This window comes from Capricornis sumatraensis, chromosome 19 (genome assembly GCF_032405125.1).
Source record: "Capricornis sumatraensis isolate serow.1 chromosome 19, serow.2, whole genome shotgun sequence".
NCBI lineage: Eukaryota > Metazoa > Chordata > Mammalia > Artiodactyla > Bovidae > Capricornis > Capricornis sumatraensis.
Genome location: NC_091087.1, coordinates 52,498,036 through 52,777,342, shown reverse-complemented (window position 1 = coordinate 52,777,342; position 279,307 = coordinate 52,498,036). Strand labels below are relative to the sequence as shown.

General features: G+C 40.3%; 4 protein-coding genes and 1 non-coding gene across 8 annotated transcripts; 2 read left to right on the top strand and 3 right to left on the bottom strand.

The window, feature by feature from the left end:
* Nucleotides 1–40,997: 40,997 nt before the first annotated feature.
* Nucleotides 40,998–62,071, bottom strand: PSMA6 (proteasome 20S subunit alpha 6). Its single transcript, XM_068991177.1, has 7 exons — nucleotides 61,802–62,071; nucleotides 48,185–48,279; nucleotides 47,729–47,810; nucleotides 46,866–47,021; nucleotides 44,317–44,495; nucleotides 42,982–43,076; nucleotides 40,998–41,198 (listed from the first exon to the last, which is right to left on the bottom strand). The coding sequence occupies exons 1-7, from the start codon at nucleotides 61,875–61,877 to the stop codon at nucleotides 41,141–41,143; spliced, it is 741 nt and encodes a 246-aa protein (XP_068847278.1). The 5' UTR covers nucleotides 61,878–62,071; the 3' UTR covers nucleotides 40,998–41,140.
* Nucleotides 62,072–84,138: 22,067 nt separating this feature from the next.
* Nucleotides 84,139–219,588, bottom strand: PRORP (protein only RNase P catalytic subunit). The gene is made up of 7 exons (XM_068990976.1): nucleotides 218,600–219,588; nucleotides 216,551–216,598; nucleotides 215,936–216,068; nucleotides 163,668–163,775; nucleotides 90,873–91,021; nucleotides 87,419–87,614; nucleotides 84,139–84,270 (listed from the first exon to the last, which is right to left on the bottom strand). Exons 1-7 carry the CDS (start codon nucleotides 219,586–219,588, stop codon nucleotides 84,139–84,141), a joined length of 1,755 nt encoding a protein of 584 aa, XP_068847077.1.
* On the top strand, nucleotides 140,212–140,318 carry LOC138095656 (U6 spliceosomal RNA). Its single transcript, XR_011146400.1, has one exon. It is a non-coding gene; the product is annotated as a U6 spliceosomal RNA (small nuclear RNA).
* Nucleotides 219,589–220,735: 1,147 nt separating the features above from the next.
* On the top strand, nucleotides 220,736–248,381 carry PPP2R3C (protein phosphatase 2 regulatory subunit B''gamma). Of its 2 annotated transcripts, none has more exons than XM_068991375.1 (13): nucleotides 220,736–220,896; nucleotides 227,064–227,191; nucleotides 230,500–230,604; nucleotides 231,615–231,643; nucleotides 232,031–232,128; nucleotides 232,968–233,038; nucleotides 238,502–238,634; nucleotides 239,832–239,887; nucleotides 239,965–240,040; nucleotides 241,665–241,801; nucleotides 244,045–244,182; nucleotides 246,272–246,331; nucleotides 248,101–248,381. In XM_068991375.1, exons 1-13 carry the CDS (start codon nucleotides 220,839–220,841, stop codon nucleotides 248,287–248,289), a joined length of 1,278 nt encoding a protein of 425 aa, XP_068847476.1. In that variant the 5' UTR covers nucleotides 220,736–220,838; the 3' UTR covers nucleotides 248,290–248,381. The 2 variants fall into 2 exon arrangements, with proteins under 2 accessions (XP_068847476.1, XP_068847475.1); XM_068991374.1 differs by having other exon boundaries at nucleotides 231,531–231,643.
* Nucleotides 248,382–248,389: 8 nt separating this feature from the next.
* FAM177A1 (family with sequence similarity 177 member A1) lies at nucleotides 248,390–265,998 on the bottom strand. 3 transcript variants are annotated; one of them, XM_068991377.1, is made up of 6 exons: nucleotides 265,985–265,998; nucleotides 265,767–265,887; nucleotides 259,388–259,561; nucleotides 252,025–252,091; nucleotides 251,348–251,445; nucleotides 248,390–251,049 (listed from the first exon to the last, which is right to left on the bottom strand). In XM_068991377.1, the coding sequence occupies exons 2-6, from the start codon at nucleotides 265,872–265,874 to the stop codon at nucleotides 250,843–250,845; spliced, it is 654 nt and encodes a 217-aa protein (XP_068847478.1). In that variant the 5' UTR covers nucleotides 265,875–265,887; nucleotides 265,985–265,998; the 3' UTR covers nucleotides 248,390–250,842. The 3 variants fall into 3 exon arrangements, with proteins under 3 accessions (XP_068847478.1, XP_068847477.1, XP_068847479.1); XM_068991376.1 differs by lacking the exon at nucleotides 265,985–265,998 and having other exon boundaries at nucleotides 265,767–265,963; XM_068991378.1 differs by lacking the exons at nucleotides 265,767–265,887; nucleotides 265,985–265,998 and adding an exon at nucleotides 265,319–265,444.
* Nucleotides 265,999–279,307: the final 13,309 nt, after the last annotated feature.

Genomic DNA, 279,307 nt, shown 5'->3' with positions numbered 1-279,307 from the left:
GAGAACGAGGGCCATGTATTAGAGCCCACCACTGTGCCAGGCCCTTTGCATACAGCATCTAACCCTCACCACAGCTTATGGTAGGCATTCTAGACCCACTTGACAGATGAGAAAACTGAGATACAGCAAGTTTGATTTAGTTGTCCAGAGTCACACAACCACCTAAGGGGAGAAGCTTCTGGTTCTGTTAGCACTGTCCTTTTTAATGAAGGCCCTTGGCAGGCTCCCAGGGCCTGTGTAGACTGTGGGAGGACTGGGATCTGCCACCCCAGGAGCTGTGTGTGGAAGGCTGATTTGGGGAGCGTGGCAACTCTGTCACAGATGGGCTGGGGCTATGGGTGCCCCACCCGCCAGCAGGGCACGACGGAAGGGGTTTGCACAGGCCATCTCACTCCCGTGGTCACCAGGACTAACCTGAAGTCAGTGGGGGTCCCCAAGCCTGAGCTTCCAGTGTGGGTGAAGGCTGCTTCCCAGTTGATGCACTTGGAAAAGCCCCTGCCTCTACCATGACCACAGAGTGCTGTGTAATTTCCTCTGTGGGTCAGTCTGCCACCAGGAGTTATGACAGGGCCATGAGTCAGGCTCAGCTTGTCACCAATAAGCCACCAGCTTCCTGGCTTCCAGCCGGCTCAGTGAATATAAGTGGCTGGCCTGCCTTCTCCCACCTCTGCCCCATCCTGCAAGGATGGTCAGGTAGACATCCACTGGGGTCACAGCAGACCCAGGGCATGTCAGGAGCTGGAAGCAGTTCTGGGCTGTGGCTGGCATGATTGTGACTGAGGCAGACCATCACCAGGTCGGCCATGAGCTTTCAGGGTCAGGAATCGAGGTGCCCCCAGCCAGCTATTTGAACTGATTGCCCCACTCAACTCCCTTGTAAGAACATTCTTCACCTTCCCCTCAAATTCGGAAGTCCCACAGAGGAATTTGGGCTTCCCAGGTGGCACTAGTGGTAAAGAGCCTGTCTGCCAATGCAGGAGACATAGGAGATGTAGGTTCGATCCCTGGGTCAGGAAGATCCCCTGGAGGAGGGCATGGCCACCCACTCCAACATTCTTCCCTGGAGAATTCCATGGACAGAGGAGCCTGGCAGCCTACAGTCCATAGGGTCGCAAAGAGTCAGACATGACTGAAGCGACTTGGCACACACAGAGGCATTCACTCCTCTCAGAAAAAGGCACTTAACCTAGGTAGGTTAAAAAAAAAAAATTAGTGGTTACTTCAGCTGCCTTCAAGGAATTCACCATATACAGAGAAGGCCTTGAAACTCAACAACTGGCTTTTAGAAAACCAGAAGGCTCATCTTTGGATCCCTTGTTCTGTGTTGACAGTGGGTCCCCCTTTGGGGTGGGGAGGCACAAGCTGGGGTGCCAGTCATACTTCTGGGCAATTTGACGCCACGTGCTCTGTGTCACCAAGACTGTGATTCAGCCGCACGCTTGCCACGGCTCGTTCATGTTCACAGAGGGGCGAAACTGCTCTGTAGGCACTTTTCAAAGCAAGGGCTCTCCACCTCCTGGAGGAAAAACCAGGATACACCAGAGACAGGCCTTTCCAGCCGCCCAGGGGAGGGGCTGTCAGAGCCAAGACCAGGCGGTGTTCAGCTCTGTGTCTGTTAGATGACTAAAAGAATAACAGAAAAACCATGAAGCAAAGCTGGTATAAACCCTAAAGCCCATACTTTCCCATGTAGGTGCTCCCTGCTCTCTTGCTTCCGAGCACAAAGGAGTGATGCTTGTGGGGCCTTCATGAGGAAGCCTGGACCTCCACAGAGGTCGGCTGGGGACAAAGAGGCCTGGGCACCCCAGGGGCTCGCCTTCCCTCTGCCTCTCTGCACAAGGTAGGGCATGGCCTGGCACCCTTTGAGGGAATGCGATCACTCTGTATCTGGGCTATTGCTGGAATTATCAAATTTGTGTTGGCTGAGACCCTCAAAAGAGTTTTTGGGTTTTTGTGTTTTTTTTTTCTTTTCACTGTGCTCCGTACAAAGAACAAAAGCCAGCCTGCTGACAGGTGCTAAGGGTCCAGGCTAGGTGAGCACGGTCCAGCTGCCCCAACAGAGCGGGCAGGCAGCTCCCCACACTGTGGGCCCCACAGTGCCACGGCATCTTCTCCACCTTCAGCTGGGTCTGTGGGTTGGACAGCAGCTGCCAACACAGTTCTCCACCCCTGCAGAGAGAGGGCACAGACATCTTGGCTTGGGATGGCTTTTTTTTTTTTCTCTTTCCTTTTCTCTTTTCTTTTTTTTGCCTTCTCTTTACTTAATCTATTTGTCAACCTGGCTGGTGAAGACCAGAAGCCAAAGAGGGTGTGGCTCTGAACAGAGGCACCCAGAGAGAGTGAGGGCTCAGCAGGGACCCCTGGGTGAGGAGTGGCTCCCAGACCAGCCCACAAGGCAGGCAGATCCTGCTTGTCTCCCTGATACTTGGTTCCCCAGGATCCAGCTGAGAGATACCTGTAGGGCAGGAGGGAACAGAAGCAGGGTGGGACACCAACATCAACAGTGTATGAGACTGATTATATTCATGGCTAAAACACCAGAGTCTGTTGGATCAGAAATACAGAAGGTGTTGGAGCCCAGCTGGATAATTCAAGTTTGCTCCCGTGCTGGGGGCCAGGGCGTCCCCATGGTGGGATTTTTTACTTGCTGGGACCTTCCACAGAAGTGTGTTTTGACCATTCTCTGAACCATAAACAAAAATTCTCATGGTAAACAGCTTTCAAAGACAGTTATCTCTAAAAGGAAATTGGGACTTTATTTTCCCACAAGAAGTTCAAGGAATTGTGATTACTCAGAACTCCCTCTCAACATTCTTGTGAACATTTGAGAAATTCCCAGCGCCTCCTGTTGCCCCAAGAGCGGGAAGCCAGGGACGCACCGACTCACACATAGCTACGCAAGTGCTTTTGGGCTCATAGCAACTGCATAAATCATTGCATAACTGCAATTGTGTGTGTGTTTACTTTGATAATGAGAGGAAATGCAAATAAAGAAGTAATGACTTCAGGTAAAATTATGCCTAGAAAATGACTTTCTATTCTCTATCTCTCCTGTCCCCTTAAAAGTCCTCCTCTCAAGATCTCTTCTCCAGGAACTTAGCTCCCAGAGTGGTTTTCCAGGATTGCTAAGGGACATGTGACAATCTCTGTCATTAACTCCATGAGACCTCTACTTGGGCGCTCAAAGTTTCCCTCAGGCCCAGAGATGGATGCAGGGACTCTCCAGGCTAGAGGAGTCTCTGGCCAGCAGCCAACTTCCAATGCAAAGTGCAACTCCAGTCATGAAAAAGACCTGGGAAGTCTTGCCAAGTGCTGAAGACTCTGCCAGAAAAGAAGAAAGGGCCTGCATAAGCCTGCCCCCATCTCCTCATGGAGAGAGCCAGCTCAACTTGTTCACCTACAACCAGGGAGGATGAGCATGTGGGGGCTAGATGTGTCCAGGGGAGTCTGATAAGGAGGCTGCCAGGAGCCTAAAGAGCGTATCTGCTCACATGTCAGCTGCAGCAAGCAGGAGAGAACAGCCCCTGGACAGCAGAGAATTCCAAAAAATAAGGCTTTCCAGGATTTCCTGCCTACGTGAGCATTGTAGGCAGATAGGCATATGCCTCAATTTCTTAAAAATGGTATGTTTTAAAAAAGAAATATAGATGGAAGGAAGGAAAGAAGGGAGAGAAGGAGGGGAATGAGGAAGGAGTGAAAAGAACAAAGAGGGAAGGGATGGAAGAAGGAAAGAAAAGGAGACAGATAAAAGTTGTAAATCTGTGCAGTTTGATACAGTAGCTTCTGCTCACATGTGACTGTTGAGTACTTGACATATGGCTGATCCAAACTGAGATATGCCATAAGCTGGATTTCAAAGACTTAGTATGAAAAAAGAATGTTAAAAAAATTTTTTTGATCAACTAAATACTGAAATGACATTTTGGAGATTTTGGATTAAGCAAAATATATTAATTATTTTAATAGTATGTTATTAAAATTAATGTCACTTATTTTCCACTCTTTTTAATGTGCCTCCTAGAACCTTTACATCCGTGGCCTGCACTCCGCGTATACTTGCTGGCGGGCGGGAACCATCCGGTGCGCAGAGCAGCAGCGGAAAGGAGGCGGGGCCACAGTCCCACCGCTAGTTCCCACCAAACTGTTCAGGTCTTTAGCCCCGCCCCTTTCCCCAGACTGGCCCGGGCTTGTGGTGCCTTGATTCCTACATTCTCCACGTGAGATCCGAGCATCTCCCTGGAAAATCCTTTCTGTTTTAAGCTGCTAGTTTCTGACCTGCTTGACCTTTTAAAATCCTCAGCTTCATCTGAAGGCGCGCAGGGGCTTTCTTGCACTCTTGTTTGAGAAAGCCGGTAGGTGGCTGTGTGATAGTAACGGAAACTTTGAATAGGATGTGTGAGTCGTGGGAGGGTTTGGTTAGGCTTCAGTGGGGCTGAGGCACTGGCAGACGCTGTTCAAGTTTGAATCCAGGTTCAGCAGTAAATATTTAGGAGAGTTTTTAAAGCGATACTAGAGAACATCATAGCAACATTAAGGAAACATTTCTTCCAAAAGTATACCAGTTGAGCGACCTGTCTATGCCTGAGAGTTCATTGGGTGAGGAATTCAGCAGGCTGTGTTGGACCCTGGAGGCCGGAGGAAAGGCTGGGTGTGTGATGCAAATGGAAAGGATCCAGGTGCCAACAGCCCAACTGCTCAGCTTCCCAGACCTCCAGCCCATGTGTATACTTCTTTCTCGAAAGTGCTCATAAGCATTTTCCATGTTACTTCTCATATACGTTTAGTACTCAAGTAAGATTCCACCAAGTGACTATCACTTTGTAAACTTCAGTGGAACATTTAAAAAGTTTCAAGCTTTGTTCATTCGAATAAAATAGCAGCAAAATGCAATTTGTTTTTCCTGCTGTCTTTTCTCTGGGATTTATTTTCCTTGTGATTAATTTTCAGGAAAGAAACTACCGTGTTCAAGGGTATGAATGTTTTTCTACTTCTTCACAGATATTGCCAAGGTGGTGTCCAAAAGGCATGTATGAACTTATATTGCTCACAGTGATGGGTGTCTGTGCTGAAGTTTCTTGCAGCTTTGCCAGGATTGAAGTGTTACAGCATATATATTTATATTTTTTACAGCTTTTAAATTTGTAAATGTATATATAAATGTGTATATATATTTGCAAATTTAAATGCTGTAAAAATGGAAACAGATTTTTGAAGCTCTTATAAGCAAAATATTTATAGACAAGTAACACAAAAAATACATATTATATGTGTGTGTGTGTGTGTGTGTGTGTATTTCCTGCCTGAAAATGACAAGATATTGACTTGAGCATTTCTGGAATTTACATGCACTTCTATTTTTAAATTGTTCTGCACAGCGGCTTCCCTGGTGGCTCAGTGGTAAAGAATCTCCTGCTGATGCAACAGACATGGGTTTGATCCCTAATCCAGGAAGATCTCGCATGCGGTGCAACTAAGCCCGTTGTGCCACAATTACTGAGCCTGTGCTCTAGAGCCTGAGCTGCAACTAGTGAGCCCCCATGCTGCAACTCCTGAACCCTAGAGTCCTACTGAGCTCACGCACCCTAGAGCCTGTGCTCCACAATAAAAGAAGCCACCGAGATGAGAAACCTGTGCACCGCAACTAGAGAGAAGCCCCTGCTGGACGCAACTAGAGAAAAGCCCACACAGCAACCAAGACTCAGCACAGCCAAAAATAAAATGATTCGTAGAAGTCGCTCTGCACAGAAGATATGTCTCTTTTCCATTTATGAATATATTTGATCATTTATTTATATCAGTATGGACTTGTTTTAGACTTTGGGATATAGTCAATACTACTTTTTATTGTACTGCTCAAAATTCTCCGCTTAGCCATTGGGAACTCTTTCAGTTGACTCCTGTGCCCCTTTGACATTTCTCTATCCATGTGTTTGTTTTGTGAGCACTTCCTTTCTCTCTGGCACTACAGGATGCTTCAGTTTCATCTTGTATGTTTCCCACCTCAGTCCTGGAATCAGATCATTCTCCAGGGAGCCCTAGTTCTGGTTATGGGAGAATGATTCTAGAAACCAAGATTCAGGTACTTGGTGTTGCTCATTGCTACTAGAGTGTCGTTTCCCAGATAACAGAGCAAAGATAAAAATGTGTTTACTAGTCTATAGATAGACATCCGTAACTATTTCTACATGTAACCATCTGTGTCTGTATTAAGATAAACATGAATTCTTACTTTGCCTTACTCTATTCCAGTACCACATGGATCATTCTAGTCTTGCTTATCTTTCCACTCTGATTCTGACGCATTTTAAAGACATTACTTTGCCGACTAAGGTCCGTCTAGTCAAGGCTATGGTTTTTCCAGTGGTCATGTATGGATGTGAGAGTTGGACTGTGAAGAAGGCTGAGCGCCGAAGAATTGATGCTTTTGAACTGTGGTGTTGGAGGAGACTCTTGAGAGTCCCTTGGACTGCAAGGAGATCCAACCAGTCCATTCTGAAGGAGATCAACCCTGGCATTTCTTTGGAAGGAATGATGCTAAAGCTGAAGCTCCAGTACTTTGGCCACCTCACGCGAAGAGTTGACTCATTGGAAAAGACTCTGATGCTGGGAGGGATTGGGGGCAGGAGGAGAAGGAGACGACTGAGGATGAGATGGCTGGATGGCATCACTGACTCGATGGACGTGAGTCTGAGTGAACTCCAGGAGATGGTGATGGACAGGGAGGCCTGGCATGCTGCAATTCATGGGGTTGCAAAGAATCGGACACAACTGAGCGACTGAACTGAACTGAACTGAACTTAAAGACCTCATCCCAGGGAGGGCTGATCACCCCTTTTGAAGAATTTCTTTTCTAGAAGCATGTTATCTGTGAAGAGGGGAAGAAAAGTCATGCTTAATTTCTGTCAACAGAGAGGGGGAAATATCATCTATGGGCAAAAAGTTTTAAATGTCCTTAAAGTTATCAGTTGAATCTGTTGCTGATGGAAACACAGCAGTCTGCGTAAATCTCCAAAGCACAAGGTCTACACAGCTGATTCCGGGTCCAAGGCCTGGCTGACTTTGCTCCCAGCATCTCCCTGTTAGCACAGAGTACTAGTGGCTCCTGACCAGAACCCACGGGAGGATCCCAAACACAAGTGTTGATCTTCCAAAGTCACTGCTTCTCAGTGTCCCCCTCAAAGAGGTTGTGTCTCAGATAAGAGGGGCTCCCTCACCTTGGCTCACTGAGATTGGTCACCTCAAACTGCAGCTTACCAGCATGATGTACCACAGAAAGACTGTCCACGTCAGCCCAGCGGTGCTCAGGGAGCACCTTCTGTGCCTTCTTGGCCTGGCTCCTCACCCTCCAGGGTGAGTTGTTACTCTCCCTTTGACACAGACAGACGCAGCAAGTTTCTCCCTCCCTTCTCAAGCCCTTCATGGGATACGTTTGGCCATTTTGGTGTGGGATTCTCCATCCAAGCAGGCACAGACTCCTTGTAAAACAAAGTTTATGTTTAATTACACAAGTAGTGATAATCGAAACATTTTCCATGGGTCGGCTCTGTTCAGAGCATTTTGCTTCTATAAATTTAATCCTCATAACAAGCCATTATTAGCCCTATCTTTTTAGAAAAAAAAAAAAGTAAGGTTCATTGAGATTTAGTTTTGTGCCTCTTATACAGCTAATAACTAATAAAACCAGGATGTACGCTAACCATGGCCATACATACTGCAGCTAAGCAATACACTGATGCAGGCTCATTGTCTAAAAATAAGTAATTAAAAATCCCCAAGCACAGAAATGTATAGTCTCTCTTTGTCACACCCTTCCAATTCTTCTCTTCCTCTTCCAATTCTTTTCCTCAGAGGTAACATCCTTCTAGAACTGTTTCTTTTCTTTTTGTCCATTTGGCTTGTGGGACCTTAGTTCCTCAACTAAGGATGGAACCCGTGGCCCCTGCAGAGGAAGCATGGAGTCTTAACCAGTGGACCACCAGGGAATCCCCTAGACCTATTTCTATGTATGATATAGTCTTTGGATTTGGGAGGGTCTTCAAATACAAGTATTACACTATATGTGCCATGCTTTTGACTTGTTTCCTTTGTCAATATGCCTTAAAGGTCATGTCCTGCCAACATATGTAAATCTGCCTCAGCCCTTCAAGCATTTTAAGGATTCCATGGTGTGAATGTCCCATAAATTATTTATCTGGTTGCCGATTGATAGCCATTTGGATTGTTTCTAGTATTTTGCTTGAAAAACCACAGTATGTTGAACATTCTTGAATATGCCTTTGTCAGAATGGCAGAGGCCAGATTCTGAGGAGTGGAATTTCTAGCTCAGGGTGAAGTGTTAGTGACTCACTCTTTGTGACCCCATGGACTGTAGCTTCCCAGGTTCCTCTGTCCATGGAATTCTCCAGACAAGAAAACTGGAGTGGGTTGCCATTCCCTTCTGCAAGGGATCTTTCTGACCTAAGGATCGAATCTGGGTCTCCTACATTGGCAGGCAGATTCTTTACAGTCTGAGCTACCAGGGAAGCCAACTTAAGGTAGTGTAGTAATATCAAACTCAGGGTGAATCCACATTTAACTTGTTGCTACTGCCTAACTGTTCTTTAAAATGATTGGGGTGATTTTTCACTTCCCTCAATGATGTCTGAAATCACCTGTCTTTCCACATCCCCACCAACACTGAATAGCAGCGATCCTGAACATTGTTTACTAATCTGATGGGTAGAAAATGAGATCTTCCTGTTTGAATTGGAATTAACTCTGCTTGAATTTATGCTTCTAGTTCCCTCATTGCTCATCTATTACTAGGCTTTGGATTTCTTCTCTTATCCTGTGCAAGCATTTGCACCCTCCCCAGTAATAATCTAAAATGACTGTTTAAAACTCTTTACTGATCTCACCTTTGAGCTTATGTACATTCTGCTAAGAATGCTTATCAGTTCTTCCCAGCCCTTCCTGGAGCCCCTTTGGGGCTCCTTTCTCAAAGATAAATTGTTCTGGAACATGTCAGCAAAGCTTGCCTTTGGAAGGTTGTGGACTTTTGTCACAGTTGTGACTCAGCCCCTGTCCCTGCAGTCTGCGGCCATCCATGTGGAAAACGCTAATTCCCTACGCAAGAACCTGCTGCCCACTCGGCCCTCAGCCAACAGAAGTACTTGCTCGGCCTTCTTCCCACTGCTCCTTTGCTCCTGCCTGCCCCTTTACCTCAAAATGCTGGTATAAACAGAAGACACCCAGAGAAGCTGAACCATTCAAACACTATAAAATTATCCCATGAGAACACATGGATATTTGCTTAACCTCTGCAACCTCTTTAGAAATGTTCATGCATAAGCATGCATATATTTACATAATCTTTTTTAATGCAAATAAAAGGAAACTATACATTGTATTCTCTACCTGGCTTTTTTAAAAAAAAATTATTTATTTATTTGACTGCATCATGTCTTAGTTGGGTGCTTAGGCTCTAGAGTACGCAGGCTTAGTAAGGGTGAGCTGGCTTAGTTGCCCCTCAGCATGTGGAATCTTTGTTCCCAAACCAAGTGTCAGATTCTTTTAACCACTGGACCACCAGGCAAGTCCCTGTTTTTTTGTTTTTTTGTTTTTTTAAGTAACAACGTATCTCCAAGTTCTTTCCGTATCAGTGTACACAGACCTTTTTCATTTTGAATGGTCTTAGTATTTCATTGGTGTCATTATTTATTTATTTATCTAGTCTCCTATTAATAGACATTTGGGTCCTTTCCACTTTTTTACCACTACACACAAGGCTACTACTGTGAACGTTCTCGAACAAACATCCTTGTGGACATGTGAGGATGTACCTGCAAGGTCAATTCCTAGAACTGGAACTACAGAGGCAAACAAAAGAAATGTGTACTTTAATTTTGATAGATTTGCTGTGCCAATTTACCCAACCATCTAGAGTCATGGAGAGGTACTTCCCAGATGGTCCAATGGTTAAGACTTTGCCTTCCAATGTAGGGAGTGTGGGTTCGATGCCTGGTTGGGGAGTTAAGATCTCACATGCCTTGCCAAAAACACAAAAACATAAAACAGAAGCAATATTGTGACAAATTCAATAAAGACTATAAAATGGTGCACATCAAAAAAAAAAAGAGTCATAAAGAAAGGGTTGCCTCTCTGCTCTCTCATAGGGCTTTGTTAAACTTGCAAACCTTCTCCCATCGCGTAGGTCAAAAATGGTATCTCATTGTAATCTTACTTTGCATTTTTCCAGTTATGGCTTAGGAATATGTTTCAAGCATTAAGAAGTCATTTGTATTTATTTTTCTGTAAACTGCTTATTTATATCCTTTATGAACTATTCTATTTGTTAATAGGACTTCCTCATATATGAACAAAATTAGTATTTTCATTATATATGGTATAATAATATCCTCCAGTTTACTATTTATCCATTATTTGTAGGCTTTTTATTAAATATTTGTTGTTGTTTAGTTGCTAAGCTATGTCCAAATCTTTATGACCCCATGGACTATAGCCTGCCAGGCTCTGCTGTCCATGGGATTTCCCAGGAAAGAATACTGGAGTGGGTTGCCATTTCCTACTCCAGGGGATATTTGAGACCCAGGGATCGAACCTGCATCTCTTGTGTCTCCTGCATTGGCAGGCAGATTCTTTACCACTGAGGCACCTGGGAAAATTTGCTATCTTATAAAAGGTTAGATTTTCAATATGCACATTTGGGTGGACAAGGGTTGATTTCTGTACCTCATCCTCATTTTTGCATTTCAGTCCCCACTCCTTTGAGGTGGCAGACACTTGATCTTGGCAATCAAGAGATTGGCTGCTTCCCTCATCCCCTCAAGGTTCCTGGGGGATCCTGAGTCCAGGTGGGCTTACTCAGGATGCAGGAGGGGGCCTGAGCTCATTCGATCCTTCTTGCCCACAAGGCCCTTCCGAGGCTGTGCTCTCCTCCCCAGTCCTGCAGTATAAGTGGAGTGCACAGGACTCTTCTGCCGCCCACAGGGTTGCAGGGGCCCAACTGCCCGACACCCCACTTGCCCTTCGTAACCTGGACCTTTGCCGCCTCCTCTTGGCTCATCCCAGAAAACTGGGTCAGGACCCCTTTCTCAGGGCCCCACCAACATTTATGTATATCTCACAGACCCCTGACTCTGCTCCCAAGCCCAGGATGCTGACAAGCCTTGTTTTTCCTCCTCAAACAGTTCCCGAAATCTATTCCTGTGTCTGCCATTCCTCTGAGGAGCTGGAATTCTGGACCACAGAGATCAGGAAGACTTTTTATACTTTTTTCTCCTTTTTATATTGTCACGTCCCTTCCCTGAAGCAGTGTACGCAGAGAATGGCCAGAAATGTGTGACAGTGTGTGTGTGAGAGTGTGTGTGCATGTGTGTGGCTCCCAGAGAGAGGAAAGGTCAAAGCTTATCAGGAACTGCCAGGAAGAAAGAAAGCAAACGGGTATTAAACCCTGCCTCTCCTGACAAGTGTTGCCGCACCCGCTGGCTGCCCCAGGCCTGGACTCCCACAAGCCCCCAGCTGACACCATCTAGGGCTACTCTGGTCTGTATGCCTGCAATGTCCCCTTCCCTAGAAGCCCTTTGTGGGTGGCGGGGGGGTGGCCTGTCTTCCTCTCCTTGATGGCATCCAGCCCCGTGGGCCTTGCAAGTCTGGGCGCTCGGTCAGGTGCACGGCGCTGAATCACCTACTGGTAGTAACAGGCCAGGCTTTTTTCATCCTGGGAGCTCTCCAAGAAGGCCAGGATGGGTGGGGTCCCAGTGAGGGGGCTACTTAGGGTGTCCCCCCAAACGAACTCCCTGGCTTCTCCTCAAGGCTTTCCTCAGCGGAGCTTCAAGGAACCAGGAAGAAAGCTTTTCTCCAGAGAACTCTGTCTGCAGATAGGCCCTCCTCCCCATTTGTCTCCCCAGCCTGCCTTCCTGCCTTGTTGAGGTTTCATCAGGCCAGGGAGCTGGACAGTGTAAAATAACCTCAGACCTGGGCTGCTCAGGATGGGGAGCCTCAGGGGCCGAGCCACAGGGACGGTACCAGACAGGAAGCTTCATTTGAGCACAGCTGAAATCATTCCTCACAGGGTTTTCACCCATCGCTACTGCAGCCCTGGTGCCGCCATCTTTACTTTGCCTGCAGCCAAACCAAAGCTCCACCTCTAAGCCTTCTGGTCATAAGGGACAAGCTGTCACATTTCCCGAAAGTGGTGACTGCTGTAAAATCCAGCCATCTGCACACAAGAGGCTCCTCCCCACCCAGAAGCCCCTTTCCTTGCCCCTCTTTCACTCTTCTGGACAGCACCAATTCTCAGGATAGTGCAAACGCATCCTCAGCTGTCTCCAGGCCTCCAGCCATTTCTAATTGTCTCCTCCAACATCCTCCATGAGCTCAGCCCCAACCTGATCTAATTTTGCTGGTCCATTACCCACCTCAGTGCCCACTACCTCCAAGGCCTTGAGGCCTATAGATCTTTCTTTAAAAAAAAAAAAAGTGATTGGAGGATAATTGGCTTTACAATATTGTACTGGTTTCTGCCATACATCAACATGAATCAGCCACAGGTATACACATGTCCCCTCCCTCTTGAACCTCCCTCCTACCTCCCACTCCACCCCACCCCTCTAGGTTATCACGGAGCCCTGGTTTGAGCTCCCTGTGTCATACAGAGAATTCCCACTGGCTATCTATTTTACATATAGTAATGTATAGGTTTCCATGCCACTCTGTTTGTCCCACCCCCTCCTTCTCTCGCTGTGTCCATAAGTCTGTTCTCTATGCCTGCATCTCCATTTCTCCCCTGCAAAGAGGTTCATCAGTAGAAGATTTCTAGAATCCTCTCCTCAGTAGCATCTCTGAGCAACATCATCCACCAACAGGCTTGCCTTAGGGCTGAAGGTCAAACTCAGGGGGAAATGCAGGCGTTAGTGGAGCCCCACCTCTGGCACTTCCTGGATGGTCCCTTGATCTTCCTGGACCTCTTTCTTCATCAGTAAAGTGGTGAAAAATTCAGTACTTACCTCGCACGGGAATGAGGGGGGTCCATGGGTATCATATGGGTGCTTATAAAATATACACTATTATTCATAGTATTTTGTGAAGAGCATTTTTCATTGTAAGTGATCCTGACCCACGTATCTAGCCTAAATCTTGAGTCTTGTTTTTTTTTGGGGGGAGGGGAGATTTCTCTACTATTTTCTTTCTTTTTTTACTACAATTTTTATTTTAATTAGAAGGTGGGATGGGGGTAGCAGTGTCAGGAAAAATAGTGTAGGATGTGGACGGAAAGACAAATAGGCTATATGGCAGCCTCACCTCCCAAAGTAGGTGTCAGCAAATTCAGCTAGGACCGAATAAAGTTTGGAAACCTAGTGCTGAATTCCTGGCCCCTGCGGACACTGACAGAACTCAGACCTCCACCCCTGCAGGTGTAATGTGGGTGCTCTCCAGCAGCCTGTGTTAGGAAGGCACCCTCACCCATGGGCACCCTCTCCAGTTACCTGACGTCACATCTGATATACAGGCTACCAGGAGAGTACTGGCTCCAGGACACATGTGCTGGGGTCACTGCAGAGCCGGGGGTGAAGGAGAAGGGACAGCAAGTCGGGAGCCCAGAGGACTGGAAGGCCCTGAAGTCACGGGGATGGTTGGTTTCCCTGTGGGGAAGCAGAGCAAGAGATGCAAGGTCATGAACCGGGAGAGGAAACAGGACGTTAGGAACAAACCGCAAAAGATTGAAAACACCCTCGGTTTCCATCAGTGTGGGAAAGGCTAAGCTCAGGGGAATATCCAAACAAGGGAAAGCTGAGCAGAAGGATGAGAGCGTGTATTATGGATGGATGTGAAATGATATTCAAGATAAAGTATAAAGTAAAAAAAGCAAGATGCAGGTGGTACATAAAATAAGCTACCACTTGTGGGTTTATTTATACTATTTGTTTGACCATGCATAAAATGTCTCCGGAAGGCGTCACAGAAAATCATTTTAGGAATTTTGTGATGGTGATGGGGTTCAGGGAAGGCCACTCCAAAACATGACACTATGGTATATTGATTATTTTGAATTAAAGTTACTTAAGAAGTAGCCAGTGCAAGGACAGCTACTCTGACCTTCCTTTGTGCCTCTGAGAGCAAGAAAAAAAAAATCCCCCATTTTGGAGATTTTGTGCCTACTTTAGTCGCTTTTTTGGGTCTCATATCTTTGGGACCCTCAGAAATATAAAATTAAATTAAATCTGTTTTTCTCCTGTTAATCCCTCTTTCATGAAAAAGGTGTCTTAGACAAGAACCTCAAAGAGTAGAGGAAAAAATTATTTTCCTTTCTGACAATGGGTACAGAGTCTCAGAGGGGCAGGATGAAAAAGTTCTGAAGAATGATGGTGGTGATAACGTGAATGCACTTAATTCCACAGAGTTATACGCTTAAAAACAATTAAAATGGAAAATTTTTATATTACTTTTAACTACAATTTTTAAAAACCCAAACATTTCATGAGCTGCCTGTGGGGAGAACTGGGTGTTCAAGAAAGAAAGGAAGGGAGACTTCACTGCACTTCCTTTTGTAACCATGGAAATCTTTTCAGAAAAATAAGGAAGGAAGGGACTTCCTTTGGCAGGCAGTGGTTTAAAGACTCTGCGCTTCCTCGGCAGGGTACACAGGTTCCATCTAGGGTCAGGGAACTAGATCCTACAACCACACAACTAAGAGCTCCAATGCCACACTTAAAGATCCTGCAGGCCTAAGATCCACTGCAGTCAAATAAATAAAAATAAATATTTTTTAAAAAGAGGCAGAAGAGGAAGCAAACTGATAGGGCCCAAGACAAGGTAAGCCTTGAAGGATGGATGGCTGAGAGGCAGTACAGGGTGGCGAACACTTCACTGACAAAGGAACTATTTACAAAGACTGTAAAGGGCGACGATGGTTGGATGGCATCACTGACTCAATGGACACGAGTTTGAGCAGAGTTGGAGAGATGGTGGAGGACAGGGAAGCCTGGAATGCTGCAGTTCAAGGGGGTCTCAAAGAGTTAGCCACGACTGAGCGACTGAATAACAAAACCGGAACCAAGAGCAGTGAGGTGTGAGAGGGTAGGGGACTGGGTGAGGGGGTACAGCACCTGGGCTCAATAGCAGTGAAGCTCCATGCTCGGACTACTTACTGGAATCAAGGAGAGAATCAGTGCAAGGGGCTACCTGACAGTGGCTACGACCTTCCTTCCAGGGTCACAGCCAGCCTGGGTGACCTGGCAGGGAGCGCGTCGGGGGTTAACACAGACCTCCCTCTCTTCCCTCCCTTTGATCTCTCCTGGCTGCTCCACTGCCCAACGCGGAAAGGCAGCCTGTGGGCAAGGGCGCAGGGCGGAGCAGGATTGGACGCAAGGGTCACCCTCCTCCTGACACAGGAAAAGGGTGGGGATAGCATCTAGAGGGACAGCGGGACAACCTTGGAGGCAGCCTGCCAGCAGAGGAGCCGGCCTGCCTGGGCGTGTAGCCTGGTTCGGCCATTCACCCCCTAGGCCTCCCGGGTTAATGACTGTAGGGATCCTAGACGCCGCTGCCAGAAGTACATTTGTTAATGTTGACGCAAAGTGCTTAGAACAGTGCCGGGCGCGGGGTACACACTGTACACGCGAATTGTGACAGCCTGCGGAGCGGAACCTCAAGCTCCCCGCGGCTCCAACCCAGGCAGGATGCGGTGGGCGGGGCGTCCTGGGAGGCAGGAGGCGGAGCCAGCCCCGAGTGTCCAGGGGAGGCTGCACCTGCGTGTAGCAGGACTGCAGGTCCACTGAGCGCCTCCACGTGTCAGCCCTGAGCTGCGCCTGCAGTGTCCACTGTCACGAGACCCTCACCGCACGTGCCAGCTGGGTGTCAGCTGGGTGCCAGCTGGGTGCCGGCTGGGTGCAGCCAGGTGGAATCCTTGCTCCTTACAAAAGGGGGGAAACTAAAGCTTGTGAGGGGAAGCCCCGGTCCAAGCAGCCGCCGCCGCTAATGAAAACTTTACTCCCAGCTGGACTCCCACTGCTCCACCCCTCCCAGTTGCTAAGTGTTCCCGCAGCAACTCAGCGCTGAGTTACAGATTGTAATATCAGAATTTAGAATAGCCATTATGTGCAGAATTTTCCTAAGCTGACGGGGCACTTATACAAAGGGTAAATTCTCATTCAAAAATTGTGGTCAATTGAAAGAGTCGATTAAAGTCTCCAAAATATCAAATTTATTAACTTCAAAACACAGCTTTAAAGAAGATTGCAGGCAATTTTATGAAAAATTAAAAGTGATAAGCCGATATTGAAAGTAATGCACTTTTTTTTTTCCTCAGAAAAATACCAGGGGCGTGGTACTTAGAGATAGCAAGAATAGTATTTTTCTTTTGCTATTTTAAAATACTGGACTAATTGATATAAATAAGTTTGCTATTTACTTGAATGTACCTTATCTTTTTAAAGAACCTTATTTTGAAAAAGTTTTAAAATAAATTATTTTATAAACCCAATATAATAAACACAACTTCTCAGTCAATAAATACTAAAAATTTTTTAAAAATCCGAGGCCACTTCACATATCAGTGGACGTGTGGATCCCTTCTTGCTCTGTCCCTACTCCTTCACAAAACGAAAGATGATTTTCATCCCTATAAATCACTGTTCATGGTAAATATAAATGAACAAATAACTGGATGGACGATTAGTGTATTTGAAGGACAGACAGACCTGGCTGGAGTGGTGATCAGGCTGGGAAGGCAGTTTGGGCTGCGTGGGAAAGGCTGAAGAGAGGATTGTACCCAAGAGGCAGTACTGTACGCTTTGGGGTTTGGAGTTTGGGACAGAAAAATGTTGACACCAGACTGTAAGGAAGACCTATCTCACCAAGGGATGAGAGGTTATAGAAGGAGCCATGTCACGGTCACCATTTGGGGGCTCAAGGTGACAGCATCTTTATTTCTATTTATTAATTTTTCGCCATGCCACATGGCTTGTGGGATATTATTTCCCCAATCGGGGATCGAACTCAGGTCCTGGACCCTCGGCAGTGAAAGGGTGGAGTCCTAACCACTGGACCACCAGGGAATTCCTGACAACATTTTTAGAAGGGCCTGGAAAGGGAGGCAAAGAAGCCTGAGAAGTGGTGAGAGGACTGGCAGGATCTGGTGGGTGCCTGTGTTCGGGGCCTGGGAGAGGGAGTGGTGGGGGCAAGCTAGCCCCTTGGCAGCGCCAGGGAGGTCAGGATGTGGGGAGGAAGCCTTTTCTCTCTGCATTTCTGTTAAGCCCCCTGCTTCCTGAGGGTGGGGGAAGGGTTTCGATCATCCACAGGTCATGACTCAGGTCTGAGGCTGTCACCCCAGCACCCAGAATGGAGGACCAAGGCCACAGCACTGTCACCTCCTCTGATCCTGGTGCTGTTTCCAGGGAGAGGCTCTACCCTGTCTTGAGTGGCTGGTGGGGAGCATCAGGGACTGTCCCATCTACAGTCTCGGGACTTCTCCTACGCAGGTGGACCCTGGCCAGGACACCTGTCCAGACATGGTTTTGTGTCTCTCAGCATATTTCCAGGATACCCCGTGGAGAACTTCTCCACCACCTGCCACCATCCTGCTGTGCTGGAACCTGAGGGATTGAGGAAGCACTGGGAATCATCCCGAGATGATTCTAGATCATCTCTCCCTTGCTCTCTGCAGTCCTGCCTCAGGCATCAAAGTTCAACTAGAACTAGACATCAGGGAGAAGTAAAACAAACCATAGAGGAAGTGGCCAGCCTCCTGTCGGCACACACAGAAGGCACGCCGGGAAAGAGGGTGAGGGGCCACACCGGAAGCTTCTGATTCTGGTCTGCAAGGCCAGTGCTGGCCAGATGGGGTCTTTATCAGCAAGAATGTAGACCAAGTGGTCAGCAGCCCCTTCCCAAAACACATGGATGATCTATGATACATGTGAGCTTCAGGCTGCTCCTCAGGCCCAGGGGTCAAGCCCCTTGCCTAAGGCAGCCTCAGTGCTAATTTTCAAATGAACCTCCTGAGTGATCAAAGGATGAACACCTGTTCCTGGCAGAGAGAATGGGGCTAAACCATGGGCATTTCATTCACTCAACACATTTATGGAGCACCTGTTAACGCACCATGCATTGTGTAGGAGAGGGGTCGTGGAGGGCAGAAATCCCAGTGAGCAGAAAAGAGGTCTCTTATGGAATGCACGTTCTTGTGGTAGAAGATACATGATAAACGAATATCTGCTCAGTCACTTCAGTTGTGTCCGACTCTTTACAACCTATGGATTGTAGCCCACCAGGCTCCTCTGTCCATGGGATTCTCCAGTTATCTAAGTTAATTTAAACAGTGGTGTGGAGAATGAGAGAAATGAAAAGTGTGCAGGGAGTACTTAGAAATGATGGTCAAGGAATGAACGTTTGAAGGAGATAAAGATGGCACTGGCGGCTCAGTGGCCAAGAATCTGCCTGCCAATGCAGGAGACACAGGTTCAATCCCTGGGTCAGGAAGATCTCCTGGAGAAGGAAATGGCAACCTACTCCAGTATGCTTGCCTGGGAAATCCTGTCATGGACAGAGGAGCCTGGTGGGCTACAGTCCATGAGGTCACACAAGAGTTGGGCATGACTGAGGCACTAAACAGCAACGACACCATATCGTGAACTGTGAGAACTACCTAGATTTCTAGCAGTAAATTCCTCAATGAACCCTTGCAGGAAAGACCATTGTGTTAAGGGTTTATGATGCACATGGGTCAATAGTGCCAGAAGCTCTGACCTTCCAATGGGCCTTTACTTTCAGGCTGGATGCCTGGGGAGGAGAGAGGAAATGGTGGTGGGTCCTCCTACCTCAGGGGGTTTGAAGATTCTGCCTGCATGGGCTGTGGTACTCTGGCTGCCGGAGGGGAGACCCCAGCCAGAACCCAGATGGACCCCGTGACGGTCCCCAGTGGCCCCCAACAGTGGGAAGGTTTTGCTCCTGTTCCTTTCTGCATAAGCACTGAAGTCATGAGCTATGGGCCAGTGTTTCTCTAAGTAGGGCACGGTCCTTGGGGAACACTTGAGGAGATGGTGTATGCTGGGGGCCTCCAGGAGTTTGGTGTCATTGCTGGGGAATGACAGTATAACTGAAAGTGGGGTTTGGCTGCTTGCTGCTCAAAAACCAATAAAGAGGCAAAGTTGGTGGAAAGGAAAGTTTGCTTTATTTTGGATGCTGGCAACTGGGGGGAGGGCGGACGCTTGTCCAAAGGCTGACTGAATCCCCCTGCACTGACAATCAGTGGGTTAGAGTTTTCACAGGCTGATGGAGGGGGCAACATGTAGAAACAGCAGTCAGCTCTGGCAGTTATTTTGAGATTGGTCACTGGTGGTCTGATCAGCATCAAATACAGTTAGTCTTTAGTTCCAGGGTTGCTTTGTTCCCATTTCCCTGAGGCCAGTTCTGGGAATTGTGGCAGCTTATGTCCTGGCTACAGTCTGGTCATCATAGAGTTAATTTCTTCCACCTGGTGGGGCGCTCAGTCTATATAGGACAGCTCATAGGAAATGGCTCAGAATATTATCTGTAACCCTTGAGAAGGATCTAAAAGGTCCTTGACTTTGCTTAATGACTATAGTAGTATTTGATCTTCTTTGATAGTTTTCCTTTGTTTCTTCACCTCTCTGATTAAACTTATTCTTTGACTAAATTTTATCTGCTGACAAAAGGCAGGCTGAGGATTGGGAGGGTGGGCCCATAGGGTTCTGGCTCTGTTTAAACAGGTTGTTATTGGAGGCTTGGACTTCAGAGTAACCCCTGGCTCTGCGTGCCTTCCAGAGTTTCAGCAGAGTCTGGAATCATTCCAGGGTCAAGGGCAATGCACCTGCCAGTGCCTGTGCCGCTTTCCTTGGCCACAGAAGCCCAGGGCCAGCAGCAAGGAGGTGGGAGCCAGGGGTGGGATGGGGTGCAGTGAACGGGGCCAGCGAAGGCCTTGGGACAGGCATGGGGCAGGGGAGGCCCTCGAAGTGCTGGGCGGCAGGTTCCTCAAAAGCAAAACCACTTGAAACACCTCATCTGGGCCAGCCGAGGCCCCTGTGGCCAAGTCCCCCACAGCCCAGGACACTTCTGTTGTAGAAACCCTAGGCCAGCGAGGGCAGCCACTGGCCGGAGATGCCCAGAGAGGCATCTCCCCACCTACACCCTGCACAGGGTCTGGGATGGCTGAGGGCAAGGGGCTCAGGGGCTGATGGACGAGGGGGACACTCCAAGGCCTGCTCCGGGCTCAGGGACCCAGCCCCGAGCTCGGGCCTCCCCGACGTGGCTGTGTTTCCCTCTTCTCTATCTGTTCTCAGCTCTTCCTCTCCCCACAGTGAGGGCAGGCTGGGAGGCTCGCCTATCCTGGGTGGCTGCCAACATGCTGTAGAAGGCAGGGGCTTGGCAAGCACACAGTGTCGCCTCTGTGGGAGCGGCAGGCTAATTATATTTCAGCTGGCGGCCGTGGCTTGGAGGTGGCCGGGAGTTTCCCAGCTCACTGGCTCGCTGGGCCTCCTGTGTGGTAAACACTGCGAGGAGGTGTGGGGACAGAGGGCGGGGAGGTGTGGGCAGGAGCTCAAGACAGGCCTTGAAGGGGAGCCAGGTGGGGCAGTCCGACCAGTCCCTGGTCCCAATTAGGAACCTCACTTCGAATCCTGGGCCATGGGGCAGGTCCAGCCCCCTCCAGGGCCCAGGGTCCTACTGGTCCTACTGAGGGGGTGGGTAGCCCAAGATCTGCCCAGCTGGGATATGGTAAAGCCAGATGGAATGGAATGCTTGGGGAAGGCCCAGAGAAGGGGCCCGATGGAGAATGTACTGTCCGCCTTTCCTTTTCCTACAAATCTTGGGGACTTTCCTGAGGTCAGGACTATTGTGTACAGCCATGCAGGTGTGGGCGGAGGTATGAGTGGGGGCCCATCCAGCCGGGGTTGGGCTGTGACCATCTGGATGGGGAAGTGAAGTGAAGTCACTCAGTCGCGTCCAACTCTCTGCGACCCCATGGACGGTAACCTACCAGGCTCCGCGGTCCATGGGATTTTCCAGGCAAGAATACTGGAGTGGGCTGCCATTTCCTTCTCCAGGGGATCTTCCCAACCCAGGGATGGAACCGGGGTCTCCTGCATTGCAGACAGACGCTTTACCGTCTGAGCCACTGGTCGCCTTTATTTCAAGTTCACAAAGGCCCTGTGCCGGCTGGTGCCTGGTGCCCAAAGGTCAGGGTCAGAGGGGGTTACTCATCAGAGAGGAGCCCTGGACACTGGGCAACCCACCCCCGAGGCCAGTGTGGCACTTTCATGATCGAACGTCTGGCCTGGTGGTTAGCGCTTCAGGCTCCTGGGGTGAGCTCTCAGCCTAGGTGGTGAGTGGCAGGTTGACTGAGTAGCCTGAGGGCCCTGGGTGAGAAAGCCCAGACCCTACGCCAGGCTGTGTGCTTCCACAACCTCCCCTTGTTGTTGTTTAGTTGCTCAGTCGTGTCCAACTCTTTGTGACCCCATGGACTGTAGCCCACCAGGCTCCTCTGTCCATGGGATTTCCCAGGTAAAAAGACTGGGTGGGTTGCCATTCCCTTCTCCAGGGGATCTTCCAGACCCACGTCTCCTACGTTGGCAAGCGGATCCTTTACCACTGAGCAACTAGGGAAGCCCCATTCCTCCCCTACCTGTGAGCTAACTTAGGCCACTGTGGCAGGTCACATCCTAACCAATCACATTTCATCCCAGTGGCTTGAGTCACACACAATTGGCATGAGGGGTGAGCCTGTGGAAGTGAGGTCAAGAGTCGCTGTAGTACCTGCATCTGATCAGGAAAATATAGACCACGAGGCCAAATTACCTGTCAAATGAGTCTGCTGGGTAGGACCAATGATTTAAAGTCATGTCTATCCTTAAACAATTCACAAATATGTTTAGGTTTACAAATAGTAATCTCGAAGCCCTGTGCACTCAGTCAACAAACATTTAGTGAACACTTGCTGGGTCTCACTTGCCATCGAGTCTGAAGACTCAGTGAGGAAGCAAATACACCCCATCCTCACTCACACTCTGGAAAACCAAAAAAAAACGAGAAAGCAAACCAAAAAAATAATGGCAAATGGCAATAAACATCAGGGAGGAAATAGCCAAAGTCGAGAGCCATGAGCCTACCTGAAGTGTGGAAGGTGTGACTGAGCTGGTCTTGCTTCACCTCTGAAATGAGATAATAGAGAACCCACCCAAGTCCTTGTTAGGAGGGGAAAAAAAGAAGCTTTCAACTAACTCCAGACCACAAGCCCAATTAAGAACCACCTTCCTCACACACCTACTCCCACCTGTGGCTGCTCACAGAGGTGCGCCTGCAGGGGCGCTCTGCGTGCTGACATGAGGCCCACAGCGTGAGGGACATGAGGGACATGCCACCTCCCCACAAGAAGGGAACATCAAGGCTCTGTCAGCTTGGCAGGAGGATTAGCAGAAAAGGTGAGGGGGCGGAGGTTGGTTTTGAAAGATGAATCCAAGTCTGCAGGTTGGCCAGAGCAGGCCTCCCTGGCTCTGAGCGCAGAGGAGGAAGCAGGAGGGGGCGGGTGCCATGGGATGGGGCTCAGCCGGCATCCCGAGGTGGGGAGGCCTTGGCCTGGGGTGCCAGCAGTACCCTCAGGGGAGGTGGGGTTCCCAGCCCTCGCTGGCACCTCCTCTCCACCACCTCTGCGGCTCCCACGGGGCTTTCCCATGCTGTCAACCTGGCCAGAGGCCCTCGGGGCAGGGTCCAGGTGGGGTTACAAGGGTGGAAGGCTCTGGAGAGGGGCTCCTGCGAGGAATGGCTGCTTCTCAGGCCTAGCCACTGGCTCCTTTGCAGAGAGCACCAGGAGAAATGCTGCTTTTCTGGAATGTCTGGCCTTTAACCCAGAAATCCGGGGGCGGGGAAGTCTCCAGGGAAGAGGAAACAGGCTCTGTGTGGGGAGCCGCCCCTGGTCTGGGTTCGGCCTGAGCGCACAGGGAGATGGTTCCTAAATTGAGAGTCACCTGGGTGGAGGGGCTGGGAGGCACAGTCCCTGTCCTTCCTCCTCTGCTTTGAGATCAGAACATCCAGGCTGGAACCCAGCATCGGGCAACTGTAACAAGCACCCAGGCGATTCTGATGCAGGCAGCCAGGGGCTTCAGAGCCCTGAAGTGGGGCCTACTGGGGCCTGGGAGCCACCGGGAGGCTGGGAACTGAAGGCTCGCTGTGGGCATGGCAGCTCCCAAGAGCCCAGGACTTGTCCTTTAATCCTTATCAGTTCCATACCCCACTCTGCCACAAGTTCTCAGAAGGGGTCTTTTTCTCCCTGCCTTCCCCACCGGGTCCACCCGCGTGTCAACAGAGAGACTCTAGACCCTGGAATCTCGAGAGGCCCCACCCCCAGACTCTCAATAACATTTTTCCCAACCGGAAAACAGCGCAAATAAAGCAGACGTGAGGATTTGCGGCGGTCTCCTGTCTGGGAAGCCAAGGCTGAAACGCATTTTGCCTATCCGTCAGTCCTCAGCTTCTGGGCACTCACAGCTGATAGAGATGTTCTCAGCTGAACATTCCAGAAGAAAGGCTGGGGCAACAGAGAGAGCTCCCAGCTGTTAAGAACCTGGAGGCATTAGGGCTTAAAGTCTCTGCTCACCCTCCACAGCTGTTAGACCACAGATGCGGCAGGTGGGGGTGAGTGGCCCGGGGGGTGAGAAGGTCAGAAGAGGATGGAGCGGTCCCCAAGGGGGATCTTGGGTGGGTCAAAGACATTGGCCTCTCTCCAGGGTCACAGGCACACAGCGCTCGTCTGAGGGAAGATGGGCCTCATTTCAAAAGCTTTCCGGCCTCAGTTAAGTAACTCATCTTCTCCTGTAGCCTGTCTCCTGGGTTCTGACCTGCAGTCTGAGGGCTGCAGGGCCTGAAGGCAGACAGGCCATAGGCCTATAGGCTTGGCCCCAGAGCCCTAAACCCCTTCTGGCCTCTGGCTGGTGAGAACCAATAATGGGCCACAAGGATAAATGTAGCTCATCCAACATGAGGTCAATTCTTCCTTGAAATCAGAAGGCACAATTACTTTGGCTTGCTTCTTATTAGGCCTTATACCTCATTTGGTCTATGTCCTAATTTGGAGGCTTAAGGTGAAAATGGACTTCCCAGGTGGCCAATGTGGGAGACATAAGGGACGAAGGGTTCAATCCCTGAGTTGGAAAGATCCCCTGGAGGGCATGGTAACCCCCTCCAGCGCTTCAGTACTCTTGCTTGAAGAATCCCCATGGACACAGGAGCCTGATGGGCTACAGTCTATAGGGTCACAAAGAGTTGGACACACCTGAAGAGACTTAGCACGCACACACCCAAGGTGGACATGGGACCTTTTCACCTACTTTATGTCACTTTTTTTTTTTGGCTGCTGCACATGGCTTGCAGGATCTTAGTTCCCCAATCAGGTATTGAACTTGGGCCCTGGGCAGTGAAAGCATCAAGCCCTAACCACTAGACTGCCAGGGAATTCTCACTGCCATGTTATTCTTCTCCAGTCAGTCCCAGGCCAATCCAGAAAGCCGAGTTTTCAAACACCTGTCTCTTTTAGGGGCACCCAGGGAGTCCCTGGGCTCCCCTTGGTAGGTGCAAAGATGCTATGGGTCTTGGAGTTTGGAGCTGGGTGAGACTGGATGTGCTGGCTTTCACAAGGTGAGGGCTGTGTCTTCTGGTTGATGGCAGCCCCGAAACTGGGAAAGACTCCACAGCTGTTGCATTTCAAATAGCCTGGCTTTGAGTCACCAGCTACCACCTGTGTGACCTCACTCATCTCTCTGAGCCTCAGGAGCCCATGTCAAATGGGCATGAAAACATTTACCTCATAGGATTGCTACTGAGAGAGTCGACGGGGTAGAGTTCATGTGCAGTGCTGGTCTGAGGGCTGATACACAGGAGATGGTAGGTGAGTGCTCCCACCACCTCTGCTGCACCAGGAGCCAGAGCCCCTGGGATCCCACTCCTCTCCTGATCAAGCATGGCGGCATCATGGAGGTGGTAGCCACAGGAGAGGAGAGCTGGGGATGGGCCACATTCTCCTCAGCCCCTCAGCGCAGCGACCCCGAGTGGTAGTGAGGGGAGGGGTGAGAAGAGCTGAGGGGTCAGACCACTGAGAGGCTTTGGGCATCACTCGATTCTGCCCCGGACACTTCCCATAGCCCCCACCCCACTGCCATTCTCCTCTGCAGAGGGCAACCCTCACCCCTGCCTCGTGCCCTGTGCCCCTGGGCGTGCAGGGCATCAGGCCACTGTGATTAAGGGGTGTAGGTCAGGGCACGGCCCCCAGACACTGCCCAGCCAGGATTCGTTGCCCTCCTCCAGCCCCACCTTGGGCACTCCCCAGGACCGTGGGGCTTGGAGGTGTCTGTGCCCATGTCTTCCCTTTCTGCTCCTGACAGGGCAAGGAGTGTGAATCAGATAAACAGAAACAGCTGAGCATGAACACAAACTTTTCCTATTATTAAACAGACAGAAAGGGTCTGGGAGTGTCTGAGGGTCTTGTATGGCCTTTCCCTGGCTTGGTTCCCTTAAGACAATGTGCCAAGGCTTTGTCTGTCCCAGGCCCTGCAGTGGCTGTGGCTTGTTCTTGTCCCCTTCAGGGTGTCTGGAGAGAGGGGACCAAGGGGCATTGACCTGCCTCTTCCTCCCTCTCCAGGTCTCTGGAAGGCAAAGAACACTGTGGCCCAGGCAGCCTCAGGAGCATATTTGCATTATTTTGTGGCAACAAGCATATTTCCTGGAGGGGGTTTTTGGAAGAGTCAGAAGCCGCCCAGAGGGAAAGCCGAAGGAAATAAGAGAGCAGGAGGCTAGGAGGAAACAGGCCTGGGCAGAAGCTGGGTGCAGGGTACCTGGGGCCCGAAACCCGCTCCTGCCCTTGTGAGCTGCAGAGGAGAAGCCTGGGCTGAGCAGGTCCAGGCCCTGCAGGGAAGCTTGCCCAACCCGCCTGGTGTCAGTGGCAGGATAATGATCTGAGGAGGAGCCGACAGGGCTGCAGAGTCAGATGGAAAATTCCCACAGCGCTCTTGCCCCTGAGCCGCACCGGGAGGGGGCGCCGGGCTCCAGGCAGGCCCTGGCTGCATGCTGGGGGGCAGGGCAGACACTGGGAGCAGCAGAGCTGAACAACTTCAAGGGGAGGGGAATGGAGACCAGGCCTCCCTCCTTTTCTCTCTATTCTTGGGAACTGGCCTGACTGTGGGCTTGGGTGACGTGTTCATTGGGTAGGACCTGGACTGCGCTCAGTCGTGCGTGCTCAGTTGCTCAGTCATGTCCAACTTTTTGTGACTCCATGAACTGTAGCCCTCCAGGCTGCTCTGTCCATGGGATTTCCTAGGCAAGAATACTGGAGTGGGTTGTCATTCCCTTCTCCAGGGAATTTTCTTGACCCAGGGATCAAACACACCTCTCCTACATTGCAGGCGGATTCTTTACCACTGAGCTACCAGGGAAGCCCAGGATGCAAAGGCCATTAGGAAATGAGAGAAGACAGACCTATTTTCTGCACATAAAGGAGGTCCAACAACCCTCTAAAATAGGCTGAGAATCTGAAAAAACAAAAACGACCCACGTTTGTTTAAACAAATCAAGCAGCATTCCACCAGCATATCAAGATTTTAAATTTGTCACTAGTAACGCTCAGGTGCAGACACTCACAGGCAGGATTCATACTGATGAATATAGTCCTTTGCTGGGCCCAGGGCCTTGAGGGAGCACAGTCATGGGCACCTTTGCATTGCCTACTGTTCAGTCCTAGGCTGGTAAGGGCCCCACCAGCAGGACATGCTCCATGAAGTCCAAAGTAACCAACGTTACTGCTCGGCTTCTCACAGGAAGCCAGGCTGGAGCAGGATGTTTTGAGGCCCTGCAAATACAGGTGTTTTCCACGTAGTCTCCAGAGCAGGAGCCTCAGGTTCCCTGTGCCCCAGGAAGACGAGAGGGAACCAGGTGGCAGGAAGGGTGTCCCCTGGACACCTGGCAGAGAGCCCAGCAGCCTGGGTGCCAGGTCCAGAAAGGCTGCCCCAACCCTGTGAGGTCCAGTCAGAGGGGGGGAGGAAGGAAGCCATGCTAGATGGGATTTCCCCACCCCAGGCCTGCAATCTTCTTGGCTCCAGTCACCTGATAAGCAGGCTGGTTTGTAAGATGACCTGTGTAGTTTCCCACAGGTGACAAAGCCATGGGCAATTTGCAAAATTCTCCTGCACAGGTAGGCTTCAAGAGGACACAGTCTTCCGACAATGATGTGAAGAGAAGGTAGAAGATCCCTGGACGTTCTATCAGGGTGACCCTCTTCAGGGTCTCCTGGCTCAGCTCAGAGAAAGAGCTCCAGAGGACCTGGGCAGCCGTGGAGAAGGTTCCATTTCCCCTTCCTTCCTGCTGTCCCCAGAGCTCCTCCACCTCGGCCCCGCCCTCCCAGCTGGCCTTGACTCACACTCGCTGGGTGAGGCACCTGTCCTCTGGCCCCCCTCCATCAACCCCACCCAGGTCCTCAGGACACCCTGGGTGAGGTGAGAGGGGTGGGGTGTGGGGGGAGGGAAGCAGGCTCCAGGGACCTCATAGCTGGGGGGCAGGCTGAACCAAGCATTGCTTTGCAGGCCCTGCCTGTAAGGGGAGGTGAGTGGGAGTCGACAGGAGTCCAGGTTCCCCTCGGAGCTCCAGGAGGCTTTGGGTTCATGCAGGGTCAGAGAGGCTGGCTCCCCAATGCCATTTTGTTCAGCAGGAGAATCTGGAGCCAGGTCAGCCATTGTTTTGAAGGCCAGGGTCTCGCCTGAGGAAAGGCTGCGGCCTGTGCATGTTGCGGGCAGATGAGCAATGGGGGCTGCCCAGGAAGGAACCTCTTCATCCAGAAAGAAGCAGGGATTTGGCTCCTAGGCTGAGTAGCAAATGTGGCTTTGCAGGTTGCCCAGGGCCACACTGGCTCTGCTCTAGCTGAGGAGGGAGGCTCTGTAACTGCAGGCTGGCTTCTGCCTTGCTAACCCCATTACTTGGGTGAAAATGTTCTCATATTTTGGAAGGTCAGGACACTTTTGAAACTTTTGAAAGCATTTAAGAGGAATGTGAAGTCAAGTGGGCCTTAGAAAGCATCACTATGAACAAAGCTAGTGGAGGTGATACAATTCCAGTTGAGCTATTTCAAATCCTAAAAGATGATGCTGTGAAAGTGCCGCACTCAATATGCCAGCACATTTGGAAAACTCAGCAGTGGCCACAGGACTGGAAAAGGTCAGTTTTCATTCCAATCCCAAAGAAAGGCAATGCCAAAAAATGCTCAAACTACTGCACAATTGTACTCATCTCACATGCTAGTAAAGTAATGCTCAAAATTCTCCAAGACAGGCTTCAGCAGTATGTAAACTGTGAAATTCCAGATGTTCAAGGTGGTTTTAGAAAAGGCAGAGGAACCAGAGATCAAATTGCCAACGTCTGCTGGATCATGGAAAAAGCAAAAGAATTCCAGAAAAACATCTATTTCTGCTTTATTGACTATGCCAAAGCCTTTGACTGTGTGGATCACAATAAACTGTGGAAAATTCTGAGATGGGAATGAATACCAGACCACCTAACCTGCCTCTTGAGAAACCTGGATGCAGGTCAGGAAGCAACAGTTAGAACTGGACATGGAACAATAGACTGGTTCCAAATAGGAAAAGTAGTATGTCAAGGCTGTATATTGTCACCCTGCTTATTTAATTTATATGCAGAGTACATCGTGAGAAACGCTGGGCTGGAAGAAGCACAAACTGGAATCAAGATTGCCAGGAAGAATATCAATAACCTCAGATATGCAGATGACACCACCTTTGTGGCAGAAAGTGAAGAGGAACTAAAAAGCCTCTTGATGAAAGTGAAAGAGGAGAGTGAAAAAGTTGGCTTAAAGCTCAACATTCAGAACACTAAGATCATGGCATCTGGTCCCATCACTTCATGGGAAATAGATGAGGAAACAGTGGAAACAGTGTCAGACTTTATTTTGGGGGCTCCAAAATCACTGCAGATGGTGATTGCAGCCATGAAATTAAAAGATGCTTACTCCTTGGAAGGAAAGTTATGAGCAACCTAGATAGCATATTAAAAAGCAGAGAAATTACTTTGCCAACAAAGGTCCATCTAGTCAAGGCTATGGTTTTTCCTGTGGTCATGAATGGATGTGAGAGTTGGACTGTGAAGAAAGCTGAGTGCTGAAGAATTGATGCTTTTGAACTGTGGTGTTGGAGGAGACTCTTGAGAGTCCCTTGGACTGCAAGGAGATCCAAACAGTCCATTCTAAAGGAGATCAGCCCTGGGATTTCTTTGGAAGGAATGATGCTAAAGCTGAAACTCCAGTACTTTGTCCACCTCATGCAAAGAGTTGACTCATTGGAAAAGACTCTGATGCTGGGAGGGATTGGGGGCAGGAGGAGAAGGGGACAACAGAGGATGAGATGGCTGGATGGCATCACTGACTCGATGGACGTGAGTCTGAGTGAACTCTGGGAGCTGGTGATGGACAGGGAGGCCTGGCATGCTGTGATTCATGGGGTCGCACACCAGCCACACCTGTCCTTCACTATCTCCCAGAGTTTGCTCAGATTCATGTCCGTTGAGTCACTGATGCTACCTATCCATCTCATCCTGGGTTACCCTCCTTTTGCCTTCAATCTTTCCCAGCATCAGGGTCATTTCAGATGAGCCAGCTCTTCGCATCAGGTGACCAGAGGATTGGAGCTTCAGCTTCAGCATCAGTCCTTCCACTGAATATTTAGGGCTGATTCCCTTTAGGATTGACTGGTTTGATCTCCTTGCAGTCCAAGGGACTCTCAAAAGTCTTTTCCAGCACGACAATTCAAACGCATCAGTTCTTTGGCACTCAGCCTTCTTTAGGAAGTGGCAACCCCCTCCAGTATTCTTGCCTGGAGAATTCTATGGACAGAGGAGCCTAGTGGGCTACAGTCCATGGGGTTCCAAAGAGTCGGACACGACTGAAGGACTAACACTTTCATCCTTTTTCACTTTCTTCTTTATGGTCCAACTCTCACATCCATATGTGACTACTGGAAAAACCATAGCTTTGACTAGACGAACGTTTGTTGGCAAAGTAATGTCTCTGCTTTTTAGTACGCCCTCTACATTTGTCCATAGCTTTCCTTCCAAGGAGAAAGCAGCTTCTGATTACATGGCTGGAGCTGTTGGCTTTGACCTTTTCAGCAGGAATTTCCCCACTCCCAGTTTTGCTATGTTGTCCTGTGTCCAAGTTTTTGGACAGAGGTTCCTGTGACTATCTCCTTCCCTGGAAAGCCCCTGCCTCCAAGGCCATCAGCTGCCCACCTCCTCCACTTTGTGTAAGGGAGGCTTAGGACTGGGGTTTTTCAGAAATGGGAAAGGAGCAGTGAGCACGTGCAGCCTGTCCTGCTTCAGAAGAAGCTGCATTATTCCCTGTTTTACAATGATGTTTTGTTTTTTAAGAACACAGAGGAGAAAAGAAAAGCCATCCCAGGAGGGATGTCCACATAGTGTGTGGAAGGAAAGGAGTGACATGTGACAGTCAGAGTTGTTTGAGGCATCTGCTCGCTCCTCCTGGGCAGGTGGCCAATGGTCCCCGGGGATGCCCCTTGCAGAGTTTGTCTAGAAGAGGGCCTGGAGCCTGGTTTTACACAAGAGGCCTCTGTGCCCAATCTGCTTCTGTGAAGGGGAGCAAGCCCCTGCCCTGCTAGATGCAGACAGGAAGCGAAGCTGCCACAAATTTCTCTTAGCTCACTTGGAGGAGACACTCCGCAAGAGCTGCAAGGGCCAAAATTCTTAGTCCCCGGAGAGGCTTAGCTCACGTGGCCTTGTTCATCGCCGTGTCCCCGGGCCTCAAGGCAGGGTCTGACTTGGAGGCCCCATGTTTTTGGTCATCAGTAAGAACTAAGGGGACTTTCCTTGCATTGACAGGAGATGGTACACTCCCATGGCAATTGCAAGACAGCACTCCTCCCCTGGTCCCTCTCGGAGCTCATTTTCTCAGGAGGCTGCTGGACACAGAGGCACAAAGAAGCTGGTGGCCTTCTCCAGGTCACCCTGCAACAAAGAGTCTCTCCAGCCATTCTGTCAGGATCAATGAGCTACTTTTGCAGAGGGAGGTGATTTTGTCTGATGCTGCTGCTGCTAAGTTGCTTCAGCCGTGTCCAACTCTGTGTGACCCCACAGATGGCAGCCCACCAGGCTCCCCCGTCCCTGGGATTCTCCATGCAAGAACACTGGAGTGGGTTGCCATTTCCTTCTCCAATGCATGAAAGTGAAAAGTGAAAGTGAAGTCGCTCAGTTGTGTCTGACTTCTAATGACCCCACGGACTGCAGCCTACCATGCTCCTCCATCCATGGGATTGTCTGATGAGTCCATCCGAAACTTAGAGCTTGACCTATATTACTTAAGGAACACCAGCATGGCTATCTTCAGCTTTTTTGCCTTCAGTCTTGGCAAGAACTTATGAAGTTCCCCAGTGACTGTCAGGACCCTGGAGTCTGCCTAAGGAGAGTGACTCCAGTTATACGACCAAGGCGAACATGGCTCTGATGGGGGTTACCAACTAACCAGCTAGATCCAGATGATAACCAAGGTGCTGTTCTCAGCTTCTATCCCTGGAAAACCCAAGCTCAGGCGGGCACTCTGAGTCTCTTAGATGGGGCTGCCCCTGGTTCATTCCCTACTCTGACCAGGGAAACTAGGTCTGTCCTGTTCTTCTTCTGCTTCTCCTTTTCACCCTCATTCCAGTAGTACCCAGTAGAGGATTAATCACTGCAGTTCTTGGTAAAAACCTACATGATTGGATTAACTCTGAGGTTTGCAGGTCAACTCCTGAAATAAGGTTAGTTGTTGATGTCTGTCACGCAGACAATCTTGTGGTAGCTACTCAAAAGAAGCATCAACAATTTCATCAAAATTTCGGTAACACCACTTGCCTTCTGGGACAATGGCACGTTCTCTTCTCCTGCAAGCACTTTCCCCTGTGTTCCCTCCATGTCCCCCTGGATCTGGAGGAGCCCTAATATTGCACAGGAGGGGGTGGTCTGCAGAAAGCCCCGCTGGAGCTGCCTGGAGCCTTTGCAAGGGGCCCCCAGGCTGAGGTTGCCACAAGCGGAGCTGCCCAGAGAGGTTATTATTGAATATTTGCATCTTTTGTCCCCTGACCGGCTTTAGGAGTCAAGGATGAGATCAGCAAAGACACAGATGACAAGAACCTAAGGCATATGGGTCAGTTCCTGGAAAACTGCTTGCCTCCTCAGCAGACTAGTAAGCTGCCCACTGACCAAAAGAGGGGTAAAGGTGGAATGAGCCCCAAATACCCTTGACTATGACCAGGCTACCTGCAGTTACCTCTTACAGCGTTTCCTAACGATTAGCAAACACCAGACCTGACTGGGTAGCATCCTCAAAATACACATGCCCAAAGCAGCCTCCTGAGAACCCTCTGTGATGTGAGAGATCAAGGCAAGGGGCCAGGCTTATACACTTGGGAAAAGTTCCTCTGGTGGTTCTGATGTGAAATTCTGGCTAAGAACAGTCAGTCTAGCACATTTCAGTTTAAAAGTCTTCACTGCTTACTCTCATGGGATGTGGGCATAGGAAAGTGGTATTACACAGAATTTCAAACCACACCGAGTTCAGTGATTTCCTTCTTGTGTAGGGGTATCATTGAGCAAATCGTGCTTATTGTTACCTTGGAGGTGCTTTTTGAGTCAGAAGCAAGCACCAACACCCATCTGATGGTGTGCTTTAAAATCAAGAAAGGCAGGACCCTCTCTTTTAAAGGAAGGGTCACTCCAGCTGAGGTCAGTCAGATGGACAACAAGTGAGAAAGGTGAGAATGTGCGCCAGGGAATTCTGGAGACTCTGTTTCCCCTTCGGAGGCACCTGCATTATGTGTAGCGTTCACAGTTTTGCCTGGGGGAATGGAAACACACTTCATGCGTGTGCTGAGTTTAGGCCACCTGGGTTAGGGCTTTCCTGTGGTCTGGAACTGAGAAAAGCCAGTGTCATACGCAGGGTTCACACGAGGAGTCTTGACCAGCACATGACCAGATGAGCAGGGCTCCTCTCCAGGTAATATGCTAGGATGTGTGAACACTTCAAAAATGGGTATGACTACCCATACCTTCACTTTTGGTATTTTACTGGGAAAATTTAGGCCTGTTTGCTCTTAGTAGGACTGAAACTTCAATCAAGTTAAAAAAAAAATTGTGCTTTTCAGTATAGGGTTTTTAGAATTCAGGGCTTAATTTTTGTCTGATTCTATGAATAAAAACTAATCCACTGGAAAACATTTTAAAAATACATTAAAAATAAGTGAGAAATTATTTATAACCAGAAATTATTTATAAATTTGTTAAAATTTATGAACATTTTACATTTATTTTTTTTAACATTTTACATTTAAAAAATTAGTAAGATTTATTTTTTAGAAAGTTTTAAGATTTACAGAAAAATCTAGTGGTAATTGTACTGAGTTCCCATTAACATCCAGCTTCCCACATACATGTTTTCCCTATTATCAACATCTTGCACTAGTGTGATGTATGTTACAATTAATGGACCAATATTGATACATTATCATGATCTAAAGTCCATACTTAAAGTTAGGTTTACCATTATGTTGTGCGTTTCTTTTTTATATTTATTTTTGGTCGAGCCACGTGGCTTGCAGGATCTTAATTCCCAGACCAGGGATTGAACCCGGGCTATGGCAGTGAAAGCTCCGAATCCTAACCACTGGATTGCCAGGGAATTCCTTGTGTTATACATTTCTATGGGTTTTGACAAATGCATAATGTCCTGTATCCACCATTACAATATCAAATAATAGTTTCACTACCCTAAACCTGTTCTCCACCAGTCTTTCCTCCCCACTCTCCCCTATTCTCCCACATACCCCTTCCAAACTCCTGGCAACTACTGGTCTTTTTACTGTCTCTATATAGTTTTGTCTTTTTCAGGATGTCTTATAGTTGAAATCATACACTATGTAGCTTTTCCAGACTGGATTCTTTCACTTACTTAAAGATGCATTTCACAACTTAAAGATGCATTTAAGTTTCCTCCATGTCTTTTGTGGCTTGATAGCTCATTTTCTTGTTACCACTGAATAATACTCCATTGTCTGGGTGTACCAGTTTGTTTTCCATTCACTTAATGAAGATTATTTTGGTTGCTTCCAGTTTTGGGCCAATTATGGATAAAGCTGCTATAAACATTTGTGTGCAAGCTTCTGTGTGGGTGGGCATAGCTGGATGTTATAAGAGTGTGGTTACCTTTGTAAGGAACTGCTGTACGGTCTCCTAAAGTTGTTGCATTTTGCATTCTTACCGGAATTCTTACTGCTTATTGCTCTGTACTGCTCTTACATTTTTATGACGCTCTGAAGCCTCATCAACAGTTGGTATTGTTGATTTAAAAAAAAGTTTTCCATTCTAAAAGATGTGTAGTGTGGTATCTCATTGTTTTAATGTGAAATTCCTGAGGACATAGGATGTTGGGTGTATTTCACATGCTTCTTTACTATCTATATTCCTTCAGTGAGGTATTTGTTAGGATTTTTGGTGAACTTTTAAATTGGCTGTCTGTTTCCTTATTGTTGAGCTTTGAGAATTCTTTGTAACTAATATGCACACACATACAAAGAATTCTTAATATATTTTGGATACCAGTCCTTGGTATTCTTTGGACACCAAACACATGTATGTTCCAGTCTGGCCTTGTCTTTTTAAAGTGTCTTCATAGAAGTTTTCAATTTTAAAAGTCTATCAGCTTTTTCTTTCATGGATTGTGCTTTTGGTGTTTTATCTAAAAGCTCATTGCCAAACCCAAGGTCACCTAGATTTTAGGTTATTGTCTCGAAGTCTTACAGTTTGGTGTTTCACATTAAGTGAAGTTTAACTTAATGATCCAAAGTAAGTTAACTCTGTGACGGACGATGGTCTGTATCTATTAGTAGACCCATGTTTTGCATGTGGATATAGAATCGTCGCGGAGCGCCATTTTCAGAAAGCATTCTTTCCCCAGTGGATCGCTGCTCTCCAGTGGATCCACACAGTCAAAGGCGTTAGCATAGTCAATAAAGCAAAACCAGATGTTTTTCTGGAACTCTCTTGCTTCTTCGATGATCCAGCGGATGTTGGCAATTTGATCTCTGGTTCCTTTGCCTTTTCTAAATCCAGTTTGAACATCTGGAAGTTCATGGTTCATGTACCGTTGAAGCCTGGCTTGGAGAATTTTGAGCATTACTTTGCTAGCATGTGAGATGAGTATAACTGTACTATAGTTTGAGCATTCTTTGGTATTGCCTTTCTTTGGGATTGGAACGAAACCTGACCTTTTCCAGTCCTGTGGCCACTGCTGAGTTTTCCAAATTTGCTGGCATAAGGAAATCGTGAAATGATTCTAAACAAAATTTAGTTTAGAATCCAACCCATACCCACCAGAGATGCTCAGAGAGCTCAAACAAACCTTGTGCACACCAGGACCCAGAGATCCCACAGAGCCTGAACCAGAACAGTGTTTGAGTGTCTCCTGAGGAGGTACAGGTCAGTAGTGGACTGCTGCAGGGACAGGGGCTCTGGGTACAGCAGACTGAGGTATGGCATAAGCCCTCTTGGAGGAGACTGCCATTTACCCACAATAGAGGCGCCAGAACTTACACAGGACTGGGAAACAGACACTTGGAGGGCACAAACAAAATCTTGTGTGCGCCAGGACCCTGGAGAAAAGCAGTGACCCCTCAGGAGACTGACCCAGAATTGTCCATGAGTGTCCAGGAGTCTTACTCCTTGGAAGGAAAGTTATGACCAACCTAGATAGCATATTCAAAAGCAGAGACATTATTTTGCCAACAAAGGTCCATCTAGTCAAGGCTATGGTTTTTCCAGTGGTCACGTATGGATGTGAGTTGGACTGTGAGGAAAGCTGAGCGCCGAAGAATTGATGCTTTTGAACTGTGGTGTTGGAGAAGACTCTTGAGAGTCCCTTGGACTGCAAGGAGATCCAAACAGTCCATTCTAAAGATCAGCCCTGGGATTTCTTTGGAAGGAATGATGCTAAAGCTGAAACTCCAGTATTTTGTCCACCTCATGCAAAGAGTTGACTCATTGGAAAAGACTCTGATGCTGGGAGGAATTGGGGGCGGGAGGAAAAGGGGACGACAGAGGATGGGATGACTGGATGGCATCACCGACTCGATGGATGTAGATTTGAGTGAACTCTGGGAGTTGGTGATGGACACGGAGGCCTGGCGTGCTGCGTCTCATGGGGTTGCAAAGAGTTGGACACGACTGAGCGACTGAACTGAACTGTCCAGGAGTCTCCACTGGAGGTGTGGGTTGGCAGTGGCCTGCTGCAGGGTTGGGGGCACTGAGTGCAGCAGTGCGTGCATGGGACAGTCTGAAGGAGGTCGCCATTATCTTCATTACCTTCACCATAGTTTGGCCTCAGGTCAAACAACAGGGAGGGAACACAGCTCCAGCCATCAACAGAAAATTGGATTAAAGGTTTACTGAGCATGGCCCCATCCATCAGCACAAGACCCAGTTTCCGCCTCAGTCAGTCTCTCCCATCAGGAAGCTTCCATAAGCCTGTTATCCTTCTCTATCAGAGGGCAGACAGACTGAAAACCACAATCACAGAAAACTAACCAATCTGATCACATGGACCACAGCCTTGTCTAACTCAATGAAACTATGAGCCATGTGGTGTAGGGCCACCCAAGACGGACGGGTCATAGTGGAGAGTTATGACAAAATGTGGTCCACTGGAGAAGGGAATGGCAAACCACTTCAGTATTCTTGCCTTGAGAACCCTATGAAAAGGCAAAAAGATAGGACACTGAAAAATGAACTCCCCAGGTCGGTAGGTGCCTAATATGCTACTGGAGATAAGTGGAGAAATAAATCCAGAAAGAAGGAAGAGACGGAGCCAAAGCAAAAACACCCAGTTGTGGATGTGACTGGTGATGGAAGTAAAAGTCTGATGCTGTAAATAGAGCAATACTGCATAGGAACCTGGAATGTGAGGTCCATGAATCAAGGCAAATTGGAAGTGGTCAAACAGGAGATGGCAAGAGTGAACATCCACATTTTAGGTATCAGTGAACTAAAATGGACTGGAATGGGTGAATTTGACTCAGATGACCATTACATCTACTACTGTGGGCAAGAATCCCTTAAATGGAGTAGCTCTCATAGTCAAAAAAGAGAGTCTGAAATGCCATACTTGGATGCAATCTCAAAAATGACAGAATGATCTGTTCATTTCCAAGGCAAACCATTCAATATCACAGTAATCCAAGTCTGTGCCATGACCAGTACTTCTGAAGAAGCTGAACGGTTCTATGAAGACCTACAAGACCTTTTAGAACTAACACCTAAAAAAGATGATGTTTTTAATTATAGGGGAATGCAAAAGTAGGAAGTCAAGAAATACCTGGAGTAACAGGCAAATTTGGCCTTGGAGTACAAAATGAAGCAGGGCAAAGGCTAATAAGAGTTTTGCCAAGAGAGCACACTGGTCATAGCAAGCACCCTCTTCCTACAACACAAGAGAATACTCCACACATGGACATCACCAGATGGTCAATACCAAAACCAGACAGATTATACTCTTTGCAGCCAAAGATGGAGAAGCTCTATACAGTCACCAAAAACAAGACTGGGAGCTGACTATGGCTCAGATCATGAACTCCTTATTGCCAAATTCAGACTTAAATTGAAGAAAGTAGGGAAAACCACTAGACCATTCAAGTATGACCTAAATCACATCCCTTATGATTATCCAGTGGAAGTGACAAATAGATTAGGGATTAGATCTGATAGACAGAGTGCCTGATGAACTATGGATGGAGGTTTGTGACATTGTACAGAAGGCAGTGATCAAGACATCCTGAAGAAAAAGAAATGCAAAAAGGCAGAATGGTTGAGGAGGCCTTACAAATAGCTAAGAAAAGAAGAGAAGCAGAAAGGCAAAGGAGAAAATGAAAGATATACCCATTTGAATGCAGAGTTCCAAAGAATAGCAAGGAGAGATATGAAAGCCTTCCTCAGTGATCAATACAAAGAAACAGAGGAAAACAACAGAATGGGAAAGACTAGAGATCTCTTCAAGAATATTAGAGATACCAAGGGAACATTCATGCAAAGATGGACACAATAAAGGACAGAAATGGTTATGGACCTAACAGAAGCAGAAGATATTAAGAGGTGGCAAGAATACATAGAAGAACTATACAAAAAAGATCATGACCCAGATAACCAAGATGGTGTGATCACTGGACTAGAGCCAGACATCCTGGAATGTGAAGTCAAGTGGGCCTTAGGAAGCATCACTGTGACAAAGCTAGTGGAGGTGATGGGATTGCAGTTGAGCTATTTCAAATCCTAAAAGAAGATGCTGTCAAAGTGCCTGGAAAATACCATGGACAGAGGAGCCTGGCGAGCTCTAGTCCGTGGGGTCGCAAACAGTTGGACACAACTTAGCAACTAAACCACCATGGCCCATTCCAGAAATGCCCCGCAAGAACTTAGATGTTTACTCACCAGTTTCGGCAAATATTCTTTATACAATTTTTGGTGTGTTAGGCTTGCATGCACTGAACAGGGTTTCCTGTTCAGAGAAACTGCTGAGACAGGAAAGCAGAGAAATGTACAAATTAGTTGGATTTTCCAGAATGTAAAATAAATGAAGGTTAATAGTCATCCTAGGATCACTCATGGTTTCAGTCGAAGTGCCATTATTATGTTAGCTGTTAGGACGTGTTTCTTGTATTTTGTGATTATTTATCGTCAGAATATATTTAACCTTAGCATTTCTGATTCTTTAAGAGACCCTGCTAAGTCACTTCAGTTGTGTCCGACTCTGTGCGACCCCATAGATGGTAGCCCACCAGGCTCCCCTGTCCCTGGGATTCTCCAGGCAAGAACACCGGAGTAGGTTGCCATTTCCTTCTCCAGTGCATAAAAATGAAAAGTGAAAGTGAAGTCGCTCAGTCGTGTCCGACTCTTCGAGACCCCATGGACCGCATCCTACCAGGCTCCTCCATCCATGGGAATTTCCAAGCAAGAGCACTGGAGTGGGGTGCCATTGCCTTCTCCGTTAAGAGACCCAAAGATCCTTAATACAGTAATTTGATTGTGGCACGTATCTGAATGTTAGATTTGGGGCTAGTGAGGGAGCTGAGTACCTAGTCAGTTGTTCATGTAATCTAAACGGTAAAAGATGTTTCTTCATGTGGGTACTAAAAGAAGGAAAGCCGTATGCTTACCCAAAGAACTTCATATTCATGAATGTCTGGACATACCCCTCTGAATGTCAGTATTCAACTGCATATTTCTTACTAGGAGTTGATCAAAATGCCCTTTGGGTAAAAATTTTTAGTTTTAACATTTCTTTTTAGCATTTGAATAAGACTTCCATGTTAACCCTGTTGTCAATCCAAGACTCTGTTAAAAACACTAAACCAAAAAGCACTGAATGTTTACATACATAAAACTCATCTCTGTTTCTTCCAGTTCTTTTAAGTATAAAATAACCAATATTGGTTCACTTAAAACTACTTCTTAAATTCATCTAGATTTTGTATTAACATTTTTCTTAACAAATGAGTAAATTTCCACTTTCTACACTAGAAGATATTTTTTTTATAGAAAAATCGTTATTTGTGTCTCTCACCCACGATTCCAGGAGGGTGAAGCTACTCAAGGCCGTCAGAGTACAGAAGCTCAGAGTCTTTTCAGGGGAGCAGTTCTTCACAGACTCCACTTTCAAAATGAAAGCAGCACCTTTATAGAGCCGAGTTGATCTAGATGGGTAATCCCAGGGCAGCAGCCTCAGAATCGGAAGAACTCTGCTTCCCTTTTAGGACACAGAACAACTCATGACTCAGTTCTAAAGAGGATGTGGTCAGTGAAGTTTCCTGCATCTAGTGGTCACACGTTCACATTGCTCCCCTTCTGCGGGCCTGTTGGCTGCAGGAATAGGAGCAGCTGACTACAGGGATTGGTATTAGACCAGCAGCCATGCTCACCTGCCTGAGTTAACATCAACAGCACCAGACTCACCCAGTGTAAACAAGAACATGGAATGTATTGGCCTTAGACATTCCAAGATTTTTGAATCCTCTGTAACAATTAGTAAGGCTTCCTAGGTGGCTCAGTGGTAAAGAACCTGCCTGCCAATGCAGGTCTGATCCCTGTGTCGAGATCCCCTGGAGAAGGAAATGGTAATCCATTCTAGTATTCTTGCCTGGAAAATCCCATGGACAGAGGGGCCTGGTAGGCTACAGTCCATGGGGTTGCAAAGTTGGACATGACTGAGCTACTAACCACATACTTACATAACAATTAGTGGCTGAGGTCACCAGGGATCTACTCTGGGAAGTTTAAACACTTAATTCAAAAAAAGATTATTCAGAATATAGTTTGCTCTTTTTCCCTTAATGTTGTTTATGGTGGTATCTCTCCTTTACTATAGACCAATTTCTTAAAGTCTGCTTTAAATAATCAATCTTAAGGCAGCAAAGAAAATACACTTTCTACAACTTTTCTAACTCTATTGTTTCCCAAAGGTAACCACAATTTCTGCTCTTAAAAAGAGCAGAAATACTGGTTCTTATTGAGTATAGATTAAATGTGTACCTCAACTACTGAAGATCAATAATGCTAATCATTTTACTATAGTTAAAACCTCCAATGGTACTTGGAATTCAAGTTCAGGAATGATTGAGGAATTGTAAAAAAGACGGCTTCCCATGCCAAGTAACTACAGTCAGAGCAAGTTTTGAAACCAAAGTTTTACTTTGTGATTTATTAATTATGCCATACAAGCTACAGTTTAAATATCTGGCTATTAAGTTCCTTAAGCCAAAGAAACGTGGATCTCTCAACAAAGATGAATAAAAACTACCATGTGAAGGTGGTGAACATTTATTTACCAGTCTGCACGTACCAAAGACTTAATACTCTAAATTTAAAAAAGACAGGACGCGATTATTTTCCAAAAGCATTGGTTTTATTTATACAGACAGAGTCCTAACCATGTCAGTGGCAGCAAGAGTGGGAGAAGTTCCTTTTTCAATCGAGGGGCCCCCAAAATGTTGGTCTGTTGTTACCAAACACACAGGCAAGTGGCGTCACGGATTTGGTAAACTAACTACAGTGTCTAGTCTCTCTCTGCTAGAGCAACAAGGTGAGCGTCAATCTCTGCTTCTGTAAGAATCCTGGAAGGCAAAGGGAAAAAAAACCCACAACTATTTACTTTTTGAAAACCTTTTATTATGCAAAATAAACACCACACACACACAAAAGTAGGATAGCAATGACCTCTTGTGTACCTATCACCCAATTTGATAGGTTGATACCCACCTGATTCCTGATTTAGGAAGATGCCCTGGAGGAGGGCGTGGCCACCCACTCCAGTGTTCTTGCCTGGAGAATCCCAGGGACAGAGGAGCCTTGCCGGCTACAGTCCACAGGGTTGCACAGACACAACAGAAGTGACTTTGTATGCATGCAAGTAGTTTATACAGTTGTTTATGCTTGTTATTTAAATACTATCTAGCTATTATTTATATATATAAGTATATATATTCTATTTATTATTTAAATACTATCAATTTATAAATGATACAAGAGTTTTCTGAAGACATAGGCTCTTTGGTTTCTTATTTAACTAGTAGATGAAAATAAAGACTTGAAAGGTTATAGAAGGGTCTCAGAATAGAACACAAGAACTGGAGGTCCTTTAGAGAAACTGCTCCTGCTGCAATTTTACTGCTTTAAGAAAAAAAAAAAGAAAGGAAAAAAAAAAAAAGAGGCAACCTTTTCCTCCAGGGGATAAAGGGAATTCAATTATGTTTTTTTAAAAAGTTCCATAAATTTTTTTCAAATCTTTCAAGTTTATATCACTTATCTGAAGGCAACAAAAAGGACAAACTAGAAAAATGTATTAATGAAGCTCTGAAAGGTCTGGTTAAGCTTAGTTTACTACTTTTGTTCCCCAGCCCTAACCTTGACATGTGTTTTTTAAATTCTGACCTAAGAGTAAATACACGTAACAGTTAACGTGCCTTCCAGCAGGTTCTTTGCATCTGTGATTTAACAGAAACATTCTCTATTCACAAGAGTATCCAGGTTCATGGTAAAAGTAAACCACCTCACAGATTTGCTGGGAGGATTAAGTGAGCTGATAACATGTTAAGCACCCAGTACAGATTTGACTCATGGAAGCTCTGAGTAAGAACAGACAAGCATCCAGTCCAGCATCAGATATTCAATTAGCTGTATGCAAAATCTGGGGGTTTCAAAGATACCCAGATAGGGTCTGATGTACATCAGTATTTCATATTGTTCTGCAAAGCTTCATTTAAATAACCACTAAATAATCAAAGCTCCATCTGAAAACTACTAGTTTGGAGCTGAATTTCTATTGGCTTTAAGCTAAAAATAGAAAAACACTTATACTTACTTTACTCCTTATATAAAGGAGGTTATTATACATCACCTCTGGTATTAGGTATAAAATAAATAAAGTGAGAAAAAAAGCAGTTATGTCTTTTAAGGAGACATCCAATAAGTTTTAAAACAGACCTCTCAGGACCTCGCTGGTGGTCCAGTGGTTAAGATTCCACCTTGCAATGCAAGGGGACGCAGGTCCAATCCCTGATGGGGAACTAAATCCCACAGGCTGCGGAACAACTAAGCCTGTGAGCCGCAACTACCAAGCCTGTGAGCTCCGGAGCCCACACACAACCAGAGTGTGCAACAAGGATGCTGCGTGCTGCAACCAAGATCCGACGCAGTTAAACAAATAGTAAAATAAACGACAATAACAACAAAACCAGATCTCTCAGGTGCTGGGGAAAAAACCCAACTCTCGTTCAAAAAAGTGTTTTTTCTTCAAGTTATAGGACAAATGAACCAACACACCTCTGCCTTTCTACACTAGAATTTATCACTTGGCAAACTTCCTTAAGTACCTAGCCAACAATAAATATATCTCACCTGAATTTAGGATTTTCGACTGTAACTACTCCAACTTCTATTTCTGAAGGTTTGAAATCAATTGATAGAACAGTAGACAGGCATGTAATCGCAGTCTGAAAAAAAGTATCAATATTTAAAATAATATAGAATTTTTCAGCGATTCCAAGATTTTTCTCATCCTAATCTTATTCAACTCATGAATTAACCACAAGCTATTCATTTTTTAGGTGGTAGTTCAACAGCCACACAGATTGCTTAATTCTAAGATGTTGCCTGCCAATAACAAACTTGTTTATACCAAGTTGAGCTATAAATGAAAGGCGTCTCACAAGAAAAATAGGGTGATTAAGACAAAACAGTCTGTTTACCTGATGATCACTACATGCCAAACAATATACTCAGCACTTGGAGTGAGACGCGGAGAGGATAAAGATGAATACAGCCTTCTTTTAAGGAATTTACAGTGATAACACTTTAAGAATGTTTTAAGTGGCTTTGTACGTGATGTGATTAATTAATTCACATAACTATAAATGCAATTAAAAAAAAGAACCTTAAGAGACATTTAGACAGTACCTCCCACATAAGAATGAGATTCACATTTCCTGTTAGTATATGATAATACTGCCAACCATACATAAAATTATTAGATGATAATTTTTCCTTTCTTGTTTATCAGAATCATGTTAGTCTTCAGAATTGCTGTATCCCAGACCTTCTTTTCAACAGTTCACTAAAATTTTGTTTTTAACTTCTTGGCAATAAATAAGAAGCTTCTTTAGTCTAAGGTTACTAAGTACTTGTATAAGAATTTTGGCTTGTCCTGTCAATTTAAAACTTTCCAATCATAACCAACAATCCCCTCAAGAATACTGCTTAATGCTGACTCTAGGCACTTCAGTTATAATTTCTCTGTCAAGTCCTCCTGTGAGCATACTATTTTACTATGAAGATATCTGCTTCCCTGAAAACTTGGTGTGTGACTGCTTTTCTTTTAGGGCCATAAGAGCAATATTACTGACTCAACTTTCTCACTTCTGCTTCCAGTTAGCTTAAGTCTAATTTGAATCACAGACATGCAGATTTTCGGCCTGGTCCTGACTTGATTCTCATTTATATTTTCCCATTTTATGTGTTCTGCTTAAAGCAGTCTAAAATACAGTATGAGACAGAGAATTAGATGAATAAAGCAGTCCTCACTGTTCCCATGTGACACCAATTTTACTATTAACCTGACAAACTTGGATATCATGAATATCCCAGGAATAGCTTATGAAGATTGTCAATTATGCAACGATCTTCATTATTCTATATAGCATTAAAAAAAAGGTCAGCTCCTTTCATTTAACTTACTTCCACTGTCTGTTCAAAGGTCCAGTCAAATTTCTTCTTTACTTTTTTTTCAAGGAAGCTGGTTGACTCAGTTTGTTTAACTCCTGCTGCAGTTGCTTTAAACCCACAGTAGTAACCTGCAGGATCACACTTGTACACCTGAGGGCCTTGCTCTTCATCTATACCAATTAAAATCATACCTAAACAGAAAGAAAGACCCTCATTAAATATCTTAAACTTTCATACAACCAGATTCCGTCTCTCTTGGTGTGTGTTGTCACGTATCTGTTAATCATTACTCTGGCTATTTTAGGATATATACATATATATAATTCCTGAGAACAGGTTTTTTAATGTGACAGATAGTAAGTGCTCAGTAAATGTGGAAATTAAATGATGTTATATAGAAAAGGCAACTGATGAAAGCAAATAAAATCAAGTTAGCCGATTTCATAATTCTTTAAAAAATTTTTTTTAATGTTTTGCTTTAAGAAAACTAGTAACAAAACATAGTTTATCACCACAGATAAATTAGGTAATAAATCTCCACTTTGCAAAAGGTTTTATCACAGATTTTTAAAAGGTCTGAATGATCAGAAATATAACATATAATTTTCTAATCCCTGCTATTACCTAAAGCATGTTCCTCTGAACCCCAACCTCTCAAGATGTTAACTGGTCAGATAAATTTGGAAAATAGACTTTTCACATATTATTTTTAGAAAATATACAAAAGCATATTAAGTGTTCTAAAATCTTCTGCTGTAAGCTGATCTACTTTACGTCAGTAGTTCTTAAATTTATTTGCTCACAGAATACTTTTTTATTTTAAATTTAGGAACTACCTATTAAGGTTCCAGAGAACTGAAAGTGTATGGAACTCACCTTGGGAATGCTGGCACTAGGTGAAATAAACCTAGGGACTAGTTGCTCACCTCTATCTGTAATGCCCCTCTTTGTTACTGTTGATATATATTCCTGTACTAGTCAGTATAAACCAAATTCTAAATTCTGTACACATAACGTATTATAAATGTTATTATAATGACATACAATTAAGATGAACACCACTGCCAAACTTCTCTCTACTCAGCAGAACAGGTAACAAAGTATTTAAAGAAGGGCTTAACCCCATCTGAACCTTTTTAATATAGTGTCTTATGTTATCCATAACATTTCTTTACATTTTATACTTGACATACAATAGAAAGTACCAAGGACACCACAAAAGAGATACCCACTTACTGCCTGGGGGTGGGGGGTGGTTAGTTAACACTTCCTTACTCCAGATGAGCAGGGTTTAACACATGATAAGGAACAGAAGGGCAATCAAGGGAAAAGAAACACACACAAAGGGACACAAAAGGTCAGGATACACCCAGGACAAAATACATGGACAAAAAGATCCATGTATTACAGTAGCTTCAGGAGAAAGTAATGCAGCACAAGAAAGAAGCAACTTGGGAATAAACTGTAAGGGACCCTGCACATCATATTAACAACAACACAACAAAACTCTAGGATGACAACTCAGGTAGCAATATGGAACAGTCTAGGAAAGACTAAGGGAGAAAGGTGGTAAAATAGGTGGCAAAGGCAAGAGACGATGGAAAAGTGACACAGGAGGCGGAAGGGCCAGGTATTCTGCAGTAAAGCTTGACAGTCTGACTAAATAGAAGGCCAGGGAAGGTGAGGTGGGGGGAGGAAAAAAGTTGAGGATGAGAGTAGGAAAACAGCAATGATTTTGAGTTTGAAGTATCTGTGGGACATGAAGGAAGAGACTGGGATAAAGCTAATGAGGGAGTGACTGGCATATAGATGAGACAGTAAAGTAAAGCCAAGAAAGCGGATGAGATTACCCAGACCAAACAAAGAGGACAGAAGGACCAAGGAGAGAAATCCGATGAACAACATTTAAGGGACCAGTAGACAAGGATAAACTAAGGAAAGTGAGGAGGCGGAGGAGAAGAGTATCACTGAAGAAATCAAGGGAGACTTTTTAAAGTAATAGGTCAATCATTACACTGACTGCTTTAATTCTCATAAATAAATGGCATGCTGTCTGAAACAGTCATGTTGAATTTTCCAGGCTAACTTATTCCATTAAGTTTAAATCAATAAATCTTATTTCTCTCCCAATAAAAATTTACTTGTTTTTTAAAAGAAGAAATTTATTCTTCTTTATATGACTATAAAGTATATAAAATATAAAGTATATGAATCACAGGCCTATGTGTGTGAGCCTGAATCTTTAGGGTGGTCAAAAGAAACAACTACAATGTTAAGATGCCTAATTTAGGCATTTTCACTGAACTAGTAATCTGGAGTTGCAGTGGAATCTCCACTACAAAAGCCTAATTGTGTCTCATGTTTAAACGTAGTGCCTAAAAGACTGCTGTGAAACCTATCCTTCCAAAACCCATTTATTATAAAGAGTTTTCTCACCCTTCATAATTTTCCAAACCACATGTTCAAAACCCAAGTCTTACTGAAATAACTTTCTTAATGTATGTTCTCTAAAAAACAATCTGAATTCATTAATTACTTGGGAGACTTCTTTGCATACTTACAACAACCAAGAGGCCTCATTTCAGCATTCTGTGTGTAGACCTGAGAAATATCAGCGATTCTTTTACACAGCATGTCCACGGGAATTTCGTAACCATACTTGTATTTCCAATTAGCTGCCTCATAGCGTGCCCTCTGTACCTGGGATCTACTGTCAGCTTAGAGCATAAGAAACAAAGGTTTATTTCAGGAGAAGGAAAGAATGAACCTGAAAGCCAGGTAACTGTCCTAACATATGCATGCATCTCATTATGACTTAAGGAAACCAGAAGTGGTCCACAATGGTTTTTTCTCCCACCAACATGCAGTAAGTATGTGACAAAAAAGGAAAAAAATGTAAAAGACGAAGTCCTATACATAGCTCTGCTCTTTTTGCTGAACTCTTCATCAGCCATCACAATAATTTCTAAAAGTGTCTAATCATCTCCCAAAGAACAAGGTATAAGGAGAAAGAATAAGGTTTCTCTCCAACTTTTTGTAGGCTTGAATGTTCCCTTGATTTCAGAAAACAGAAACCCAAAGTTATTTTCACAATTGTCACCGACTTCTAACCAGTGTCACTATCACCAGGTTTGAGATATATTGACTTATGTCCTCTTAAATTTTAACCATATCATAGATGAAATAAATTAATAAACCATTTCATAGATAAAATCAATCATTTTTGAGAGGGCCTTCGCTCAGTTTCCCTGACAGCAGCATAGATATCTAATTCTATTAAACTTATGGTTTCAAAAATGCACACAATACTCTGAAGACTGATACTAGCCTTGGAAGATTGCAAATCAGATATGCATGGAAGCCTTTTAAAATTAAAAATAATGTGAAGAAAATAACAAATCTAAGTAAGTATCAAGCCAGTCACCTGTCATTCCTGTCATCACACAGCCAATGTTTTCAGTTATCTTGAATAAGTGAGTCACTGTGCTGGAATCCAGTAATTTGTCCTAAAGAACAAACCAAGATAATTAAAAAAAAAAAAAATCACAGGTCTCTGTGTAGTGATAAAAAAACATTATGGAATTATAACAATGAACTATAAATGTCTTCTGTTCATTTTACAGTTAAAACCAAAAAAAAAAAAATGGAGGTGTGGGCACTACCCTATTTTCCTTTTTAAGATGCTATGTTTTCCGTGGGCAAGAACTTTAGCTCACCAAAGTGTGTTCTGAGGTGCCTGAAGACAAAAGACCTAGGAATGCCATTGTGCTTATAAAAATAACATCAACATATACAGATAATAATATACCCTTGTACAAACTCATGAGACATTCTTACACTGCATTCTGCAACAAGTACCTATCTGGGCAGTACTACTTACAGGTACTTTCTTCTGTGTGACAATCACTGCACAGTCTTTCCCTCTGACAGCTACTGATGTAAGGCCACCCTGGTTAATGGCCTTAAAAGCATATTCTGGAAAATAGAACAGTTTTTTAAAAATGTGAAATAAATGATCATAGATCCATACAACTGAGTAATAAACAGTTATTAAAAATAAACAGCTTGATTAACATGGAATGCCATCTAAGATACACAAAATCAAAATAATAATGATAATAATAAACCATGATTAAACCAACTGTATTTCTTTTCATTTTGATCATTTTCATCAGGAGCACAACACCAAATTTCCAATAAACAATTTTTATCATATCATATCTTTATCAATTGTTTTATCATTTAAAAAATCTTTTATAGCCATTAAGCCTTCCACATTTGGTTTTTCTGGGTCAACTTTAGATGCTCTACATTTTCTCAAGATATACTATTTCTGTTAACTTTTGGTCAATAACTAATTGATTGTATGCAGCTTTAATTGCTGTTAGATTACTCTGTCTTTTTTACCCTCTCTACCAAGTTGAAAATTTCTGGATCATGTTTTTTGCAACTTGCACGTTACCTACACTATTGGATTCTTTAGTTTATCTATAACAAACTACAGCTTGTGCACTTCTCTAGTTGCTGTCAAACCACTCCCACTTTAAAACAGCTGATCAAAGTGATTTATAAAAACTAACTACTTTGCTACCACGTGGTTTAGCTGAGACTGCCTATGGAGAGCAGAATTACAGATGAGACTATCCCTTTCAATGTTATTTATTTCTGTAATATTTAAACTTAATAAAAACATACTTTGTAATCAGGAAAACTGCAACAAAATTTAATATATGCTCACTGTAGAAAATACAGAGGAAATATAGAAAAAAAAAATCACTCACTACTCCAGTTGTTATTTACATCTGACACATAATAAATGCTTTCAAAATTCTGTCAAGTATTACTCTGCACACCAGGTCTGAGGCCTGGTCTCATTTGGTTCAAAAAGCCCCTGGTGATGAGGCTCATCTAAGGAAGATATTACCTATGACACCAAAGAATTTCCTTTAATAGGAGCTGTGATAAAAATCCTTTATCAAATTATAATAACTTGTTTTTACCATCTCATTATACCACAAATAATTTCTAAAATATGTTTCATAATGCTTCTCATTTCTGTTTCTCATATGGTCAATAAAGTCTGTACCAGATCAATCCTCCAGATAAACTATAAACTCTAGCCAAAACAATAACTGCCCAAAGATACCAGATAGAGGCCCAAAGTACACAGATTCCAGAGAGGGAGTTAGTGCCTGAAGAAGGGAATGGAGTGGGGTCAACCTCCCTTTTTCGTGACTTACAGCTTGCCTGCAGGCCCCAGTCTGGGCTAAACATTCACAGAAAATTCAGTCCTTCTGACCTGTAGAGCTAGAGAAAAGCTTGGGGGTGTAATCACAGCTGCTGGAGAATGAGGGAGAAGAAAGGAGAGAGGGAGAGCCTCAGTGTCTTTATTGCCCAAATCTCTGGCTGATTCCATAACCACACATAACAAAAGACAGACTCCAAGCATCTTAGCTGGGATAAAAGAATTAAGGTTAGATTTAAGCTGCCATCAATTAACTGCCTGCTAGAAGGAGGAACATAACAAAATCCAGTCTTTACAACCCAACATTTACAAATGCCCAGGATATAATCCAGAATTGCTCAACATACTAAAAAAGAAAACAAACAAAACATAGTTAAATGTGATCTACTTATAGGAGACCAACCCTGAGATGATCCAGATGTTGTATTAGCAGGCAAAGTTATTAAAACTATGTTCAGTGACATAATAAAAATATTCAAGATGAAGTAAGAAATCTCAGTAAAGTACAAAAGAACCAAGTAGAAATTACAAAACTAAAAAATACATTTAAAATTTATAAATTCACCAAATGGACTTAACTGCAGAATGGAGATAATATAGCAAAGAGTATGAAAAATGAATCAAAGTACACTTTTTGTTTTTTGCCTTGCTACATGACAATGCGGGGTCCAGTTCCTGGACTAGGTATAGAATCCATGCCCCTGCAGTGGAAGCACAGAGTCCTAACTGGTGGTCCACCAGGGAATTCCCTACCCAATTTTAAACAAGAGAAAACAGGTTTAAAAACACAAGTCTGCAGAGTAATATCAACAGGTATAAGTGTGTTTAACTGGAGAGGAAAGAATGAAGACCCAAAACAGAAACAAACAAAAATTTGAGAAATAATGGTTAAAATGTTCCAAATTTGGCAGAAGACATAAAATTCCATATTGAAGATCCAGCAAACTCCAAGCAGGATAAATAAAAAGAAACCTGACTCATTACAGTCAAATTCCTGAAAATCAAAAGCAGAGAAAACTTTGAGAACAGAGAAAAGGAACAGATTATATACAAGAGAACAATGATTTAAACTCCATGGATTTCACCTGAAGATAGTGGAACATCCTTAAATTGTGGAAAGAAAAACCATCAATTCAGAATTCTATTTCCAACAAAAACATCCTTCAAGAATGAAAGTAAAACAGACACTTTCAGATCTGCAACAAAAATGCTAAAAGAAGTTCTCTGGGCTGAAGGAAAATAGTACCAAGAGAAAACTCCAATCTTTAGAAATGAGAAACATCAAAAAATGGTAAATATCTGGATAAATATAAAAGACTTATTTTATTCTCTTTAATTCTTTAAAAATACATAACAAAAATTATAACATTTATGGAGTTTGTAAAATATGGAGATGTATTACTTATAGAAGGAAAGGGAGTAAGTTGACTTACAATGTTTTAAGGCTTGTACATTTTGTGTGAAATGATAAACATTAACTCTAAGAAAGATGGGAAGAAGTTAAGCATATATATTGTAATCCTTAAAACAAGACTAAAAAATGCTAAGATGCAGCCAAAAGGCTAATAGATTAAAATGAAATCCCCAAAACCATTCAAATAATCAAAAAGAAGGCAAGGGAGGAGGTAATGAGGAAAAAACAAGCAAACAAAACAGAGACAAACAGAAATAAATAAAATGATGTTAAAATCTAACCATGTCAAAAAGAGAGAAATCTAACCATGTTAACAATTACATTAAATGTTAACAGATGAAATACTCCAATGAAAAGCATAAACTGTCAGAACGGATAGAAAAGCAAGACTCAAAATATATGCTGACAACCGGAGACACACTTTACAAAATGGATGAAAAAAGTTGATTAGCCTGGGATGGAGTGGGCACACAGGGGAAATGGATGGTATTGCAAAGTGCTAGAAACCCTATACTTTGGAAATTTTTTAAATTTGAAAATTTCAAACCTTATTTCTAAATAATCCATAGGTCCAAGAAGTAATCACAAAGGAAATTTTAAAATATTTTGAACTGAACAGTAATGGTAAAATATAACAAAACTTGCAGGTTGCAGCTCAAAGTATTCAGAAGGAATTTTACCACTATGGTGGATGGATCCTAAGGTGGCCTCCTCTCAACAATACCTGCCTCCTGCTGTTCACATCTCTGTGTAATCCCCTTTCCTGAGTATGGGCAAAATCTCTAACTCCCTTCTAACTGAATACGTCAAAGGTGATGGGATGGCATCTTCCTGATTACATTATATAAGACTATCTTGCTAGCAGACTCACTCTAGACCTTCTTCCTGCTGGACTGGTAAGTGGCTCCAAGGCAAGAACCACTGGTGGCCTCTGGTGAAGTCAGTCAGTCGGAAAGCGGCTAGGGCCCCCAGTTCTACACTGCAAACCTAAGTTTCTACTTTAAGAAGCTAGAAAAAGACAAAATAAAACCAAATTAGAAAAAAGAAATAATAAAGATCAGAAATCAATGAAATAGACATAAAAGAGGACATGAGCAAAGTCAAAAATTGATTGTTTGAACTAATTCCTAGAACCTGCAAACATTACCATGTATAGCTTCTTTCCCCAAAAAACACTCTCTGTACACGTGATTAAGTTAATCTTGAGATGGGGAGATTATTCTGGTGGTCTCTAAATGCATTCCTATGTATCCTTATTAAGAGAGACAGATGGAAATTTTACACACAGAGAGAAGAAGGTGCTATGAAGGAGGAGCAGAGAGATTTGCAAATGCTGGTCTTGAAGATAAGAGGGATGGAGCAGGAGCCACAAGCCAAGAAATCCTGACAAGGGAAGCATTCTTCCCTAGAGCCTCCTGAGACAGAATGGCCCTGCCTGACACTCTGATCTTGGTCCAATGATAGATTTTAGACTTCTGGCTTCCACAACTGTGACAGAATAAGTTTCTGTTGTTTTAAGCAACCAGGTTTGTACTAATTTGTTATAGCAGCCACAGGAAACTAATAAAAACCTCTAGCCATACTAACTAGAAAATGAGAGAATACAAATGACCAGTTAGTTATCAGTAATAAAATGATTATCACTATAGATACTACAGAGATAAATATTAGGAACAACCTTTTCTATACAGATGTATATCTGGGTCTAATAACTGGGTCACTATCCTTGATCTCACTTAATTTCAGTACATTTTCAATTGCCAGCTGTTACTACCTGATTGTTCAGAACACAATTTTGGCCTAAAAAATATTCTGTCTATGGGTGTTTTTGTTTAGTTACTAAGTCGTGTCTGACTCTTTTGCAGCCCCATGGACTGTAGCCTGCCAGACTCCTCTGTTCATGATATTTCCCAGGCAAGAATACTGGAGTGGGTTGCCATTTTCTTCTCCAGGGGATCATCCCCCCAACCCAGGGATTGAACCAGCATCTTCTGTACTGGGAGGCAGATTCTTTATCACTGAGCCATGTGGGAAGCCTGTCTATGGATATGGAAGGCTATTAGTTCGCAATTTTACCATCTCTCCTCTTACTATGTACTTTTTGCTTCTTCAAGTCCTCTCTGGACTGCTCTATCACTCTTATTTCCACCTAGCTAAAAAAACCTAAAGCCTGTCCTTCCCCTCAGGTGTCCTCCATTTCCCATGGATACTTTCTCTGATTGTCCTAGAAGGGATTCTTCAACACTTTCTCTAAATTTCCATAGCATTTCCTATTTCACTAGAAATTTCAGCATTTTCAACTGTGTTACTTCCCCCTCCACCACCAGCCTGCATAGTCAAAGTAGGAACCAAGGAGCTTTAAAATTACATTTGCAACCAGTAGACACTAAGTCAAAGGTTGGCCATGGATCCAATCCAGCTTACTCAAATTGGTTTAGAATACACAGTTTTCTAGGAAAATTTTAATTAACTAAAAGTTAATAAAATAAAAGCAGGATTATTTTTTCTTAGAAAACAATTCTGGTACCATTTGACCCTCACAGCAACTGTCCAGCAGAGCATAAATCATTTAGGGCTGACATGTGTTCTGCAGTTTTTCACAGTTCCCATCACTCCTCCTCCTGGCTCACCAGCTGGTTTCACTCATGTGCATTACTTACCTGTTCTGCTTAAATAATGCAAAACATAAAAAGCCACAAAGGAAAAGAGCTATGGCTCTCACCACATATTAAAATTTGCTCCCACAAAATATAAAGAAAGTTTTTACGTATAAAAAATGTTTCTCAACAGAGAATGTGCCTATGAATTAGCAAAGATCCACTAAAGGGGTCCTAGTCCTCTCTTCCTCTCTATATAGACTACTGCTGTCCAACAGAACTTTCTGTGATGAAGGCACTGTTCTATATTTGCACAATCCAATATAATAGGCAATAGCCACGTGTGACTACTGAGCACCTGAAATATGGCTAGTGCATCTGAGAAACTGAATTTTTAAAGTTCTTAGTTAAGAATATCATTCCTGGACTTGCCTGGTGGTCCAGTAGTTGAGACTCCACACTTCTACAATAGGGGGCTAGGATCCCATGAGATGTGGGCCCCCCCAAACAATTCCTGCTATTTATCTCCTACTTTTCTGTCTCCTTCACTGCTTCCATCTCTTCAGCTGGCTCCTTAAATACTGGTATCCCCAAGGATTCTATCACTTCTCCCTATCACTGGGTGATTTTCCTATATAATCACTACTACCTGTCATTTTTAGCTCTGAACTTATATTTGTAAATGCTCATTTCTCCCACAGGCATGGCTGAGATTAAACAACTCTTGGGCTTCCCAGGTGGTGCAGTGGTGAAGAATTCGTCCTGCCAATGCAGGAGACTCGGGTATGATCTCTGGGTCGGGAAGATCCCCTGGAGAAGGATGTGGCAACCCACTTCAGTATTCTTGCCTGGGAAATGTCATGGTCAGAGGAGCCTGGTGGGCTGCAGTCCATGGGGTCACAAAGAGTCGGACTGAGCATGCACGCAGTTATCTCTGCAAACCTGCTTCTTATAGTTATCTCAGATTACCAACCACTCAAGTTTTCAAGCAGCAAACCTGGGTATCATTCTTGACTTCACTTTCCTCTTATCAGAGAAATGTCCACTCTTGTATCTAGGATTTGCTTTAAAATATTCCAGCAGAGAGGGCTAAGTGTTTGAGATTGACAAATGACAACTGAGATTGACAAATGCGGACAGTCATTAAAGCTGGGTTATGAATACACGTGTCATTGTACTATTCTACCTACTTTTGTTTGTATGGATTACTGGAACAACCCTCTCCAAAATGGTCTTCCTGTCATCTGTCCCTTTCTATTCTTAACTCTAATTCTATACCCAACTCTTCTGCTATCTTACTTAATAATCTTGTTCTTAACGATTCTTACTGGATATGTCCAAAATCCATGCGACAAAGTCCAAACTGTAGCATGACATCCAAATCTTTTCAAAATTTTGCTACAATCTTTTTCCAATTGTCACTGTCTGCTCCAGCTACACCTGACTAACCAATACACAGGTCTCCCTAAGTTTCCTTATCTAATCTTCATGTAAATCAATTTATCTCCTCTAAGGAAACATTCCTGGCTCTCTCTGTCAGTGTCACTTCCTAAACCCTTCTCTGTACCAATATTTTGGTACTTACCATGTGGCATTACAGTGTAATTTTCAGTAAGATTTTGTGTAAATGAATCCCCATTATAACACTACCACCAGCATAAACTATAAAGACACACGCTATACAGCATAGGGAATATAGCCAATATTTCATAACAACTATAAATAGGGTATAACGTTTAAAGGTTGTGAATTACTATGTTGCACACTTGAAACTTATATAATATTGTATATCAACTATACTATAATTAAAAAAAAAAGCCACCATAAAATATATTATAGTAATTTCTATAAAAATGGAAACTGTCGAGTAAAGAATTTAGAGACAGTAATTAAAAAGAAACACTGGTAGGGTAAAAGTAGTATCACAGTTTACAGCAGAGGAGAGCATGAAGGCCAATTAAAAAACAGAAGTTTATAGGCAGTATTTAAAAGGTATATTTAGTTTTGAGTCAGAATTCAAATGTCAAAAACAGTAATTAAACACTTTATTTCCATCACTAAAAATTTTGCTTTTTGGATGAATCTCAGAAACTTACAAAACTAGCAAACACTGTTATGCTGATCTCAGTAATCTGTTTTTGAATGTCCAAGATTATGCAAGAAAAGAACTGACAGCCCATTTCTTATTTTTTAAATAGGAAAAATTATAATGGATTATAGTTCATCTCAAGTCCTCAATTTCTTAATCTTTAATATAAACACATAATTAGTTACCAGTATATATGTGTGTGTGTATATATATTAGGTTGAACCACATGAAAGAGCTAGTTTTACAGGTAAAAAGCAGTCAAACACCAGCAGGTTCACAGGGCTCAATCTAACAACAAACCGTTAAGTTAGAATGAAAACTGCATCCTTGATTATAAATAGTTAATAAACAGTTGTCTGTATATAGAGACCTCTTTCCACAGTAATCTCTCTTATACACTTTGCTTCCTCCCCTACAATTTTCCCCAACACTTTCCAACTTTTCCAGGACTGAGCTGTATAACATCAGGAAAAAACAAGGGCTAAATATAAAAGGTACTGTGACAAAATGTTCAGGACAAGCACACAATGCCCAACAGCGGCTCACAATAGGAGCTGCTGGTGCAATGCTAGCAACAGCAGAGATGCACATCCCATTTATGGGCACTCACTGCGAAGCATCTACAGGTAATTCTGAAATTCTGATAATTAACGGAATGTAAGCCAAGATTTTTCACCCATAATTTTGTCTAAAACACTGTACTGAGATGGAAACTAAATTTTTGGTGGCGATCATGATGTAGTATGTTGTACACACAAACTTATATAATGTTATAAGCCAATGTTACTGCAATAAAAAACAAATCTAAACTTAAATTTCAAAAAAGAATGCAGCCTCCTTGTGATTTTCAGCCTGTGTGACCCTAAGCCTACCAGACTTCTAACTTACAAAACTGGGAGAAAATAAATAGATGTTGTCTAAAAACAAACAAAAACCTGTGCTGAATTTCGGAAAATATTTTTCCCCATATTAACACTGGCTGGAAAAATATGGCTCCTACATTCTTTGAAGTTTGCTTATCAAAAAAATAAGAGGTGTTCTACTGGGACAAGGCAGGTATTCTGTATGATATGTCAACATCCAATTTGAATGCTGTACAACTAGAATCTTATCGTTAAAGACTTTTTTTGAAACTGCCATTCTGTCTTTCCCTAACCTTTAAACTTAAGCAGGAAGTGCTTCTCATTTCACAGTGCCTCCTAATATTACATTCCTCAAAATGGTGATTTTTCAAGCAGGTGGGGTCATTAAAAATATTGGTGGTGTGTGTGTGGGGAGGAGCGTGTGTATGTGGGAGGGCAGATATAAGGTTGAAAACATAGCAGAGTTTGATCCCATGACTTTTTTGTATACTTTTAATCTGTGGAAAATTCTGAAAGAGATGGGCATACCAGACCACCTGACCTGCCTCCTGAGAAACCTATATGCAGGTCAGGAAGCAACAGTTAGAACTGGACGTGGAACAACAGACTGGTTCCAAATAGGAAAAGGAGTACGTCAAGGCTGGATATTATCACCCTGCTTATTTAACTTATATGCAGAGTACATCATGAAAAATGCTGGGCTGGAAGAAGCACAAGCTGGAATCAAGATTGCCGGGAGAAATATCAATAACCTCAGATATGCAGATGACACCATCCTTATAGCAGAAAGTGAAGAACTAGAGTCTCTTGATGAAAGTGAAAGAGGAGAGTGAAAAAGTCGGCTTAAAGCTCAACATTTGGAAAACTAAGATCATGGCATCTGGTCCCATCACTTCATGGCAAATAGATGGGGAAACAGTGGAAACAGTGAGAGACTTTATTTTTTTGGGCTTCAAAATCATTGCAGATGGTGATTGTAGCCATGAAATTAAAAGACGCTTACTCCTTGGAAGGAAAGTTATGACCAACCTATACAGCATATCAAAAAGCAGAGACATTACTTTGTCAACAAAGGTCTGTCTAGTCAAGGTTACGGTTTTTCCAGTGGTCATGTATGGATGTGAGAGTTGGACTATAAAGAAAGCTGAGTGCTGAAGAATTGATGCTTTTGAACTGTGGTGTTGGAGAAGACTCTTGAGAGTCCCTTGGACTGCAAGGAGATCCAACCAGTCCATCCTAAAGGAGATCAGTCCTGGGTGTTCATTCAGTTCAGTCGCTCAGTCATGTCCGACTCTTTGCGACCCCATGAATTGCAGCATGCCAGGCCTCCCTGTCCATCACCAACTCCCGGAGTTCACTCAGACCCACGTCCATTGAGTCAGTGATGCCATACAGCCATCTCATCCTCTGTTGTCCCCTTCTCCTCCTGCCACCAATCCCTCCCAGCATCAGAGTCTTTTCCAATGAGTCAACTCTTCGCATGAGGTGGCCAAAGTACTGGAGTTTCAGCTTCAGCATCATTCCCTCCAAAGAAATCCTAAGAAAATCCAATACTTTGGCCACCTGATGCAAAGAGCTGACTCACTGGAAAAGACCCTGATGTTGGGAAAGATTGAGGGCAGGAGGAGAATGGGACAACAGAGGATGAGATGGTTGGATGGCATCACTGACTCAAGGGACATGCGTTTGGGTGGACTCCGGGAGTTGGTGATGGACCAGGAGCCCTGGCGTGCTGTGGTTCATGGGGTCGCAGAGAGTCCGACACGATTGAGTGACTAAACTGAAATGAACTGAATATGTATGTATTTATGAATATATATATATATTTATAAATATGTATGTATGTATACATGTATACATTTAATTTCAAATCAGATCCAAGGACGGCATGAGAAGTCTGGGTTGAGAAACACTACTTTGAAACAAGAATTCTTATGATTATTGTTACTTTTTGGCTGCGCTGAGTCTGGGTTGTGGCACGTGGGCTCTTCTATCTTCGTTGTGGCACACAGGCTCTTTTAGTTGAGGCATGTAGACTCTTAGTTGCGGCATGTGGGATGTAGTTCCTTGACCAGGGATTGAACCCAGGCCCCCAGCATTGGGAGCATGGAGTCTAAGCTATTGAATCACCAGGGAAGTCCCCAAAACAAGAATTTTTTTAAAAAATATTAAAAGAGGTAAACAGTAAGTAAGTAAGTGCATTTACTTGTGAAACTCCTGAGGTGAAAAAATTTCCATTTTTATCAGCCATGGGGGTGAGGGATATTAACAGCATTCCTCACAGAAACATTTACTGACTGTTTATTAATACTATGTGACAGACACTAAGTGCTTTACATCTATAGGTAAATGGGATATATTTTATATATGCAGTATATGTAAAATTCTATACTTCCTCTAGTTGGTGTGGAGTTAGGACTCCCCAGGAATCCTGGCTTCAATTCACACTTTCACTTTCTAGATTAGAAAACCATCCTCTCCAGTCTGTCTCTACCAGTCCATTTCTTTCCTGTTTCTTATCAGCATGCTCCCTTCTCAGGAACAACCAGGCAGCGCTCACTTCACCTGGGAGGCAAATTCAAGTGACTGCTTCCATCTCCCTTGCCAGACATATTCAGCAAAAAGGCAGAAGACAGGGGCTCTAAAGTAGCCAGGCTTATGGACCTATTTCCCCACTGATAACATATGAAATTCCTGAAGTTGGATTTCAAAGCCAAATACTCTTTATATAGCTCTACAGTTTACACACACACACCCCCCATCTTGAACACATTAAGAGAAAATTTTCAACAATTATTAAAGTGTACAGGTAAAAATAAAAAATTTCCCTACTCCTTGAGAACAAACACCATCAACAGTTTGTTTATAATTTAGATTATAACTTTAAATTTATATCTGTATTTTTCTAAACGTATCAACTTTAGACCACATTTATCTTTTCAATCCCAACTATAGAAGATGAGGAACATCTTTAATCCTTTCCACTCCCTTGTCATCTCCCTATTTTTCCACTGTCAGCCATTAACAATTTGCACTCTGTCTTACATGTTTTGTCTTGGGCAGATTCTAAAGTTTAGAAACTAACAAACAATATTCACAACATTGTGACAATGTATGTATATTTCATTAGAGAATCAAGCATGGATGGACCATAAAAGAAACAGTCCATGTCTGCAGAGCTACTATCTAACAGACCACACACACACACACAAAGGCCAAAGAATCAAACAAAAAATAACATTTACTGAGAACTTAATACTGTGCTAAGCACTATACATATATTACTTTATTTAATCCTCAAAACCAACACAAAAGGGAGGAATTATTAGGCCAACTATGAAAACAGAAACTAAGGCTACAGTTGTATCACTTGCCCAAGTGAGGACTATCTATGAAGCAGAGCAGGAATTTGTATCTAGTTATGGCTCCAGGGCCTGAACTCTTCACCACTATACTGCTTAATCATACTATTCTTTCACTTTCCCTTTCCTGCTGCTGCTAAGTCACTAAGTCATGTTCGACTGTGTGCGACCCCATAGACAGCAGCCCATCAGGCCCCCCCCCCCCCGCCCCGTCCCTGGGATTCTCCAGGCAAGAATACTGGAGTGGGTTGCCATTTCCTTCTCCAACGCATTAAAGTGAAAAGCGAAAGTGAAGTCGCTCAGTGTCCGACTCTTCGCACCCCATGGACTGCAGCCTACCAGGCTCCTCTGTCCATGGGATTTTCCAGGCAAGAGTACTGGAGTGGGGTGCCATTGCCTTCTCCGTTCCCTTTCCTAGCAATGCCTAATCAGTGCTGCCCTGAGTTGCAGAGGGAGTTAGCTACAAAGACAAAGCTTAGGGAGTTAGCTAATAACAGACAAAGCTTATCTGTCTAGATATTTAACCTGTTCTGAATTGCATGCTCTATTCTAAGTCTTTTTAAACTATTAAAATGACACTAAATTCAGCCTTTCAACTCACCAAATCTGGGAAGCATTAAAGCCTATTACTGGACTTTACAATACAGTACACAAAAGTCTAGTTTAAGTTACTTTCCCTCTTGACATATTAAAAACCATGAAATAGAACATTCAAAGCACAGCCAATACAGAAGTCTTTAAAACTCAGGAATGAAAATTTTAAAACGAAACTTCCTTGAAGATTACAGTTATTATGTCTGTTTCATCTTAGATCATATTTTTCAACTGGGAATGAGTTAGAAGGGTTAGCAAATTACCCTATATGATGTTGCTTCTTGCTACATTATATCCAGTATGTAGCCATAAAGTAGTCTGGTTTCATTCCAAGTTACCTTTATTTCTAACAACATTTACACTGTGAAGAGAACCTCCTTTATAGGCCAACTCCTTCCTTATGATTTCCAAGCACAGACGATCAATGACCTCACCAAGGCACTGGGGTGCGAAATTCACTCAAAAAGAAAACCATCACCGGCCAGTTGTAAACCAGGTTCTAATAATACTGACTTCTCCAATCACAGCCTAAACCCTGATACCTTTTTGATCCACCAAAATGTACTGCTATACTGAATAACTAACTACTTTAGGGTTTATCTCCAGTGAAGCTGTTCTTCAAGAAACAGCTAGTTCACTATACCTCACCTACAGTTCAGAACCAACATTTAAATGACAGTAGCACCCAATCAGACGTGGGTTAAGACAGGATGTTAGTTTCAAGAGCAGCTCTAGAGCTGACGGCCATTCATCCCGTCTACGAGTTTTTCACAGATGTCCTGAACTCCAGTAATTTGTTATTTGGCACTTTTTATCCATTTGTTTACGTATGTCACTGCCTTTAAGCCGCGAGCTTCAATATAAGTGAGGGTGTGACATCTTTGCGTCCCCTAGGACCAGCACAACGTCTGACACACAGAGGTTCTGAAAGTCTACGTGTAATTAACCACAGGACCAGGAAGTCTATACTGCAAAGGAAAACGAAGAGGAAACGTTTTCACTAGATGGTTAAGTAATCAATTACCCTTTAGATGGCTACAGACGTTGGGCCCATTCAGGCTAAACAGCCCTACCTTCCTGTAACTCTTTATAGTGACCAGGCAAAGCGGCCGCTTGCCCAGGAAAGCCCGAGACCTTCCGCCTTCAGGCTCCCCTCCCAGCCTGCGGATAGCAGTGGGAACATCAAGGGACCTCCACATGGACTCGGCCCTCTTCCAGTCCCAGCTCCGGCCACGCTTCAGCCCGGGACTGAACGCCGGCCGCGTCTTCCTGCTGCAGGCCGTACCATGACAGAGCAATTCGAGTGGACCAAAGGCAAACGCGATTCACTCACCTACTTGGTAGAGCCGTCCCTCGGGAGAAAAAATGGTAATGTGCCGGTCAAAACCAGCGCTGGAACCTCGGGACATGGTGCACCACTATTCCAAGCACAATCTCGGGCCCCGTAGCTCCCGCACCAGGCATACAAGCCCCTCCGGAAGTTGCTACGACTATTTCCGGGGCATCGGCGGGCTTCTTCCGCTCTTGCGCACCGAAGTTAAGACCCCAGCGCGGGGAGAGCTCCAAGGCCCCGCCTCTGGTGGGGGTGGGGAAGAGCGGGTTCTTCGACTTGAGCTTGCGCCAGCCCCACGTGTGGGCGGCTTGAAGATTGCAGGTGAGGTTCGGCTTGTGGCGGTTTAGAGCTTTCATCTGGAGAATGAATTGACTGTAGCAAGAGCAAAATAGTCTTCCGGGGCCTCGAGTAGTGATTTGCCTCTCTGAGTGATCGCGTATTGAAGTCTCCCGTTAGTTTGGGTACCTGTATATCTAGCCTGGATGTGGCTTGCTGGCGTTCTTAATCTGTTTACTTTCTTCCTTCCTTCCTTCAACTGGAGTATAGTTGCTTTTACATTGCTGTGTCAGTTTCGCTGTACTGCAAAGTCAATTAGCCATATGTATACATATATCCCCTCCTTCTTGGATTTCCTTCCCATTTAGGTCACCACAGAGCACCAGGTAGACCTTGCCTGTGCCGTACAGTAGGGACTCATTAGTTATCTACTTTATACACAGTGAAAAAAGTGAAAGAGAAGTCGCTCGGTTGTGTCCGACTCTTTGCGACCCCATGGACTGTAGCCTACCAGGCTCCTCAGTCCATGGAATTTTCCAGGCAAGAATACTGGAGTGGGTTGCCATTTCCTTCTCCAGGGGATCTTCCCAACCCAGGGATTGAACCCAGGTCTCCCGCATTGCAGGCAGACGCTTTACCGTCTGAGCCACCAGGGAAGCAATATACACAGTAGTAGTGTATATATGTCAGTGCCAGTCTTAATTCATCCCACTCCCCTCCCTCACCCTTTGGTATCCATAGCTTAGTTCTCTATGTCTGTGTCTCAGGTTCTGCTTAACAAGATCATCTTTACCATTTTCCTATTTCCACATAAATGGCGTTAATATACAATATTCGTTTTCCTCTTTCTGACTTCATTCTGACAGTCTCTAGGTTCATCCACGTTTCTGCACATGACAAGTTTCTATCCAACCACGGTCTTTCCTGCTATGAGAGGGAGAAATAAATGGATCGCAGCTGCTCTGGCAATGAAAGTGAAGTCGTTCAGTCATGTCCGACTCTTTGCAACCCCAGACTGTAGCCTATGAGACTTCTCCATCCATGGGATTTTCCAGGCAAGAGTACTGGAGTGGGTTGCCATTTCCTTCTCCTAGGAATCTTCCTGACCCAGGGCTTGAACCCAGGTCTCCTGCATTGCAGGCAGATGTTTTATCCTCTGAGCCACCAGGGAAGCCCTGGCAGTAGCCAGTTAATTTTAGGTACAGAAGGGAGAGGGTGTTGCTAGCCACTCCAGAGCAGAATTTTATTCTGGCCAGGTAAGATCTTCCTTTGGCCAGGAGCTCTGGACAGTTTTGTCTTAAAAGTGGAACTGAAGTTGAAATATATGTGTAATAGGGCTTCCTGATGGCTCAGTTGGTATAAAGAACCTGCCTGCAATGCAGGAGACCTAGGTACAGATCCCTGGGTCTGGAAGATCCTCTGGAGAAGGGAATGGCTACCCACTCCAGTATTCTTGCCTGGAGAATTCCATGGACAGAGGAGCCTAGTGGGCTATAGTCCACAGAATTACAAAGAATTGGACACAACTGAGCGGTTAACAATAGGCAACATAGGTGTAATAAAGGAATCAGTAGCCTTGATTGATAATGAACAAGAACTGAAGGGACAAGGCTCAAAGCAGGCTTGTGGTAGATGAAGTAATGAGAATAATTTCCAAACAGGCAGGTTAGCTCTGGGAGAACAGCAAGTGACTTTTGAAACTGTAAAATGTGCCTGTTTTGACCTACCCCAAGATACACACTTCTATTTAGTGACTGTAAAATGCAAACCAGATGTTAAACTAGTGTAGCTGGCCAAACAGCTTGTGTACCAGGAAAGCCAGATATAACAAGAGTCTGGCACTTCAATACCAGTTGCAAGTAATATTGAAGAAGGAATTCTTACCTCTTTAATGTAGTTTCTCTTAAACTCACTTTCTATTTAAAAGAAAAAAATTTTAAGAGCCTCCTAAGGAGTTTCTTAAGGAAGTTCTAATTTTTCAAGAGTATTTAAAAAAAAAAAACTTGTATTTCACTACTGAAAAAGAAAATCCAAAACTGAAACTCAATTAAGAAAATACTAAGTGCAGACATCATTTCTGGCACACAGGGTACTTTCCGGCTCCCTTTGATTCCCGTGTCCTGATGAAAGGTGTTCCTAGGTTTAGGTCCCTATCCGTGGGACCAACTCCTCCTGACACTGAGTACTTTTTTTTCTTAGACTCTGAGCAAGCCCCTTAGACTGTAACTTCAAAAGTTCACCTGAATAGTGATAAAATGACTTCTCTGTAAGGCTGCTTGGAGGGTGAACTCACTCAACAACCCCCTCTATGATGATATTTCCTCAAAACTAGGTCTCTGGCTGTATCACTCTCTAGTGCTGAGTCTTCTCTAATCGCCTATGGGGTACTTTTCACGTTGAGACACATAGTACCTCCAAACCTAACATGTTTAAAACAGAACACACCTCATTCCATCTCTTTTCTCCCAAGCCAGTTAGTTCCCTTCCCTCATACTACGTTTTCCAAGTCCTCAGAGTCAAAACCTTGCAATAGTTATCAGTTCCCCAAAATCTCCCCAGGTAATTCTGATCCTTTTTATTCTGCTCTCCTCTTTTCCACCATATAATTCATAATTTTGCTCACTGTTTATTGTCTCTCCTCATCCAACCCAAGGGCCAAGAGGGCAAGAATCTTTGTTTTGTTCACTTGTACAGCTCAGGCAGCTTGAACAATACTTAGCATATATTTAAGTGCCCAATAAATATTAATTGAATGAATGAATTCCCTTACAGCACAGGGGCTAGGAGTGCATCCCTTTCTATTTAAACTTGAATTTAAATACCATTTGTGACAGTTACCAGATATCTGACCTTATGCAACCTCAAGGCTGGATTCTCTTTATGGGGGCTGTTTAGGAGATTAGATGAGAGAAGGCAAGAAAGTGAGGTACTAGACAAGATACGTAGCACATCTGTGATTGCTGCCTTCCAGTCACCAAATCCTGTTGATTCTCCCTATGGGATAACTCCTCCTGCTTCTCAATCCCACTGCCACTGCCTGGATTAAGACCAGCTGGCATGGTCTGGCACAGTAGAGTCTCTTCCTGTTGATCACACTCTTGGAATCATTTTCCTGAGCTACATCTCACTGAGTTGCTTCTCTGCCCAGACTTCTTTGAGGTACTCGATAAAATTTAGTCTTGAACTTAGCTGACCTGTGCCTTTCTTTTCAGCCTTGTCTTGCAATTCATCCTCCTATTTCCACTGCAGGGTTACATTCCATGGCACAGCTCTGAGATACACTGCCTGATCCCTCCTCAAGCTCTCCAGTTCCCTCACACCCCTATTCCTCCTGTAAGGACACTCATTCTCATCTCCTCAGCTAAGAAGCTCAGATTCACCGATCTGCCTCTTTCCCCCTATATGCCCAGTGCATATAATTTGAATTTTTATTACCCTGAACCAAATAAAATGGCCACTTTTGTAGGTCAAAAGCTTCCAATATTGGTAATCATATGGTTTAACTTAAAAGAGCTGTAACAGGCTTCACTAAAGATTGGCAAAGCAGGACTTTCCTGGTGGTCCAGTGGTTAAGAATCTGCCTGCCAATGCAGGGGACACGAGCTCGATCCCTGGTCTGGGAAGATTCCACATGCTGTGGAGCAACTAAGCCTGTGCCTCAGAGCTACTTAGCCAGCACACTAGAGCCTGTGCTCCACAACAAGAGAAGCGACCACAATGAGAAGCCCTCACACTGCAACTAGAGTAAGCCCGTGCACAGCAGCAAAGACCCAGTGTAGCACAGAAAGAAAGATGAGCAGAGCCTGAATACCTTTTATCTTTGTATTCTCTACCACCCTTGCTATGCGGCTTGGCTCATAAAAGTTCAGTAAATGAAAAGTTGAACTGAAAACTGTGGAAAGATAAGGGAACAACTGAGAAATGTTTTCATAATTGCCTTTCCTTCCCACATAGACATGACTCTCAGTGAGGCACCCTGGGTGTACCTTGCCATGCAGTGATGGAATATCTAAAATCACACACACACTGGGCTATGAGAATTACTTCACAGGTTCAAATAAATTCTGATCTTCTGTTGAGGTTGCCTTTAAGCTGGGCCCTAAAAGAGGCCTAGGATTTTGGATGGCATATACTTATTAATGGTGAGGGACAGAGAGGCCTGGTGTGCTGCAGACCATGGAGGGTCACAGAGTCAGACAAGACTTGGTGACTGAACAACAACATACATTAATACCCTAAAGGATACTTCCTGCAAGGAGTCAACTTCATTTTCAATACAACACAAACTGAAAGCTAGAATTAGAACATCAGGCTCCTTGAGGGCAGAGGCCATATCTGCTCTTGAGTGTATCATCAGTGCTTGGCATGAAGTAAGCACTCTGATCATTCACTGAATATGCATTCTCACTACTTGGGTTTTGTACTATGTTGAACTGTTTTTATTTGAAGAGATTTGTGAATAAATGAGAAATTCAAACTCAAAAACCTAAAAGCCCAGAGATTTCATATTAGAATTTGAGTTTTTTTCCACAGGCAAATAGATTTCCTCTGGGAAATCTTTCAGAAGGACGAACCCCTTGCTGATTCCATTGCTAAGGGAAATCCCCAGGAAACAGAGACTTCAAGAATATGTGCCTTGGGTGCCAAGCAGCAGCTAAACTACTCACCCAGGTGGACTTCCCCCTGGGCTGGGGAGCTTTCATGAAAGTCTGGGTACAAATACTCCTGCAGCTTTAACACAAGCCTATGGGGGCAGACTTGCTGTGTCTGTGTGGAAAATTTGATCTTCCTCTCTGTGGGGCCACTAAGTTAGACATTCTGAAATGACTTTCTGGTTTTTTGAAAAATTTTAGAGATGACTTGACATCTCGTGAGTCTTGGAAAATCTCCTGGGGGCCTCCATTTGGCAAGGCCCACATTCTCCCCTGGGGGTGGAGGTAGGTGGAAGGTAGGGGTTACCCACAAGGCAAAGGTAAAGTGGCAGCATAGATTCCCAGTGACTGCAGACATGCTGAATCACATGGCATTTAAAGGCAATATAAAAATTTAGTCCTTGGCTTAGGATGCTCTGCTGGTGGTTTCAGTGAGCCAGGGAATATACAAATGAAGCTTATCTGTGTTTCCATGTGATATGAGCAGGTGTTGGAACACTGGTAGGTAGAGTATCTTAGGAGAGTTAGGATGCCCCAGAAGTCAACTGTGGCCACGAAAGAGCTGGAGACTAGCGGCTCTGGCTGATCAGCTGAAGGGAGGTAGCTCCCTGGCCAGACCAGCACCAATCAGGTGCCTCAATAGAGGACTGAGGGCAAGAACCTGGTTCTGTTTGTCTCTTTCTCATACCAGTCAAAGTCCTTAAGTTCTTTCTGTACCCCAGCAGCTAAGGTAGGGAACCTAGGAGTTGTCATTCTGGCTGAGTCCTGGGGAAAGAGAAAACGGTGATTTCTCTGTACTCCAGTTCTACTATACAATTTATGGGCAAAGGAGAGGGACAAATGGAGCCTCAAATGTGGTGTGGGATGTGCTACTGTGACTTACAGGAGGCACATGGTTATGTTTCTGCTCAAAATCTCTTCAAACCACATTTCAATAAAGTAATATACCCCAGCGCTCTCGGCTATAGCACCTAGTGTGTGGTTCTCTCACTCTCCAGTACCAGTGGTGGGTACAATATGGTGTCTATCGACAGAGCAGTCACAAATTATCATTGCCTTGCTACTCCACCCTTTTCTTACCAGTCTATATAATTCTGTGCCTGCAATTCGATCGGTCATCTCCAAAAATGGTAACACTGTCCTTTGATTTGAAAGGGAATAAACTTGTATCGGCTCAACCCAAAGGACATTTTACTTAACTATATCTATCCAGGAACTCCTTCTAGAGAGCCAAAACCTTTAGCTTTCAGGTCACCCTTGATTTTTAGCTGTAACAACTTTAGAATTACCCTCTTAAAACTTTTGATGCTTCTCTTGTTTTTCAAAACTCCCCCTTTAAAGGAAGACCCAATGCTTGATGGATGACTGAGCTCATTTCTGAAAGCCAAGGACTTAGAAGAACACTAAGAATTCTCATGGGTCTCCCCAGAGTACTGGAAGCAGCGATGGAAGGCCCCAGCTGGTTTAGGCTTAACCGTTGGTGGTTTTTTAACATACAACTTCCCCTTAGGCATGATAACACAGGAAACCCTTCATAGCTTGAGAGAACAGCAAATGTTCCAGTGAAAAATAAGATTGGGGAAGGGAGGGGCCTGAGTCCTGAACAGGGTCGGGCTTTGCTCCAAGTGTCAGAAGCACTGGATTTGGATCTGATGCTGGCCAGAGATCACCTGGTGACCACCACCTCGATTTCTTCTCTCAAACAGGTGAGCACGCTGTACCTACCCTTAAAGGCATGGAGGAAAAAAATATTAAGCACTACAAAGAAAACAAGTCACCTACTAAAGACTTGCTTCTGCCATTGTGAAAGGAGGGGACACCGGTGAATAAAGCCTGGATCGGTGGTGGTTTTGCTCTTTCTCTAGCAAGAAGGAAGCCAAGTACTGCACCAGGCTACACTGTATGCTGCGACTATTCAGAAGAGAAACTCAGTCTGTTTTCTTAACTTTGAAAGCAGCCAGTTCTTACCCACCCTATCCTGCACACATGTGGCCTCAGCCATGAATGTGGACAGGGGATGGGAACTGTAAGCATCAGTCAGTTCACCGAGAAGATTTTCACACCTATGATGCATCCCTATATCTTGGGGTCTTTGTGAATGTTATTTGACTTCCTTCACTCTACTAACTCCAGCTTCACCTCACACCCATTCCCGGGCCCTGATCAGGTGGAGACAGGTGGGTGCAGAAGTTGGTCAGGCACTGAGAGGATGAGTCAAGAACAGAGAGGAAATAAGACTCAACAGCCTTCTCTTCAGCCTGGAGATACTTCCTCTTCCTTGAGGTTTCCTAATTGGCTTCCTCTCATTCCTATTTTTTCACCGCAAAATTAAGTCATCGCTGGTGCTCAGAATAAGCCCAAGTTCTCTTTAGATAACTGGGGGAGAGAGAGTAAATGAATGAGGTGTCTAATCATTATAACCAATATTTTCAGTCACTAATTTAGGAACTAGTTCTTGAGAACCCAGGTACTGATGAGAAAGCAGAGTGCTCCAGTTTTACTTCCTACTTGCTTTGAAAGTACCTGATAGACCTCAGCTGAGATCCGCAACTTCTAGTGTGCAATTCATCCATCGTGGTGAGAAAAAGGCAAGTTTCAACAATCAACCACAGACAACAGATTAAACACTTTTCCAGACTAAAGACTCTGAAATGATGTCTTATAGGTGCAGAGCAAATTTTATTCCAGTTTTCATAGTCTATGTAGATGCCTAATATTTAATTCGTTTAAGACATGGAGGGGGTTAAATAGTATGATCAAAGAGGGTGGCATTGAGAGGTTATCATTATTTCTTGAGGATCTGTCAAAGCACCAGACACCAAAGACTATGCTCCTGGGCTAGCCAGCACACACACACACACAAAATACCAAGGAGCAAGAGGGGGAATTCACTCAAAGGAGAAGTGGGAATCAGAGGTAAAAATTAGGAAGACATTTTCAAACAACTTCTCCAAAATAATTCAACCAGCATTTATTCAGCTTCTTCTATGGGTAAGCAGCTGGACCAGTTGCTCTGGAGACACACAGATGAGACAGATGGGGCCCCGCTGGAATTCAGTGGGCAAGAAAGATGAAACACAAATGAGAGCTAAGTACAGGGCAGCTCATGATACATAAGGTAGTGTCCAACAGAGCACGGCAGATGGGAAATGACCGTGGCCACAGGGAATGCAAGCTGCCTGCTGAAAGAAATACGTCTGAGCTCAGCCTGGGAGGACAAGAACTCGGACAGATGTGTTGGCTGTTAAAGGCAGTTTGAGTGGCACCATGATGCAACGTGGACTGGGAGTGGCCAAGAACAGGGAGACAGAAGAAGAAAAAAAGAGTCTGTGTTTAGGTTATGGCAATGGCTTAGCCTGACCCAAAAATGTTCTGGAGTACAAATGCAGGGAGGAGGCCTTGAATGCCAAGTAAAGGAACTGCTGTGGCTGAAAGGTAATGGGGAGACGTTTAATGTTTCTGAGTAAGGAAAGTGGCATGATGAGCATTATGCTCCCAGAAGATAAACTTGGTATATTTATGAACTGTAGATGGGGATATCAATCAGGAGGCTACTGCTATTAGTCCAAGTGAAAGTTTGAGAAGGTATGAACTGGGGTAGTAGTTAGGGAAATGCAAAGGAAATAAGATGCCAGAGATTTTTAAATAGCTCTCTGCCCATTATTAAATGTGATAAACTATTCATAGCACTATTTCTAATAGGCAAAACCTAGAAGCTATCCAAATGCCCATCAAAGCAGAATGGATAAACTGTGGTATATTCACACTGGTGTTAGTCACTCAGTTGTGTCCAACTCTTTGTGATCCCATGAACTGCAGCCCCCCAGGCTCCTCTGTCCATGGGATTCTCCAGGCAAGAATAGTGGACTGGGTACCTGTTCCCTTCTCCAGGGGATCTTTGTGACCCAGGGATCAAACCTGGGTCTTCTGCATTGCAGGCAGATTCTTTACTGTCTGAGCCACCAGGAAGTCCATATTCACACTATAGAACATTATAGAATAATGAAAATGAATGAGATACAATTACATGTGACAATACAGATGAACCTCCCACAATACTGAATGAAAGAAGCCAGGCACAAAAGAACACATCCTCAATGATTCCATTTACATGAAACGTAAAAACAGGCAAAAAAAAAAAAATACTATTAGAAGACTAGAGAGTGGCTACCTTTATGAGGGCAAGAAATGATGGAAGCAAGCACAAGGAGGCACCTGGGTTCTGGTGACAAGCATGACGAACAGGCTGATAAAACTACAATCTGACTTTCATTCTCCCATTCTTCCTTTCATTTTTCCTGCCTTTAGACAAAAACTCTGGAAAGCCCCCTTACTTTTCTGTTCCTCTTAGATAATATGCAGTGACCATAGTCACTGTAAGTCACCAGTGCAGTATCAGTTCAGAAATTACAATACACAGTTCTATACCAACAGATTCTAGGCAGTACTGTATCATTTTTTTCCTGCCAGCTTAGGTCAGTTTCACACTAAAGCTTCCAGTGGAAAGGGGTTGGGGCATGGTTGACTTTTCCTTCTTGACCACTCCTGGCTCAGTTTTACACCTACCTCCCTCATTCACCCACCTCCACCAGCCAAGGTGGAGGACAGGTAAGGGTGGGTGTCTTAATGCTTTCTAGGCCTAGCCGCTGTTTATAGCTGGTGTCTCTGGTGAGCCTGACAGATAGTTAAATTGGATGCTTCCTGCTTGGCCACTTTTCTAGGCTCTTTGGTGGTTCTCTGCTGAGTCCATCTATTTTTATATGTAGGTTGCCCCCTTGCACTCTTTCCTCAAACCCTGGCCATCTAGAAGTTCCCCTCCAGGCTAAGAAAAAGTAAGGCAACTCTCTTTCCACCCAGCTGGCCTCCACCTGGCCCTTGGGGCAGCTTCACGGCAGCAGCCCTCTCTGGCTCATTTTCAGTGTCCCTCATCAGCTCTGCTGTCATCTTCTAGCTTTGCTGGCAGAGTCAGGCCCGTCCACAGAGGCTTCAGCTTTCACTGAGGTTGGTGGGTTCCCCAGACTGCTGAAGGAGCCCCAAGTCTTCCTATTGAGGTGATTTCCCAGAGTCCTGAGGTCAGAGGGCACCCAAGGAACCGGGAACCTGGCCACAGCTCTCTATAAGGGAAGATCTTTATCTTTTTCCTTCCTCTGACTCTCTTACATCTTTGCCCTGGTTGAGGGGATTTCAAATCCTAAAAGATGATGCTGTGAAAGTGCTGCACTCAATATGCCAGCAGATCTGGAAAACTCATCAGAGGCCACAGGACTGGAAAAGGTCAGTTTTCATTCCAATTCTGAAGAAAGGCAATGCCAAAGAATGTTTAAACTACTGCACAATTGTACTCATCTCACACACTAGCAAAGTAATGCTCAAAATTCTCCAAGCCAGGCTTCAACAGTCCATGAACCATGAACTTCCAGTTGTTCAAGCTGGATTTGGAAAAGGCAGAGGAACCAGAGATCAAATTGCCAACATCTGCTGGATCATTGAAAAAGCAAGAGTTCCAGAAAAACATCTACTTTTGCTTTATTGACTATGACTATGTGGATCACAACAAACTGGAAAATCCTTAAAGAGATGGGAATACCAGACTACCTGACCTGCCTCTTGAGAAATCTGTATGCAGGTCAAGAAGCAACAGTTAGAACTGGACATGGAACAACAGACTGATTCCAAATCAGGAAAGGAGTATTTATTTAACTTATATGCAGAGTATATCATGCGAAATGCTGGGCTGGATGAAGCACAAGCTGGAATCAAGATTGCCAGAAGAAATATCAATAACCTCAGATACGCAGATGACACCAGTCTTATGGCAGAAAGCAAAGAACTAAAAAGCCTCTTGATGAAAGTGAAAGAGAAGAGTGAAAAAGTTGGCTTAAAACTCAACATTCGGAAAATGAAGATCATGGCATCTGGTCCCATCACTTCATGGCAAATAGATGGGGAAACAATGGAAACAGAGAGAGACTTTATTTTGGGGGGTTCCAAAATCACTGCAGATGCTGACTGCAGCCATGAAATTAAAAGACACTTGCTCCTTGGAAGAAAAGCTATGACCAACCTAGACAGCATATTAAAAAGCAGAGACATTACCAACAAAGGTTCGTCTAGTCAAAGCAATGGTTTTTCCAATAGTCATGTATGGATGTGAGAGTTGGACTATGAAGAAAGCTGAGCACAGAAGAATTGATGGTTTTGAACTGTGGTGTTGGAGAAGACTCTTGAGAGTCCCTTGGACTGCAAGGAGATCCAATCAGTCCATCCTAAAAGAAATCAGTCCTGAATATTCATTGGAAGGACTGATGCTGAAGTTGAAACTCCAATACTTTGGCCACCTGATGCGAAGAACTGACTCATTGGAAAAGACCCTGATGCTGGGAAAGATTGAAGGCAGGAAGAGAAGGGGACAACAGAGGATGAGATGGTTGGATGGCATCACTGACACGATGGACGAGCTTGAGTAAGCTCCAGGAGTTGGTGATGGACAGAGAAGCCTGGCGTGAGTTGGACATGACTGAGCGACTGAACTGAACTGAGGGGCCAGGAGTTGTGAGGCAGAGTCTCCTTTATTCTTTTTGTAAATTCTGCATGTGCAGTGTCTGCCTCACACTCAACATTTGGGAATCTTGGTATGTACTGACATTTGTGCCTCAGTGGAAATGGAGACAGACAGAGTCCTAATGGTCTGTTACTCAAGTATCAGTTTCAAATTGTGCAGAAGACAAAGAGAACTAAAAATCAACCACAATCCCAGAACCCAGAGATTCTGGAATCAACAAAATGTAACACTGTGGAATCAACAAAATCTTATATTGTGGAATCAACAAAATCTTAACCCATGCCAAGACACAGAGTATCATTTTAATCACTGTAACATTTTAAATTATATTTGTCTCTTCCTTCCCTTGTTTTCAACATTTCATTATTCCCCATTTTGTTATTCTTCTCAATAACATTATTATGAAGAATATCTTCATGTACAAACCTTTTTCAAAAAGAATTATTTCCTTTGGAGAAGTAGTTAAGAGTTGAATAACTAGCGTGTGACAGATATTTTGAAGGTAAAATCGACATGCTTTGCTAACTGAGTAAATAAGTAAGTAAGAGATAAGGAGGAGGAAAAATAAAGTAAGGCAGGAGATCACTTTGTGGGGGTGAAGAGGAGTTGTTTTCATAGTGGTTGAGGGTCCACAGGCTACCAAGGTAGAAATGCTCAGCTGCAAATGGAGAACTGGAAAGAAAGCAAGGGTAGAGATGGCTCCTTCCTCTGAGAAGTCTGGCTGTCACACTATGCCTAGGGAACCACATGTCAGGCTAGAAGTCCAAAGGAATTTGTAGTTAGATGAGGGAAAAGTGAAAGTGTTAGTTGCTCAGTTGTGTCTGACTCTGTGACCCCGTGAACTGTAGCCTACCAGGCTCCTCTGTCCATGGAATAGGTAGCCACTCTCTTCTCCATGGGATCTTCCAATCCCAGGGATTGAACCTGGGTCTCCTGTATAGCAGGCAGATTCTTCACCATTTGAGCCACCAGGCAAGCCCAAAGATGAGGGAAAGAGCCCATGAAAAGAGATTACCTGAGAGGACAAGTTCTGAAGTTAGCAAGAAAGGATAGTATGGATGCAGGTAGAAAAACTAACCTAGAAAAGTAAGAAAAAGGTGAGGGCAGAAAGTTGTTGGAAAGAGCAAAAACTGATGAGGCTCTTAACAGATGGTTCTTAGTTCCTGCTAAGTTCATCTGCCAAGAATGAGTGGTGAGGTTATGACTCAGAACATAGAATCCTGAGTGTTGTATTATAATTATTTTTAAATAACCTTGGAGCTCCTTTGAGACTACTTAAAACATGGTCTGTAGCACTGGCATCACCAGGCACATGAGACCTGAACCAACTTTTTAAACAAGATCCTACATCCATCAGAGTGTGAGAGGTATGCTGACTACCTTCCCCACTGAACAGAAAGTGTGTGAGAGGTATGCTGACTACCTTCCCCACTGAACAGAAAGAAAATGAATGCTGCAGGAGAAAAGCTATTTTTCAAGTTAGGATGACAAAGACTGTGAGAGCTCCTTCAGGAAATTAATGGGAATTCACTGAAAGATGAAACAGAACCTTCAAATGGGAGTGAAGTTCCAGCAGCGTAATTTCATGACTTTTGTAGCAACACTGTGGTGTGTAGGAGCAGAGGAAGTGGACAGATAGATCTCAGGTTACCCAAAGTTAGGTTTAAAATTGGTAAGATGGGCACCACAGGAGGTAGAATGAGTAAATGAATCTGAAGTGTTACTGAAAGTGAAAGTCGCTCGGTCGTGTCAGACTCTTTGCGACCCCATCGACTGTACAGTCCATGGAATTCTCCAGGCCAGAATACTGGCGTGGGTAGCCTTTCCCTTCTCCAGGGGATTTTCCCAACCCAGGGACTGAACCCAGGTCTCCCACATTGCAGGCAGATTCTTTACCAGTCACAAGGGAAGCATTACTAGAAGCACAAGGGAAGTGTTACTGAAGCATTCATGAAATGAATAGTTTAAGGGCAGGGTGGGATGAGAAAGCAAGCAAAGCCAGATGGGAATGGACGGGAGAGGCCTCTAGGTGAGGAAGGAAGAGGCTTAAGAACAGGTCTAGGAACTGAAGGTAGGGATGAAGCAGTGCGACAGGTAAGGAGGGTGTGCTCAAAACGAAGAGCTTGAAAGTCTGATATCCTGAAAGCGGAGCACTTTTACATGTTTAAAAGAGCCAGGTTGGCATCTCCTGGGAGGCATCATCAGAGCTTAAGTGGTTAAGAAACCATGAGAACAAGGACTTCCCTGGTGGTCCAGAGAGCTGAGACTCCGCACTCCCAATGCAGGCAGCCTGGGTTTGATCCCTGGTCAGGGAACTAGATCCACATGCCACAACTAGAGGTCCCATCGGTTGCAATTAAGACCTGGCACAGCCAAATAAATAAATAAAAGTATTGAGGAAAAAAACAAAAGAGAAGGAAATGATGAGACCAGAATATGGAAGCTGTTGAAATCTCTGGGGGTAATAGCAGTGGAAATGGGAGACAAAAAAACTGCCACTTATAAAGCACAAACTGTTCAATACTGACTTCCTCACAGAAACCTCCCTATCAAAGAACAAAAAGAGCCACATGATTTACTTTAAAAAATACAAAGCTCTCTTAGTTGTGTAAAGCAGCAAAACTTCCTTAGGCTTTGCCTTCAAATAATTGGTCTGACCAGAGTTTATTTCGTTAGGAGTTGGAGATCAGAGGGCCTAACTTGGAAAAGACCCATTTCTTTAAGGATTTGATTATTCCTGCCAGAACATGACTATGGGCCAAAAGACGTGATCTTTAATTTGACCCAGTAGCTATCATCAGGGTGACAGTTTCCTGGAACACAAATTTCCTTCTGAACACAAGGAAACCTTGATTAGTGTTTTGTGAGTACACCACCATATGAGCAGGACTTTATGGTGTACAGCAATGCCCTAGCTTAACTTGACTGCCTTGTTTTATGAATTTATATTATGATGTTTGAAGTACATGAGGAAGAAGTGCTAGAAGACTATGAGAACAAGGAAAAGTTTGTTTTTTGTCCGGGGGGGGGGGGGGCGGGGAACGTATTATGAAAGAGCTCAAAGAGAATGAATGATCTTTTAAAAATTATGTGGATAAATGTGTAATATATGGGACTTCCCAGGTGGCTCAGTGGTAAAGAATTCGCATGCCAAGGAGGCTCAGGTTCAATCCCTGGGTTGCGAAGATTCCTGGAGAAGGAAATTATAACCTACTCCAGTATTCTTGCCTGGGAAATCCCACAGGCAGAAGAGCCTGAGGGGCTATAGTCTGTGGGGTCCCAAAGAGTCAGACACAACTAAGTGACTAAACCACCAACATATATATATATGTATATATATATATAAAACAGGCATAGATATATATAAAAACTGAATAGTGTTAGATTACTGAGCTTTGCAGCAGAGGACAGAAAAAAATGAAGCTTTGGATTCTATGGCACGGTCACTGGAAAGAGGAAGAAAATACAATGATTTATTTTTAAAGAATTAATATTACAGTACATCTTAAGTAATACATCTGGGTGAGGAACTTACCTTTGGTTTGACCTGCCATAACTATTTCCAGAGGAACCTGTTTCAGGAAGGTGGAGGCCCCATACTATCCTGCCAGGCCAAGATGTCACCCTGCCTCTGAGAGCCAAATGAGGAGCGGAACTGTCAGGGAATTCCGGACATTGACATTCTTGGTTCTGATGCAGTCATAGAAGACACAAGAGAGCTGTTTTATTAATGGCTTTCATAAACAACAAAGATCTACTGTATAGCACAGGGAACTATATTCAGTATCTTGCAATAACTATAACAAATACACACACACACATATATATTTGAATCACTTTGCTGTACACCTGAATCAATGTAATTCAACTATACTTCAGCTAAAAAAACCCTTAATAAATAAAAAAAGAAAAAAAGTGGACTTTCAATATACAGATGTGAACTAAACTTGATATGTAGTAATGTTCTAGCCTAGCTGAGAGTGACAGGATGATCTCAATTGGTCTCCTTAAAATGAATTTATGTGTCTATCATATAAGAAATTATGATTTCTCAAGCCTTTGCTTTTTGAGTTGGACTTTAACTAACCCTGGAAACATTAATGTTGTGATCATTTAAATGTGGTTGAAAGTAATCCTACATTAACTTCATCAGAAGCTACCAAAACCCTGTTACATAACACTGCTATTTACAATAAATTAACAAAGGTCCATCTAGTCAAGGCTATGGTTTTTCCAGTAGTCACGTATGGATGTGAGAGTTGGACTCTGAAGAAAGCTGAGCACCGAAGAATTGATGCTTTTGAACTGTGGTGCTGGAGAAGACTCTTGAGAGTCCCTTGAACTGTAAGGAGATCCATCCAGTCCATCCTAAAGGAGATCTGTCCTGGGTGTTCACTGGAAGGACTGATGCTGAAGCTGAAACTCCAGTACTTTGTCCACCTCATGCGAAGAGTTGACTCATTGGAAAAGACTCTGATGCTGGGAGGGATTGGGGGCAGGAGGAGAAGGGGACGACTGAGGATGAGGTGGCTGAATGGCATCACCAACTCGATGGACATGAGTCTGAGTGAACTCCGGGAGTTGGTGATGGACAGGGAGGCCTGGCATGCTGTGATTCATGGGGTCGCAAAGAGTCGGACACGACTTTATTATTTGAATAACTTAATCCATTTGATTAGAGTGTACTTTTTCAAGTACTCTGGTAGCAAAAGAGATTATTTTTAGCTCTTATCTGTGACTAGATAATTGGCTTCCTGTTTACTTCAATTCCTGGTTGAGAGCAAGTTGTATATATATAGTCTCTGGAAGTATCTGTCAGATATTGCCAACAGAGACAAAATGTGGGGACAAAAGTCTTCAGGGAATCTTGAAACACCATAACAGAGACATGACAAGAGAAAATTGATGATTATTTCTCAAGATTTACTGCATTTATTCATTGGTGATCCCATCTCTTTTGTGGCACTTATTTTCATTAAATACTGTGTGGATCACAATGAACTGTGGAAAATTCTGAAAGAGATGGGAATACCAGACCACCTGACCTGCCTCTTGAGAAATCTATATGCAGGTCAGGAAGCAACAGTTAGAACTGGACATGGAACAACAGACTGGTTCCAAATAGGAAAAGGAGTACGTCAAGGCTGTATATTGTCACCCTGCTTATTTAACTTATATGCAGAGTATGTCATGAGATACGCTGGGCTGGAAGAAGCACAAGCTGGAATCAAGATTGCTGGGAGAAATATCAATAACTTCAGATATACAGATGACACCACTCTTATGGCAGAAAGTGAAGAAGAACGAAAGAGCCTCTTGATGAAAGTGAAAGAGGAGAGTGAAAAACTTAGCGTCAAGCTCAACATTCAGAAAACTAAGATCATGGCATCCAGTCACATGACTTCATGGCAGATAGATGGGGAAACAGTGGAAACAGTGGCTGACTTTATTTTTGGGGGCTCCAGAATCACTGCAGATGGTGAATCCAGCCATGAAATTAAAAGACACTTACTCCTTGGAAGGAAAGTTATAACCAACCTAGACAGCATATTCAAAAGCAGAGACATTACTTTGCCAACAAAGGTCCGACTAGTCGAGGCTACAGTTTTTCTAGTAGTCATGTATGGATTGAGAGTTGGACTATAAAGAAAACTGACCACTGAAGAATTGATGTTTTTGAACTGTGGTGTTGGAGAAGACTCTTGAGAGTCCCTTGGACTGCAAGGAGATCCAACCAGTCCATCCTAAAAGAAATCAGTCCTGGGTGTTCATTGGAAGGACTGATGTTGAAGCTGAAACTCCAATACTTTGGCCACCTGATGCAAAGAACTGACTCACTGGAAAAGACCCTGATGCTGGGAACGATTGAGGGCAGGAGGAGAAGGGGACAACAGAGGATGAGATGGTTGGATGGCATCACCAACTCAGTGGACATGAGTTTGGGTAGGCTCTGGGAGTTGATGATGGTCAGGGAGGCCTGGTGTGCTGCAATTCATGGGGTCACAAAGAGTCGGACATGACTGAGTGGCTGAACTGAACTGAGTGAACTGAATACTAAGAGAACATTCTGTCTCCTATATTTTCTTTCATCTCACTGGTCTGTATGGCTTCCTCTAAGTAGATCTGTGAATGGAACTTACTTCATTTGTATCATGTAGACTCTAGATTGTCATTGGCTGGGATAAAGCAGAAAAAAGCTGGTCTTCTCTCCTCTGCCCTCAGCCCCACCTCCTGCCCAGGCTGCCTTTTATTTACATCTTTTCTTATCCTTGCTCCCCTCCAGTCTCCTGTAGTGCTATGGGCCTTATAGATGCCTCATTCCCCACTACCCCTCATCTTCCCATCTAATTCCCACCTAGAGTTTCCAGATGGAGCAAATAAAAATGTAGGATGCCCTGCTAATTGTGAATTTCAGATAGGCAGTAAGTAATTTTAGGGTAAATAAGTCCCTGCAATACTTGTGACATATTTATACAGAAGAACTGTCATTTATCTGAAATTCAAATTTAACGGGAGACTGTATTTTACCTGGCAACCCTACTCTCATCCTGTGGGTTATCGGAGGCTCGAGCAGCTCCTTTGTTCCACTTACTGAGAACTCTGTCTGCCTAAGTCCCAGCTCTGAAAGAACTCAGACCTAAACCCCACAATGTCATCACACTGGTCTGTGTTCCTCTGCTCCCAGTCATTCCCACAAGGGCTCCCTAGATGTTTCTCATTCTAGAAATTCCAAGTTGCTGAAAGCTGGGCAAAAGTACCAGGTCCAGGACTCCATTTAGCTTTGCCCTCAACTATCCTGTTAATTTTGATTTTTAGCAAAGACTCACCATGATAGGCCAGAATTCAGGTGCCTAAACTGATGAAAGTGGAGAGTGAAAAATTTGGCTTAAAGCTCAACATTCAGAAAACGAAGATCATGGCATCGGGTCCCATCACTTCATGGGAAATAGATGGGGAAACAATGGAAACAGTGTCAGACTTTATTTCTGGGGGCTCCAAAATCACTGCAGATGGTGACTGCAGGCATGAAATTAAAAGACGCTTACTACTTGGAAGAAAAGTTATGACCAACCTAGATAGCATATTCAAAAGCAGAGACATTACTTTGCTAAGATCCGTCTAGTCAAGGCTATGGTTTTTCCTGTGGTCATGTGAGGATGTGAGAGTTGGACTGTGAAGAAGGCTGAGCGCCGAAGAATTGATGCTTTTGAACTGTGGTGTTGGAGAAGACTCTTGAGAGTCCCTTGGACTGCAAGGAGATCAATCCTGGGATTTCTTTGGAAGGAATGATGCTAAAGCTGAAACTCCAGTACTTTGGCCACCTCATGCGAAGAGCTGACTCATTGGAAAAGACTCTGATGCTGGGAGGGATTGGGGGCAGGAGGAGAAGGGGACGACAGAGGATGAGATGGCTGGATGGCATCACTAACTCGATGGACGTGGGTCTGAGTGAACTCTGGGAGTTGGTGATGGACAGGGAGGCCTGGCGTGCTGCGATTCATGGGGTCGCGAAGAATCGGACACGACTGAGCAACTGAACTGAACTGACCTAACATATCCTTCCTTTCTATGCCTCCTTTAGAATGAAGTTATCAGGGAAAAAGAAATCTATTAATAATATGAACACATATGCATCTTATAATATCTTAAGACAGTTTTTTTAAAAAGCAAGAAACTTGCTAGACGACCAGGGAAGCAGTAATTATATTTAAGTACAAACTTAAAGAGAAAAATTCATTTAATGTGAAGAACAAGGCATCTGAGGTGAGACAGTCCCAGTGGAACCCTAAGAGAATGAACTCTGGCTTCTCCTTTGAGATGTTCTCTTTATTGGATCTGAGAACAGCATGAGGAAAAGAGAATATAAACTCAGGGGCATGCCAGGGGGAAGTACAAAGCACTTAAGAAATACTTTTCAGTGGCAGAGTTTCAAAGCCTCCGTTGTTCACGGCTGGCTGACTCTAAAGATACTCTCAATCCAGGGCGCAGGTTTTAAAGAATTCCTTCTTCCCACAGTGTCTGGGACTTTGAATTAGACAGGTAGCTTTTGTTTCACTCAGGTGATCAGAATACAAAAGTAGCCGAAGCGCTGGGTACCAGCTGTCTTCATTCAGAGAAAAATCTGCACACCCCAGGGTTCCATGTCAGTGCAATTGACTCTGAGCAGCCTAACATTCCCCTCCTTCTGGACAAATGACAGATGCACCTCAATTTACCTCCAGCAGAGATTAGGGGTTTTGTTTTGGAATGGCATCAAAGAGTTCAAAAATAATATAATTTCCCTACCACAGTTTTCTACCCTGATGAGCCGCTATGGAAACGTGGGCCCTTTAAGACATTGTCCTCCCCGTTCCCTTTCTCTTGTTTCCTACTTTCTCTTTTGTAGCTAACAAAGTTTCTAAATCTATACACCGGATGCTCTACCATTCAGGCTGAGTTTTTATGAACTACTCTAGCCTAAATCACAGTGTACAGTACAAGAAAGACTATTTGGCTGAGAATCAGAAGAGCTGCATTACGGCTGAAATGTCTCCACTAACTAGCTGTGGGATCCAGGGGAGCCATCGCATCTTTCTCCTCTATAAAATGCAACTGTTTGGCCTTACATTCTTCAAGGTTCACTCCTGCTCCAAAGTCCCACATTCTTTCTGCATCCTACCCCATCCCTAGGAGCAACTTGTGAGGAATCTGCATTAAGCTTTTAGACAGGCTTATTTAACAAATGCATTTCCCCCTAATTTTCTTTAAACTAGGATAGATCCTTTAAAAAAAAGTTTAGCTCACTGAAAGCCCAGTGTTCTAAGTATATAGTTCATGAAATGTAGGAAAAAAGGTTGGATTTGAGAGCGTTCTGACTCTCATCATCTTTCAATGCCCTCAATTTATTAGACCCTTGTCTGGAGAGCTCCTTCCTCTGGGGGTGGCAGTGTTGAATCCAATAATGGGTAAGGAGATCAAACATCCCTGCCTCTGTTTTTCCTGGATTGTTTCCCTGTGCATAATATATACCCTATATATATGGTATATATCTGTGTACATGGTCTTATGTAAATTAGGTTGCTGTTCATTTCACATAAATAACTTTTTAATGCTAATATACTTTTTTCAGTTATGTTGTTGTAAATGCATCAATTTTAAGTGTTTAGTGGGATGAATTTTGACTAACATTACATACACTATGTTTGCACCACCCAGAACCTTCTATCACCCCCACAAAGTAAGTTCTCTTGTGCCCTTATCCTCAGGCAACTACTATTCTGATTTTTTCTAGCACAGATTGGTTTTGCCTATTCTTGAATATGAAATCATATAGTATATATAAGGAAAAATCTATTATTGTGTTGCAGACATGAATTTTTTCAGTTAAAATCAAGAAATACATTGCCAAAAAAGGAAAAAACACACTGCTGAGCAAGCAAGTAAAACAGAAATGCAATTATGAAAATTTACTCACTTTGGTAAAGTAAGCCAAACTTGATGAAATGAAACAAATCTATATGATTTAGAAAACCCTCATCCCAAGTGATGGAATTAATGAAAGTGAAAGTCGCTCAGTCGTGTCCAACTCTTTGGGACTCCATGGACTATACAGTCCATGTAATTATCCAGGCCAGAATACTGGAGTGGGTAGCCTTTCCCTTCTCCAAGGGATCTTCCCAACCCAGGAATCGAACCCAGGTCTTCCGAATTGCAGGTGGATTCTTTACCAGCTGAGCCACAGGGCAAGCCCAAGAATACTGGAATGAGTAGCCTATCCCTTCTCCAGTGATCTTCCCAACCCAGGAATTGAACTGGGGTCTCCTGAATTGCAAGTGGATTCTTTACTAACTGAACTATCAGGGAAGCCCAATGGAATTCACAAAATGATGTATCAATCCTGAAAAGGCATTATAGGATGAAGAAAAATGATCATAGTCTAAAAAGAAGGAAGTGCCCCCTTTCCTCCAACCCAAATCACTGGATACTAAGTAAAAGTTGCTAATAAGCCTTTGACATCTGAGCCAGTTCATCAGAGCTTCATAAGTGATTCAGTGTGGGTAGGAGATAACATGTAGAGGATGAGATGATACCAGAAATGGAGAAGGGGTTTACAGATAACCTGGAGCCCAACAGCAGATGAACTGGTTCTGCTATTGATGGACCTGGAAGGGCAGCAAAAAGGATACCAGAAGACCCTATTGCCCATGTAAGTGGAATGGCTGGCCCAATAAGAGAAAGGTAGGCATCACTCTGTCTTCCCTGGTGGCTCAGAAGTAAATAATCTGCCTGCAATTCAGGAGTTGGAGGAGACTCAGGTCTAATCTCGGTTGGGAAGATCCCCTGGAGGAGAGCATGGCAACCCACTCCAGTATTCTTGCCTGGAGAATCCCATGGACACAGGAGCCTGGTGTGCTATAGTCCACAGGGTCACAAAGAGTCGGACATTACTGAAGTGACTTAGCACACACCAATGCAGGCATCACTTTGTATTGAGTTCCCAAACTTCAGATAAGCCTTCAGTCAGTTCAGTCGCTCAGTCGTGTCCGACTCTTTGCGACCCCATGAATCGCAGCACGCCAGGCCTCCCTGTCTATCACCAGCTCCTGGAGTTCACTCAGATTCACGTCCATTGACTCAGTGATGCCATCCAGCCATCTCATCCTCTGTCGTCCCCTTCTGCATCCGGTTATGAAAAGATATTATATCTCATTTAATTGAAAAGTCAACTTATTGATATATAAACCAACTGGACCAAACAGGAAAAACTGAATCAAACAGAAGCAATGCTCTAAACAAGCATCAATTTAAGAGCTCTGATGCCAACCAGGAGGACACCCAGACACAAGTTTAGCATGGCGTAAGAGTCTTTACATCTTCCGGTGAAGGCAAAGCCATTTGGTTGGCACTTCATAGGAATATCTTTCCACCAGGTTGTCATCATAAGGTATGTGCCACGAGTCTCCAGTTGTTTGCACCACGGTGTCATAGCTGAGAATATGCTGTTGAATTAAAAAGGGAACCACACATTGAGAACAACACTAAAGGAATATCTGGCCATTTCCCTTTCTCTTCTGACGGTTTCTTAGTTTGCTTCAGAGAAGTATTATTTGTCTTACTTAACAATGGATTTTCAAAGAGCAGCTAGCTCTGTGAAGATGAATTCTGGCAGTAGGAACAGTGGGGGTTGGAGGATAAAATAGGAGTTAGGATTAACAGATACACATTACTACATATAAAAGAGAAGACTTCCTTGGTGGTGCAGTAGATCAAGAATCTGCTTGCCAAGACAGGGGACATGGGTTTGATCCCTCATCTGGGAAGATTCCACACGCCAAGGAACAACTAAGCCCATGCCCAGCAACTGCTGAGCCGTGCTCTGGGGCCCTCGAGCTGCAACTGCCGGAGCCTGCACGCTCTAGGGCCCGAGAGCCAAACTACTGAGCCCCTGTGCCCCAGCTACTGAAGCCTGTGCACCTAGAGTCTGTGCTGCACAGCAAGAGTAGCCCCCACTCTCCACAATTAAGAAAAAAAACCTGCGTGCAGCAATGAGGACCCAGTGTAGCCAAAAATAAAGACAAAAGAAGAAAAAAAAAAAGACTTCCTCACTTAAAAAAAAATAGGTAAACAGCAAGAACCTACTGTATAGCACAGAGAAAGATAATCAGTATAATAACCTATAATGGAAAAGAATCTGAAAAAGAATATATATATACATATACATATACAAACACCCTCCCCACACACACACATATATATATCTACCATTGTATTACTGCTGCATACTTGAAGTTGACACATTGTAAATTAACTATACTTCAATTAAAAAAAAGATGAACCCTATTGTTAGGAGTTCGTTTTTGGGGAGGTTTCATATTTAGGGTTCAGGATCTCTATAAGAAAAAAATATATATATTCCTTTTTGTCTTTAATGATTTTGTATGCAACAGAGAAAACTTTCAAATATACAAAAATAAAGAAACAGCACAATGAACTCATATATACCCATTACCTCGGAGAGGGCAATGGCAACCCACTCCAGTACTCTTGCCTGGAAAATCCCATGGACGGAGTAGCCTGGAAGGCTGCAGTCCGTGGGGTCGCTGAGGGTCAGACATGACTGAGCTACTTCACTTTCACTATTCACTTTCATACATTGGAGAAGGAAATGGCAACCCACTCCAGTGTTCTTGCCTGGAGAATCCCAGCGACGGGGGAGCCTAATGGGCTGCCATCTATGGTGTTGCACAGAGTCGGACACAACTGAAGTGACTTAGCAGCAGTAGCATACCCATTACCTGGCCTCAAAAATCATCAAAATTCATGGCTAATCTTACTTCATCATTCACCCAAAACCCCTCAGATTATTTTGAAATAAATCTCAGATATTATATCACTTTTTCTATAATTCAGTATGTATCTCTGAAAGATAAGAACTTATTTTGTAAATGTAAAAGGAATATTATTATTATACTTAAGAATTAACAACTCCTTAACATCATCAAATTTCTACTGTTTACATTTTTCCAATTACTATATGTGTGCAATTCTATTTTGAATAGGAATTGAAATAAGGTTGTTACATTGTGACTGGCTAAACTCTCAAGTCTCTTACAATCTAGAGCTTCTCTTTTCAACTCTATTTTTCTTGCAGTTTTTTGTTATTGAGGAAACCAGGTCCTATACTGTATCCCGCAGTTGATTTTGCTGATTGTTTCTGTGGTATCATTTGATACCGTGTTTCCTACAAATGCTGTTTTTGTCTGTTTGTTGAGCCCTGGACTGTATTTACCATTGGCTAGTGTATTGGTGACTGCACCCATGAAATTAAAAGATGCTTACTCCTTGGAAGAAAAGTTATGACCAACCTAGAAAGATTATTCAAAAGCAGAGACATTACTTTGCCAACAAAGGTCCGTCTAGTCAAGGCTATGGTTTTTCCAGTAGTCATGTGTGGATGTGAGAGTTGGACTGAGAAGAAAGCTGAGCGCTGAAGAATTGATGCTTTTGAACTGTGGTATTGGAGAAGACTCTTGAGAGTCCCTTGGACTGCAAGGAGATCCAACCAGTCCATTCTAAAGGAGATCAGCCCTGGGTGTTCTTTGTAAGGAATGATGCTAAAGCTGAAACTCCAGTACTTTGTCCACCTCATGCGAAGAGTTGACTCACTGGAAAAGACTCTGATGCTGGGAGGGATTGGGGGCAGGAGGAGAAGGGGATGACAGAGGATGAGATGGCTGGATGGCCATCACCAACTCGATGGACGTGAGTCTGAGTAAACTCCGGGAGATGGTGATGGACAGGGAGGCCTGGTGTGCTGCAATTCATGGGGTCCCAAAGAGTCAGACACGACTGAGCAACTGAACTGAACTGAACTGAGTGTATTTTTCTATAGTAAATTGCCTTTAGATTTTCTCTTTGCTTTTACACAAGACATCCTTGAACTTACATGTATTTCAACTAGAATCAAAAAAGAACTCAATTGAGATTGTGCCACAAAAGTGGATTAAACAGGAAAAAGAGTTATTCAGCAGAAAGAGAAGTATGATGAGTCATAAGACATACAGAATTTTGAGCTATGGCAAATAAATAGGAAAATAAAAAACACATATAGGATTTGTAACTGATAACATAACTGAAGTCATAACTGATGACACTTCAGGGGTTTTCAATACATCAGTTAACGTGGGGTTGGCCTAGGAAAACATTGCTCTGGCAGACTCTGTGTTTTTAGGATCTGGCTAATTCCAAATACCAAACTGCTGCTGCTGCTAAGTCACTTCAATAGTGTCTGACTCTGTGCGACCCCAGAGATGGCAGCCCACCAGGCTCCCCTGTCCCTGGGATTCTCCAGGCAAGAACACTGGAATGGGTTGCCATTTCCTTTTCCAATGCATGAAAGTGAAAAGTGAAAGTGAAGTCGCTCAGTTGTGTCTGACTCTTCGCGACCCCATGGACTGCAGCCTACCAGGCTCCACGGGATTTTCCAGGCAAGAGTACTGGAGTGGGGTGCCATTGCCTTCTTGGAAATACCAAACTAAAGCTAAGAAAAACAAAACATCGAGAACTAGATGCACCGTTCTTTGACTATGTCACATTCTTACTATATAGTTGGCTCTGCTGATGTTATGGAGAGGATGGATAACATACCTGAAAGGTTATTTTTGCTCCTGGATGCTTACTAACAATTGCCAGCTGATGTCCCTGCTGCCACTTAAAGAACAGGCGCTGGGTCTTGGCATCAGGCAGACAGGCCCTGTGGTCTCGCATCAGGTCTTTTGTGATAAACTTGCAGTGGTTTCCTGAGTGCAGTGTGGCATACAGAAGGAACGGATCATCCTCAGAGCTGAGCCGGACATAAGAATGGACACAATCAAACACATGTCCAAAGAGGCAGAGAACAGCATTCTTCACCATGCTAATTACTTCTTTCTCTACTTTCCTCATTAGTATTCTTTGCTCTTAACTGATATGATCAATTAAGGATACTTATGAACCACCTGCAAGTCTTTAGCTGGTAGACAACATGATCGAGAACACAGATGGACAGCTACAGGGAAAGGAATGCTAATGCTTAGGATTCTTAGCAGTTCAGAACAGAGAATTCTAACGGTAATTCTCTCTTCATACTTAAAAGCTGGTTCTCTGGGTCCCCATGCAGTTTTCCTCATCTGCCTCATCCACTACAGAGCACATCTTTTCCCTGCCCCTTTCTTCACTTGAATTCAAGAAACATTCATAATACTAACAGGGAAGGAGGATACTTTCTTGCAAAAGTAAGGGGCTAACCTCAAAGCTGAAACTGGTATCTCCAAGTAGCTTCTGGGTAGCCATCCTGATCAGCACCCAAAGGCACCTCTAGAGAAGAGCCAGGAGCTCAAAGTCTCCAATGAGCCCTCAACATCAGTAGTGAGTGCTTGAATACATGTGCTGTAAAAACAGCAGTAGTTACCTTGACTCAGGAGATTCAGATGGCAGCATGTAATTAAGCTATATACCTTGATCCAAATGACCCAAAGTGGACCCTTTACAGGATATCTTATACAGTTCCTTGACCAGGGATTGAACCTGGGCCACAGCAGTGAGACTGCTGTCCTAACCACTGTACTGCCAGAGAATTCCTCCATTTGACCTTTTTAAGAACAAATAGTTTGGACAATACTGACAAATCTTGAAGTTATCACATTCAACCCAACAAAACCTAGACTCAGGACTGAGGTTCACTCATAATCCATGCTAAGTTGTAAATCCCTGGTATAAGGTATCCTATACTAAAGTATTTCAATTTCAAATGAAATGATAAAATAACTGGAATCTGTCTTTAAAATAATCTTCAGGAAAAAGAAAAACTGTGGGGGTTATATGGAACAACATTAACAAATGACAGTAGTTACGGGAGCTGAGTGACAGTCATGGGGGCATTCACTGTACTATTCTTTAGGTTTGAACACGCTTCTTTGGCACATTAGTGGCAAACAGAGTTAATGTTAAAAATTTAAATACTCAAATCCAAAGCCACAGAAGGTGGCTGAATTAATCTTTACCACTGGGTTTGGAATTTCAGCATATACAATATATACAGGCTCCAAACCAAGCACGAGACCAACTTCCAACAGGCTTCTTGGTTATAACACTACCGTTACTTAGTTCTTCCATCTATGAAAAATAATGATGATGGTGACAGCAACAAATATAGATGCTTTCCATGTACTTGGTGCTGTGCCAAGAGTTTCACATGTATTATGTGCAAGTATTTTCTCACTGAATCCTCATGAGGGTTACCTATGAAGAAAAGAAGACACAGAGAAGGGAAACACTTCCCAGACAGGAAGTGACAGGGCCATGATCTGAACCAGGGTAGACTGATTCTCAAGCCTGAGATCCTCAGGTTTAGCCAATGCTGCCTAATGTGACTGAATGAAGGGCATTACTACTATCTTATAGTCTTGGAAAGATGGAAGCACCCACTCCATGAATAAATAAAAGAACTTAGCTACAGAAAAATGAGATTTGGTTTGGGACCTGAAGGAGGGGTTAGCTTCCAGCTTTGTGCATTGAGTGCCATTTGACTTTTTTTTTTTTTTTTGGCTGCAGTGTTTGGCCTGTGGGATCCTTAGTTCCTTGACCAGGGATTGAACCTGGGCTACAGCAGTGAGACTGCCATCCTAACCACTGTACTGCCAGAGAATTCCTCCATTTGACCTTTTTAAGAACGAACGGTTTGGATAATACTGACAAATCTTGAAGTTATCACATTCAACCCAACGAAACCTAGACTCAGGACTGAGGTTTGCTCATGATCCATGCTAAGTTGTACATAAACCTTTGTCAGCATAAACAGTATGAGAACCTAAATGCATGCTAACAGTTAATACATGGTGTTGTAGATCTGTGCTCCTCCTGACTAGCTACTTTCTGCATACTGTATGGACACTGTGTATTTCCTTGCTGATCATGTTTTCCATCTTCCTTTGGTTTCCTGGGAAGCAGTAGCTCACAGCAACATTCCCTTTATATTTAGAATAAAATCCAGAGCCCACGAGGTCCTCTGTAATGCGGTCCCTGCCTTCTCTGCGACCTCAGAACTGACCATCCACACTGGCCTGCCAGCTCCCCTCATTCCTGACTGACAGCCCTCTTTTCCCCCGTCCCCATCTGCGGTGGGTCTTAGTTGTGGCACGTGAACTCTTAGTTGCAGCATGCAGGATCTAGTTCCCTGACAAGGGATCAAACTTGGCCTCCCTGCACTGCGAGTGCAGAGTCTTAGCCACTAGACCACCGGGAAGGCCCTCTTTTGTTGTTGTTCAGGGCTTTTTGAACACTTGCTGTTCCTTCTGCCTGGTAGTTTCTTCCCACTACCTCTCCTCGTTTCTCAAACGACTCACTTGTTTTCTTCAGATCTGTGTCCTCCCCAAGGCCTGTCCTGATGATCTCTCCATTCACCCCCCTCGATATTGGACCTAGTCCTCTTCCAGCTCCCTACTCCCTTCACAGCTTTGATCATTGCCTGTTTATCTGTTTACCTGTCTACTGTTACGTTCCAAGACGATAGGGACTTGGTTTTGTTCACTGGTGTTTCTCCAAGAACACAGATGGTGCTCGTATTTGCTAAATATTTGTTAAATGATCTGTTCAGGAATCTATGGCATGCATTCTGTGTACTAATCTCATTTGGGTTTTAACTTATTTCTCCTTTTTGGCTTCCCTGGTGGCTCATATGGTAAAGCGTCTGCCTGCAATGCGGGAGACCCGGGTTCAATTCCTGGGTCAGGAAGATCCCCTGGAGAAGGAAATGGCAACCCACTCCAGCACTCTTGCCTGGAAAATCCCATGGACAGAGGAGCCTGATAGGCTACAGTCCATGGGGTCACAAAGAGTCGGACACGACTGAGCGACTTCACTTTCACTTTATTTCTCCTTTAAACTGATTTCTCATCTATTTAAGTTTATCCTGCTATAAAAACTATATTTTTATAAATTTTTTTTTTTTAATGAGGCTGAGTATACTCACACACACATGCACTTTAAAAATAGAAAAACGAAAATAGGTAACAAGCAGATGACTGGAGCCTAGTGTAATTCACTTAATAACTTCAATACCTACATGTTGTCAGCGAAAAAAAAGCTGGCTTGCTTTTGCATCTTTTCCATCTCAACTCTTCTCCACCGGGAATTCTGCGTTAACATGTGCTTCCGGCCCAGGACCAGCACTTGAAGATTCTGCTTGGCGAGGTGAGAGACCACATTCAAGAGCTGAAAAACACAAAGTCAGTCCCCAAGAAAGTCAGGGAAGAATCTCAAGTAAGGGGAGTGATTCTGCTAGATGGTAATCTCAATGGGTCCAACAGTCTTTTCTGGTAAGAGGTGAGAAAACATTCCTAAACATTCTTTTCTGGTAAGAGGTAATTGCCCATCTTTGTAAATAAGCCGGAGGAAAATGCTTCCATGTTACAAATGATTATCGAACACCTGCCCACTGGCCAGGCTACATGGGATACCTGGGGAGGTTTCTAAGCATAGACAAGATGAGCCATTTTAAAAATGAGTTCTGTAGGGCCCACTGGGAGAGAGGTAGGGGAGCTAAGAAGGATGGGGTTTGGTTCCTATATACTCCCAACCCTGTTTCAACCCAAACAGCTCAGTTTTTGTCACTTATATATTGGTATTCTGCACAAATTTTTATTTAAATAAAGGATGGCTCAGATGGTAAAGAATATGCCTACAATGCAGGAGACCTCAGTTCAATCCCTGGGTCAGGAAGATCCCCTGGAGAAGGGAATGGCAACAGTTAGGAGCGTAGCAGGCTATAGTCCATGGGGTTACAAAGAGTCAGACATGACTGAGAGACTAACGCTTTCATTAAAAGTTTGTAAATGGCTGGAATAGACATTTCTTTTTTTTTTTTTTTACTTAAGGTTTTTTAACTTTTAACTTTGTATTGGGATATAGATGATTAACAATGTTGTGATAGTTTCAGAACAATGAAGGGATTCAGCCATATGTATACATGAAGATACTGAATTTTCAGTCAACTTTTCCACATCATGATTCCGCTAAGACTGCTACTTTTCACTGAAATCCCTCTTTCCTCCAAAAGGTCTGTCAACTTTCATCCTCCAGCTAATTTTCCACTCCATGAATTTACCCCGTATTCTTTCCACTTCCCACATGTCTTGTGTGCACATGGATTCCTCTTAAAAGTTTGAAGTGGGATTTTTAGTAAATCCTACACTTTGGTGAGCTTATTTACATTCAATCTTTCATAAGTAAAAGTCTATAGACTACTTTCATGTATAACCTATTAAACTAAGCTATAAATGAATATTACTAAGTGTAATATGTAAAAGCTAATAAAATATTTTAACTTAAGTTATATAACAGTGTATCGGAAATATAAAAGTTCTATAATTTATAAAAACTCCAGGGCCTATGAAAATCACAAGTTGAAAGTCACTGAAGAAATCCTTAATTTTCTTGGGTCTTGGTTAGAAAGGCATTTATTTTAGCCTAGCTTTCCCTAACTCACAGATTTATTCCCATGTAGACGTTCAGGATATTAGCTAAAATTCTTTATTCAATAATTTTTCATTCATTTATTTGGTCAGTTGTCAAATACTGCTTGAGTACCTGTTAGTCTAACACACATGGATTCTCTCAGCTAGTCTAATAATGAATTAGTGAGAGCTGAACTTTTAAGTACTGTTTAATGCTTTGGATTTATATGTATTTTTGGCCCATTCTACCCATTCTACTCCGTTACTAATCTTATTATTTTAGGAAACAGTAGTTAGTTATATGATCTCTAATTCTTAGTTCTAGAATGAATGGACAGAATGAACACAAGTTGGCCACTGAATGTGAGCAGAGAAATGTACCAATACCACTGTGAGGACTCTGACCCAAAGCTTTACAACCAGAAAAAGTTATGAGTAATGGCTCCTCTGTTCACTCAACAGTTATTTCCCAGAACTCTCCATGTATAAGGCACATAGCAGGTATTATAGCTTACGAAGTTTTGAAAGATATGGCCCCTGACTTCAGTGAGGGAGCGCCTAATAATTTTCTTATCCAACTCTCAAGCCTGGAAAGATGTATATGCTGGTTCCACATATACTGAATGGTTAATAGACATTTTCTGATTAGCTGAAGAAAACGCCTACCTCTATTGTGAAATACAAAATGCCTACCTCTATTACTGAAAACTTGAAAAATATAGGCAAGAAGAAAAGTGAAAAAGGAAATCACTTATAACCTCACTACCCAAAGATCTAACTCTATTTGCCAGTGTATTTATCCTAAGCATTTTTATATAATCTTATAAGGTACTATTTTAAAAGCTGGGTTGGTAATCAAACATCTTCACTATGGAAGTTTAGTTCAGGGATTCAAACACCTCAAAACATTGAGAGTGAATCTCTTTCAAAATGCACTTATAAATTTTCTTCTTAAAGCTATGCTGAGATTACAGATTATTTTCAATGAGCCCAGATACAAAATGGCAACTGAATTCATTAAAAGGAATGACAACTGCTTTCTAAAAACTCCTGTATGAATTCCCATAAAGTTATTCTCAACACCAAAAAAAAAAAAAAAAATCAAACAAAACCAATTTTTGATACTGATTCCACATACATGAGAAGACATGGCTTAAAGAAAAACACAATTGGGCCTTCACATTTGTGTGTGTGTGTGCTTAGTCACACATATCTACACCTCGGTTTAAATAAATAGCCTTGAATTTACTAATATTAAGTTAAAGACAGGGGCCCAAAGAAGAACAGAAAGGGCTTAGGTTAGCTTGAACAACTCTGGGGCACCATCGTGTGGCCGAAAGGTCTCTGCTAGCAGCAGCTCTCTGGTAATGATGCAAACAAGGGAGAATAAAGACACAGGAAAGAGAGATGAGTGTACGGGATGGAATAGAGGCATTTGCCTGAAACTCTATAGCAATCTAGCTATGAGCCTACTTCCTGTGAGGTAAATTCCAAGACTGGATCCAATGGGCTGGCCCAGAGTCATAGATATACTTAGAATAGTAAAGAAAAAGAAAAGTGACCGTAATTCTATGTTAGATCAAAAATAAAAATGGGAGAAATTTCTACTTCTGGGAAAACGGAGTGGATGTACTCTTCCCTATTTCTTCCACTATGTACAACTAAAACCCTCAGATGTTTTATATATAAAACAAATGCAAGACTTTGTAGAGATAAAAAGGCAGACTGGCTAGGGACCTTGGGATTTCCTTTTCGCCTCATATATCCTATACTTGGAGACCAAGAAGCCAGCAGCCTGGAAATGCCAAGGATACTGACAAAAAAAGACCAATAAAGGCCGGTTCTCTCTAGCCAAAGGACTAGAAAAGATGCAGTCTAGCAAGACAGAAAACCTGTTAAAGTGATAACACCAGCAGACTGATGTTACATGTGTGTGCGTGTATGTGTGTATACATATGTGATGCTTTCAGCAACCATTAAAAATACTATGCAAAGATATATATTCAAAAACACTATGATTTTTTCTTTAAAAGCCAACTATAGACACATAAAAATGGAATTCTAAGAGAAGTTCAGGCAACCCACAGGAAGGCAGGAAAAATAAAACAGAAATAGGAAATAATGGTAACAGAAAACAAAAAATAAAATGGCAGACATAATGCCTAACATATTAATAACAACATAAAATACAAAGCATTTTAATACATCAATGAAAAGACAGGGCACATATCAGAATTTTATTCATTTTTAAGGCTGAATAATATTCCATTGTATCTATATACAACATCTTATCTATTCATGTCCGTGGATATTTGGGTTGTTTCTAAAACTTTCCTTCCTGAACTTATCCTATAATGAGGAATATTGATCATAGCTATCTTGCTTGGGAAACCAGCATAGGACTTCTATAATGTCTGCAGATGTCAGATCCTAAAGGCTTTAGAGTTCTGAAGATCTACAGTCCATAAAACCCAGGAAGTTCCAGAGACTGCAGAGGGGAGGTAAAAAGTTAAAAGACTAGGGAAAGGAAGTTACACTTGCTATTTAGGGTTACTCAGAATAGCTCTTGCTCTCATGACCCTCTCCCACCTCTCAGGCAGCTTTTCTACTTCCTGAGCATCCCTACCCACTTATTTCCAACACATGTAGCTCGGCCAATTGTATTTTTACCCTAAGCTCAGGAACTACTGTTCAGGTTTACACCAAAAGTAAGTCATGTACGAGTAATGTCACTTATGAATTAAAAAAAAGAAAAACTTCTTATCTATTCCTACTAGAGACAAACCAAATTAGAACAGAAGCCAAGCCAAATATTAAGCTGCAATCTGTGTTTACTCTTCTGGTTTTTGGAGAATTATCCTTTAGACATCGTAAAGAGCAATGTGGGAGGGAGCATGGTGAGAATGGATCTCAGCTTAACCTTGAGGTGCCAAGTACCTGGAGTTCTGGAAGCAATTTGGAATTTGAGATATTCTCCAGAATCAGTGGTACTATGTATTTTGCTCTGCTGTGTGGTTCAGACTCCAGACCCCTTGGGCAGGTCCAGAACTGTCCTCACCATCTCTGGATTCTCCAGGTTGAGAACTTCCCAGAGTGGATCTCAGCTTCTCTTGTCAGAACTGCCCTGAGCTCAAGGAAACCCATCCACAGCTCTCATTTAAACCGAATCCCTGCTCACAGTCTCAAGGGGAGAACCGCCTCCTCTACGATATCGACCATTCTGTACACATGGCTATTTGTCACACACTGCTTGATCCTTCCTATGAAGGCCTAGTTTGGTCTTGGATGAACCTTGAAGATAAGTCAGACACAAAAGGACAAATTTTATACGATTTCATTTATATGAGTTACCTAGAGGAGTCAAATCAGAGACAGAAAACAGAATGGTGTTTGCCAGGGGCCAGAAGAGAGGTGAATAAGGAGATACTGTTTAACGGTACAGAGTTTCAGTTCAGGTGATGTTCTGGTGATGGGGATGGTTGCCCAACAATGTAAACTGCTTAATGCCACTGAATGGTACACTTGAAAATGGTTAAAATGATACACTGTATGTTATGTACATTTTACTACAATAAAAGTTTTATTACCAAAAATTTTAAATATAAACAAAAGTAAGCAGAATAGCATAATGTGCCCATCACCCAGCTTCAATAATTATCAGCTCATGGCCAATCCAATTTCATCTATATTTCTACCAACTTCTGCTTTGGATTATTCTGAAACAAATCCTAGACATCACATCAACTGTGAATATGTCAATGTATTTTTAAGTATAAGGACTCTTAAAAAAATAAGCATAACACCATTATCACATCTAAAAATATTAACAATTCCTTAATATCAAATATACAATCAGCATTTATTTTTCTCTAGGTTATATTGCTTTTTAGTTTTAAAAAAATCAAGATTTAAAATAACTCTATACACTGTGATTGTCTGACTACCATTAAAGAAATGTGGCTGCTATTCTGACGGAAGTTCCCACATTTAGACTTTGCCAACAGCATCCTTGTGGTATCATGTAACATATTCTCTAGTCTTCCTTGTTTCCTATAAATTGGCAGCTGGATCTAGAGACTTGATCAGATTCAAGGGTTTCCGGGTATGTACGAGTGTGCACATGCATGCGTATATTTAAAATTGTGGCCCTGATAAAGTGAAAAGGGTAGTTTATTCATTAAAAATGAATGACAACCTTCTCTGTCAGTCATTAGGCAGAGGGTACTGGGGATGTGAATACCAATATGAAGACATATTATTCCCAGCTCCGGGAGTTTGCCGTCAAATGACTGTAATGTGATGTAAAAAGTGCTAAGACAGAGGTTAAAGGACGGGCACCTAAATCAGACCAGGGGTGGGGATGGTGGTCAGGGAAGTCACCACTAAGGAAGCGATGACTGAGCTGAGTTTTCAGATGAATTATTCAGGCAAGGAACGGGAGTTTCCAAGGACAAGAAGCAGCATGTAGTTGTTTTTTTTTTTTTAAAGCAGCAGCATATTGGTTGAAGGTGAGGGCTCTTTATTAATGCACTGAATTCAGGGAACTGCAAGCTATCAAATGTGGGAGGATGTCACAAGGAGTCCCAGAAAGAAGGCTGGGAATGACTATAGGGGTCAGATCATGAAGGTCCTTGTAAACCGTGATAAGGAATCTTTTACCAGCTGAAAGCAGTGGAGAACAACAAAGTATTTAAATAGGAGCATGACATGACTACCAGTTTAAAGAGATCAACCCTGTGGATTGCAAGGAGGCTGGACTAGAATAGGGTGATCAAGTAAGGGAGCTTCTGCAGTATTTCAGGTAACAGATGATGAGAACTGAGATGCTGGTGGTAAGGATGGAGAGAAGAGAGCCTTCTGGAGAACTAAGCAGACTTAGTCACTGACTGAATGTGGGAAACAAGGAGAGAAACAAACCAGAGAAGAGCTGGACAACTGGACAGATGATGGTAGCAAGCCAGGGTCTGTGAGAGGAGGAGCTCATGATATGTACCAGGGGGTAAATAAGCCAGTGGGCAGCCAGTCAGGAGACCCTATCCAGGAGAGGACTTTGGGATGAAATAAAAGATTTGAAGTCATCAGGAAACACACACTGGCAGGAGCCATCAGCAAGTGGAAGAGGTCTCCAGTTCAGTTCAGTCACTCAGTCGTGTGACTCTTTGCAACCCCATGAACCTCAGCATGCCAGGCCTCCCTGTCCATCACCAACTCTCGGAGTTTACCCAAACTCATGTCCATTGAGTCAGTGATGCCATCCAACCATCTCATCCTCTGTTGTACCCTTCTCCTCCTGCCCTCAATCTTTCCTAGCATCATGGTCTTTTCAAATGAGTCAGCTCTTCATATCAGGTGGCCAAAGTACTGGAGTTTCAGCTTCAACATCAGTCCTTCCAATGAACACCCAGGACTGATCTCTTTTAGGATGGACTGGTTGGATCTCCTTGCAGTCCAAGGGACTCTCAAGAGTCTTCTCCAACACCACAGTTCAAAAGCATCAATTCTTGAGCAGTCAGCTTTCTTTATAATTCAATTCTCACATCCATACATGACTACTGGAAAAACCATAGCCTTGACTAGATGGACCTTTGTCAACAAGGTAACATCTCTGCTTTTTAATATGCTGTCTAGGTTGGTCAAAACTTTCCTTCCAAGGAGTAAGCGTCTTTTAATTTCATGGCTGCAATCACCATCTGCAGTGATTTTGGAGCCCGCCAAAATAAAGTCAGCCACTGTTTCCCCATCTATTTGCCATGAAGTGATGGGACCGGATGCCATGATATTAGTTTTCTGAATGTTGAGCTCTAAGCCAACTTTTTGACTCTCCTCTTTCACTTTCACCAAGAGGTTCTTTAGTGCTTCTTCATTTTCTGCCATAAGGGTGGTGTCATCTGCATATCTGAGATTATTGATATTTCTCCCGGCAATCCTGATTCCAGCTTGTGCTTCTTCCAGCCCAGCGTTTCTCATGATCTACTGTGCATATAAGTTAAATAAGCAGGGTGACAATATACAGCCTTGATGTACTCCTTTAACAAACTCAAAAGGAGCAGAGGAAGAAAACTGAGGAATCCTATTCTTTAAAAGATACAGAGCTATAAGAAAAGCCATTAATGGAAGCTGAGGAATGGCCTGAGAGATAGAAAGAAAACCAGGAAACAGTGATGTCTCAGAAAGACTATAAGGAGCACTTCAAGAAGAAAGGAAAGACTAAGTAACAGCACTACAGAAACACCAAAATGTGGCCTGCACCCCGGAGGAGACATCCTGATGATGCCATGGTGGCAGGAGGGAGATTTCACTTGCCTTCCTTAACTCTCTTCAGCTAGTTAGAGTCCAGCACTCTTGGACACTATACCCAGCGTCATTCCCTGACAGCTTCTAATGCTGTTATTAGATGTGTGAAATGAATGTCAGTTGCTCTTCAAGAATCAAAGGAAGTTTGAAGATAGTTTTCTTTAACGGATCTGATGTAGAAGGGGAGCTTGATAAAGTAGAAATTATTCTCCCTGGAATTGTCAGATGCTGTTATAGGTGCAAACTGCAACCAGGTAAGGGTGTTTGAGAAGCAAGGCCTCATGTATTTGATGAGTCTAAGCTTTTGGAGGCTTCACTTTTCTCAGATAAAACCATGAAGGTGTTCACACCGAGGAGGCTTTGAACTGATTTCATCTTTGACCTGTCCTTCTTTACATACACATATACACACACACACAGCCCTGCAGTTCAGCACCTGAGCTAAGAAAGGAGATCAAATTAATTTTAAACAGAATGTTGACATTAAAGAAACTATTTTTAGTTATAGGTGGAAAAACTTAAAATTCCATTAAAAAAAAAGAAATTTTTAAAACAACCACAACAGCCTGCATACTGTTCCAACATGAAAAGATATCGATTTCTCATAACAGTTACACACTGGTTATCTGGAACACTAAAGCTAGGAAACACATCCACTTTTTATGCTATTGCTTCACTAAAGACAACCTCATGGTAATGTGGTACTTGATCTAGGATGGAAGGTGGGGGGCTTCCTATTTGAGTCTGGGTGGATTTTAGGATATGATGAGATTAAGTCAAAGACAGACAAGAGAAAACAAGAAAGGAAAAGAATGACCCTGGATCCTTTAAAACCTCAGGGCACAATGACTGATGAACTCTATGGAAGGCAGTGTTCTCAGATTCAGAAGACCAGTTATAAACACAGTGTTTATAACTGATGCACTGTGCTCTCCACCAAGTTTACAGCAGAAGAAACACAGGAAGTTATAGTACAACCCTGGAGTTTTCTACTTGTTTCTATGTTCCTACAATCTGCAGGTAAGCTAATATTCAGTTTCAGTCCCTTCTTTGTCTTTGCTCCTACCACTTTTCTCCTGAACTACGTTTTTGGAAGAGAATCCCTGTTTTAGAAATAGTCCTTGAGTGACTGCTATAGTCAGCATTTTTCTGTGCAGCTCTGGAAATGCCAACTAGGAGAGTGCAGGCAACCCACCACCGTTGTGGCTCAAGGCTTCTCATGTTTTCATCTGCCAGCTACCCACTGGTACTGTTTCAGCCTCAGTTCTATGTTTGAGAATTATTGCTGCCTGCTAGACAGAATGGAAGGGAGGAATATCACTTTCTATTTAAAGAATGTTAATAATACTTCCTTTTAAATTAAAAAAATAATAATTTTATGTATTTATTTATTTGGCTGTGCTGGGCCTTTGTTGTTGCAAGGGCTTTTCTCTAGTTGCAGCAAGTGGGGGCTACCCTCTAGTTGTGGTATGCGGACCTCTCACTGTGGTGCCTTCTTGTGTTGTGAAGCATGGGCTCTAGGCACGTGGGTTTCAGTAGGTGCAGCTCTGAGGTGCTAGAGCACAGGCTCTGTAGTTGTGTTGTATGGGCTTAGTTGCTCCAAGGCCTGCGGGATCTTCCGGGATCAGGGATTGAACCTGTGTCTCCTGCATTGGCAGGAAGATTCTTTACCACTGAGCCTAGTGATACTTCTTTGCTGGACTTGTTTAAGTGTTGTATACCATGTAAGATCCAGATTAACATTTGCTGAGGATGAGAGTACTGCGAGAAGGTAAGAAAAGGAAATGTTTTAGAGAAGCAACAGAAGCTGGGGCAAGGAGGGAGACGGAAGCTTTCACTGGGTGGTATTCAAGGAGTGGAAACCTCGTAAGCCTGTTGGCGTAGTTTCAGAGAGGAGAGACGGACACAGAGCTGGAGTCCTGCTCTCACCTCTGGGACCATGTGCTTTAAGTACAGCTTTAAAAATCTGATTATTGACCAAATATATAAAGCTCTTTGAATCTGTTGGGAGAAATTACATACACAAAATACTACTACTTTATTATGATGTCATAAATGATCCCATTGGTTTACATGAGACTCACCATGTCCTGTATCCTGCTTTCGTCAGTCATTGGTATTTTAGGGAGATTTCAATGATCTCATGTTGTCTTTAGTCAATGAAACAATTCTACCGAGGAAGAGAAATGCCCTTCCTGCCTTGGGAACATCCTGCCAAGTGTGGGATGTGTTTCCTGCCTGCCATGTCTTCTCTGATGCCATTAGCACCCACACAGTTATCCAGCCTTTTAGAAAATGATTAAATTATTGGTCTGGATGGATTTCCCCACTCAGCCGAGAGTCAGAGCTGTCTAGAAGATAGAAGATTTGGCTCCTGACTCATAGTGTGACTTGTCTGCAAACATTTACACGCATTCTTTGGTCTTTCTAGTTTTTCTGTAAAATATCTGTCTTTCCTTTATCATTGTGAGGCAGGAAAGCATAGTATTTTGAAGACTGAAAACTAGTTTCAAGACAATTAAATTAACTTATTCTGATACATATTAATTTCCACTTTTTTTTTTTTTTTTTTTACTGCTCTGCATGGCTTGTGGAATCTTAGTTCCTCAATCAGGGATTGAACCCAGGCCCCTGGCATTGGAAGCTCAGAGTCCTAACCATTGAACCACCAGGGAATTAATTTCCACTTTTACAAGTTGATCAAAAACTTCTCCCAGGGTTCTAGATACAGTCCACGTACAGGGAACAATTTGCTCATTCTGGGAAAGACTTTCAGGCTCATAAGCCACCATTTAATGACTAAAAGAGAGAATATGGTGAGCAGGGCTCTGGAGGATTGAAAACTTCAGTTTTCTCTCCATGGCTGCACAGCTTCACACAGCTTTGGTCTTGGCAGAGAGTTACAGACAACTGTACACTATGGCTGTGCTTAGTCGCTCAGTCGTGTCCGACTTTTTGTGACCCTGTGAACTGTACACCGCCTGGCTCCTCTGTCCATGGGGATTCTCCAGGCAAGGATACTGGAGTGTGTTGCCATGCCCTCCTCCAGGGGATCTTCCTAATGCAGGGATCGAACCCAGGTCTCCTGCATTGCAGGCAAATTCTTTACCATCTGAACCACCAGGGCTACTGGTTTTGTTTTCTGGAAAAACCTAATCAGTTCAAAATATATAAAAGACCTACATATATAAAAAGACACCTTGGACATGCCCAGTTAATGCTCCAAGCCATCTATCTACCTGTGCAGTAGAAGGGCTTATATAGTATGAATCTAACAGACATAAAAAAGACTTTTCCAATTTATATCTACTATTTAATAGCATAGTAATTAAGTAATAAAATAGTAATAACAACAGTAATGAAGAGCACAAGCTTTAGCATCAGGCTGCCAGGGTTCAAATTCTAGTTCTTCTAGGACAGAGCTGTGTGACCTCTGATACATTTCCTCTTTGAGCCTCTACTTCATTGTTGGTAAAACGGTGATATGATTCTGTGATGGCTCAGAAGGTAAAGAATCTGCCTGCAATGTGAAAGACCTGGGTTCAATCACTGGTTCGGGAAGATCCCCTGGAGAAGGGAATGGCTACCTACTCCAGTATTCTTGCCTGGAGAATTCCACTGACAGAGGAGCCTGGTGGGCTGCAGTCCTTGAGGCTGCACAGAATTGGACACAACTGAAGCAACTTAGCACATGCACACAAAATGGACATACAAATTGGGTTATTGTGAGGATGAATTCAGATGCATGTAGATATAAACCACATGGAAAAGTATTCAATAAATAATAGCTATTACTAGACAGTACAGCCTGGATTAGTAAATTTAGACCTCAGAAGCCTGGCTGTTCCAATGCCCCCTGCTCCCCCATCAAAATAAATAAATAAATAAAAGGAAAATGGAAGGAAAGAGAATAAAGTTTAAGAAGAGAAAGAAAATAAAGATTCTTTCGGTATTATCACAGACTTGGATGATTTTTGTGTTACTCTCTCAACATGTTAACAGTAGAACATAAACTTTCTGGATCAGGTGGCAAAGAGAACACGTGCATCTAATCTTAATCTCACTTGAGACTCCTATTAAAACTATCATACAGAGTCTTTCTAAAATGACAAACCCACAGAAACCTGAAGAATAAGAGGGGAGGCAATAGCAATAAAATCTGGAAGCTAGCGAGCAGACACACAGGTGGCAACTACCTTGCAGATCCGACAGTCAAATCTGAAGAGGGGTCAGTTAAGAGCCAATCCAGCCTCTCAAGACCCCAGAACTGGAAACAAAGGGGTGAGGCTAAATGGGGGTGTGAGGTTAACTAAGGAGAAGCAGGTAAACACTGCTGAAGAAGCATTAGATTCCTAAATTTGTGTGCCTTCTGCCTGCATCCAGCTTCCTTGATGGCTCAGTGTTAAAGAATATGCTTGCAATGCACGGGACGTGGTTTCAATTCCTGGGTCAGGAAAATCCCCTGGAGAAGGAAATGGCAATTGACTCCAGTATTCTTGCCTGGGAAATCCCATAGACAGAGGAGCCTGGTGGGCTACAGCCATGGGATCACAAAGAGTAGGACACGACTGAGTGACTGAGCATGCAGGCATGCCCCCATCCATGTCACCTCTGACAGGTGGGGAGGGAAGTCTGAAGATTATTACTTGGATGTGGTAAATGAGAGGAAATCTAGACTAAAGCACCAAGCACATGTGACAGTGTGGTCACCACACTGAAAGTAGAGATTGAATGAATGCATGCATATTGAACACAGAATGCAGAGAGACTCAGATTTTTTTCCCCTGTACTTGGCTCTCAGAACACTGGTAGGAAGGCCTTTACCCTGCAGTCAAGAGACTGAAAACTCTCCTATGGGGAATCTGACCAGTGAAAGAGGGAAAAAACCCTAAAGAGTCTGATTACTGGGAATTCCCCAACAAATGACCCACCCAGTTCACCTGGCTGGTAAAGTCAACCGCAACAAGCCCCATCTACATACGTACTCAAGAGCTTCCAATGAGCTCTTGAGATCATGTTTAATCATAAGCAGACAGTAGATAGTTATCAGAAAGCTGTGAAGAGAACTCCGAAAGGGAAGAGTCTAAAACAAACAAAAAAAAACTGAAATAGCAAGGACTGTGAAGTGAGAAGGCAAACCCCCTGCAAAAACCTCTTGTAAAAATCCTATGAGGGGCTTCTCTGGTAACTCAGTGGTAAAGAATCTGCGTTCCGATGCAGGAGACCTGGGCTCAATCCCTGATCTTGGAAGATCCCACATGCATGGAGCAACTAAGCCTTATGACACAACTACTGAGCCTGCGCTCTAGGGCCTGGGAGCCACAAGTGCTGAGCCCACGTGCTGCAACTACTGAAGGCTCATGTTCCTAGAATCCGTGCTCCACCACAAGAGAAGTCACTGCCATGAGAAGCCCGTGCACCACAACTAGAGAGTGGCCAACACAGCAAGGAAGACCCAGCACAGCCCAAAATAAATAAATTAAAAAAAATCCTATGAGGTAACATAGTGCATTCATGAAACAGACTTTTGTTTAAAGGAAGAGAATAAAGAAAAGCCCTTGGGAATTAAAATATGACTGCCATTCTTAATAATAATAAAAAAAGTAATACATAGAAGACCCTGAGGAAGTCTGCCATGAAAGGAGCAAAGAGACAAAGAGTAAGAAATTCAGAACTAGTCTGGGAGGTCTCACATCTGAGTAACAGAGAGGAAGGAGTCATCAAAGAAACAGCCAAAGGACACTTCCCCAAACAGAAAGATGTCAGTTTCTAGAATGAAAGAGTCCACTGCATATGCAACTTCATGGATGGCAAACAGACAATACCAAGTTGTTCTACTGTAAAATTTCAGAATACCAGAGAAAAAAATTTTCTAAAGCTTCGGGGAAGGAAAAAAAAGAAAAGCAGATCATACAAAAAAGGAATCAGAACAAACTTCAGGGGTAATTCTGGAAACATGATAACACTGTCTTCACAATTCTGAAAGAATGTATCTTCAGGGAGCTGTCATCTAATAGTGACAATAGAGCCCTTTCCTCACACAGCTGGGGTTAAGTTTGCTATTCAGGTTTTCAAACCTAAACAATGAAAAGCAAGAAAACTGTTTACACTATAGTCAAGGTGGCGTTACCTGGCTGGGTTTGGGGGTGGGTAGGGGAAAGGAGAGGTTTAGAATAAAGAAAAGATTAGTCAGGGCACATGGGCTTCTCAGGTGGCCAAGTGGTAAAGAATCCACTTGCCAATGGAGGAGATGGAAGAGATGTGGGTTCAATCCCTGGGTCAGGAAGATCCCCTGGAGTAGAAAATGGCAACCCACTCCAGTATTCTTGCCTGGAGAATCCCATGGACAGACAAGCCTGGTGGCCCTTGGGGACACAAAGAGTCAGACATGCCTGAGCACACAGGGCACATAAGAAGCTTCTTAACTAGGTGGGTACAGGGGTATTATGTTTTATTGTCAGTCTTTACATTATACATTTCCATTTAACGTCTTCTTCATACGTGATATGTTTTACACACATACACACACACACACACACACGCTTTGTACTATGAACTGTATGAAGTTCCCAATATTCTACCATTTTTGAAGTACAAAAAATAAGCCCAGAGGTTTAAACCAAACAGTTCAGGCTCAGCAATGTAACTTGTGCCCTTGAGGCAATTAAGAATCTAAGTTTTCCCACAGGCAAAATGCAAAGTGAAAAAAAAAAAACCCAGAGGATTTCTTAAGGGTCATGAGCTCTCATAACTATAAAACTCTCCTATTGTGTATGTGTGATACAATAATTCCTGTCCTCTAAAATGTTAAAATGTAAGACTTGAATGGGGAAATTCCTTTGTGTTTCCCAGAGAAAAGATCTGGCAAGTACTATATTCGCATAACTATAGTTTAATATAATAACAACAATGAGGACTTAGGAACAGCTTTTAGAAATCCCCAAGCCCTAACATTTCCCTCACTTCTGCTTTTCTTAGCAGAAATGGGGACACAGAAACTGGAAATGACAGGAAGCAATAAAGGGGATGTGATGTGAGGGACAGATGTGAGAGGAGGAATTAGATATAAAAGGAGACAAGGGTACTTGCTATTCTCTAATCAAAATAGAGACACGGGTGGACCTCGTGGGTTTGGGGAGAAGAGCTGTTTTGAGGCTCTTTATTTCAGGCATATTGATTAAAAATTAACATAAACCAAAAAGTAGAATCTTTGTCTCCCTTAAGCTCTGATTTATCTGGCAATTATGATGCATCAGAAGCACCTTACAAATCTTTGTATATACATTATCATTTCGTCCTCATAGGTGCCCTGTGAATTTGAATCACTGTTACCACCCTGCTCTAGACACCCTTTTAATATGAGGTAACTGAGGCTCAGTAAGGTTAAGGAAGTAGTGCAAGGTCACAGGCCAGTAAACAGCAGAGGTAGGTTTCTACCCTGAAACCCACCTTAGTAATCCGTAACCTTATGGTGATTCAGATGGTAAAGAATCTACCTGCAATGCAGGAGACCTAGGTTTGATCCTAGGGTCAGGAAGATCCCCTGGAGAAGGGAATGGCAACCCATTCCAACATTCTTGCCTGGGAAATCCCATGGACAGAGGATCCTGGTGGGCTACAGTCCAGCAAGTCACAGAGTCAGACACAACTGAGCGACGAATGCTTTCACTTTTCACAACCTTATGCAATAAACTCTCGATCCTAATTCCTTTCTTTTCAAAATGTTCCCTTCTTAATCCTGCTCCTTATTCGTCAGCTATCTGTAACTATGATTCTTCCAGCACCATCTACTGTCCCATCCTTCCTAAGTGAGTTGTGGGAAATGCCTAGGTACTTTTGTTTGAAAGCCTCACACTGTATTTCTCACACTGGGCTATACATGAGCAGCACTTGGCAATATCCTCCTGAAATGACAATTTACTACAGGTTTTATTTTGTGGGAGAATCTTGGTTATAACAAACACAGAGATGCTGTGTTATCTTTAAATGCAAAATGTGCACTAAATTTTAGGATAAAACAAGTAAGGCTGCAAGATACTTTGTATTACTTCCACATGACTTGAGTCATGGGAGGTCAAATCTTCCTTTATATTCATTCAGTATGAAATACCTTCACACAGACATGTGTCAAAAAATAAACCAAAATAAATAAATAAACCCTCCCAAGTATGTGAGGTTGTACATTCCATTTCCAAGGTAACAGTTTCTTGCACTAATAGTGCAGCCATAATCTTCAATATTTTTGAAGATAATAAGATTTTTTGAAATGTTCCTAATTTAAAAACTGATGTAAAAAATATGGTCTCCAAGGCATTTTACCCAATTTTGTAAATATAAACCTAAAGTGGGATTTTAAAATTTCATCAAAATTATGTCCATACTGTAGGAGAAGATATTAATTTCTAAGAATAATCTAATAGAAAATTTCTAAAACCTTCTGATATGCTAAAGATTCAAAAAGTGAAAGGACCCAGTCTGATTAGTCTGATTCTATAAACTAATTCCAGAATATTTACTTGAACTTAATTTTGGTGTCCCACCAAGCAGCATAGGAAAAATGACACCCTTAAAGGGTAGGTGACACCACAGCTGTCCCTTAGATTATCTGCCATCTCAAAACACAATCGGTCGCCTTAGAAATGGCTGTGATTACACACACATGCATGCATGCAGACGTGCAATAAAGGTATCCATGTATGAACGGGAATAAACAAGCAAACACAAAAACCAAAAAACCCAAAATCTGTTTTGAAAGGAATGATCTTCCATAATAGAAACAGGTAAACTGAAAAAAACCCCACCTGAGTACATTTTAAAACAAAGGAAAAAGTGGTTGACCACTATCTAGGAAATAGGAGCCACAATATTTTTAAAGGATGCTAAAATTAGAATGTATATATGCAGAATGCAAGGAAATAGTTTTGAGTAGTCACTTCAGTGGTAGTGGAATGATTTATGAACCATCAGTTCTTATGCCAGTTCATATAACATTGCTGGTTAAACATTTTGTTTCAAAAACTTTTTTTATTTTTTAACAGAGGCCTGAGCGGAAGATCCTTGGTTTTCCTTAGTTAGACAGGCATGACAATTCATGTGAGTAGGAAACTTGCTTCAAAGTGACATGCCACAGAGTTAATGTGACACTGATATGCCTTCATTTACATACTGCTAATAGGCAATGTATGAAATGCAGAAGAAATAATGCGTCATGCATGCATCTGTCACCTGTCAAAGGGAATGAGTATCCTGTTTACAACACATAGACCAGGCATCCGGAGAAGGCACTGGTGACCCACTCTGGTACTCTTGCCTGGAAAATCCCATGGATGGAGGAGCCTGGTAGGCTGCAGTCCATGGGGTTGCTGAGAGTAGGACATGACTGAGTGACTTCACTTTCACTTTTCACTTTCATGCATTGGAGAAGGAAATGGCAACCCACTCCAGTGTTCTTGCCTGGAGAATCCCAGGGACGGGGGAGCCTGGTGGGCGGCTGTCTACGCGGTCACACAGAGTGGAACACGACTGACACAACTTAGCAGCAGCAGCAGACCAGGCATCTAATTCTTGAGTATACTGCACTTGGGAGTTATCATGAGAAAATAATCTTATGAACTACCTTATTAGCTCAGGCTGCTGTAGCAAAATACCATGGACTAGGTGGCTTAAACAACCTGGACAAGGTTCAGGTGAGGGCTCCCTTCCTGGCTTGCAGATGGCTGCCCTTTGCTGTGTCACATGGCAGAGAGAGAGAGCTCTGTGTCTCTTCCTCTTCTTATAAGGACACTAATCTCACCAGACGGCTTCCCTGGTGGCTCAGGTGGTAAAGAATCTACCTGCAATGAGGGAGACCTGGGTTTGATCCCTGGGTTGGGAAGACCTCCTGGAGGAGGGCATGGCCTGGAGAATCCCTATGGACAAAGAAGCCTGGCAGGCTACAGTGCATGGAGTTGCAAAAAGTTGGACACTACTGAGAGACTAAGCACACACAATCTCACCAGAAGAGCCCCATCCTCAGGTCCTTATCTAAACCCAACCATTGGGGGTTAGGGTTTCAACACACAGATTTGGTGGAGGTGCACAACTCAGTCCATAACATGAATCATAAACACTTCCCTGTCCTCATCTATTCATTAGCTGATCTAACCAACTCATAACATGCTGCCAAGCTGGCATTCAAATGCTGAGAAGAGGCTTCAATTTGATCATCTGCTTTAAAAAATACTTTTGTTTTCAGCAAAGCAGAACATCTCTGACAGAAGCCCAGGATGTGGATTCAGTGTAGTACTAGAGAGCTGTTACCACCTTGCAAATACTTTTTGCTTCTAAGCCAGTTTCCTCATACATAAAAATGACAAAAATACATAGAGATATGTGAGGGTAAAAATCAGATAATATCTATGAAAGGGCTTATAAAAGACTACACTGTTATTGTTAGGCCATGAAAGCATAGCTTTGATATGCCCTTAAAGATTAAGATTTTAGGAGACTTAAGTTTTCATGAAAACAAAGTTGACAGATATTTTCAGAGATCCTTTCCTTTAATTCCTTGACTTAAGCACATTCATCTTTTTTAGATCCACTGTCATTACTTTGGTTCAAGGTGCCATAAGATCTCCAGATTGGTCTCCCAACCAGGTTCTTTCTCCCAACTATGTTTTCCTACAACACTGCTTTCTTTGCATCATTTTCCTATTCACTCCAGCTTCTGGGATTGGTAGGCTGTCTAACCTGCAAGTGGGAACAAATCCAGAGAACTACCTGGTGAGGGGAGGGCTACATATGTGGGTTTGGAAATTACAACTGCATACTACAAGTCATCATAATGTGACAGAGCGGGAAGACCATGGACTTTAAATCATATTGGCTTTGCATTCTGGATCTAGTACTGTAGTTTTGACCTCTGGGAAATGAGTTAATTGCACCTCAGTTTTCTTATTTGTAAAACAGAAATGTAATCACTTGTTTCATAGGATTGCTTAAGCACAGTATCCAGCTTTAATAATGTGTATAATATGTTTTAGTTTCTGACCCTTCACATAAAACAGACAGAAACATAAGATGTGTTTGGTGGGAATGTAAATTGATGCAGCCACTATGAAAGACGGTATGGAGATTCCTTAAAAAACAAGGAATAAAACCACCATATGACCCAGCAATCCCACTCCTAGGCATATACCCTGAATAAACCAAAACTGAAAAAGACACATGTACCCCAGTGTTCATTACAGCCCTATTTACAACAGCTAGAACATGGACGCAGCCTAGATGTCCATTGACAGATGAATGGATAAAGAAGCTGTGGTACATATAGACAATCAAATATTACTCAGCCATAAAAAGAAATGCATTTCAGTCAGTTCTAATGAGGTGCATGAACCTAGAGCCTATTACATAGAGTGAAAGATAAACATTGTGTACTAACACATATATATGGAATTTAGAAAGATGGTGCTGAGGAAGTTATTTGCAGGACAGCAGTGGAGAGACAGACATAGAGAACAGACTTATGGACACGAGGAATTGGGGAGGAGAGGGTGAGATGTATGGAGAAAGTAACATGGAAACTTACATTACCATATGTAAAACAGACAGCCAATGAGAATTTGTTGTATGACTCAGGAAACTCAAACAGGGGCTGTATATCAACCTAGAGGGGTGGGATGGGGAGGAAGATGGAAGGGAGGGGACATATGTATACCTATGGCTGATTCATGTTGGTGTCTGACAGAAAACAACAAAATTCTGTAAAATAATTATCATTCAATTAAAAAACAAATTAAAAAAAACCAAAATGGTTATATGCATTATATGCATAGAATTTTCTTTGCTCTGCTTCAGTTCAGTTCACTTCAGTTCAGTCGCTCAGTCATGTCCGACTCTTTGCGACCCCATGAATTGCAGCACGCCAGGCCTCCCTGTCCATCACCAACTCCCGACAGGCAGATATTATATCTAATTCAATACAATACAAGGGCTAAATTGGAAAGGGGAACTATTTAACAAAAAACTCATACCAGTGACCAAAATAAATCTTTTAATATATTCAGCGATCTCCATGACCAAAACATAAAATGTAAATCTATAGTCAAACTATAAATCCATTTCAGTTTCAGAGTCAGATGGGTCATTTTGGCCTAAGGAAAAGAACTGGATTTGAAAGACATAAACTAGAGATGAGAAACCATTTAGGAGGGTATGGAGCTAATAAAGATCTAATGAGAGGGATACAGAATAGAGGGAGAAAAGAGAATTGATTTAACAAATAATTAGAAGGAAAAACTAGCAAGACTTGGTAAATGACTGGATAGAGGGAAGAGTCAGAGATCATTCCCAGGTTTCTAGGGTGGATGGCTGGAAGAATGGTGGTACCATCTGTAGGTGGAGAGGGCTGGAAGAAAGACTCTGAGTTCAGCTTCGGATATAATTAGCTTTAAGTACTTTAGAGCAGAGATGAAGATTTGGGCCTTGATAGCATACAAAATGGATGAGATCCACCATAGTGGAGCCTGAGACAGAGCCTCAGGTTAATACCAACATTTAGGGGGAAGAGGAACTAACAGATAAGCCAGAAATGACAAGGAATGGTCAGAGTATAATGAGAAGGATAACATGGACTTACAGAATTCAAAGACAATTAGTTTCAAGAAAAAAAAGAATATATAACAAACACTGAGAATAGGTATGAATGTTATGTTTCCTTCTAAATTTACATGTTGATACTTATTTTCAATATGATGGTACGGAGAGGTGTGGGTTTTGGGGAGGTGGTTAGGCATGAGGACAGAACCCTCATGAAAGGTATTGATGCCCTTTATAAAAACAGGTCCAAGAGAGCTCTCTTGCCCCTTCTGCCATGGAAGATGAAAAGATGACTATCTATGAGCAAGGAATCAGGCCCTCACCAGACACCAAATCTGCAATGACATGATCTTGGACTTCCTCAGCCTCTAGAACAGTGAGAAATAAATGTTTGTTTTTCAGAGGTCATCCAATTTATGATATTTTTCTAATAGCAGCCCAAACAAATTAATATAAGGACTAAAATTTGTTCACTGGAAGTGGTGATTAGGAAATTACTGATGGCTTCAGTGAAACAGTTATGATGGAGTGATGGAGGCTAAGCTATCCCTTAGGGGTTAAGGAACAAATGGGTAGCAAGAAAGAAACTGTGTGCCAGTCTTTTGTGAAGTTTAGATGAGGAGAGAGACTAGAGCAAGCTAGCTGTTTAATGATTAAAGCTGTTTAGTGAAAGAAACTAAAGACCTATATATAGAAAACTATAAAACACTGGTGAAAGAAATCAAAGAGGACACTAACAGATGGAGAAATATACCATGTTCATGGGTCAGAAGAATCAATATAGTGAAAATGAGTATACTACCCAAAGCAATTTACAAATTCAATGCAATCCCTATCAAGCTACCAGCCATATTTTTCACAGAACTAGAACAAATAATTTCAAGATTTGTATGGAAACACAAAAAACCTCGAATAGCCAAAGCAATCTTGAGAAAGAAGACTGGAACTGGAGGAATCAACTTGCCTGACTTCAGGCTCTACTACAAAGCCACAGTCATCAAGACAGTATGGTACTGGCACAAAGACAGAAATATAGATCAATGGAACAAAATAGAAAGCCCAGAGATAAATCCACACACCCGTGGACACCTTATCTTTGACAAAGCAGGCAAGAATATACAATGGAGTAAAGACAATCTCTTTAACAAGTGGTGCTGGGAAAACTGGTCAACCACTTGTAAAAGAATGAAACTAGATCACTTTCTAACACCGCACACAAAAATAAACTCAAAATGGATTAAAGATCTAAATGTAAGACCAGAAACTATAAAACTCCTAGAGGAGAAACATAGGCAAAACACTCTCCGACATAAATCACAGCAGGATCCTCGATGATCCACCTCCCAGAATTCTGGAAATAAAAGCAAAAATAAACAAATGGGATCTAATTAAAATTAAAAGCTTCTGCACAACAAAGGAAAATATAAGCAAGGTGAAAAGACAGCCTTCTGAATGGGAGAAAATAATAGCAAATGAAGCAACTGACAAACAACTAATCTCAAAAATATACAAGCAACTTATGCAGCTCAATTCCAGAAAAATAAATGACCCAATCAAAAAATGGGCCAAAGAACTAAATAGACATTTCTCCAAAGAAGATATACAGATGGCTAACAAACACATGAAAAGATGCTCAACATCACTCATTATCAGAGAAATGCAAATCAAAACCACAATGAGGTACCACTTCACACCAGTCAGAATGTCTGCGATCCAAAAATCTGCAAGCAATAAATGCTGGAGAGGGTGTGGAGAAAAGGGAACCCTCCTACACTGTTGGTGGGAAGGCAACTATAACTAACTAATGTTCTCCATAGTACAGCCACTATGGAGAACAGTGTGGAGATTCCTTAAAAAATTGCAAATAGAACTGCATTATGACCCAGCAATCCCACTGCTGGGCATACACACCGAGGAAACCAGAATTGAAAGAGACACATGTACCCCAATGTTCATCGCAGCACTGTTTATAATAGCCAGGACATGGAAACAACCTAGATGTCCATCAGCAGATGAATGGATAAGAAAGCTGTGGTACATATACACAATGGAGTATTACTCAGCCGTTAAAAAGAATACATTTGAATCAGTTCTGATGAGATGGATGAAACTGGAGCCGATTATACAGAGTGAAGTAAGCCAGAAAGAAAAACACCAATACAGTATACTAACACATACATATGGAATTTAGAAAGATGGCAATGACGACCCTGTATGCAAGACAGCAAAAGAGACACAGATGTGTATAACGGACTTTTGGACTCAGAGGGAGAGGGAGAGGGTGGGATGATTTGGGAGAATGGCATTGAAACATGTATACTATCATGTAAGAATCGAATCGCCAGTCTATGTCCGATCAGGATACAGCATGCTTGGGGCTGGTGCACGGTGATGACCCAGAGAGATGTTATGGGGAGGGAGGTGGGAGGGGGGTTCATGTTTGGGAACGCATGTACACCCATGGTGGATTCATGTCAATGTATGGCAAAACCAATACAGTATTGTAAAGTAAAATAAAGTAAAAAAAAAAAAAAAAAAAGCTGTTTAGTGATCAAGCTAGAGTTAGTGATTAAAGCAGTGGTGATCCAAGAGATCAGAGAATCAGAAAAGTCTGTCTGCAATAGCCCAGGGTGGTATTTCAACAAAGAAGGGATAAGCAGATCTGCTACAGAAGAAAGAACATGGATTTTGGAAAGAGGTATGTCTAATCCTTTGACTCTGCCACTTATTGGCTATGAGGCAAGTTACTTAACCCTTTTTGAGCCTTAGTTTTCTCATCCTTAAGAAGGAAACACCACTATCTATGGGACTGTTGCAAGAGCTAAAATGAGACTCTGCATATCAAACTGCCCAGCACAGCTACCTTCTGCTTGATCCACAGAAGGTCCTCAACAATATGAGCTCCCATTTTCCCACAGAAGTCACTGGTTATCACTGAAGAGTGTTATGCCAATGTAAGCAGTAAAAATATATGCTGGGTTGCCCAGGATTAAGGCATTGAGTTATGAAATATTAAAAATAGGAACAAGAATCGAAAGAGGAAAGGATTTGAGAGCATTAACCACGTTTGAAGTCTAAAAAGGATGCAGCAAGTGAAGTACCAAGAGGGAAGTGAGGCTAGGGGAAAGCAGCCTTCGTGTTTTATATGTGATTCATATACATCCAAAAATTACTTGAAACAGAGGTCCCTCATAGGCCTATAAAGGATGAGATCTGCAACAGAAATGAAGTTTTAGAAGGCTGGACATGGAAAAGATCAAAGGACAAACTTTCTTAGGGAAGACAGTTGGTGGAGGTGATGTCTGATGTTCATCATTTCAGTAAAGATCTAGGAAACAAAATATTTGGGAAAATTAGTTTCCAAAGCAGATTTGAATCTCAGCATCCTTGAGCCTAGTTATTAATGAATGTACAGTACCCAGCAAGAGAATTTGTGGATAGAAAACATTCCCTAATTGCACAATCTCTAAACCTTTCCATCTGACTAGGGAAAGGTTTATTATTAAAGGGGTATTACTAGCACGCATTTTAACTCCATATTTTGATCACAAGGAAAACCTGAGCTTTAAAGAGTTTAGAACTGAGCTGTTACAAGGCAAGATAATGGTATAACGAAATTCAATGCTATTCTTTTCTCAAATCTCTCTTCCTAATACATACATGAAATGCAACTTTGTCTTCAAAATACAGGGTACAGACTCCTTACCAACTGCACATTTAGTGGCCACAAATCAAGGTGGAAGAACCACTACACAGCTCAGGGAAAAAATGCTGTAATCATTGTGAGGGAAAAGAAGTTAGAAAAAACACTTCATGTTTCACGATACAAAGAAAAAAAAAACAACTGCTCAAGGCAAAGGAAAAAAGTCCTTCAATTACTACTGAGGGTAAAGAAAGAAGTAGTAAGTGTATTTTAGAGTGGCTCACACAGGTAGTCTGAGGAAAAGACAAAGGCTGGTTCCCCACAAAATCCTCTTCCACCCCACAGGAGAGGAATGCATGATTTCCTTTAAGAAGGGGTTGCATTCTGGGCACTGTTGGAACATAGCAACTGATTGACTTTACTATAAGAAATGAATTTTGACTGGTAGACAGTCAATTCAGCAGGGTAGACAGGACCACTGTGTGGAGCTGAGCTGGCCATGCACCGCACAACTCTGGGGGCAATATCCACACAGACGAAAATGTGAGAGGAACCTGGGAGGTTATCCACAGCAGCAACTCTGATGGTTGGCATGTAGTTAAAAACAAGGTGAGCTTCATGAGGGCAGGGAGTTCTCTTTATTTCGTTCACTGATATATCCCTGGCACAAAGAACAATATCTGCTGACTGGGTGAATGAACTAATCATTCAAAGAAAAGGGAAAACAACTTTGAGAGCAGAGAACAGAGATGAAGTATATGTCAGAACAGGATTCCTTATGATTGGAAGGTATCAAGTGGGTCAAAAAAATTCCACCACTTTAGAAAGGAATCCTACCTGCTATGAAGGAGCAGTAGGAAGGGGTGGCAGAACCAGTTTGGAGAGTCTTGCCACATGTTACAGTGCTCCGGCATGGACTTACGAACGGCAGAGCTAAAAGTATATAAAAAAGGGGTGGAAAGATGGGATGTTACCGTAGATGTGAGATTTTTCTTCTCAGTTAACAGGGTGAGTACATCAAGAAAAGTCCACTCAGGTGCCTTTTTTTTTTTTCTGTCAAAAGCATCTGCATGGTCATAACCATATAGAGAGGTGGGAGTCAGATGAAAAACTATGATTTTCATTATAATATGAACCTACCCCAAATAAATTCCTGAACACATGATCAAGTGAGATAAACACCACAAAAGTGATCTGCAACCTGTTATATGCAATCATAATATTAGTTGTTTTATTAAATTAGTAGTAACACAGTTCATAAAGATTAACCAGTTAATGTCCACCAGCCATATCTTGAGCTTTAGCATATATGCATTTATATAAAATACGTAACTTGTACTATTCCTTGTATATACTTTTCATTCTGTTTTATTTCTCAGGTTTCAACTAGACCAAAAGTTCTGTTTCTTTGCAACCCCCAATATCATCTTTACATGAACCATAAACATACACTGAATTTCTAAGGACATGGGCAATAGCTTCTTCAATGGGATTTCTTTTCGAATACTCAGTATTTGAAAAATCTTTCAACTACAGAAATTTATTTCAAGAGAGCTGATACCGCTACATATCCTATTATGAGTCCTTCAATGGCATATCACAAACAATTCATCTCAAGAAGGAAATCTGCTAAGCTGCTCCAAATTCTGAGCAATGCATAGGGACTTAACCACATTTTTCTGTTCACAATCTGTTTTGTGCCAGGGTTTCTGGGCACACATCATCTATAATTTCCATTAAAAAACAACCAAACAAAAACACACAGCTCTTCGCTACATTAAAAAACAAACAAAACTATAGCTGGCTTCTCTGGGAGGAACTACTCCCACTCAGCCACTTGATGTTTATCAGGATATACTTACTAGTTGAGCTCTATGAAAGGTAAGAGTGGGAAGTTCCCTGTAACCAAAACAAAAAATGTTACAGATGCCTAAGTGATCCTTAGCAAAACTTTTTTCTCTTGTCCACTAGATGTTTAGGAGTTTAGCAGGTTACACAACCCACCAAATAAAGGAAAACTAGTATATAGTCTCCTCAAATATGGTAATGTGATGTACCAAAGAAGTAAAGCATTAACTTTATTTTTCTGGGTAATAAATTTACATGGCTTGAACTCTAAAACAAATCAAAGGTACTCAATTAAAAGTTTCTCTCCCATGCTATGCCCCAGCCACCTAACTCCTCACCCCAGAGGCAACCAACATTGGCTATTTCTTAGGCAACCTTCTAGAGAGTTAAGAATAAGGAAGTGTGTGTGATTCCCTTATCCTCCTTTACACAACTGGTGGCCTAACTTATGGGCTTCCCAGGTGGTGCAGTGGTAAAGAATCTGCCTGCAGTGCAAGACTCAAGTTCGATCCCTGGGTCAAGAAGATTCTCTGGAATAGGAAATGGCAACTCACTCCAGTATTCTTGCCTGAAGAATCCCACGGACAGAGGAGCCTGGTGGGCTCTAGTCCACAGGGCCACAAAGAGTTGGACACACTGAGCACACAAACATGGCCTAACTTACACAACTTCTAGTTAGACTCTTAGGCACTTCTCCCTCTGGCTATGGACAGGAAATAGGCTTCTTGTGTGTCTTTTTTGATAGAACAATTGTAGCTTCCTCAAGTGCTGTGCTTTGAAGGAGTTTAATGCCAGCAAACTTGGAAGGATGGCATTTTGTGATTATTTTTATATCTGTTACACCCATCTATTCCTCTTCTATTTCTTACTGTATCTTCTACATGCCTCTAATATAGGAATTACCACACTTTATACTTGGGAAGAGTGTCTGAGGGTAGGTACCCTGTCCTTTTATGTACATAATGCAGGATATGCCTACCCAGCACAATGCACAGCATATAATTAGCATTGAATAAATATTTACTGAAAGAATCCTGCAGCAGAATTCCCAATGCTTAGGGAGAACAAGAGAACTTTTCATATTCCTGAGTGAGTTTCTTCCCTCCATGCAAAGAGACTTTACTGACCCTGGAACTGTAGATTTGTAATGAACGTGTATTTGAAACACATATGACAGTGTTTCCCTGTCCCTGTTAGAATTTACAGCAATGCCATCTGGTACTCGACGTGCTTGAGAAAAAATACTCATACAGAACTACACAGGAACCCATCATGGGCCTGATCAACTAGTTTCCAATCACTGCCATCTAAAGAGAAAATGGTTGTATAAACATGTGATTTCTGAAACAAAAGTGAGGTGAAGAGGGAGGTCAGGTGATGGTGGAAGAAAACTTGAATGGAAATAGCATGAGTGAAAAAGAAAGTTTATGATTGTTTAAAAAAAATCCAGTGAGTGAGAAAAATTAACAAAGAAAGAACATTTCAATTGAACTTTACTCATTAAGACACTACCTGCTAATCATTCTCAAATCTCTTGTATTGCTTATATTTTCCACCCAAGTACTGCCATCTACAGTACATGTAGGAATCACGGTTTTCTTAAAGGGGCCAAATAACTGAAATGAAAGCATGGCATATTACATAGGCTTACATTTTTGTATCCTTCAAACATATGCATTTATCAAAGTTATATGGTATATTTTCTCTTTATCACACGCAAAGAAAGGCAATAATACTCAATGGGCTGGTTATTAACTTTTAAAAATTAATGTTGTAAAGCTACAGCTTATGGACTAAGTCTTTAAATAACATGTTATGTAACTATGAACAACAAAGAAAAAATAATTTATAATTTGAACTATAATTTTAAGAAATGCTTTAAATATGCCCCAACTTCCATTTATTTCATTTTGCTGTGAGATACAAACTGGGACTCTCCAAGAAGTAAAAAGAATCTCTTATTTTTGGTGGGATTCCTCTTTTCTGACCAATAGGTTAGCCTAGGGATAGACAGGACAGAAGAGGAAGAATATAAAAAGCAAACAGATTAACTCAGATTTACAGAAAAAAGCAGAAAAACCTAAATGAAGGTATCCCAGACCACAGATGGCTTTCATGCTCCCAAGAGGACTTTATACCAATGTGTTATGTTATTATAAAAGAACTTTCAAGGTAAATAAGCAGACTCCATTAGAACTACTTTTTAGAATAAAAAGAAAAAGAAAATATGATTTTGTAGATAGATAAACAATACTACTGGGCTTCCCTGGTGGCTCAATGGTAAAGAATCCGCCTGCCAGTGCAGGAGACACAGGTTTGATCCCTGGGTCAGGAAGATTCCCTGCAGCAGGAAATGGCAATTCACTCCAGTATTCTTGCCTGGAGAATTCCATAGACAGAGGAGCCTGGTGGGCTGCAGTCCATGGCATGGTGTTGCAGAGTCAAGACACGACTTAGCAACTAAAACAAAAAGCCAGTAATATTAAGAAGACAATGAGAAATTTTCAGCTTTGTTTAACCAACTATTCTCAACTGGGTATAAAATTTCATATTTCCTCTCAAATTATATCACATTAAGCTGCCATGTGTTGATAAAAGAAAAAGAAATTAGGTGATATTTATTACTTTCCCTCGACTCTTTACCCTGCATCTCCTAAGTACTACTTGGCTACATGGTGCTATTTGAATAGTGTGGATGTGGAATCAGCCTCTCTTCTTTCCTGTCTCCTAACTCTAGCTCTCAAAACCTAATTGTCTTGGCTCAAATTAAATGCCTATGTTCTCCATAAAGTGTTCTTTGATTCCTCCTTAGCTAGAAGTAGTTTTCTTTAGCCTAGGCATTTTTTTTTTAAAGCTCTTTCCTTAAACATTTCTTAAGGTCCTTATAAATATTCTACATATTAAGAATTTAAATATTTACAGGATTATAAGCTCCATAACAAAGAAAGAAATGCTTTTTGTTCATCTTTGCATGTCACAATACCTAGCACAGTGCCTGGCACAGAACAGGAAGTGAATCTAATAAATAATAAATGTTCACATTTGAAAGTTAATATGGCTCATAATAAACCAAACAGTTCTTTTGAGAAACATCATAGCACAAAAATCAACAATAGAGGGTCTTCAATAAATATTTCTTGTACAAGTAAGGCTAAAACTATGGCAACTAATGTAAAATATACATATTTAAATTCACAGGTTTTATGAGAGTAATAATTAAGTCATAATAATTGTCATTAAGTCACCAGCATTCTAGTGACAATGCTGCAGTTTGTTAGAACTTTGGTCAGGCTAAGGTATGTGATTCACCAGGAGCTAAATTTCTTAAGCTCTTTTCTAATCATACTTTAATTTATAGATTAGGCAGGTTGTACTATTGCCAGAGAGATGTCACAACTACCAAAAAGGAAAGCATAAACAAATTTTAAAATATGTGAAATGTTGAAAGGAAAGGCAAGTATTAAAAAGAATCCTTAGCTTAATGTTTACTAACTTTGTTTCTTGGGGCTCCCTTTACTGAAATAGAAAAATGGCCTATCAAAGTAGCCAAGCCCTTGTATATTTATTCAGAATACGTGGTAAGTTTATGTGTGTGGTATGTGATACTCTATAAAAATAACTGTAAGAGTTTCCGTTAAAACAATTAAGATTAACACACTTAGAAAAGAGGAACAGAAAACAGACCCAGAGACATATAAAAGAATTAATTTCTGATACTAGCAAAATCTACCTGAAAAAGTAAATTAGATGTGAACACGGATATGTACAAAAATTAGCAGACAAGAATTACAATTAAGCTAAAGGAGAAACAGATGAAAGGACATTATTAGTCTAACCCTGAACATAATCAATTTCGCACAATCCCATAATATACCACAACCTAGAAAAAGGAGCTTGTGGTCAAAAACACCCACAAAAGAGCTAGATATAAACCATGTCATTTGAAAATTGGGATACACGTGGAAGAACCAAGCAGACAACAAACAACAGGGAGGGAACATTACTGTAATTAGCAGCTTTGGGGGAAGTTATAACTACAAAGATCAACACACTACACAGATGACAAAGTCCTTAATTGGTTTGTTTTTTAAATAATGTTTCATGCTCATCAGGTATTTTCTGATATAGGCTTTAACACTGAGGTTGTATTATGCAGTGTTTAGGGCACTAGACTCCAAGTCAGATTTCCTGAATTCTAATTTCAGCTCGTTTACTTACTAGCTGTGTGACCCTAGAGATTTTACCTAACCCAAGTCTCAGTTTTCTCAGCTATAAAATGGAAACTAATACTAGCTCTTCCTTGAGAGGAGGATTTGTTATGATGATTAAATACCAATTTACTGAAATATTGTTTATAAAGCACCTTTGATATATATCTCACAGTAAGCATTAAATAAATGTTTGCAATATAAAATCTGTTGTAAATAGTTGAAGATTTCATCTGATTTAAGAATAAGTTTCTTGACTTCCTACTTTTGCATTCCAGTCCCCTATAATGAAAAGGACATCTTTTTTGGGTGTTAGTTCTACAAGGTCTTGTAGGTCTTCATAGAACCATTCAACTTCAGCTTCTTCAGCATTACTGGTTGGGACATAGACTTGGATTACTGTGATATTGAATGGTTTGCCTTGGAAACGAACAGAGATCATTCTGTCATTTTTGAGATTGCATCCAAGTACTGCATTTCGGACTCTTCTGTTGACCATGATGGCTACTCCATTTCTTCTGAGGGATTCCTGCCCGCAGTAGTAGATATAATGGTCATCTGAGTTAAATTCACCCATTCCGGTCCCTTTTCCAGTCCATTCCAGTCCCATGATTCCTAGAATGTCGACATTCCTAGAATGTCTGCCATCTCCTGTTCAACCACTTCCAATTTGCCTTAATTCATGGACCTCACATTCCAGGTTGCTATGCAATATTACTCTTTACAGCATTGGACCTTGCTTCTATCACCAGTCACATCCACATCTGGGTATTGTTTTTGCTTTGGTTCCATCCCTTCATTCTTTCTGTAGTTATTTTTCCACTGACCTCCAGTAGCATATTGGGCACCTGGCCACCTCATGCGAAGAGTTGACTCATTGGAAAAGACTTTGATGCTGGGAGGGACTGGGGGCAGGAGGAGAAGGGGACGACCGAGGATGGATGGCTGGATGGCATCACTGACTCGATGGACGCGAGTCTGAGTGAACTCCGGGAGTTGGTGATGGACAGGGAGGCCTGGCATGCTGTGATTCACGGGGTCGCAAAGAGTCGGACACGACTGACTGACTGAACTGAACTGAACTGAAGAATAAGTTTGGGCCCCCTGAGTGAGAAGGTCCCCAGATATCACGATAACACTAGGCAGAACTTTCAAAGTTCTTTATTTTGGAAGAAGCTCTGATTTGGAAAACTCAGCAGTAGTCACAGGACTGGTAATGGTCAGTTTTCATTCCAATCCCAAAGAAAGGCAATGCCAAAGAATGCTCAAATTACCGCACAATTGCACTCATTCCACACGCTAGTAAAGTAATGCTCAAAATTCTCCAAGCCAGGCTTCAGCAATATGTGAACCGTGAACTTCCTGATGTTCAAGCTGGTTTTAGAAAAGGCAGAGGAACCAGAGATCAAATTGCCAACATCTGCTGGATCATGGAAAAAGCAAGAGAGTTCCAGAAAAACATCTATTTCTGCTTGATTGACTATGCCAAAGCCTTTGACTGTGTGGATCACAATCAACTGTGGAAAATTCTTCAAGAGATGGGAATACCAGACCACCTGACCTGCCTCTTCAGAAACCTATATGCAGGTCAGGAAGCAACAGTTAGAACTGGACATGGAACAACAGACTGGTTCCAAATAGGAAAAGGAGTACGTCAAGGCTGTATATTGTCACCCTGCTTATTTAACTTCTATGAAGAGTACATCATGAGAAACACTGGGCTGGAAGAAGCACAAGCTGGAATCAAGATTGCTGGGAGAAATATCAATAACCTCAGATATGCAGATGACACCACCTTTGTGGCAGAAAGTGAAGAGGAACTAAAAAGCCTCTTGATACAAGTGGAAGAGGAGAGTGAAAAAGTTGGCTTAAAGCTCAACATTCAGAAAACTAAGATCACAGCATCCAGTCACATCACTTCATGGGAAATAGATGAGGAAACAGTGGAAACAGTGGGTGACTTTATTTTTGGGGGCTCGAAAATCACTGCAGATGGTGATTGCAGCCATGAAATTAAAAGACACTTACTCCTTGGAAGGAAAGTTATGACCAACCTAGACAGCATATTAAAAAGCAGAGACGTTACTTTGCCGACTAAGGTCCGTCTAGTCAAGGCTATGGTTTTTCCACTGGTCATGTATGGATGTGAGAGTTGGACTATGAAGAAAGCTGAGTGCCGAAGAATTAATGCTTTTGAACTGCGGTGTTGGAGAAGACTCTTGAGAGTCCCTTGGACTGCAAGGAGATCCAACCAGTCCATCTTAAAGGAGATCAGTCTTGGGTATTCTTTGGAAGGACTGATGCTGAAGCTGAAACTCCAATACTTTGGCCACCTCATGTAAAGAGTTGACTCATTGGAAAAGACTCTGATGCTGGGAGGGATTGGGGGCTGGAGGAGAAGGGGACGACCGAGGATGAGATGGCTGGATGGCATCACCGACTCGATGGACATGAGTTTGGGTAAACTCCGGGAGTTGGTGATGGACAGGGAGGCCTGGCGCGCTGTGATTCATGGGGTGGCAAAGAGTCGGACATGACTGAGCGACTGAACTGAGCTGACTGCTTTGACTTTATTTTCTGCCCTTCTTTTTCTTTTCCCCTTGTATTATTTCTAACTCTGCCTCTATAATCCAAGTTAAAAGACAGTTATCCAGGAAATACCACAACTCTTGATCAAGTTTCCTAAGTGTTCATTTCCTCGAAATCTGCCACACCCCACAGGAAATGAGAGGGAAAAAGAGGATATATATCATTTCATATTAGGTATATGACAGGAAGCATTAAAGCAGATGATTGGGTGGTGTCTAAAGTCTCAATGTGCTCAGCCATTCAGTCCTGTCCAACTCTGCGATCCCATGGACTGTAGTCTGCCAGGCTCCTCCATCCATGGAATTTTCCAGGCAAGCATAATGGAGTGGATTGCCATGTCTTCCTCCAGGGGATCTTCCTGGCCCAGGGATTGAAACTGCATCTCCTGCACTGGCCGGTGGATTCTTTACCATTGTACCACCTGGGAAGCCCCCAAGAAGTCTCAATAAAATAATGTAAAATCAAGACGAGCTCCAACACAGAGGTGCTGGTATGACACCTAAAGAATACTATAGTGAAAGTGAAAGTGACGTCACTCAGTCACTCAGTCGTGTCCAACTCTTTGCAACCCTGTGGACTATAGCCCACCAGGCTCCTCTGTCCATGGGATTTTCCAGGCAAGAGTATTGGAGTGGGTTGCCATTTCCTTCTCAAAGGGATCTTCCCAACCCAGGGATCGAACCTGGGTCTCCTGGTTCAACTGGGTCTCCTGCATTGCAGGCAGATGCTTTACCCTCTGAGCCACCACAGAAGCATGGACTATACAGTCCATGGAATTCTCTAGGCCAGAATACTGGAATGGGTAGCCTTTCCCTTCTCCAGGGGATCTTCCCAACCCAGGGATTGAACCCAGGTCTCCCGCATTGCAGGCGGATTCTTTACCAGCTGAGCCACAAAGGAAGCCCAAAGAATACTATAGTAGAGCCTTTAAATAATTTATCAACAAAAATATCAAGTAGAGAGCAGGCTATGGCTTCATTCCTAATTAACAATCTCTGCTGCTGCTGCTGCTAAGTTGCTTCAGTCATGTCCAACTCTGTGTGACCCCATAGACAGCACCCCACCAGGCTCCCCCGTCCCTGGGATTCTCCAGGAGAGAACACTGGAGTGGGTTGCCATTTCCTTCTCCAATGCATGAAAGTGAAAAGTGAAAGTGAAGTCACTCAGTCATGTCCGGCTGTTAGCGACCCCATGAACTGCAGCCCACCAGGCTCCTCCATCCATGGGATTTTCCAGGCAAGAGTACTGAAGTGGGGTGCCATTGCCTTCTCTAACAATCTCTAGAACATGAATAATAAGAAAAGTAAACTTGAAAGGTTAACACAAGGAGGCAAGTGTCACCGAGACCCACAACACTGGAAAGGTATGTTCTATTCTGAGGATGCTATTGTGGTCGACACACAATGATGCTTTCCTAATACAGATTACAAAACAGATACAGACACAATGTACAGCAGTAACGGGAAATGTCACCTCTCCTGGCACTGGGGAGAGGTTTCATTCTGGTAAAAGTAGAACACCTGATAAATTGATACCATATTGACAATTTCTCAGAAAGCAGAGGAAATGACAGAGAAAACTGCTATTCAGGACTGACAGAGAGGAAACTGTAGGTGATGTAGGAGTGACAAGTGCTTGCTTGATTGGACTTTGTAACAGCAAAGGCAGGAAATCTTTCACATGTGAGGACCTCAGACTCGGAGAGAGTAAACGTCAAAGTGTTCACAGATTAGATGGAGATGTGGGTTGGAGATGCAGCAACGGAGATCCAAGACAACCAAGAAATAATAATTATAAATTTAAAAAAATAGTAAATAATAGGGTCATGCTAAGTTGGACTGAGGGTGCCAAATGCTCTATAGAAGTCAGGGAGTCAGGACAGGCCTCATCAGTGAATCTAGTGAGGAGTATTGATATTTCTCTTGACCTCTGCCTCGGGTAATTGTTACTGTTAAGCTTCTTGTTGCTTTTACCAAATATGTTTGAATTTTTATTTTCTGAGTTTTGCTATGAAGTTCCTGAACCAGACCTGTAGTTACTGCTGGATATATGACAGCTTGGGGACTATTCTTTCCCAAGACTGGAGTTTGGACATAAGTTCTTACTCAATAATGTCTCTAAATCTTCCAGCTGTTTCTTAGTAAACATTATTGTTTCCTCCATGGATGCCTCTGGCACTTGTGAAATCCTCTGAGTCTAGAACTCATTAATCTCTGCTGTTCACATATTCAGGGCCAATGACTAGCTGTTATTTTTATTTTTAAGTTATAGACAACAAAAAAGTCATTTTATTTATGTTTTGACAGTTAGTATAATATTATGAAATGATGACTAAAAATAATAAATGTTCAAAATTATGTTCAAGCTGGAAATTCTGGTCAAAGACTGAATGAGAAAAGAAGTACAAGGCAAGGGGACGTGACTGAAAAAAGTCATCTCAAATGAGTTCGTTTCTCCAGCCCTGGCTGAATTTCATCCTAAGGTACCAAGAAAACTTACACATACAAACAATCATGCAACCATTACTGGTTTTCTCTAAAGAAGGGAGTATAAAAGTCCGCAGATAAACAAAGATGATTGTGATTTTCAAAAAGGAAGGAAATATGGATTCTGAACACAACACCACCAGCTCAGAAAAGGAGCAAGGCCAAGAGGGGGCCACAGTAGTACATGACCAAGATCATGGCACAGGAGGGGAGTTACACACGGCCTCTGGGACAGCCTCTAGAGGTATGCCTGAGAACGCACAACACACAGTCACAACGGAGTAGAACACAGATGTCCACTGCCATTGCTGTGAGATATTTCTAACCACATCTCTGTCTTTACACCCTCCAGAGGCAAGCCCCAGGAGAGACTGCCCAATGGGCTAAGCATGGATCCTGTGTGTGTGTCTTAGTTACAGGGCTGGGACCCGGGTGAGGTGACTGAAGAACTTACTAGCCTTGAACACACAACATAAAGGGGCACCAAAAAACTCACTAATCAAGATAAGTAGTATGTTAATGCAGTATTTTTAAAAGTCAAAATTGATGAAAAAATCTATGATGAACAAAATATTAAAATTTAAAGAAAGCCACAAAACAGTGCCATGCTGAAGAATTGATGCTTTTGAACTGTAGTGCTGGAGAAAACTCTTGAGAATCCCTCAGACAGCAAGGAGATCAAACCAGTTATTCCTGAAGGAAATCAACCCTGAATATTCATTGGAAGGACTGATGCTAAAGGTGAAGCTCCAACACTTTGGCCAACTGATGTGAAAAACTGACTCATTGGAAAAGACCCTGATACTGGGAAAGATTGAGGACAAGATAAGGGGGCAACAGAGGATGAGATGGTTAGATAGCATCATTGACTCAATGAACATGAGTTTGAGTAAACTCTGGGAGACAGTGAAGGACAGGGAAGCCTGGCATGCTGCAGTCCATGGGGTCACAAAGAGTCTGACACAACTTAGCAAATGAACAACAAAGAACAACAACAACAATGCCAAACTGTATTGGTGCCTGAGGCAAAAGAGAAAATCAATACTACTGATCCTTCCTTCTTTAAATTTTTGTTATTTTCTTCAAAGATTTTTTTACATTAATTTTAATTCTTAAAATACTGCACTAAAATAGTCCTTAGTTACTGAAGTTTTCTGGCATTCCCTGAAATGCTATAGTTGGATGAGTGACTCATTCTGTTCACCCCAGGCTCACACCTGCCCCTACTTGCTATGGAGCAACAAGAGGGAATTATCAGGTGCCATTTTTTATTTCTCCTGTAGGAGGTGTGGCTCTAAAACAGGAAGTGAGTATGGATGCTCCTTTCTGCCTGGAACACTAATCTAGCCACCTCCTTCCTCTCTCCTTCCTTTTGATCTTTTGTTTTCACTTTAGATATCACTTTTTCACTACTGATCTAGGTGTTCCTTCTCTGTCTTAGCATTTAATACAGTTCAGTTCAGTACTCAGCCATGTACGACTCTGTGCGACCCCATGGTCTATAGCACGCCAGGCTTCCCTTTCCATCACCAACTCCCAGAACTTGCTCAAACTCATGTCCATTGAGTTGGTGATGCCATCCAACCATCTCATCCTCTGTCATCCTCTTCTCCTCCTGCCTTCAATCTTTCCCCGCATAAGGGTCTTTTCCAAAGAGTCAGTTCTTCACATCGGGTGGCCAAGGTATTGGAGTTTCAGCTTCAGCATTAGTCCTTGCAATAAAAATTCAGGACTGATTTCCTTTAGGATTGACTGGTTTGATCCCCTTGCAGTCCAAGGAACTCTCAAGAGTCTTCTCTAACACCACAGTTCAAAAGCATTAATTCTTCAGCACTCAGCTTTCTTTATAGTCCAACTCTCACGTCCATACATGACTACTGGAAAAACCATAGCTTTGACTAGACTAACCTTTGTTGGCAAAGTAATGTCTCTGCTTTTTAATATGCTGTCTAGGTTGGTCATAGCTTTTCTTCTAAGGAGTAAGCGTCTTTTAATTTCATGGCTGCAGTCACCACCTGCAGTGGTTTTGGAGCCCTCTACCAAATAATGTCTCTGTTTTCATTATTTCCCCATCTATTTGCCATGAAGTGATGGGACTGGAGCCCACGATCTCAATTTTCTGAATGTTGAATTTTAAGCCAACTTTTCCACTCTCCTCTTTCACTTTCATTAAGAGGCTCTTAGTTCTTTGATTTCTGCCATAAGGGTGGTGTCATATGCACATCTGAGGTTATTGATATTTCTCCTGGCAAAACTTGATTTCAGCTTGTGCTTTATCCAGTCCGGCATTTCGCATGATATACTCTGCATATAAGTTAAATAAGCAGAGTGACAATATACAGCCTTGACGTACTCCTTTCCCGATCTGGAACAAGTCTGTTGTTCCATGTCTAGTTCTAACTGTTGCTTCTTGACCTGCATACAGATTTCTTAGGAGGCAGGTCAGGTGGTCTGGTATTCCCATCTCTTTATAAGAATTTTCCACAGTTTTTTGTAAGCCACATAGTCAAAGGCTTTGGCGTAGTCAATAAAGTACAAGTAGATGTTTTTCTGGAACACTCTTGCTTTTTAACACATCAGCATATCAAAATACTTATCACCAAATACTTATCAATGTTTCACAATTTGTTAGCATGCTGTAAATTAACCTGGCAGAATGTGGAGCGAGACTGGGAGTGCAGTACTGAACAGTGTGCCTCAGAAAGACATATCCATGGCCTTAATCAGTGAATGAGATCTTATTTGGGAAAAATTTTCAAGTGTAATCAAGTTAAGGATCTCTGAGATGACATCATTCTGAACTATCCAGGTGAGTCCTGCATCCAATAACCTTGCAAGACACAGAAGGAAAGAAGCCAGGAGACAGATAAGGCAGTCACATGAAGACAGAGGCAAGGGGAACTCAGACAAGTAGACTTGTAAGATTTTCTAAATCTAAGAATCTTTGTTCTACTCACTTCCTGCCTAGTGGAAAAAAGTAATAACAGGGTCCATGTGGAAAGCCACCACTTAGGAAAGTTTTTCTGCAGTGTTTCTAGAAACTGATACCTCTACTCTCCAGGCAATAGACAAAAGGAGATACATTTTGATATAAGCAAGTAAGCATACAGAAATTCACAGGTAAATTTGTTAGGGGAAGCACACTGATTGAAACCGCCCACCCTGGCCAGGCACCATAGTAACCATTTGCATGAGTTGTTTTATGACAGGAGATCCTGATATGGAATACGAACTAATAAGCCACCACCAACCGGAAGAGTTTGGGAAAGGTGGAAAGGAGACACCGCGTGTCTGTCCACTTCCCAGAATCCCTCTCACCAGCATCCATCTTGGCTGAGCAATGCGTGCACCACCAGGAAAGACCCTGAATTAGAATGATTGGCCAAAGACCACCCGGAAACTAATCCCATCACCATAAAACCCGAGACTGCAAGCCACGCGGCAGAGCAGTTCTCCTGGGTTCCCTTACCCTACTGCTCTCCACCTGGGTGCCCTTTCCCAATAAAATCTCTTGCTTGGTCAGCACATGTGTCTCCTCGGACAATTCATTTCCGAGTGTTAGACAAGAGCCCAGTTTCAGGCCCTGGAAGGGGTCCCCCTTCCTGCAACAAATTCACTGTGATATTATAAAATTCATAGTACCAGCCTGTCTCTAGAAAATACATGAAGCTGTGTCTAACATGTAGGGTGCTGTTAGATGTGGACTCCATTCAAATATCATGATCACAGAGGAAATAGTAGCTGAGCCAAATCATTCAGGTAGGGTCCAAACTATCTTCTGAGTGGCCATAAAACACTTTTCAAATGTAGAAAACACTTTCAAATGTTAGAATCTGTTTACACCCAGAGTCTAAACACTTTGAAACGTAGGCCCTAGCTTTCATGTATGTTTTATGTCACTTTGTAGAAAAAATGTCACTATAGGTCCATCTCACTCTATCCTTAACTTGCTGTTAATTTACAAAGGGGCTTAGAAAAGTCTGAAGTCTTAGAACTTCACAAATTCTTAAAGAAAATGTAAATATTCCAAAATAATGAAGTTCCAATTTCATACCTGTTTCCTAGTGGTTAATTAAACAGGGGGACAGTACAACTAAAACAAAGGGATACATCTTGATTGTATGGCACCAAAGAATGTGATTTACATCTCTAAATTATTTTTATTTTTTTTCCTACTAAAGTTTTATTTGCTGATCACAAAACCATTTTATTGAACAGTCCAGTATATGATAAGAGTTGGCTGCACACAGATAATAAGTGGTAGATCCAAACCCCATTAACTATGCTCTGTGCTCTTAACTAGTCTGTCATCCTATCTCCCAAGTTACTATTCTGCTGGTGTTAGAATAAGCTACCCTTGTAATAGGGAAGAACAAATCTAAATCCTTATTCTATTTGTTTCTTCTACATTAACCTCTATATTCTATTGCTTTTGCTGCCATCCCTAAAGGGATGTTGCCTGTAGCTTAAAGTATATATAATAGTCTATTTCTGGGAACCCTGCCTCGCATGCCTATGTTAAACTAAAATCTTTGTTTAAGTTCACAGGAAACATCCTGGCCAGGCCCACCTGTGAATGGCTGCAAGAAAGAAAAAAATAGCACATCCCCTCTAAAGTCTGGCTAAAACCAGGAAATATTTGCAAGAACTTAGTTACGCAGATGATACCACCCTTATGTCAGAAAGTGAAGCAGAACTAAAGAGCCTCTTGATGAAAGTGAAAGAGGAGAGTGAAAAAGTTGGCTTAAAGCTGAACATTCAGAAAACGAAGATCATGGCATCCGGTCCCATCACTTCATGGCAAATAGATGGGGAAACAGTGGAAACAGTGCCAGACTTTATTTTTCTGGGCTCCAAAATCACTGCAGATGGTGACTGCAGTAATGAAATTAAAAGATGCTTACTCCTTGGAAGGAAAGTTATGACCAACATAGACAGCATATTAAAAAGCAGAGACATTACTTTGCCAACAAAGGTCTGTTTAGTCAAGGCTATGGTTTTTCCAGTAGTCATGTATGGATGTGAGAGTTGAACTATTAAGAAAGCTGAGTGCCGAAGAATTGATGCTTTTGAACTGTGGTGTTGGAGAAGACTCTTGAGAGTCCCTTGGACTGCAAGGAGATCCAACCAGTCCATCCTAAAGGAGATCAGTCCTGGGTGTTCATTGGAAAGACTGATGTTGAAGCTGAAACTCCAATACTTTGGCCACCTGATGCAAAGAGCTGACTTATTTGAAGAGACCCTGATGCTGTGAAAGACTGAGGGCAGGAGGAGAAGGGGACGACCGAGGATGAGATGGTTGGATGGCATCACTGACTCAATGGACATGGGTTTGGGTAAACTCTGGGAGTTGGTGATGGACAGGGAGGCCTGGTGTGCTGTGGTTCATGGGGTTGCAGAGTTAGACACGACTGAGCAACTGAACTGAACTGAACTGAACTGAACTGTTTTCGGGTCTTTTTTTTTTTTTGCTTTACTTCTTTACCCTTCTCTCTGTTCTATAAAAGAACTAGCATTCAAACTTGGAAAAAATGGTTTTGGGGACACCAGTCTACTATCTTCTCAGTCTGCTGGATTTCCCAATAAAGTTGCCATTCCTGGCCCCAACACCTCATCTCTTGATTTATTGGCCTGTTTTGTGTGGCAAGCAATAGAGCTTGAATTCAGTAATACTCTGAGCTTGTTCACCAGTTCAGTTTCTAAGTTTATTTACTTATTCAAAATATTTAATACTACTGTACTATGTGAGAATGTGTTGGATGGACTATGAGGGTGAAAGACACATTGAGAACTGTAAGGAGTAGAACGACAAGTGTAAGAAAAGACATGTACATTAATAACTATAACGTAAGGTAAAGAGTGCCAAGTGCTACAAGAAAAAGAGAAAATACTTTTCCAAGGAATTCCAAGGAGGGTGAGACTAGTTTTAGCTTGAAAGAATAGCATAGAAGAATCAGGGACAATTTTTGAGATATGCCTATGTGCCATCTCGAAGGCAGCTCAATAGAGGATGTGAGCAATGGAGTAGTGATGATGGTAATACAACATCTACTCTTAATTAAGCATTTACAATGCGGTCAACAATTAAAAAGCATTGTTTTATTTTTGTTGCTGTTTAGTCATTAATTAGCGCCCGACTCTTTTGTGACCCCCATGGATTGTAGCCCGCCAGGCTTCTCTGTCCATGAGATTTCCCAGGGGAGTATACTGGAGTGTGTTGCCATTTCCTTCTCCATAAGATCTTCCTGACCCAGGGATCAAAACTATGTCTCCTGCATTGCAGGCTGATTCTTTACCACTGAGCCACCAGGGAAACCCATTCTTTTATTTAATTCTCATTAAAATCCAATCAGTAGGCAGCCATTAAAAAGAATGAAATAAGACCATTTGCAGCAACATGGATGGACCTAGAGAGTGTCATACTAAGTGAAGTAAGTCAGACAGAGAAGAAATATACGGCATCCCTTAAATGTGCAACCTAAAAGAGAAATGACACAAATGAACTGACTTACAAACAGAAAGAGAATCACAGACTTAGAAAGCAAACTCATGGTTGCCAGGGGGGAAAGGATAGTTAAGGACTTTGCAAAGGTTATATACATACTGCTATATTTAAAATGGACAACAAGCAAAAACTGACTGTATAGCACATGGAATTCTGCTCAATGTTAATGCGCCAACCTAGATGGCAGAGAGGATTTGGGGGAGAATGGATACATGTATATGTATGGCTGAGTCCCTTCACTGTTCACCTCAAACTACCAAAACACTTTTAATTGGCTATACCCCAATACAAAATGCTTTTGGTGCTAAAAAAAATTAAATTAAAAAAAAATCCAGTGAGTAGGTATTTATCCTCCTTTTATAGATGAAGTTATCAGAGAGATATAAGGTCATTCAATTAATAAATGATCGCTCATGGGTCAAGTACATAATGCCAAAATGTATGCTATGGCTAATATAAGGGATGCTTCTGATAGAGCATCAAGTTATAGATCTAATGGGTAGAAAGGAAGAATTTTATTTGGTTCTAGTTGGGGAATAGGTAAGAAAAGGTAGTGAAGAAAATACAGTTGAGATAGGCATTTGCATTTTGGAACTAGAATAGTTGGTTTGCTTTGTCAATTACAGGATTCTTAACTGAGGGATGGTTTTGCCCCCATGATATCTGGCAATGTCTAGAAACACTGGTATTCACAACTGAGAAAGGTGGGGAGGGAATGCTACTAGCATTTAACTGGGGAGAGGCCAGGGATCCTGATAAACATCCTACAATGAATAACATAACCTCACAACAAAGAATTATCTGGCCTAAAATGTCAGTAATACCAATGTTCGTTGTTAAGGTAGAACTGGGAATGATATACTTTAGAAAGTGAGTCAGAATGAAGGTGAAAGGTCAACAGATGATTGACCTAGAAATTATCATACTAAGTGAAGTAAGTCAGACAAAAAAAGACAAGTACCACATGATATCACTTATACGTAGAATCTAAAATATGATACAAATGAACTTGCAAAATAGAAACAGACTTACAGACATAGAAAACGAACTTATGGTTACCAAAGGGTAAAGAGGGGTGAGGGATAAATTAGGAATTTGGGATTAACAGATACACATTACTATATATAAAATACACAACCAACAAGCACCTAATATACAGAACAAGGAATGATATTCAGTATCTTGTAATAATCTATAATGGAAAATAATATGAAAAAGAATATACATATATATAAATGAATCACTTTGCTATATACCTGAAACATTATAAATCAACTATAAGTCAATTAAAAATTAATTTTTTTTAAAAGAATGAAGATGAAAGGGGTAATGGGTTAATTCAGCACACAAAAAAGAAGAAACTCTGTAGCTCAAAGCTGGCCAATTAGAATGAGAAGCAAAAGGAAAGAACAAGAGAAATAGAGAAAAAAGAATGAGAGAGAAAGAAAAGGCTGCAGTGGGGTGGGGGAGGGTAGAGAGAAGAATAACTACTCTTCTTTTTACAGTTTCTGATGCATGGAAAGAAGTAAGAACAGAGCACATAGGAAAAGAAAGCCAAATTAAACTCTTTTTTCAGAATTAAAAGTAGAAACAGGAGAATCAAGAATATACTCTTCCTAAAGGAGGCTGTATGTAAGAACTTGAAGTTACACTGTTGTGCTGAATGCACAATGACAGGAATGTGCATAGAATACTCTTTTATCATAGTAACTATTACATATAATAGCAAGATATTTTGGTGAGGTTTGTGAGAAAACAAAAATAACACAAAAAACCCAAGATAGATTGATGTATTATAAATTATTTTAAAATTTGTTTTTTTTTAATACTAACAAAACATGTCTATTACATATATTTTAAGAATAAGTGAGTTTTTTTTCAATATTTTATATATAATTTTATTTTATCTCAATTGATGATCAGGCAAGGAAAGAGACATATTCATCCATGGAAGATACAGTAATTGCATTAAACTGGTAAGTTTCTTTTTTCCTTTTTTTTTGCTTTTTATGATTTTTTTTTATTAATTTTTTTTTAACTTTACAATACTGTATTGGTTTTGCCATACATCAACATGAATCTGTCATGGGTGTACATAAGTTCCCACTCCTGAACCCCCCTCCTACCTCCCTCCCCATACCATCCATCTGTGTTACCCCAGTGCACCAGCCCCAAGCATCCTGTATCCTGCATTGAACCTAGACTGGCAATTCGTTTCTTATATGATATTATACATGTTTCAATGCCATTCTCCCAAATCATCCGGCCCTCTCCCTCTCCCACAGAGTCAAAAAGTCTGTTCTGTACATCTGAGTCTCTTTTGCTGTCTCACATGTAGGGTTATTGTTACCATCTTTCTAAATTCCATATATATGTGTTAGTATACTGAACTGGTGTTTTTCTTGCTGGCTTACTTACAAAAATGACACAAAAAAACCAAGGGATTAAGATAGATTGATGTATTATAAGTTATTTAAAAAAATTTTTTAATACTAACAAAACATATATATTTTAAGAATAAGTGAGTTTAAAAATGTAATAATCTAACTTTAAATTGTTTAACTAACCTGACTTTCTGGATCAAGGTAGCCAAGGTTCACCTGCTTTACTAAGAATGAATTCAGGAAGAAGCAAGATTTTCTAAATTAAAAAAAAAAAAGGAAAAAAAATGACCTGATTTCTTAAAAACTCAAAATTTCTATATACCAAAGTTCATGAAAAAAAAGTGACATGTTAGTTGCTCAGTCATGTCCAGCTCTTTGCAACCTATGGACTGTAGCCCACCAGGCTCTTCTGGGCAAGACGACTTGAGTGGGTAGCCATTCCCTTCTCCAGGGGATCTTCCTGACCCAGGGTTTGAACACAGGTCTCCTGCATTGCAGGTGGATTCTTTACTATCTGAGCCACCAGGGAAGCCCTAAGCAACATGAAAAGGCAAATCGAGAAAATATCTACAATAAATATCATAAGGGCCAATAAGTTAATTTACAAAGAGTGCATACAAAGTAAATAAATATTAATAAACCCAGTAGAAAAAACCATAAACATATGAACTTACAGAAACGATATGAATTCAAATAACTGTTAACAAACATATAAAAATGTCAGTCTCATCATTTATTTTTAAAACACCTAAAAACATCTAGATTCAATGCAATCCCTATCAAAATTTCAGATGGCTTCTTTGTAGAAACTGACAAGCTGATTCTAAAAATTCACATGGACTCAAAACAGGCAAAACAATCTTGAAAAAGAAAAAGTTGGAGGACTTATACTTGCCAATTTCAAAATCTACTATAAAGCTACAGTAATCGAGACTGTATGGTACTAGCCTCAGAATAAACATTAAGATCAATAAAACAGAACTGAAGGTCTGTTAAAACCTTCAGTTTTGTGGTCAATTGATTTAGGGAGGGCAAGGGTCAGGGGGAACGTGTGGTCAACTGGTTTTTAAAAAGAGTTCTAAGATAATTCAATTGGGGAAAGAATTGCTTTTTTAACAAATTATGCCAGACAACTGGAGATCCATAAACTAAAGAACGAAGTTAGGTCCATACTTTATGCCATATATAAAAATCAGTTCAAATTGATCAAAGATCTAAATGTAAGAGCTGAAACTATAAAACTGTAGCAAACAAGGCACAAATTTTATGATCTTAGATTAGGCAATGGTTTCTTAAGATATGAAAACAACAGAAAAATATTAGATAAATTAGACATTCAGTTCAGTTCAGTTCAGTCGCTCAGTCTTTTGTCCGACTCTTTGTGACCCCATGAATCGCAGCACACCAGGCCTCCTTGTCCATCACCACTTCCCAGAGTTCACTCAAACTCATGTCCATTGAGTCAGTGATGCCATCCAGCCATCTCATCCTCGGTCGTCTCCTTCTCCTCCTGCCCCCAATCCCTCCCAGCATCAGAGTCCTTTCCAATGAGTCAACTCTTCACATGAGGTGGCCAAAGTACTGGAGTTTCAGCTTCAGCATCAGTCCTTCCAATGAACACCCAGGACTGATCTCATTTAGGACAGACTGGTTGGATCTCCTTGCAGTCTAAGGGACTCTCAAGAGTCTTCTCCAACACCATAGTTCAAAAGCATCTATTCTTCAGCGCTCAGTTTTCTTCACAGTCCAACTCTCACATCCATACATGACTACGGGAAAAACCATAGCCTTGACTAGACGGATCTCTGTTGGCAAAGGCATGTCTCTGCTTTTGAATATGCTACCTAGGTTGGTCATAACTTTCCTTCCAAGGAGTAAGTGTCTTTTAATTTCATGGCTGCAATCATCATCTGTAGTGATTTTAGTGCCCCCCAAAATAAAGTCTGGCACTGTTTCCACTGTTTCCTCATCTATTTCCCATGAAGTGATGTGACTGGATGCCATGATCTTAGTTTTCTGAATGTTGAGCTTTAAGCCTACTTTCTCACTCTCCTCTTCCACTTGCATCAAGAGGCTTTTCAGTTCTTCACTTTCTGTCATAAGGGTGGTGTTATCTGCATATCTGAGGGTATTGATATTTCTCCCAGCAATCTTGATTCCAGCTTGTGCTTCTTCCAGCCCAGTGTTTCTCATGATGTACTCTTCATAGAAGTTAAATAAGCAGGGTGACAATATGCAGCCTTGATGTACACCTTTTCCTATTTGGAACCAGTCTGTTGTTCCATGTCCAGTTCTAACTGTTGCTTCCTGACCTGCATATAGGTTTCTCAGGAGGCAGGTCAGGTGGTCTGGTATTCCCATCTCTTGAAGAATTTTCCACAGTTGATTGTGATCCACACAGTCAAAGGCTTTGGCAGAGTCAATAAAGCAGAAATAGATGTTTTTCTGGAACTCTCTTGCTTTTTCCATGATCCAACGGATGTTGGCAATTTGATCTCTGGTTCCTCTGCTTCCAGCTTGAACATCTGAAAATTCATGGTTCACGTATTGCTGAAGCCTGGCTTGGAGAATTTTGAGCATTACTTTACTAGCGTGTGAGATGAGTGCAATTGTGTGGTAGTTTGAGCATTCTTTGGCATTGCCTTTCTTTGGGATTGGAATGAAAACTGACCATTACCAGTCTTGTGGCCACTGCTGAGTTTTCCAAATTTGCTGGCATATCAACATTCAAAATTTTTGTGGTCCCAAGGACACATTAAGAAAGTAAAAAGAACCATAGAATGAGAGAAAAGTTTTACAAATTCTGTATCTGATAAAAGTTCAGTATCCAAAATATACATAAAAAATTCTTACAACTCAATAATAAAATTAACCCAATTTAAACATGGGCAAAAGATCTGAATAGCCATTTCTTCAAAGAAGATAAGCAAATAAATAAGCATATTAACAGATGATCAACATCATTAGCCAACAGGGCAAATCAAAACCACAATAAGATACCACTTTACACCCGCTATGATGACTAAGACAGTAACAACTGTGAATGAGAATATGGAGAAATTAGAACCCTTATATATTTACTAGTGGGAATGTAAAATGGTGTGGTCACTCTGGAAAACAGTCTGATAGTTCCTCAAATGATTAAACAAAGAGTTACCATATGACTTGGCAATTCAATTTCTAGATATACAGCCAAGAGAAACAAAAATACATATCCACACAAAAGTCTGTACACAAATATTCATACACATTGTTATTCATAATAACCTCAAAGTGAAAATAATAAAATTGATAAATGCATAAACAAAATGTGGTATATCTATACAATGGTATATTATTTGATGATAAAAAGAAATGAACTGATACATGCTACAACATGGATAAACCTTGAAAACATGCTAATTAAAAGAAGCCAATTGTGGTGATCATTTCACAGTGTATACAATTACCCAATCATTTCATTGTACACCTGAAACTATGGTGTTATATGTCAATTATACTTGAATTTAAAAAAAAGAGAAAGAAGCCTGAGATAAGAAGTCACACATTGCATGATTCCATATATGATTTGATCAAAATGGCTTTATTTCAGGAAAGCAGTTTGACAAATGTATCAAGAACCTTAAAATGTTTATAGCTTTTGATTCAGAAATCTGAACATATTATGTCACAGATTCACATCCAAGATATTCTTCACAACACTATTTTTAATATTAAAATATGAAACAACCTAAATATTGAATAAGAATGTGGCTATATAAACAATATTTCCCAAAACAAATTCTATAGAAAGTCTCACCAGATGGGAAAAGCCAAAAACAAAATCTCTACTCCCTCTCCCATTCTCTCTAGATATAGATATGGGAAAAATTGAATGATTAAAAAAAAACCCTCAGAAATACACCAAAATGTTAATACTGAGTGTTAAGACTGTGTATCTTTTATTTCTTCTTAGAAATTTTATTTGCCAGATCTTCTAAATCAACATATTAAAAAAAGCTTTTAAAAGTATCAATAACATCAAGAATTAGTTTATGTCACCTCAACTAAACAACTAAATAAATTTAGTGAGTTCAGTGAAGTTGCCCAGTCGTGTCGGACTCTGCAATCCCATGAACTGTAGCTTACCATGCTCCTCCATCCATGGAATTTTCCAGGCAAGAGTACTGGAGTGGATTGCCATTTCCTTCTCCAAAATAAATTTAAGGAATCAGTATTTCTCAAAAGCGGAAAGTCTAAAGACAGGAAATTAAGCTGAGATTGCACCTCTTTTCAGTTCCTCTCAAGAAAATGCTAGAGCACTCAGAAAAACCACAGCACCCTCTTTTGGAAGAAATGCATTGCTGTTCATGGGGAGCCTGATGGAATCATTAAGTTTTTTAGAGCTGAGAATCTTTAAAGAATTATTAAGCCTGGTCTTCTCATTTTATAAACAAGGAAATTGGGGTTCAAAAAAAGAGACCACCCAAGATCACAAAGGGAGGTAGCAACAGAGTTGGGAACAGAGCCCCACATCAGATCCTAACCAGAGTTTATTTTTTCTGATCTTTCCATTTTTCATTCAACAAATTTTTTTTAAAGACAGAAAGTAATAACTCTTCCAATCTTTAGTATGAAGGCCTATACTCAATAGGCAATCTAGGCACCCAGCCATTTAAAAGCATTGTTTTAGAAAGACATGTCCATTCTTGCCTATTCCTTGACACAAATCAGAATAAGAATTTATAAAACTTCACAACCTCTGCATTTGTCTATTGATAACAGGCATCTGTCTATTGATAATTTCTTCTTCTAAAACAGTACATAACTCTTTCCCAAAATATAAAATACTATAGGTATTGCTATTTTGGCTTTTATCATTTTCCTATTTCTAGATCTGAATAGTACCCTGCTTCCCTGACAGACAGTATTCTTTGAAATACCCTGTTTTTCTCATCATCGAAAGATGACTGACAAAAGAAACAAACAAATATTTTGATAAGTGAAAAGGATAAGGTGTAGCTTTTTATCATGAACAGCACTGACAGTCATTAGAGTATACAGAGCATATGCCCTGGCGATATTTTCTCTTGGCTAATCATTATTTACTGATGAATCTATAAAGATAATCACTCGTTCTTTTGACAATATTTACTGAGCAGTCATTATGTGCACGGCATGGTTTTAAGTGCTTGGAATACAGCACTGAACAAAAGGGGTAAGGTCCCTATTCTCATGGAACTTACATTCTTGGTAGGTGGGAAACTGTTAGGAAACAAAAACAAGTAAATGAATAAGGTAATTGCAAAGCATGAATAAAATGATTATCTAAGAAAAACATTAAAAAATAATCTTTTCAGTGTTATATACCCACTAAAAATGTTCATCAGTTTCATGGTGGCATCTGAGCCAGTCCTATTAAGATGTAATGTGAGTGCTCGCTTTGGCAGTACATATACTAAAATTGAAATGATACAGACAAGATTTGCATGGCCCCCATGCGATGATGACACACACATTCATGAAGTGTTCCATATTTAAAAAAAAAAAAAAAAGATGCAATGTGATGTGGTCATGAAGCCTACAGTGTGTGACTTGCTCTGCTCAAGAAAACTGGAGGAGGGGAATCGTTTTGCTCTTTTTATCAGAAACTCAGTAGGCATGTCTTAGTCTTCCAGGGATTCAAATCAATCTATTTATCCAATACCTGAATTAGGCAACATTTAAGGTATTTCTAGCTAGTCACATATGTAGATTTTTCAAGACAATTAATACTTATTAACATGAGCCTCTTCCTTCAAAATTGTGTCACTATCGGAATTATTAGTTATTTTTGCTACTCCTGCCAAATTCCCAATCTAAGTTTTTGCTATGTGCTGGTCAACACATAACTAGAAGCTAAAAGTTAAAAATAAAAACCACCCAGATGTATCTGAAATCAGATAAATTTTGTATGACCTGTGGCTTCTCCTCATCCACTTTCTGGATAAAATATACTAACTGATTCTTTACTCTTCATAAATAGGAACATCTTTCCAGTTACTCAGACAAAACTCTTTCTTCTAGCCAATAAAGTAAAAACTTCAATTTATAACAACTAGTCAATTTCTTCATTTGTGCTTGTGTATGTGTGCATGCATGCATACAGGTGCACAAACACAATTTTACAACTTTTAATTAATACTGCAATCAGGACATAGAACAATTCTACCATAGATCAATTTTTAATTTTTATAACTGGACTCATTAATATTTTAACACTAGCATGTAGTCTTAATTTTTACAAGTGAAATTTAAAGTTCTTACCTGTTCTAGAAAGAGTGTTCTAGCAAAAAATGAGAGAAGACAAACTGGTAAACCCTGAAATTAGAAGGGTAGCAGAAAAGTAATAAAATACACTCGATATTGGTATAGGGAATGTAACTCAACTCTGAGTGTAGATGAGAAGTGATTGAAAGAAAAAAATGGGAAGTTTCTGACAAGGAAATGAAGAATAAAAATAGCCTCAACATGAAAGGGTATAATTAGGGTTTGCTGTGATGAATATCACTACTTCTTTCACATTCATTAGGAAATTTGACTGCTCTGTCAGCACTTTCAGACATTGGACATTTATGAGGAGGAATGGTATACCCATTAAGTTTGAAGGTCTAGAACTATACTATTCAATATATTGGCTAAAGTTACTACTAAGCACTTGAAATAGAACTAATCAGAATTGAGATGTACTGGATTTCCATGAAAATTACCATATAAATAGAATATAAAATATTTTCATTAGTAATTACTAACGTATTAATTACATGTTGAAATGCTATTTTGGATTACGATGGGTTAAAAAAAAGCTAAAGTTATTTTACCAAACAGGTGAACTTTTCACTTTTAACATTTTTAATGTGGCTACTAGAAGATTTTAAATAACATTATATTTCTATTGGATAGTGCTGATTAGAATGTCCCTCTAGAATGTCACTGGTCTATTCTGTGAAAACCACTTCATACAGGCCAACAGCACTGTAGGAAAAGGCTTGTGATATGGGTAAAGCCTTGAATGAGTCAGTCAGAAATGGTCATGCCTACACACAAGAGTTCAGTCAGTTTTGGCAGAAATGAAAATACTGATCAAGAGAGAATAGGTATAAATATAGATATCGGTAATCTATTTTGAAATGCATAAAAAGTCCACATGAACTTATGAATGGACAGAAGACAGAACAACAGACACCTAAAGAAGAAAGTATAGTAAAACGGTAATAGTAGAATCAAAGAATTGAGTATGTAGATATCCACTATAAAATTCTTTAAACTTTGAAGTATTTTAAAAATTTTCATAATAAAATGTTAAAAAAAACCCAACTAACAGGAAGGTTGCAGTTGTATGGAACAGTAGAATAAGGATAGAGTTGGGGGGTTTAGGAGCCCATTGACAGATACTCTCACTGTTAAAATGTTGTATACTTTGCATTTCTTTCTTGGCGGAGAACAGGACAATGATCTATTTATGTATTTATGGTAATACCAAAGGAGATACCTTTTTCTGATGACTATAGTTCTTAACTCTTAAAATCTGATTTCTGTTTTCAGGAAGTAAGGCTTTTGGTAAAGTATAAGGGCTTTTACATAATGCTTAAGAACTTTTTTTTTGAGAGTAGAGAGTTGAAGGGCCTAGACAAAAACATTTCAGCCTTTATCTCATGTGTTGATTGATGTAACATGCTCCAAAGGTACTAGGTGTCCTTAGGTAAATACTCTGGCAGTATATTCTTGCTTAGCATATTAGGCCCTTACCCCTAAAGAAAAATATAAAAGAAAAACAATCACTATAAAAGGCCTCCATGTGATATTAATAATCCTAATACCAGGAAACTTTGGGGTTAAAAATCAACACACTAAATGCAATACATTCATGTGTTAGAATTTGAGCACTGCTAAATGGCAAACCAATGGCAAATACATAATCTCTAGAGGGGAAAAATATTTTGATCAGCCCTCTCAGTGAACAATGGCACACTGATAAGTAATTCATATAAATTATGTATCTTAAAATGGATAGAGAATGGACCTTGAGAAGTAATCCAGTGTAGTTCCATCGTCTCAGGAACACAAAAAACAGGACTCTCACTTTCAAAAGGAGAGGACTGAGGCCCAAAGAAGCTCCACTGTCTTACTTACAGTCATCCAGTCAATAAATGGTGGGGGAAGGGGTACAGTTTTCCGGCCATCTGATAGATGATGGTGCTGCTAGTCTACAAACTTATGATAAAGAAGATAGGGATTTCAAGTCAGGGGTAAACACTTAGGAATGATCTTCACAATGCGCTACAAAGGTTCAAACTTGCTGATTGGTGGGGATATAAAGTTGCATTAAAAAACTATGGGTCCGAACAGTGTGGACCTGGCCAGTACCTGTCAGAGGTCCCAATCAGTCAACAGTGGGCTACTGACAGACTCTGAGGTTACATGTTTGACACTATCTTACCCCTAACTTTAAAGCATGGCCCTGTTCTCACTAGGCAGGGAAGGAAGCAGAACACCAGTGTCCTCCGCCCCACTCAGAGAATCTACTAGCAGCATTCCCTCCTTGCTCCGCCATCTATGACCTCAAGGCTTCAGGGAAATGAAAAGCACTTGTTATTCACCAGAAACCCTGAAGAACCAAAAGGTACATTGTCCCCCATAAGCACCACTATCAAAGTGATGTGAGGTGGCTTCCAGAATGTTTTGCACAAGCCTCAAAACACTTGAGTCAAACATCCATCCATTCAACAGTTTTCGCATACTCACCACAGGCCAGACACCGTGTTGGACATTGAGATTGCTAAAATGAAGAGCAGTCCCTTCTATTAAAAACTGTAGACAATTCAATCATACAACTGGTGTTATGACAGGGATGAAAGCAGGCTGCTTGGAGAGCACACAGATGAGGACAACATAGTGGGAGAAAGAGGACCTCCTGGGTGGTGGGGCAGACAGAGAGATGGGGGAACTTCCTAGAGAGGATTCTGAAGCTGAGCTATCAAGAGTGAGAAGAACGAGCCACACTAAAGAAGCTGTGTGTACAAGGACACACAACCACGGTGATAGTAAGTTTGAACTCTTTGGCAGACTATTTTCTGTTTTAAGATCACATCAACAGCTAATTAAAATAAATGAACAGACACTGTTGATGGCTTTCCTTTCAATCCTGAAGCTGTTTTCCGCTGTTAAAAGAGCAGAGGTATTGGCAAGGTCCATAGAGAGAGAATGTAATAGAGTAATTAAGATAAGCCTCTGACATTAGAGAGCCTAGGTCTGCAGCTCAACTCTGACATTTACTGGTTGTAAATTTATCACAGGCGAGTTTCTTGAATTCTCTAACCCTCAGTTTCTCCATCTGCAAGGTGAAAATAATAAGATTCTGATGAGGATTAAATGAGATAATGTATGTACGGTACTCAGAGTAGTTCCTGGCATTTGTGAAATTCTTAATAAGTGTTAGCTAAAACTAAGAAAAACAATATTAACAACATTATAAATAAACTGGAAACACCATAAATGTTTATTACTTCTGAGTAACTGGACAGAAAGAGTAGTTTGAACAACTAGGAAAATCTAAGAAATGTTACTTGCAGTTTGTGCAGAGTTACTGGTACAATTAACATGCTGATCATATTCTGTCTGTAGACATTTATCTTTTTCTCTTATTTCCCCTAAGAGACTATAAAATCCTTCAGGAAAGAGACTATGCCTCTTTCACCTTTGTACTTTGGATACACTCTGTACAGGGCCTTAAAACAAAGAAGCTTTGATGAATATTTGAAGAATAAAATGATTACAACATTCTGATTAATATAATTGGAATAAGTGGAGACAGACTAAATGATAAATGAGTTTGGTATCGCTACTCCATGCTCTAAAAAATATACTGAAGCCATAAAGTGATTAGAATGTGATCTATTAAAGAAAAGAACAGTACTCTTGAGAAGTTACTTGGTGACTAAGAAGGCAGGAGTCTTGACATATGCCTTTAGTGTGAGCACAGAATTCAACATTAGATCTTGTGGTCTATTGACCCATTTCTTTTTCAGTAGAAAGCATTTTTTTTCTCCTTTCTTTCACAAATCTCCCAACATTACTTTCCAGTAACATGATCATGTGGCATGAGCATCACCTTTAACAAAGGTTTAGGGTGAAAGAAAAAAATTAAAAAGCAGAAAGGTAAGCAAGCAAAATGCTAAAATGTAAGTTGTTTCTCTGCAGGAAGTTTTTTGTGGTTGCCAGATTAAAGGAGATAACAGATACTATTTATGAACTACAAAGCTCAAGATTTAGTGGTTCAGAATTTAATGAACCAATTCACTAAGAAAAAAAACTTTAGGATGTTCTAACTTAATTTTCAAGGTAAAATTTTCTTTTAACCTCAATACAAAATGAATTCTATCAAAAGAACATCTTTACATTAAAATCTATGTAATTAATGACAAGAATCTAGCAAAAGTGAATAAAATATAAACCTACACTAATATATAATTTCTTTGCTCTTGTAGACTAATCTTAAGAAAGTACAAAGAGCATTTCACTATTTAAAATTACTCTTGCTGCTGCTGCTGCTGCTAAGTCACTTCAGTCATGTCCGACTCTGTGCGACCCCATAGACGGTAGCCCACCAGGCCCCTCTGTCCCTGGGATTCTCCAGGCAAGAACACTGGAGTGGACCGCCATTTCCTTCTCCAATGCATGAAAGTGAAAAGTGAAAGTGAAGTCGCTCAGTTGTGTCCGACTCTTCGCGACCCCATGGACTGACTGCAGCCTACCAGGCTCCTCTGTCCATGGGATTTTCCAGGCAAGAGTACTGAAGTGGGTGCCATTGCCTTTTCCAAAATTACTCTTAATTTACTCTAAAAATAATTCAGGATTAAAATGCACTAAGGAAAAAAAAGAAACAATTTTCAGTATCTGTTACAGCTTCTTGTGTAACAAGTGAACAGTAACTGACGCCTTAGAAAGTTCAAAAGATAGTTATGTTTTAGGGTAGTATTTCCCCAAGTATATTTTGAAGGACTAGTATATCCTTCAAAATGCTCTGTGAATAAAAGTTCCATGGTCAAATAATAGATCCTCTTTTGAAAAATATCTGCTGCATACACTGTATTCTCCTTCCCTCCACACTTCTTGTTTTGGCTAATTCCTCCATCTATGAGTTGGACCCTATAGCTTTCTACCCTCTCAGATACTCTACACTGCCATTCACTCCTTTTCTCTTACACAGTCAGCTTCAACCCTTCATCTGGATCCTCTCCTACCTGACCACACACCTCATTCTCCCTTCAGATACCACCCTATTCCTATACTCCTTGCCTTACTGTTCTGCCTCAATTTCCTTTACTCTTTGTAAAATAAGAAATTATATATTGTTTTCTGCCTTTGGTTCCTGTCACAGAGCTCCAAAAACCCTTATAATTTCCTAAGTGATAAAGATACTAAGGTCATCTTTTGTTCTAATATTTGGTCTTTGATTCCAGTTCCTGAAACAGAGCTTCTAAATCCCTTGGAATTTCCAGGGTGTTAGATCCATCTTTTATTCTCATGAGGTAGGTTCCTAGAGTGCTTCAGGATGGGGGCTGGTCACCAGAAAGACCAAGCCATGTTTAGAAGCTTGAAATTTTCAGGCCCAGCCCACTTCCATCCTCTAGGAGGGCAAGAGGAGCCAGAAACTGATTCTATGATGATGGATCGTGCCTGTGTGATGAAGCCTGCACAAAAACCCTAAAAGGATGGGGTTTAAGAAAATTTTTGAGCTGGTGAACACATCCAGGTGCAGGGAGGGTGCTGTATTTAAAATGTATCAAACAAATGTTATAGTAAAACAAACTTCTTTGGTTTTGAGTTATATAAATGTTTGGTTGTTCTGTTCATAAAAATAAGAACACATAGAGAGGACATAAGGACGTATTTTATGGTTTCTAAAGTGACACAAATAAATGTAAATAAAGCCCTATCAATATTTTACTTATTCTTTCTACTATTAAATCTTGGAATATCTTAATTTCTAAATGGGATAGCAACAGCTTAAACTTTTAGATTTTTTTTTGGCAGGGGGCAGTAGGGAGAGTTGGAGAAATAGAGAGTGGAGTTGTTTCCTTCTAGAGCCTGAAAGCACTTAGGTAAGTGGCCACAGGGCACTCTCATTTTGAGACCAAGCCATATCCCATGAAAATCTGGAAAACGCTTTCCTTGAGTTGGCAAGTAAATGCTGGAGAGTTAAAGGAGAGAGAAAGGACACAAAACATTAAGTAATCTCAGGGCGTTAAGGTTTAGCAGGTGTGGAACAGAAAAACCAATGGCTATAAATAAAAAAGAAAACAAATCTCAGGACAGCATGGAAAAGCAGCAAAATCAAGAACCAGTAGGAAAGATTCCTACCTATTCCTTTACAGCAACACACCAAGATTACTTTTTATGAGAAATACATGAAGAATGGTCTCTACATATACTGTATTTATAAGCTTGCTAAAGAGAAGCCTTACATACTTGAGACAATCATCACAGAATTCAAGTAATCTTTAAATCTAAATATAATCTTGCAGTTACATAAAGTAACTGTGCAGATGTGCCAGTTTCACTAATGCAGCTAAACTAGTGAAAAAACACAGGTAGAGCTAAACAGAACTCATGCAAAATAACCTAGTGTTCCGTATATCAAGGGTGGAAAAAAGTTAAGTTCTAAAGCATTTCAAACCACAGAAAGGGTAAGTTCTTTTCTTTGCATTTCCACTGACTCTAAAAATAAACCTCTATTATTATTTTCCAGATTATAAAAGAAATATAAGCCCATTATTTTAAAAAATTCTAACATAACACAAGTGCATCATAATGAAAACCAACATTCTATATAACTATTCCCTTTGGAGGTAACGGGTGTTATCAGTTGGGAAAAAGCTCCTGTTGAAACACTTGAGACACAGGAACAGGAGAGCCACTCTGAACAAGTGGATGCTATTACTTCAGTTTCTCCTTTGACTTGGACCCTTCATTCTCCACTGCTAAGAACAAAGAAAAGGAAAAAAGAACATCCAAAACACATGCTGATCCTCCAAAACAGGCAAACCACAAACAGATTAACCCCTGGGCGGGGGGAGGGGGATCAAAGGTGACTGGGTAAAATCGTTATACTATGTGGGAGAAATAAATATTACTTGATTTTGAGAAATGAAGTAAAAGTACAAAAAATACTACCCTTTCCTTTTCATTGTCCTCAATAGTCAAAAAAGCAGGTAGCACATTTTTCCTTCAAAGAAAATTGAAGCAGCCTACCTAATTAGCTAGCTTTTTAGTTTTTTAAAAAATAATGTAGTACCAGCAATGAATTTTGCCAGAAGTAAGGAAGTACTTGAAAAAACACACAATTATGGGGTTTTGTCAAAGGAACATGGGAACAAACAAAAAGCTTGTAGTTGCCAAAGCTAAAATAAGTGGACAACAAAATAAAGTAATATTAGATTATAACCCAAGTATAAAATAAACATCCATGAGTTCATAATACTATAAATAAATTATTAAAGAAATAAGTAAGTAGGGGAGAACAGACAAATTTCTAAATCAGAAGAATTCCAAACAATTTGTGTCAGTATTCTGCCCCCAAAGAGGTGGAATATGACCGCTCGCTCTTTAAGTGTGGGCTGCACACTGACTTCTTTCCAAAGATTAAAGTATGAAAAGGGGGAAAAAAGAATAACTTCACAGTGGAGAAACTTGACAAACACTTGCAGAGCCAGTGTTTGACTGAAGTTAACATCAACAGTAGTTAAGTTATGTTGATAGTGTCTACTTTTACTACAATGCTTTGGCAATGGCATTTTATCTCTGCAACCTTCTTCCCTCAAACCCATAACCCTAGGCTAATCAATGAGAAAAACATATAAATCCCAACTGAGAGACAGTCTACATAATACCTGACCAGTACTTCTCAAGACTGTCAAGGTCATCGAAATCAAGTAAAGTCTGAGAAACTGTCACAACCAAGAAGAGTCTAATGAGATATAACAATTAAATTTAATTTGGTTTCTTAAAAGGGACTCATAACATAAAAAGGACAGCAAGTGAGAACTAAGGGATCTGAGCAAAGTATGAATTTTGGGTAAAGAAAATGTATCCACACTGGTTCATTAATTGTAACAAATGTACCACACTAATGGAGGATGTTAATGGCGGAGAAAACTAGATATAGGCATATGGGAATTTCCTATATCTTTTTAACTTTTCTCTAAATCTAAAAATACTCTAAAATAAAACCCTATTCATAAAAAGCTTTAAAAAAATCTAAAAAAGGGGGGAAGTATATCATTTTTTTGTATGAAGAGAATAAATGTCATATCAATTTTTTTCTGAATAAAAATAATGCCAATAAAAAGAATACTATTTACATGAGATATAAGATGATGCTATACTTCTGAGTTGAATGAATAAACAGCCAATCTTTACTTTTTCTATCTCTGTAACTTAATCCTTTTTATTACCCAATAAGACTGTGTCACCAATTTCTTCATTGTCAAAATATATTTAAAAGAATTATATGAGATCCAAGCTGGATGTCAAGTCATGATGGCAGTACAGGAGAGTCAGGATATGAGCAGACTGTGGAATCGACTGACTACTTTGAACACTGACCCTCTTGTTATTAGCAATGTGACAAGCTAACTTAATCTTTCTGTTCTTAGTTTCTTCACTGTAGAACAGAAATAATAATAGTATCTGCCTTATGGAGTTGTACAGATTACATGAGATAATGCATTCAATTTTTAACACAGAGAGAGAAATCAAAGTTTGTTAGCTAGCCCCTGTTGTGGTTCTCATCTTCAGGGTCAATGTTTACAATGAATAGGTTAAAATCATGAACAGAACCTGTAATTAGACACTACCCTGTGAGCATGAGTGACTGTGTGTGGGTGTGTGCATGGGGATGGCGAAGGACTTGGCTAAGGCCTGCAGCCTGACATCCTAGCACAAAGTGGCTCCCTAAAGCTAGGACTTAATTAGAAATCAAAGTGTAAGGAACCAAATATTATAATGTCTATGTGTCATTCTTTCTCTCTGATGACAAATCAAAGTGATAACCAACCAGGTGATGGACACTGAAATGTAACTGATAAAACACTGCAAAGAAGAATTTGGTATATTTAAAATGTTTTTACAACCACAGAACTATATAGCTTTGTGATTTTCCCTTTCAAGTTCTTATTTTGGTAAAAGATAGATATCAATAAAACATTTTATGTATATTTTGTGGGGTCATTTTGGTCCATTTGAAGAGGAACTACTGTTTCCATTTATCTTCCAAGCTTAAATCCAGTAAGATCTGCCTATCTATTACCTCTTCCCTAAACAGATGAGAAATTTTTCAAGAGGTTTTCCTGCCATTCATAACATAATGTATATGTATCTTTATGGAGAGGGAGACCTATTACATATAACTGCAAAGCTTCAATTGGAGAAGGCAATGGCACCCCACTCCAGTACTCTTGTCGGGAAAATCCCATGGACGGAGGAGCCTGATAGGCTGCAGTCGACGGGGTCGCTAAGAGTCAGACACAACTGAGCGACTTCACTTTCACGCACTGGAGAAGGAAATGGTAACCCACTCCAGTGTTCTTGCCTGGAGAATCCCAGGGACGGGGGAGCCTGGTGGGCTGCCATCTATGGGGTTGCATAGAGTCAGACACGACTGAAGCGACAGCAGCAGAAGCAGCAGAGCTTCAATTAAGACTAATTCTATAACTTTATACACATAAGAAAGTTCTTGGTATTTATAGTTCAGACAAGACTGAGAAAAATGCTCTACTGATTGAATGATGTCATGTTGAGTTTGTAAGTTTCTTTTTTCACAGTAAAGAAATGGTACTTGCTATAATCACTTAACAAAATCCAAAGGCAATTCTGATATTTAAACTCACCTATGTCTTCAAATCTTATTTACTACAAATGAGATATATTAAGGATATCTGCTTTCCGACCAGATTTTTTTTAACTGCAATGAAATTATAAAAATTTAAAACAAGATTTAGTACTGCTGTCAATTACTGTGGACCAGAAGTGAAAAATCAGCTTACCCATTTCCCAAAGAGATCAAGAAGCTTGAGTCCCGCCACCAGGCCTTCTGACCAACTGGAAAGAGCATCCGTGATACTGAATTACTGAATCAGAGGCCTCTCTCAAGCTCATACATGTCTGATTCCTTTACTGCTGATGTTTATACAATTCATTCACCTGGTCATAACAAGGATGTTGTGAAGGGCGTGCACTGAATCATTAGGGCCCACAGGAGAAATCTGTTTGGCTTATGCTAATACATAACAGTACCTGTCCTGAACAATTTGTTTTTATTTGAATTTATGAATTATGTGAATCCTACAAATCAGTGAATCCTATAGTGGAAGTAACTTCCTTGGAAGAAATCTTGGAACTGGATGTCTTCAAACTTCACTTTCTGCTCTCTCTCTCCCTCCTTGTCCTTAGCCTAGCTCCCTTGAGGATCTCTTTAAGAAAAAATAAATGTTATAATGGGGTTATGGGGTGCTTATGAATGATGTGCAGGCAGACAAGAGTTTGGATCCCTGCTCATCAAGGATTGTGTTTTCATCTTCAAGTTTGTCAACAGAATTTACAGTCAAATTAATAGAGCACTTACTTCATGGCACAAATTTCGTGCACCAACTTCAAACCTCTTATTTTTCCTAAGCTTGTTTTCCTTTTGTGCTCTTTTCTTAAGTTTATTTTATTTTCTGTATGTTATTATAAGCATTTTATATCTCTTATAGAACAAAGTTGAGCAGAAAATAATCTATAAATAAATAATCTCCACTTCAGAGGGCAGTGAATACTTCATAAAAATACCCAGGGAAAAAAGCCACATCTAAATGAAACAATGCAATAAAACCTAAGATCTGAATTGACTGATCTTAATTGTATCTGAGTGGGAGAAAAATCAGCCTTTACAATGATGAAAGGTCTGAAATAGAAACTATTTTAAAAAGAAAATCATTTTTATCTTAAAATAAGTATCTTAATACAAAATAATGAATAAAGTGGTATCACTGTGACAATAATTAAGAATAATTTACATAGCTTCAAAAACACATTTAAGTAAATTTACTACTCACTCTGGAATTGCAGCTCACCAGACTTAACAAATATTTAAAAAATTTTTTGGTTAAAGTGAGTACTCTACCTACCACATTCCTGAGATGCATGTTTTAAAATACTGTCATAGAAGTAAAGTACACACAGTAATGATTCACAAAGACAATCTCACCACACCCTAAATAGTTATCACACAAAAATTATCAGTGACACAACAAGAGGAGAATCAACTTGCCATTAAGATTTCACCAGAGAGAAAACAGATACGGGAACGTGGCAACGCTGTTTTCCTAACAATGATGTTTTAAGATATGTGATCACTTGACTAATGCAATTGGGGAAATTTCTGTTTCAAACACTATGCAGAGTATATCTTTTAGGGATATTTGGAAAGAAAATGACATGAGGCCAATTCATTACCAAAATTTTGCCTGACTTCCTCATCTTTCTACTTACTTCCTTGATCTCTTCACTAATAATATTACCCACTTTTCTGACAATTGATCATTCGCTTCATTAGCAACTCGTACATGTAAGAATAATTCTGAGTGGTGCATACCATTCTAGCAGTCACATGACAAGACAGAACTCTTATACATGTCAAGCAGGTGAACTGGGTGGAATGGCACGTGGATGAAAGGAAGCACCTCCTCAGTCTGGTATTATTTGACCTAGGGCAACGTGACTTCTCTGACTTATCAAGTCATGAAAGATTGATAGTAAGAAAAAAACCCAAGAACCATTTTTTGTGTTCAGTGAATTCTGGATTGGCATCATCCACTAATGCCTATTTATTTCCCCAAGTCACTTGGGGGAATCACTCCTGACTAGCTAAAACTAACTTTTAAAACTGAGGAGTCAAGATTAGGTCTACCACCCATGCCCAAGTAATAAATTAGGGATCAGAGAACTCATCAAACCTTCTTAAAATCCAAAGAAATAGGACTTAAATGCCACTTAAATCCCAATGAAACGGGATTTAAACGCCACCAGATGAGTTGCCTTAAGAGTTTCAGTCCAAGTTTATGGTTTCCACTGATTAACAAAAAATCTTCAGGCTTATAAATACATACTAACAGTGACTTATTTGGGTGATTATTTCAGATGCCTTATAAAGAAACATGCAATTCCAGTGCTTTGATATTCCACATAATTACTTTCAATCTCAGGTTTTCCCCAATTAACATATTATCTTTGGATCATTTAGCAGAGTTTTGTGGTTTTTTTTTTTAAGTTATTCTCTAGGCACCGAATGACTTTAATCATCATAATGCTAATATAACTACTTGATAACATAGCTGTTGGTTATGGAAACTTGACAAACTTCTATTTTGAAAGTGGAAGAAGTATATTATTCTTAGGACCAGGTTTCAGTACTGTAAAATGAGTTTCATATATTCAGTTTAAAAAATAGATTTCTACTAGAAGAATCATTTAGACATTTAATAATCTTGAGTATATGACTTCTATAATTGCTTGTTTTTGTAAAGTAGTATGAGTGCATTTCAGAAGAAATGTCTTTCTATAACAGTGGTTCTCAAAATGTAGTCCCCAAACCAGCAGCATTAGCATTACCGAGGAAATTTTAAGAAATATGAATTCTCAGCCCTAACCTAGAACTTTTTAATCAGGAACTCTGGGTTGTAGGGTCAGAAATCCTGTTTTAGCAAGTCCTCTAGGTGAGACTGATGCACACTAAAGTTTGAGAATCAATATTCTAAAATATAGCAGAAACATTAGTAGTTAAGTTTAAAGATTTTAAATTTTCTTTTCTTTAAAAATACATGAATTTTAAAAAGAGAGATCTAATGAGTACTCATAAATATATATAATTCTACAAAGTAAAAAGTGAAGTCCCTTCCTGGATTATAAATAATTGGATTAATGATTGTTACTGTAATCCTTCACCTTAAAAACACTGAGAGAATCACTTTTTAAAATTCACTGGAAAGAAACTATTGTTAAGTAGTTAACTACAATTAAAATGTTTAGATGTAATCTCCAATCACTTATTTCCAGTCATTAGCAATGAGCAAAATTTATGAAAGTAAACTGGGAAAAATGACACGTTCTTGATTCCAGATTTCAATACAGGAAAAAAATTACTCAAACACCTCAGAGCAGACATGGGTCAGCCTTCTTTGAAGGCAATAAAAGCAGCATGACCCCCAAGTTCTGAAACCCCAGGAAAAACACCTTCTACCTCTAAAGGCAGTCCTTAAGAGCTAGTCTTTAAGCAGGAGAAACAATTACATAGAGAAGAATATTAAAAGTTGAGGAGGTATAATAAAAATTTTACTTCAATACTTAATCTAACATTTGCACTTACAAACATAATAAGGAGTTTCCTTGTCACTATAACATTATTGAAACATAATTTCAAGCACAGCTGGTGTCAAACTCGAAACATTTCTTTCTATAACTTGATAAAAAAAAATGCCCAGGTTTTATAAACGCATACCAAAAAACACTGAGTATAGTTTATTTTATCTTAGGTTCTTTATGGTATTGAAACATTTACAAGGGGTTATGTAAATCAATAGAAAGAAATAAAATAACTTGGGTGGCAGGAAAAAATGAGAACTCACTGCCAAGTAAATGCTACTGCCAAATAACTTTTAATGGCTAATACCCTTTCTTCCATTTTTCTCTCACTGTAGTAAAACCCAAAGAGATGGCAATCAAAACAAATTCTGCAGTACTTCTATCAAACTACTTTCTATTCAATGCACTAAGCATGCTGTAAGAATGAAAGCATTTGGTGCTGATGCCTGAACATAATTCTTTTAAATTACATTATAAATTTTCTTTCTGTGGAAGCTATTTTAAACCAATTCTCTGTTATCTACAAAAATAGGGAACAGAGTTTGGAACAGCTAGCAACTAAAATGATGTACTTTTTCCCCTATACACCCTCCACTAGAGGAGCTTATGAACAAGTGAAAACCCTAAATGCAACCTGCAAAAGGAGCAAGATACAAAAACATTAGGACTAAATCCTGGGTAGGTACGTTTACGATGGTGACAGGGGAAGTGGTTAACAAGAGAGGAAAATGTAGGGGGAAAAAAAGGAAGTTTTCTAGTTTATATCCTTCTGTTTTCTGGGTGAAAGCTCAGTATTTCCCTGTCCCCACAGGCAAACTTACATCACCAATTATGAACAATGACTTGATGGCTCAAAAGAAAAATCCATCTAAAAATGAAAGTTATGAAAGTATGTGTAAAGTATGAGTTACAGAGACTTTAGAATTCCTACTTGATCATTCTAGGGAAAAGGATCAATAAAAGCATCAGTTCTTCTCACATAAAACCACAGTAAAGGAATCTGATACTGAAAAAAGAACTAGGCACAGACAGGTTGCGTTGACAAGATAAACCTCATTTCTGGTTCCTGGATTTGACCATTGCAACAGGCAAGACATCACTAACTTCAGTGTGGTAGTCATCAGAGCTGTGAAAAAACACTAATCCTCTTTCTCCTCCTAGATGCATGGTGGGACTGTCTTTCCTACCATGCTGAACTCAGGTTAGCTATGTAGCTTGTGTTTGCTGGAATCACAACTGAGCAGAAGCTCTGAGTCAGTGTGTACTTCACGACTTTCCCTTTTCCCTCTGCCACGGTGACTGGTGATATTCCAGAAAGTTATTCTAGGTCCTGGAATCAGAATGGTGATGACAAAGATGACCTAAAATGGACATACAGCATGAACAAAAAATGGTTCGTTTTAAGCCACTGAAAATTTGAGTTTATTACTGCAGCATTACCTAGCCTATCCTGACTAATAGAGTCAGTCTTTTATTTTCTCTATACTGTTGGTATATTTCTTATTTACTTACTCTACAGAGAAGTTAGCCATTTATTTACAGATTAAGTTTAGGTTCTAAGCATCAGTTCAAAAAGAATGAAGATCTCAAACTGAAAAAACTACAAGATTAGATAGTTAGTTATTTAAATTAGGAGACTAAACACATAATAAAAGAAAACCATGCTTTTATTTTTATAAAGTTAAGACCATGAACAACTAAATACACTCACAGATTGTTGTGGCTTTTTCCCTTTTTCATTTACTGGAGTAAGTGCCAGGCACTGCAATAGTGCTTTCCAAGAATTAGCTCACTTAATCATTACAAAGGAACCAGGAGGTTACATAACTTATCCTAGGTTCTATAGCTACTGCGTGACGTAGCAGCCAAAAGTAAAACTCAAGAAGTCTTTCAGTTAATCCTGAAAAGCAGATAAGTTATTTCTAACAGGTTATATGAATTACTTTACATTCATTTGTTCATTCTTTCATTCATTCACTAAATACCTACTGAGTACTTATTATGTTCAAGGCCCCTTTCTCAGTGCTGAGGATATGACAGCAAGCAAAGTACACAATACGTTGAATCTCAGGGTATTCGCATTGTAATGGAGGACACTAATAAAGTAAATAGAGAAATGTATAGATAACTATAGATACTAAGTGCTACGAAGGAATTAAATCAATTATCTACTGCTGTGTGATAAACCACTCAAACACTTGGGTTAAAATAATCACTACCTTTCTCGCAACACTATGGGTTGGCTCAGCTGGATATTATTCTGTTCCACATATTATAGGCTAGGCTAATTCATGTGCTCACAATCAGCTGGCAGGTTGCCTGGACGTTGTCTGGTCCTAGATGACTTTACTCACATCATCCACCACAGAAACAAACAAGTCTGTATAACTGAAAATACAGGGAGACGTTGGGTGAGGAGCGTAAAGTTACTTCAGAAGAATCAGGGAAGACTTCTGGTATGTTTGAGAAATAGGAAAAGTTATACTGTATCTATAATTCAGTGAAAGGCAAAGAAAAAAAAACAGAGATGAGGTTGAAAACAGAGGTAAAGATAAGATGATGAAAAGTACCACAACCCATGAAAAGGAACGTGGCTTTTATTCTAAGTATCCTGCAAAATCAGTGAGGCAAGGATGAAGAAGCAAGGAGGACACTTGGGAGTTTAGGTGAGAGATGATGTTAATGGAGATAGAAAGAAATGGTTAGATTACACGATATACTTAGGAAGTATGATCATTAAGATTTGTCAGTGGGGAAGGAAATGGCAACCCACTCCAGTATTCTTGCCTGGAGAATCCCATGGATGGAGGAGCCTGGTGGGCTACAGTCCATGGGGTCGCAAAGAGTCAGATACGACTGAGCGAATAGTCTTGATTTTCAAGTTAAATAAACATTACATTTTAAGCATGCTTTTAAAAAAAAAAAAAATTAAAAAAAAAAAAAAGATTTGTCAGTCAATTGGATGTTGGGTTACTGAAAAAAGTAGCTGAGGTTACAATCCTTGGAGGATAGTGGTGCAAATCACTCACTCACTTAAGTTTTAAAAAAAAATGGCTACCCCTTAATTTCTACATAATTTCTAACTTAATTAAATTTAATTTCTTAAATTTAGCTAATTAAACTTAATCTCTAAGCATAATTTTTGCAGTGTTTTTCCTCAAAAGTACCTGTAAGAGCCAAAATAACATGTTGTTGGGAGGTGACTGTTCATAAAATAATCCATGCTGCTCCATAAATGTAGTTTATTAAATTAAAAGAAATTGAGTTCAAGAAAATCCAAAACACTGCATCTTGCAGCAGGTAACAAAAAAGACATTAGTCTAAGTGCTATATAAAGGTTGGCTCAAGTGCTACACAAGGGTTCACACGTAACACTTTCTAATCTAGTCATTGTTTCTCCAAAATTACAACATGTTCTGGAGAAAATGTTACAAAACTGTTTTGTAATACTTGGAATTTTTTAAAAAAAATTCTTACCCCATGTATTTTGGGTAAACATTATTCTCCATCTGACATTCCAAGTAAATTTTTAAGAAAAGAGTTATATATAAACACAAGAATCACAGTCATGGACAGAAGGATGCGAAGTATACTATGACTTTCTTGTTTACATAACATAAGCGTTAGCCTAGTCATGTTCCAGCATTCATAGCATTTATCAGCCTGCAGACACATCTTCACATTTCAAAACCTTTTACCTGGCACTGAACAGTGCTCAGTAAACAGTAACTGACTCTACACTGGAATTCCCTGCTAAGATGCTCTGTTCTTAAAATGAAAGCTATATTAATTAATCTACTAGTTACTCAGAACCCTTCCGTCTTCTCAAAAGTAAAAATGCAAACCAAAACCTTTCTTCTGAAAACGTGCAACAAAAAAAGTACTGTTTAAAAGCAGAATACACTTAACCCTTGAAAAACATCTAAAAGGTGAGTAGCAAGTTTTATTAAACAAATGAATTGGGCTTCCCTCATAGTTCAGTTGGTAAAGAATCTGCCTGCAATGCAGGAGACCTGAGTTCGATTCTTGGGTCAGGAAGATCCCCTGGAGAAGGAAATAGCAACCCACTCCAGTATTCCTGCCTGGAGAATTCCATGGATAGAGGAGCCTGGCAAGCTACAGTCCATTGGGTCGCAAGAGTCGGACAGAACTTAGCAACTAAAGAGAGAAACAAATTAGAAAGGGTCAAGGCTAGTCCTGTCTAAATCTCACTGTACCCTAAAATATGTTGGTTTATCATCCATTTAAGATTGTTTCTCTAAAAGGGAACCCTCCTACACTGTTGGGGGGAATATAAATTCGTATAGTTACTATGGAAAACAGTATGGAGGTTCCTTAAAAAACTGAAAATAGAGTTACTATATGATCCAGCAATTCCACTCCTGGGAAGATATCTGAAGAAAACTCTAATTTGAAAAGATAAATGCACCCCAATGTTCACAGCAGTACTATTTACAATAGTCAAGACATGGAAGCAGCCTGTGTCCAATAACAGATGAACAGATAAAGATGATGTGATGTACATATACAAGGGAATACTACTCAGCCACAAACACAATGAAATAATGCCATTTGGAGCAACAGGAATGGATCTAGTGATTATCACATTAAGTCAAACTGAGACAAATATCATAGGATATCACTTATATGAAGAATCTAAAAAATGATACAAATGAACTCATTTACAAAACAAAGACTTACAGCCATAGAAAGCAAACTTATGTTACAAGAGAGGTAATATACTAGGAGTTAGGGATTAGCAGAAACAAGCTATTATATATAAAACAGATAAATAAAAAGGTACCACTATATAACAAGAGAACTCTGATCAATGTTATATGGCAGTCTAGATGGGAGGAGAGTTTAGGGGAGAATGGATACATGTATATGTATGGCTGAGTTCCTTTGCTGTACACCTGAAACTATCGCAACATTGTTAACTGGCTAATACTCCAATATAAAGTAAAGTTTAAAAAAAATAATAAAACTTCCAAAAAAAGAAAAGACATGCTGTGTACAGCTAAACCTGTACATTCTCAGGCAATGGCAACCACCAGTTAAGTCTCAACTCTGCAAGTAACTGGCAAGTTTCTACTGATATCAATTATAAGATATAATCTGACTTCCAAAAAATTCCAAATATAAAAAGATATGTTTGAAAATTGAGAAAATAAATTCACAACCAGAACTAGTTTTAGTTCCTTAAATCTCAATCACCCCTAAGCTGTAGGCTCTGAGTTCAAGATATGTGATGATCAAGGTGCTACTCCCTAAGTAATGAATTTAAAATGGTCTCTTCTTATTTATGAACTTACAGAGAACAATGCTGGCTATACAATTAACCATTAATGCAAAAGGACAAAGTAGAATTTGTAATATATAATGCAGAGAGTTCATGAGAAGAACATAAATGAGCTGTACATTATTCCACAGAAAAAGGCTGGAAGATTCTGCACACAAAGATGAAAAATTCAAGAATTAGGATTCCTAATCTTTTCCTTTGTGCACACTTAAAGCCAACCATATTAAGAGAGAGAGAGAGAAAGGACAAATAAAATGGTCAAGAATATTTCCTTTCCGGGCTATTTTATTAAACATTGTTTACAAATTTTAAAATGCTTCAGCTAAGGAATCTGGGTTAAAAACTGTTCAGCTCTATTCACTTAGCAGATTAATAGCACAAATGCAACTAAGTAGTTGAAGCAATCATGTAATGAGCAACTCTGAATAAACATACTCTATTTGGGCACTTTTATAACTGTTGGTGGGAATATAAATTGCTTCAATCATTTTGGAAAGCAATTTGGTAATATATAGTGAGACCTTTAAAATTATCTATACCTATTGACTCAAGAGTCCTATTTCTGGGAATCTATTCTCAAAAAATCATCTGAAACATCCTGAGATCTTCTTCCAAGCATTATTTACCATAGTGAAAAATGAGAAACAATCTAACATGCCTACCAACAGGCAAATGATTAAAAAATTGTGGTACATCCATAAGATACAGTTATTTTAGAATATTTACCAAGAATGCCTTTTTACTTTTCCTGATGATGAGTTTTAAATTTCAAACATATATTCATTGTGATAGAAAATTTTAAAAATAAAAAACTGAAATTCTCTTGTTGTCTTATACTATATCCCCAATTCCTAAAGTTAACTATCCTAAAGTTTTTATGTGTAACTTCTGGAATTTTCCAGTCATATACAAATTTACCTAACAAACATTTATATACGGGTAACCCTTTGGTTTGCTTTTAACACAAGTAGGGCCATACAGTTGCTGTACAACTAGTTTCTTACACTTACTTGGGCTATCATTCCATATCAGTACATATAGATCTATCTCATTCATTTAAAATAGATGTTTCAATATGTATCAGGTCCTAGAATGATAGATATTTAAGTTGATTAGATTCTCTGCTTACAAGCAATGCTGTAACTAACACATTGGGACATAAAATTTTATATACTAGTGTGAATATAACAGTTCCTAAGAGAAGAATTTCAGCATTTTAGGCCTTCAAAGTTACTGCCAAATTACCCACCAGAAAAACACTGTACCTAACTACATCTAAAAATGGTCAAACATTTTTAAAATTTGTAAACAAAGTTTAATAAAATAGCCCAGAAAAGAAATATTCTTTACCTACTCATTTGTCGTTTTTCTCTCTCTCTCTTAATATAGTTGTCTTAAAGTGTGCACAAAGGAAAAGATTAGGAATCCTAATTCTTGTTTTTTGTTCTTGAATCCTAACCCTCCTCTCTACCTCTCTAAACCAATCAAAATATAGGATACTATTAACTTTTAAATTTCTGCCAGTCTAGAAGACAAACATTTTCATTTGCATAACTATAATTATGAATAAGGTTAAACTACTTTTCTACTGCTTGGTTCTTCTTTTTCTTACAGACTTACTTATAAGAAACCTTGGTACAGTCAGGAAATTAGCCCTTTGTCATTTGTGCTACAATTTTTTTTTTCAGTTTGTTTTTATGTTTAAACAATGTTATAGTATTTTTTACCTTCCAGCAAATTTCTCTATTCTTCCCATTAGAGTTCCTGAATTTTATATATGCTTCAAAGGTCCTTTCATCTTAAATATTTTAAAACAGTCCTGATTTCTCTTACTCCTTTTATAGTTTTGCTTTTACTGAGAGTTTTCAACAACTATGAATTAAAATATAGATATATAAGCTCACTTAGGTTAAAAAAAATGGAAAAATACTGCAAGGAAATAAAACATTGACCGTGATTATAGCTGAATGTTAGGATTATATAAAATTTTCTTTTCTATAATTTCCAAATTTTCTACTATGAACATGCATTACTTTTATAATCATAAGAAAATAACATTTCTTAAAATCATATTTTTAATTTGTCTTAAGTTTTTGATGGAACTGGCTTCAATTCTCAATCAAGTATTATTTGAGTACCTCACCTAGAGTCTAACAGTAATACTAAATCTAATACTAAGGCAGAGATTTGTTATTTCCTTTTAGCTCCATTGACATGGATGACAAAACAGGAGAAAATCTTAAACTGCTCAACAGGGGATAGCTGAAAGCAAGAGTTACAGTTCCATTTGGGAAGTTACTTTGAATAGTAATCAATAATAGTGACACCTATTAGGTACTTAGTATATACCAAGTATTCTTCACAACATCTTTAAGAGATAGGTACTATTATTAGGTCTGTTTTACAAATTGGGAAAGTAAGGCACAGAGAGGTTAAATAAATCACTCAAACTATGAAAGCAATTTAAAGTGGTAAGTTGACTATAAAGAGCCTGGTTCCAGAATCCCCATTCTTAACTTCTAATCTAAAATGCTACTTTAAAGCTATTTAAAATGTTATTAAATGCTATTCAGGTGATGTCTCTTAAGCTGAGTCTCCAAGCTGAAATTTCCCAAATATAATGCCAAGTGCACTGCCACAAATTCTCTGAAAAGTTGGGTAATAACAACTACTTGTCACATAAGCTGTTGCTTACATTAAATTGAGTAGAAGCTAAAAGTAGTGGCAGACATCATGATTTCCCTGGCCCATCATTTGTTCTCTGCCTCTGTACTTGCCAAAATCTGCTAAAATCTTAAAAAATGTGCGCAGTTTTCTCCCACAAAGCTGGAAGATGTGTCCACTACAACATATTCAACATTGTACTGGCAAAAGTGAGCCCATTTGGGCTACATATTTCAGGCAAGCTAATCTTTTGCTTCGTTTGAAGCTGAAAGTCAACCAAAAAGTACACAAACAAGAAACTTTTTATTCTCACAGATTAAATGGGAATGAATCCTTCTGATTCTGAGCTCTACCATGCCTTAGTGATAATACTTTCATGTTTCCTATTCTGGCTTTGTCTTTGTCAATGTTACTGCTTCAAAAGACCCCTCGAGTACCTAAGAGACAAAAATAATTTCAACTTACTTTTGTGTTTTTTAAAAATAAAGCAGTAAAAAGTACATATCTGACCATAAAAATGCAGCCACAAACAAAGGAAAGGCATATAAAGAAATTTCTATAAATCAACCTTGTCCTTTGTGAGTACTTGTAAGCTTTTCTGAGTATAAATGGTCAAATTGGACCAGTATTGATAGAATCTCTGAGAAAAAGCTTTTAAGTTGGCAGCAATTTTTACGAAATAATAGTTTAACTACAGATAAATGGCCATAGATTGCCAGTGGTAAGATCCACAAGTCTGAAACCCAAGAGCTCTCTACAATCAAATTTTGATGTTATGACTGCTTTCTAAGGATGTACTGTACAAAATTGGCCTTAATTTTCTAATCTGTAAAAATGAGAATTAAAATAATTGCTCACTATGCTATAAAAAAAAATCCTTATATTCCTATTAAAAACTACTAAGACACTTAGAAATTGATTGAACAAATGATTATCTTACCAAAAAAAGAAATGCTTAGTTTAATTTATGAACACAGCATGTCTGGAAGAACAGATATGTGCGTAATGGGTAGCCTATCCCTTCTCCAGTGGATCTTCCCAACCCAAGAATCAAACCGGGATCTCCTGCATTGCAGGTGGATTCTTTACCAACTGAGCTTTCAGGGATGCCCCAATGAGTGATTAACACCTCTTAATAGTATAAATTGATAAATTTCAAGTGGAGGGATGTGATCCACAGGGACAAGATAGAATAGCCCAAAGAGTAGAGACCTATAATGTTAGCTAAAGGTTACACAAAAAAAGGCTGAACTGGCCCTTTATTACATAGACTTTTGAATCTTTCACTCTTGCCCAGCCAGCAACAGCCACTTACTTGTCAGAAACAGAAACAGTGAATCTTAGATGACTGGTTGGTCACTGTGGCACTTTTGAGAACTTCTTTTTAGAGGAAGGGAAAATGGGGAACTAAGAGAAACAAGGAAGATCACAAATGAGTCCAATAAATATTTCTAGAGATGCGGAATAACAAAACTTGTACTTACAACTTGAGATTCACGAGCTTTAGGAAACATCTTGGCAACATTGAGCCCATCAATGACAACATCAAAAGGAGGACAGTATTTTACAAAGTTCTGAAATCTCTTAAGTTCCTAAAAAAATAGTCAGATAAAATAATAAGAACCTAGTAAGGTCTTTATCATAAACATACAGCTATAACTTCCATTATTGTTCTGGAAAATCAAAATATTCTTTCCTTAAAAATACACAAACACACACACATACAGAAATATGCTTTCAAAATGAAATCTGTAAAGACTAGCCTACCAGGTGCAACTGCATGTAATTATCTGATATCTCATAATCTCACAGTGCTTTACACTTCACAAAGTACATAACATGGTATTTCAACTGAGCTGTAATCAGTTATCTAGTCTGCTAAACTGACACATACAGCAGTAATGACGAGAATAAAATGTCAAAATCTCTATGCTCTATTCTGTAAACCAAGGAGAAATTAATCTGAGATATGCTAGTCTACCAATGTAACCATGTGCAAGAACAAGGCTCTATAATTTGTACTCCTCTTTTATCAAGAGGATTTGGTTACGCATGGCTATTTTGAAGAGCTGAAAATTCATTCAACATTCATCAACAAAAATTTGTTCAGTACCTACTCAATTTTTTTGCCTAGCAGTTACTAAAGAGAGAAAATCCCAACTTAATGGAGCCTGCATTTTAATGGGAAGAGACACAATATAAACAAGTTAATATATGAATGGCAAAGGTGATGAGTGCTATGGGTGGAAGAAACGTAGGAGAGAAAGTTCTACTCCTGGTAATGACAAAGTAGTCTATAATGGACTACCAGATAACATGACATTATCTATATAAAAAGTAATTATTTAATGGCACCCCACTCCAGTATTCTTGCCTGGAAAATCCCATGGACAGAGGAGCCTGGTAGGCTGCAGTCCATGGGGTCATGAAGAGTCGGACACGACTGAGCGACTTCACTTTCGCTTTTCACTTTCATGCATTGGAGAAGGAAATGGCAACCCATTCCAGTGTTCTTGCCTGGAGAATCCCAGGGACAGGGGAGTCTGGTGGGCTGCTGTCTCTGGGGTCACACAGAGTCGGACACAACTGAAGCAGAGACTTAGCAGAGAATGACCAAAAGCAAGGAAAAATTGAAGGGAACACAACATTTAAAAGGTTTGATAGTTTTAAAACATGTCTGAAAAATTATGACATTCCTCACCCTCAAAAGTGTAGTTGCTCAGTTGTGTGCGACTCTGCAATCTCATGCATGGTAGCTTAGCAGGCTTTTCCATCCATGGAATTTTCCAGGCAAGAATACTGCAGTAACTTGCCATTTCCTTCTCTAGGGGAGCTTCCTGACCTGAGATTTAAACCCAGGTCTCCCACGTTGCAGGCAGATGCTTTATTCTCTGAGCCACCAGGGTGGAGTCTAATTCCCCCCACTTGAATAGAAGTTTTTCTTTGTGACTGCCTCAATGCATGAGTGTGGCAAAAGTGACACTATGTGACTTCCAAGGCCAGTTAATAAAAGGAAATACAGCTTCCATCTGGCTCTCCCTCTTGGGATGCTTGCTCTTAGAAGCCAACTATTATTAAAAAGCTCAGGCAGAGGTCATCCACAGGTATTCTACCTGAAAGTCGAACCTAGTCCGAGCCAAAAGCCAACATCAACTGTCAAATCGATGAGAGTGAGGGAGATTTCAAGATGACTTTAGCCTCCATTTGATCACAACAGTAGAAGAGCCAAGCAAGAACCACACAACTGAGTTCAGTCAAACCCTAGAACCATAATAATAATAGGTGATTGTTTCTGTTTAATGCCACTATATTTGGGGTGATTTGTTATGCATCTATGGATAACCAGAAAAGAAGTTATCTGCAGCAGGAGAAATTTGCCTGTATACAGCTTTTTGCCAGAGGGCACTCTAGTCAGCATGGTGAAAGTGAAAGTGAAGTCGCTCAGTCATGTCTGACTCTTTGCAACCCCATGGGCTGTAGCCTACCAGGCTCCTCTGTCCATGGGATTTTCCAGGCAATAGTCCTGGAGTGGATTGCCATTTCCTTCTCCAGGGGATCTTCCCAACCCAGGGATCAAACCCGGGTCTCCCACATTGTAGACAGACGCTTTACCGTCTGAGCCACCAGGGAAGTCAGCATGGTAGAGAGGGGCAATTGAAAATCAACCAGAAAACTGTAGACTGATTGGTTTGAGAGATCATAATCAATTGGTTTGAGAAGATAAGAGTTTCAGGTTGTCAGAGAGGCTGGAAAGTTATAAAAAGAATATTAGGAAAGAGGTAACTGCAAAAATCTGTGTATAAATCTGCTAAATCCTTAGCTCTTGATCTACTCATGTACAGAAGTGACTCCAAAGAGCCCAGGGTGGGGGGTGGGGGGAACAGGTGAAAGACTTGAACAAAAATTTCAATTACTATCCACTGCAAAAACAGCTTCCCTGGTTGCTCAGATGGTAAAGAATCTGCCTGCAATGCGGAAGAGTGGGATTTGACCCCTGGGTCAGGAAGATCCCCTGGAGAAGGGAACAGCAACCAACTTCAGTATTCGTGCCTGGGAAATTCCATGGACAGAAAAGCCTGGCAGGCTACAGTCCACTGGGTCAAAAAGAGTCAGACAGGACTGAGCGACTACACTTTCACTTTCAGCAAAAGCAGCAGAGTTTAGACTTTGAGTCTAACCAAGTTTAACAGTCTGGCAAACCAAAAAATCAATTACCTCTAGAGGAAGATAACAGAATCCAAAGCCTTTGAATTTTACAACATGCCCATCACAATGTCCAAAACACAATTTAAAAATTAATAAACAAGAGAGGAAATAGGAAAATGTGACCCACAGTCAAGAGAGAAGAAAGTCAAAAGAAATCAACCCAAGGTCCAGATGCTGGAGTTAGCAGGCAAGAAATTTATTTTTATTTTTAATTTTTTTTTTTTTTTTACTTTATTTTAGTTTACAATACTGTATTGGTTTCGCCATACTTTGACATGAATCCGCCATGGGTGTACATGAGTTCCCAATCCTGAAGCCCCCTCCCACCTCCCACCCCATATCATCTCTCTGGATCATCCCCGTGCACCAGCCCCAAGCATCCTGTATCTTGCATTGAACACAGACTGGCGATTTGTTTCTTACATGATAGTATACATGTTTCAGTGCCATTCTCCCAAATCATCCCACCCTCTCCCTCTCCCTCTGAGTCCAAAAGTCCATTCTATACATCTGTGTCTCGTTTGCTGTCTCACATACAGGGTTATCATTACCATCTTTATAAATTCCATATATATGTGTTAGTTTACTGTATTGGTGTTTTTCTTTCTGGCTTGCTTCACTCTGTATAATTGGCTCCAGTTTCATCCATCTCACTAGAACTGATTCAAATGTATTCTTTTTAATGGCTAAGTAATACGCCATTGTGTATATGTATCACAGCTTTCTTATCCATTCATCTGCTGATGGACATCTAGGTTGTTTCCATGTCCTGGCTATTATAAACAGTGCTGCGATGAACAATGGGGTACATGTGTCTCTTTCAATTCTGGTTTCCTCGGTGTGTATGCCCAGCAGTGGGATTGCTGGGTCATATGGCAGTTCTATTTGCAATTTTAAAGAAATCTCCACACTGTTCTCCATAGTGGCTGTACTAGTTTGCATTCCCACCAACAGTGTAAGAGGGTTCCCTTTTCTCCACACCCTCTCCAGCATTTATTGCTTGCAGACTTTTGGATCGCAGCCATTCTGACTGGTGTGAAATGGTACCTCACTGTGGTTTTGATTTGCATTTCTCTGATAATGAGTGATGTTGAGCATCTTTTCATGTGTTTGTTAGCCATCTGTATGTCTTCTTTGGAGAAATGTCTATTTAGTCCTTTGGCCCATTTTTTTAAAATTTTTTTTATTTTTTAAATTTTAAAATCTTTAATTCTTATATGCGTTCCCAAACGTGAACCTCCCTCCCACCTCCCTCCCCATAACATCTCTGTGGGTCATCCCCATGCACCAGCCCCAAGCATGCTGTATCCTGCGTCAGACACAGACTGGCGATTCAATTCTTACATGATAGTATACATGTTAGAATGCTTTGGCCCATTTTTTGATTGGGTCGTTTATTTTTCTGGAATTGAGCTGCATAAGTTGAGCAGGCAAGAAATTTAAAGTAGCTATTATAAATAGATTTAAGAATTTAAAGGAAAATATAGTTATAAATGAATGCAAAGAAAGGACCTAACAGAAGCAGAAGAGATTAAGAAGATGTAGCAAAAATACACAGAAGAACTACATACAAAAGGTCTTAATAACCACACTGGTGTGGTCACTCACCCAGAGCCAGACATCCTGAAGTGTGGAGTCAAGTGGGCCTTAAGAAGCATTACTACGAACAATGCTAATGAAGGTGATGGAATTCTAGCTGAGCTATTTCAAATCCTGAAAGATTATGCTGTTAAAGTGCTGCACTCAATATGCCAGCAAACCTGGAACACTCAGTAGTGGCCATAGGACTGGAAAAAGTCAGTTTTCATTTCAATCCCAAAGAAGGGTAATGCCAAAGAATGTCCAGACTACAATACAATTGTACTCACTTCACATGCTAGCAGGATAATGCTCAAAATCCTTCAAGCTAGGCTTCAGCAGTATATGAACTGAGAACTTTCAGATGTACACGCTAGATTTATAAAAGGAAGAGGAAGAACCAGAGATCAATTTGCCAACAGCCACTGGATCATAGAAAAAGCAAAGGAATTCCAGAAAAACATCTACTTCTGCTTCATTGACTACACTAAAGACTCTGACTATGCAGATCACAACAAGCTGTGAAAAATTCTTAAAGAGATGGTTTATTCTTAAAACCACCTTACCTATCTTCTGAGAAACCTGTATGCAGGTCAAGAAGCAACAGTTAGAACTGGACATGGAATAAAAAAAGGACTGGTTCAAAATTGAGAAATGAGTTTGTCAAGGCTGTATATTGTCACCCTGCTTATTTAACTTATAGGCAGAGTACATCAGGCAAAATGCCAGGCTGGATGAATCCCAAGCTGGAATCAAGACTGCCCAGAGAAATATCAATAAGTTCAGATACACAGATGGTAACACTCTAATGGCAGAAAGTGAAGAGGAACTAAAGACCCTCTTGATGAAGGGTGAAAAAGAATGAAAATTAAAACAACATTCAAACAACTAAGATCATAGAATCTGGTCCCATCACTTCATAGCAAACAGATGGGGAAAAAGTGGAAACAGTGACAAATTTTATTTTCTTGAGCTCCAAAATCACTACAGATGGTGACTGCAGCCATGAATTAAAAGATTCTCGCTCCTTGGAAGTAAAGCTAGGACAAACCTAGACAGCATATTAAAAAGCAGAGAGATCACTTTGCCAACAAAAGTCCAAATAGTCAAGGCTATAGTTTTTCCCGTAGTCATATACGGATGTGAGAGTTGGACTATAAAGAAAATTGAGTGCCAAAGAATTGATGCTTTTGAATTGTGGTGCTAGAAAAGACTCTTGAGAGTCCCTTGGACAGCAAGGAGATCAAAGCAGTCAATCCTAAAGGAAATCAATCCTAAATATTCATTGGAAGGACTGATGCTGAAGCTGAAATACTTTGGCCACCTGATGCGAAGAGCTGACTCATTTGAAAAGACCCTGATGCTGGGAAAGATTGAAGGTGAAAGGAGAAGGGGGAAGCAGAGGATGAAATGGTTAGAGAGCATCACTGACTCAATGGATGTGAGTCTGAGCAAACTCTGGGAGATAATGAAGGTAGGCAAGTCTGGTGTGCTGCAGTCACGATGCTGCAAAGAATCGGACATGACTTAGAACTGAACAAATAATCTAAACTCTAAGTGGACTAGGTTAAGAATTCGTATTATAACCCCAATGCATATATTTAAAAATATAGAAAAGTACAGATAATAAGCCAACAAAAGAATTCAATGAAATTTTTAAAAAACATTTGATTAACCCAAAAGAACATAAAAGTAGGAATAGAGGAACCAAAAATTTTTTGGATAAATATAAAACAATACCAAAATAAAATATTTAAATTCAACACTACCAAAAATGCTGTATATAAGACATGTACTTTTTTTTCCTTCTAATTCCATTGCAATATAATTGAAATACAACACTGTATAAGTTTAAAGTATATGGCATGATGATGTGACTTACATATATTATGAAATGATTACCACAGTAAGTTTAATGAGCATTCATCAATAAGAACCCTTAGGACTTACTCTCTTAACAACTTTTATGTATGATACACAGTAGTGTGAATTTGATAAACAGAAAATATGAAATAAAATAGATAATAAAACAATTGTATTTATAAAGTTTTACATTATATCCCTAGCACTTATCTAAATAACTGGAATTTTGTGTCTTTGGACTAACTTCATCCAATTTGTCCTCCTTCCATTTCCTGCCTTTGAAACCACAAATCTGATCTCTTTCTTAAATTTGTTTGCTTGTTTTAGAAACATCAGTTCAGTTCAGTTTAGTCGCTCGGTTGTGTCCAACTCTTTGCGACCCCATGAATCGCAGCACGCCAGGCCTCCCTGTCCATCACCAACTTCCGGAGTTCACTCAGACTCATGTCCATCGAGTCGGTGATGCCATCCAGCCATCTCATCCTCTGTCGTCCCCTTCTCCTCCTGCCCCCAATCCCTCCCAGCACCAGAGTCTTTTCCAATGAGTCAACTCTTCGCATGAGGTGGACAAAGTACTGGAGTTTCAGCTTTAGCATCATTCCTTCCAAAGAAATCCCAGGGCTGATCTCCTTCAGAATGGACTGGTTGGATCTCTTTGCAGTCCAAGGGACTCTCAAGAGTCTTCTCCAACACCATAGTTCAAAAGCAACAATTCTTCGGCGCTCAGCCTTCTTCACAGTCCAACTCTCACATCCATACATGACCAGTGGAAAAACCATAGCCTTGACTAGACGGACCTTAGTCGGCAAAGTAATATCTCTGCTTTTGAATATGCTACCTAGGTTGGTCATAACTTTTCTTCCAAGGAGTGTCTTTTAATTTCATGGCTGCAGTCACCATCTGCAGTGATTTTGGAGCCCAGAAAAATAAAGTCTGACACTGTTTCCACTGTTTCTCATCTATTTGCCATGAAGTGATGGGACCAGATGCCATGATCTGAGTTTTCTGAATGTTGAGCTTTAAGCCAACTTTTTCACTCTCCTCTTCCACTTGCATCAAGAGGCTTTTTAGTTCCTCTTCACTTTCTGCCATAAGGGTGGTGTCATCTGCATATCTGAAGTTACTGATATTTCTCCCGGCAATCTTGATTCCAGCTTGTTTCTCTTCCAGTCCAGCATTTCTCATGATGTACTCTGCATAGAAGTTAAATAAACAGGGTGACAATATACAGCTTTGACGTACTCCTTTCCCTATTTGGAACCAGTCTGTTGTTGCATGTCCTGTTCTAACTGTTGCTTCCTGACCTGCATACAGATTTCTCAAGAAGCAGGTCAGGTGGTCTGGTATTCCCATCTCTCTCAGAATTTTCCACAGTTTATTGTGATCCACACAGTCAAAGGCTTTGGCATAGTCAATAAAGCAGAAATAGATGTTTTTCTGGAACTCTCTTGCTTTTTCCATGATCCAGCAGATGTTGGCAATTTGATCTCTGGTTCCTCTGTCTTTTCTAAAACCAGCTTGAACATCAGGAAGTTCACGGTTCACGTATTGCTGAAGCCTGGCTTGAAGAATTTTGAGCATTACTTTACTAGTGTGTGAGATGAGTGCAATTGTGCAGTAGTTTGAGCATTCTTTGGCATTGCCTTTTTTTGGAATTGGAATGAAAACTGACCTTTTCCAGTCCTGTGGCCACTGTTGAGCTTTCCAAATTTGCTGGCATATTGAGTGCAGCACTTTCACAGCATCATCTTTCAGGATGTGAAATAGCTCAACTGGAATGCCATCACCTCCACTAGCTCTGTTCGTAGTGATGCTTTCTAAGGCCCGCTTGACTTCACATTCCAGGATGTCTGGCTCTAGATGAGTGATCACACCATTGTGATTATCTGGGTCGTGAAGATCTTTTTTGTACAGTTCTTCTGTATATTCATGCCATCTCTTCTTAATATCTTCTGCTTCTGTTAGGTCCATACCATTTCTGCCCTTTATCGAGCCCATCTTTGCATGAAGTGTTCCCTTGGTATCTCTAATTTTCTTGAAGAGATCTCTAGTCTAGACAGGTTGACCACAACTTATCTATTCAGGTTACTATCTGTTATTGATTATATTTCCCACACTGGGAAGTGTGTACCTCTTAATCTTCCTCAACCTATTCCTCTCATCCCCCACCTTCACCCCCTCTGGCAACCACCTCTTTGTTCTCTGTATCTATAACTCTGTTTTTGTTTTATTATGTTGGTTAATTTGTTTTTTAGATTCCACATATAAGTGAAATCATACAATATTTGTCTTTCTCTGTCTGACTTACATCAGCATAATACCCTCTAGGTACATTCATGTTGTTGCAAATGGAAAAATTTCATCCTTTTTTAAGACTGAGTTCATATTCTGTTGTGATACATATACATACCACATCTTCTTTATCCATTCATCTACTGATAGGCACTTAGGTTGCTTCTATATCTTGGCAATGTAAATAACGCTGCAGTAAACATGGATGGGCCTTTATCTTTCCAAATTAGTGTTTTCATTTTCTTCCAATAAATACCTAGGAGTGAAACTGCTAGATCATATGGTAGTTCTAGTTTTAGCTTTTTGAGGAACTTCCATACTGTCTTCTATAGTGGCTACATTCCTATAAACAGTGCACAGCGGTTCACTTTTCTCCACACCCTGTGAAACTTGTTATTTGTTGTCTTTTTAATAATAACCATTCCAACAGTTGTGAGGTGATATTTCACTGTGGTTTTTATTTTCATGTTCCTGGTGTTAGTGATGTTCAGCATCTTTTCATGTGCCTTTGATATCTGCACGTCTTCTTTGGCAAAATGTCTATTCAGGTCTTCTGTCCACTTTTTAATTGGGTTGTTTTTTTTAATGTTAAGGTATATGAGTTCTTTGAGTATTTTGGATGGAATTCTCTAGGTAAAAATACTGGAGTGGGTAGCCTTTCCCTTCTCCAGAGGATGTTCCCAGCCCAGGGATCAAACCCAGGTCTCCCGCATTGCAGGAGGATTCTTTACCAGCTGAGCCACGAGGGAATCCCAAGAATACTGGAGTGGGTAGCCTAACACTTCTCCAGTGGATCTTCCCAACCCAGAAATCAAACCAGGGTCTCCTGCATTGCAGGCAGATCCTTTACCAACTGAGCTATCAGGGAAGCCCCGTATAGTTTGGATATTAACCCTTTATCTGATATATCCTTTGCAAGTATCTTCTCTCATTCAGTAAGTGGCATTTTCGTGGTGTCTACAGTTTCCTTCACTGTGCAAAACCTTTTCAGTTTGATTAGTCCCACTTTTTTAAACCTGAATTCAATCCTATTTAAAAATACTGTTTATAAGAGATGTACTTTAAATATAGCAATATGGATAAGCTGAAAGTGAAAAGTAGGAAGAAAATACACAGCACGCATGCATCGGCATGCTTGAGAAAGTTGAAGTAGCAATACTAATTTGAGACAAAATAGATTTTTTTTTTAAAAGGGTATTATAAAAAATAAAAAGGGACACTTTGTAATGACAACAAAATCAATATATAAGGAAGTCACAGTCATAAATAAGAACAGAGCTTGGAAATACAAGAAGCAAAACTTGACAAAACTGAAAGGAGGAACATCAGTTCAGTTCAGTTCACAAATGTCTATAATTATAGATGGAGATTTCAACACTTCTTTCTCCATAATTGATAGAAAAGGTAGACAAAAATCAGTAGGGATACAGAAGAGCTAAACTATAGTATTAACCACTTTGACTTGATCGATACCTAAAAGAGAATACATCCAATAATGGCAGAATATTTCTTCCTTTCAGGAATACATAGAACATCAAGACAAACCACAGCTTCAGGTCATAAAATAAGTTTCAATACATTTCAAAATATTAAAATCTGAAACATGTTTGCTGATTACTCACACATACACACACAAAAGTGAAGCCCTGTATACTACTGGTGGGAATGTTAATTGATGCAGTCACTATAGAGTGTCAACAGCAGCAAGATACCTAGAAAAGTTCCAAATATTTCTGAATAATACTTCCAAATAACCCAAGGATTAAAAGAAAATTACACAAGAAATTAGAAAATATTTTGAACTAAGTGATATAAAATATTCAGTTCAGTTCAGTCACTCAGTTATGTCTGACTCTTTGCAACCCCATGGACTGCAGCACGCCAGGCTTTCCTGTTCATCACCAACTTCCGGAACTTGCTCAAACTCATGATCATCAAGTCAGTGATGGCATCCATCCAACTCATCCTCTGTCATCCCCTTCTCCTCCTGCCTTCAATCTTTCCCAGCATCAAGGTCTTTTCTAATAAGTCAGTTCTTCGCATCAGGTGGCCAAAATATAGAAGTTTCAGCTTCGGCATCAGTCCTTCCAATGAATATTCAGGACTGATTTCCTCTAGGATGGACTGGGTGGATCTCCTTGCAGTCCAAGGGACTCTCAAGTCTTCTCCAACACCACAGTTCAAAACCATCAATTCTTCGGCACTCAGCTTTCTTTATAGTCCAACTCTCACATCCATACATGACTACTGGAAAAACTATAGCTTTGACTAGATGGACTTTGTTGGCAAAGTAATGTCTCTGCTTTTTAATGTGCTATCTAGGTTGGTCATAACTTTTCTTCCAAGGAACAAGCATCTTTTAATTTCATGGCTGCAGTCAGCATCTGCAGTGATTTTGGAGCCCAAGAAAATAAAGTACCTCACTGTTTCCATTGTTTCCCCATCTATTTGCCATGAAGTGATGGGACCAGATGCCATGACCTTAGTTTTCTGAATGTTGAGGTTTAAGCCAACTTTTTCATCAATATTTGTTGGTTGCTACCCTTATCTTGTCCCTTCCCTGATTCCCTCTCCCCATTGGTAAACACCAATTTGGACTCTATATCTGTGAGTCTGTTTGTGTTTTGTTATAGTTATTTCATTTTTAGATTTTATATATCTAGTTGTATATATAAGTAATAACACACACACAAATATTTGTGGACTGCACTAGACTAATACTTAGCTTTAACTGATTACACGAAAAGAAGAAAGGTCTAAAATCACTGATCCAAGTTTTCACTTTAAGTTAGAAAAAGAGCAAATACATTTCAAAGAGAACAGAACAATAAAAAACAGAATCAGAGAAACAGAGAACAGAGAAGAAAATTAATAAAACTGTGGAGAAAAAAATGTACCTCAATCTCTAGCTCACATCACAGTCAAAAATTAGTTACAGATCATAAAGGGTTAAAAAGTGAAAGTCTAAACCCAAAAGCCAAAATTGTGAAATCTAAATGCAAGAGCCAAACCTAGAAGAAAATAGAATTCTACATAACATCAGGATAGACAAAAAATTTCTTGGGCAACACAGTCATTATCAATATTCACACAGTGTGCCTCTTGACACGATGACTCTGACAAGGAGTATTGTTGTTTAGTCGCTAAGCCGTATCCAACTCTTTTGCAACCCATGGACTAAAGCCTGTCAGGCTCCTCTGTCTACGGGATTTCCCAGGCAAGAATACTGGAGTGGGTTGCCATTTCCTTCTCTGGAGGACCTTCCCAACCCAGGGATGGAACCTGAGACTTCTGCATTGACAGGTGCATTCTTTACCAGTGAGCCATCAGGGGAAGACCCTAACAATGATACAACAGCATTTTTGTGATATCTTGCCAAAAACACATGAATCTAATCATAACGAAATATTAGGTAAACCCAAACTGAGAGACATTCTACAAAACATTAGGTCTATAGTTTTCAGAAAAAAAAAAAAAAAAGTCAAAGTTCAAGAAAGACAAAGAAAACAGAATTTTGTTGCAGATGAAAAGAGACCAAAGAAACAAGATAACTAAACTTAATGTGTAATCCTGGACTGGATCTGGGCGAAGGAGAAACTTACAAAGGACATTATTGTGACAAGTGACAAAACCTGAGTAATCAACTGTGGATCAGATAATATCACTGTGTCAAAATTACAAAGAGGAAGTTTCCCTTTTAGGCCAATAAGCACATGATTAGATACTCAACACTGTTAGTCATTAGGGAAATATAAATTTAAAACCACCGTGAGAAATCATTAACCACCCACCAGCATGGCTAAAATTTAAGAGACTGACAATAGTAAGTATATGGAGCAGCTGTAACTTCCAAATAATGCAAAATGTAACAACTATAGTCGGGAAGGAGATCCAACCAGTCCATTCTAAAGGAGATCAGCCCTGGGTGTTCTTTGGAAGGGATGAAGCTAAAGCTGAAACTCCAGTACTTTGGCCACCTGAAGCGGAAGAGTTGACTTACTGGAAAAGACTCTGATGCTGGGAGGGATTGGGGGCAGGAGGAGAAGGGGACGACAGAGGATGAGATGGCTGGATGGCATCACCGACTCGATGGACATGAGTTTGCGTGAACTCCGGCAATTGGTGATGGAAAGGGAGGCCTGGCGTGCTGTGATTCATGGGGTCACAAAGAGTCGGACATGACTGAGCGACTGAACTGAACTGATAAGTCGGGAAGACAACTGAGCAGTTTCTTAGAAGATTAAGGGCTTCCCTGGTGGCTCAGACGGTAAAGAATCTGCCTGCAACACAGGAGATCTGGGTTTGATCCCTTGGTCAGGAAGATTCACCTGGAGAAGGGAATGAAAACCCACTCCAATATTCTTGCCTGGAGAATTCCATGGACAGAGGAGCCTGGTGAGTTATGGTCCTTTATAAGGTTAAACATATATTTATCCTACATCTCAACAAATCTACCTCTGGTATTCAAAGAAGAGAAATGAAAACGTGCATCCACATGAAGACTTAAGTGTGACTGTTAATAATGGCTTTATTTGTAACTACCCCAAAGTGGAAACAACTCAAATATCCATTAACTAGTGAATGAACAGAAAAATTGTGGTATATCCAGACAATGGTGTACTATTCATCAATAAAAAGAAACTGCTGCTGCTGCTGCTGCTGCTGAGTCGCTTCAGTCGTGTCCGACTCTGTGCGACCCCAGAGACGGCAGCCCACCAGGCTCCCCCGTCCCTGGGATTCTCCAGGCAAGAACACTGGAGTGGGTTGCCATTTCCTTCTCCAATGCATGAAAGTGAAAAGTGAAACTGAAGTCACTTAGTCGTGTCCGACTCTTAGCGACCCCATGGACCACAGCCTACCAGGCTCCTCCATCCATGGGATTTTCCAGGCAAGAGTACTGGAGTGGGTTGCCATTGCCTTCTCCGAAAAAAAAGAAACTATAGATACACAAAAACATATGAATGGGTCTCAAAAGAACTATGCTAAATGGGAAAAAAAAAAGGGCAGACAAAAAGGGCTAATCCATACTGTATAATGTCATTTATATGAAATTTAAGGCAAAACTATACCACAGAAAGGAGATTAATGGTTTCAGAAAGGAAGGAAAGGGAACTGACTGCAATGAATGCAAGAGAACTATTGGGGGGTGATATATCCCATACCTTGTTTTTGCTTTTATTTGGCTGAGCAGCATGGCATGCAGGATCATGGTTCCCTGATCAGGGATTGAACCCAGGCCCCCTGCAGTGGAAGCGGGGAGTCTCAATCACTGGACCACCAGGGAAGTCCCTAAACATCCCATATCTCAATTGCAGAGGACATGACACAACTGCATGTATTTGTCACAACTCACCAAACTGTACATTGGCCAGTTTTATTATGTGTGAAGCTGATTAAGAGACAAAAGAAAATCCTAATAGTAACATGTATTTCATCATTAAAATAACCATTGATCCATAAACATGCTTTCATGTGTTACTTGGCTGCTTTAGCTTTTCTACCCCTGCCAACTCCAATTGTGTGGGACCATCCTCTTTCCTTTCTACTCAGCAAATACTTTGTTTAACATTTCTCTGCTCAAATATATTTCCTATACAATGTATAGAAAGTTTCAGTTCATATCAAAACTAAATATTGGTTGGAATACTATTTTTTTTATAAATGGAAATAAAACTACAAGGAAATTAAAAGTTTACATACAATGTGACCATTTCCTGTTTAAGTCTGAATAAACCAAGGAAAATAAGTGCATTAAATTTCTAAAATTCAGGTTTTACTAGTAATTCACATGAAAAATATTTCCCATTATATTTCCAATTGATAATCTTAGTGCTATACTTGGTACTCATTATATTCACTTCAGGAGTAATGATAAACAAAGGTAGTTCAGTATTACTGGAAAAATGGACATCTGTAAAAATCAAGAGTTAAACTAGACAACGTATAAAATCCCCTTCCAGTTCTGATATTCTATGTTAACAACTTTTGGAAATCCCTTAAAACCACAGAATGGAAGAGGGTATACTTGAAAAGCTTTGTTTGAAAGGTGAGTCTCTGGAACCTCTGTGCAATCACAGAATGTGTAATATAATCTCATCCAAAGATTATCCTCCCAATCCACATCTTCTAATAAAAAACAGAAAAATCTAAGATGTTGGGTTGTTTTTTCTCCCATTACTAAATTTCTGCTCAGTAAATAAATTACTAGTCAGACAGTAATACTTTCAATTACTTTGTAATACTTTTGGTGGGTCCCCAAGATGTTCCCTTTCCAAACTAAACAAATTTATATCATTGCACACAAAAGCCCTTGAATGGAACGTGCGGAGAAGGCACGAAAAAGAATGAGTTAACCCACTGAGACAGCAACTTACTTACTATGGCATGTGCAGCACTATGCTACGTCGCCTCAGTCAAGTCTGACTCTTTGCGACCTTGTGGACTATAGCCCCCAGGCTTCTCTGCCCATGGGATTCTCCAGGCAAGAATGCTGGAGTTGGTTGTCGTGCCCTCCTCCAGGGGATCTTTCCCACTCAGGGATTGAACCCAAGTCTTTTACATCTCCTGCATTGGCAGGTAGGTTCTTTACCACTAGCACCACTTGGGAAGTTTACTATGGCATAGGGCAATACAAATATGCAAGCTTAGCTGTTTTAATGGGTGGTACATTAAAGCAAGAAACAATTATTTCTTTCTAGGGCTACTGCCAAAATTGTAATTGATAGATGATTGGCTCATGATCTGGGGTATGAAAATTCACTAATCCTTTGACCATTTGTTTCTTGGCTATTAATAAAAGAAGTTCTAACTAAAAAAATAATTTTACAGAGACATAATTCATATACCACACAATTCACTAGTTTGAAATGTACCATCCACAGGTTGTACCACATCACCAGTCTACTTTTAAAATAGTCTGTCCCTCCTGGAGAAACTCCAGGAATTCCCTTGAAGTCCAGGGATTAGTACTCTGCCCTTTCATTGCCAAGGGAGTGGTGTTCAACCCCTGGTTGGGGAGCTAAGATCCTGCAAGCTGTAGCGCCGCTCCCTCAAAATGAAAGAAGAAAGAAACTCCATACTCATTAGTGGTCAATTCTCATCCCCAGTCCCTGCCCCCCAGTCACTCAGCAACCACTAATCAATCTACTTTGTTTCTATAGATTTAACTATTCTTGACATTTCCGATAACCAAATCACACATTTATGTGACGTTCTAATGATTGGTGGTGGTTTAGTCACTCAGTTGTGTCCGGCTCTTAGTGACCCTATGGACTACAGTCTGCAATACTCCTCTGTCCAAGGAATTTTGTCCAAGACAAGAATACTAGAGGGGGTTGCCATTTCCTTCTCCAGGGAAACTTCCCCATCCAAGGATTGAACCCGGCTCTCCTGTATTGCAGGCAGTCTCCTACACTGCAGGTGAATTCTTCACCAACTGAGCCACCAGGGAAGCCCAGCTCTATAATTAACTTCTTTCATTCAGCATAAATCTTTTCAAGGTCTATGTTGCAGCACATATCAGTACTTCATTCTTTTTTATTGCCAAGTGATATTTCACTGTATGGATATTGTGCTGTGCTGTGTCAGTCACTCAGTTGTGTCCAATTCCCTGCAGCCCCATGACTGTTACCTACCAGGCTCCTCTGTCCATGGAATTTTCCAAGCAAGAATACTGGAGCAGGTTGCCATTTCCTACTCCAGGGGATCTTCCCAACCCAGAGATCTAATCTGCATCTTCTGGTACAAGAACCTGTATCTTCTGGTATCACCTTCTGATACAAGAAGAACCTTGGATCTTCTGCATTGACAGGAGGGTTCTTTACTACTTAGCACCACCTGGGAAGCCCCTGTATGAATATATCATATTTTATGTACTTATTCATTTTATAGATGAACTTCTGGGTTATTTCCACCTTTGGGCTATTATGTAAAATGCTGCTATGAACATCTGTGTACAAGTTCTGCATGGATGTATGTTTTCATTTCCCTTGAGTGTATGTATCTAGGGAATGAAACTGTCAAGCTACCATATGTAGTAATTCTGTTTAACTCAGAGAGGAACTGCCAGACTGTATTCCAAAGTGGCTGCACCATTTTATTAATATATTCCTGACTGCAAAGTATGAAGCTTCTAATTTCTCCACATCCTCAACCAAAACTTGTTATTGTATGTCTTTTTTTATTACATTCATGCTTGTGGGTGTGAAGTGGTACCTCCCTGCAGTTTTGAGGTACATTTTCTTCATGACAAATGATGCTGAGCATCTTTTCATGTGCTCATTGGTCCAAAGGGAGTTCTTCATTTTTGTAACATACAGGTTTTATAAATTCAATATATATCTCCTTCAATAATAGGCTCAACTTCTATCATCTTTACTCAGTTTATATTATTAAGTTTAAACCTGAGAAGTTTAACTGCATAGGAATTGTAAAAACTATAATTTACAAGTGTTAGTCACTCAGTCGTGTCCTATTCTTTGCAACACCATGGACTGTATGGACCATAGCCTGGCCAGGCTCCTCTGTCCATGGAATTTTCCAGGCAAGAATACTGGAGTAGGTTGCCATTTCCTTCTCCAGGGGATCTTCCCAACCCAGGGATCAAACCCGGTCTCCTTCATTAGAGGCAGATTCTTTACCATCTGAGCTACCAAGAAGTTGTAAACTCAGGTGCCTACAGGGACTAGACAGGTGATATAAACAGGTAAAGTGAACAAAGTTGAAGAAAGCAGAGCAAGCAAAATCATAATTAGCAAATAACATAGATCTCATTGTCCAAGACTGTACAGAAAGAGGTGACAACTGTGACAAAAGGGGAGAAAGTAGGTCCATTAAAATAGAGGAAACAGCCCAGTGTTCAGTCCAGATAATTGTTGCCACATAAAAATACAGATGCAGAGTTAGCATGTTTGATTTTTTAAGGAAAATTTAAAAATTGGCATTTTGAAATATGTGAAATAACTTTTTTAAAGAGTAAAACACAAAAATGCTCAAACAAAAAAAGAAACTTATAAGGGCTAGATCTCACCCTTAGCCCGCAAGTTTATAATATATTCACTTGGTCAGTGAGTCAAGAGATTTTCATTGAGCATCAAATGTATGTGTAAAATAATGCTCTTATTCCTAGGAACAGAAAAGTAAAAACATTTCTTGCCCTCAAGGAACTTACAGTATATTAGCTAAGGAAACAAGGAACACCAAGATCACAAATACTTAATTTCAGGTAGAGAAAAGTGCCTTGAAAAAAAATTAAGACAGGCAGGGTATTAGCATCATTGTGTGCATGTGTGTGTGTGCGTGTGTGCGTGCACATGCGCACACACCTGACTCTTTGTGACCCCATGGACGGTAGCCCACCAGGCTCTTCTGTCCATGGGATTTCCCAGGCAAGAATACTGGAGCAGCTTTCCATTTCATACTCCACAGGATCTTCCCAACTGCCTAGCCTCTATTTTAGATTTGGTGAAAGGGCCTTCTAATGAGGTGACATTTGAACAAAGACCTGAACAAAGTGAGAGAGTAAACCATGCTCCCTCTGGAAGAAGAGTCTTCTAGGCAGAGGAAAGAACCACCAAGGTTAAGAAACACCAAAGAGCTTGGCATGTTTGAGGATTAACAACCAGGCAATTTGGACACTCCAAAAATAAGTATAAAATCTTCATGTAATTAAAGTTTGAGCTTAAATTAAAAAAAAAAAAAAAACACCGCTTATTACTACAATATGGAAAAGAGTAAATAAATGTAAAAACAGTTCTAAAACAGTTAATTAAAAGTTTTAAATTCTTTCTTATCCAACCTTTTATTAGAAACAATTATGAAGAACTGATATTTTTGCTTTATGGTCATCATCTAATTACAAATGAGCAGCAGAAAGATCCAAAGATGCATAGTAACAAAGAGAAACAAAAGATTGGCCCTTACACACCAGCTTTCTACTCAGAAGAGGTTAAGATTTTCAAATTTGAGGGATGATGATCCATATGTTTATGACAGTTTACTTCTCTTCTAAGACTTTCATACAGGTTTCACAAGGAAATTAAAAACAGATCTCTCATTTTATTTAATTTCCTACTTTAAAATAGCAACTAAGGGGAAACAGAACTATAATAACATATACTCAAAATTTCATATCCTAAAAGAAGTAGTTATCTTAACATGTCAATTATATCCAATGTGCTGCAAACATCAGACAATATTTTCCAAAGATCAGAAGAAAGGGAGTGTTAAAACAACTGGCTTTAGTCACAGTGGATATGGAAAAACAGGGGAATACCAGTTATTTTGGTTGGAAGCACTGTTCTAAACATGGGAACAACAGTAAAAACCAAATTTCTTTATGTGCCTTTAAATCATGGGATCCAAATAAGTCTTCAATAAAAGGAATACTAGGATGACTGCCTTAATTTAGCCAGGGAAAAATGAAGTCACATGTCTGGAAAATGCCACTCTAACTAATAATTTTAGAAAGTTTATACTCATTTAATAGCAAGTTATATTTTAGATGTTTTTTCATTCAGTAATTATAGTTATAATTACTATTGTGTAGAATCCTATTTAAGAACAGTTATAATTTTATGTGAATTTTCTGATTCCACTAAGATGAAAACACAAACCAAAAAACCTTCCTGCTACAAATATGTAAAAAGCCTGGATAAAATATAACAAAAATACTTAATACATGGTGAACTTTTAAGAAAATAAGTGAAATAAATCTCTAAATGCCAGAGATGAAGCCAGATCTGAAAATCAGAATGGTATAGATAAGAGTTGATGCTAATGTTGTCCAGGAAGGAAGTTAAAAAGCAGAAATGGACTGGGTATCAGCAAACAGGGGAGTGATCTATCAAACCTTGGGCTCAAATGAGGGGGGGGGGCCGGAATCTGGATGTCAACTCTACAATAAAAGAAGAATCTTTACAAATGAGCACATTGATGTTCAAACACAATATATCAGCTTCTCCACCTTTACGAGGGGCCTGTGTGCTAGCTCAGCCATTTCAGTCATGTCCAACTCTTTGCAACCCTATGGACTATAGCCCACCAGGCTGCTGTGTCCATGGGATTCTCCAGGCAAGAACACTGGAGTGCGTTGCCATTTCTTTCTCCATTACCAGGGGTCTAAGTAGGAAAAGAGAAAATCTCTTCAGAAAAAAAAATTCCAAGAATTCCCTGGTGGTACAGTTGATTAGGACTCCATGCTTCCAATGCAGGAGACATGGGTTCGATCCTTGGTCAGGGGACTAAGATCTTGCATGCAATGTAGCATGGCCAAAAATACAATAAAATTTAAAAAAATAAACAGAAACTCCAGGCTTACATCTTAAGTAAGTTTGAAGTAGAAATTTAAACAAACTGTATGATATCAATGATCATGCTCCATTAAAAAATTACATAACAACGGGTTCTGGTCCAGTAATATCTCCTGGGCACTTGGCAGAAGTAAACACAAAACTTCCCTGGAGAGACACCATCAACAATCCAAACAATAACGGTAATCTCATAGAAAAAGTAAGCTCACCAATTAAGAGTTGTAAAACACAAGAGAAAATAATCCACCCTGTATGACAGTCCTCTAACACAACAGAAGGATTAGAGCCCAAAATATTCAGGATAAAGGACAACAGAAAACTCTAAGAGACAACATAAAATAAGTACATAAAAATAACTAAAACATAAAAGAATCTGAACTTAAGACAGAGACCATAAAAAAACAAAGGAAAAAACTGCAAAGAGAAGTTCTAAAATTAAAATTCTGAAGTAAATGGAGTTGAGTGGACATAAACTCCAATGTCCATGAACTGGTAAATAAACAAATTGTGGTATATTCATCCACTGGAATACTATTCAGCCATGAATAGAACTATGGATACATGTAACAACATGAACTCAAAAATATTATGTTTAAAACTAAATATAATATACTGCAAAAGAATTACGTTAAGTGAAAGATAACAAACCAAAAAATTACAGATTATATGATTCTATTTATGTTCAATTTTTAATAAAGGCAAAACTACAGAGACAGAAAGCAGGTCACTGGAGCTGGGAGGAGGAGTAGGGATTGACCTCAAAAGGACATGATGAAACTTTTTGGAGTGACAAATATTCTAAAACTGAATTGTGTGATGGTCAGACAAGGGACAGATTTACTCAAAATCACTGAACTGTATACTTAAAATGGGTCAATTTTATGGTCTGTAAATTATTGAAACATTAGGGGGGAAACCCTCAACACATGGGTAAAGAGAAGAACAGACACATCTCAGATGAGAAATGGTGAACTTGAAGATAGATCTGAAGATGTTACCCAGAATGCAATTCAGAAAGATAAAGAGATGAAATATATGAAAAAGAGAGTAAGTGACATGAAGGAGAGTAAAAGGATCCAACAAAAGTCTATTAGGGATTTCAGAAGTAACATTTGAACATACAAGGTCTGAGAATTATTCAGAATTGATTCAAGACATGAAACTTCACATTCAGGAAGCTCAGTGAATCCCAAGATGGAAAAATATATTCCTACATACCCATCACAGTAAAACAACACAAGTGAAAAAAAAAAATCTTAAGAGCAACAAGATGGATGGACATGGAACAAAGATTGGACCAAAAGCAAACTTTTCGACAGTGACTAAAACAGAGGTCAGAAGACAATGGAATACTATCTTCACAGTGTTGAGGGAAAATACATAGTTAAGCTGTCACTCAAGTAAATACTTTCAAACAAAGAATAAAATAATTTACCACCCTTATCCTGTTACTGAAAGAATGTTATTCAGGAAGATGCCCAACGGGAACTTTGGGGTGCAGTGAGAATGCCAGGGCTGAAGCTATATAGATCTGTGCATCACCAGCATACAGGTGCTAAGAGAGGCGTACAGAGAAGGGGGTGAAAATGAACAAGGAGAATGGGTTGAGTAGGAAAAGAGGAAGGAAGCTGTGGGAAACTGGAGCCTTGGGAATCACCAAAAACTCAAAGGATAGGCTTAGGACAAATTGTACTATTGTCCTTTTAACATACAGGGAAAACTCAGTTGCATCTATAAAGAAAGAGCAATGAACTTTAGGGAGAGCATGGCAACAGATGGAAAGGGATCTGACAAAAACAAAGTAGAAGGGCAAGAAAAAACAAAATGCAACAGAATTAAAATCTTCATTGAAAGCATTAAGAAAAGTTACATACTAGGATATGGATTCTGTGAAACCCAGCACAAACTTAGAAAAATTCTATTAGAACAAAGAGAACAAAAGATAAGAGAAAAAAACATTAGAGATATGAAGGAGAATAGAAATCCAACTTAAGCCTCATAAGGGTGTTATGGAATAAATCAGAACAAAAAGATGAGAACAAACCATTTTTTAAAATTTTCCTAAGATAAAAGTACATCTTTAAGGACTCACAAGTTTCAGGGAAACTTAATAAAAAATTCATCTAGTCCTCTTCCCACAAAATTTTTAATACTGAAACTGAAGAAAAATTTCTATAAATATCCAGACCAAATAATAATAATAACACAAAGACATTTATGGGGCTTTCTACATGCTATGTAAATCACAAAAATACAGAAAAATAAGAATTTTAAGTGCTTTCCATGGATTTCCACAGAAATCCATGTTCTCACCAGAGGTACAGTGGAATAGAGCAACATCAATCAAGCTGGGAGCCCTAAAAGCCAGAAGACAATAAAACAACTCTGTTTAAAGATGGTAAAATCATCCTCACATGGGCCTGAACCTCCTGGCACCTGCAGTCCAACAGTTTTTCCTTTTCCTGAACAGTACATATGAATTAATCTGTGGCCTATGTTTTTAAGAAGGCATTCCAATCCAGACTACTGTCCTTCCTTATAAGGTACTTGCAAAACGGGAGAGAAATCCAAGTGCCCTGCCTGAGTTCTTCTGTTGAGAAGTCCTGCTTGCTTTGATGTGGTCTTCCTAGTTCACATAGGAAGAGATAACCCTTTTTCTCCTGCTCCCTACTCCAAAAAAGACTGATAAGGACTACTGGGATTTCACTGAAATAGAAGTCCAATGAGTTATTTTTCAACTGCAGGTCACAACCAGTGACTGGGTCATGAAATCAATTTAATAGGTTACAACCAGCTTTTTGGAGGTTTACAATGAAATAACAATTAAAATGCAGTCCAACACATGTAGCAAGAGCAGGTAAATGTTTTTATTGGTTATCAAATGAGTTGTTACACAGAGTGTATTTTATACTTGAGTTGTGGTTAAAAATGTTTTAAAAACACAGGACTGTCATATTTACAAGACACGATTTTGCCCCAGGGAACGTTATTAGTACATTTTATCACGGGCCTATAATATTTACTCCTTGAAAGTTTATAAAGAAAGGGCCAGAACCCCAGTTCTAAGGATTAGCTTCACCAGATATTAAGACATATTATAAAACTACAATAGTCAATAGAGTATGGTCATGTAAACAGATTAAAGAATGAGAATAGGTAAGTCCAGAAGCAGACCCAAATATACTGGAAATTTGGTATTTGATGAAAAGTGGCAACCCAAACTCAAAGAAAAAAAGATGGGTTGTTAAATAAATGGTGTTGACACAACTGGATAATCAACTGAAGAGAAAAAAAAAATCAAATTGGAACCCTATCACATTTACTTCAGAAAAAGTTCCAAATGGATCAAAAATGTAAAGGAAAAACCACAAATGTAATAGGGGGCAAAAGGAAGCTTGTATTTGTATTTATTCATTCTTAAATAATCTTATAAAGGAAAAGGTCTTTCTAAGTATGAAACCCAGGAGCCATAAAAGTTTAATAAATTTGACTATTTTAAAATGTGCAGAAGGAAAAAAATTACAATTCAAATTACAATTTTTCAAATAAAGAGCTTCTACAAATCAACTAGGATTTCCCTAGGGGTTCCGATGGTAAAGTCTGTCTGCAATGCAGGAGACAGAGGTTATCCCCAGGTTGGGAAGAACCCCTGGAGAAAGAAATGGCAACCCACTCCAGTATTCTTGCCTGGAAAATCCAATGGACAGAGGAGCCTGGTGGGCTACCATCCATAGGGTTGCAAGGAGTCAGATACAACTGAGCAATTTTCACACAATTCAACTAAAAAACCTCAATAACTCAAGTGAAAAGTGGGTAAGACAGAAGCAAGCACTCTGAGTTTTAAACCTAAAGATGCTTGACTTACCCATTAAGAAAATGGTAAATTAACCCTATACTGAGGTTTCATTTTTCACTTAAGATAGGCAAAGATCAAAATGTTTGATGACACACTGGAACAAAAAGATGTGGAGAATCAAGACTTCTCATACTTTGCTGATCAGTATGTGTAAATACTGACAAAATTTCCATAAAGGCCAATCAAAACTGACACAATCTCCACTGCCCCAGCAATTCAATCTTCAGGAATCTTACAGCTGTGTTAGACTATGTGAGAAATTACAAATGTGTAAGGTGATTCACTGTTGCATTTTTGTAATAGTAAAAGACTAAAACAACCTAAATATCTATTAACCAAAGACTGAATAAGTAATTAAATTATGGTCACTCGACAAAATAGAAAACTATACAGCTTGAAATAGGAAAAAGAGGAGGAAAAGGAGGAGCAGGGGTTAAGAAGGAAGAAGATAATCTATTTTGGTCTTGAAATACAAAATGATAGCCCAGTATCGATTACATAAAAGACTGAAAAAGTTTCACTAAAGAATCCTCAGCCATTCAGAATCACAAGTTAGAGACAAGTTCTCTAGCAGCCAGTTATATTTCCAAGCAGATTTTTCTACTCAATACCCCAGGCAGAATATAATTTACTCATAGGATAAAGTTATTTCTTAAATTTTGCTTGTGCTTTATGGAAATAGAGGTTATTCAGGTAAAGATAGTTTAGAAATTAGATTAAGAGGTAGAACAAAAAGCTATGTTCTTTTTAATCCCACTCTCCTTCCCTTTCGTATCATATCCTGAAAGACAGAGAACAGTTAAAAGAAAGGCAAAAAGACAACATGTTTTTCATCATAGAATCTTGCTCCCAAATTAGAAAAGAACAAATCAGGCAAAGAAAGGCAATAACGTGGCTTGGATCCTGGAAACCCAGAAATCCTGTTAACCACTTTTTAAAAAAAATTCTGCTTTCAATTCAAGGAGTGCATCCACACTTACACACCCTGGAAATCCCCACTGGTTCACAATCAACCAAGAACCGGCTCTAAAACACCAACTCAATGCCTAATTTCCCCCATTCCTTGGAAGCAAACATGCAAAATATTTAACTCCTTTCACTGGATGATCCCAAAACAAAATAAAAATATCACTCACCGGAAATAAAACTAAAATAAAATAATAAAATAAACTAAAAAATAAAACTCAGCGGAAAACTCCCCCTCCCCAAAATCTGAAAGTAAATACTTATTTTTCAAATATGAGAGAGAACAGTCTTATAGAAAAATTGAGCACTATACATAGATAAAACTTAATTCAGAGTCCTCAAAAAGAATTTCCAAAGAAAAGCAAATATGGAGAACTGCCCAAGGCTCTTTTTTTAAGAGTCTTTATCGATGTTTCACTGTTCACCCTGAAAAGGTGACCAAATTCAAAATGCTTCTTTTAACAATAACTTTGGATACCATATTATTATCATCCTCCTCAGGTACACAGCACAAGCCCCTGGATGCTAAAGGAGCCTGGGCTAGTCATGATAAGCCAGTTTGGGTTTGTATTATCTCTGCTGGGGCATCTACAAACTGATATGACTTTGGTCAAGTCTCTTCACTTTTCTGGGCCTCAGTATAAAGTGGGGCTAGTACTTACTGAGAAGGGCTATTGTAAGGACTCAGTAAAATTAAATGAGCTGACTATAAAAAGTCTATACTCTAAAAGCCTCCACAGGTGCCATGGTAAGCAGTGAAGAGTACAAGTTGTACCAACAGTTTGTCACCATCTCTAACTCTTTGGTTTTTAAAACAGGACACCAGGAAAATAACTTTTCCATGCTTTCTGTTCCTGACTCAGAAATGGGTTTCTGTCTTCATATGGTGGCAGGATATTTGAATCCCTAAAGTAGTAATAACCCAACTCCCTCTATATGTGACAGATTTTATTTTCTTGGGCTTCAAAATCACTGAGGACAGTGACTGCAGCCACAAAATTAAAACATGCTTGCTCCTTGAAGAAAAGCTATGACAAACCTTGCTGACAAAGGTCCAAAGAGTCAAAGCTATGGTTTTCCAGGAGTCATTTACAGATATAAGAGTTGGACCATGAAGAAGCTATAGCACCAAAGAATTGATGCCTCTGAACTGTGGTGCCAGAGAAGACTCTTGAGAGTCCTGCAAGGAGATCAAACCAGTCAATCCTAAAGGAAATCAACCCTGAACATTCATTGGAAAGACTGATGCTGAAGCTGAAGCTTCAATATTTTGGCCACCTGATGCAAAGAGCCAACTCACTGGAAAAGACACTGATGCTGGGAAAGATTGAAGGCAAAAGGAGACAAGGGTAGCAGAGCATGACATGCTTAGATAGCATCACGGACTCAATGGACATGAATCTCAGCAAATTCTGGGAGACAGTGAAGGACAGGGAAGTCTGGCATGCTGCAGTTCATGGGGTCACAGAGTCGGACATGACTTAGCTACTGAATAACAACAACTCTATACATATAAGAAAGGTATGTTTACATGTCACTCGTTTCCATGTATTCTGATTCAAAGGCCAAAGAGACAATTCAGCCCACCCCATTCAGAAAGGCTAGATCCACTGCTCTTGCAGTACATATGTATGTACAGATGATTCATAAATCAAGTGTTCTCTGCTGGGGATTGCTTGAAGCGCACACTTGCAGATTACTCTACACTTTACAACATGTATACATCTTCAGATATATCCTCAAAACAATCCTGTGAGAAAACTGAGATGCACAGGGGGGAAAAAGGCCACATTAATGACTACATAAAAAATATACGATCTCTAGTTCTGACTCCTACTTAATTCATTACTTCATTGAACTGAATAAGCTATTTATTTTGTTTATAAAGCAGAAAAGAACAATTTATCAGTTGTACCTGCAAAAGTCACCAAAGTTTAAAATTTTCTCATAGCAATGAAGCAGAATCTATTATCATCCAAACTCAGTTTTACTGCTAATATAAAAAGAAAATGGTTTACTCTGTCTTTTTGTCCTCTTTTAATGAAAAAAAGGAAAGGAATAGAAGAGAGAGAATAGAGAAGGAAAAAATTTAAATCTTGGAATTTCCAGTGCTTAAGCTAAACAATACTAAATCTGCCTCATGTTAAATAAGTATATTACTTACTGTCTTTGTGCACTGCAGGAGTGAGAAAGGAGCCAATGGAAGTTGTTCCCGTGGAGGGCAGGGAAAAAATGGGAAGTGATTTTACTCTGAAAGAAACTCAGAAGGCCAAAGAATCAAATAGTATATGGAAACGGCAAGACAGGTAGAAATCTTGGGGATATCCCGGGAACACTCATGAACTCAGATGACGTGTCCTGTACATCTCATCAGTGGTTTTCCCTTCCATGTCTAACTTATATAAATATTGAATAACTTAGCAGCAATGTACAACTGGAAGATGAGTCATCCCACCAGTAATAAAGGAGATTAAGGGAAATTCTATCTTCCTGTGAACTTTGACACAGTTTGCATCTGTTTCATTATTCCTGCTAGCAGTTACTGCTAATTCATGTCTGCACACCTTCCCTTCTGCTGCTGCTAAGCAAGTAATAGCAAGCTAAATATTAAGCAACATCATGCTCAAAAGTGTACACCAGACTATCAGCGACATAAAAGTAATGTGTACTTTTTACAGACATAGGTACATGCTGTTTACAGGTACAGTGTAAACAGCATGGGTGAATGGAATCCAGAGATGAGGGTTTGAATCCTGGCTCTGTGACTTAACCCATGTGGCTTTAGCAAGTCAATGAGCTTCTTTGACCCTGTTTCCTCTCTGTAAAGTATATAAAATACTCCTTCCTTCAAAGTTATTGTAATGATTAAATGGTATAATTAAATAAATGGTAACTATGGCATGAAAGTGAAGTCGCTCAGTCGTGTCCGACTCTTTGCGACTCCATGGACTGTAGCCTACCGGGCTCCTCCCTCCATGGGATTCTCCAGGCAAGAGTACTGGAGTGGGTTGCCATTTCCTTCTCCAGGGAATCTTCCCGACCTAGGGATTGAACCCTGGTCTCCTGCATTCCAGGCAGATACTTAAACCTCTGGTATAAACTTTGAATGACTTAATGTATAAATAATACTTACTGCACACCTACTGATGCCAAACATTGTGGAGAATACAAAGAAGGGTGTCCTGCTCCTCAAAGAAGGAGAGGAATGTACTCCTGCACATTTGAAGTGAAAGAGAAAAGCAAAGAAAAGAGCAGAGTAGTCCACAGCCAGTGAGTAGCCAGCTCTGCCTGAAGCAGGCATTTGTAAAGAATAGAAGAGGAGATGAGGCTTGAAAAGTGGGTTGTAGCAAAACTGTGGAGAAGAAGTTACTTTCAGGGTAGGAAGGAAAACTGCAGAAGATTTTTGGGCAATGGAATAATATGATTAAACCAGTGTTTTAACAAGACTGATTTAGGAAGATTATTTTTTTTTTAATGGAAGGAATAGACACAAGAAAACCAGTTAGGAGGTAACACAGACATTGAAGCTCAGATGCAAAAGGCTTACACAAGACAGAGGAGTAGAAATCGAGCAACAGAAGCAGATACAAGAAGTGCTGCACAATAGGGTTACTGATGGATTTGACACAAAGGTTAGGGATAAGAGAGGAGTCAAAAAATTAGTTTTAATTGCCTCAGTCTGGGCAGCAAAAAGGAAAGACACAAAAGGAAACTCAATGGTATGTGATCAGAAACTAGAAAAAAAGAAGCATTTATGAAGTACTTGACTTTTGACACCTTGAATTTGAGTTCATAATGACATATTCAGGGACATCACATTGCCAACAAAGGTCCGTATAGTCAAGGCTATGATTTTTTCAGTAGTCACGTGTGGATGTGAGTTGGACCATGAAGAAGGCAGAGCACTAAAGAATGGATGCTTTCGAACGGCACTGCTGGAGAACTCTTGAGACTCCCCTGGACTGCAAGGAGATCAAACCAGTCAACCTTAAAAGAAACCAACCCTGAATACTCATTGGAAGAAACTGATGCTGAAGCTCCAATATTTTGGCAAATCTCACGTGAAGAGCCGACTCACTGAAAAATATCCTGATGCTGGAAAAGATTGAGGGCAAGAAGAAAAGGGGGCGATGGAGGACGTTATGATTGGATGGCATCACTGACTCAATGGGCATGAGTTTGAGCAAACTCTGGAAGATAGTGAAGGACAGGGAAGCCTGGTGTGCTACAGTTCATGGGGTCACAAAGAGTTGGACACGACTTAGCAAGTGAATAACAACAACAATGTCATATTCACACAGAAATGTCTCACAAGCAGTTAGTTGTATTGATCTAGCATTTAAAAGAATAGCCAGGATAAAAAACAAAACAACAACAACAACAATCCAAGAGTCCCTTGGATAAGAAGAGACTAAAGCTGAGGAAGAAATCCCACCAGGGTCACTGAAAGGCCCTGGGTATTCTTTCAGGAGAAAAATACACCTGCTCATTGTAGGAAAATGGGTTTTCTCTGGCGAGGAGAGGACATGGATTCCAGGAAAGTCCAACATTCATAAGAGAGGCACACAGATTGTGGCTTAAATCTCTGTGAATAGTGGTGTCAGTCTAACTATAAAAAGTATGTGATGCAACATGAATTAAGATGCAGAGCTTACCTTGAGTGGACACTGTTACTAGCTATTCAGCTCCACTGGGGACTCCGGGGGCCTGCGGAAACACACTGAAATATGCTTCTTCTCTAACTGGCCCCCTTCTGATACATGTCAGCATTTTTACTTTATAAACTAGGAATTAAATCTAATTTTACTCTGGATGTAATGTGTGGTGTCTGCCCGCTAGTCCATAACCCAACTGAAACACTGCACACGAATCTGCACATTTCTGGGTGTTCAGAATCCCATAGAACAAAATCTGAAAATCACCATGACTTATCATAAGACAAGGAAGGGAAGAAATGCAGTCCTTGCCTCCTCCTAGTAAATCCATTATTGTTCCTTTACTTAGAGGGGTATTCTACTTTAAAAGTTTTACACAATAACAAGAAATACATTTGTATTGAAATACTAGCTTTATTGTTGTTGAGTCGCCAAGTTGTGTCCAACTCTTCACAACCTCAAGGACTGTACCATGCCAGGCTTCCCTGTTCCTAGCTCAGCTTCATTGATAACATGGCTGACAGTCAGGACCAAGAATGCTGTGCTTCAGCTATGTTCTGGAAGTGGTCTGTCAGGTTATTTTGGTACATAACAATAATCAGTTTCTTACAGAGAGCATATCATTTATGGTGTTACACCTCAAACTAATACACTTATATGCCAATTATACCTCAGTGAAACTGGAAAAATAAAATTATAAACATTTACAAATAATAATAATAGTCAGTTCTTATTTTCTGATAATCATAATGGAGTTTCTCGGAAGGTCCAGAAACCTTGTACCATCAACAAAATAGTGAGCAACCTTGGAAGAGGTCACTTCAATAATTTCTGTCTTCAAAGGTCTGGCCCATGTGCAGAGATAGTCCTGCCTGCCTGCTAAATTGCTTCAGTGGTGTCCGACTCTGTAACCCCATGGACTGTAGCCCGCCAGGCTCCTCTGTCCATGGGATTCTCTAGGCAAGGATACTGGAGTGGGTTGCCATGCTCTCTTCCAGGGGATCTTCCTGACTCAGGGATCAAACCTGAGTCTCTTACATCTCCTACACTGGCTGGCAGGTTCTTTACCACTAGCTCCACCTGGGAAGCCCCATAGATGTAGTACAGGCCCCTAGATGTATTTTGAAAAAATGAATCACAGTTATCAGGCCATGAGACATTGACAACGACTGCAGAAGAGGTATTAACTTATAATAAATCCTTTCATCTTTCACCTAATGCTGAATAGCTCCTAAGCATTTACTAAGTTCTTCTCATTTCCCAGTGACACTGCATGTGGGCACTGCCTGATAAGGCTGTATCCTATTTCCCTGAAAAAATACCCCCTGCTCACCGTTCTCATGCTGGAGAATTTTACAGGTCAAATAATCAATTCAACCCAAAACATAAGCATTTATATGGCATGAATCTACAAAGAAAATATAGTGTTTTTATTAACATAGGAGAATGTAATTTTGCAATTCTTTGTCTTTTAGTCAGCTTGCAAAGAATCACATTTCTAATTACAGCAATGGTCCATCAAGACGGACGTCTGCCTGAGTTTGTCTGCTAATTCAAATCATCTGAGCAGATCTACCACGGGCACAAATGCAGGGAGTCAAGTTTTTTAAAAAGTGTTTGAATCATCTGTGTAGCTAGCTCAGTCCACACACATTCCACTCTTCCAACTATAAATCTCCAAAAAAAAGCCAGCACTCCTAAGTGTAGGAAATCACATTTGACCTCCCTGCAGCTGCTGCACAGCTGAGGAAAATGCAAAAACAAAGAGGAAATGTGTCTGGAGATCTTATTAACAAAGAGTGGAAATCCCCTTCCTCCACATCTCCCAGCCAGCACTGCTGAGGATGCATTGAGCTCTCAGGTTCAAATTTCCCTTCACAGAAGGCCTCACCACCCAGAATCAAGCTGCAGCTGCTGCCTGCACTAAAGGCAGGGGTGATGCACACTGGAGCGCGCCAGATTGCCACTTCAGCTACAGTTTTCACTACAAATTAGACTCACATGTACAGGATTTTTTTTCAACTGCAGAAAAAAACATTAATAGCAAAAGCAATGTGGTTCAGTAGGAAATCTCTCCAGCTCTGATCTAAATTTCACCTCTCACGCATTTCGTGAGTGGAAAAAGAAATGTACTACCATGTGCAAATGTTATGACAATTTTCAGTATTTTTAAAATATTTTTTGACTAAAGAAATGGACTTTCACTTTCTATGACGACATTTCGAAACTATTTTCATCTTTTATAATGATTATGTTTGTTTGGGGAAAATACACTACAGGAGAATTTGCCTTTGCATGAAATTCACTAAGGATGCATTATTTTATAATCTCCCTCTTCATAACTTCTCCTGAAAACATATAAGCATTTCTTTAACATGTTGTCATTTCGAGAAGATTTTTACAATGGAAATTTCAGACATATACTAAAGTATACAGAATAATCTAATAAGAAATCTCAGTGAATCCATACTAACTTTATCAACTCATGGCCAATCTTGTTTCATATGTAACCCTACCTACTCCATCCCCCAATTTCCAGTTATTTTTGAAGCATATCTCACCCATCACATCATTTCATCCATAAATATTTCAGTGTGTAGCTCTGAAATACTTCTGGGTTTGGGGGGTGTTTTTGGTCATGCTGTGCGTCTTGCGGGATCTTAATTCCCTGACCAGGGACTGAATCCAGGCCCTCAGTAGTGAAAGTGCCAAATATTAACCACTGGACTGCCAGGGAATTCCCTGAAATACAGAGTTTGAAAACAACTCACTAGCATTATTACATTAAAAAAAAAAAATCAGCAATAATTTCTTATCATCTCCAACAACTGTGTTCAGACTTGATTGTTCAAATGAGGAATATAAGGCACAATACAGCCCATACACTGCAAATGATGGATCGCTTTGATCTACAGGTCTTTTCCCTCTCCTCTCTGGTTCTCTTTCTCTCTGTCTGCAATTCATTTATTGGGAAAAACTAGCTTGTTTGTCTTCGTTTCCTAGTTTGGATTTGGTGACTGTATTCTTGAGGTATAATATGTCCCATATATTTCCTGTATATGGAATTATATATGCAGGATTATATATAAATTAGTGGTTGGGCCCTAGAGGTTGATCAGATTAAAGTTTGACATTTTCACATACCAAATCCTTAACTCTTCTATTTCCTATTTCTTGAAACCCCAAAGGAGAGAACCACTTGCAGAGCTTCACCCTTTAGATAACAAGTACTGCTGGATTCCAAGGAGGTGGTATGTGCTCTGCTCAAGACTTCATTTATACTCTGTAATGACCTATATGGGAACAGAACCCAAAAAGAGTGGACATATGTATATGTATAACTGATTCACTTGCTGTACAGCAGAAACAACACTGAAAATCAACTATATTCCGATAAAAATTAATTTAAAAATATATAAAGGAAAGGAAGTGAGGTAGTCGAAAAAGCTTCACACTATCAAAACCTCAGCAATAATTTGATGTCCTTTTCTTCCTTTCCAGACTGACACCATGCTAGACACAGATTCTGTACTTTTATTCACCTAAATCACAACTTCCTCTTCTACCCTGCACTGTCTTCAGGGCTCTACCCTCATCTCTGCCCCCACTAGGAAAAGATGATCTTATCTGACTTAAGACATAATTAGGTTGCCTGGCAACAGTCAGAACAAGAATCATGAAGTAACTTTCTCATGGTTATTATAAACATGATGTTAAATAAGCTAACAGTTGTAAGGTACTTATAGTAGTGATTAGTATACAGTAAGCCTTATACAAATGTTTGCTTTAGAAAAAAAGCAGTTAAAACAAATCAAGAAGAATTAATATCTGAAAAGATCTCTCAAACTTCTTCAAGAATACAAATATACTCCTTTATATCTTGTATTTTGGTGGAATAATGTGTTCTACATACAAGTAAACCGCATTATTCCGCCAAAATAAGAGCTTCCCTGGTGACTCAGACAGTAAAGAATTCACCTGCAATGAGGGAGACCCGGGGTTCAATCCCTGGGTCCCCTGGAGAAGGGAAAAGGCAACCCACTCCAGTATTCTTGCCTGGGAAATCCCATGGACAGAGGAGCCTTGCGGGCTGCAATCCATGGCATCACAAAGAGTTGGATACGACTGAATGACTAACGCAACAACACAGAAGTAAACATTTCAGATAATGAAGGTGTGTTCTTTTAGACATTTAATTTTATTTCATTTTAATCTTTTAAAAGTCTAGATAATACAAAATGGAAACTGTTGTTAGAAATGCACTACATACTTTCCTTTATCAAATGAATATCAAACAGTATCTTTGAAAATTTCTTAGGGACCCAGTATATCATTATGAACATAAGGAAACTGAATGAACAAAACTCAGATTCTGGAAACAAGAGAGACAAATCTTAGCTCTGCTACTAACAAAGTTGGCTCAGGAAAGCCACTTAACCTCTCTGAGGCCTAGCAAAAATGAGATGCTGCCTTCCCTGTAGGATTAACTCAAGGAGTAGAAATAACAAAGACCCTTGGGGGAATTCTCTGGTGGTCCAGGGGTTAGGACTCCATGCTCTCACTGTAAAGGGTATGGGTTGACCTCCTCGTTGAGGAACTAAGATCCCACAAGCTGCCCAGTGAAGCAAAAGCAAAAAAAAAAAAGAAAAGAAATAAAGATCTTAGCACACTGCCTCACACACAGTAAGCAAACTGCAGGGTTCAAACAGACAGAAACTTCTACTCTCATGGAGCTTCTAATATGGAGAAAAGATAAATAAAAGCATATAAAATACATAATATGTCAGATGGTGGTAAGTGTTATGGAGAAAAATAAAGCAGGGACCAAAAACAGAGTGCTTGGGTGAGGGGATACAGGCAATTTTGAATAGAGTAGTCAGGAAGAACCACTCTAAGAAGGCAATATTTAAGAAAAGAGCTGAAGCAAGTAGATAAATAATCACACAGATATCTGGAGTAAGAGGAAATAGCTAGTACAAAGGTCTTGAGACAGGGGCATATCTGGTAGGACCAAGAAACACCAAGCAGTCCAGCCGGCTGGAATGGAATGCAGTAAGATCCGAGAGGCTAACTGGGGTTTTAGAGGTCACTGGAAAGATTCTGTGTTTCAGCCTACTGGAGAGTTTTAAGCAAAGGGGTAACATGATCTGACATGGATTGACAAAAATCACTCCAGCTGATAGCAGGGTGATCGGAAACAAGAACAATTAGATAGATGGCTATTGTAGTTGTCTAGTCTAGAAATGATGTGCCTTAGATAAAAAAGTGGTAGCAGTAAAGGTGATGAAAGTGAAAGTCGCTCAGTCATGTCTGACTCTTTGTGACCCATGGGCTATCGAGTCAACGGAACTCTCCAGGCCAGAATACTGGAGTGGGTAGCTATTCCCCTCTCTCCAAGGTATCTTTCCAACTCAGGGATAGAACCCAGGTCTCCCACATTGCAAGCAGATTCTTTACCAGCTGAGCTACCAGGGAAGCCCAAGAATACTGGAGTGGGTAGCCTATCCCTTCTCCAGCAGATCTTCCTGACCCAGGAATCAAACCAGGGTCTCCTGCATTGCAGGTGGGTTTTTTACCAAGTGAGCTACCAGGGAAGCCCAAAGGTGATGAGAAGTGGTCATATATGCCCTGAAGAAAATTGATATATTTTCTGGTAGACTGGAGGTGGGGTATGATGCAAAGAGGGGAGTTAAGGTTGACTTGCATTTTTGATATCTGAATAACTAGAAGAAGGAAGTTCTGTTTACTGAGATAAGAAAGACTGCAAGATGGACATCGTATAAAGATCAGAAGTCTGGTGCTGGAGAGAAGGGAGGAGGCCTTTGCTGTTATTCTCAACATCTCAGCAGTTGCTCTTTCACACTGGTAGTTTTCTCCTCCCTCAGAAGCCAGCTGTTAGACTTCAGTACCCATGTGTTATCGTTTTTATTCTTCTGTCTTATTCACGCTATTCTATTCGCTTGGAAGAACAAATGAAAAGGTGATGAAAATTGATACCTTTAGTCAACACTGAAAGAAAAACTGAATCAGAAATCTGAGGCAACATTTTCTAAGCAAAACAAAAACTTAAAACTGTGGCCACTCTGGTACTACCTCACTTTCATCACACTGCTTCTACAATTCATTTATAAAATGCTCACTTAGAACCCACAATACTTTTCTCATAAACACAGATTTATAAAAAAATGACTTGGTTTTCAAGCCAAACTATGTCATGGGGTTATATTATAACAATAAAAGTACTAGCTTAGATCTGAGGGAGGAAAGATCACAGGATATAAGAAAAACCAGACCTTCTTGCCCTTGGCTTAGGAAAAAAATAAGTCAAGTTTCTCTTCACACACTTCTACCTTGTCCAAACCTCCTCAACCAAAGGTGCCCCGTCCCTCTGCCTCCAGCACTGTAACCTACGTGAGACCTACCACTCTAGCATCCGACTCAGAAGTTGCCCCCCAAATGTCCTCCATGTCTAAAAATCACCCACCCAACTCTAAAACAGCAGTTACCACTACAGTCGCACATAATTCTCCTTCCCTTATAGAACAGAACTCAGCTAGCCATCAGGAGGAAATGCGCCGCTTTAAGCTAATTCTCATAAAAATGACTGGATCCCAGTTGGAAGAATTTCAGTAAGTGCTATCTCAGAGCAAATGAAGAAGGATGAAGAAATGGAGACGTCTGATGTCGAGAAGGCAAGGAGTCAGCTTGCTTTTCTTTTTACATTTTTACCCTTCCTGGGCCTCTGAACTCATTGATTTTTCTAGAAGTTTCACATCTTTAACCACAACTTTTGCACCAAACCACCTGGATGATCCAGAGATCACATGCCTAGTGTTTTACTGTGGAGCTGAAGACAGGAAATGGGGAATAACATTCGTGATTAAGTATACATTGGGTAAAATGTTCGTAAGTTGAGGATCATTTGTCCATTAATGAGCTTTTTATAAATAGACTTCACAGCACATGATTTTAAAACTATACCTGAGAAACAATTACATTTCTCAGGTTTTTTTTAAACTACCAAATCTGTGAAGTTTGCCATTTACCACTCGACTTTTTTAAAAAAAATTCGGGGGGAAAACCTCTTATGCCTCTTAGAGATAATCAAATGTTCAAACCCACAGAAGATGAGAGTGGAAGGTTCTGAACACTGTGATGAAGAGCTCAGTTGGTTCACATCTTTCATGGTTTGCAGCTGCAACTCTCAAATTAAAAAATAAAAACAACCTACATTAGATCAGTTTTATACAGACATTTCATTTAGGTCACGTGTGCTGTTTTAAATCTACAGTTAGAGAAACACCAGAAGGCCTCCCTTTTGTCAATTAACTGAAGAGATATTATCAAGCAGAACAAATGGTCTGATTTAAACTTAACCCTAAAAATTCAATTAAGTGGACTACAGGCAATTTGCCTTTCTCCAATTTCTTTTCTAGAAAACAGAATCTTAAGTCATTAAGGTTTTAACAAGTTCTAAATCACAGGATTAAGGGGGACTGTTATCATGATTAAAGTTTCATTAAAAGTTACAAAAAAAGCAGCTTCATTAAAAGTTCAAAATGAGAGGACCATGGTCGGCTACTATTTCTTCCTTTACAGTTCTCTATTTCAACTGCAGATTTTTTATAATTAACAAGTTATTTTTATTTTCCATTTTACAAAGTGAAAGATGATGAAATAAGAATAAGAATTAAAAGAATAGAAGAAACTAAATACAAGATGGACTGAGTAGTAAGGCTGCTGTCTTTGTTGTTTTTAACTTCCTTTGTTAATGTTTGCATAATAAAGTTGAGGAAAATAAATATTACTGAAACTTTTAAAGAGAAAGAAAAAGCAAACTACAGCTAAAGCAGAGTATTTCTAGAGCAGTGGTTCTTCAACTGTGGTATGAGGACCCTTGCACATCTTTCAGACTTTTTCAAGCTTAAAAATTATTTTTAAGGCTTCTCTGGTGGCTCAGTGGTAAAGTATCCACCTGCCAATGTAGGAGACACAGGTTCAATCCTTGATAGGGAAATATCCCACAACCCCCGGAGCAACTAAGCCCAAGCGTCACAATAATCGAGCCTGTGCTCTAGAGCCCAGGAACCACAACTACGGAGCCCATGCGCCCTAGAGCCCATGCCCCACAACGAAAGAAGCCACCGCACTGAGACGCCCATGCACTGCAACTAGAGAGTGGCCCCCGCTGGCCACAGCCAGAGAAAAGGCTGAGCGACGACCAAGACCCAGCCCAACCAAAAATAAATAATTAAAAAACAAACTGTTTTTATAATAATACTAAGATATTATCTGCCTTTTTCAAACTCGTTCCCTCACAGGTGCACAGAGGAGACTGGTGTAATATCAGAGAAGAATAACTATCTGAAAATGCCAATAAAATACTTTCACCCTTTCAGACTATCTCTAAGAGCCTCCACTGTCTTCATATGCTTCAACCAAAATAACAAACCACAAGACTGAATACAGAAGCAGATATGAAAATTCAGCTATCTTCTAGTGAACCAGGTAATTAGAAAAATTTACAAATATGTAAGATGGTGCCTCTCTTCTCCCATAGTGTTCTTGTTTTAGATGATAGAGCTATTGTTGAGAAAAGATATTATTTATGTTCATGTGATAGTTTTTATTTTGTTATTTTAAATTAATATTACTCTTAAAGGTTCTGGATTAATTTCTAGTCTGGTAATTATCAAAAGATACAATACCACATGAACAAAAGCGCTCAGGAATCCTTAATTTTTAAGAACATAAAAGGGTCATGGGACCAAAAAGTTTGAGAATTGCTGTTCTAAAAGGTTTCCTACTCTGTCAGAAAAATATCACTTTACAAAGGAATATTTCTTAAGAGATATAAAGAAAGTTGCTTAAAATTGAATTTATAATTTATAGGATAAGTGATTAAGCTCAGATTTGCTTTACAATGATCTGAGCCGCAAGGGAGGGATGGTGGGAGTATAAGTGAAATAAGAGTGGCCATGAGTTAACAATCATTGAGTAGGAGTTTGTTATTCTAGTCTTTCTACTTTTGCATAAGTTTGAAATTTTCCCTATTAAGAAGATTAAAGAGAAATTCATACCTGGACAACTGAATATGAAAAAAAAGGTGTAATTTTATAGTATCACTATTATAAGAATGAAGGAAAATGAGAGGGAAAAAATCTTACTAATATTAAACTAACACTTTCCTCATAGCTCCAAATTTACCTTTTTTATTTTTATTGATGTCAATGAATTTCACGTAGTTGAATCAATAGTACATGGATATTATTTGGAGCTCTGCCTCATTCACTTAAAATTTACATATACAGCTCCTCTCTTTACTAAAACTAACTTGACAAAGAAAAATTATACAGGTATCTTTCAGTTTAATACTAAAAGCTCATCAAATCCTTTTAACCTGACTGACCTGGCCATAACCTAGAATAATTTTTTTTATTAATACATGTTACACTATTGCCATCTGCTGGTTGTGATGTGGAAGCACAACTAACAATTTACCTATGACTATGGTTTTCTCCCAAAATTATCCTGTAGAAAAGCAGCTGTCATACATACATTAGAGTTCTTCAAAATCTCACATTAGAAGCAGTGGTTCTGGACCCCACTTGCACTTTAAAATCATGGGAATTTTTGAGAGTCCTGATGCCTGGATCCCAAACCAGAGCAATTAAATCAGAACCTATATTCTGTAAAAATGAAAGGCAAGCCAGACTGAGAGAAAATATTTGCAAATGATATATCTAACAAAGGACTTTGCCTAGAGTCACTTTTCAGTTCAGTTTAGTTGCTCAGCTGTATCCGACTCTTTGCGACCCTATGCACTGCAGCATGCCAGGCTTCCCTGTCCATCACCAACTCCTGGAGCTCCCTCAAACTCATGTCCATTGAGTCGGTGATGCCATCCAACCATCTCATCCTCTGGGTCATCCCCTTCTTCTCCTGCCTTCAATCTTTCTCAGCATCAAGGTCTTTTCTAATGAGTCAGACCTTCACATCAGGTGGACAAAGGACTGGAGCTTCAGCTTCAGCATCAGTCCTTCCAATGAATATTCAGGACTGATTCCTTTTAGGATTGACTGGTTTGGTCTCCTTGCAGTTCAAAGGACTCTCAAGACTCTTCTCCAACACCAACTCAATAATAAGAAAAAAAAAAAACAATTTTTTAAATGGGCAAAGATCTAAATACTGCCTCACCAAAGAAAATAATAAATGGATGGCAATTCAGTACATGAAAAGATGCTCTACATTATTAGTTAATAGGAAAATGTTCATTAAGACCACAAGAGATATCACTTCACATCCACTGTTGTCTAGTTGCTAAGCCGTTTCTGACTCTTAACAACCTCACAGACTGTAGTCCCCAGGGAATCTTCCTGACCCAGGGATCAAACTCATGTCTCCTGCACTGGCAGGCAGATTCTTTACCACTGAGCCACCAGGGAAGCCTCTTCACATCCAAAGAATGGCTAAAAGTGAAGAGACTGACCTTAATATTAAGTGTTGGCCAGGATGTGGAGCAACTATAAGCCCTCTCACACTGCTGACAGAAATGTAAAATGGGACAACCACTTTGGAAAACAGCTTGGCAGTTTCTCAAAAAGCTACACACATACCTACCATAAGACTCAGCCACTTCACTCCTACATATGTACCCAACAGAAAGAAAAGTTGTAGTAGGTTAAACAGTGTCCTCTCTAAAATTCACATCTACCTGGAATGTGACCTTATCCAAACAGGGATCTTCACAAATGTAATTAGTTAAGATGGGGCCATATTGTAAAGTAGGTCCTATGTGCTTACAAGAAAAGATGACACACAGAGAAGAGGAGGCAGAGAGTAGAGTGATTCAGTTAAAAGCCAACAGACAGCAAGGATTCCCAAGAGCTGGGAGCTTCTGAAGCTAGGAAAAGGGGATAAGCTCCCCCAGAGTCTTCAGAAGGAAAATGGTCCTGTCAACACTCTGATTTCAGACTTCAAGCCTCCGGAACTGTGAGATAATGACTGTCGGTCATTTTAAGCTACTCAAGCTGACAAACTTGGTTACAGCACCCCTAGGAAACAAATACAAAAGCAGAAAGTGCAAAGACATGTACAAAATGTTCTTATGAGCTTTATTTTTAAGAGCCTCAAACTGGAAATAACCCAAACATTCATTAACAGGTGAATGACTATACAAAACTGTGGTATAGCCACACAGTGGAATTTCATATAGTGGAATTCCTCCGTCCATGGGATTCTCCAGGCAAGAATACTGGAGTGGGTTGCCATTTCCTTCTCCAGGGGATCTTACCGACCCAGGGATCGAACCCAGGTCTCCCGCATTGTAGGCAGACACTTTAACCTGTGAGCCACCAGGGAAGGAAGCCCTTTTCACAGTGGAATACTATTCAGCAATTAAAATGAATCAATGACTGAGACACAAAATGTAAGTGAAATCTCAATTATGAATTAAAGAAGTCATACAAAAAGGATTATATATAATATGATTCCTCTGGTGTTTATCTGAGGTGGCAAGAATGAACAGTGGGTGGGTACAGAAGGGGGTCATTATAAAGTGGCAGCACACTTTTGACATTGACAGATATGTTCACTGTCTTGATAGTGCTGACAGTTCCACGGGCGTATACGTGCGTGTGTGTGAAGTCGCTTCAGTCATGTCCGACTCTTTGCGATCCTATGGACTATAGCCCACCAGACTACAGGAATTCTCCAGTCAAGAATACTGGAGTGGGTTGCCATGCCCTTCTCCAAGGGATCTTCCCAACCCAGGGATCAAACCCATGTCTCTTCCATCTTCTGCATTAGGCAGACAGGTTCTTTACCAATAGCGCCACCTTCTCCATATGTCAAACTTCATCAATTTGAAGAGAAGATGGCAGAGAAAAGTGCACCAAGAAATCAGTCTCCCTAGAAAGACTAGACAACAGTGTACTGACAGAATCTGTCTGATTCTGTAACCACTTGGCAACTCTGAAGCCTGTTAAATGCTTGCAACTTTCAGGCGAAGACTTAAATGATGAATTGTGGTTAATTTAATCAGTTTTAGCTCTCTGAACAGCAATATCTACCCATCTCTCACCCCAACCCACATGGCAGGCACCTGTATGTATTACGTGTTCCTAAAGCAGTCTGCACACAGCTTATGGGAGCCAGGTTGGGCAAAAAGGACCTTGTCCTCCAAATATTGGAGATTTGTGCTCTGATTGCAGACTGCTGCTTCCGGTCACAGAAGTGCAAACAGGCATAATCATCAAGAAAAAGAAAATTTGAATATACACTATAATGAGTAAGCAGAGTGAATTATTAATTTTAAAAATCCCTCAAAAAAAATGTCATGGATCTGATGATTCACTGGTGAATTTCACTAAACGTTTAAAGGAGAACAAATACCAATCTTTTTAAACTTTTCCAAAATCTTAAAGAGGAAGAAATACTTCTCAACTCATTCTACAAGGCCAGCATTACATTGATACTACAGTGTCTTTATGCTACAAGAAAGGAAAACTATGAACACTGATGCAAAAATCTTCAACAAAATACTAACAAGCAGAATTCAGCAGCATGTTAAAAGGATTTATACACCATGACTAAGTGCAAGGATGCAAGGATGTTTCAACATATGAACACTGACCAATACAATATACCACATAAACAAAATGACAGAATAACACATGATCATCTCAAATAACAAAGAAAAAAGCATTTAACAAAACTTAACACTCTTTAAAAAAACTAGACAAACTAGCAATAGAAGGAAACTAACTCAACATAAAAGCCATAGATAAAAACCAACAGTCAACATCATACTCAGTGGTAAAAGACTGAAAGCGTTTCCTCAGGACCAGATCAGGAGCAAAGGAAGGATGTCCCTGCCCCTTGTACCACTTCTACTTATTGCAAGTTCAAGCTGGAGCAATTAAGCAAGAAAAAGAAATAAAAGGTACCCAAATTGGAAAAGAAGATGTAAAATTATCTTTGTTTGCAGATGATACGATCTTATATACAGAAAACCATAAAGATTACACACACACACACAGAGAAGTAATAAATCAATTCAACAAAGTAAGAGGCTATAAAGTCAACACACAAGAATCAGTGTGTGTTGCATTTCTATAAATAATGAATAATCTGAAAAGAAAACTACAGAAACAATTCTATTTATAAAAGCATAAAAAAGAATAAAATTCCTGGGAATAAACATAACCAAGGAGGTGAAAAACTTATACAATGAAAACTACAAAACACTGCTGAAAGAGTAAAGGCATAAATAAATGGAAACAAATTCCATGTTCATGGATCAGAAGACTTAATATTGTTAAAAGTCAACACTATGAAAGCAATCTACAGATTCAATACAATCCTTATCAATATCCCAATGACTTCTGTTGCAGAAACAGAAAAACCCATCCTAAAATTCCTATGGGGGACTTTCCTGGTGGTCCCCCAGGTTGACCCTTAATCTAGTTAATGATTAAGAATATGCCGTGCAATGCAGGGAAAGCAAGTTTCCATGGAAAGGGAAGGAACTGAGATCCCACACGCTGTAGGACAACTAAGCCCATGCGCGACAGGTAGGGAAGCCAAGCACTGCAATTAGAAAGTCTGCGAGCTGCAAAAGAAGACTCAGAACAATCAAAAAATAAAAAAATAAAATGCATTTGTTTTAAAATAACTAACTAAAGTTCATATGGACTCTCAAGGGATCCTGAATAGCTGAAACAATCTTGAAAAACAAAACCAGAGGATCCGTACTTAATGATTTCAAAACTTACTACAAAGCCACAGTAATTAAAAATAGTGTAATATTGGCATAAAAATAGACATACAGACCAATGGAACAGAAATAAATTCAGACCCTCCCATATACGTTAAGAATGACTTTTAACAAGAATGTTAAGACCATTCAATTGGAAAAGGACAGCTAAAAACAGTGCTGAGAAAACTGGCTACCCACTCACACACACAAAAAATAAATTCAACCCTTTCCAAATATCGTATACAAAAATTAACTCAAAATGGATCTAAGACCCTAAATATAAGATCTAAAGTAATTAAACTCTAAGGGATTAAAACAGAACAAAAGCTTTACAACACTGGATTTGGCAATGATTTTCTTAGATATGATGCCAAAGGCACAGGAATTGAAAAAAATAACAAACTGGACTTCATCATAATTTAAAAAATTTTGTTCATCAGAAAGCACTCTCAGAATAAAAAAAGGCAACCCACAGAATGGGAGAAGATATCTGCAGATAGTATATAGGGATCAATATATGTCAAAATATACAGAAAAACCTAAAACTCAACAACAAAACTCCAACTCCCATTCAAAAATGGGGAAAGGACTTGAACGGGCATTTCTCCAAAGAAGATAGATGAACTGCCAATAAGCACATGAAATGATCACTAATCATTAGAGAATGCAAATCAAAACTATGAGATACCACCTCACACTCATTAGGATAGCTACTATGGAACAGAGTATGGAGATTCCTCAAAATATTAAAAATAGACATAGCATATGATCCAGCAATTCCACTTCCCAGTATATACCCAAAAAACTGCAAGCAAGGTCTCAAACAGGTATCTGTACACCCATGTTCATAACAACACTACTCACAATAGCTTAAAATGTGGAAGCAACCCAAGTGTCCATTAATTGATGAACAGATATACAAAATGTGATATAAGCATTATATGGAATATTATTCAGACTTGAAAAGTAAGGAAATTCTATAATATGCTACAACGTGGATGACCCTTGAGGACCTTATACTAAATAAGACAGTACCAAAAGACAAATACTGTATGATTTCACTTATTTGAGGTATTTGGAGTAGTCAAAATCATAAAGACAGGAAGTACAATGGTGGCTGGCAGAGGCTGGAAGGAGTGGAAAATGAGGAGTTCCTGTTTTATAGAGTTTCAGTTTTATAACATGAAAAGAGTTAGGGGATACATGATGGTGATGGCTGCACAGTAATATGAATGTATTTAATATCACTGAACTGTACACTTAAAACTAAAACTTCGAGGGGGTAGGGCCAGAGCATCAGTAATTAAAAAAAAAAAATAAGCATAACTCAACATGGATTTTGTTTTGTTTTGTTTTGGGGGTTTTTTTTGGCCACAGTGCACAGCATGCGGGGTCTTAGTTTCCTGATCAGGGGTCGAACCTATGCCCCCTGCAATAGAAGCTCAGAGTCTTAACCACTAGATTGCCAGGTAAGTTTCCATCAGTGATTTTTAAACATCCCCTAAACTATTCTAACAAGTAGCCATGGATGAGAACCATTTCATTAAAGGGTGCCATTTCATTTATTTTGTTTTGAACAAAAGAGTACTTCCTGGTAAAAACATATAAACCTGAAATCATTTTTTTTTAACTTTTTATTTTGTTTTGGGGTATAGCTGATAAACAGACAATGTTGTGATAGTTTCATTAACCTGAAACAATTTTGATAATGCTCTTTTTGGATACTTATGGAGATCAGCAGAAACCACAATTTTTTAAAGCAAGCAAACTCAATGTGGATTAGTACTTACTCCATGGTTTATACCTCACATTCCCAAATTATAAACAAGCTTTTAAAAGTAATATTGAAAGAAGTTCCAGCTGTTTACATCTAGTACAAAATAATTTAAAATGCTGAACACAATACAGTTTTAATACATATTTGCAATGAATGGTATTTATAGACTGAACTATGGCCTCCTCAGAATCCTCGAATTGAAGCTCCTCAGCACCTCTTACGGAGAAGGCGATGGCACCCCACTCCAGTACTCTTGCCTGGAAAATCCCATGGACAGAGGAGCCTGGTAGGCTGCAGTCCGTGGGGTCGTGAAGAATTGGACATGACTGAGCGACTTCACTTTCACTTTTTGCTTTCATGCATTGGAGAAGGAAATGGCAACCCACTCCAGTGTTCTTGCCTGGAGAATCCCAGGGACGGGGGAGCCTGGTGGGCTGCCGTCTATGGGGTTGCACAGAGTCGGACACAACTGAAGTGACTTAGCAGCAGCAGTAGCAGCAGCACCTCTTAAGGTGACTGCATTTGAATATAAGGCCTTTAAAGAGGAAATTAAGATGAAATTCGATCATAAGGATGAGCCCCAATCCAATCTGACTGATGTTCTCAAGTGAAAAAGAAATTCAGACACATAAAGACGCACCTTGGATGCCCTGGCATGGAGGAGGTCTTTATGAGAACAAACCAAGGACCATCTGCAAGCCAAGGAAAGAAAAAAATCTTCAGGAGAAACCAAACCTGCCTATACCTTGATTTTAGAATTGTGCAAAAATAAATTTCTGTTGTTTAAACCACTCTGTCTATTGTATTTTGTTATGGCAGCTCTAGCAAATTAACACACATAGTAAGCCAAAAAAAAAAAAACACACCACAAGATGAAGAACCTTTGGGCAATGACACTCTGCAGCTGAACTTTATCCTGGGGCACAGGCCACACTCTTGGAGAGGTCCCCCTGGATCGGGACAGGGCTCAGGATGGCTTGTCCTCTGAAATTTTAACCTCAAATTTTTACTCACCTGCTCTCTGATTTTGGCCTTCTAGCTTTCATTCCCTTACTGGCACAGTATCTCCTCTTTTACTCCACATGAGACTGCGAGGCCCTGGAGCCCTCCCAGACAAGTGCTCTCTGGCCTGCCTTCCTTTCCTATCTAGTCTGGGTCCCATGATGATCTATCAGAACTACCTTCCCTAGCTCCCTGCTACGTTGCCACAACTAAACAACGAAACCCAAAATCTGAACCAACGGTGCATTTTGTCTTCACTACTACCACTTTAGATGAGTCAAGCTCTGTTGGCAAAGTACTAAACCACACATTCATGCACAGTAATGTCTACAAATTCACTGATTCAAATCTCAGCACCCACCCCTTGCCACATCCTTCGGTTGGAGTTGGCATCTCTCAAGGACCACTCCTCTCAAGAACCACCCCAAGCCTCTTGACTCTCTTTAGTCCTGCATGGATGCCTGTCTCTCAACATGCACCATTTAACACAGCAGATGTCATTTCTTTCAGTCTTCTCGCCTCCTATCTATATATTTATCTGTATCCACACCCATCCTCACTTTCTTTTCTAGTCTCAAAGAAGTTTCTTCCATTTCTAATCTTCCTATCTGTGCTCTTTTTGTCAACCCTTCCTACTTTTGAACCTTTTCATCCATTCTCTCCCTACTTGCCCTGCTTATTCAACACCTTTATCTTTACTAAGAACTCTTACTTCATCCTATGAGTATGCACATCTCTCTCACCTCCCTAAACCCTTCCTTGATCTCTATCAAACTCAAGCCACCACTATCCATCTGTCTTCTTCTTTTCATCCAAGCTTCTCAAAAGAAGAGTTCACCCTCAAGAACACACCCTCAATGTGTGTTCACTGAGTTACAATAACCTGGATGGCTTTGGCCCCCAGTGTACTACTGATATCCCTCTTCTTATGGTCATCAATGACTCCTTACTTATTCTTAAGTGATATCTAATCATTCTCTCAAAGCATGCTATAAGAGACATCCTTGGTGATCCAGTGGTTAAGACTCTGCACTCCCAAGGGGGCAGGGGTTTGAGTCCCTGGTCAGTGGACCAAGTTCCCACATTAAAAAAAAAAAAAAAAAAAAAAGCATGCTATAGAATTGACGGGGAAAGAGAGGCCCTCTCCTAGTCCCTGCCGAACCTTCGAAGCTGCTACTTTTCCACCTCAACTGAGGTTCATGAGGTTCATCTAGACCAGGGGTCAGTAAATTGTTTTCTGTAAAAGGCCAGATGGTAAATAGTTTAGGTTCTGTGAGCTGGTCTCTTTTGTACCTTTCCAACTCTGCAGGGCACAGGAAGCCACAGAAAAGACCAGCATACCTATCTGATTTGGTCCCAGATCCTCACAATAAAGCAATATCACAATGAAGTGAGTCACACAAATTTTTTGGTTTGCCAGTATGTATTAAAAAGTTATATTTACATTATACTTTATTCAGTGTGCAATAGCATGTTTTTAAAAAATGATGTATATACCTCAGTTTAAAAATACTTCATTGCTAAAAAATGCTAACCATCATTTGAGCCTTCAGTGAATCATCTTTTTGCAATAGTAACATCAACGTATCACCCTAGCAAACACAATAAAAATGAAAAAGTATGAAATATTGCATTGCTTACCAAAATGTGTCACAAAGACATAAAGTAAGCAAATGTTGTTGGAAAAATGGCACCAGTAGACTTGCTCAGGAGAAGGCAGTGGCACCCCACTCCAGTACTCTTGCCTGGAAAATCCCATGGACGGAGGAGCCTGGTGGGCTGCAGTCCATGGGGTCGCTAAGAGTTGGACACGACTGAGCGACTTCACTTTCACTTTTCACTTTCATGCATTGGAGAAGGAAATGGCGGCCCACTCCAGTGTTCTTGCCTGGAGAATCCCAGGGAGAGGGGAGCCTGGTGGGCTGCCGTCCATGGGGTCGCACAGAGTCAGACACGACTAAAGCGACTTAGCAGCAGCAGCAGCAGACTTGCTCAATGCACTCCTGCCACAAATTTCCAATTTGTAAAAAAACAAAATACAATAAAGCAAAGAGCAATATACTGATATACACCTGAACCTAAGTGAATGAGTGTGGCTGTGCTCCAATAATACTTAATATACAAAAACAAGCAATAGGCTAGTCTTTGTGGGCCATGGTTTGCTGACTCCTCTTAGCTGTGATCTGTGTTGTTCCCGGAACCTGTACATTTATCAAGAATTTGGCCTCCAACTCACAGTCTTCACTGCCACCCTAAGGGACAAAGTGCAGTGCCAGGCACCTGATAAGCATTCTATAATGTGGTTGCAATTATTATTTCTTAAAATTATCCCATGGACACTGTAATTAGTTTTGTGGATGACCACCTAGCACTTTAGGCCTCTCAGTTTCTTCATCTGCTTAACCCTCATACCGTGGATTTTGTCATCTAGAGCCCTCTATCTCTCAGATCAAATACCTACTGGACACTGATCCCTCTCACTCCCTTTATACTTGCTCTCCAACCTCAGTGAGCCTCCAGTCCACTTGTCTCTCTTGTCTCCTAAACCCTGAATACTCACTGGAAGGACTGAAACTGAAGCTGAAGCTCCAATACTTCGGCCACCTGATGCAAAGAGCCAATTCACTGGAAGAGACCCTGATGCTGGGAAAGACTGAAGGCAGAAGAGGACAACAAAGGATAAGATGGTTGGATGGCATCACCGATTCAACGGACATGAACTTGGGCAGACTCTGGGAGATGGTGAGGGACAGGGAAGCCTAGCATGCTGCAGTCCATGGAGTCACAAAGAGTCAGACACAACTTGTCAACTGAATAACAACAGCAGCAAAGAGTTGGGCATGACTGAGCAACTAACACTTACTTACTTACTTCGTCTCAGAAACAGTTGGTACTACTTCAGTCTACCAGAAATGATCTGGATCCATGTCTGTCCCTTCTGCTTCACCAATACTATTGTACAAAAGCTAAATCCCGAACCAATCCAGCCGCATGTTTTCCTTCACTGCCTGTTAACTATGGATATGGTTCAGATCCTGAGCTTCCCCATCTTCAAATGGGTGATGTCCTTTCAAGACTGTTATGTGCTATGAATTTAACAGGCCTAAAAGTGCTCAACATAAGGTAATCATTCCATAAATGGTAGCAATGTTCTTATGTTAAATCAATAGCTTAAGACGAAAGGTGGATGACAAAAAATAAAAAACGGGATACAAATTTGGGGAGCTACAGGAGGGAAAGGGGAGAACATCTGGAAAGAGAAAGGGAGAAAATTTCCCTCGACATAAAATGTCCCAATCCTTCTGTGAATATATTCAGTTGCTTTGTGAATTACTGATAACCAAATGTATGATTATTCTTTTACTAATCTCACCAGTCTGGAGCCTGGAGCTTCTGTAGTAGAACACTCTCCAAGGAGAAGATTTGCTCCAGAGTCTCAGTCTCTGTCAGGAAAGAAAACTAACAAATCTTCCTTCTATTAATCTAGACTTACAGTGATATCATTAAAAAGGAATTATGATGGGGGACTTCCCTTCTGGTCCAGCTAAGTCCAAGCTCCCAATGCAGGGGGCCCAGATTTGATCCCTGATCAGGGAACTAGATCCCACATGCTGAAACTAAGAGTTTAGCCATTGAGAGTGTTAAACAAAAGTATTCAACTAGTGATTCCATGACTGAGGCAGAAGCTATTCAAGGTAAAAGCCTAGGACATCTTGTGCCAGAAAGCATAGAAGTGCCCCCAAATTGATGTGTATATTGGAGGGGAGTGCATGAAAGGGTGTCAAAGAGACGGAGAAGCTGGATTGCAAGAGGTTCCAACAGGCCAAATTTGGGAAAATTTGAGCAACAAAAAGAATGATGATGGTAATGGAATCTAACCCCATTTTTTTTTTCAATGAAATAACCAGAAAATCATCACTTTGCATCCTTCCAAAGGCAGAGTTCATTTTCATGTTGCAAAAAACACTGGGTGAAGTGTTAATGGGTTACAGAATATCTGCATAGTTTCAAACTATTACTCCACAGATTACTTAACTTTTAATTACAAAGGGAAATTATAAAGGGAAAAAAATGAGCCTTTGCAATGGAGATATCTGGCAGTCGCCTCCTTAATCAAGCGCTCAAAGAGCATCAGCAACAGAGAGCAACCTGCTATTATGTGGCTGCTGTAACGCAGTAAGAAGCACACACCATCGCCTATGTAATACACCCCAAAAGCTTATAAACTGAATTAATGGAGAGAAAGCAATCAGACAATTAATCCACAGTCTTGTTACTCAAAAGTGGTCCAAAGACCAGAATTCCATCACCTGGTAGCTTGTTCAGAAGACAGAATCTCAGATTCTACTTGGGACAAGTGAATCATAATTTGCATTTTCAACAGATCCTCAGGTGACTCTGAGGTACAAAGTATGAGAAGCCCTGAACAAGACAAACCACTTAGACTTCATAAAAAATCAATGTCATAAAAACAAAAAATGGCAGAGAGGTGAGCTCCAGATTTAGAGACACGAACAGCCAAAAGCAGTGAGTGAATCTTGATTGAATCCTGGGTAAGAGAAAAATGTTTTAAAATACATTTTGGGGGAACTGGAAAAATTTGAATATGTGGTCTTTACTAAAATGACACTGAATTAATGTTAAGGTTCTTAAATGTGATAACAGCATTTAGTTACACAGAATGTTCTTATTCTTAGAAGATACAAGGGGTTCCCTGGTGGTCCAGTGGTTAGGACTCTGCTTTCACTGCCATGGCTCGAGTTCAATCCCTGGCTGGGGAACTGAGGTGCAGCCAAAACCAAACAAACAAAAAAAGATATATACTGATATATTTAAGGTAATATGTCTAAAACTTACTTTTAAATGGTTTATAAAAACACACAGAGAGAAAACACATGTGGAATAATAACTGGTTATTCTAGATGAAGAGTATGTGTCCGTTGTGGGTTTTTTTTTTTTATATTAAATAAAAAGTTGAGGATGGGAAGAATATTCAACTAACCCACAACAGAAATGGTTAAGTCTTTAGGAGCAAACAGCATGATTTACACAATCCTGCATCTATCTTAACATTTACTTCAGAAGATACATGTACGTGTTCAATAGATGTTGGATGAGAGAAAGAAATTTGTTTAAATCAGTTTAGCTGGCAGAAATTCCCAAGGCATTAAGAACTGCTACAGCCAGTCAGCTGTCAAGTACATACAGAACTACAAACTAAATTTTTGTTCAGTGAGAGGCAGCAGAGTGTAAAGGCAAAAATGTGGGGGTCACTATGACCTAATTTTATTAGTGGAGCCCCCTAGGGCAGATTTAACCTTGCAAAGTCTCAATCACACTATCTGTAATACAGAAATAAACCAACATCTTACAGGGTAGGGTGAAGATGAAATAAGATATAAGATAATGAATATAGAAGGCAATGGCACCCCATTCCAGTACTCTTGCCTGGAAAATCCCATGGACGCAAGATCCTGGTAGGCTGCAGTCCATGGGGTCGCTAAAAGTCAGACACGACTGAGCGACTTCACTTTCACGCACTGGAGAAGGAAAATGGCAACCCACTCCAGTGTTCTTGCCTGGAGAATCCCAGGGACGGGGGAGCCTGATGGGCTGCTGTCTATGGGGTCGCACAGAGTCGGACACAACTGAAGAGACAGCAGCAGCAGCAGCAAGCATCATTTAATAAATGTTAACTATAATTTTATCAGTAAAGTCAGCTAAAAGGTATTCCATAAAATGAACATAATGTTTTCAAGGACCCAACTTTGACTTTATTCTGAGGATCAAAGGTCTTCATATTAGCATTTTCTAACAATTTTAAGTCAAAGTGAGATGGCAGAACCCTTTACACTTCTCCTTTTTATTTGGTATTTGGAGAAAGAGCATTCAGTAAGATGACAGGCAGCCTCCCCTCAAGGTAAAAGCATTTTACGTCAACTTAATCTTAGTAAACTGGCATAAAATACTGAAGATTAGCAAAATACATCTATTAAAAATGACTTCAAGAATAAACAAATTCAATATGAAGAAGACTTGGATATAATTTTGTCAAGTTATCTTAGACTCTCTTAACTAGAAAACTTATGAGAAACCTATGTTTCCAAGGAATTTTATTAAAAACATCTTTTGGAAGCACTTACACAAAGAATAACCATCTATTGAGCACTTGTGCCCAGATGAAACAGAATTGAGCTTAACAGACGGATGATAGTCTAACCCAATTATTCTATGAAAGTCTAAAGCAATCTCTCCTAAGGGTTGGCAACTATGGCCAGCTGAAAAAATCCAGCCCATGACTTATCTTCATGAATACAGTTTTACTGTATTCATTTATGTATTGTCTGTGGCTGTTTTAAGTTGCATCAGAGACATTACGGCCCACAAAGTCTAAAACACTTACTATCTAGTCTTTTAGAGAAAAAAATTGTCAACCTCTGCTCCAGACAAGCAATCCAAGAATGAAGTTAAGACCTGTCCCAGACTCACCTGAGGTGTCGTCTTTTTGTATTGGTCACCTCCATCTATCACATCCCTCATGATTTTTTCCTTGAGAAATTCATAATCTTCTGAACTCAGGTGAATAGACTCTACAGTTTTTCCACAGCCCAAACACTGACCACTGTAATTATAATTGAATGTGTTAAAGAATGTCCTGGGAAAAGAACTTTTTCTAAAATGAATATTTCTAGGACACGAGAAAATTTGAAGGTAATTTAGAAAAAGAACATCATAACCTTTGTGATTATCATACACATCTCATTTTTTGTAACCCAGACAATATAACAAATTAGTGTCCCAGAAAAAGCCAAAAGAGTAGACTGCTGACCTCCAGATAAAGTTTTAAAAGTCATTCTTAAAACACAACTGGGCCCAAATTTGTAGGGAAAACATGTCAGAGAAATCACACCAGGCTCACAGCACCTACCAAGAAAATGATTTTGGATACTGCAAATTCTCCAAATGCGAAATATGACCTTCTTGGCAATCCCAAGCAACTTAATCTATCCTATTTCTAAAATGTTCTTAAATTCTTTTTAACTAGTAGCAACACAACCTACTAAACCTGAATTGAAAGATTAAAAATAAAACATTGGTCTTTACCTTTGCTGGACTGTGGTGAACTGTCCTTTCCATTGTTCTCCAGGAATACTACAAAAAAATTGCAAAACCAAATCACCAGAGGGTCAAATCCCTACTGAAGAGATATTAATTGTAGGAAAGAGCTCTGAAAAGTTTGGGATAGTTTCTTAGAACAGTTCAATTAGAAGAGTGGATGCTTAGACAGCGATGGTACACTACTCTGGACCTCCTCCTCTTTGCTTCTTCTCTCATCATCTGACTCTCATCTTTAAGTCTAAATTTACCTTCACAGGACCTACCCAGAAAGGAGCTATAACTTCTACACAAAACTCAACTCTAGGGACTTCCTTGATGGTCAAGTGGCTAAGACCGCAGTCCCAATGCAGGAGGCCCAGGTTCTATCCCTGGTCAGGGAACTAGTTTCCACATGCTGCAACTAAGACCCAGCACAGCCAAATTAAAAGAAAAAACTCAACTCTAACCTTCTCCATAAAGCTGCCAGATACTGTTCGTGACCCATTCTTTCTCTTACACTGTCAAATTTTATACACCACTCTTAGGTAACTGTCTACTATTGCATTCCCAACTACCTCATGAATGCCATTATAATAGATCTTACATCACAAAACACCCACAGTGCTTAGTCTAAAACTGGAGGCATTCAAAACTACTTACTCATTTATTTGCTCAATCAACTTATCCTTTCTTCGTTCCTCATTTATACACTGCCATCATTTTTTTTGGTGGGGGAGCTGTGCTGGGTCTTTGATGCTGCATGGGCTTTTCTCCAGTTGCAGCGAGCACGGGAAACTCACTAGTTGCCATGGGCAAGGACTCCTCTCTGTGGTGGCTTCTCTTTGTGGAGCATGGGCTCTAGAGTGTGCAGCATCAGTAGTTGCAGCTCACAGGCTCTAGAGCACAGGCTCTAGTTAGTTGTGGTGCAAGGGCTTAGTTGCTCTGTGGCCTGTGGGATCTCCCCAGATCAGGGATCCAACCCATGTTTCCAGCACTGGCAGGTGGATTCTTTACCACTGAGCCACCAGGGAAGCCTCATTGATTCTATAAATTCTACTGCCTTCTCTCCTTTCTCCGTTCTTAATTCAAGATCTCATCATCCCTTACTCAAATCTACAATTGCCTCCAAACAGATCTCCCTGTTTCAAATCTTAATCCCTCTCTAATCTTTTCTCACTGCTTTGGCATCATCTTTTATAAACTACTCCAAGATCAGCATTCTTGATAAGAGAATAAAATCCAACATCCTTGGCCTTCAAAGACTGTCACTATCTAGTTCCTCTGCAGATATTCAATAAATGTGGTAAGAAAGATAATTAACCATGATTGCTACTGCAAAGCTCTGTAAAAATAACTTACAGTAGAAAAGCAAGAGAAAAGCAGAGATGAAAGGAAAGAACCTGTAGGGAAAAGCCTGAGGCAAATTAGCAGTAAAGAAATAAAGAACAAAAGAACATCATCAAGCTGATAACATGAAGGAAAGCAAAGGAGAGAGTTTTGGAGAGAGTAGTCAAATACGGTATGATCAAGGACGGATGAAGATTTTCTTTTTTAATGCATATGAGGTTTAAGCAGAATCCCTCTCTCAGCTTTAACTACTCAAGTTGGTGAAATGCAGACAGTAAACAGAATATATATAGGATTATATACATTATACCAATCACAATTAAGTTTCAGAAGAACTTCTGAAAATAGTAATATGACCCAAAGACAGCTCCAGTTTTCTTGCAACGAACTCCAGCCACAAGTGCTATTTGTAAATACTCATATACTAGACACCTCAGAAAACAAATGAATCTTCTAATAGGAAAAAATACATAAAAACAACAAGTGTTCTATAATCTCCCTTTTATGTGATGAGCAGAGATTATCACAACAGGTTTTTCAAAGAGAAAGAAAACTGTCTTAAAGGGGAAACAATCTTACTAAGCAAAAAAAAGTATAATCTGAATAGAACAATCCTCAGCAACTAATTTAAAAAAAAAAAAGGAAAAGGCTACTTTTAGGTATCAGTATTAAAATAAAAATACACATATAAACAGAAATCAAAATTACCTCTCAAACCATGTTTTTATACTGTGTGCAAAAGACTCCCCAGGATAAAGTTGATTATTTCTTAAATACAAAAGAATGTTGTGCAGTTTGTTTGAATACTGATCATCTTTCATGTCTTTTCCAAAATCAAAGAAGGCTTTTAAAGTTTCCAACATAGGAACAATACCATGATTTAACAACTCCTGATACAAATTCCAAGCTACATTTACATCTTGATGAAACAGGGCTCCCTGGATACAGTCATCATAGTTCTTTTTTGAAGGAATCATGACTTTTTTGAGGTCTTCTAACAGCAGCAAGGCCTCTCTCCATCTGTCTGTATAGATTAACCCCCGCATGAGAAGAGTGTAGGCTCCAGATTCTAAACGCTTGTATCTGGCTTTCATGATTTCATAGACATCAATAATTTCTGATGTCTGCTTATGAAAAACACAGAGATACAAATACTTGACCAGTAAATCATAACCTACAATACCATTGTTTTTAGCAGCTACCCAGGCCAGCACAGATTTGGCCACATCTAGAGAGCTATGGCATTTAACCATCTGCAAAATAATCCAATTTTCAAAGTTAGCCTTTCCTTTGAACTCTTCCTTAAGTTTATCCCACTCCTCTGAGTTCAAAGGTTTTGTTGGGAGCTGGATAATGCTCTTCACAGGTGGCAAGACAGGAGTTTTACTAGAAGGATTCATCTGTGATCTCTTCTTAGCTGCTCCAGCTGCAAACATGTGAGAAGAATCAGCAGAAACTTGCTTATTACTACCCTCATCTAGTTTCCTGACACATCTGGCCTTGGCAATCAGCAGGTTCATTGCTTTGGTATTTTGTGCAGACATCGTTTTAACAGAAAACCACTTCTCTTGATTCCTGATGCCATAACAGTCTTTGAAAAAGAGAGAGAGGTAAGAATGACTTGAACTTAGCCCAAGGTATGAGTTGCTCTTCCAAAGCTTAGGAAAGCTTCGAATACCAGCGAAATAGAAAGTCATTATGCAGTTAAATCAGCACTAGATTGTGAGAAAGATGTTCAAAAAGCCCCAACTTCTGCAGGCTGGTGGCTGGGGGCGGAGAATCGAAGGGCAACTTTCTACAAGGCGATTTTCAGCTTCTCACAAATCGAATGCTTTGGGAGCTAGCAGCAACGAAGCTTGGTTGAGTTCTCTCCATTAAACAAAGGTATGGGGATATCCAACCTCTCTCGCAAGTTCCAGGACTAGGAGACAGAGCAGGAATCCTCTGCTGCCTCTTATATTCCAGTCAGCGAACCTGAGGGAAAAAGCACAAAGACCCGCCAGCTGACTCACGCGGAACACCCCTCTTCTTGAAAAGGAACAGGAACCCATGGGAGACAGGCTGCATAAGGGGCGAGGAGTCGGAAGCCTCCTACCTCAGGCCCATCCGTAGCCTAGGAAGAGGCTAAAGCCCAAGTCTAGGGGCCCTGGCCGCCAAACTCTTCAAATGCGGGAATGAGAAAGGGCGGTTAAGAGAGCCGAGCCAGAGACACAAGTAAGGAAGAGAAGTCCACGAGGGCAACCCCTCTGTGTACAGGTCGGTCACAAACGAAGTTCATTAGATTCAATCACCCACCTCATCACTCACGCTGTGTGCAACCATTAGCGGCGAAACTACGGCGTCCACAATGCACCGCGAAGGCCCCTGCCGCAGAGGCGTGGCTAAGCTGGTCGCAGGGGTTCGGTCCCGCCTGGAGGCGAGAAAAGGCGACTTGTGAACCTTTTAATGGCAGGAGGGGGCACAGGCGGCTGCTGAGCCCACCTATTACATTCAGGGAGCATCTAAAGCCTCCAGATATCCGCAATAAACAATGAAAAGAAACTGTGAAATTAGAAAGCTCTTCCATCCAGCCGGAGGAGCCAAAGGAACCCCTGGGTCACGTGACGCACAAGTGCCAAAGGGCCAAGATGAAATAAAAGCGCGGGCTCCCTTATCCGGCGCCTTTAGAATCAAGCATGGTGAGGCTGGGAAGCTGTTTTAAGGAAGCAGCTTTTCTTTTTCACGTCTGCCCTCCCTGTTGTGACCGCGTCCCTAGCGTTGGCCTGATCGTGGTATTCTCCGCAGTGGCCTCTGGGATCGATTTACCCCACTTCCGCCCGCGTCCAAGATGGCAGTTACGCGGCCTTCATGACTTTTTACGGGACTGGGCGGCGTTGACGCCGGAGCTGGCAGTGGGTGGAGCGGTTAGTAAACAGCAAATGCGGGAACTGGTGGGCCGGAATCAGCCATGGACTGGAAAGAAATTCTTCGCCGGCGGTTAGCGACACCCAGCACCAGTCCAAACAGTGAGTTTGGGAGGAGCCGCCCGCTGAGAGATCCTGGCTCCAGGGACCTGGGGGGGACGATGGATGGGGAGGAACAGCACCTTTGGTAAAACCTCTCCTGACAAAAGAGGCTGCCTGGGATGTGGTTGAGCGATCCAGAGGGGTTTGACCTACACTTCTCTGGGAAGGGATTTGCAGGAATGAAAAGCTACCTAGACAATCACTTGCTTGGTCCTGACCTCGACTTGTGAGGGATAATTCAAAGTCGCGGTGCCAACAACCCTTCGATCCTACCGTTGCTCTTACCGCCTTTTTATTGTCACACTTTTTACTTCCCTCCTTGCCCGTTTTAGACTTCATAATCCGTTTATCCTTGTCTCTTTCCCTCTACTTCACACTTGTTTGTTAATCAGTCTGGTTAAGTCTATCATTCCTATTCCACACCTCCATCCAGGGCAGCTGAATTGTCTCACTTTTAATTCACGTCCACTAGATGTTAAAGCTGAAACTCAGTACTTTGGCCACCTCATGCGAAGAGTTGACTCATTGGAAAAGACTCTGATGCTGGGAGGGATTGGGGGTAGGAGAAGGGGACGACAGAGGATGAGATGGCTGGATGGCATCACTGACTCGATGGGCGTGAGTCTGAGTGAACTCCGGGAGTTGGGGATGGACAGGGAGGCCTGGCGTGCTGCGATTTATGGGGTCGCACAGAGTCGGACACGACTGAGCGACTGAACTGAACTGAACTGAAGCTAAAGTAGATGTTGCAGTCATTCAGCTACACTTCTTTCGTGTGTCCCTAGACATTGACTCTCCTACACTCCGAGGCAGTTCCTTCTCTCACCTCCTAAACCTCCAATCCTCCAGTATTTCCTATCTACTCTTTATCTGCTCTCCCTCACCTGCTATTCCCACTGGCTCTTTCTGCTGCAGCTCACTGGCCGCCTCCCCCTTCCCTGCATACACCAGGCATACTCCCATTTTCGTGCCTTGGCACTGGCTGTTTCTTTTGTCTGGATATCTGTATACCTTCTTCAATTTTTTTTGTTGTTGTTGTTCAATTTTATCTCAGTGAGAGTCAGTATCCCTGACTCTGGAAAGACGCATGTGTGTATGCACTCATCCACTCAACACATATACTTGTATATCCCTAGAATAGGTGAATGGTAGAATGAGAGTGCAGAGAAGGCAATGGCTCCCCACTCCAGTACTCTTGCCTGGAAAATCCCATGGATGGAGGAGCCTGGTAGGCTGCAGTCCATGGCGTCGCTAAGAGTCAGGCATGACTGAGCGACTTCACTTTCACTTTTCACTTTCATGCATTGGAGAAGGAAATGGCAACCCACTCCAGTGTTCTTGCCTGGAGAATCCCAGGGACGGCGGAGCCTGATGGGCTGCCGTCTGTGGGGTCGCACAGAGTCGGACACGACTGAAGCAACTTAGCAGCAGTAGCAGAATAAGAGTGACTCTTGGGATTTGGGCTCAGTTGATCGTAGTACCACTTACTGAGCTGGAAATAAGGAATTAGAAGAAGAGTAGTAAGGTGAAGGAAAGTAGTAAGGTAAGGAAATCAACCCTGAATGTTCATTGGAAGGACTAATGCTGAAGCTGAAGCTCCAATACTTTGCCCACCTCATGCAAGGAGTAGACTCATTGGAAAAGACTCAGATGCTGGGAAAGATTGAAAGCAGGAGAAGGGGGTGACAGAGGATGAGATGGTTGGATGACATCACCAATTCAATGGACATGAGTTTGAGCAAACTCTGGGAGATAGTGAAGGACAGGGGAGCCTGGCATGCTGCAGTTCGTGGGGTCACAAAGAGTCAGACACAGATGAAGCGACTGAGGACCCAGGCATGCCCAGTATACTCAGTTGTTGGTGAAATGAGCGGGATTCTCATCTGTTGAGGGTGAACAGAGCAGGTTTGAGAAATGCAGTGAAAGTTTGGAACAGTCAGTCACCAAGAGGAATAAGCAAGAGGACCTCAAGGGCAAATAAAATATGTTTTGGTGGTTTTGAGAGGCTGAGTTATTAACTACCATGAAATAAATTTGTGGGACCAAATGTTTACATAGTTCGGCAGTTTTCTCCAACACAGTTATTTAAAAAAAGGCAAATCCAGATATAGGAGAAATGCTGGCAGAAGAGTTTCAGGAAAAGAACTACAGGCATATTGAGAAGGAAGTGAGACCAGGAAGAGGGAAAAGTTTTGAGAAAATAAATCATAGAATCAAAGATCTCAGTGAGGTTGAAGTGCAGTGAGGTTTTGGTAACCATAAGTTTGTTTCCTACGTCTGAGTCTTTCTGTTTTGTAAATAAGTTTATTTGTATCTATTTTTAAAATATTCCACATACAAGAGAGATAGTATGATGTCAGGCGGCCTTAGGAAGTATCACTACAACAAAGCTAGTGGAAGCGATGGAATTCCAATTGAGCTATTTCAAATTCTAAAAGATGATGCTGTGAAAGTGCTGCACTCAATATGTCAACAAGTTTGGAAAACTCAGCAGTGGCCACAGGACTGGGAAAGGTCAGTTTTCATTCCAATCCCAAAGAAAGGTAATGCCAAAGAATGCTCAAACTACTGCACAATTGCACTCATCTCACACACTAGTAAAATAATTCTCAAAATTCTCCAAGCCAGACTTCAGCAATAGATGAACTGTGAACTTCCAGATGTTCAAGCTGGTTTTAGAAAAGGCAGAGGAACCAGAGATCAAATTGCCAACATCTGCTGGATCATGGAAAAAGCAAGAGAGTTCCAGAAAAACATCTATTTCTGCTTTATTGACTATGCCAAAGCCTTTGACTGTGTGGATCCCAATCAACTGTGGAAAATTCTGAGATGGGAATACCAGACCACGTAACCTGCCTCTTGAGAAACCTGTATACAGATCATGAAGCAACAGTTAGAACAGGACATGGAACAACAGACTGGTTCCAAATAAGAAAAGGAGTACGTCAAGGCTGTATATTGTCACCTGCTTATTTAACTTATATGCAGAGTATATCATGAGAAACGTTGGTCTGGAGGAAGCACAAGCTGGAATCAAGATTGCCAGGAAAAATGTCAATAACCTCAGATATGCAGGTGACACACCCCTTATGGGAGAAAGTGAAGAATAACTAAAGATTCTCTTGATGAAAGTGAAAGAAAAGAGTGAAAAAGTTGGCTTAAAACTCAACATTCAGAACACTAAGATCATGGCATCTGGTCCCATCACTTCATGGCAAATAGATGGGAAAACAGTGGAAGCTGGAAGCAGTGGCTGACTTTATTTTCCTGGGCTCCAAAATCACTGCAGATGGTGATTGCAGCCATGAAATTAAAAGATACTTGCTCCTTGGAAGGAAAGTTATGACCTACCTAGACAGCATATTAAAAAGCAGAGACATTACTTTGCCAACAAAGGTCTGTCTAGTCAAGGCGGTGGTTTTCCCAGTGGTCATGTATGGATGTGAGAGTTGGACTATAAAGAAAGCTGAGTGCAGAAGAATTGATGCTTTTGAACTGTGGTGTTGGAGAAGACTCTTGAGAGTCCCTTGGACTGCAAGGAGATCCAACCAGTCCATCCTAAAGGAGATCAGTCCTGGGTGTTCATTGGAAAGACTGATGTTGAAGCTGAAACTCCAATACTTTGGCCACCTGATGCAGAGAGCTGACTCATTTGAAGAGACTCTGATGCTGGGAAACATTGAGGGCAAGAGGAGAAGGGGATGACAGAGGATGAGATGGTTGGATGGCATCACCAACACAATGGACATGGGTTTGGTTGGACTCTGGGAGTTGGTGATGGAGAGGGAGGCCTGGCATACTGCAGTTCATGGGGTCACAAAGAATCAGACACCAGTGAGCAACTGAACTGAACTGATGATATTTATTTTTCTCTGACTTATTATGATAATCTCTAAGTCTATCCTTATTGTTGTAGATGTCATTATTTCATCCTTATGATTAAGTAATATTCCATTGTATGTATGTATGTGTACATGTATATACACACACACACACACCACATATTTAGCTATTCATATGTTGATGGACATCTGGGTTGCTTCCATGTCTTGCCTGTTGTAAATAGGGCTGCAGTGAACTATAGAGTGCATGTATCTTTTCAAATTATAGTTACCTTAAGATATATATACAGGAGTGGGCAGTGGCCACAGGACTGGAAAAGGTCAATTTTCATTCCGATTCCAAAGAAAGGCAATGCAAAAGAATGCTCAAACTACCGCACAATTGCCCTCTCTCACATGCTAGTAAAGTAATGCTCAAAATTCTCCAAGCCAGGCTTCAGCAGTACGTGAACCGTGAACTCCCTGATGTTCAAGCTGGTTTTAGAAAAGACAGAGGAACCAGAGATCAAATTGCCAACATCTGCTGGATCATGGAAAAAGCAAGAGAGTTCCAGAAAAACATCTACTTCTGCTTTATTGACTATGCCAAAGCCTTTGACTGTGTGGATAACAATAAACTGTGGAAAATTCTTCAAGAGATGGGAATACCAGACCACCTGACCTGCCTCTTGAGAAACCTATATGCAGGTCAGGAAGCAACAGTTAGAACTGGACATGGAACAACAGACTGGTTCCAAATAGGAAAAGGAGTACGTTAAGGCTGTATATTGTCACCCTGCTTTTTTAACTTATATGCAGAGTACATCATGAGAAACGCTGGACTAGAAGAAACACAAGCTGGAATCAAGATTGCCGGGAGAAATATCAATCACCTCAGATATGCAGATGACACCACCCTTATGGCAGAGAGTGAAGAGGAGTGAAAAAGCCTCTTGATGAAAGTGAAAAAGGAGAGTGAAAAAGTTGGCTTAAAGCTCAACATTCAGAAAACTCAGATCATGGCATCCGGTCCCATCACTTCATGGGAAATAGATGGGGAATCAGTAGAAACAGTGTCAGACTTTATTTTTTTGGGCTCCAAAATCACTGCAGGTGGTGTTTGCAGCCATGAAATTAAAAGACGCTTACTCCTTGGAAGAAAAGTTATGACCAACCTAGATAGTATATTCAAAAGCAGAGACATTACTTTGCCGACTAAGGTCCGTCTAGTCAAGGCTATGGTTTTTCCTGTGGTCATGTATGGATGTGAGAGTTGGACTGTGAAGAAGGCTGAGTGCCAAAGAATTGATGCTTTTGAACTGTGGTGTTGGAGAAGACTCTTGAGAGTCCCTTGGACTGCAAGGAGATCCAACCAGTCCATTCTGAAGGAGATCAGCCGTGGGATTTCTTTGGAAGGAATGATGCTAAAGCTGAAACTCCAGTACTTTGGCCACCTCATGCGAAGAGTTGACTCATTGGAAAAGACTCAGATGCTGGGAAGGATTGGGGGCAGGAGGAGAAGGGGACGACCCAGGATGAGATGGCTGGATGGCATCACAGACTCAATGGACGTGAGTCTGAGTGAACTCCGGGAGTTGGTGATGGACAGGGAGGCCTGGCATGCTGTGATTCATGGGGTCGCAGAGAGTCCGACACGACTGAGCGACTGAACTGAACTGAACTGGGATTGCTATATCATATGGTAACTCTATTTTTAGTTTTCTAACGAACCTTAATACTGTTCTCCATAGTGGCTATCAGTTTAAATTCCCATCACCAGTGCTGGAGGGTTCCCTTCTCTCAACACCCTCTCCAGCTTTTATTATTTGTGGCCTTTTTGATGATGGCCATTCCAACTGATGTGAAGTGAGATCTCATTGTAATTTTGACTTGCACTTTTCTAATAAGTAGCAGTGTTGAGCATCTTTTCATGTGCCTGTTGGCCATCTGTATGTCTTCTTTGGAGAAATGTCTATTTAGATCTTCTGCCCAATTTTTGATTGGATATTTTGTTTGATACTGAGTTGTATGTGCTCAGTGAGTACTTTTGATTAAATGAATTAGAACATGTCAGGTCTATAAGAGAGGCAGTGACTTGAGGAAGAGCAAGTACAGTGATAAGAAGAAGTAGGAGCATCTGAGAACTTGTTGAAGATGTAGAAGAGGCTATTTCAGTGGAAGATAGTGATTCTTGGTATTTTAAGAAAGTTAATAGATGCTTAGTATCTAAACACAATTGTGAAGGCCTTTTTTGTGCTATAATTAGAGCATAGTATATAGATGTCTTGAAAAAAATGTTGTCTGATTTTAAAAGTTCTTTCCCTCCTTAATCTGTTTTGTTACCAGAAAAAAAAAGTGAACAAGAGTTAAAAGATGAAGAAATGGATTTATTTACCAAGTATTACTCAGAATGGAAAGGAGGTAGAAAAAACACAAACGAATTCTATAAGACCATTCCTCGGTTTTATTACAGGGTAAGTGATATCTAAGCAAATGTCTTGCAGAGTTTATAAATTAAGTATAATTTTTTTAATGGGATAAAAATCTTTTATTTTATAAACAGATAAATTGATTATATTTTAAATTTTGTATATTGTTTTATTATAGTTGACCTTATTATTTTTGACCTGGTTAAATCTTAGTTTTTCATATAAATTGGTATAAGAACACAAAGTTGTTGCTTGCCACTTTTTTTAAGTTCTTTCTTCCTAATTTTTATTATGGATATTAGTTGTGGTGTTCTATTGGGTTCTGTTGTCAGGCTTTCTATAAGACTTAGATTTACTTGGTTGGTCATAATTTTTAACTTTGTCTTTTACTCATATGGTGTAAAATGTTTTGCTCAAGGCTAAACTGAAAAATAGATTGAGAATGGAAAACTTTAAGAGCTATACTTAATTATATGTTTCTTTGTTCCAAAATGGTAAAAGAAGGCTTTGAAGAGCATTGTAGATAAAACAGACTTTCAGAAAGCTATTTACAGCTAAAGTCGAAGGCTACTGAAAACAATAAGACCTATTTAGTATTGTGGAAAGTGTAGCTACCATCATAAAGTTAACTTTGGAATTTTAGCTGAATGTCTCTTAAACCTATTGCCTTCTAAACTCAATTAATTATAACATTATTTGCAAAGAAAGTAAATATTATGTTTTACTTGCATTAAGGTAAGTGAGGTATTGATATAAGTGGATTATCCAGATAATTTTAACTTATTTCTTCAAGTAGAAACTTTTTTCATTTGAATCATTTTACTGCAAACTTTTTTGTAATACTGTGTCTCCCAGCCTTTGAAAAATTATGAGACTAATCCATGTTTGTTGTGGAAAAGCAGCTAATGCCAGAGACATAAACAAAGATTTTTATATGTGTGTGTTTAACAAAAAAGAGGTCACAGCATACATACTTTTCTTTTTGCTTTTTTGCATTTCATACTTTCTTAATCAAAGGCAGTTAGACAACTGAGAATTTTTTGTAGTCTGAGGGAGTGGGAAGGGAATTGACATTTATTGAGTGTCCACCTACTTCAGAACATTTTATGTTCATTATCTCATGTAATCAGAATTGTGAAATTGTTATATTACTAACCCAGAAGGAGCCCTCAGATGCTGACATCACTCCATTCCCAGGACTCCACTTTCCTGTATTTCCAATACCAGCTGTCCCCCTGTGGTTCCTGAGGGAATCCCCTTTTCCCCTATTTCTGTCTCTTCTCTGACCTCTTCTAGATCCCAAATGGTTGCTGGTCTGCAGATGTGGACTTGTGGGATGTTCTTGCCCTGGTTTCTTCTTCTCCTTCCACTCCACTGCTTCAGAGAAACTACCTGTCACCTTTGGTCACCACTTCTCTCCTTGGCTGGTTAGCTGGTTAACTAGCCACTGGCACACAGTTCCTGTCTCAACCCCAGCCTCACCTTCTGATGCTTATTCCTTCTCCATCCTCTTTGATGGGAAAGGATGGCATCTTCGTTCTTAGAAATAAAGTAAAATCATAGCCCCGAATTTGGAGTATGGATTACACAGCTACATTTGATGGGGCAAAGATACATAAAAGAAAGAAGAAATTATCAAAGCAAATTATTTGAAGTTGTTGGGATGAGTCATTTTAAAGCCCAGCTTAGGGAAATCACCACAATAAGCAGAACCTCTGCCTTGGAGGCCAATTAGTTAGACTTTGGCTTGACCATCTGTGAGAAGTAAGGTGATCCAATCTCACCAGGCATACTTGGCTAAAAGTCGCTCTTCAGCTAGTCCTGATTTAATTCTGTATCAGGCTAAGGTTACACTGGGAACGGTTCTATGAATATAAAGTGAAACTTGGGCTACATTGAGAGAATAGAAAAAGTGGTGGGTCATAAAGGAAAGTAAGCATGACACATTCTGATACATTTAGTTTGGGGATGGTTATCTTCCGTTGATTATCTGTCATAGTACTTTACTCCTAGCAGTCACTAGGAAGTAGCATTGAAGTCTGCTTAAGGGAGAGATAACCTAACTACCCAGTAATGGAAATGAGATGGAGAGAGAAAATACACTGAATCCCTGATGTCAGAAGACCCAGATGCATGTTTTATTACTCTAGTTGTACAACTTTGGGCAAGTCATTAACATTAGGACATGAGGATATAGGGGAACAAGGAACCAAAGAAAACAACTCATAAAAAATTAAAATAGACTGGAACTCCGAAGATTTAAATCTTGGGTCTGGGACTGATTAATTGCATATGAATTCTTGATAGTCATCCAGGCCTTGATTTCCTTACCTCTAAACTGAGTGTGATGAAATCCATCACACAGGGCTAGTAGGATTAAATTAGAATGTATGTATTGATGTTTGATATATTGTGGACGCATACTAAATGTGTTTATATTTAAGTAAACTCTGGATCAAAAAAAAGAACCTTGGGCTAGATGGTTACTTTTTCCAGGAAGAACTGGCCTTGCTGATCGCTGAATTCTCTGTGGATCTCTTATTGTTAAATGAACTTTTTAGATAAATGATGACTTGAAGTCAAGCAAAATTGAAGTACAAAAAGTACTTTTGAGACAGTTGCATATATAGTTTTTTAGACCAGATCAGTTCAGTTCAGTCACTCAATTGTGTCTGACTTTTTGTGACCCATGGACTGCAAGTACGCCAGGCTTCCCTGTCCATCACCAACTCCTGGAGCTTACTCAAACTCATGTCCGTTGAGTCGGTGACGCCATCCAACCATCTCATCCTCTGTCGTCCCCTTCTCTTCCTGCCTTCAATCTTTCCCAGCATCAGGGTCTTTGCCAATGAGTCATTTCTTCACATCAGGTGGCCAAAGTATTGGAGCTTCAGCTTCAGCATCAGTCCTTCCAATGAATGTTTGGGACTGATTTCCTTTAGGATTGACTGGTTTGATCTCCTTGCAGTCCAAGGGACTCTCAAGAGTCTTCTCCAACACCACAGTTCAAAAGCATCAGTTCTTAGGTGCTCAGCTTTCTTTGTAGTCCAACTCTCACATCCATACCTGACTACTGAAAAAACCGTAGCTTTGACTAGACAGACCTTTGTTGGCAAAGCAATGTTTCTGCTTTTTAATATGCTGTCTAGGTTGGTCATAGCTTTTCTTTCAAGGAGCAAGCGTCTTTTAATTTCATGGCTGTAGTCACTGTCTGCAGTGATTTTGGAGCCCCCCAAAATAAAATCTGTCACTATTTCTATTGTTCCCCCATCAATTTGCCATGAAGTGATACATTTTGCATAATCCAATGGTCTAGAATTTAAGTGTAGAAATTAACTGCAGTGCATTTTTAGCTGCCAGCTGAAGATGAAGTCTTACTACAGAAATTAAGAGAAGAATCCAGAGCTGTCTTTCTGCAAAGGAAAAGCAGGGAACTATTGGATAATGAAGAATTACAGGTAAGAATGGAATAATTCTTGGCCGTTCCCTATTTGTACTATGTGTGTCATGTGGGATCCCAGGGCACCTAAATGGAGACAGTAGTGCCAAGTGGCTGAAAGCACAGGCTCTGAAGTGATGATTCCCACCAGAATCAATTGCAAAGCTTATGTGTCCCAAGGAGAGTTTTGTCTTGTTTTTTAAAGTCCATAGGTAATTTTAATGTGAGGCCAAAGTTGAGAACCACTATTGTAGGGAGTCATATTAAGAAGAATATCATCTTCTTTATCCTTTGATTACTAATAACATAATAAAAATAGCTAGCATTTATTGAGTGCTTACTAAGTTCTAAAATTTTCATATACAGTTCCTCTTTTATCCATATAGCTGTATGATGTAGGGACTGTTATCCCTACTTTACAAATGAGATTTGAAACACAAGAAGCTTAAGTCCACCATCCAAGATTAAAGACAGGGCTGGGATTTTAACCCTTGCAGTTTGACCCTACAGTGAAAGTGAAAGTCGCTCGGTCATGTCCGACTCTTTGTGACCCCGTGGACTATACAGTCCATGGAATGCTCCAGGCCAGAATACTGGTGTGGGTAGCCTTTCCCTTGTCCAGGGGATCTTTCCAACCCAGGGATCAGACCCAGGTCTCCCACACTGCAGGTGGATTCTTTACCAGCTGAGCCACAAGGGAAGCCCAAGAATACTGGAGTGGGTAGCTGATCCCTTCTCCAGTGGATCTTCCTGACTCAGGAATTGAACTGGGGTCTCCTGCACTGCAGGTGGATTCTTTGCCAACTGAGCTATCAGGGAAGCCCCAGTGATAGACAGTAGTCTATCATTTTAATGGAAATAACACATTTTAAAACTATTTTTAAAATTTTTTGTTCTGTTGATAATAACATCTTAAATATCTTAAAATTTTGCAATTCTCCTAAGAACTTATGGTTTTTGCTGGACAAGCACCAGACACCACCCATGATTGGAGAAGAAGCAATGATTAATTATGAAAATTTTTTAAAGGTTGGTGAAAAAGCTGGACCGAAGTGCAAGTAAGAATAATATAATTAATGTAAGAGTATGTTACATTAAGCATTTTAAATGCATCAAATAAATGTTAATGAAAATTTAAGTCAATGATATGATCATTTAAGTCAACTTTTCATTAAACTAATCAAGTTTAATAAAATTATTTATAGTCAAGACTATTACATTGGTATAAAGTTGTTAAAAGAAATAATATAGTTTATTTACAACACTGTAGTCCCTCATTCTTAAGGCAATAGAATTTAAAGATGTATGACTTAGTATTTTAAGTTTTGATAGTTCTCACTTTGATTTTTTAGTTGTTTGAATTTATGCTATTTTCTGCTGAATCATATAGAAGTCATTTTTTTATTATATTGGCAGATGATTTAACATTTATTTTCTTTTCTTAGGCAATTTTTCACAGCAAAAGTCTTTGCTAAACTCCTTCATACAGATTCTTATGGAAGAATTTCCATCATGCAGTTCTTTAATTATGTCATGAGAAAAGGTGACTCCATTTTCATTTTGCTTCAACTCCTATCTGAGAATCAAGAATTTGGGTCTTTGCTTTTATAATAGCCCTTCCATGTCAAACATCCCTTTTATTAAATTTGAATAGCAGAATTTCTTGTCTTTTGACCAAGATTTGTTTTCCTATTATTATGATTCTCTCCTGGAACTTACTAGAGCTGAAATTTTCTACCATATGTTTAGGTTCACTATTATAAAAAAGTTTATAAAAAACAAAACAAAAACCTCTTCTGAAGATGCTAGCTAACTAGATATATCAAAAGCTGAACCAAGAATTTTAATGGATTGTTATTTGAAATATTTTAATTCACTGGTCATTTCATTTCACAAATATATTACAGGTTGAGTTGCCTGAGAGGATAGTTTCAAACTCAAAACTGTAGCCGCATACTCAAGGAGCTTTTATTAAACAACATGGAGTTGTTATGATTCCTATAAGTTCCATAATGACTTGTCAAATTCTGTGTGAACCATCTTTAACTGATATTTGGTTGCAGTAATTAACCTCAGTAGAATAAAATCTGCTTCATTGAAGGCATAACTTATACTCCTTTTTGGTGGAACACCAGGATTCTCAAGGGCATCAACTTTATTGTCACTTTAGGCATGGTAGAATTGTTGATATCTGCAGTTAATTCTATGGTATATTTATTTCAAACAGTTTTTGGATTAATGAATAGTATATGTGAGAAAATATATGTTTATGTAGTTATTAAATTAGCTTGTCCTTCTAATCTCTCTTTATCTCCTTTTATGCATATATATACCAAAGGATAGATCTTAATAATTATATTTCATTTTCTCATTTACTGTCAGTTTGGCTTCATCAAACAAGAATAGGACTCAGTTTATATGATGTTGCTGGACAAGGGTATCTTCGGGAATCTGTAAGTATTAACCTACTTTTATAACTACTCTAGACACCAAAATGCTAAATAATAGTTATCACTGGATGTTGAGATTACAGATAATGTAAGGGCAAGGAGTTTTTCCTTTTTTAAGAAATATAAGAAAAATAATGTGACTATATTCCTACCTGTAGGTTTGGGTCATAAGGTCAGTTACCAAGAGGATATTTATTACCCATTAGGTGGTTGTGAAGAGTTGGACATGACTGAGCAATTGAGCATGCACAGACACACAGACATACACACTTACACACATATACTAATGTAATTAAGCCGAGTTATCAGCAAAGAATTATATTACAGCCTCATGATACAAATCATTATTTTTCTTGTAAGTGTAACTATTTTAATTATATGGACATGTTTCTTTTCAGCTCAGAATTTTTTCCCAAATATATATAAAATGGGAATGGAGTTATGCATAAATATGAACCAAGATAATTAATCACTTAGATATATGTTCAAATATAAGATTTAAAGAAATGCAGATTCCCTGTTATAGTTTGTTTCCTGTTATAATTTGTTGCACTCTGTTTTATCCAGATTTATATAGATAGAATCTGTTAGCTCATACTGAACATTTACACTTAACCTTTCTAGGGCCACAGTACTGTTCTTGTCCTTTAAGGTTCAGATCGACTTGACAAAAGGTTCTTGGTTCTATCCATCTCTCTATAGCAAAGAAGATATATTAACTATTTGTTGATACTTATTCAGGTCAGATATTGGAATACTTCTATAGCTCTGAGGATTCTTGTCAGCCATTAGTTGGTTTACAAAACAAACATCTCTTTTTGCCTCTTGCCATGAATGGAAACAAAAATTTTAAAAGGGATGGGGAGAAGGGAGAAAAAAGCAACAGTGTATCTCTATAGTTGTGTTTAAAAGGGAATAATCTTCCCTTCTGTCAATGAAAGGAAACACTTCTCTCAAAGGAAAAAAACCTCTCTCCTAACCTTGGTGCTTTGCCTTTTGAAACCAGACTTTGTGTCTCCCTTATTTAAAAGATAGTGATTTCCAGCGCCAACATCTGTAATTTGAGTAGTATAGGCAAACTTTCATTCAACTATTAAATCTTAAATAAGCAATTACCAAACACTTAATTTATGCTAGGTACATTGCCAAGCCTTACCCTTATGTATAATAAGGTGCTTTTTTCCTAACAGTGAAGAGGCAGACACTAAATTATCTGCAATATGATTTCAAAGACTGACAAGTTCTAGGGAAAAAATAGGGTCATAGGAAAGAGTATGACTGGGGTTGCGAAACTATTTTAGATAAGATGAAAGGTGCCTCTTTGAACTAGTGACTGAGTTTTAGCCATGAAGGATGAGAAAGAACCAGCCTTTTGAAAATGTAATACAAAGGGAATAGCAAGTTCAGTGTCCCCAAGGCACAGTTAAACCTGATCTGTTTTAGAAGCAGAAGGAAGCCAGTGTGTCTAGAGCATATGACCAAGGGTTAGAGTAACAAGGGGCTTCCCTGATAGCTCTGCTAGTAAAGAATCCACCTGCAAAGCAGGAGATCCCAGTTCGATTCCTGGGTCGGAAGATCCCCTGGAGAAGGGATAGGCTACCCACTCCAGTATTCTTGGGCTTCCTTGGTGGCTCAGACAGTGAAGAATCTGCCTGCAAAGTGGGAGACCTGGGTTCAACCCCTGGGTTAGGAAGGTCCCCTGAAGGAGGGCATGGCAACACACTTCAGTATTCTTGCCTGGAGAATCCCCCTGGACAGAAGAGTCTGGTGGGCTACAGTCCACGGGGTCGCAGAGTTGGACATGACTGAGCAACTAAGCACAGCACAGCACCAGAGTTGACAGAAGGGGAAGTTGGAGAAGTAGGCAGGGCCACTTATATTAGGGCATGGTAGGGAGTTTGGGTTTTATTTTGAGACTAGTAGGAAGCCAAGAGAACTTTTAAGCTGACTCTGTCAGATATGGTTTACATTGTATTTGTTTATTTATTGGCCACAAAGCATGTGAATCTCAGTTCCTCAACCAGGGATTGAACCCAGGCCACAGCAGTAAAAGTCCAGACTCCTAACTACTAGACCATCAGTGAACTCCCTGGTTTACATTTTAAATTTTGGTGGTTTTTTTTTTTGGCCATGCTGCTCGACCTGTGGAATCTTAGTTTCCTTACCAAGAATCAAACCCATGGCCCCTGCAGTGGAAGTGCAGAGTCTTAACCACTAGACCACCAGGGTACTCCCTAGTTTCCATTTTAAAAGATCACTGGATGTGTGGAGAATGAATTGTAAGGAGCCTGGAGTCAATGAATAATTAGGAAACTACTGTAGTTGTCCAGGTGAGAGATGATAGTGGCCCAAATCAGAATGATGATGTGAAGAAGCCAGTAATAGATCAATTTAGTATTTATTTTGGACACACACACCCCAACAACAACAAAAATTTGCTGCTGGATTAGATGTTGGAAGTAAAGCATAGGGGCCTTGGTAAAGAAAAGGTAGGAACCAAGTTTAAATTTTTTACTTTGAATAAATAGTGGAATAGGGGGAAATAGGTGAGGACTAGGGTTGGGGATGATAAGAGTCCAGTTTTGGGCTCACCATGTATGAGATGCCATTGGTTATACAACTTAGATTATAAAGTATCTCAGAGGAAGTAGAAACCTTATATATCAGGAGGGACAAAGCAAAAGTAACAAAATTGTAAAATATAAGAAACCATGAGAGATATTTAAATATATAATCTTGGAATAGGGAAAGCTTTTCTGAGTATGACAAAGCTGAAAAGTCTAAAAAACAAGTTCAGCTAATTTTTTAAAAAATCTGTAAAGCAAAGACCATCATAAACAAAGTAAAAACAAGAAGCTGGGACTTCCCTGGCGGTCCTGTGGTTAAGACCTTGCCTTCCAGTGCATGGGGTGCAGGTTTGATCTGTGGTGATTGGGGAAGTGGTCTGGGAGCTAAGATCCTACATGCCTAGCAGTCAAGAAGACAACATACAGCAGAAACAATATTGTAACAAATTCAATAAAGACTTTTAAAAACAGAAAAGAAAACAGTAAGCCAAGAAAAATATCTGCAACTTATTCACAGACAAATGACCAATTACTCTAGTGGATAAAAAGCTCCTGGAAATCAAGAATAAAATGGCTGTTAACCCAGTAAAAACTGGGCAAAGGATACAAATAGTTTGCAGAAAGTAAATACAAATGCTTCTTAATCACAGGGAAAAAAATGTTAACCTCACTTTATATGAGAGAAATGCCAAATAGATCTACACTAAAATATCATTTTTTACCTATCAGATTGGCAAAGATCAAAAAGTTTGATAATGACTTTAATGAAGGAATGTAAAATAGACCATGGGTTCCCAAACTTTTCCAGTTCATTGAGATGCCCTTATTGTCTCAGTAGTTTTTTCCATAGAAAAATGGCCAAAAGAAATACCTAACAACTCCATTTATTAACCAGTTGTTTTTGTTGTTTAGTCACTAAGTCATGTGTGACTGTGTTGCGACCCCTACTATACCCCACCAGACTTTTCTGTCCATGGGATTTCCCAGGCAAGAATACTGGAGTGGCTTGCCATTTCCTTCTCGAGGAGATCTTCCTGACCCAGGGACTGAATCTGCGTCTCCTGCATTGGCAGGCGGATTCTTTACCTCCAGTGCTGTGTGCTCAGTCATGTCCAACTCTTTGCGAGCCCATGGACCATAGCCCACCAGGCTCCCCTGTCCAAGGAATTCTCCAGGCAAGAATACTGAGGTGGATTGCCATTTCCTTCTCCAAGAGCCACCAAGGAAGCCCATTAACCGTTAGTTTTAGCTGGCACTGTACAGTTACTCGGCCCTGGGTCGGACACGGTCATCCTTGATTCCTTTGCCACACTAATTTTCACATGATACTTGCTTTATCACAGCAACCACCAAAAACCTAGCTTTGCAAGGATGAAATAGAGTCAAGGGAAAGTAGCTCAGACATGTCCAATTCTTTGCGACCCCATGGACTATAGCCCGCCAGACTCCTCGCCCTATGAGATGTAGCAGGCAAGAATACTGGAGCGGGTTGCCATTCCCTTCTCCAGGGAATCTTCCCAACCCAGGGATTAAACCCAGGTCTCCCACATTGCTAGCAGATTCTTTACTGTCTGAGCAAGAGTAGATGTTATCAAAAGGAATAAATTTCAATCTAATGTGATTGAAATGTGAATGACCTTGAATTCATAGCTCTAGCCCATGGTGATATGTTGTGCAGTATCCAGTAGATGTCGCTGTGTTTCCTTGAGTTTAGTGTATCACTCTTGGGGCATAATTTGGAAGCTGATAAAGCCTTCACAATGCTGGTGGTAGTGTGAAATCAATATGTCCTTCCTGGGGAAGTGTGAAGTTTGCTGATGTCTATCAAAATTATAAATGTGCACATGCTTTTGACCCAGCAATTCAACACAGAAGTTATGTCCTATATTCCCCCATAGTATCTATGAGTGAAAAATTACCTTGGCCCCTATAGTATGTTATTTTTTTTTTGGCCATGCTGAGTGGCATGTGGAATCTTAGTTCTCTGACTAGGGAATCCAACCTATATGCCTTGCAGTGGAAGCATGGAACCCTAACCATTGGTCTGCCAGTGTATTCCCTATAGGATTTTAGTGTCGCAAAAGATTATAAACAGTATAGATGTCCATTAGTAGAAGACTGGTTCAATAGATTATGGTACATTCATACAGTGAAATAATAGACAGCTGTATTTTAAAGAGTAGCAGTTCTTCAAGAGCCAAAATGGAATGACTGCAAAGTATATTGAAAGTGAAAAAGAAAGTGAAAGTGAAGTCGCTCAGTCGTGTCCGACTTTGCGACCCTGTGGACTGTAGCCTACCAGGCTCCTCCGTCCATGGGATTCTCCAGGCAAGAATACTGGAGTGGGTTGCCATTTCCTTCTCCAGGGGGTCTTCCTGACCCAGGGATCGAACCCAGGCCTCCCGCATTGCAGGCAGATGCTTTAACCTCTGAGCCACCTGGGAAGCCCACAAAGTATATTGCTAAGTGATAAAAGGAAGATAAGAGAAGAATTTTCATGGTATGCTGCTACATCCTGGTAAAAAAGGAAAAGAAATATACATATATATGTATTAGCTTAGATGTGCATCGGTTATCTTTGGACATATATCAAAAACTGATAATGTAGGTTACCTCTGTGGAAAAGAAATAGGTGAGAAGAAAACTTTTCAATGAATACTTTTTTGTTTCTTTTGTCTTTGGAACTATGTAGAATGTGTTACCTATTCAAAAATATGTTAAGATGTAAATAAATGGGATATATAAAATAACTTCACCACTAATACAGTTATAAATTTATTTCATTATTATATTTTCAATGCTGAATAATTTTCAGACTGAAATTGTATTTTAGTATCTAATGAAAAATCAAGATCAGACATTTAACACTGTAAAATTGTATTTTGTTTTGTTCTTTCAGGATTTAGAAAACTACATATTGGAACTTATCCCTACTTTGCCACAGTTAGATGGGCTGGAAAAATCTTTTTACTCCTTTTATGTTTGTACAGCAGTTAGGAAGTTCTTCTTCTTTTTAGACCCTCTAAGAACAGGTAAAAGAAAATCTTATCTCACTTAGACATTTTCTAAATCTCAGTAACTAGAGATAAGTCTTTAAAATGTAATTAATTTTCCTAACATGTCATTCCCACTGATACATAAATATTTTGATATATAGATCTTTTGATTTACTTGCACCAACCACCATCAGCTATGTGACAGTGGGCATGTGACATAACCATTTACAATTTGTCTTTAAAATGAAGTTATCAACTAGCTGACCTATGGTTCTTTCCAGTTTAAAGAAGCCAGGTATTGATATATTTGCTAGCCCTAATGGGTAATATACTGGAGAATTATTCTTTTTGATGAAAAATATGAATTGGGAGATAGGAAGACCATTTAGCCATAATGTATTTTTCTCATTCTCAAGTTAACCATCCTATATGAAGATCAGATTTGTAAATTTTGCCTCATGTTTTAACAGCACACTCTATCAACTGTTCTAACCTGCTAGACTGGGACAGAGAAAGGAACGGAAGGCCCAAACCAAAGTCCTTGGTTCTTTTAGGTCCTTGAAAGTGGCAGCTGTGTGAATCCATCACAGTATGGGGTAGCTGTCAGTCTTTTTTAAATGCCTTTGTTAAAGACATACACATCTTTTCCCTTTGAAATTTACAAAATAATAATAGCCAACAGTTTTGACTGTTTATTATATACTATTATGCTAAGCAGTTTACATAGATTCTTTCATTTCCTTCTCAACTCCATAAAGAAGGTATTATTATCCACATTTTATGTGTAAAGCAGCTGAGACTTAGATAGATTGCATGTCTAGAAATGGTATTTAAATCCCAGCTCTCTGCTCTTAACCATGCTTTATATTGTTTTCTATTCCAGAACCTCCAAAGGAAAATGGAGACAGTCTCTTTATTTGACTACTAACAGTATCATATCCATAACAATAAAAAAAATTAACTTTTTTTGGAATCTTGTATCAATGTAATTTTGGAATTTATCAACTGGATATGTATTTGGTGGTATATAGGTAGACATATCTATATGAGATTTTATTAACTATTCCCTGCAGATTTCCCTTTTAACATCAATATATAGTAAGGACTTTGGAACATGAGAGCTAGGAAGCTTTAAAATACCAATTGTGTGATTGCTCTTCTAAAACAACATTTTTATAAAATTGAGTTGCTCTTGTTTTTAAAATTAAGTAATTGTGTTTCTCTTCTTTAAAGGGAAGATAAAAATTCAAGATATTTTAGCATGCAGCTTCCTAGATGATTTATTGGAGGTAAGTATGTTTTTAAATTACTTAATTCTATCACTTGATAGTTGCTATCTTCTAATTATGTCTCTATGTTCATCTAGTTAAGGGATGAGGAACTATCCAAGGAGAGTCAAGAAACAAATTGGTTTTCTGCTCCTTCTGCCCTAAGAGTGTATGGTATGTTCTTATCATAATGCTAAAATTTGAATTATCTGTTCCTCAGTAAATGTTTCGTTAACTTCTATTCAAAGGACAGTTTTAAACATAGCCTGATTACCTTAGGGCGTCCCTGGTGGCGCAGGCAGTAAAGAATCCACCTGCAGTGCATGAGACCTGGGTTCAAATCCTGGGTTGGGAAGATCCCCTGGAGGAGAGCATGGCAACCCACTCCAGTATTCTTGCCTGGAGAATCCCTGTGGACAGAGGAGCCTGGCGGGCTATAGCCCATGGGATCGCAGAGTCAGACACGACTGAGCGACTAAGCACAGCACAGCACAATTTACCTTAAGATCAAAGTATTCTAATTTTCTTAAGAGCTTCTATTCTAGATTACTAAATTTTGTTTAAATACCAACATTTTATATGTGTATATGTATATATTTTTAATATAGTTGATTTATAATGTTGTGCCAATCTCTGCTATACAGCAAAGTGCCAGTGCTTTATATTTTTGTGATTCTTAATCTAATACATTTCTAGAACTTTAATATCGGAGAAGGCAATGGCACCTCACTCCAGTACTCTTGCCTGGAAAATCCCATGGGCAGAGGAGCTTGATAGGCTGCAGTCCATGGGGTCGCGAAGAGTCAGACACAACTGAGCAACTTCACTTTCACTTTTCACTTTCATGCATTGGAGAAGGAAATGGCAACCCACTCCAGTGTTCTTGCCTGGAGAATCCCAGGGACGAGGGAGTCTGGTGGGCTGCCATCTATGGGGTCGCAGAGTCGGACACGACTGAAGTGACTTAGCAGCCGTAGCAGCAGCAGCACTTTAATATAACATAAGGAATGTGGTTTGACTATTGTTGACTCAGAAACATTAATATGAACATCACCTATGATCTTGCACTGTGATAAAATGCTGCTCTCAGGGTCCACAGAAGGATGTCTTTGGACCTAGTTTGCTTTTTTCTTGAATTTCATTAGTCTGTTACACTGTTCTATTGAGTGATCTTCTGACTTGTTTTGGCAACCTTGACCTCTGCTTTCAAATGCCAGCATTCCAGTGCTTTATGTTGGTTGACCCACTGTTGCTGCTGCTGCTAAGTCAGTTCCATCGTGTCCGACTCTGTGCGACCCCATAGACAGGAGCCCATCAGGCTCCCCCGTCCCTGGAATTCTCCAGGCAAGAACACTGGAGTGGGTTGCCATTTCCTTCTCCAATGCATGAAAGTGAAAAGTGAAAGTGAATTCGTTCAGTCGTGTCCGAGTCTTCACGACCCCATGGACTGCAGCCCACCAGGCTCCTGTGCCCATGGGATTTTCCAGGCAAGAGTACTGGAATGGGTTGCCATTGCCTTCTCCGAGTTGACCCCCTACCTCCATCTAATTTAGAATCCTAGGAAAGTTCTAAAAGGTTGCAAACTGAAAACAAATAATGTAAGTGACACAGCATAAAGGCATCATGAATTTTCTTTGACTGGTTTCTGGCTTAACATTGTTCTGATAGAGATTAAAGGAATAGTAGGTGACTACCTTGACTGTTACAAAATTAGTTTAAAGATCAAAATATTAACCAATAAAAATAACTTTTTGTTTGTTTTGGTCATAAGTGTCTTTTTATTGTCTTTCTTCCCAAGGCCAGTATTTGAATCTTGATAAGGATCACAATGGCATGCTCAGTAAAGAAGAGCTCTCCCGCTATGGAACAGCAACCATGACCAATGTCTTCTTAGACCGTGTTTTCCAGGAGTGTCTCACTTATGATGGAGAAATGGTAGTAGTTTAAACCTCTTGAGTTTTGAAAATTTAGACTCCCACAATTTCCAAAAGCCCTTTTTTTAAAATAGAAATATAGTTGACTTACAATGTTATATTAGTTTCATGTATACACCATAGTGATTCAATATTTTTATAGATTACATACCAAAGTTATAGCAAAATATGACTATATTCCCTGTGTGAAGATTTCATTCTTTTTATGGCTGAGTAGTATTCCATTGTATATATACCATGTCATCTTTATCCACTTACCTGTCGATGGATACTTAGGTTGCTTCCATATCCTAGCTTATGTAAGTATTGCTGCTGTGAACACTGGGATGCATATCTTTCCAAATTACTGTTTCCATTTTCTTAATAAACATCCAGGAATAGAATTGCTGGATCATATAGTTCTATCTTTAATTTTTTGAGGAACCTCCATACTGTTTTCCATTGTGCTGGACCAGTTTGCATTCCCACCAACAGCGCATGAGGGTTCCCTTTTCTCCACATCCTTGAACACTTTAGTTATCTTTTATTTGGTTTTTTGTTTTTGCATGCGGGGTCTTAGTGGGATTGAACCCATGCCCTCTGCAGTGGAAGTGCCAAGTCTGAACCACTGGACTGCCAGGGAAGTTGTTAGTTCTTTTTGATGGTCGCCATTCTGAACAGTGTGAGGTGATCGTAATTTTGATTTGTGTTTCCCTAATGACTGGTGATATTGAGCATCTTTTCATGTGCCTGCTGGCCATCTGATATCTTCTTCAGAAAAATGCATGTTTAGGTCCTCTGTCCATATTTAATCACAAAAGCCTTTTTCTTGATGTGATATAGCAGTATTTTCTGTCAGTGTATAACAGTATCTTAAGAAGTATGAACTGATCAAATTGTTTGAGATTCGGAGCCTTTGATCTTAAGGTAAATTTGCTTAAAAACATTACTTCCCTTATGCACTCAGGACAAATAGAAATTTTTACTATTTTGTTCATTTCATTGTTGGTACAACTACTGTAGAGGAATGTTGTAGGCTAGTAAAAAAAGTAAAAATCTGAAAAACATGTAAATACTATTGACTATTTTCATATAGATGGTTCACTCACTGAGTTACCAGGTCAGATATAGTACCATATATGCCATGATTTAAATCTAAGAATCAGGTTGTATTATTCTAAGTGACTACCTTAGTAGCTAAAGATTCGCTAACATGCGCCTGTCCTTTTATCACAACAATTCAAAATATATACTTGAGAAGAAAATTCTAAATAGCATTTTTAAGTCTCCATTCTTGCTATTAAAAATATGTGTTAAGGATCTGATAGCTTTTTCAAACCAATGATGCTTAAGAAATAGTCCTACTGTCAGCAGAGAATCAGGGTTTTAGGTTTTATCATTTAGCTTCAATAACAGTTTTCTAAATGAATCCATTGTTAACCAACTGCCAAAGAAAAAGAGGGAAAAGGCACAGAAACTGCTTCATGACTCCCACAGCTGCCTAAACAGTGAGCAGCTTGGAGTATACTAATGACGTGATGAATAAAGAAAATCAGAAGCTACTGTTAGGCGTGGAGTTTAGACCATGATAAGGCTGCACCTCTAGCTCTTATACATAGAGTTTATCAGAAAAGAATTCTTAATCTTAGCCTAAAAAAATCCTTTCCAAGATTATAAACATTTTTTTCCCAAGTGAAAATCTCTGAAGTACTTTACTTCTTTTAACCATGCAAAAAAAGTAATCTGTGACTACGCTTTTCTCATAGAAAAAGCTTTCTGTTCTCTTCATGTCTTTTTAGGCTTCATTTGTATTCGTTTGCTCCCTTTTGGATGAAAACAGTGTCAGATCACTGTAGAATATCTGGCACTCTTAAGATGACTTATTGGAAATCATCTGAATTAAAATTTCAAAGCAGTATTTCATACGACCACACTGAACTGAAAATGTAAATTTAGTGGCCATACACAATAGCTGTCACTCTCCTGTCCATTTCAAAACCCTGATAAATGAAAATTATGATTTAACACAGCAAATCTCATAAGAAAATGAGCTGTGCCCCCAAAAACTGTCTGTACAGGTTAACTGCAGTGTATAGAATTCCTAGAAACCAACATTAAGTATAGTTAAGTATGAATTTTGCATTTCATATTAAAAAATTGCCATCTTTGATTACAAAATAGGCTCCAATCATCAGACATTCATTTGAAAAGTTAATTACAAATTACAAATAAGGATTCTAATGATCATCATTTTCTTTTCTTTAGGACTATAAGACCTACCTGGATTTTGTTCTTGCATTAGAAAACCGCAAAGAACCTGCAGCTCTGCAGTATATTTTTAAGTTACTTGACATTGAGAACAAAGGGTATCTGAATGTCTTTTCCCTTAATTATTTCTTTAGGGTAAGTCTCATTTGTGTAAGTGTACCTTTGTTATACAGTTTGGTTTAAATTACTTACTAAGGGACAATTTTATCTAACTTGGGGTGTTTAAATTTAGCAAAAGGATTTATATAACAGATTTCAGAAGGAAATCAAGTCTAGTTTTAGTTTTTTTCTATTTTTGAAAATATAAATGGGCTAAATCAGTGCTGATTTGATTAGTTGTAAGGTACTTTAGAAGTGTGTAAATACATGTCAGGCTTATTAACCAGTGGAGATAAAAACATGCCTGAGAAAGTCTGTGCTTTTGGTGATCAAAAACTAGTATGTAAAATTCTATAGAAATATGACACATTCAGAAAAGAGAACTCCTTTCCACAGAAGTTTTGCCAACCTGGTAGTTGTAGATTCTTTTAGTTGCTATGCTATAACAAATATAAATTTAAAAGTTGGCTAGAATTCATATTTCATTGTGAAATAGATTTGCTGAAATACTTATTCTGTGCCATAAATAGTCTCAAAAAATAGCATGATGAGCTCTGAAGTGGAATTTGATTGTATCTGATAAGTATTCAGCTGTAGCAGGTATAAATGTAGGAATGTCCATCCTTTTAAGATAAATCATTCCTCAGTTTGAATGGTGGCTTTTCTGCTTGATGGAATGGTTTTGTACAGTACTATTCCACTCCACTGCCACATAGCTAGTTTTCAGAAGACCATCTGGTTTTCATATGGAAGATCAATGGTAAGAAGACATTTTTTTTTGACATTTTTTTAAAACAGTAAAAATGAACATTTTCACATTTTTGTTGTAAACCATTTTCCCCGGAAGGATTTTTTTTTTTCCATTTAAAAATTTTGTGATACTCCTAAAATAACTTTGTCTGATTTCTAAGTTTCAGAGTATATAGTTAATAATTTCATGTTAAATTCCCTGAAAGGGAATACGAGAAATTATGATTTTCTAGGTAGTAATGACTACATCTTATTATAAGGATAAAATAAATTACATCCAGTATGAGGATGCATTTTTTAAAAACTGAATGCCACATGGACTTATATCCATGACTAATCTGAGAATCTGATACCACCTATCATAGGTATGCCCCTGCTTTAAGCAGACCTATTAAATGAAAATTCAGTTTTAGGAAAACACAGTAAATATATCTTTCAAATTACTCAGTCCCTTTTCACAACTATTTCTTTATAGTATTTCTACTCTTATGATATTTTATTTATTAAATACACTGAAAATATTTTATACATTTGTTTTAGACTTGGTTGTATGGGCTAAGGTAAAGTTACTGGTACCGAGCCTGGCTGTGCATAAAGCCTTTGTGCATCAGTATCCCAGTGATAAAGCTAGGCCCGCATATGCACTCTAGATCACTTCATCCACGTCTGCTGCTCCAGTAGATGAGAGTGTACTCAGATTCCCGTATGCTGCAGAGATGCCCTGTGCACACTGGGATCAGTGGCACTACAGAGTGACACTCAAAACATATTTCACTGATTATTTTCCAAGAATTTTAAGCTTTCACATTTTCCAGTGAATGACTCCCACCTAAAATATTTGTTAGTCCAACTGGATCACTGCAGTTTCTTCAGTCTCTTTTTTTGTTAAAGTTCATAGAATAATTTGAGGGAGGTTTTTCTGTCAAGAATATGAAGTATAGGGTGGGAGGGGAGGTGGTAGACTGGGTGCCTTAAAGAATGGTGAAGGTTTGAACAGCGTTCCCGGAAAATGGGAGGAGCAGATCACAACAGAATTGCAAGGCCATGTTGTAAGGCCTGTCTGGGGTTGGAGACCATTCTTACATAATAGTAATCTTACATAATAGTAATCTGTACTCTTGTATACTTTCCTTATGAAGTTCTCCATGTGTATCTAGAAAAGTTGATGACTACACCAATCGAGTGTTTAGGTTTTGCTCAACAGATGTAAAGCAAGGTCAAGGAATTTGAGAAAATTGGCAAGGATGGTTAAAACAATGAGACTTATGGTCTGATAGGACAGGAAACAGAACTAGAAAGGGGGCCATGGGAACAGGACAGGGAATGTTGTGTATTTTATATTTTTTGTTTAAGGATTTATTTCTATTAAATACAGGCCATACAAGAACTAATGAAAATCCATGGACAGGATCCTGTTTCATTTCAAGATGTCAAGGTTACTTTTTTCTTTAATTTATGTAATTTACAGCAGATAATCATTTGTATTAAATGAAGTTTTTACCTGAAAGCAACTTATGATATACTGAACCAAGTATTTGCAGTTATTTGTTCTGAATTAATACTGAAGTCATTAGCAACTGAGACAATGATGGGACTAATGATTTACACAGTTGAACATTTTAACGCTGTCAGTCTTGTGTTCTCACTGGAAGCATTCGTTCAGATTGAAAATTGAAAGAATCAGTACAGCCTGTATCTTTTAGCAGTCTGTTCCACCATAAACTGAACTGGGGCAAACTTTAGGTTCAGGCACGTTTTTAGTCCACTCCTTCAGAGGGCTTGCTTGCTTTGGTATTATTTAAGGAGACATCAATCTTACTGTATGAAAACCACTACTATTTGAAACACATGTCACTACTTAACATTTTAGTAATCAGACCTTCATCAGCTGTAAAACACATAAGGGCATCCAGTACTGGTTCAGGTGAAGTAATGTAATAAAATAACCCATCCCATTTTAACCAAATATAATAAAAGGCTATGTCAGTTTAATATAAATGAGACAAATCTGAAACTATGCAACTGGCAATTTAAAAACAAGTCATTTTATATGGCCACCAATGTGGAAAGGGAAATTTCACATACACACCAAATTAAAAAGTCATACATTTACCTGAATTGTTCTAATCTTTAAAAATGTAATTTAAATACTACTAAATACATTGAGTAATTTTAATATAAACAGATTAGAAAACATGTACTGATACCCCATAAGTAATCTTATAGTGCACTTAATAATATAGAAAAGGTTCTTCCATCTGTTCTAGTTATTTTTATCACCATTTAGTGTCATTGTGGAAGACTAATTCTTTTAATATTCCCCCTATCCATTCCAGGTCCAGAGTAAAACATTGACATTATTATTGGAAATGAAGTTTTGTCCATGTCTTGGCTCTAAAGCATTTAAGTTTTTACTTTGAGCCAAGTCTGCATTAAATCAAGGCCCTGCTTTACCCCTAATTAGAAGAAAATAGAGATACAAGTAATTACCACATATACAAAGAACACTACATTAGATAGTTTTGCCACTAATTAGCTATGTGGCTTTAACTGAGCTTCACTTTCTTTATAAGAAACATACAGGCATACCTTTAAAAAAATTGTTTTTAATAAATTGAAGGTCTGTGGCAACCCTAGTCAAGCAAGTCTATTGGTGCCATCTTTCCAACAACATTATCTCTATTTCACATTTTGGTAATTCTCACAGCATTCATTGTTATTATTATTAGCTATATGTTGATCTCTGATGTTTGACATTACTATTGCAAAAAGATTACAACTTGTTGAAGGCTCAAACGATAGTTTGCATTTTAAGCAATATTCTTTAATTAAGGTATGTACATTTTATTACATATAATGCTGTTGTACACTTGAGAGACTACAGTGTAAAGATAAACCTTTGTAATGCACTAGGAAACAAAAAAATTCACATGAGTTGCTTTATTGCAATATTCACTTTATTGCGGTGGTCTGGAACTGAAATCAAAATATCCTCAAGGGTATGCCTCTACCTAAGGAATCTTCCACTAAAATTCTGTGTATATAGAAAACAGATGGATTGCCTATTAAATGAAAAAGGAAAAACTAGAACAAAAAAATTTTATATAAGCTCAAGTGCTAGCCCTAAATTTTAGATCACTGTGTGATAGAAATTAAATGAATCAGATAGCAAATTTCATTGTATTTTTTCTTCCTGTCTTGCAGGATGAAATCTTTGACATGGTGAAACCGAAGGATCCTTTGAAAATCTCTCTCCAGGATTTAATCAACAGTAATCAAGGAGACACAGTCACCACTATTCTAATTGATCTGAATGGCTTTTGGACTTATGAGAATAGAGAAGCGCTTGTTGCTAATGATAATGAAAACTCTACAGACCTTGATGATACATGATCTCTCAAAGACTAGACTGTATTCATTAAAGTAATCTTGAATGCTGCATGTAAATCTTTTGACACAGAATCCTTAGAAACGGTCTAAATAAAATACTTCATATGCCTACAGAACACAGCAAATCTGGTTATTGGAATTTTGGTTGCACTGGTCTGGAAGAAATGGGACCAAATTAGGAACAGGAAATTCTGGTTACACTTAGCTCAGATATGGCAAGTGTGATCCGGTGAAGGTAGGAGTCCATTTTAAACATACATAATCTTTAGAAATAAAGGAAGTTTTCCTGGAATATTTCTGACATTAGTCATTAAGAATTAAATACTTGAAAAGTTTAAATTATATCATTTAACTTTGAATCTTCTTCTAAAGTATTATATATATCAAAAATTATAGAATTCCTCATTCATCAGAGAAGGGTCATTTCATTTCTGGGAAGTATTTGGACATGTTTATTTTAATAGAGTATTTCAATAAAAAGTATTCTAGTATTTTACTTTAATTAAAATCATTGGTATAAAAAAAATCTGTCTCGCTTGATTAACCAGCACCAGGGTTACATTTCACAAAATTTAACTCCATTTTGTTAAGAATTTTTGTTAGAGAATTTAATTAAGTGTAAAGATTCTCAATTATACTGTTTAGTTTTTAAGAGATGAAAGAATAGAAGAGGGTAGAAATAGCATGAACTATGATTCAGAAGGAACAGTAATTATTCAAAGGGTTAGAAAGGAAGAAAAAGTGAAAGAGGCTTAAAAATAAGACAAAACCATTTAATGCATTTATGGGAAATTTTATACTCTGCATAAATAAAAAGTATAAAAGTTTAAGGCACAGTGAATATCTATATAAACATACAAACTGGCCACTGTTGGACAAGTAAAAATAAAATTCAAGAAATGTAACGCCTTCATAAATCATTATCTTCCTTCTACTACAATCAAAAGTTTCTGACTCAACTCTTTTACATCTGGTACCTCTAGAGAGAGGAGACTCAGGTCACCTTTAGATATGCTTGCTTTTACAGGATACCCAAATAAATATGAGTTTGAATATCTTCTTGAATGAAGATAAAAACAAGGGGAACACATCAGATTAGCATTCTTTACTGGTAAACTATAATTTATGATGACATTACATAATCTGAAGATTAACCCTTTAAGCACTAAATTATATAGTTTATACCCATGACTAAAAAGATCACCATCACATGCCATGAACCACCATACTATGAATCCATGTAACTGAGGATTCAAAATAAAGAATTATCTTGCCTAAATCCTTCAAATTTCAATTGAAGAACTTAGTGGCCAGATACTCACTGCTAACAGACAGACTTCCATAATAAGCGCAATGCACCTATGTTATTTGTTTGAAGCTATACTTTAGGCAGATATATTTAAGACTGAACTTAATGCTATTTAGAAGACTATTAACAATGATTAATCTCTAAAGGCTCTTGAAGTTTGCGAATAGGTTTGTAGCAACCCCATATCTAAAATATACATTTCTCCTTACAGTAAGTTATAAATCAAAGTCATACAGATACCTCATAAGATTCTGAACACATACAGGAATATTTTCGAAATTAGTTTCATATTATACTTTTGTGAGGTCTGCTAATGGCACAGTGGGTACAGGGATGGTCAACCAGGTCAAGCAAGCCATCCACTGTTGCTACTTCGAAGTGGTTAATGACAGTTAATTTCATTATGCCACCACTGTACCTTGTACAATATTTAACAGTGAACCCCAGGAGGGTTAAGTCTTCATTTGCAACTACTTGACCCAGAGGAGGCATTCAGGATTGAATGACTGACATAACCAGAATGCTATGTGGATAATCACTAGGTATTACTATTCGAATACAAATACATTAATAAATTTATCCCATAACTAGTGTTCTTAACATGTTCAAACTTAGTTATTTAAATCTGAATTACTGAAAGAGAAAGTAAGATTAAATAACCTTCATTAAAAATGGAAACCCATCTTAATATTTGGTGTTACAAACTCAATCACCTTCCCATGAAATAAAGTTAAGTCTCAAGGAAAGAAAATTCAAAATGCTTTTATCGTGCTCCTTTTATTACGCTCAGTAAACCATCCTTAGTATGAAATGAATGGTTAGATATATAAATATAAGACATAACATGAGAAAATCTAGGGCAAAAATCCTCATTTTAATCTGAGGCCACAAATATCAGCTCCAGTTAGCCTTCATCAGCAACTTACCCATTTTTTTTCTTACACAAAGACAAGCTTGATAATTTAACTCTTCCTAGTTGGTGGTTAAGGCTCTAGAATGTCCTTACCTTTCTTAAAGATCATTTTAAAACCAAAGCACTAATTTGACACAGTAAAAGCACAATACAAAGATCCAAATTTCATATCTGGCTTTTGCTAGATAGAGCTTAAGAATAAAGAAACATTCTTCCCTTTCCTGATAATAATTTAAAATATAAATAATTGTATTAAGGCCCAAGACCCATTGAATAGAGAATGTGAAAATTCCTGGTATAAAAACTACCTTAGAAGTCTGATAGTCATTTCATTCTACAGAGGGACAGAGACTGGATTTTGTTTGCTTTCTGTAATTACTTCACAATCTCCCTCCATTTCAAAATTGAGATTCACAAATGAACTGGATGCCAGTGTTTCTGGTTGATCGGACTGAACAATAGAATCAGCCTGCAGCTTATTTTGTTGGTATTGTCTTTCTGCTTCTTCTGACATCCTATTTTCTTCTTCTTCTTCTTCTTCCTAAAAAGAAGTAGCAAGAATAGTTGAAACATAAATGTCCAAATGGACAGTATTTTTCTCCCACTTTCAGTACCCAGCACAATGAAATCTAGCTTAATTGTGCACATCAATCCTAGGAAAATCTAAGTATTACAAAATTCTAAAATGTATGCTAATCTGATAAAGAGTGACTAGAATGAAATGCCGAGTGTAAGGAGGCTACCTCTGGGACAGCTGGAGGATACACGTCTTCATGATGCAACCTATTCAGTCCACAACAAATGAAACTCAATCAAGAAAATGTAAAAAGGAAACACACCTCCTTCTTCATCCGGTAATACTCATCAATTGCATACTGGTATTTTGGGGTGCTGATGCCCAAAACAGATGCAATCTTCTCTCCAAGAAAGTCACAAACTAAAAATATAAAAGTTATAAAAAAAATACAAAAGTCAAATGGTTTACATAATTCCATGTACATTTCTTGAGCCCTTTCTATGTGCAAAGCACTGTAGGAATACAAAATTTACAGTCCCTGCCCTTGGAGAGATTATCAACATTCAGTACATCTTATCTGTGTATCTTCCTTGATTTCCCCAAGAAACACTAGTGGCTCCTTCTGGGCTCCCAATAACATTGCTGGGAATAAGCAGTCAAATAGAATGAGAACAATGTCAGGGAACGAAATGGCAAAACAGCAAAATAACTGCTAACAGACCTTTTCTGTTCATGTTCACAAATATGAAAACTGTATCTAAATGAGTATAACTGTTTTTCAGTCTTTTTTTTTCAAAGCACATCCAGAAGCTAAAGAATGTGTTAAGGTGAAGTATAAGTTAGATTAGTATCTCCAATGGTAGCTAGCTAGCTGCTGAGAAGGGCGTGACTAAACTCCCCATTGTTTTTCCTTCATTTCTGAAACACCCTACTTGGCCAAGTTCCTGTTCTGGGAATATATGATGCTGGTTATACAACAGTCAAACAAAAAAGCAATACCTGAAAGGGTGGATGTGGCAGCACGAAGCATGTGAAACCATAAGTAGGGGCCCCAGGTAAGTTTTGTCTGCAACAAGAGGTTAGGTTAGCAACCTTCATACCTAAATTTATTCTATATATTTAGGCCAGGATGAAGCAGTCAAATACTTGGTGGATACATAGAATATTCTATAGAGTATAACAAATAGGCTACAATCCAATAAAAAAATTAAAAGCTTTGTAGACAGAATGTCACAAAAGCATTTAACATTCACCTGTACAACTACCATTACGTTAAGTCCGTGGGATAACCCAAAAAAGTGGCAGTCACTGAAATGGAGTTGGTAAGTCACAACCTTGATATTTACAAACTGATAATCCAGAGCCTTCCTTTCTCCTGTCTTGCTGCTTTTTTTTTTTTTTCCTGTCTTCATTGTTCAGAAACACATCAGAGTGTGTATACAGTCAATTGAAAGGGATCTAAGGAATCATACATACAACACACTTCTGGTTTAGTGGTGAACTGAGGTTCAGAGAAATTAAGGATAAGTGAGGGCATATCAAATGAACTTTTAACGGCAAGAAAATAAGTGACCAGTAAGTGGCAAGATGAGTTTTTTTGTTAATTTAAGGATTAAAAAGGGACTAGACCATGCAACCCAAGAAAAGTTTAACATATAACTGGCAGGCTAGAAACATTGGCAAACTGCCATCCACACTACACACCTCATAGTTAACCTTGGTGCTGTAATTCCATAGAATACTTCTATAAAGCTTGACACATGGATGACAGTTTGCCTCTGTGGAGGAAACTGGTCATAGGAGCATGCTTCAATATACCAATATTTTTGTTTATGAAAAGAAAACACAGTATAGAGCATCAGTCAGTTCAGTCGCTCAGTCGTGTCCGACTCTTTGCAACCCCATGAATCGCAGCACGCCAGGCCTCCCTGTCCATCACCAACTCCCGGAGTTCACTCAGACTCACGTCCATCAAGTTAGTGATGCCATCCAGCCATCTCATCCTCTGTCATCCCCTTCTCCTCCTGCCCCCAATCCCTCCCAGCATCAAAGTCTTTTCCAATGAGTCAACCCTTCACATGAGGTGGCCAGAGTACTGGAGTTTCAGCTTTAGCATCATTCCTTCTAAAGAAATCCCAGGGTTGATCTCCTTCAGAATGGACTGGTTGGATCTCCTTGCAGTCCAAGGGACTCTCAAGAGTCTTCTCCAACACCACAGTTCAAAAGCAACAATTCTTAGGCGCTCAGCCTTCTTCACAGTCCAACTCTCACATCCTTACATGACCACAGGAAAAACCATAGCCTTGACTAGACGGACCTTAGTCGGCAAAGCAATGTCTCTGCTTTTGAATATGCTATCTAGGTTGGTCATAATATGCTATCTAGGTTGGTCATAACTTTTCTTCCAAGGAGTAAGCGTCTTTTAATTTCATGGCTGCAGTCACCACCTGCAGTGATTTTGGAGCCCCCCAAAATAAAGTCTGACACTGTTTCTACTGATTCCCCATCTATTTCCCATGAAGTGATGGGACCAGATACCATGATCTTCACGTTCTGAATGTTGAGCTTTAAGCCAACTTTTTCACTCTCCTCTTTCACTTTCATCAAGAGGCTTTTTAGTTCCTCTTCACTTCCTGCCATAAGGGTGGTGTCATCTGCATATCTGAGGTGATTGATATTTCTCCCGGCAATCTTGATTCCAGCTTGTGTTTCTTCCAGCCCAGCGTTTCTCATGATGTACTCTCTATCAAATACATTAGTAATTGTTTCCATATTGGTTTCTCAGAGAGAAGAAAAAGATAAGCCTTAATCCGTAATCTTCTTAGATAAGATATGCTGATGATTACAAGGGCATTAGAAAACCAAATACAAGAATATCTGTAAGACTGAAAACCATAGACACTAGAAACTGCTTCTTTTCTGTTGGTGAAATGGAAGTATCATCCTTTCCTGATATCTGAAGCTGACAAGGTTGCCAATTTCAGTGTTATTTCCTTTCTTCCTGGTTAAGGAAAAAATTTCACCTGAGGGCTTTCAAGTCATTTTGAGTGGACACTATCTGTCTAATCAAGTTCTCATGTAAATTATTTTTTAAAGTAACATCATATATTTCAAATATTATTTAAAAAGGATATCTGTAAGACTTGGCAGACAGGCTAAAGCAGAGGAGGAAACAAAATGAAAAGTAGGTGATAGTATTTTTGAAAGGACACACAAGTAAGGTAGCTCCTTAGCCTCTCTTTACACAAGAATGGATGTCCAAGCAAACAAACACATTCAAGAAAGTACTGTATATTTCTGGCTCCCTGATCAAATCTGCTATATCTTCTATATTCAGAGCAGAAGGCATTTCTCATGTGGGATAAGGGTTAGTTCAGAGGCTCTGTTTAATATGCTCTAGCACTAGTGTCTACGTATGTCTTACAGCAAGTGGGCAGTGCAGAAATAAAGGGAATGGAACCAATTTCTATAACACATAGTAAGTGATAGGGCCAAGAAATTACTTAGAAAAAGATTCAGCAAGCTTTTGAAGGAAAGTACGTATTTCTCACTGGACCAACTCTCTTAAGGTTGTGTCTATAGAAAATAATTGCTAACGTCCAGACTATAACTACCAATGGGTCAAACCTGTTCCAGAGCTAAGACACTGGATAAGGAGAACTGATACAAGATCTAGAGTCTTTAAGACTTCCCATTTATGGGTGCAAACTCTAGCAGATTCATTGTTTTCTTCTAAAATTTAAGTACCTATTTCTTCCTGAATAACTATCCATTGCTTCCTTAATAACGAACTATTAAGCCTTGCTATCTTGGGACTTTCCTGGTGATCCAGTGGTTAAGAATCTGCCTGCCAATGCAGGGACACAGCAGGTTCAATCCCTGGACCTGGAAGATCCCACATGCTGCAGAGCAACTAAGCCTGTGTGTCACAACTTCTGAAGCCTGCATGCCTAGAGCCTGCGCTCTGCGCAATGGGAAGCCTGAGCGCTGCAATTCGAGGGCAGCCCCCACTCTTAGCAACTAGAGACAGCCCACGTGCAGCAACAAAGACTCGGCACAGCCAAAAATTAATTAAAATTAGAAAAACTTTTTAAACCTAAGCATACATGTGTTTTGCAACATTATTACATTTGTTCTATCCTGCTGGTTTTCCCATTTACTATATTGAAAATATTAAGCATATTTCTTAAATGCTTTGATTTCTACAGGCAGAAAACTAGGCCCAAAATATAATCATTTGGAAACCTCACCCTTCACAATGTAAAACTTCACAACAGAAAATTTACCAATAAATATTCACCAGTAATATATGAGACTGTCCATTCCCTTGTACCCTCATTACAGTATATTGTCCTTTTCCTTTTTATCTATTTTTTATTATTTTGGCCATGCCTTGCATCATGCAGGATCTTAGGTCCCCAACCAGAGACTGAACCCATACCCCTCGCAGTGGAAGCATGGAGTCCTAAACACTGGACTACCAGGGAAGTCCCACATCCTTTTCCTTTTTTAAAATCTGATACGCAAAACTGAGCCCAGATAATTTTTAGTTCTGACTATATTATGAAAGGCATCAATCCATTTGTATAGGTAGCAATTATGTGCATAATCAAAGTTTTTAATGTGTATAGTTAAATACACATATATATGCATATTTGAGGAACCCTCAACAAAAATATCACAGGTTAAAGGAATTACTGGAAACATATCTATTCTTAAGACACATCTAAGGTAAAAGACCTAAGGAAAATTGTAAAAAGACCTAGATCTCCATTTCTTACTTTCTATCAGGTACCATATGCCAGGAGTATTATTCTTAAATCTTTATTTAAAATATCTGGGCTTATCTTTAACTGGGTCAGTTCTACAAATCTTCTATCTAAACATAGGCCAATACCTTTCCCAAATTTCTTTGTTCTCAGATTTATGATGCATTAGAAACAAACAGAAAATGGACAGTCTGCTCTTCACATTAAGTGAAGCTAGATCTGTCTTCAGTGATTAACACCTGAGAGGATAATTGGTACATTGCTAAAAAAGATAACAAATGTTGGTGAGGATGCAGAGAAACTGGAACCCTTGGTTGCTGTTAGTGAGAATGCAAAATGGTGTAGCCATCATGGAAAACAGTATGCAGGGTTCCTCAGAAAATTAAAAATAGAAATACCATATGATCTAGCAATCCCACTTCTGGGTAGTACCCAAAAGAACTGAAATTAGCATCTCAAAGAGGTATTTCCACTCTCAGGTTCACTGCAGCATTATTTACAGTAGTCGAGGGATGGGAACAACATGAAGCGCAGGGGGAGTCCAGTCTTGGCCACAGCAAGATGACTACTCCACGACTGGCCAGACCTGAAAACCAGCTTGGACTAAGCATGCTGCCTTCCGGTGAAGGAAATACGGACAGGTTTCTTATCACCCAGGTTTCTTGTCTTAGTTTAGGCATAAGAATTCAAATAAATTTCCAACGACATGTTACATACAGGGTAACTTACAATTTTAAGAATGGATAGGGACTTCCAGCAAAACAGTGAGAGGAACCCTGAGGACCCACCACCCAGTGAAACTGGTGAAAATTATTTAAAATGAACATTTAAAGCCTCTGGAAATGGTCCGAAGGGTATATGACAAATGAGTAAACAACTAATCAAGAAAATAAAGGCAAATGTGATAAGAAAATGAGAGTATGCAATATGTGAACCAAGATCACAGGCCTTCCCAGCGAAGTGAAATGGAAACTCCACTTCAGACTGGTACAACTAAGAACACAGGACTCCTTCTACCCCCAGATTCCAACTAGAGGCTTTTCTTTCCAGGAAGAATGGGACATTAATCAGCATTTCTCAACCTGCCCAGAAGCCATCTATTCCTGAGACTAACTTCCAGGTGAGTGCGGTTGACAGGGAAGGGCTCCCTTCTTCCATCAGCTTCCATTTACAAAACGGAGGCTCTACCTTAAGCATGGTGCAAGCGAGAATACTGGGGTACTGACCCCAGTTCATTAGCCAGTGGTTCCCTGCCAGAAGAGATGAGCCATGACCTAAGGCTTCCGCTCCCAGCCTCAACTGAGCATTCAGCTCCTAAAGTAGGGGCGTCACTACTATCCCTACCCCCCACTTCTGGAGCTCTACGTAAGAGATTTTCCCCAGGAGGAAAAGAAGGCCATCAGACAGATTGCTCCTAATTTCTGCCCATGTGAACTGACTTCATCTGCAACAGAAGTGGAAAAGTCCAAGCTTAAGGGTACTCTCATAATCAGTGAAGATTCTGGTAAAAGGTACTTGGGAAGAAATTCTTCGATCCTATCAAGATACAGGATCAACTGTAGTTGATCAGCTAGTTTGAAGCAGAGAACAGCAAGTGAGGAGGAAACAGAATTCGTTAAAAGAATCCATCAACTGACTAGACAAATAAACAAGCAAATATTACAACAAAATCAAGATCCTGGGTAGTGGAGACTTGGGAAGAGGGAGAGGGGCCCACCCAGAGTTGTTACTATATATTATCTAAAATGTCTAGTTTAAAACAAAAAAGTATGAGACATGGAAAGATGGGAAAGCATGACCCATACACTGGGAAGAAAATGAAAAAAGCAGACAACAAAACTACTTGTGAGAGTGACCAGACATTGGATTTAACAGGAAGAACTCAAAGTAGCCTTTATAAGTATGTTCAAAGAATTAAGGAAACCATAGGGCTTCCCTAGTGGCTCAGATGGTAAAGAATCTGCCTGCAGTGAGGGAGACGCAGGTTCTTGGGTCAGAAAGATCCCCTGGAGAAAGGAATTGCAACCCGCTCCAGTATTCTTGCCTGGAGAAGACATGGACAGAGGAGCCTGGTGAAATACAGTCCATGGGGTCACAAAGTGTTGGATACGACTAAGCGACTCTCACACACACACACACACACACACACACACACACATAAAGAAAGGAAGGTATGATAGCAACGTCACATCAAATACAGAGTATCAATGAAGAGAAATTATAAAATAGAACCAGATGAAAATTCTGGTGTTGAAAAAGTACAATAACTGAAATGAAAATTTTAATAGACGGAAAAAGAAACTGACAGAAATGAGGGGAGAAATAGACAATTCAACAATAACAGTTGGAGACGCCAACACTCCATTTTCAATAATGAATAGGGCAACTAGGCAGCAGATCAAAGAGGCAACAGAAGACGAAGAACACTATAAAGCAACCAGACCTAACAGACATCTAGAGAACACTCCACCTAACAGCTCTACCACTGCAGGAAACACCTCTACAATATTCTGCATGCATTTGGAATTGCCTTCAAAGTATACTGTTTTACAGTCCTTTGAATATTTGCTACAATAGAGAATCTGCATCTGATTTTTTTAATAACTAAAATTTATTCATTAGAACCAAATCTGAAGAAAAACTAGTAATAACATTTTTTAAACCAAATCTAAATGAATACTTCTCTGTTCTGCTACTCTGCTTTATTTTCTTCATAGAACTCTCCACAGTCTGATAATTATATATTGCTTATTACCCTTCTGTCTACTGGTGTAAGAGCAGAAATTTATACTGCCCATTGCTGCATCACCAGCACCTAAAACAGTACCTTTTAGAAAGTCAGTAAATATTTCGGCAACTGAACTCTCAAAATGACTACTTAGAAGGGCAACATTCCCTTTTAAGAAATGTACAACTAATCGTAATTTTATAGTCACATCTTTTATAGTTTAGAAATTCTTAAGTTCAGCTGGTGAGGAACACAGAGTTAAGAACTATACACTCCTATCTTCTAATCAAAACTTGAGGCGATATAAAAAAGAAGTGACAACCATCAGTGGTATATAACATTTAATACAAAGGGACAGGAATTCAAGCACTCTGCTTAGTGAAGTAAATCTGAAAGAAACCTATTCATGCTGGCAAAAAACTTCTGACTCTCAAAAATAGACTATTCACGCTACTCAAGATAGGAAAGAGGTCCATCCATACTGTGTAAAAATACTGGTTTCTACCAAAATCATAACACAATGTTATAACCAGAATATAGTTTATTTAAACCTATCCCATGGATGGAGGAGCCTGGTAGGCTGCAGTCCATGGGGTCTCAAAGGACTGAGTGACTTCACTTTCACTTTTCACTTTCCTGCATTGGAGAAGGAAATGGCAACCCACTCCAGTGTTCTTGCCTGGAGAATCCCAGGGACGGGGGAGCCTGGTGGGCTGCTGTCCATGGGGTCGCATAGAGTCGGACACGACTGAAACGACTTAGCAGCAGCAGCAGCAGCAAATGGTTCCTTCCATTCAGTGTTTAAGGGAAACAAATCAGCTAGAACAAAACCCACTGACAAAAGGATCATCAGTCTCAAACCTACCGGATCAACAGGAGGCAGAACATCTTTCTTCTGCAGGCTGTCGACTTCATCTTCATCTGTGCTGTACTCTTCCATTGTTTCACCGCTAACAAAGTGGATGACTCTCCTGGGGACTTTCTTCTTTTTTCCTATGACTCCCAGTTCTACATTTTCAAAGCCTCTTTCATTACTCATCTAATGTCAATAATAAATCAGGAAAAGGAGAGTTTCAAGTGAGATTAATTTTCTTCCATATAACCAAAAAAAAAAATTATTTGGGGTTGCTTTATTTAGGGAATAAAGAAATATAAGCCCATCTATAAACAGTTTTTTAAAAAATAAGACAGGTCACACACACAAAAGAATATCAACAGCAAAAAATGAAGGGTTTAACGAACTGAATAATAAAGCAAACCTCTGCACACTCACATCCAAGGTTAAAAAATAAAACTTAACCAATTAAACTTTTTAACTCAAAAGCTTAGAAATCAAGCAGTACACTTCAGGTCACAGCAATTCCAATGCTGTATAATATGTGAAGATATGCTGGACATCAATAATTTTAAAGAATTATGAAGGAATTAATGTGTAATATCAAAGGAAAATCATACAGATACATATACATATGTTAGATAATGTAGTATAGAAAAACAATTTGTATTAGGTAACCCTGGTAAGTCTTTAGATTTGAGTTAAGCTATGTGTGAGCAAACCAAAACCAGTTCAGCTTAATTCTGAACCTCTCCTTTTCACAAAACAGAAGTCCCAAATTCAAATGCCTTTTAGGTTCAAGCAGGTACCAAAAATGAGTAAATACTACTATAGATGAAGAGTAGAGCTTTAAACAAAAGCATGCCCCAACTAAAGACATTAAAACTGAAAAACTTTAAAGCACCATGCAGGTCAAATAAAACTCATTTGTAAACCAAATCTGGAAAGCAGGCCATCAGTGTTCTATATGAGAACTTCCAGACTTCTCAGGCACTAATATATACAGGACAACAGTTTTCCTGATAGTAAAAATATTTTTACAAATTTTAAAACTATAATAGTCTAAAGAATTCTAATTATATCCAAACTTCATTCCTAAAGAAACACTAATTTTATCTCATACATACAGCCAATGTTCCAAAACTTAGAGCAAACGCATTTTGTGGGAGAGGACGAAGAGCTTTTCCTTGTCATCTTGTCCCAAGTTTAAATTCCTAAGAAAGCCTCTCTTGTATCTTCTTAATAAGGAGATTTCAAAAGAGCACAGCACAAGTAATTGTAAAGAAAAATCTGACAACACTGGTTACCCTTCAGGTTAGGTATAAAGATGGAGAAGGAGGTACAGGTGAAGGAGTGGTCAAGTGGGCTTTTCATGCTTTGTGTGTTTTGTTATTTTATTTTCGTGATGAGAATATGTTTCTGTATTACTGGTTCAAATTTAAACCTAAACCTAAAATGACTACCATGCTTAGACTTCATGTTGGTGGGACTGTCCAGGACTGAGTCCAGAGTTCAAAAATTTCATCCTCCATAAGGATTCTTTGTGACCCCAGGGACTGCAGCTTGCCAGGCTTTTCTGTCCATGGGATTTCCCAGGCAAGAATACTAGAGTTGGTTGCCATTTCCTTCTCCAAGGGAGGTTGCCTTCCTTGGAGAAGGGAGGTTCCCGACCCAGGGATCAAACTCACATTTCCTGCATTGGCAGGTGGATTCCATCTGCTAATGCAGGAGATGTAGGAGACACGAGTTTGATCCCTGGATCAGGAAGATTCCCTGGAGAAGGAAATGGCAACCCACTTCAGGACAGACCACAGTCCACGGGGTTGCAAAGAGTCATATGTGACTGAGCACGATGATAAGGATTCTTACGGTTGGAGATATGCCAACACATAATTTTAACCCATGATTGTTGTTTAAACCTAGGAAAGTTTTTTTAATTGCACCTGCAAAGACATGGAGTTGCACTGATAAAATAATGGATGGACTTGCCCAGAATTGCCCAGTTATGCAAGTATAAGTAACTTTATTCTTATGAATTATTTCCTATTAACCCTCTAAAGTCCTTCTTAGAAAACAGATATGGTTCTTCTCTTTCCTTCACTTTCCAAAGGTAAGTTTAGTCATAGGCCAGGATTTGAATCCAGGTATATCGGAGGAGCCTGGTAGCCTGCAGTCCATGGGGTCGCTAGGAGTCGGACACGACTGAGGACTTCACTTTCACTTTTCACTTTCATGCATTGGAGAAGGAAATGGCAACCCACTCCAGTGTTCTTGCCTGGAGAATCCCAAGGACGGGGGAGCCTGGTGGGCTGCCGTCTGTCTCTGGGGTCGCACAGAGTCGGACATGACTGAAGCAACTTAGCAGCAGCAGCATATCCAACCCAAAGAATCCATGCATTGTTCCATGACACACGTGAACATCACTGACAGCAACTATAACTGATGTAGAACAAACTGAGATAAAAATCTTGACAACATGGCCTATCTATAAAATAACCTGAAAAAACAAAACCACAATTCTCCCTAGCTGTCCTGAGGTTTCAAATATATCCTAGTCCTTAATAAAGGAAAATCACCCCTTTATAGTTTCCATAAATAAGATGGACAACAAATGGCCCATCCACACCATCGTTCTTCTATCACCAATCCCTAAGCATGGTGAGCCGTTCCTACCCAATCTCATTTTTTCCACCTTCACATGAAATTTGGTTTATGCTTGTCCTGACACCAATGTCTTCTTTTGGACCAAGATTTTATAGGCAAGGAAAAGTCAGAGGAGCTGGGTTAGATCTCCAGTCATCATATGAATTGGGTGGATCTGATGCTAAAGCACCAGTCCCAATCAATGAACAGAGTTGAGACCTTTTGTAGCCCATCATGATGCCTTATTCCATCCCCACCCGACTCCCATCAGAGCTGAAGAAGGTTTTCATTCTCCCTCTAGCAATGTCTCATTGGTTTAAGTTTTCTTTTCTAAGACATAGGCAAAGGAGAAAGGGTGTCTCTCACTGGTTTAACTATTTTGTCTTCTTTAGACAGCTTTAATGAATAAAAACATTCTGGCTGGGTCATAATAACTGGTATAAACTTATCTAACTCCATTAACTGACTCTTGGCTATATTTTTTTCAAAAAGATTAAAAAAAAAACTACAAAGAGGAAGGCTGAAACATGATTCACATTTTTTCATTCTAATGCCAAAGTTAGTTAAGTACAAACAGAACTTTGAGTACTCTATACATCATATGCAATTTCAAAAGGCATTTTATTTATTCTAATCATCACATTCCATATAAAGATCTTTATTAAAGAGATTTTCACTCAAGTTTTCTTTGAAAATTTTAACATTCATTTTTGATACAGTAAAATCCAAGCTTTAGGTATAACAGCTTAAACAGGAATGAGTAAACTTTTCCCACAAAGGAAAGATGGTAAATGTTTTAGGCTCTGAGGGCCATGTAATCTCCGTCACAATTACTGAACTCTGCAAAAGCAGCCATGGACAATACATAATGAATGGGCTATGTTCCAATAACACTTTATACAAGTCAGTGGCTGGTGGGATCTGGCCGCCCACAGGCTCTAGTTTGTCGATCCCTCGTCTTAAGGAACCAGATTATCAAGTAGAAAAAAAAATCTGTGAAAGAACCTATGCCATGTGATTCCAACCTCTGCTTGGCAAGGAGGTGGAGTGGGAGTTAGTTAAGGGAGATACTGATAGGTAAAACCAACCAGAAAATAATTTGCTTCAAAATTTCCAACAATTATGAAAGCTATTCTCTGAATTTGCAAAGGTTTCATTTTTACAGATAAACAATAAGCCTGCTGGTAAGAAAACTGTCACTGCCAACTACACAAACTCCATTTCAACAAATGCCAATGATCTGACAAAACAATTTTCTAACACCAGGAAATTATGAACTGCAATGTCAATTAACATTTTATTATCTTTCATGGTTAACTGTACTGTTTAAATCTGCTTATCTTATTTCTTTGGCCTGTTTTCAATGGCAACTGTCTTTTTATATACTCCCATAGTACCCAGAACTTCTTAAAAACATGTATTATGCTTGGAATTTATTCTGCATCATCTTCCCTAGATAGGTGATCAGCAACATGGAAGTAGGCACAGTGTGTATCCTTCACTGCTATATCCTTCAGCCTACAGCTCCTGGCACATCGTGCTTGGTAGCAGGGGTGCTAATAAAACAAATGAACAAGTAGTACTGAAATTTTAACTCCTTTAATAATACTGAAGCTGAGATTCTGCTTAAAAGTCTAGTTGGAGAAGATGCTGAATGGCCTGGTTTGAAGCCAAATTCTAAACACAGACCCAAGCTCTTTTCTCTTACTTCCTTCCCGACATGACCCTTGGGATTTCTCTGTTCTGATAAACAGAGGATGGCAGGCTCTCCTTCCACCCAAGTCTCCACCTCAGTGGCTTCTCCCCTCTTTCTGTGGTCAACTGGGCATAGATCTGGGGTTCCCGGAAACATCTCTGCTACAGGAATGTGCATGAGAAAGCACAAAGGGAAAGTTAGAAAACTGTGTGTATATATGAATCCACTTGTGTATAACAAGATTATATATGCACAGGCAATCCCAGAAAGAATACACCAGAAACTTAACAGTTACTTTTGAGGAAAGTGAATGTGAGAAATGGGTGATGGGGGGGGGGAAATCCCTATGATTTTTGCCTCTTTGCTCTATGGGCCTTCTTTACGTTTGAATATTTATTTTTTTATTTTTTAACCAAGAGTGCAAAAATAACATAACAGTACTAAGTTGCAACAAAGAGCCTCTCTTCCAACATTCATCTGGTAAATCAGTACAGGTATATGTATACTTTGCTACTAGAGAGATTCAAAGCTGAAATCAGGACCGAAACACTTCCAGTAACAGAAGGAAAAATCAAATGGAAAACACATCAAACGCTGTGGACTAAAAGGGTCAGCTCAAGTATACCTCCTGTCAACAAGAATAACTGAACATGACACGTGGCTTTGTAACCATTTAGTGTTACCCTCGAATTCCTTCTTGCAGGTTACCTTCCTCCTTTCTAAGCAGGAGAAAAAACAACTCCAAATACAGTCTAGCCTCTGGACAACTTTTTTTAAGGCAAACTACTTATAATATTAGAACAAACATTTGGGCACCATTCTCCAGGAATCTGTAGTTTGGGGGAAATGTCTTACGTTCAGGTAATTATTCTTAAAAATGAAGCCACTCAAAAGCTCTGCTCTCACTGAGGACGGGAAGATTTTACACAGAAGCAACTCGGGTTTTTAACATCAAAACTGTATACTCCTGGGCTGGTTTCTTCCCTGGAGTGGGAAATGGCAACCTGCCTCAGTATTCTTGCCTGGAAAATTCCATGGAGAGAGGAGCCTGCCGGGCTACAGTCCATGGGGTCCCAAAGAGCTCAGCACGACTCCACACACGACTGAGCAAGCACACGAGCTGGTTTCAGGTAAAGCCATTCCTTCATTAGCTTTACTTGGCCAAAGATCCTACTACTACTATTTCAGACACGAAATCCAAAATAAAACAAACCTCCAAACCTTACCTAATGCTCTAAACTTATATTATTATAAGTTAACCACGTGTGGCTAAGGCTCACTTGAAATGTGGCTAGTTCAAGAGGAGATGTGTTGAAATACACAAAGGATTTCAGACTAGCACAGAGAGACAATGAAATATCTCAGTGGTAACTGTCATATAAATTGCAAGTTTTGGTTTTTTTTTTACAAACTGGGCTAAATAGAATATCAAAATTAATTTCACTGGTTTCTTTTCAGTTTTTAAATGAAAATACAACTTACAATGCAGATAGCATTAGGTCTATTGGACACCGCAGCTCTGGGCCTTAGTTACCTCGTTGGTGAAATGGGGATAAACGTACACCTTGTGCACAAGTAGTAAGGTTTAAATGCGGGGGGGAAAGCCTGTAAACGCATATTACCTAGCTGCTATCTGCGAACCAAAGAGCAGATGCCGAGTAAGGCGCTCCCGAAAGGAGAGACTGAGAAGTGACTGTAGCCATCGCCACCTGGCTTCCAGCTACTCCAAGGACAGCCTTTCGGGGTACACGCCTTCCCTCTAGCTATCGCAGACCCGAAGCCGCAACCTCACTCCGCGACACTCGAGGCCTCCCTGGAGTCTGCGGCGCTGTCAGCGGACGGGTTGCCCAGCTGCGCCGCGACTAAAGGAGCGTTCGCCCCTTCCCTCCAGCCGACGCTCAGAGGCAGGAACACCGTGAAGAGCTCCATACGGAACCTCCGGCGGACGGCCTGCTCGAAGGAAGGCCGGGCGGCCCAAAAGGGCAGGCGGCGGACTAGGCAGATAGGAGGCGGGACTCTCTGGCCTCACTCAGCCTCGGGGCTGTCGCAACCGTCTGCGGCCCCACCTACCTGCTGTGCCGATTCCCTGAACGGCCGGGCGGCCGCAGCTCCCGAGGCATTCACGGCTTCTCCCTCCTCACGGCTCGCTGGCTCCCGCTCCATCGCTGTCGCCGCCATAGGACTGCTGGCGCTGGCGAGATACAAGGTTATGGTCGATAAGCCCAATTCCATCCTCTGCCTCCCCGCCCAGCTGCGGACCGAGCCAGAGGTCAGGAAGTGGGACTCACCGGCAGGGCCCGCCTAGCGCCGCGCCCCGCCACGCCTCGGCGGGAGGGGCGGGGCAGGGAGGCCTTGGGTGGGGCTTGTGTGGGGCTTGTGTGGGGCGGGGCTACTGGCGCCCCGCCCATCCGGCTCGGCACCCCGGGCTTTGCCAGAAACGGCCTAGACTGCACAACTGCGGGGCGGGGCGGGGCGAGGCGGGGCGGGGCGTTATGCTGCAGGGTTTCCGGCCCGGCCCAAGTCCGGAGCTCGCCGCCTGGCACCACCAGTGACGTCATGTCTCGTACCTCTACCGGGAGCCTGACTTCGGAATCTTCACGCAGCCGCTCACCAACTGCATCCCGGGCAGTCATTCCCAGACCTTGGTTTCAGTACTTCTGAAATATGAGCGGCTTCGTAGTGTGCTTCAAAGACTTGTGATGAGATGTGATTGCTGAAAACATGGGGCTTTTTTGTTTGTTTTTTTTTTTGAAAACATGTTTTTTAATGAAAGATTGATGCTACGTATTGCATTTCTTTTATGGATGGCGATCTAGCCAAGATACCTTGAAATAAGAGCCTCGAAGGCGAATTTTGCTTCCACCTATATGAAATACTTTATATGTAACTAGGACACGACTGAGCGACTTCGCTTTCACTTTTCACTTTCATGCATTGGAGAAGGAAATGGCAACCCACTCCAGTGTTCTTGCCTGGAGAATCCCAGGGACTGGGGAGCCTGGTGGGCTGCCGTCTATGGGGTCGCACAGAGTCAGACACGACTGAAGCGACTTAGCAGCAGTAGCAGCAGCAGAAAAGTTAAGTGAGACAAGAAGAAGAGCAAAGGGCAGTAACAAGCTTCTATTTTACAATAACAAATGTGAGGAATAATTTATTATCTGTTTAGGGGTGTGTGTGTGTGTGTAAGAGGGAACATTTCAAACTTTTACAGTTTTTCCCAGTGTTCAACCAAATTAAAAAGTTATGATTGCGATCATTATTGCATTACTGTACTTGGAGCATTTCCAGGTAACTGGTCTTTTATTGTAGTTTTTTAGTATGAGAATTTTCATGCAATTTTCACCAGTTGTAGAGGTCAAAAATAAAATATATAGAACAGTCTTGTGGACCCTGTGGGAGAGGGCGAGGGTGGGACGATTTGGGAGAATGGCATTGAAACCTGTATAATATCATATATGAAACGAATCACCAGTCCAGGTTCGATTCATGATACTGGATGCTTGGGGCTGGTGCACTGAGAGGACTCAGAGGGATGGTACAGAAAAGGAGGAGGGAGGAGGGTTCAGGATGGGGAACACGTGTATACCTGTGGTGGATTCATGATGATGTATGGCAAAACCAATACAATATTGTAAAGTAATTAACCTCCAATTAAAATAAATAAATTTATATTAAAAAAATAAAATACACTACTTTGGTCATGAAGAGGAGCTTCATTTGACACTTTGATTTCGATTTTCAAGCCAGTCAAATTTCATAAATACTCCCCAAAGTTATGGCCCAGCATATCTTCTGTGTCTGCAGGCCCAACACGGCTACAATCTTAGTTATTCCCTTCTCTCCTATGCAAAATTCTTTTTCTGCTTAATATTCTTGTATACTTTCTATCCTGAATATAACTATGATGACCTAAAAACCAAATTGAAAACCTTAAAAACAGAAGTTGATTATTTGAACACCATCTATATTTTTTAATTAGATGGAAATTCATCATCTATTGTTGCTAAGGTACACAAGTGCTATCTGGTGGCAATAGGAAGGGGTTGAGACAATCCAAAACAGCAAAAACCAACTGCAATAAGTTGAAAAGAAAAATAAAGAACCAATTGTTAAAGTCTCCATGGATTGGCTGTCAAAAACAAGCCAGTTGTTCTACATTACATGTATTCAAAAATCCCTTTCCTGTTAACTGGCAAGAAGGGTAATCAACAGCTTATATCGTTAAAAAAAATTAGTGGAATGTTTATAATTGCATGATTTTATTTTGCAAATTGGCAAACATCAAATCATGATTTTTACTGCTACAGAACTTATTTTCATGGTTTACAAGTACATTTCTTAATTTACTGAAAATTCAAAATGCAAGTCACATCCCAAGAAAAACTAGAATAGTTATTTTTTAACACAAATATGCAATTGAAGAGCAGTCTTTTGCAAAAGAACAACTTATAGCAAGAGAAAAGCACAGCAATTCTAATGGTTTTATTTGGCATTGACATTTTTGTCATTATCTCCAGACTGTCACAGGTCAACTAAAAGTAGACAAAAAAACAACATGCCAAATCTTTCTTTCACTTTGTAATATAAGTTGTATTGTATACCTGTGACAAAAAGATAAATTCAGGTATTACTATAATTTACTTGAAAATATAACTGTTACCTAAATTTAGTTATCTAATGATGCATGTAGAGCTAAAAAGGTAAATTTAGTTATACCTATTTTTATGAAAGGCTGGGAAAACAAAAAATAACCAGGAGTGTCCATCAGATAAAAAACAAGACATTTCATGGTTTTGGCATAGCTACATATATATTTTAGTAAAGAATATTTAAAGTTATAGTTTCATAATCATGCACAAGAAAAAATGTTTTAAAGGTGTTTAAAATGCACTTTTTTGATTTGAAGCAATGGCCACTCCTGATTTGGTGAATTTAGTGAATAATCTAAAACAATCCTACACACAAATGCACAGCAAGTAGGTTGCGGTGCTGTCAGCGGAGGGGTTGCCCAGCTGCGCCGCGACTAAAGGGGCCGTTCGCCCCTTCCCTTCTTCAGACGCTCACAGGCAGGAACAACGTGAAAAAGAGCTCCATACGGAACCTCCGGCAGACGGCCTGCTCGAAGGAAGGCCGGGCTGCCCGAAAGGGCAGGCGGCGGACTAGGCAGACAGGAGGCGGGACTCTCTGGCCTCACTCAGCCTCGGGGCTGTCGCAACCGTCTACGGCAGCATCTGACCACTGCCACTCAGCAGCTACCTCAACAGAAAGACCAAAATTCTCTCCAGGGTTCCTTTCAAGTCTAGGTCCCTGCCACTATCATAATCAGCCTGGCCACTGGAAGAATTACCCAAAGTTAAAACGAAGGCCTTATTCGCAGCCCAAAGCTACCCTCTCGGACCCTTCTCATGAATGTTCTGAGAAATTTGAAATGTACCTCCCTTTTGTAAACAAACACTCATGATGTTCTGAGAAAAGTTTGGGGGTCTTCCCAGTACTCCCACTAGCACCACTGGGAGAGTTGGACCTTCTTTTATGGGGGCTGAGGCTATTACCACACTTGTAGACATAGAGACATTGTGTCTTGAACCCCACCAGCCTTCAGGCCCTCTTCCTTAGGGTGCCAGAATGGTCCAAATGGTGTGAGTTCCAAACACAGTTGTGAAGGTAAGTCAGTTGGCCTCCTTGCCTTCTGAGATAGAGTCTTTTCAGGGAATTCATTAGTTACTTCTGTCCCTGTACATTTTGGGGGGCCAAGACCTCCTGGGAAAATTACACGCTTATATTTCCTGTTGTTCCATGTCCAGTTCTAACTGTTGCTTCCTGACCTGCATACAGATTTCTCAAGAGGCAGGTCAGGTGGTCTGGTATTCCCATCTCGTGAAGAATTTTCCACAGTTGATTGTGATCCACACAGTCAAAGGCTTTGGCATAGTCAATAAAGCAGAAATAGGTTTTTCTGGAACTCTCTTGCTTTTTCCATGATCCAGCAGATGTTGGCAGTTTGATCTCTGGTTCCTCTGCCTTTTCTAAAACCAGCTTGAACATCAGGGAGTTCACGGTTCATGTATTGCTGAAGCCTGGCTTGGAGAATTTTGAGCATTACTTTACTAGCATGTGAGATGAGTGCAATTGTGCGGTAGTTTGAGCATTCTTTGGCATTGCCTTTCTTTGGAATTGGAATGAAAACTGACCTTTTCCAGTCCTGTGGCCACTGCTGAGTTTTCCAAATTTGCTGGCATATTAAGTGCAGCACTTTCACAGCATCATCTTTCAGGATTTAGGCACTATCAATTAAGATCCAGGTAGATTCTAATAAACCTTTGCCTCAGTTCAGACAATAGTCTCTCAGACCTGAGGCCCTACAAGGAATTCGTCCAAGTGTCAAGGCACACTTCCAGAAGAGACTCATCATCCCATGCTTTGGTCCCTGTAGCCCACCAGTCCTTCCCACAGGCAAGTCTCATTCCTGAGGTTGGTATTTTGTTCAGGATCTCCAAGCCATAAACAGTATAGTCATACCACATCACCCCGTAGCCCCCAACCTCACAGCACCCTCAATTTAATCCCTCTGAGCACACAGTTCTTTACAGTTAAAGATTTATGTAGTGTTTTCTTCAGCCTTCCTGTCCATCCAGATAGCCAGTACTTGTCTTTACTTGGGAAGGACATCAATATACTTGGATCATTATGCCTCAGGGCTACACAGAAAACCCCACTTACTTTTCACAGACAGTGCGAGGAGACTTAGCCAGTATAAATTTTGCCCACAGCTCTACTTTTCTTCGATATGTTGATGACTTTGTTATGCTCGCCTTCTAAGGAAGCACAGCTCAAGGACAGCCTATTCCTTCTAACTCAGCTAGCTCACAAAGGCAGAAGTCTCAAGGAGAAAGTTCCAGTTTGTTCAAACTTGAGGTAAGATACTTGAGTCACGCATCAAGGGCACATCTGTTTCCCACTTCTTCCCACCAAGTGCCATTTGAGTTGCTTTTTTGGACTAACAGGCTATTGCAGAGTTGGGTTCCTAATTTCTTCTTGTATGCACAAAACCTTTTTCCCTGCTAAAAGGCAGAGGCTCAACCCTCTTGTTTGGAATAACAAGGCTGAATCAGCTTTTCAAACTTTAAATGTTCAGTTGGCCACAGCCCCTGCTGTAGGGGACCCTAACTACTTTCTTCCCTTTCTGCTATTTGTTCATGAAGTTATTAATAACAGGAAACACGCTTGGAGAGCTCATTCAGTCCCATGGGGGAAAACAGAGATCTATTGGCTTTTAGGGCCAACAGTTGAAGGCTGTAGGTCAAGATCTTTCACCTGGCCTCCAAGTAGTAGCAGCCACCACTGCCATTCTGCAGGTTATAGAATAGACAGTTTTGGGGTCTCCCTTATGGATTTTTGTCCCTTAACTGGTTGAGGCACTCCACACGCTCTTATCTGCTCACTGACTGACATCCTATGAAATCTTGCTTTTCTCTCCAAATGTCTTTTTGTGTTATGGTAATGCCCTAAATCCTGCTATGTGAGATAAGACCTCACATGATTGCATAACCACAGTTGATATTTTGACTAGTCTGCATCCAGATTGCAAGAAACACCTTTAGACAAGCCTGACATCTTTTGCTGTATCTATGAAATGCTAAGTCGCTTTAGTCGTGTCTGACCCTGTGCGACCCCATAGACGGCAGCCTACCAGGCTCCCCTGTCCCTGGGATTCTCCAGGCAAGAACACTGGAGTGAGTTCCCATTTCCTTCTGCAATGCAGGAAAGTGAAAATTGAAAGTGAAGGCGCTCAGTCGTGTCCGACTCTGTGCGACCCCATAGACGGCAGCCCACCAGGCTCTCCCGTCCATGGGATTTTCCAGGCAAGAGTACTGGAGTGGGGTGCCGTTGCCTTCTCCATCTACAAAATAGTGCTGGACAACTGAAATCTGGATATGCTGTCACTATTCCCTTCACTATAATAGAATCCAATGCTCTGCCCCTAGTTCTTCAGCCCAACAAGTTGAACCATACACACTAACTTGCACCTGCACACTTTAGCCTCTGGCAAATGTGCTAACATTTACACTGATAGCAGTTATGTTTGGGGAGGATCTCATGACTTTGAAATATTCTGGAAACTGAGAGGTTTCTTAAGCTCGGGGGGAATTAAATTGAAAATGGCCCCTTTGTTAAGGCTTTGCTGGATGCAATCTTGCTGCACGACAGTTGGCAATGGTAAGTTGCCAGGCCTTCCAAAGACAGTACTGAAGGAAAGAGAAACTGACTGGCTGACAGAGTTGCTAAGGCCGCGGCATTACAAGACTCAGGCTTCATAAAGAAACTTCTGTTGGTCACTGTTCACACCAAGTTAACTGTGTACTACTTGGAAGGACGCCCAAGATTTAAAGGATATTATCGGAAACAGGAAAGTGCATGCTACAGTTAGGAAAGAAAAGTGATAGGCTTCTGAAGGATGCACATTTGACCAACATCCTTGGCTTTGGTATGGGCCAGACAACCATCCTGCTTTCTGCAGTCGCTCAAGCAACCATCTTAAAGTTAAAACAGGCAATAACTTGTTAAAGAATTGATAAAATGATAGCCTGAGGGAAACAATACTTTGAGACCTCCCATAGTAGCAGCTCAAATATGTCAACGGTATCAGATCTGTCTGAGGTATAACCCACCAAAACCTATTCATATTCTCAAGGCCACTTTCCTTTACCTGCTGGTTCCTCTACTATCCAGCAGTTTTAGCCAGCTGCCTCCCTCTCAAGGATCCAAATATGTTCTTGTGATGGTTTGTATGTATTGTCATTGAATGGAAGCCTTCCCTTGCAGATAAGCAGCCAGCCTTACAGTGGCCAAAACATTACTGGAAGCGATTATTCTCACGTGGGGACTTCTCTTGGAATTACATGATGAAAGTACCATTGCACTAGACAACTTCCAAATGTTGCTTGTGAAGTCTAGCCTACAACATTTCTGCTGCGCCCATCAGCCTCAATCCTCTGGTCAAAAGGAAAGAACTAATGTGTGTGCGTGTATGCTTGGTTGCTCTGTCATGTCCAACTCTTTGCGACCCCACGGACTATAGCCTGCCAGGCCCCTCTGTCCATGGAATTTTCCAGGCAAGAATACTGGAGCGGGTTGCCATTTCCTCCCCCAGGGCATCTTCCTGACCCAGGGATCAAACTCACATCTCTTGTGTCTTTTGCATAGGCAGGTGGAGTCTTTACCACTGTGCCACCAGGAAGCCAAAAGAATAGCATAATAAAAACATGGACTATTACTCAGCCATAAAAAGGAACACATTTAAGTCAGTTCTAATGAGGTGGATAAACATAGAGCCTATTATACGGAGTAAAGTAAGTCAGAAAGAGAAAAACAAATACCACATATTAAAGCATGTATTTGGAATCTAGAAAGATGGTTCTGATGAACCTATGTGCGGGGCAGCAATGGAGATGCAGCCACAGAGAAAAGACTTATGGACACAGTTAGGGAAGGAGAAGGAGGGATAAACTGAAATAGTAACACTGAAACATATACATTACCATATGTAAAATGGATAACCAATGGAAATTTGCTATATGACACAGGGAGCTCAAACCCAGTGCTCTGTGACAATCTAGAGGGGTGGGGCGGGAGGTGGGAGGCAGGTTCAAGAGGGAGGGGACATATGTATACCTTTGACTGACTCACGTTGATATATGGCAGAAACTAACACAATATTGTAAAGCAATTATCCAATTAAAAATATAAAAAAACACAATTGGCAAAACTCTCAGTGTCTTTCAGTCTCCTTGGCCTAAATTACTACTCATGGTTTTATTAAACTTAAGATCCACACCCTTTGGAAGACACAAATTGTCACCATTTGACATAATTATTTGATGACTCATAATTCTTGACTCAGAGTTATACAAGCCTCCTCTAGTCAAGGGATATCTTTTACATTATTGCTAAAATCTCATTAAGACTCTAAAGAAAAATGAGCACCTGGTTGAGAAACCTTTACATAGTAAAGCACTCCTGGGAAATGAAGAACTCACATACCACAATTTACAATCAGGGGACTACGTTTATTGGAAAAGACAACTTTCAAAAGACTCTTTGAAGCCCAGGTGGAAGAGACTCGATCAGGTACTCTTTACCAGCACAGAAGTGCTTTGTGCCAGTAAACCTAAAGGCACTGATTCTTAGACTCATGTTTCTCATTTGAAAAAGGCTTCCCTACCTGAATGGGCTTCTGAAATAGTTGGAGACTTAAAGCTGAAACTGACCGAGTGAAGCAAATGACACCTGACATAGACAACTCTCCCAAGATTCAGGTTAGGCCAGTATATTCCACAATCACTATTAATGAAGTCTTTGTTTTTCTTTGTTCTAATTGCTATCACAAAGTTGCTTTATCTCCTTCAATATGTAATAACTGATAACAGCAACTTGCTGCTCTTCTCCTTATAGACACATTATCTGGGAGTGAAAATCTTCATGCATGGGTCCATGCTTGGAATGAAAGTTTAAAGGAAGTGACCCAGGTCCTTTGGTCCCTTAAATTTGACTATGAAGGACTGGAGAATTGAACTTTTGGGACTCCTCCTTGTAGCTTCAGGTTTATTAATACTCTTTACCTTACTACATACATGGGCATCGTCCATTGGTAGTAATTCTATGAAAACCATATATCTTGTCAGAACTCTCCTGGAAAGAAGCCTCTAGCTCCAATTTTTGGCCATTCAACTAATCTATTCTGCTTAGTATTCTTTCTTTAACCAAGGCTATGAGCCACCATTTCTTCTCTTTATATTAAAATGACTGATTTTATTTGGATAGTTTTTTCACTTATTATTTTCTTAAAACCCATCCAGAACCTTTATGACTGGAAGAATAATGCCCTAGTCTGCATTTCCCGAAGTCTAGCCCCTGAAGGAAATCCAACAGATTGTTGACTATGCTGTTGGAACCCGACTCATTCAACAAACAATGGGATTCCCTTGCCTTAGCTATTTCCAATCTTATTAATATCCCTCCATCATATCCTGTATAGAATTAACTATTTTCCCAGCATACCATGTTTGCCTACTTGAATTCACAGCTCCTTTTTCCTGTTTGGTCAACAGAATCAGACAAAAACCCCAATAGTTCTTAGAACATTTGTTCCAGTAAGACTGGGAAACACTGGCTCTCATCTTTACCTTGCTATGCCACAGAATATATCCTCATGATGATCCCCACATGTTCCTACAAGGAAGGCTTCTAAAAGGCTGCTCAAATATAACTGACCCATGATTTAATCTTTGACTCCTTTCTCTGTGCCCCATCTGGCTGTGTCTCTATTTGTGGTTGGAAGATGTCCTGCCTCAACACCGCCCAACCCCAGGTTCTCAATGTGCCCTAGGGCTTTTACTGGCCCCTTTGTGTTCAGTTCTCCAGAAATTATCAGGTAGCACCCATGTTCTACTTCCCACCTCTGCTGAGATACCTCTTTTAAGGGATTTCAGAACTATCTAGGAATTTTATTTCCCAAGTGGAGAATTGGAACCCTTGACAATATGGTTTGAAATTTCTCTGCCAAAGCAGCAGACATAGCTAATGCCATAGTTAATAGCATTAAGTGACCAAAAAATTTTTCTAAACTCACTCACACTCATGTTATATTAGATAACTGATTTGCCTTGGACTGCCTTCTGGTAGAACACAGAAATATCCATGCTATCTTAAACACCACCTGCTATACTTGGATAAGTATTTTTGGTATCAGTTCAGTTCAGTCGCTCAGTCGTCTCCGACTAGAAACTCAAATTGAAGTCCTACAAAAGAAATTCACTTGGCTTCATTCTGATTCCCTTAACATTCCAACGTTTGATCTGTTCAGCTGATCACCCTTAAACATTGGACTTGGTTCAGAACTGTTCTGGAAACTGGGATGTTGCTCTTAGCAACTTAGCTTCTGTATATTGGTAAAGCACTTGCTTAAATTGTTTACATCTATACCTAACCATTCTTCTGCTTGGTAAAGGTTTTCACAGATCACTGTATTTGAGGCAGCACAGTATCACAATGCTGCCAATGATTTTCCTGACCCACTTATTGACTCTTACACCCAACCCCTGCTTTGAGGGATATGATAAATCCAGAACAGGCAACCAAGCCACTCCAGTTTTGTGGGACTAGACGTTGCTCCCGTGATGTTTTCCCCAGGAAGAATCATAGGCAAAAGGGGGAGACGTAAAAGGTACAACAGCATAAATGACTGATACTGAGGACATCCAGGTTTGCTGCCCATGCTGAACTTTGCTGAATTCTTTATATAAATTTGTTGATGTTAGCTCAGTGTCAAAAGGAAAAAATCCTGAGAACAGTACTTTTTCTAGACTAAGAAAACCATACCTTTTCCTAGTAACACATGAGATGAACTTGATAATCCAATTGTATATAAAATAAAAATTTACCCTCCAATCCAAATTCTTGGGAAACAACAAGAAAGAAACTAAAAAAGAAAAAGACACATCAACTTATGGGCTTCATACTCCCTGTATTTCCTGTCAAATGGAATGTCAAGAAACAGGAGGGTATTTCTTACACTTCTGCCAGAAATAAAATGCTGAACCGCTTAACTGATTCCCAAAGTCAGAAATTATGGGTCCATGAATACACCTAACTCTTAGCCTATTTTGGGTTACCTCTTTATTTTCTTTTTTTTTTTTTACCTCTTTATTTTCTTACATTCTATTTTAAAATCATAAAAAGCAAAAAAGCATGATTCCTAAATTATGCAGCTACGCAGGTATTGCATCTCCTTATGACGTAGATATGGGACTTTTCCCTGGAAGGTCACAAAACTTTTTCATGTGTTTCTTAAGAAAAATAAATCACAATCACTGGTATTACTCACTTCTGCTTCCAGTGAGAAGCAAGTCTTTATGTCAGAGGATGCTCAGGCCTCACATATGGGTTTTCTTAGTGTCAGACTCATCTACATTATCCCTCCTACAAACAGGTGCTGATGTGCAATTTGATTGTTTTTCCATTTATGATCCAACTGGTACCAAAAAATGCATTGTTTTAAGGCTAATGAGAGAATGCTTTAGGCCAAATGAAGCTAAAAGATATAAATGCACTTCAAATAATGATTCTGAATGAAGAGAAAAGTAACGAGAGTTGCAAGCAGGAGGACAGGCCTGCCAAATTCAAGAGCTTGTGTGTACCACATTAATATTACTGAAGGAAACGTTCCATTAGCTTCCAATTAATATTACCAAAGGAAATGTACCACTAGCTTACAATCTGTATTTTCATTTTAAAAGTATCCAAAAATTACCTTGTATGCAGTATGCCCATATTACAGACAAGAGGTCAGTAGAGAAGGGACTAGAGTCTTGGGTTAGCAATTACTCAACAATGAGCACAAATAAACTGTTATCTGCCCCTATTGACAAAGTGTGGGGAAAAGAGTCATAGCAAAATTTCATATCACATCAATAACAAGACAAAGACTATACAGGTGATCTAGAAGTAAAATTTAAATTAATACCCCAAAATTTGAGATACAGATTCATCATTTTTATAACTTGTGGCTCAGAAGCAAAGAAGGTTTTAGGTTCAACCGTAATGCAATAGCTTAATGTTCAGAACATAGTAGCTGGAGTTTAGAGCAGAATTTTGAAGATAACTCCACTTCCAATCCAGTGAATGCCAGGAATGAACAGAACAGATAAGAGCTGTGGTGATGGTTTTCTAGTTTTGAATATGATAACTTACTTGGCTTTATTAATAATTATTGCCAGGTTTTTAAGAAGACCAAAACTTACTTACATTTCGTTGTTATTTAGCCATGGTTCTCACTGACAGTTTTTATTAGAGCTCATTCAAATTTTGTGGTTGTTATTTTACTATAATAAAACGCTTTTACTGCATACAATCAGTAAGCTGAAATTTCTTCACATTTAAACACTGTATTCCACTTTTCACTCAAAATATTTGTTCATATGTACTAGAGCTACTTAACCTCTACATTCACTGATAATAGGTATTAATATAATAATTTTACCAGTATTAATATGAGACTTTAGTTCTAGTAAATTTCCTGGCTTTGTTGCCTTGCTGTATCAGTATTTCTGATAATAATACATTTCTTTTTAGACATGTGCACTATACTTCTATTCAAGGTTAGTATAATATTATTGCATATCAGAACTTAGGACTTCTCACATTTTGATATACTGTATTTATTTCAACAATATAATGGTTTATGTGATGTACTTTAAAAAATCACTTTTACTATATGATGAAAAGTAATTTTCCCCCACAAAAATGCCTCAATAAAGTTTCAATGCATCGTGTATATATACCTTATATCCTACATGCCAACAAATAGGATACTTTCAGAACACTGACATCCATTAAATTATTAATTTGCCTTTTCTTGGTATTATAATTTTTTTGATAATTACATTGTTTTTGTTTTAAAATTACATAAGCACTGTAAGTAAAATAAATTATATCTAATTTTATATTTGTACATATTTACATAACATTATAATCAAATCCAGGAAGAATCCAATGTTTTATGATATTAGATGTAGCTAGTGCTCTAAGTTGGTAATAGAAAATATATCAAAAAGCTAAGGAACTAATTTTAACAATAGTGAAAAATAAAAGGAAATTTGTTCAGATTATTAAAGGATTTCAGTATACTTATGCTTTAAAAAAAATCAGTACTTTGATAAAAACTGAGAACTGAGGATAGCTTTTGTAATAAAAACGATGCCAGGCTGAGGCATTAATGGAGTCAGAGTATCTCCAATTTCCTTGTTCTATAAATGAGGAAAGAGAAACAGAAGCTGAATGACACATTCTGGACTTTTACTGGCCTTTGCCACTGTTATTTTTGCTTCTGAAAAAGATAATTTACATCAGACACAAAAAACAGTAAAAACAATGCCCCAATCCATAAAGCTTGGCCAAGAATCTCATTTCTTTTTTTGGTCAAAATGGAAAAGTGGTCCCTGAGGACAGAAATCACAATACTGCATGCCCAGAAAAGGTGGCATGCATGAGTTTAATAAGACTAATTTGGAGAACAGTATTTTCTATATTGTCAAATTTCTGTAGCTGGACCTTGTGATGACATTTCTGCAGAAGAAAACATACATAATTTTTACAGGGTCTACAAATATTCCATAGGGAATTAAAGTTTTTATCTTGTGAAAATGATTTAGTGGGATATAAAATCTTTACCCAAGTAAATAAGAAAATCAGTTGCATTCTCTATTTAAGTATTTTCTGAAGACACTTTGGCTTTTAAGATCTTTTTAAAACACTGGAGACATAAAAAATTAATACTCCAAAAACTAGCTATTTCTTTCACTCTCTTCTACTGCTATAAATCAGTTCTTCGCTGAAGATCAGTTCATGTGTGTGTGCTCAGTCACTTCAGTCGTGTCCGACTCTCTGTGACCCCATGGACCATGGCCTACCAGGCTCCTCTGTCCATGGGATTCTCCAGGCAAGAACACTAGAGTGGGTTGCCATTTCCTTCTGCAGCGATAAAGTATAAAGTGAGTGAAGGGAGTGAAGTGAAGTCGTTCAGTGGTGTCCGACTCTTTGCGACCCCACGGACT

Bases quoted from the DNA above. Each gene is read 5' to 3' on its own strand.
- PRORP (XM_068990976.1), bottom strand. From the start codon at position 219,588: ATGACTTTCTATTTCGCTGGTATTCGAAGCTTTCCTAAGCTTTGGAAG. The intron at 216,069-216,550 runs GTAAAGACCAAT...TTATAATTACAG, and splicing joins TTCACCACAGTCCAGCAAAG to TGGTCAGTGTTTGGGCTGTG. The intron at 87,615-90,872 runs GTAGGTATTGAA...TGTCCGGCTCAG, and splicing joins TTTTTTTTCGCTGACAACAT to CTCTGAGGATGATCCGTTCC.
- FAM177A1 (XM_068991376.1), bottom strand. From the start codon at position 265,928: ATGGAATTGGGCTTATCGACCATAACCTTGTATCTCGCCAGCGCCAGC. The intron at 259,562-265,766 runs GTAGGTGGGGCC...TATTGACATTAG, and splicing joins TCAGGGAATCGGCACAGCAG to ATGAGTAATGAAAGAGGCTT. The intron at 251,446-252,024 runs GTATTGCTTTTT...TTATATTTTTAG, and splicing joins TGCCACATCCACCCTTTCAG to TTTGTGACTTTCTTGGAGAG.
- PPP2R3C (XM_068991374.1), top strand. From the start codon at position 220,839: ATGGACTGGAAAGAAATTCTTCGCCGGCGGTTAGCGACACCCAGCACC. The intron at 220,897-227,063 runs GTGAGTTTGGGA...TTTTGTTACCAG, and splicing joins ACCCAGCACCAGTCCAAACA to AAAAAAAAAGTGAACAAGAG. The intron at 230,605-231,530 runs GTAAGAATGGAA...AATTCTCCTAAG, and splicing joins TGGATAATGAAGAATTACAG to AACTTATGGTTTTTGCTGGA.
- PSMA6 (XM_068991177.1), bottom strand. From the start codon at position 61,877: ATGTCCCGAGGTTCCAGCGCTGGTTTTGACCGGCACATTACCATTTTT. The intron at 48,280-61,801 runs GTGAGTGAATCG...TCTATTTTCCAG, and splicing joins GGGACGGCTCTACCAAGTAG to AATATGCTTTTAAGGCCATT. The intron at 44,496-46,865 runs GTAAGTATGCAA...CTTTCTGTTTAG, and splicing joins AATGAGGCCTCTTGGTTGTT to GTATGATTTTAATTGGTATA.